This window comes from Myripristis murdjan, chromosome 8 (assembly GCF_902150065.1).
Source record: "Myripristis murdjan chromosome 8, fMyrMur1.1, whole genome shotgun sequence".
Classification (NCBI taxonomy): domain Eukaryota; kingdom Metazoa; phylum Chordata; class Actinopteri; order Holocentriformes; family Holocentridae; genus Myripristis; species Myripristis murdjan.
Genome location: NC_043987.1, coordinates 20,140,250 through 20,398,599, shown reverse-complemented (window position 1 = coordinate 20,398,599; position 258,350 = coordinate 20,140,250). Strand labels below are relative to the sequence as shown.

The following is a 258,350-nucleotide window of genomic DNA, read 5'->3' as shown; positions in this document are numbered from 1 at the left end:
TGGTGGTTTGCGTCAGTCAGCAAATACAATACATCACTGGTAGCTGATTCGTTTAAATGTTTTGATTAGTGATGATGCTTTTATACTACAAATAAAACAATTTATAAAATCAAAAAAATGAATGGATCTTTTTAAAAAATATATCTTCTCCTTGACATAAAGGACAATTGAAAGCTGAAATAGTTATACACTTACCAGAGGTGAATTAACTTCATGTAGTGTATCATGTAGTGTGTGTCAAACAAAAGTGTTGGGAGGGATCCATTTATAAGTTCTCTGAAATCTTTGGGGATTTGGTGGTGATCAGGAGGGGAGGATCTCCTGGAGTTTTTGATGTCCTGTGGGAATGGCGACTCTCCAATCAAGGCACATTCATTAGGATACCTTCAAAGAGTCGTCAGGGGCAGTGAAATAATAGAAAAGTAAGTCACTGCCTTCTTACTGCAATATAGAATAAAGTGTCTGCAGATATATTCAAAAATTTCCTGAGGTTAAAACCCTTCGTGTGTGTGTGAGGACTTTGTACTGAACACCTGACGTCGCCTTGTGGCAGAGGTTATGGATGTGCTTTCCCCTCTTTCGCTCTGGTGTCTCCTGGGTGGTCAGGCTGTGTTTAACATGTGGATGCGGGGAATGCAGGGGCATCAAGGGACTGGCCCTGGTGATGCAGAGGGTTTCCTGCAGCAAGATGTGTCATGCTCACTGAACCCTTCATCCTCTCCTCCTGTTATCTGGAGATGATGAACACAGGTGCACAATAACAGCACCGACTGGCTAAGAGCAAATGTCCATGTCAATGATCTTTATTTATCTTTTTATTTTTGATATGTGTTCATCACCATAATGCTGTAGGCATTTTGGAAATGAACTCTTTACATTTGCACATGTGTTACTAGATCCTTGAACTGTCTTGCTTATCTAGTGCATAAATTAAACAATGCAAATGAAAACCTGTGGAAACAAATCTTTCTGAAGTGCAGACCGTAGAGTGTTCATTACTTAACAACTGCAGGCAGAAAAAAAAAGACGATTTCTGAGCATGTGTGAGCATCTGTCAGAGTATATTGGGATTGATTAGTTTACAGGTTGGCTAATTGAATTTGACCCTCTGCTTAGATCCCAATGTTCTGTTTCCATGTGAACACAACACAGCACACACTGATCTATGGCCTTGTTGAAGGGCAAAGTACAGAAAAGAGGAGGATACAGAGACATACAGACATTGAGACAAACTTATTTCAGATTGACACTTGCACACACACACACACACACTCACACACACACACACACACACACACACACACACACACATACTCACACAGGCTATAGTTGGAGATCTGGAGAGGAGACTGCTGCTCGAAATGGGTTGTTTTACCTCTTCCTGGTCAGCGGGGGCAGTATTGGTTTGGAATTCAGACCAGCTGTTTGAGGAGGAGAGCAGCCTCTCAAAGAGCCTGAAGCTTTTTTAGACATGACATCTTTATTGACATGATAGCTTCAATTCACCATGGAGGGCACTCAGAGCTTTTTCTCAAACTCAATTAATAGTTTTGCCAAATTCTGAGAGGCACCAGTGGAGGAAAGGTCTTATGCTATTTGTGTTGCACACGTTTTTTTTCAGCAAGCAATATTTGGCAAATGTTTCATATCCAAACAGATATTGGGTTTTAGTACACTTATAATTCACACTACTAGCTTTATAACAGTAACTACCATAAAAAAAAATAAAAAAAAATCTGTGCATTGAGACTTTAGACTGTTGTGAGATGCACATCCCTTTGAATGCATTCATTATGTGGACCAGTTCACAGTTTCCAAGTCAGAAATTTGTAATTGCATTTGCACAAATTAGCTTTTTTTTCCTGTTACTCTCTAGTTACACCTACCTGAGTAATTTAAAGCATTTCTAACATCCCCTCTGCATTAGACTCTCTCTCTCTTCTTCCCTCTCTCAAACAGTTTGAAACTAGAATGGGGGTCACTATTGCAGTAAACTGAGGGGAGGACAGGTACTTTTAAATTTTGTTTTGTTTTGTTTTGTTTTGTTTTGCTTGGGGAGGCATTTCTTTTTCATTATACAGACACAGTAGAGAGAGTCAGGAAAGACAGGGCAGAGAGATGGGATGACATGCACTACAGGGTCTGAGCTTGAACCCAGGCTGCTGCGGATAATGGTGCAAACCACTGGAGCACGCAGACAGGTGCTTTTTTATGGCTCACAGGTATCACATTTTAAAAGAGAGAACTTATGAAAAGGGGTGTGACTCAGTTCCACTAATAACCACAGCAGGTTGGACTGGATCTTCATGTTGCCCCTGCATCCTGCTGTTGTGAGGTGGAGCGGAGGCAGAAATGAGCTTTGTGTGTGGTATCAGTGACGGTTAGACATTAGCATGCAGCTCACTGAGAAAGGAGAGTCATCAAGTCCAACCTGAATAATAATATGATGCCTTTTTGATCCTGCAGGGAAAATTCTCTTTTTGCATGCTCCTGTTCCACAGAGGGGTTGGAGGTCAGGGTCAGCAACAAAACTGTGGCTTTTCAGGGTGGTGGGGATTCAGGTTCTTGCTCAAGGACACCTCAGAAGGGATGCATACCAACACAGGGGCTTGAATGCAGGCTCTCCTTATTCACTACATCACATGCTGCAGTGAAGACCTGAGAGCAGAGGCCAGGTGGCAGACTGGTGGCACGTCTTGATTTAACGGTGCAGGGCGGCTGTCTTTTTCCTTCTTCTCTGCCCTGCCTGCTGAAGATGATCTTGGCTCAGTACATGGAGCAGGACAAGGCAGTAATTTCACTGGAGAGCTCCACAAAGCGGGGCCTACGTAGACAAGAGGATGGTTTGTTGTGACCCGGGTCGCAAGTCATAACACCAAAGGGGCAAAAGCTTTGAGGGAATAAAGTTATTTGAAAAAGACTAAGGCAAAGGAAGTGAAAACCAGTGCTTGCTTGATAAATGCTTATCAGCTGTGACTGTAATGTAATGTCAGTGTTTGTGTTTTTCTACAACAGTCATAGATTTTTGATTCTGTTTGAAATTTTTAGAAAATTACTTTGTTCCAAAACTACATGATTTTGAAAATGAGAAGTATTTTACTGTGTTGGTGCTTACTGAGTTATTGTATGTGTTATGAGTTTGGCTTTAAGACATGTTTCATAAACAGTGGGAATGAACTAAGACTGAACAAAAAAACTTTGAAGTTTACTGCTTAATATATCTCCTCGGTGCAGCTATTCTCTGAGGCCCACCGTTTATTGAAATCATATGAGGGAAGTGAAAAAGACTCAACAAGAGAATAACAGAACAAAAGAACATCAAACAACAAACATAATGCACGGCATGCATGCGTGCCGCTCAATTGGTCACACATGAGTTCAGAAAAATCTAGCCATCCAGTCTCAATACTATCACATTAATAGCAGTTAATCAAATTAATCACCAAAATACAGTTTTGCAATGAACAGCATGCACTTAGCTAATGCATATCATTAGGTAGTAGAGCGAATGAACACATTTAACATAGAGGGCAAGTTGTGTCAGATAGTCGAATATAAACATACTATTACACAGCTGTGCAAAGGTTGATTATTTTGTTCTGTCGAGTCCTTTTCTGTCCTTTTGTGTAATGGCTGTGAGGGAAGAAATTGGCTCTAACAATTCTATTTGCGTCATGACAGTTGCGTGACAGAGAGCTGGAATTAGAAACAGGGCTGAAACTTTTGTGAAAACACACACACACATACACAACCAGGAGGAAACATCATCAATCAAAAAACCCTGCTGCCTCAGACACATGAAAATAGAAAATAGAAAATACAGCATAGAAACGAGGAGAGAGAGACCGAAAGCAAGTGAGGGGAAAAGACAGCAGAATTTGCTTTTAATTTTAATTTATACTCAATTTAATAGCCTATTTATTTGATTATATTTAATATTAATCACTGAGCAGCAAGGCTTTTACTTTAACAGCTGTTTAGTTTTAGTTTGTTATTTGTAGAGTAATGAAACATCAGAAAAAAAATAAATTGCAACAAATTGCAAAGACGCAGTTCCCACTCATTTACAACATGCAGCTGCCCACTGTCATTTACAGCATGGAGTGGATGTGATGTTTGGTCGCTCACAGCAAACGACTGCCTATGGGTGCAGAAAATAAAGACAAAGGTCTCGCTTTGGCAATTGCTTTAATGGAACATGAGACACGTCTTAGACTACATACAAATCAATCAGGCATCATGCCAGGCTTGGTGCAATAATATCAGGCTGTGTTTGTTTTTTCCCCCATTTCATTTGTGTGATAATATGGATATGAGCACGAATGGCATGTGCGACCATCAGCACCCTTTGCCGTCCTAATAGAAAGGGCAGCAGTATAGGATAAACACTGTGCTGGCTCCACGCTAATGGGATTTTGACATGGGCATACACAGTGGAGTATGTGCTGTGGCCAAGATAGGCAGAATACACAGCTACTCATTATTGCAATTAGGCCACTTTAAATATGGAGCAATTACCATAATTATGTCCATTAGGGTGGCTAACAAACAAACAAACAAACAACACTGAGTTTTCTTTTCACTTCCTGGCAGAGTTGATTATGGAATAAAACAACATAAAACAACATGGGTGTGATTAAGGATTATTTAGCTTTTAAAGTACTCGACAAGATGTTTAAGGCGGGATTAGTCCTGGAGAGCTGAAATGAAAATTTTGTTATTATTACTAAAACTTAAATCCAGTGAGCAGATTCATGTGAAAGCAAAGAGAATGGACTCGTACTGACACTGTGACACTTGTTTGTTCTTCAGAGTCTACTATGCAGTCTGTTGTTGATCCTCTCAAGTGGCTACAAATTAAAAAAAAAAGAACAGAAAAGAAAAAAATCAGTCATTTCAAGACCTCAAACAACAGTTCACACCTTCAAAATATGGTGAGTGGCTCTATTGACACCACAGAGTTCAAGACAGACAACCATGCACATCCACTTCAGAAAGATTTACAGATTTGTGCTGTCAGAAACAATTGGTCACCTTGGAGAATTCAAACACAGTGACGAGGCTTTAAACTCAAAATGACACGGGAATGCAGCCCACTTCTTGCAAGTTCAATCAAAAGCAGGATCCTCAAAGTATTTTGAGGTTACACCAGCACAGCACATGAAAAGCTTTCTGTTGAGCAGTTACAAAGCACAGCAATGGATTCATGCCTGACGTTCTGTCATGTGTTATGTCAGAGTACTGTTACGGCAGTGTTCGTAGTTCAGGGTGCAGAGACTAACCTATAGTTAATGTCAAGACTGAAATATAAATACCTGGAATATAACCTCCAGAGCAGGGTATTAGTTAAGTTACTTGATGGTTATCAAAAATATGAATGTGTGATAATCACTAACATCTATGAAAAGCACAACTGCTGTTTCAATAATGTGTATTGTTTTTGCCCTCAACTCAGATGGAGCAAATTTACACCCACTCTGATGTTTGTTCTTCTTGGGTTTTGGTTCTCTGTTGGTTGTTAAAGTTTTCTAAGAGAAAACAAATGCAAATATCACACCAAAGAACAAGAGCCTGCTGCTTTTTATTTCTCCCGTGTCTTTTTTGATGCATTATACAGCATAAATCTACTGCGCTGGAAATTTCTGCCCCAAGGTATGTATGTTTTTTTTTTTTTTTTTTTTGTATCTTTTCTGGCCATTTCTTTTGAACTTCAAATGAGGAAGTTTTTTTTTTTTTTTTTAATGAGTAGTCTGTTAGTTGCTTCATTATTCAGTTAATTATCAGTAAGAACTATTGTTCACACTTAATTAAATGTTCACTAATCTGAGCCCATTAAATGCAGAAGTGGCCCAGTTATGCAAAGCTGTGTTAAGGCATGTAAGGACTTGCAGTTATCAGTCCCAACACAAGAGAAGTTTTTTAATGAGGTAAACATAATAAATGCCAGCTGAATAAAGTCTGAGCCAATATACGTAGCTCATCTAATAAAACGATCATAGGCCGTGTGGATGCTATCATGCAATACTGATGCTTGTCGGGAGTGAAGTTAGCATTACAAAATATCAGCGATGAAATGGAAGCAAATGAAGTTCAGCTGAAAGAATCATTTGTGTTGTGTGAGTGTGTTGGTGGAGCAAAATGAAACAGACATCACACTGACATAGATTCCCCACTGCTGATTGAGCTTTTTATTGTTTCGTTTTCATTTTTGGGTGTGATGACAGGATGTGCAATAGCTTTGTTGGAAACAGTGTTATTAGCACAACATAGTGGGAAATGTTGCGTCTCCTCACATAAAAACAAATTCATAAGGAACTGCTTATCCAACTGAGACTCCAACTGTTATGTAGACTTACAGATGCATTTTTGTTATCTATCCTAACACATTAAGCTAAAAGCCTAAAGCTTTATGTGTTGTTGCAACAGCTTTTACTCCATCTGCCTGGGAGAAACTTTGAACTGGAGTGTAATTGCTTAAGATCTCAACACCTCCGGAGGTTATCGAGAGACTTGTTTTCTCAGTGTAACAGTATACTGGGAAATAGCATCACCAAACAGAATTCAGATTATGCTCCAAAATGCTGAAGTGGTGTCAGTTTGACCACCGCTGCACTTCATGCACTTGATGTGTTTTTTTTGGATGCCCTTGTGAACTGCAGTACATTCAGCTCACTGAGAGCTGGGATCAAAGTAAATCCAGTGACAAAATATTGTGGAGTAAATGAGTAGAAATTGGATACAACCAGAGAGACAGAGACCATCTTATGTGAGGTAAAAAAAAAAAAAAATCAAATCAGGTCTTTTATCCTTTAATATAGAAATTACATTATTTGTTGTCATCAAACCCACTGCAACATGCGGATGCAGTAGAAACATCACTCAATATACACAAAATACATAAGAAGCTCTTCAGACCAATATTGGACCAGACATGTAATGCTTGCATAGATGTTTGCTTTTCAGTGACTTGCTGCGGCTTGAAATCACAGTGTCGTTGGGATCACAGTGTTGAAATGAACTCTTGCAGAGCTCCAGTTCTAATGTTGAATGGCAATGCAAAATTCATTAAATAAGTAAATCATAATCTGTTGAGGTTTATCACTGTTAACTGATAAATGCTGATGTTTGTAACGCTATTATGTAGAAGTGATATCACATGAAGAGTGCTATAACACTGAATATCAGCATGGCTGTAATTTGTTGCAGGCGTGAGGCCGCAGCTACTGCTGATATTCGGTATAACAGCATTCCTTGTCTTGATATTGCTTAAATGTCACATACATATACATATTCTGTATCTGCTGTTTGCAACGCCTCATTGAATTTACATCATGCTTACATACAGTGAAATATTGAAACCAGCATTACATTAAATAGATAATATCTAGATGTACTGTGCATCATTTCATACACATTTCCCTTTACGTCAGTGGGACATATTTGGTATCCTTGGAAACACTGGGGTCTCTAATAGAATTGAAATAAAGTGCTGAGCGTTTGACCAATATTCAGGCTGCACATCAACAACAAACCTATCAATAGGTCTGGCAGGGTTGAATAGGTTTATTTTTTACTTTACTTTTGAATCACAGTGCATTTAAAATTCATGTTTAATTGTCACATTCTGCCGGTTCCTATATTAAGAGTTCTGTCGATGAATTTGAGAGGGAAGTAAGCTCTCCGCTCCCTTGTGGTGGGCTGCCCTTTCATCTGTGTTTGGATTATGTGCTGGGGACCTATAAACCTCTTAACCACTGCACGGTCTTTGAAGAGAGATCAGACTGTGGCCCAGAGTTTCACATTGCCTCAGCATTTTTTAGGATTCATGAAATCTGTGAGGAGAGCTCTGATTGATGCAAAAGAGATATGACAAGATACAAAGAGTCCTTGCAGTGCTCACAACATAAAAGAGGGATAAAGGTGCCAGAGCGAGTGAAAGAGTGTGGCTTTGTCAGTCAGCAGTTGTGTGTGTGTGTGTGTGTGTGTGTGTGTGTGTGTGTGTATGTGGAGAGATAACCCTGTTCGCCAATGGACTATTTTTACACTGAGGGACATGGTCCAGGTCTGTGACATGAGTTGCCGGGCTCCATTGTATCTCAGTGCTGCACCAGAATAAACACCTGCCACTGTTCTCAGAATGATTATACACACGACAGTTTGTTTGAGCCTGCATGTCACTGAGCACGGCACTCGCTGTCAAGTAAAGAACCATGCAACCTGATTGAGTGTTACACAATCCCAATTCATCTTACAGTATCTGCCTGATTTTCTAGGTTTATGAGGAATACTGGCTAAAGGCCATGCGTGGCTCTGTTATTTTTGTTTCATCTTTATTTGACAAGGTCGTCCAATTGAGATTAAAAAGAGAGAGAGAGAGAGAGAGTGACGTGGAGAGAGATTTGGCCAAGCATAAAGACAGCCACAAAAGTTGGAGATAAAACAATACATTTGCCATTGCTGGGTGAACATTTTGTGACACAAGTTTTGGTCATTTTCAAATTTTGATCATACATCCTCTGGGTTTGTGAAACCCTTTCAAAAAAACCATTAGATAAACTGAAAAATGCATCATCATCAAGCTTAAAACAAAGCCATTTTTCTCTGGATGACATTTTTGAATTTGGAGTTTTCCAAATCAAGGGTATGGCAAGTAAGTGCAAAATCAAAATTCACTATTAAAATGTAACAGTTCATCAAGACCTCTCCATATTTTACTGTACAAATGCACTTTATATTTTTGGTGCCATGAAGCTAGCCTGCTTTTAAAGAGAGTCCTGTACAGTGGAGGGAGAGATAACGCCTGATAAGCTGTACTGCCTCCAGCAGTCGCTGTGACGGCCTCCCCGAGGGAATCGTGTTGTCCTCAGCTCTCTGACAGAGGCAGCACGGTGACTAAGAGCCCCTCCAACGGCTTTTCAGCACCACTGTACATCTGTCAAGTCCTCTGTGAACACCTGGCCATTACCGCTGATGGAGATCTGGCTGCTGAACACACAGGCCACCACATGAGCCCACATTTAGGACACACACACATACGCATGCACAGAAACACACATCCCATATACGCTTGAACTGTTTATTCCTCTGCTGCTTTGATGTGGGTGGAGTGGGAATGTGACATTATGTATTGCTCCACCACCCAGGTCACTTACCTCATACCATTACAGTAGCTCAAGTGCATTCACTTTCAGGCTCTATTTCTTTTCAATTTTAAACGGGTTAAAGGATTGACAGTTTATTTCCTCTCACACTGCCTCTGAACCACAGGGGCTATTACAAAGAGAATAAATCTAAGGCAGGTCAATATCTAAACTTCCCTGCAAGCCTCAAGTTTTAATTCATGGTTGATTTTTTTTCCCATTTGATGGGAAGCTTAGAAAAAAAAAAAAAAAAAAAAAAAAAAAATATATATATATATATATATATATATATATATACAGCACTTCTTTGTCTTATTCACAGAACTGGGTTGTATGCTCTGCTTTCGATTACAGTATTTTTGTGTGGACCAAAATTAAAAAAGGAAATGTCTGCACCCTCCACGAACTGAAGCTGCTCTGCTTAATCATAAATACTATTTCCTTGGGGCGTGGAAAAGTCACAGAGAGTCGCTTTGACAGCTGAGGTATTTCAGTAATACATTTCGTAACAGCCGTCAATTGACCACAGCTTGGTCTTTCAAGTGGTAATAGGAACACTTTAACAAAGCCCTCATTGAAGCTCACTCTACTCAAACCCTTGACGGCTGGTGTGGTGTATAATGTGTATAATGCATGAAGCCACCACTATATAAAATGTATTACCTATATGACGTTCGTATAATGCATGTAGGATTTGGAAATTAAACAAAAGTTTCCAGACAGTTACATTCAGTTTATATGTTACCCTCCATGCCATGCTAAGCTGCTACACCCCTACTACCATCTGTCCTTTGATTTAGTTAAATTCAGTCTCTTTTCAGTTCAATTCAGCTTTATTCTCATTATACAATTGACCCTTTATCTGGCTTCTGAATGGTCCCTGACTGCCCAATCAGTGATTTTTCTTCTGCATAGCTACTCCTCCCTATCTGAGGAGTTGGACAATAGAGCCTCCACCTCCATTCACTACAATGGAATAAGCATATTTTTTCAGTTACCTCGTATTGATATTTAATTCATTCCATGATTATTTTAAACTTTGTCTTAGTGAAAAGGAACATCACGTGACTGGGTCCAACGTGTTTTTTCGCTGGAAGAAAAATTATTTAATCTTCACGGAGCTGCGAGCTGCACCACAGAGAAACCACAACGACACAACTGTTCTATTTCATTCACATTAAAATGGTTTAAAGGTATGCTTGGGTGACTCAAGATATCCAGATTGTAATCTGGGAGTATTAGATAGACTCTGTAGGTAAGTCTGTGGGTGGGAGGGCTTAGGTAAAGGGTCAATTAAGTACAATGAAACACAGTGACCGGGATGACCTTTTTTGTGGATTTACCCCCTTTTTTCCTGAGTACCATTGATTTTTTGGTCAATTCCTTCAAATTCAACTTAATCAACTGAACTGTAGGGTCTTTGTGGGTAAAATGACCCTGTTGAGCACAATTCTACTCATGCTAAAATAAACAGAAGTGTCTGGAAAATGATACCTATTAAACGCAAATAAATCCCGATGTAGTGCTACTTTTAAAGTGTATATATACATATATTTTTAACAATAAACCAACTCTGCCTATGGTAAAACTGAGCAAACTGAGCATTCTTCTTAAATCAACAGTTCAGTGGTGTTTCTTTCTGATATAGATCAGAAAAGTTGTAACATAAGCTTATTTAACTTTTCTGTCTAACCTTCAGCTTTCCAGTTGACTGAACTCTTGCAACCTGTCTTCATTCCCATGCAACATGCATGCAGCATAACTCCTTGTCCAACCTGACTTATCTTAGAGATAAGATTGATTAGACAGAGATAGATAGAGATAGATAGATTAGTCGCACTATTTAATTCTAGTTAGCTCATTGTGTTTGTGAAGTCCTTTGAGACGATTGTTTGTAATGAAGGACTATAAAATAAATCAACGTGAATTGAGCTATATTACATTATTATCATTCAATTATATTCACAACTAACTGCACTGATGCCTAATCTTGTTGTCAAGCTCGTCCCCAGTGGCCCTGAGGTGAGCAGAGGCCAGCCGACACACTGCAACACAACATTTCCTCACCTTTCTATTTCCACAGTGTTGAGTCTGGGGGTGAGCAGACACACAGTGCTTTCAGCGAGGTAAGCAGTGTCTACCTGCGACCTTTGACCCTCTTCTGGGCAGTGGTTGGGTTTCTGTGCTATGCCCTTCTGTGGGAAAGTGCATAGATTTCATCCAAATGCAGGCCTTGAATGCATGGGAAAGTTTTTCTACTTTAGCAGAGGTGTACTGTAACATGTTGCAATTGAAAAAGTTATTTTTTTTTTTTTTATTAACCTCATGCAAAGGTTTAAATTTCCATGGGACAGGAGCTTTTATGCAAATTAAACAAGTCTCAGTATCTCAGCAAGATGCAAAAGTTCAACTATATTCTGTAATCCAGGCTACAAAGTTATTTTTTGTAGCCTGGGCCTGTTCTAAAATCTGAAAACATCACAGTTATCTTAGCTGTTTAATTCGTTGAAATATATAGATTCAATATTTAGACTGGATTTTGCAGAAAGACTAATCTCTGTTTAAATATTGAACTTGCATACATTTGGTGAGGGTCATGCAGGTCTGTGCTTTTAATGTTACCAGACAGCAGACAAAGAAATTCTGAGAACAACAGCTTACACACACACACACAGGAGGGAGAGAGAGGGAGAGAGAGAGAGAGAGAGAGTGAGAGACAGAGAGAGAGAGAATCAGAAGTTGACATTATCATGGCTTTAATTGGACTGCTGTGGATCAGAGCATTTGCCCACTGGCTCCCTCTGCTGGATGTTCTGAGGATTGTTCCCCATCACCCACACACATACGCACGCACGCACGCACACACACACACACACACACACACACACACACACTGCGCGCACGCGCGCACATACACACACACACACACACACACACACACACACACACACACACACTGCACGCGCACACACACATACACACACACACACACTGCGCGCGCGCACACACACACACACAAACACACACACACATGCATACACGCACGCTTTCATATATGAATGCATATGTGTATGTGTGTGTGGAGGGGTGATTACGTCTAATTGTTGGTATTTAATTATTAACCATGTCTATTTTTGTTAAAAAAAAAAGAGGATAAGCAAGGCATCACTTTCAAATAGCTGTTTTGCAAGAAAGCTTTATACTATTTTTTTAATTTAAACTTTTACCAAATGTATCTAAAAAAGGATAGTAACTGACATCAAAAGTCATGGCAAAACACAAGGAAAAGTAAATTATATCATAAATAAAAAGAAGTCACACTTACGAAAGTAAGAAATACAGTCTGCAATGAGAAGAAAATGGAGTGCATCACAGTTACTATTTTTTACTTATTTTAACAGAAAAAAATACACTTTTTGATATATTTTGTGTTTGAGATCTGTCCCCTAATAGACACAAAGCAGGAGTCACTCAGAGCCTCCACCACTTTGACCCAGAATGGTCTCACTAATGTACATCACCATATGCAGTGTGTTTTACATTTCCAACATATATTATCCTGCATCAGTTTCAAGTCTTGTTGCAGTATGGTAATCTCTATGTACAATCAAAGTATAAACTTCCCTTTCACTCCCTTCACACACTTTCCACAATTAGTCAAAACATTCGCCTTATACTGTTTGATGGGAAGACACAAACTGCAATATGCCAACAGGCTGTTTCAAATGTGTTTTACATACCTAATGCCACAGGAGGCAGGGAGTCCAAATACATACAGTATAAAAAGATTGGGATTGAATTTTTCATCTGTTTTGAAAGCACGTGGAAGCAATGTGGTTCCTGCCTAATCCTACACACCCGACACTGTCAGAGGGCTTTCAATAAAGTGATTCTGATTTATTCTGCCCCTCTGGGTGAGACTGCTCAAGAAAGCTCTGCACCCAGAGGGGCTCTATTTTACAGTCAATACACAGATTACTTTCTCTACTATTTCATTCAGGAGTGTCTTCTGCTTCAAGCTAGTTTCTGGTTAAAGTGGTAAAAGTGGCTTCTTTTATCTTCACTGGTCAGTCCAAAGCACATTACTGTCCCAATAAAGTGTGCAGGTGGAGGAATTTAATCTGCCAAAATAGTCCACTATTGGTGTGCAGTCATGATTTTTCATGTCGGTAAATACGTAATATATTTAAAACATGCAAAACACACAGGAAAAGGCATTGGGTCACAGATAATGCCTTGTGTACAATAATCATGATGTGATGATGGTATAATAGATCCAAAACAGGACATTAACTATACGAACCTGAGCTATATGAGTATTAAGTGTGGAGCTGTATCATAAGATGCATTATGCAAATGATAGTAAATGGTTCAATATTCCATTTGAGGGAGAGCGACAGACTTTATCATCGCTTGCTCCCTCAACAAAACATGGCTTATTGACATATTACACAAGGTCCTTGAACCCTGTTTGTGGGCAAAGTTCATGTTAAAGAGGGAAAGTGTTTTGCAAGAAAAACATTCTGTTTTGTTAGGGGAGATTTTCTGCTGCAGCATTAAGCACATGGCAGTCTAGCTGGTTGGTGTAATTAGGAGGGGTTTTCTTTTTTTCCCACAGCAGGCAGTTCAGTCATATTAACTCCAAGCCAAGAAGACTGATTAGTTGAAAGAGTCAAGGTAGGTTTCCAGACGCAGGGTGTTGGGATTAGACACTGGGAACTACGATTGCCTCATGCATAAACTCTGACATGAGCCCTTAGCAGAATTCATTCACAAATTAAGATGACACCCCAATGGGGCCACTGATTGCATTTCAGTAATTATGTAGAATTCAAACCTCATTTGCAACTTGCTGCAGTAAAGAGCTGCTCGTCCCACAGCTGAGCTCGCTCCGGAGGAGGAATCAGTCCAGCAAAGGGTAAAGGCAACAGCAATCTGTCCAAGAACAATGCATAAGGGATGTGACAGGTCGAGGGAGAGCAACACAAAGTTCACCAGGTCAATGTATTTATGAAGTTGGAGTGAAGCTTGGAAACCTTGGTCTCCATGGAAGACACACAAACACACTTACGCAGACACACACACACACACACACACACACACACACAGAGCGAGAGAGAGAGAGGGAGAGAGAGAGAGGGAGAGAGAGAGAGAGTCTCTGTTCCCTTCCCACTTCTCTTACCCCTCTCGGTGATCAGTTAAAGTGCATATTGTGCATCAGTTTCATTTATGACCAGTGAGGTAATGGTACATTAAAAAAAAAGTGTATAAACCATGAAGTCCAGTCAGAAAACAACATCTAGTAGAAACACAAATCAATCACTTTGTCGGAAAATACTTCATGTAAAAAAAAAAAAAATAATAATAATAAAAAAAAACAGACCGCCTAAAATTTAGCTCTGCTTCATGCATGTGATGATAACACTGAAATATGCCAGAGTGATTTAGGGATTACAGTCAGGGTTTACCCTCCACCACATCCATCCCACCTCCCTGCCTCCCCCCTGACGTCACACGGGTACAAGGAACGCAAGTAAGGCAGCGGTGCGCTCAGACAGCCACCGGTGCCAAGTACACACACACACACACACGCACACATACACACACACTCACACACAAACACACAGCGCAAAGCCTGTTCTTTTCTTTCTTTCTTTTTCTTTTTCTTTTTTTTTTTTAAACACCTTTCTGCTACAACAGAGGACTTCTCCACAGTTGCGAGGACTTCTTGGCCGCTGCAATAACCAGGCAGGCGTTATTTATTCTGAAAGTTGGATTACAGCGCCCTACTTCAGCTGAGAGGAAATACTGCCTGCCAGATGCCGCTCAGAGGATGAGCAGCGGTGAAGTGGAGACTGGGGAGACCAACGGAACCGTGTACTGTCAATGGTAAAAACAATATATATTTATATAATTTGTCAGTAACTATCTTGAACTCGAAGAAAACCAATCCTGCAATAAATGTCAGGGGGAAATTATACAAATATCACAGCTAAACTGCGAGTTCTGATAGAAAATATTATATGAATGTAACATAGGGGATAAAGGCAGCACCATCAAGTAATATTATGGGAGTGTAAAGGAGTATTATAGTCTCTCTCTCTCTCTCTCTCTCTCTCTCTCTCTCTCTCTCTCTCTCTCTCTGTGTGTGTGTTTAGTGTCACTTATCGCTCCTGTTCATCTTTGCCATCGTCTATCTGGGTTTTGCACTTGGTCGGCTGTGGGTGCTTTTGCTCCAAGTGGGTGAAGTTAGTTGTCAAGTTGAATTACTGCTCGTAGTCAAGCTGCAATAAGGTAACACAGCAGGAGATTAAAGTTGAAGTAGCATGTCCATAGACTCTAAACAGCAACAGTTATGTAAGGATTAGGGCTGTAAATGTTGTTTTGATTGTCGATTGACGTTTCAGTTTCGATTTATCAATAACGTTTCAATTTGAAAGTGTCACAAATAATGACCAGTGCTCTAAGTACGTTACCAGAGCCCTAAGACGCCTTAAAATTACCTCCTTAGTCTGACCAGAAGCCAAAAAAAAAAAAAAAACCTCCCTAAAGCATTAATTTTGATACTAACAGTCTTTGTAATCTTGGCAATGGTGTAATCTGCAAATATTTGGTACTTGATAAATGACTGAAACATTCAATCGATGATCACAGTCATTGATTAATTTTTTTTGGTCTGTCATTTCATCAGTGAATGGAATAATTGCAGTAGCACTTTGAAGGAGCAATATTTTATTTTTATCACAAAGGATCCATTTCAGTCTACCTGATGTCTGACTCGGAGGCCTCGGGCTTTATTGAATGGGGCAGAAACACACCTGCAAAATGGCACTCGAAGTGAACTGCGCTGTTCTGAGAAAGTATTTTTCTTTCTCTTTAAAAAAAATTACATGCACATGCTGCACAACATGAATAAATGCACATTTATACAATGCACAAGCACGGTACTTGTTCTAAAGGGTGAAGTCAGCTATGGAAAGGTGATGGATATATTGTCGTTTGAGACCGGATCATGTTAGCTGAGTCCAAACAAAGTCAAGACAGAGACAAAGACCAGAACAATGGGCTCCCACTTGAGACCAAAGCAAAAACAACGTGGACTTCCCTCTGATATTGATGCTCATCGGCTTGTTTTTTTTCTGTGGAGTATAAAGACCTGTGCTGAAGGAACACTTATTTGAATAATTCATTGAAATTGTTTGAGCAGAATTAAGAGATCTGCAAGACCCTAACCGCTGGTCCAGGTCCAACATCACCATTCCAAGATGCATGTAGGCCATGAAAGATTCATTCCATATAGAAACTCTGATTTATACTATCTTACATAACACTAAGATTTTACATTTTAAAACAAGACATTAGATTAGCTACATGCATCCAGTGTGTTCCCTAATGCCACAAGGCTGATGGCAAGATGCGTTTCATTCTGCATTAGTGCCTCCTTGTTTGTCTGCTTTTACACCAAACACATCAAGAATTAGTTGCTTGGGGAGTTAATTGCCCAAAAGTGATTTTGTCCTCATCAGGCCCACTTGGAGTGGATCACGAAATACCCTGAGAAGACACCACCATAAATGTCCCCAGCGCATGTGGTATTCAATTACATAAAGTGCTGCTAATTAGGCATCTATTTAAGGTAAACCCAATGCACAGTAAGTAAACAAATATATTCATTGCTGCCACGGCACATCTGTTGCTGTGATATAAGAGATGCCTTGTCCTTGCCCTTATGCATACAGGTGCGCTCTATGAATTAGTGATGCAATGCTGTATGTTGTCTTTAGAGGCAATTTACAAACATTAGCAGTCCAGCCTGTACAGATACTTCAGTGAATACAAAACACACATTAGCACAGTTTTGTGATGCATGGAGTAATCTTCTGTCCTCTAAGCACCATTACAGTCGGCAGGGTGACGTTTCATGGCTTCATGGAGTTATATTAATCCTGTGGATGCAAATATTGAATGGTAATTCAGAGTTATATATTGTATTCTTTAATAGCTTACATAGTTGACCCTCTTATGCATACAGCTCATTTACATTAAAAAAAAAAAAAAAATCGTACAGGCTAAATGACTCAGACTGTAATGTGGCCTCAAGAGGCAAGAGCTGAAAGCTGTGTCTTGTGGATGTCACCACCCTGAGAGTGTAACTGTATGCTAAATGAGACTTTTGAGCTTCCAGATATATTTTATTTATTTATTTATTTTGGTGTAAAGATTGTCAAAAGAAGGGTTTGGATATGTATGTGGGAAAGAAGCTACTGCCAAGTCAAAGCTGATCTCTCCGTCCTCAAGTGTAACGTCCTGGCTTTGGGAAAGCAGCATCAGTTTCATTTTCAGCAGCATCATTCCTGAAAATTCAGCTCTGCAATGTGAAAATATATCCGTGCCGGCCAATGGCGTCTCTGTGAAGGGGGCTATTTTCTAGCTGTAGCTCAAATTTGTCATTAGGGCCTGACTCATGTCACAGAGACAGTGTGTACTGCTGTGACAGGAAGCTGGGGGCTAAGTGATGCTTGAGGGAAATGTCTCTATACAAAAACACACCAGAAGCTTTATTTTCTCTTCACCTACATCATGTAAGTCACCACTGTGAGGGTTTTATTACCTGCAGCAGATTTGTCTTGTTAGGACGGGGCTTTGTGGTTCCAAAGTGAGCTGGGATTCAATTAGCTCAGCGCAAGAAGATGCAGATGAATAATTACAAGACAGCTAAAACTGACTCATGCACATATGGCATACCTGATGACGGGGCGAGGGAGGGTGTGTTCGCAGCAGTTTGTTATAACCCAACTCAGAGTCACTGTTGTCAGCATTGAGGCAAAATCATGCATTCAGTTCCAGATCAAACTGATGACATCGGTCCAGTAGGACTGGTGTCTGCAAGGCATTTCAGGCTTTCCTCATTCACAAACATTTGCCTGTCCTGTACCGTAATCGGCAACATGCTGATTTGAGTTGTGGATCCCAAAGCTGCCAAGACGAGAGTTATCCTGCCTGTAAACATTCAGCCCGCTGCGGGAACTGTGGCTGCTGGAGAAATGTTCAGTCACGGATAAATCAAGGTGGTGGTCAAAAAAACGACAGAGCGTGAACCTAATTGGACTCTCTGGGATTGGCCGTGCATCTTCATAGCTTACGGCCACTGTTAGATTGTATGTATCTGAGGCTTCCCTTGCAGTTTTAGACTCAGATTTTCAGTGTTTTACTGTAAGTTATCAAATACAGGGTTCCAACGCTGTCTGGAAAAATATGAAAAAGTACAGAATGTGATATTGATCATGATAAGTATGGATAAGTATGGATAGGTGTAAGAGCAGTAAGGCTGCAGGTATAGTTAATATTTGGAATGAATACATTAAGGGCACAGCTTGCACCTTCTTACCTGCTTATGTAAAACTGTTCAGCACAATCCTGATGTTGGGGATAATCCCTAAAAATTGGGTTGCCGGTCTTATTGTCCCAGTCTTTAAGAGGAATGGGGATATCGAAGAACTGTTACACTTTTGAGTTGTTTGGCAAGATTTTTTTTACTAATGTGCAAAATGTAAGGTTGCATAACTTCTGCAAAGACAGTAGCATTTTTATGGAAAACCATGCAGATTTTTGAAAAGTGTACTCTATGGTTTATCACATATTTGTACTTAAACATGGTTGTTTTGCTTTGAGAAGAGACTCTCATTTCTAGACTCTTCTCTTCTGTGGTTCCTCGGTGGTGGAGGGAGCGACCACACTCCATTTGATCTGCAGGGGCCTTCTCGGGCTTTAAGAAAAGGCTAAAAACCCACCTCTTTAAGGGAACACCTTCTCACCTAACAGATTGCGTATATCAAAAACACTCAGTGCACTCCCCCTTTGCACTACCTTGCAGCTCCTCTCTCCTTTGGACCAGAACCAGAGCTTTGTGGCACTTGATGTCGTTGTTCTCTCCTGAATAGGTCTTTGCTGGTGGTGTATAAAAATCTCATATGTACGTCGCTTTGGATTAAAACGTCAATGTTCAATGTTGTGGTGAACTTATAAAGTCCTGTGTTTTTGTTAAAAGAGCCAATTCTGAATTTTCTGTTAGCTTGACTGGGGTCAGGCAGGGTGAAAATGTCTCCCCACTATTATTTGCTTTTTTTTATAAATGATCTTGGGGAACATTTGATGCGAGCCGGTTAGATGTTGTGACACTATAATAGATAGTTAGATTACATTCATGGTATTAATGTATGTAAATGACACCATGATTATGGCTACAACAAAAGAAGGAGTTCAGAAAAGCGATGGATCAAATGTGTTATTTTTGTAGGAAATGGAAGTTGGCCATCGCAACACTGGTGTTAAGAAGTGCCAGTTCTTCTGTGATGGTGAGCAGCTAGACACTGCACATAATTTGAAATACCTGGGTACTGTATTTTATTACAGTGGTTCGTTTAAAATTGCCATAGATGAACTGGCCCCCAGAGCTGTGTCTGCTTTACTATGCAGATGTAGGAAGTTTGATTTACCAATAGATATTAGAGCTTTTTGACGGCTTGTCACACCAGTTATGTTGTATGCATGTGAAGTATTGGGATTTGAGAAGACCAACATTTAAGTGAGGTTACATCTGAAATTCCTAAAAAATACACAATGATAATTATATTACTGCATACATATACAATTAAAATGACAGCTTGTAATAAGACATATGGGGAGTTAGGAAGATAACCACTATGTTTTGGTATTAAAAAGAGATTTATTGGTTATTGGGGAAGTTTGTTGAAAGAGAAGGAAATAAAACCCAGCTGGTCACTGTATGATTGTTTACTCATTTTGTGTATCTCTGGAACATTATGTATCACCATCGATGACATTTGTTCAGCAAACACTAGATGGATGTGGTTTCTCCTACCTTTGGTTGCATCAGAGGTGTGCTCATATCAAATGGCTGGAGCTTGCAGTTGAGCAGTGGTTAAAAAATCCATTTTTTGCAGAAATGGTATGATGAGCTCCAGAATTTGTCACCATCTGATTTATATGGTGAATTTAAAGATAACTTTAGGTTTGAAAAGTGTGTACTGTTGTGAAAACAGGAGGTATGGCCAGGCTATTTGTAATTTTCAAGTTTCTGATAACAGAATTCCCAAAATAGCAGGAAGATACAAAGTTTTGGAAAGGAATAAAAGGTTTTGTAATTTATGTCATGGCAACTGTCTGGAGGATGAATATCATGTTTTCTTTGAATGTAAAAACACAAACATTGTAGAGAAAAGAACCTGCCAAAAACCATCCGTCTGTTGTATGTTTAAACTCAAATCTTTATTGCAAACAGCTGAACCTTGGATAGTATGTAAACTAGGTAATGTTTTGCACCTTTAAATGACATAGTTTGTGTTAAAGATAGATTCTGGTCATATACTATTGTACTGCCGTTTTGTTTTATGTTACTCCATACCATGATGTGTGGTCTAGAGAAGATAAATCTGAATCTGAATCTTAATCAGAAAATTGAAAATCTCTTGGAACCTTGCAAATATGTAATGCTGAAAAGAGAAAACAAACGTTAAACTTGCATGCATTATTTTCTGGTTGCACGGCTGTGAGTGTGTGAGCTGCCGGATTGGGGTTAAAGCGAGGTGAGAGGAAGTTGCTTGAGACAAGAAGAGAGAGGACAGTGTTACTCATTATATCTGCGTTTTTTGTGGTTTCCTGAGGATGAGATGTGCAACGAGATGAGAGGCAGAGAGAAGCTCAGACAGAAACAGGAACTTAAACACGGTCATAGAGGGACAGAAACACAGTTAATCAGATGAGCCTCAGCTGGGTGGCAGCCTGTGCTGGAGCTGAGGACAGGTGTGAGGAGGAGCGAGGGTGTCAGCACCCATCAAGAACGTGCCAGGCCAGGGCCCACGCGGCTCTGTGGGCTCCGGAGCCCCATGATGGACCCAGGGGGGCTAAGAATAGCCTCTACTACAATAGGCTGTCAGCTTGGATTTCCACAGTGGGCAGATAAGGGTCTGTCTGGATGCTGCTGCCGGGCTCCAGTCAGCCAAACGCTCACCTCACCCACAAACACACATGAACAAGAGCACACATGAAAAGACTCTACAATAAATGTCCATCAAATCAAGTCATTTAATCGTGTTGAGCCTTACAATATTGCTTGTACTGAAACAAGTGAAAAAAAAAATCTGACAACAGGGACTGAAGCAGAATCAGAATCATATTTATTTCCATGTAAAAATACAAGGAATTCGTCTTGGTATGTTGGTGCAAGAGGGAGAAAGTAAGAGTAAATAGTAAAGTATTAATAGGTAAACACTGGAAATATGGCAAGTATTCTATTTACAAAATGGTAAATGAGAATTTTAAATAAGAAGTTATTTACAGGGTAGTGCAGGCTGTATGCAAAGTGTCCATGTGTAGAGGGCACAGTTAGACAGGTACTGTGCTTATGCATATGAGTGTATGTGTATATGTTGTGCCATGGTGTGGAGAGAGGGTCAAAACAGGCTGGGGCAGTGTCAGTATGTATGAGTGTCTGGGGGCTTGTTGGAAAGGCTCAGTGCTGTAGGGAAGAAGCCGTTCTTGTGGTGTGAGGTTCTGGTTTTTATAGCGTTCTATAGTGTTTAGAAGAGACCCTGGCCCGGGAGGGAAGGGTCAGCCATGATCTTTCCAGCTTGCCTCAGTGTCCCGGAGGTGTGCAGGTCCTGGGGGGACGGCAGGTTGCAGCTAATCACCCTCCCAGCAGAGCGAACGATACGCTGCAGTCTGCCCTCATCCTTGGCGGTGGCTGCAGCATACCAAATGGTGATGGAGGACGTGAGGATGGACTCAGAGATGGTGCTGTAGAAGTTCACTATCACTGGCCTTGGCAATGTCTTCAGCAACATTCAAGAACAGTTGCAATAGCTAAACTATGCATATACACACAATTTAAAAACATAAGCAGTGTTACAGACAATTGCATGAAGTAAAAAATGAACTTTATGCGTATTCACACATCTGCATACACATACACGTACTACTACACAAACAAACAAACTCCCTAATTGGCTTTACTCAGTATTTTGCTTTAAGGTAGTGACAATGACTTAGTGACTTAAAACAAAGCGCCTCACTCCATTACTACTAACAATCTCACCCGGTGACATTCTTGCATTTGCCATTTGCAATTTGCATCAGAAACAGGTGCAACTGCCAGGCTTTTTTATGCTTGGTTTAAGAAAAATCGAATTTTAAGACATATTAGTAGGCTAAATGATTTCATAAGATGCACATCTCTTGCCTTCCCCACATAACTCTCTCTCTCTCACACACACACACACACACACAAACACACACGCAAACACACGTACACAGTGTTTATATACACAATTGAACAGGAAGGCTCAGAACCTATCCCTTCCTGTTGGTGGTAGGAAACATTTACCCGCGGCTTTATTGAATCGAGATCGACTCCCATGTTGCTGCTGGCCTCTGTGTGACGGGTGATTGTGCTGCCAACCCTTCAGGCACGTGCTGGGTTAAACGGATAAGTTGAGAGTTTATTAAATCTTCCCAAGTACACGCAACAGTGTGCAAGAAGCAGGGCGACTGTCAGTTGGCTTAATGAAACCTCTTCAAACTGAGCTCGTTACCTCCTGAGAAAAGTTAAAGTACTTATTTGTTTTTTTTGCCGGGCAATAAAAGGATACACTTGCTATAGCAACAGAATACCGTTGGCGGGGACACACACACACACACACACACACACATACATGCACACACAATACAACAAACAAAATTACATCGAGAGTATTTTTAGCTGAAACCAAATATACTTTCTCCATATTTAGAGCATTTGTGCCATTTTTATTGAGACATATTGTCAACAAGAGGCTCACAAGAGGCTCACAAGAGGCTCATTAATTTGTTGTTTGCATGTATTCAGCCGTGGCTATAGGTCCTTTTGTCTTAATTTTGCTGACAGGCTGCAGTACAGGGTGCAGTGTGTTCTTGTGTTTCTTCGTTTACAAGTGCGTGTGTACTTGCGATGTGTTTCCTGGGAACAATTCCCCTCCTCGCCCCATCTGAGCTTTGTCCTGATGTGGGCCTCTGCGTGCTGTGTACCCTCTGTTGCCTCCGTGTTCTCCACTCCAGTGCCACGAGCAGAATCAGATTTGAAGTGCAGCGGATTCCATCACTTACTGTGACTGGACGGCTGCCAACAATTTACCTTCCTGCCCCTGTGAACAAAATCCAGATTATGTTATGATGGTGCCTGCCCGGCAATGGGAAAAAGGCGTGATTAATGTGTCTGACATGCCAAGAGAGTCTTGTGTCACCTCGTTGTGGGGATGCTGAACCGTGTCTGCAGCAAGGAAAGTGGATCAACACTAAACTGCAAAAGATGTCCAACTTAACAAATCATTTGGTCTCATATTCAGTGTAAAACCTCATTTTTTTCTTAAAAACAAGTGGAAAAAATCTGCCAGTGGGATGACATCATCCCACATGTTTCCAATGCAGTTTCACTTGTTTCAGTACAGTCATGTGGAAACAAGGCAGGGTAAGGCAGATCAGCAAGAAAATGACCCTCGATTCAAGAAAAATCTGGGAACAAATTGATTAGCAAGGGGAACAAATGGGATTATCTCATCCCACTGGAAGATTTTTCACTTTTGTTAACAAAAAACAAGATATTTAACACTGAATATGCTAACTTTTTTTTGCCATTGTTGTAACCCATTTGAAATTCCACTACACATTTACATCATTTTTATATCAACATGCATAGTATATTTGAGTTAAAGTGTGTCTGTGTGTGTCTGTGTGTTAGTGTGTGTGTTTCGCGCAACAACCAGAGATCATCTGCATCATCCCTCTTCCTGCTGTCATACACACACAAACATAAGAAAGCTATTATCGCAAAGCAAAAGCAGAGCAGCAGCAGGCTAAAGAAACCCTGATGGGAAAGCAAAACCCAGTGCATCTTTTTTTTTTGATTCCTGGTTCTTTGGGGGGGTTTTCTGCCGTTTCTGCCTCTCAGCATGAAGATTCATCACATGGCCTTTTGGGTGTCATCCAGACAGTGAAGCACTTAAATCATATCCTTCCTGTCCTGAAGTCAATCAGTTCAACAAAGTCCCAGAAGGAATGATTGGAGGATGAGAGCATGGCTGGGATTCAGAGATAGTTGTTTGAGCGGGTTGGTGCTGAACGAACCTGGGATAAAGCACTTCATTCATTCATTATTTTAAATTAGTATCTGCCATCTTTCAGTGTTTTTAAACCACTCGAATCTTGGAGAATAGTATTACCGATGATAGAACAGTTGTAACAGAGATTTTAGTAGTTGTGACCATATCTTGGCAGATGTTACTATGTGCCATTTAATCAACATGAGCACCTGGCTCTGCAGCACACAGTACATCAATGATCTAACAGCAGTTTTACATACAATACAATTTGAATTTTTTTCTCTTTTGCAGATAAAAAACACCGGGCTCATGTTGAAATTTTGCGTGGATCATCTGACCCAAATGTTTAGGATTTTCTTTTTTTTTTTTTTTTGCATGATAGATTTTGTTCAAATCATATTTTTCAGTCCCATATATTCAGCTGCCTACACCCTTTGATTTTGCAACGCGAGCATGGTGTGTACAAAGCCAGCAATCTTTGATCTTTGACCTTAGCAGATGTGTTCTAATAGCCGGAGTTTAGTACTCCCTCTCATATGTTAAAGCTTACCTCAGTTATTTAACTTCTAAGAAACTCCGGTATGTGATAACTAGCACTCTCTCGAGGCATTCAGCCTGCCCATTACATTTTATTAGAGCTCAGGGTGCCGTGGATGCACTGAGATAGCTGTTTTCTCTAAAGGTCATGAGTGGGATTATCAATGTGGACACAGATAAATAATGTGGGCCTCAGTGAAGTCAGCGTGCTACGATGATGGAAGCACATCCTTTGTGCGACTTCGACCCCGCTGCACTGCTTCAAGATTAATTATACTATCAGTCTCAGCATGGCTTATGTGATTACTCGCTAATGAACCACCTACATACACCAGTGTCAACTGGATAGGGGCGATGTGGATGTTATTCTTCAGAGGTCATCGCTGGTCAAATGGTGGACCAGGCTTTAGAGTTTTGAAGGCAGCTGGAATCTCTGGCTTCACTGTCACTCAGAGGGGAAGTTAAGCCTTTTTCTGTAAGGAGAAAAGATTCCTCTTCAGTGCATGCAAAGACGTATCCATGTAGAGGTGTAGATGCAACTGGAAATGGCAGTGAAAAGATACATCACAGAGGAATCGATGGTAGCAGAGGTGTGGTAGAGGATCGACAAGATAAAAGAGCATAACAAGGTTTTGCTTTTCTCTGAACTGCTTTGTAAACCCTGGAGGAGATAAGAGTATCGAGCCATTTTGTGTTTGTTCATACCCACGTTGGCGAGGCACTAAAAATACGCCCCCCCCCCCTCGTCAAAATGTGTGGGTCGAGGGTCAAGTGTAGTTCCTCTTGCTCCCCAACACAGCCTATTATCACAGTACAGAGCACAAGCTACACACGCTTTATCGCAACAACTGCTCAACTGGAAAGTGTTACAGCCGTGCCTTTGCCATGGGCTTTGGGTAGCAAAGCGTCTACATGACAACCTTTATGTAGCCACAAACAAATGATCTGTACATTCTGGTTCTCTGCTCACGTTGAGAGTGGAGGCTTTTGTCTTTTTTTATCATGTGCACGTTACAGTCTCTTTATACTGTTTGTCACAGCTCAGATTAAAGATATGATAAATGAGTATGAAAACGGAGTCAAGAGAGTGCAGAGATGAGTTATGTGAATTTAAAAAAAAAATCCCGGAGTGTTGCTCCATGATTTTAAACCTCTTAACCCTCAGTCAGTAAACACAGCATATAGTGTAGTACAGCTGTTACAGGGGAAATCCATTGTAAAAATGAATATGTTATGCCTGCAGTCTCAATCCAAACACCCTTTATTCAGAATCATTGTCAATGAATCATAAATCGACTTGGGAATGTATAGTGTGGCTTTTGCATCCAAATGAGCTTCACTTCACTGATCCACTATCCGTCTTGAACCACAACATGTACCCCTATTCCGGGAAAATAATGATATAACTATTGCAAGTCCCTGCTCACTCTCCCGCTAGTCTTTGGAGAAATTTGTAATCTCAAGTACAGACTGAGCTGTGCATAACATATGTGAATTCTCAAACAAGAGATTTTTTTTTTTCCTGCCCAAAACTCATGAGCTGGCAGAGTAAATGCGCTAAGAGTCACCATGCACAGCAAAAGAAACTACACCCACAACTGAGAAATACGACTAAGTCTGTTTTCTGAGCCTCATGTTCTGTATATTAGCCTTAGAATAGTTCTCTCCATCCAAGATATAAAATACATGTCGCAAACTAAAAATACATCTTCATGCAACAAGAGAATGCAATCTTATTACCTGATATAATATGGCAGAAAGACACTTGAAACAATTAGTCAGTGAATATTACCTATGATATTGTAAAGAAAATATTTTATGTTGAGGCCACTCTTGCATGTGAAAATGCATTTGCTGTTGACTGACTTTTTATTTCTGGCAATCGAAGATCATTACCTGATCCGAAAGCCATCAGTAGTTTTTAAAGGTCTGTTCCACTGAAAGTTCATTATCATATTATATTATATTATATTTTATTATATTATATTATATTATTATTTAAATAGTGTTTCGACCTATCTTGGCTTTTGTCAGGTGACTTTTGTCTATTTTTCCAGCGCACTGCCAGTACAATATTTTGATATATGTGTCACAGCGTATTTGAGTGAGTTACACTTAACTGGATAACCTCCAGAAACTCAGTGGTACACAAATAAGTTCAGTAATTACACCGATGACAAATATTTGTGGACTTATTTGTCTTGAACATTGAGTGCAGCTGAGCCCAGACCTGCAACAGGACGGACAAAGTCAGACTTGTTCACAGCCTCAGATTAATATCTTCCAGTGGGCCATTTTGCCTGCGTTACCTGTCAGTGAATGGCAGCTTTCTTTTCAGTTGTCTGTGGTGTCAGTGGTGAGTCTCAGTGGGAGCTGAAAAACAACAAGTCCACCTGCGTCACCGAAGGGACTGCTGATGTCAGTGTGTTTTTGGCCCAGAGGGGCTGGACATGGGCCTCCAGATGCTGTGTACACAGCAGGAGACATTGACCTCCATCAACATGTCAACACACACACACACACACACACACACACACACACACACACACACACACACACACACACATCACCCACTGAAGGCTGTCTGCTGACAGCCTGTCACAAGAACAGCACCACCCAAAAGTTATAATTTTGGTGGCAGTGACTTATTCAACCCCCTGCACAAACACATCTTTTGACAAATACTGAAAAAATGTCTCCTGACAAGCGGCTGAAGTTAACCCTGTCAAGAGCTAGTAAAGTAGAAACACATTTTACACATTTTAAATATATTAATATGCCCATTCTCAGTGTTGGGTCAGTTCAGTCAGTCTTGAGTGTTGGGTAAGTTACTCCAAAAGTCATTAGATTACTGATGATCTGACTTTTGTGTTACTTTCTAAAACCCAGATCATCCCTTATGAGAAGAACAGGACACCAAATCGTATGAGAAATCAATTTTACATTATGCAAATATGAAAAATGTGGTTCAAGAGCAGCACTTCTGGTACATCTGATCTTTTAGTCTATCATGCTCAGTAACTTTCTCACAGTGTGCGCGAATGTGTGGTTTCTCTTCACCGAACTAGTTTCTATGATCTGATGTTTCATGTGAAATTTACTGTAAGGCCTAATCTGACCTGGTTTTCTCTGGAAATTTCCTTGATTGAATATCATCTGTGATAAATGTGCGTTACATGATACAGATTGGTGAGTAGCTTCTGCCTTCATCGGCCTAGTGTGAGGATTATAGGCTGTGTCAGGTAAACGTGACAAAAAATGACATTCCCCTCCCTGAGAAGCCATATCTCTCTAAAACAACATGATCTGGAGGCGCTGATGAGTTTCCCGAGGGACAAAGTTTGGCAACAAGCAAAAGCTAATGACTAAATGGACACGCAAATCATCTCAAAATGTTGCTGAGGTAACTGGGTGTAGTGGTGTTAAGGGTGAGGTAGGTTTTAATTTCAGACCTCCACCTCACCAAACACAGCAATGATGCTCTTCTCTCTCAGGGCAACAGTTCAGAGGAACCAAAACTCAGATATTCAATCTGAGAGTCTGAATATGGTTTTCTTTTAGCCATCCAGTTAAACCGTCATGTTAGATCAAATGTCTTCTAATTAGGAAAAAACAGCCGCATCAGCAGTTAGTTTCATTTGTTTTGTGGCAACCAAACAAATGGTTTCAGTACAACGTGACGCATCGAAAGGTTTGGTTTTCGTCACACCACAGCTGCCAAGATGTTCCACATCAATCTGAATGATCATATCAGTGATGTATTTGTCTTCAGTATCATGTATTGCATAAAAATTACTGGTAACACTTTACAATAAGAGTACAACAATTAATGTTAGTTAATGCTGTAATAAACATTAAGTAACAGGTAATAAACATTAAGTAACAGTTACTAACCGTTAACTAATGTGTCTAAGAATCATGTACTAATGCTGTTCATGCTAAGGTATTAATTTATATGTTATTTAAGGCTTATTGTAGATATTATTAACATTAGTAAATGCCATAATAATCATTAACTAACAGTTAATTAACCATTACGGCATTAACTAACGTTAGCTAACGTTAATTGTCGTACTCTTATTGTAAAGTGTTACTAAATTACTTTGAGGAAAGTCAGTGGCCTTAACATCAATAAAAATGATTATTACCTCTGTGCTCTTTGACTTAAAGTTATTGCTTTTTTTCGTTAAACTTTTTAAAATCCACCATTCCACCAATAGCATTATAGAAAAAAGTTGTGGAATGGGGGTCTAGTGGGGTTGAATAAACACATAAAAATAACCTGCTTTGGGGTTTTAGTGTTAACAAGGCCAGTTTGAAGCTTTTCAGCGCTATAATTCATACAAGAAAGAGAGATAACCATCCGCTAGGTTGTTCAGCCGACTGGCATTTCATCATGTGCTGTGGAAGAATTGAGCGATGTTGGGGCATTTATTTTATTTTCATGACCCTCCCAACCCTGTCAGTAACTTGCTGGATGTGCAGCTCCTACTGCTGAATGATGATTCATGCCCTCTCTCTGCTGTCAAAACACACCTATCTGCCTTTTTAAAGAGCTTCCATTAAGCATGCAGAAATCCCAGTTACCTCTGCCTCCCCCGTCCTCCCCATGCCAAGCTGTCGTAAACCAAACACATCAAACATTCATCACACACTAACACACCGGTGCTATGGATTATTATGCATGCACTCTGCAGAACGGTGCTGAAGCGCTGAGGGTCTATCAAGAGCTCCAGACGGTGTCACACCACATCCATCTGCAGCTCTGCAGACTCTGCACTGCATGCACGCTTTCTCTTTTTTTGTTTTGCCGATGCAGTTCCAATCAGATAATCCGGAAAAACTGACCACAGTGACCATGACAGTTGGAGGTGGAAGAGGTGAAAGATGTGAAACCGAAAGAGTCAAATTCAAATTGCTTTTGTCAACATAGTCTGTTAGGTCATCATCCTTAGAGGGTAAAGAATTTCTCCGGCAGAACAGTGTGTATTTTCTCCAAAGTTTATGACCCCACATGAGCTACACACTCTATTGTCATATACACTTAAATTGAAGTCAGTTTTTCTGCCTGGCTCTATACATATTTCTGTGTGTGTGTGTGTGTGTGTGTGTGTGTGTGTGTGGGTAGCTGAGAGTGTGTTTGCATGTGTAAGCATATGTATATTTGTGTGCACATCTGTTTTACTGCCTAATTAGTCTCTGTTTACTGATTAGATTACCTGCGCTGCATAGTGACCCTCAAATTCCTGGAAGTTTCTAACGGACTCTTTTTTTTTTTTTTTTTTTGTGGTGGCTGACATGACTGTAGATGAGGCTGACAAAATCTGATGCTGTGTTTGCATTCTGTGCAGTTTTAGATGTCATCGTGACATCCTTGACTGATATCACATCAAGCTATCACTCTCTCTCACCGACTCCGCTGCTCGCCGTGGCACGACATGTTAACATGTGCATTGATTTGCACTGCAATCGCTTGTAAATGAATTGAGATGTTGACACTGTATGTTATTTCCCAGTGTGTAATGTAGAGGCATGAGAGATGATAACATGCAGTAGCTCCGTCCTGCCTCATTAGAGCGTTAAAAACAAACCAGGCCTGGAGCCCTTGGACTCCACACAGTTTGCTTCATGGATCAGCTTTGTGTTTCGCCTCTTAATGCATGCTGAACACCGTGATGTGTGTTTCCAGATAGCGTCTGTTCCTGGGACCCTGACTGTATGATTAATTTATTCATAAGGGGGGTCAGTAGTTCTTCATGGGAGAATAAAAGAGGAGAATAAATGCTCGAGGCTTATATAGATGTCTCTGCAGCACAGTATTTTGTCGGAGTATGGCAGTGGCCTGGTGCAACAACATGCCATACCTCACTCACAGCCTCAGCGCAGTGCTGATGAATCGTCAAGATTAGCTGCACCGAGGCGCCATTTTTTTTCCCCTCTAACGAGCAGCTGGAATAAATGTCAACAACTGGACAAGCAGTACATCACCTTCGGCTACGCATGACAAAAAAAAAAACAAAAAAAAAAAAACACAGTCTGTGAGAGATGAGACACTCCTGGCAAAGCTGTTATTATTTTGGGAGCATCACAGAGCACTGCGGGCAAAGTTAACTTCATGATGGCCCAAAGCATCAAAGCATGTCATTCTGCTGCGAGTGTCTGTGTGTTTATTTGTCTGTGTGTGTGTGTGTGTGTGTGTGTGTGTGTGTCGTTCTAATGTGTGCATGTATTAGAGAGGGGGCTAGGAGAGAGTCAGAGTGTAATGTGTGCGTATCTGAGAAGATGGAGCTGCAGATAAGTGGTTCTGTTCTGTCTGCCAAGTGCTAGTAAGAAATTGAGCTCATTTAGATCGAGGATGATACAGATGCTAAGAGCGGGAAATGGAGCGAGATAAGATATGGATGAGAAATAAAAAAAAAGAAAGAAATGGAGCTGCAGCAGCCAAGTGAAACGGAGATGAATCTTTTCAGTCTATTTTGTGTTTTGATGTCGAATGCACAGAGGAATTACACTGACAGACATGTAATATTGGTCATTATGTCTGCAGCGGTGCATTTTTCTGGAGCCAAGATGCTGCCCTAATTAGCACGGGTCACCTCAGAGACATGTCAACTCCAGTGTAGGAGTCTGCTGGCATTTCTGCACACACACATTGGCACATACACACTGGTTACAAGAACGCTACACAGTGACTAATTCCTCAGAATGGTGCAGGATTGTCCCTCCTCTCCCCTCTGATCGGCTTTAGCAGCCGCCTGGATGGTAACGCGTTACCAGGTGGGAAAATCTGAGTGAAGCAAACTAATGAATAACACTTCCCCCTCACTCAGCAACCACCATTAAAAGTAATAATCGGCAACCTTTTCCAAGAATGAAATGTACGCTTTGCTGCTCTTTCTGTCGCTGATTGATTGATACTGTACAATCTACACCCACTTCATGAAAGATTTACCATTTGCTGAACTAAAAAGCCTATAAGGGGGTCCGTCTTTCCTGGGAAAATCCTCTGCTGCACAGGAAGTGATGTTTTGTACGTTTACAGAAGCAACAACAGAGGTTTATTTTGAATGATTTATAAGAAGGTAGAGACATGGAGACATAGGATTGCAGTGGTTGGCCAATGAACACACTGTAGAGCTTGAAGCGGGCCTGATGAACCCGACCCTGACTATGAACGAGAAATTTTTGTCCAAAGCCAACTCAACCTAAGGAGTCAACATGAAGCCACACAGAATTGCAAGAGAAGAAATGAAAAAGAAAGAAAAAAGAAAAGGGAAAAGAAAAAAAAAAGAAAAAATGCAAATTAAAGTGATGTATTGTTGAAGAAAAAAGGAAAAGAATCACATTTTTTTTACAATAATTTATTATCATTTGCATTTTTTATTTAATTGAATTGAATTTATTTTTTAAATTTTGTTTGCAATTCTATATAGCGTTATCTTGACTCCATAAAATCTACCAACCAGAACAAAATTTTCAACCCTCTCTGACCAAAGCCCAAGAAATGTCTATCCGATATCCAAGTCCCAGCCCATGTACTTCAAACACCATCTGAACTAACAAGAATAGGCCTTGATGAAGCTCACCTATTACTTTATTACCTTGCACTTCTGATTAACTGGATGAAACAAAATTTGGGGTTTCTAATTTGGCCTCCACCGGCCTTGTGGAATTTGTTTCCTTAGGGAAAGAACAAATGCTAAAAAAACAAGTGGTTAGTGAAATATGGAGCTCCCGGAGGCAATATTAAACCAGGCTATTGAAAATACTTGTACAAATCATTAACGAGTTGCTTTCTTGTTCAAATTCAGGACAGCGGCTGGGTCTTAATAGATCTACAATAATCAGGAACTTTCCTTTAAGCTTTCTACTCTAAATGGAAGAGAAAGCCTGTGGGATTAGGGTTCAGGCAGCCAGCCCAAGTGCAGCACCAAAGCGATGACCACTTATCACTTAACTGTGTCAATCAGCTGGTGATAATCAAGGGAGAACTTGCAGATTACCACCCAGGCCCAGAGATAACCGAGCCCCTGAAAAGGTGGATGGCTGGTGGTCTTTGGGGTGTCTGGTGTTGTGATCATGGCGATGGTCCTGGGCAGTGGCAGATTTAAGAAATTTGGGGTGCACATAATACGATAACCATTCTGCGGACATTTTAGCGAAAGGATTTAAATCAAAAACATAATTAATGTGCGCAAATAAGTAATAACTGTATTAACCATAAGTGTATGAGGAGTTTTATGGGGCCCTCATGAACTTGGGGCCCTAGGCAACCGCCTAGTTTTGCCTAATGGTAAGTCCGCCCCTGGTCCTGGGTGTACCAGGGGCACAACACTGAGCCAAAGCACCAGGGGAACATGTTGTTTCATGTGATTTCTACCCACTTCTCTGAATGTCAAAGCGAAGGAATTCAGTTTCCACCTCATGTTTTTCACCTGAGTCTGAACACCAGAGAAGGGGAGACACACAGACAGTGCCTCCATGTTTTCTCTTCTCTCGGTAGGCAGAAAAAAAGGTCAGCCTTAAGCAGTTAAAATAGTAATATTGTAGATTACCGCTCATGTATATCTTGTTATAAAGTGTTCAGTGCCAACCTTCCTGGCTTAGTAAGGGTTAACCAATCCAGGGCTATGTATGGAGTCCACTGTGCTCTCCTGTTGTTACTCGACATAACACTGCAGCCTGAACACAGCTCTCCTCTCCCCACAAGTGTTTGATAAACTCCAGGGTGATGACAGAGTGGCAGAGAAGCGTGGAGGAGCTGAGGGGATTAGTGGACATAAACATTTGATCGCCAGCATCCATAAGAGCAGAACACAGAGTTGTGGGCAATCATCACGCGAAGCAGAGGAGACACGCAGTCGGGATCACCAAGGAGCTTTCATAATTCAGCCGGACTGTTTGGGGCCTGTCCATCTCATAAATATTCAACGTCATGGAGGTTATTAAAGGAAGGGCATTTTGTTAGCTCCTCCTCACACAACATTATTTAATGATGTTGAATGCCATTCACCGGTTTCTGTGCGTGAACGGCAAAGTGCCTGGAGGCGTTATGGGCACATCCTTGCCTGTGGTTATTTGGAAGGAAGCCAAATAAGTCATATCCTTTCTGTATCACAGCGCTCTCTCTGTGTCTCTCCTTATATCTCTGTCCTTCTCGCTCTCTCTTTCTCAAGGATAATTTCTACCTCCTTTTTGTTGGTAATGGTATTCCCTGCGATCTCCTCTGCTGATCACAAGGTGCACACTGAACACAGCTTCAGTCAAAAGCTCTTATTAGTGTAAGAATAAGCTGATGATGCCACTTTTGTTATCTAATGGCTCTGTATCCTCTTAATGTAACATGAAAAAGGGCTGATTGGGATTCTTTGAAGTTTTTTTTGCTATACGTTGCGACTCTTCCAAGCGCTATTTTTCTCTTTTATGCTTTCTGGAAGGGGTCTTGTTTGTAGCCATAAAATCACAGCTGCTTTGGGAGGAACAGCGTCCAGGGACAATTTTGATCTGAGAGAGAGAGAGAGGGATTTTTTTGGTTTCCCTTGAGGCTTTGAGCTTAGTTATTTCCCTGCGCAGATCTCGTCATCCAAGGCCTTAATTAGATACGTTTATCATGTGATGTTGATAACACTGTTTGTTTGTCAAAGTGCAGCTCCTATCCCCAAATCCAGGCCCTTACTAAGACTAAATGAAGTTGCAGAGACCAAGGGCATAATAAGAAAGCTTGAATGATAGCTGAGCCCTCTGACCTTTACATCTTCTGTACACAAAAGAGCTGCAAAAGGGACACTCTTGTAAACATCTTAATCCTGACTTATAAGGAGACACAATTAGCATCACTAAGGCACTAAGCTTTTCGAAACATAGCGTCTATTTCTTTGATATCATTAAATACTTCACAGTGCCACCTCCTTTCACATTAAAGGCTTGGATGACACAACTTCAGCTCCACGGCTCCCACCACTCCATTTGGTAGCAGCTAATGCTTTTTTGCAAATGTCACAGTTTTCCATTCAGAGGTGCCCAGAGCTGAGGCTGTGTGTCTGACTTGTCATGCTAGCCTGGAAGTGTTGACAGGTACAATTGCCGTGCTTGCTTTGCCCTTTGTTATTTTGTTTATCGCAAATCTCTGGAAGGTGAATGGTGTGAATGTCACAGCCTCTGACAGAGCAAGGAGAGTTTTATTATTGTGACAAAGCAGCCAAGTTTTATTTCTGAGAGAAAACTCTGAGATACTTGAGCTGCCTTTTGTATATTCTCCCTGCTCTGCACCTCTGCAGTGATTATATGGAGTTGATGGAAGCTGGATTATTTAAGGTTATGCGGTTGCCCTCATTTTGTCGCTCAGTGGGTTTGGTATTATTCCGTCAAGACCCCTGTGCTGAGCAGCTCCACGGCTTTTCAGACTTAAATTGAATGAGGGGGCTGGGAGTGGGAGTGGGTGGGTTACCACAGAAACAGACTGAAACTCGGTGCTAGATGTACTTAAGATCATAATGTGCAGATATTTTGTCAAAGTCCTCATGCCTGTGTCTCTGTGCCATCAGCAATTCAGCTAAGTGCCGCCCTAATTTAAAACTCTAAGCTGCAGGCTACTTTTCACATTATTGTGAGTTTCACCTGAAAGCAAGTAAACTCTTAGTAACACAGTCAGTTGAAAGTACGTTGAATATTAACATATCCAAATAAAGTGTGACCCAACAGTGACAAGTTGAAGTTTCTGTAAAACTTTGTAAAAGTTTTTTCATACTTATGGTGTCCTTATTTTTATTTTGGCACTTGGGCATTGAAAAAAAATCACAAAGGAAATTGCCACCGGTGTTTTATTCAGTTTTTCATCAGCTGCAGACACTGCTACAGACTGTAGTGTTTTATTTTAAAAAGGAAAGGAAATGGTGGCCCGTCTTCTGTTTGATCTATTTGTTTGATTACTTGTGCCAACAAAATGTTCCTAGAAGAGAGAACTTTATTGTGTGTTTGCATTTCCACCGCATCCTGAGAATAGCAAGTTTAATGAAAATAAGGAAGACGTGTGCCGTCATTCTGAATGTGACAGACAACAGCAAAATAGTTAATATACAAGATGCTAGAGCCACCATGATAGATTTTAAGTTATAGGCCAAAAATGAGATTGAGGACCACAGAAAAACAAGAGAGCTCAGCTGCAGAGTAAAGTTCTAAAGGAGTTACGTTCTAAAAATAATCCGCAAAAGGCAAAATCCGTGAAGTAGTCAGCTTTATTTGTTACAATTATTATAGATGTTTTAAGGCTGTAAAACCCCTCACTACACACTTTATACACTTTTCTCAGACAGGCATTAACATTTTCTCTCTTTTCTCTCTTGTTTAAACACTCTCAAAGTTCAAACCTTCATAGAAAAATAAGTCCAATTTTTTGTGCAAAATTGCACAAAAAAAAATCCGCAAAACTGCGAGGCTGCGAAAGGTGAACGGCGTTATAGCGAAGGACAACTGTATCTCATCCCACTGGCAGACGTTTTCTTTCCTTTTAAGAAAAGCAACAATTTAACCTTGAACATGAGGCCAAATGACTTGTTAAGTTTGATATTTTTGCACTGTGACAAGGCGTCACTGATGTGATTCCCTCTTAAATGTCAGCCGAATGACCTCTTGATAGGGTGATCTTTTAATAATTAATATTTGTAGTTGCTTGCTGCTGTTGTAATTGTCAAATGTTTAACCGGTTAGAGATGTTCAGCACTCAAACTCCACCCTGATGGTTCTGAAGAGCATGAGGATTAGTACTTTGCCCTGAACATTTCAGGGTTCAGGAGCTCTACCTTCACGACAGAAAGAGGGACTGGTTCCCTCTGGTTACTCAAAAGAGCTCCTGTGCCTCAAAGACAGTCCCTGCTATGGAAAAAGGGCATTAGTTATCATGGAAATCTTTGAGCAGGACTAATATTTTGCTAAACAGTGAGCAGAGCCACAAATAGTGCAGAAACATCGTGGGATGATGAAGTGGTAATCGAAGCCTCCCCGAGGGGCTGCAGCTTCACAGCAGATCTAACCGCTGAAGGTGCAGGAACAGAAGAGCAAGGACTGAACTTTACCGCCGCGGCTTCTGCTTCATGCGACCCTGCAAAACACCTCATGAAAGAGAGTATCAAACCACATCTAGCCCGTACTAAACACATCCCACACATGGACTGACACACAATAAAGCAAAGCCTCCATACACTCACACGTACAATACAGGTACATCTCATATGTTACACAACCGTGGCGCACTTTGTCACTGTCTCCCACTCACAACCCAAAACTGTCGCCCCTGAATAGAAGATGTGAATGTTAAGTTTGATGCATGAATCGCCGGTGCATTACAAAATAATAGCGCGATCCAACGTGCACATGCTTTGATGCTGTGAAGAAGAGGCTTGGGGTTGATGCAGAGTGTCCACATCCTCAGATGAGTCACACTCTGGACTATCCTGCAGCATTGTTACAGGATTAAACATATTGGCCAATTCAGACGTTTGCTCGTCTGGCTCACAGCCTGCCATTTCAGTCACCAACTCCTCCTCTTCCGCTATCTGTGTGTTACCGTTTTCAAAATCCCCAACATGACTGTACATGAAACAATAACAGCTCTAAGCCAGTATGTATGTATAAATGTACCGACGTGTTCCACTTCACAACAAGCTTTTGTTTCATCGGTTTGATGATGTTCTGCAAGAGCTAAATGCAGCTATTTAAATCATTTGTGGGTTTTAATGAGACTATCTAATGACACTATTTTGCAAGGGTGCCGTTGCTGTATCCTGGGCTTAGCACCGTCCAAGATGATTGTGATAGGCTTATAGAAATACAAATAAAACCAACAGCCGAATGATAGTCGGTTAAGAAAGACTTTCTATAGCCCATTGTTGTTTTTGTTTGTTTGATTTTTTATTTCTTCTTATCCTGTCAAGACCCCAGGCGATGCCACCTTCATGTCTGGCTCTTGGTCTTGTCATGTTTCCATGTAAGATTGACTGAAACTGAGCATACTCTTGTACTCAGCTGTAAATCCATAAGAACAGTGTGAGGTGTCATAACAAGAGTGATGTGTGATGGGGCTAATGCAGAGCCATGTAACATATTGATTAGAGACTGTAAATATGTTATGCTCCCTGCTGTGAAAGCATCTCCTAAAGCTGGGTGTTGGAGACAAATGGGCGGCGATGAATAATCACCCATACATAACAGCACACCTCCACTGTGTGCTGCTGTTTCCCCTGGGAGATGCACTGCGTCTGTACAAATCATGTCATATTATAGAAAAGGCAGTCTTTGTTGGTCTCCTTACATAAAATCTGAAGGGATTTTACTCTGCTTGCGACACTGACACAGAGATGAAACCTAATGGACAGTGGAACCAGCAAAAATGTATGCCTGTTCATCTTTTATTTTGGTAACAAGTCCCTTCTGCCAGATGGTATAATCTCATGCTCCTTATTTAGAACAGGGTCTGGGTCAGAAGTGATTTGAAGAGCCTGTTTCACCAGTGTTTCCCTGAATATCTCCTGAAGAGGACATTCTAGTGGTGGTTGAGTTGCTCTGTTTTTGTGATTTTAGTTTTACCCACTGGTTATTGAGACATATCAAAATACCAAAACATAGTTGCTCGGAAGAATAGGCAACATAATTTTTGTATTTACTCTGAAAGTGCAAAAACTTTGTGTAAGAAGTGCCAAGGAGGGTGAGGGGTTGAAATTGAATTTGATTTTAGATGTTTTGAGATGTTTTCCCTTAGTGTTGCATTATCAGCGCCAGTCACACATTTTACTTGCATATTCATGAAGTGCAAGAACAAGTACAAATATTGTACCCCTTTGACTTGTGGAGCTCATCTCCAAAATGTCATGCATGTAAAAACAGCTTAAGCCCAGTTGTATAATTATTTGTTGTATTTTGTTGTAGTGTTTTACCAGAAGATGAAAAAAAAAAAAAAACATATTAGAGCTTTCTACCACAAACAACCCTTTCATCAAATTAGCATACTCGCTGAGGCCTGAAGAGTGTAAACTGTGCAAGTCTGAATAATCTGCGATGTTATTCTGATGTAATGCCTGTGACGGAGGACTAGTGAAATCCTTGACTCTACACATTTCCCAAACACTCAGCAGCAGCAGCTCCTGAAGATGTGCTACTGCAGAAACAGGATTAGTGGGTGGCAAGTGATTAGCCTGTAAGATCCGCAAAACAAACCCAACAGGCCTAACATTCAGAACCCACCGAAAGACGGACCAAATTAGGATACGGCCATGATGGGGGTCGCTGCTTGGATGTTACCTACTGTAGAGTGTGTATATACAACATTAATGAGGGTTGTCATCCTGTGCAGGAACGTCCTGGATTATGTGGACCTGGCAAGAGACAGAGCTGCCTATTTAGGAATACCACGAGCAAGCACCTCAGGGTGGTCAAAGTCATTACCGTGATGTTTCTGGAAAATAAGCTGTGTTCTGCTTTACTGTAGCCTTTAATCTCAAGACCTTCTTTAAAAAAAAAAAAAATAAAACAAAATAAATAAATATTGTTTACTCTTTTCTAGCTTTTTTAGGTCTAAAGTTCAAGATGCACAATGCCAAACCAGAGGTAGAATGAGGTAAAGACTGTTTACATCTAACTGACAAAAAAAAAATAAAAAAAATAATAATAATAATAAATTGATTTGTTTCATGTATTAGCCAACCAAGCCGACAGTAAGGACCACATAAGCTGTGTCCCAATTCAGGGGCTGCATCCTTCGAAGTCCGCATTTGAAGGCTAGTTACGTTACAACACTGCGCGAAGGCCTGTCCCAATTCATCCAAAGCCAAAGGATCCTTCAAATGCTCACTTCAAATGCGGCCTCCTTTTCAGCTGTTGGTAGCCGATTCAGAGGCTGCACCGCGACTATCCTTATCGGCCTCCCGTATCCCAAAATGCTTTGCGTGCTGCTGCTCAGTTGGAGAAAAGTTCACATTTCACATTACAAATATTCGTTTTTTACTCATTTGAACATCCAATGCCATATATGTTAAACCAAAACCCCTGTTCTGTCTTGTCTGACAGAAAGAAACGTTATATTTCGGTCTCCGGAGTTTGTTGTCATGGAAACGGCGGTAACGGCGGTTACGCAACCAGGAAATACTCTGAAGGCTAGACCGTCCCATTTCGTTGCCGTTAGTTGACGGGGGAGGATGCTTCGGTTGAAGTCCGGGTCCTCCGAAGGACCCGGACTTCGAAGGATGCAGACCATGAATTGGGACACAGCTATAGACTCAACCCACCGAGTGCTAGACGTAGCTCAGATGTAGCTCAGGTTCTATTTGGATGTGTGCAGCTCAGTTTTAGGCCCAGCAGTAAATAATTATTATATATTTAAGTGATGCAACAGCTATTAATATCAAGCATATGCAATATGTGTGAGATAATGCTTTATGCTTTTTGTCATGTACTCTAAGACTTTCATTTTAAACCCTATAAACCCTATACAGCCAAGTTTTAGCCAAGATGACTGTAGACCTTAAGACGTCTTTTAAATGTTTAATAATAATAATAATAAAAAAAGTTCAGTGGGAAGCTTTTTTTGTCAGTTGAGTCTAAACTGTCCCCATTACAGGTCTGACCATGAGACTCTACCGTCATGTTTTACAGCTGATGGAGTAAACTCTAACACTAGTCAAAAAAGAACAAGTCGTGATGGATCCTGCATTTCTGGGTGAGGATTTTTCTTTTCTTTTCTTTTTTTTTTTGGCAGCATTTTTTCCTGATACTTCCAGCACAGCCACAGCAGAGTTTAGCAAGGACTTGTCGTGCTGTTAGAGCCTCCCTTCACTTTTGCACCAGTTTTCAGGAATGGAGAAAACCATTGTAGCAGAGGCAGAGATGCCAGTTTCGCCACTGACAGAGGCCTCAGTAGACCAGAATGTTATGCAGCCACAAGATATGTTGTGTTTGGAGCAAAACGAGCCAGTCTCACTTTTCCTTGACTGCCAAACTTGCGCTATTATTGTCACTATTGCTATTTTTATTGCTCGATTCACCTCCACGTAAAGCAGCCTCTGGATGCCACAAGTTCAAGCGGTTCAGGCATGTGTGGTTGTAGAAAGCTGGCAATCACTTACTGATGTAGAGGCAGATGAAGTACTTACTATCAGACTGTATCAAATCTTTTCTTCATAAGTCTGTATGTGTGATAATGAGCTGAGCCCCTTGATCGTGCATCACTCTGAATACATTTTGACGACTCTGCATATGAAACAATGTGCCTGATCAGCATAAAATGAGCTGCGTTGTGAATCTAAGGAAAGTGAGACTGTGTGAAGGATGGGTTCCTAATTGAAACGTACCCCAGCAGGGGAAAACAATATCTCATTTAAAGCATGACGGTGCCCCCAGTTTTACTCCTACAACGCATACTTCACTAGTTTGAAAAATAAAATGTACTTGGGACGGAAAACTGCCAGAGATGGAGGGGTGGGGCGGAGGGTGGGGGATATCAAATCAATCTAATTACACAGAGTCGAACTGAAGTAAGTGAAAAACAAAACATCCAGCAACATTCACCTGATTTGGATTATTAATCCTGAGATTTCATTAGGCTTTAAATAGTTTTAATCTCAAAAAACATGTTTAAGTGCATCTGATCCCTTTACCTCAATGTGTTGATGATAATCAAATGACATTTGATGTCACACATGCTCACGTTGCAGATTCACTCAATGCTACTACAGCCTTACTATGCTGCTTAAGGGGGAGCATTAGGTGATTAAGTGCCTTGCACAAGGGTATTCAGTGGCTCATCCACACTGCATGTTCTCTGTATGAAAAACAGAAAATGTTTCTCCCCTAACCATCAGAGTATTGCTACCAGAGAGGATCTCTCCATGATCAACACCACTTCACACACACAATAAGACACTGTCATCACCTTTGCATGATGCTGAGGGCAGTCGCTAACACACATACTGACACACACAAGCATACACACACACACACACACACACCCCTCAAGGAAAAATTGAGCCACCATTATTCTAAGTTCAGTGAGAGCCCGAGGGAAAGTTTCACCTCTTATCAGTGTAATTTTAATCTGCACCACAGTCTACGTGCTTTCCTCTGCGAAGAGCTTCCCAGTGTAAGGTGTCGGTGCTGTGCTGTAACCTCAGCGGTCATATCAAATACGATCAATCATCATATATTTTTTTTCTTTTTGCTGGCGTGTCATTTGGTGAAGTAGGACATAAACAGGAAACTGTCCATGTCAGGATGTGTTATATCTGATCTGATCTACTCTGTAATATGAGGTACAGTTGATTTTGTGATGCCTGTACCTAAAGGAAAAATCTACTCTAAAACACTTTGACACTATGTTCCTCTTTTGGCGCTACTGCTATTGCTGTCCATGACGACTTAAAACAAAGAGAAAGGCATTTTGAGAAATTAATGGGATCAAGAACAGAAGTAGAAACAGACAAGGCAAGGTGACTAAATGTGAGTACGTCATAAATGTAAATTGCAACACTTGATCATATAATTACCCCTGAAATACACTGATGATATATATAATAATGAAGGAGAAGAGCAGGTGGAATTTTCTATTAATTACTTTGTCACTTTCTGTTTTTATTGAGAACTTTACTAAAGGTATTCAGCAACAGCAGCACTGATAATGACAATTAGATACTACTAAATCTTTTCATCATGAGCGTGTATGTTTGACATTGAGTTTTGAATCCCTGGATCTGTGAATATTTTGACCCCAGCAACTCTGCATATGAAACAATGCGCCTGATCAGCAGGGGCGGCGTGAGCTGTGATTGCAAAGATATCCTCAGTGAAATCGCCTGATGAATTCCTAATAGAGTTGCACGCCATCAGGGGGAAACCATCATACGATAATAGATGATACATAATGTGCAGCCCTTCTTTAATCAAGCAAACTGGTGAGGAGGACAAGAAGCAATGGGAACATGCACACACACTCTGCACACACTCGCCACAAACTGTGGAGTCACTCAGAAAAACCACAGACCTGCACCATGAGCTGCTGAATGATTCACAGGAGTGTCTCACGTTAAAGCGCCTTGCACTTTATATGTTGTTGTTTTGTTTTGTTTATGCTGATGTGACTTTTGGTAAAAGACGTTCATCAACAGGAAACTGTCAGGATTAGAATTTCCTGTTTGGTCACAGTGGCCTGAACTGTATTACTGCTTAGATTATGATTATAATATGGGTTACAGCTTGGGTTTTTCTGGTTCATATAGAGGTTTAGGTGCTGCCTCAAAGCTTTGTCATCTCAGCCAAACACCCAAACCCCTTCTGTTCCTATTTTATGCTTCAATAAACAGCCATTTTTGTCCTGGTCGAGACATTCTTTAGGTTTGTAAATTTGATTTTATTCATATTGCAATGGCTAAGAGGAACAGAGACACATACGTTTACTCCATAAATTTAATTTGTCACTTCATTTGTTCCCAGCAGGGATGTTTGTAAGTGGCAAGGACCTCTTGCTTTGATACTGTGAGAGATGGTGGTCATTGCCTTCACAATTTCAATCACAGCTTATGTCATGTATCCCAGTACTTACTGCTATAAATACGACATGATTAGATTGAATCAGATGTCATTGTGCTATATTAACCCGGACATGCACAGATTTATCTGCTGTGTAACTAGAACATCCAAATAATCTGTTTACTCATGCGTGGGGCAGGAGTACATGGAGTGGTGTCAAATGACATTTTGTTTCTGGACACAGAGAGTTCCTCACTGGTGTTACCAGTGCGTGGTCTCAGTTGTCACACTGCAATTACGAAAGTGTAAGCGGCAAAGTGTACAGCTGCAATCGGATAACTGGTTTCAGCAGACACTGCTTATTGCTCCCCAGTGAGGCTGAGTTATTTTTGTTGTTGAAATGGATGTCCAGTAAAGGAAAAATCTACCCTAAAGCACTATTAAAAACAAGTAATGATGGTGCACCTTGAATTCCTGGGCCAATTTTGTTGTCTTCTGGTGTATTTTTCCTATTATTGTGGGCAACGGATTGAGTGCATGTTGTGTTCTGAGTCAGGGGCACAACTGTGATATTTTCTTTACTAGAAAAATGTGCTCTCTTGCTTGTACCGTCAAAACCGCTGCTGCTTCGTCTACCCAACAACTGATTGAGCTTGACGAAAACAAATATGGGCATGTCCTTAGGGAGTTATCAAAAGGTCTAAAAAGGGAAGGAAGAATACAAAAATCCAAACAATTGTTGCGATAAAATCTGGTGAAGCCGGCTGAGGGAAAGTGATACCGCATTTTCAGAATGCCCAGAACATCTGAAACTGATGATAATAACATAACAGAGGGAGAATTATCCAAGGGTGCATAAGTCTTTTAACGCTTCATCTCATGAATAACAGCTGCTGTCTTTGTTCTTCAGACAATGTGAACACATTAAAGGTCCATATCAGTGATTCTGTATGTTTTATGTCCACAAAATGTCTAAATTTCACTCTTTTGCTAATCTTTCCCCAAAGCAAGCAGTTGTCGTTTAGAACTGCTTGCGTCAGAATTTTATCCAGCCATTGGTTTCCATTCATTCCACTCTGATATGAAAATGAAACTTCAGAGACTTCAAACTCTCTTCACACCAGTATCTCATCACAGTAATAGAGTCGTCCATATTAATTTTCCTAAAAGCAGCAGTGCAGTGCAGCACTGTTGTGTTTTGATGACTTGAAATTGGTTGGAGTGAAATGGTCTCTCTGCCAGAAAATCGTCCCTGGGGAAATGTTTGCTTTTCACAGCCAATTATCAGTTCTGTCATTTATGAATGGCAGTGACTTTGTTAGTTGCAGAAGCAGAACATTAGAAGGTGCGTGTTTCAACCAAAAATTCAACTTTGAAAACTGAGGGATATGTTGTGAAATCTTTAGCACCCCCACATGATTTGCAAAACAGCTTGTTGCAATGTAAAATGCAGCTTAACTGTGGAAAGTGGGGCAAATATCGAAAATCACTGGAATGGTACTTGAAAGTCTGAGAAAAGACCCGTGGTTAATGTTGCACACCATCGTGTATCAGCTTCTGTACAGCATGGGCACGACAGTGATTTTGTAATTTGGCAGAGGAAGCTCAAACAAACACAGTGAAGGAAGATTTACAGAGTGAAGAAAAGATACATTAGGCAATGTGGGCCTGTCTATGCTTGTGTTTTGTTGTGTTATCTGACCCAGGATCAGGTCAGTCAAGCGGCCTGCGATGCCTCTTTCTAAGTTGTGCCCCATCGTCTTCTTTGCAGCAGCCAACTTGCAGAGCATGTTGGAGCAAGGTGCTCTGTCTGCTCCGAACTCTGCTTCATTATCAGATAGGGGGGCCGCTCATCCAGCAGTGTCATGCTCAGTGTTACTGCAGCCCAGAGGTATGAGCCAGGCGCCCTTACAGAGTCACAGTATGAGAAGTATTCAAACACGGAGATAGCATTACATTGCATATAGGCTTTAATGATGAGCCTGTAGGTTTGTTGTTGCTAGATATGCTGCTTGTTACAGACAGCTTTAAGGCCAATGTCATTAAAAAGATGCTCACACATATTTGCAATGGATTTGAGGGTGTAGTATTATGGAGGCTGGAAGAGTAGGCAGTTAGTTATTAGTAGGGGTGTAACGATCTATCATTCTGGATTGTTATAGTGATCTAATGATCAACGACCTGATCTGCATCATCATCTTACAAATGCAATTCAATTCAATTCAATTAGCCTTTATTGTTTCCGAGGAGAAATTTGTCTTGGGCACCAGGAGACAGCGTTATACATAAATACAAAAACATACATACCACATACATACAGTTCATTTGACCACATTATCCTACACCACATTGTGCAGGTATATCAAGAGCATCAAGTATTACAGTATTACACTCTCCCTCCATAAGGTGTTCCCCGCTCCCCCCACTAGTTAGTTATCTGTTATTGAGTGCTTTGATTGACAGTATACGCTTTTATTTTGAAATACGACAAATACGCTTTTATTTTGAAATTCCCATGGCATGTCTGTGCCACTATTGCCGTCCAAGTACGCTGCTCTCTTCAACGTTCAAATAGTGCCAGCGCTGGGCAGATAGCGGCAGCCACAAATCAAAACTGAGGCTTTGTGATGCCAGCAAACATTGCATCATTGTCCAAAGAATCGATATAATTCCGCACTGTGATGAAACCTGTGATTTACATGCCCAGTTAGTAGTTCACATTTTATTTGATCAGACTAGATCAGAAAATGTCAGGTTGTTGTGTATTCAGTGTGCATTCCATCAGGATCTTGTCCTTTTTTAAAGCAACCGTAGCGCAATTCTGTTGTTTAATCACTCACTGTGCGATTTCTGCCATTTTTGTTTTTGCGTACGTAGCTTTCTACATCATTATTCTTTACAAATTCTGAGGTGTGTTTTGGATTCTATTAACCCTGTCACGACCCTGTCTGCCACACCTGTTGATGTGTTTGTCACTGCTACGTGGCCCGAGCTTTGTTCAAACCCACACAATTTAATTTGAAATTCTAGCAGAGATCCCAAGGTTTCCAAAGACACAAAATATATCCTGCTAAATTACGGAGAAATGTGCATAAAATGATACACAAGGCATTTTGATATTTTCTTTCTAATGTAATGATCCAGCCATAAAACAAAGGGTTTAATATTTCACTGTATGTGAGCATGATGTAGCTTTAATGAAGTGTTGCAACCAGCAGATACAGAATATATATGTGACATTGTACAATATGGGAAAATGTTTTTGAACAGCTTGAGGGGAAATTTAAGGAAACTCATTTTGCTGAAATCAGAGATGTGTTTTTAGATGCAATGAGGTTTTATCAATGGCAAGGACAACCGCCAACAGCCGAAGTGGTTTGTTTTTGTCTTCCCTCTGAAAATAGCACCTGTGCATTTTGAAAACTAAATGAGACGGTGCTGCTCGGGGGCATTTTCTGAGCCACAAACAGTTATTGTGTTTTCCAAGAGGTTTGTTTTTAATTCTCGCTGCCACCCTCCCCCCACATTCATGCACACACAATCCCCTTGTAATTCCATTTGTTGGACACTGTAATCAAATGAGAGGTAAGTACTCTCCAACAAACAACAGCAAGTGTTGGGAGGCATTGTGCTGTGCCAGCCAGAATCTACTTGAACATACAGAGATTTATCTGTGATGTTTGCGACGTTCTGGGAAATTGCATCATGCAGTTGTGATAGTCACTGTATTTGGTGTTTTTTTTTTTTTTTTTTTTTTTCTGAGGCGAACAAACAAAAACGGCCATCAAAACAGACATCATCCAGGGAAAGAGTGATGTGTCTTTATCAAAGGGATGCACACTTCTTCAGCTAAAATTATATCCATTTGGTCCAAAATTTGTCAGGGGACAATTAATGAAAAGGTGAAAATGTCAGCATCCTTGTATTTACATGAAGAAAGAAAGAAAGAAAGAAAGAAGCTTTCATTTCAAATTTAAGCAGCAATAATTGTCTGGGATGTTTCTGTTCTTGTCATTCATTTAATTGGCCAAAAGCCTCTTTCTCACTTTGTAATAACTTCCAAGCCGACTCTTTTGCATGTTTTTTGTTTAAATATAATATAATAAAGAAGGACAAGGCTCCTCATGGCTGAATATGGTCTTTTTTTTTTTTTTTTTTTTTTTTTTTTTGCGTCAAATGGGTTCAAATCCAGCCTGACACCATTGCTGTCTTCCTCCTGTTTCTCAATTTCTCTCCTCTCTCTCTCTACTTTGAGCCTCGTAATAAAGACCAAAAACAACAACAAAAAAAAAAACTTTACAAATATGGGCATTTGCTGTTTCTACTGCTGAAAGACTAAAGCCAGGACCAGTAGAAGCTTTTAAAAGACGTCCTGAGCGGCATGTGCTCCTAACTTGCGCATGCTGTATTTTCGTGGATGTGACACATACACACGCTTCTGCCTGGATGCCTCTGATGCAGCATGATGGGAATCACACTGGCCATTTGGTAGGAGCTGGAGTGGAACTAATGGCTGTCGAGGTGCAAGGATCCCTTGCACAGGTTAATTAGGCTTGTATATTCTGCTGTTGTGACATCCATTCCCCCTGCCTGCCAGCGGCTGCAGCTCTCGGCACCCACTTAACGGAAAATCCCCCTGATCATTAACCGTCCAGACCAATCAAGGTTTGGAACATGTGTTGTTTGGCCTTTCCCGCTTGCTGTCCAGAGGTATAACACCAGAGCTCCTCTTGAGCTGTTTGGTGCTGTTTTTTTTTTTTTTTTTTTTTTTAATCCTGAAACAAGCAACCTGGGCTGAAAGCTTCAACTCTGGCCCAGGGAAATATTCAAGGTGTTAAAGGGTGTTACATCAGCCCTGTTAGTTGTCATCCGTGTGCAATAAGAGCATGCTTCATTTTTACTCTCAGAGGATATTGCGTCTTCCAGAGAAACACTTTTTATGTGTTCAATCAGTTATTATTCTTCCAAATATTGACCGATAATAGAATCAGAGTCATATTGTCAACTCCTGTAGATGATGTGAGAATAGTTAGTACATTTTATTTTATATTACTTTTTTCTGAGTGTGTTGAGTTGTAACAAGGCTGTGGAGCATATAAAGATTTGACTTGCTGTGTTTGCTTGAAAATGCGTGTCCTTGACTGCTCGGCCCTGTTAGTCTGAGGCTACCGACGTTTACCTTGAGTTTAGATACACAGAGTCCAACTTAGAGGCTTCTCCTATCTGTTTTATACGCTCTCTCTCTCTACATAGCACTGGGTCTGGTTAATCATTGCACCTACTGTGTGCTATAGGTTGCAGAAAGTGGTGCAAGTATTGTAGTGTGATAGAAAATGAGCGTGTCTCTTTGTATACAGTATATGGGGAGTGAGAGAGAGAGAGAGAAAGAGAAAGAGGGACCCTGGCAGGTCACTAGTGTGACGCTAATGCTTTAGGTAAGAGTGTGTGCTCACCCATGTGCATGGCAGCCACTCCAGTGTGCCTGGACACGCGTGAAAAACCTAATGAACTCACAGAACGAGGCCTGCTCGTATTCTCTGGTAATAGGCTAACATATCTGGCACACATGCAGGTATTTGGTGTAGTAGACTTCCCTGCCACGTGCCTCATGACTACTATCATGACTACTATCGCTCTCAAGGACCGTTCCAGTGCTACTGATCTATAATTAAAAAAAAGAAAAATTTATATATATATATATATATATATATATATATATATATATAGGCTATATATATTACACATCAGTAGTAAAGTGCTAGATAATGATGAAGTTTTATGAGAGGATTATGTGAATGATATACACTAACCATCCATAAGTAATGCTCGAGTTTTTAACCCCTTGAACTTCAATTTCCCTTAAATTTCCCCTTAAGAACATCAAAATTAGAACGATATTTTTTTTCCCTGTATTTAACGACAGTGTCACAAACATATTCATATTATATCGAGAGAAATATTCAAGCCATTAGTCTTTAGCATAATTTTATTGACATTATTCTGTAATTCAGCAGGACGTATTTGGGATCTCTGCTAGAATGCAAAATAAAGCTCTGTGGGTTTGAATAAAGCTCAGCCACACAGCAATGATAAGCCTACCAATGGGAGAGGCAGAACTTAAGAGGTTAAATCATACCAGTAATCACATTTGGCAACATCTTATGTTTTATGGATATTTGCGTTTATATAAGGCCTGTTGTCGGTAAAGTCAGTGTATACAGAGTCACAGCTGGAGAATGGGGTTGACTGTTGACTCTGTTATGACCCATACATGCCGCAAGGTGTTAGGGGCGCGAGTCGGTGCTGTGATCTCAGCTGGACCGGTCTTGACCCCAATGCCAGGTCAGATTAGCGTATTCTCTGATCCCTCGGGGCACGCAGTCAGTCTGCATCCTGTGGTCATTATAACAAACGGACCATCTAGCGAGTATGGCTCAGAACCCCTTTGGCTTAGATATTATCTGAAGTCTGACTTCCAGAGGAGTTTAGTTAATGTTCGGCTGACATTTAGACTGAGTGGAACCTCCTCGTGGCTTTTTCAACCCAGTCTTGAGAAGCTTGTTGACATGCTCAATCACTGCTGACTAAAAAGCCTCTGTTTTCGTTTGTTTGAGGTTTTCCTAACGACATACAGTACATACAAGCATCCATCAGGAAACATTATACTCTTATCTCTTTGACAAAATACCAACCAGAAAACATTCCACACACATCAACATGAACCTGTCCTCCTCCCCGCCAAGAGACTGGAACAGAATGGAATTTGAAACGTTTTAGCCAAAAATGTTTCCATGGTCAAGGTGTTTTTTGCAGAAACGTTTCAGATTTCGTTCAGTTCTCCGGCTTCATCCAAAAGGAGTTTTTGGGGGCGCGGATCGATACACAGGTGAGTGAACTTTGGTTTAGACTTTAGAGGCATAACAACCACACTCCAACAAACAAACGCTACCAAACTTTAACATTAAAATGGACAGCAGCCAACTGTGAGCTAGTGCAGCGTCGCTGAGCCGCAGCTGCTTCATTGGTGGGACAAACAACATTTCCTGGAGGTTTTTGGCATGGGCTGGATATTCTGGGCAGTGTGGACATGTCCTGTGTGGCCCATTCCTCTGCTTCATTCAGCTGTGCCCCGTGCTAATTGGGTCTAGTGAAGCCTGACAGCAGGTTGTGAGGTGTGAGTGATTGGGCTCGGACGGATCAGCTGGGACTGGTCAAGTTCCAAGGCCTCACGACAGATATCCTTTCACCTCCGCTGTTTTTTTAACAGGGCCTGTGTGGAATAAGCGATGACCTGGGTGGGCCTGGGTGGACCTGGGAATAGCCTCAGATTAGGCTATTCTCTGTATTTGACTTGTGTTCCAATTCAGTCCAAGCCCTCGAATCTGGGTTTCGAGCCAGATACAAGTGCTGTTTAATTGTTTGTAGTGTGATAAATATGACCCTACCTTTTCCTGTTTTGATCTCTCTGCTATGCGTGGCCAAGTTGAGCTGAGGTAATTATTGCTGTGAGCTTTGATGGATTGTGTGTCTTTGTGTCATCCAGGCAGTGTGGCAAGCCTAGATAAGCCCCCATATGAGGTGAACCCTCTTCCTCGTCCCTCTGTAACCCCTCCCAGCAACAACAGCAGGAACAAGGGATGTCGCGGATGTGCCTCCTTCTGGCAATACTCACCGTCTCCTCCAGCATCCAGGTGGGTCACATACTCACACACACACACACCCATGCTGCTTTTCCACTGCATGGTATGGCTCATCTTGACTCAACTCTACTTGCTTTTGGTGTCAGGTACTTTTCTGGATGTTGTTTTCCACTGCAAATGTGTTCTTGATTCTTTGTGGCTGCAAGGAGACAAATTTCGTTTCAGAAGAGGCTAAAGGCAGCAACAAAAAAAAAAAAAAAAAAAAAAAAAACCTGCTGAAAACCCCCCCCAAAAAACAGGAGAGTTCAAATGTGAAAGGATGCAGTTTTACAGTGCTTTCATGTTACCTTTTAGTATCAGCTCAGGGTGCTTGGAACATCAGCAAGGTGATACCAAAAAAGTACCAGGCACTATCCACAACTTTTGCCCAATGGAAAAAGCCAGAAAAGGCGAGTAGAGTTGAGGTAACTTGAGCTGTACCATGTGGTGGATATACACATACACACACGATACATATACTGTACATATGGCAGACATGCTCAAACACACACACACACACACACACACTCACAAGCTTTTCCCAGTAGGAAAACAGCCTCCAATAGGTCTGCAATCTCCCACCAGTCAGTACCCTTTAGAGTGTGGGAGAGGCCCTGTTTTCTCAGAGAACAGCCGGAGAGTCGTGGTGTTAAAGTCTAAACAAACTGTGTCCCTGGTGTGTTAATGACACCAGTGTACAGTGTCCAGTGTCCAGTGAGACAGCCTGTCGTGCTGCGACCGCACCACAATTCTCCCAGACTGATAACACATTAGAGTGGGGAACAATGTCATCTTGATGGATTGCCTCCCCAACATGAAGATGGGTCATTTACCATTACTGTATATATGAAGTGAAGTTAAAAAAGAACAGCAAATGTACATATTGTGTTATCCTTTGTTTGCTTGGAGCTGTTATTCTCAACATTTTCCCTTTCTTCTTGATTAAACTATACAAATAGTTTTTGAATGAAACACCATCCCAGTGTTAGTGGACCTGTGTGAGTATGTATCTCTCTATGTGCTATTCCCTTACCTTAGGTGTCCTCTGCCGCTAACCTGGATAAGCTAGTGGAGAGCTGGAAATTGTACAAGGAGGAGTGCACCCGCAACAACAGCCGAGATCCGCCGAGCACCGGTGAGCACAAGTGCTATGTGCTTTTTACATTTACATTTTAGTCATTTAGCTTGTGCCGTTATCCAGAGCCACTTGCAAAAGGTGCAGCATGAGAATAAGCTTCAGCTTCTACATCATCATCATCAAAGCCCTAACAATTTTCCCTGTAACCAGAAACTGATCATGCTGCAAGCACTAGGCTGCTCCTACACAGAGCAGAAAATCAGTGTAGGAGCAGCCTAGTGCGATCATCCTAGACCAGGTAGGAGTCGTTTATTTTGCAATTTGGCTGGTCAGACCAAACAGGTGATCAGCCTGGACCTCAACTGGGGACGAACTTTGACTAACGGACCTGCAAAAAAATGTAACTGAATACTCCTGCTCTATGACTTTGATTTCTCTAGGCCACTGATGGCTGAAGATAATGAGTTAGGGCTGTAAAAGGAAAAATTCACTTGTTTTTCATGCTTTGTTCCCCAGGCTTGGTATGCAACAGGACCTTTGATAATTATGCCTGCTGGCCTGATGGACTGCCTAACACCACAGTCAGTGTGTCATGCCCATGGTATCTGCCGTGGCACCATAAAGGTAATTGCACTGTGTGGGTCAGAGGAGACTCACACTGTATGAAAGCCCTGCTGATGCCAAGTCACTTTTAATATACGGTGGACAGTAGACTGCAGTAAATTAGAGGTTGCTAATGTAAGTGTTTGTGTGTGTGTGTGTGTGTGTGTGTGTGTGTGCTGTAGTCCATCAGGGCATGGTGTATCAGGAATGTGACGCAAATGGCCAGTGGGTGACTATAAGGAATACCAGCGAGTGTGAAACTTTTGAGCCGGCACTGGTAAGAGTTGTTTTTCTTGTCATCGTAGTTGAAAAGTGTTTTTTAAAGTAGTCTCTATGAAATCAGATTGAGATCACATATTAGAATCACTGATACTACTAAAAATATTTGAAATTGCTGTATATGCATAGATACTGACATGTGTTTCTATTTGCAACAGTACTATGGGGCAATCCTCACTAAGTTTCGGATCATGTACACCGTGGGCTATTCCCTATCACTTGTGGCTCTGGTGTTGGCGCTTGGCATCCTCATATTCTTCAGGTAATAATGAATGTCATCTGAAATTAACTCCAAAGGCATGCAGGATTCTCTCATTAAAAGTGTGCATCGCTGTGAAATTAGTTGTATTACTTGCAGACCTGTAAGGGTAGTAATGATGTTAAACATTGTCTTTTCAAACTGCTATGTAACCCCAGTGAACTGTTTCTGCTTTCATTTGGCCAATTTGGTAGTGAAATCCCACCAAAATGTTCCATTACGTTTGGTTCTGCATTGAATTCAGCAGGGAAGGAAAATAATGACATATCCTGATACCAAGTAGTGCTATTGCAGTTCATTTGCGATAGATTTTAGTGGGACGATGGGGACGTTGGGAAGGGGTAACCCTCAGTTTACCATTATTTTCTGCCATTATCCAGGAAGTTGCACTGCATGAGGAACAACATCCACATGAACCTGTTTGCCTCCTTCATCCTGCGAGCGCTGTCCATCCTCATCAAAGACGCTCTGACTGAGGCGCCTCTAATGTCATCACATGACATCAGCAGCGACCAGGAGCAGGGTTTCCCCAGGGCGTCGATACCTCCAGTGGATATGCTGGTCAACAATGAGGTCATTAGTGAGAGCTTTGGCTAAGCAATAGGCTAGGAGGGGCCTCCTGGAACAATTCAAAGCAGAGTGAAATAATCGTGACGTATGGTCAAAAACAGTACCGCTGTACTGAAAAAGCTTAATAAATCTTGTACCTTTATGAATAGTAATAATAAGGATACTAATATTCAAAGGTGAAGAGTAACAAAATGAGTATGGTGCTGAAAGGACTACTCCAATGTTTTGGCCATATTGTACTTTCAACAGCACAATATTTATCTGATGGCTGCAGCTAGTAGTTACTTTGCAGAATAAGTTTTTGCATGCAAAACAAAAATGTCATGCATTGTTGGAGTTTAATCTGCATGCACTAGTATTTAGAGCACTTAAACCTACAATGTTAAAATGCCTCTTACATGTAAATACACCAGTAACACTCTAAAAGGAGCCAAGTAGCCAATGTCTACTTTTTATTTTTTGGTACATATTACTGCTACTGCTTCTTCAAAGCTTTTAATTCCCTTTTCATGTAAAGTAAAAAAGTAAAATTTTGAATGCAGGATTTTATCTTGTATTGCAATATTTTTCCATTGTGATAGTGATACTTTTACTGACTAAAATGGGATTTCAATTCGAGGAAGAGTACCTTCTCCACCACCACTAGTATTTTATCAGTTATTGTTAAAACAAATAATTGTAAATAATTTGAATGAAATGATAACCAATCACAGGTGTGTTTACTGGATATTCTACAACCCAGAACTGACTCAGCCAACCAGAAATGAGGACGAGAGCTATTACAATCTATAGTGAAAACATGATAGTCAAATCATTCACAATTACAGTAAAAAATGTTCAGCGTTACTTGTTTTTTTTTTTCTCTTTATGAATGAGATTGTCAGTGCTGTCTTTGTTGTAGGAAACAGTTGGCTGTCGCATTGCCATTGTGATGATGCAGTACAGTATTATGGCCAACAGCTATTGGCTGCTGGTGGAAGGCATCTACCTCCATAACCTCCTGGTCATTGCTGTCTTTACCGAGAAGAACTACTTCAACATCTACCTGTGCATTGGCTGGGGTGAGCAGTATGTGTGTGTGTGTGTGTGTGTGTGTGTGTGTGTGTGTGTGTGTGTGGGTGGGGGGGTATCATATGTGTCTACCTTTTATGAAATGCCGAACTTCAGCCCGACCAGATAATGTATAAGGCTATAATGATGGCAAAATAATTGCTTTGCACTTAGACTGCTCTCATTTCTTCACAGGCACACCGTTAATATTCCTTGTGCCCTGGATGATAGTTAAATACCTATATGAAAATCAAGGGTAAGTCCTATCTCTCTGTTTCTCTCTGTTTCCCTCATCTCTGTCTCTCTTTCCGTTCATTTGTAGTCCATCCTTAACAACCCTCTGAAGTAACCCTGAGTGGAAAGACATAATTCATATCAGTACACAGCACCAGTGCAGCTTTAATCAACCTAATCTCTATAAACAGATTCTACATACATTTATGTATGTATGTATCTGCCATTTGTAGTAGGAGTAGTTTCTATTTGTAATCCAAGTTTTTTTTTTTTTTTTTTTTTTAAGCAGGTACACAGTCCATGTTGGGTGTGAAAGAGAGAGCATTGGCCAAATGTTGTCTCAACATAAATACCCACTAGAAGTATCAATGTTTGTATATTGTGTGGAGCAATGTTCGAGTCATGTAATAAAAGACACAGAAATGGAGACTGAAACAGAAATGGAAGTGAGCAGTTACACAGGAAGCCTTGGCTGTGGCTGGGTTCCGAGAACTCGACTCTACTTGCTTTACTTTACTGGATTTTGTTTTCCACTGCAGACAGCGCCCCGTCATGGTGCTTTAAAGCCCCGCTGGTTGCTTGTGGGCGCGCTGACTAGTTTTTCTCCCCTTCTTTACCAGAAAGTCAAGAAGGCCAACTCAAAATGGCTGCTTCACATGAACAATATTAGTGTAACTAAGAGATGCACTGAAAAATATCTTTTTTTTTTTTCACATGGATAGATTATCAACTACAATCCACTTTGACAAGTGCCACTTTGGCATGTCCCGGTTGTACAGAGACAGCGTCCACCTTGCCAGGACGCAGCCTGGACAACAGTACCACATCTTTGCTACATGCACAGCACATGTGTCGCACTAAATGTCCTGTGAGTGAGTGAGTGAGTGAGTGAGTGAGTGAGTGAGTGGGTGAGTGAGCGAGCGAGTGACCACAACTTATCACATGGTGGCAGTACTGTGTGCACCATGGGAAAAAGAAGTTGGAAGAGGCTTTTTCTCTCAAGCATATAATTTACTGTGCTGTTTCTTTATACTTGATGGTCAATTAAACACATAATCATAGGATAGGAAGTTGGCTGTGACCAACCGTCTTTTGTCTTCTGCAGGATGCCAAATAAAAAACCGCATCACCACACATTGTGCTGACAGTTTGGCTTTCAAGCTCTCAATATTTCATTCAGTCACTCAGACCCCAAAGTTTCTATTATGCAGTCTGTTCAACGTCTTATGCACCCACTTCAGCAGCAGCAGAGTGGAGTGTAAGGGATTGTGAAGCTGCACTCCTACACCTTTGACAATTTGTGTTGTTATGTAAAGCTCTCACAAGACAAGGCCCCATGTGGTATTGTGTGTTTCCCACTCTGGCAGACTTAGAGAGGAAATGCCTGTCTGTCTTGTTTAGCTGCCAGGGGATTGGAGAATATGTTTTAGTTTGCAGCAGGAGGCAAAAAGAGCGTGACTGGACATGTTAGATGCAGCTAGCCATCCCTACAATCGTGAATTATGTTACGGGAAGCCTCAGTGATATTTCTCCAATTCTTCTCTCATAGGTGCTGGGAGCAAAATACTAACATGCATTACTGGTGGATAATCCGTTCCCCTATACTGCTGGCAGTTGTGGTAATATCCCCTTCTTCTTTGTCATTTCTTTCTAGTATAGGAGTGATTGTTTCTGTAACATTTAACCCTATAAAGCCATTTGTATCATATATGATGCACATTATCAAATAACACATTCCATTTCACAAATATGTTGAGACAAGGCGAAATAAGGGAGATCAACCCTTATTTTTGCAGTGTGGTATGCAAGGTGGTGGGATAGTTTAATACCATCACTGTCATCTTAAAAAAGATGTGTCTTTCATGTACCTTCCAACCATACATTCCCTTTTATCTGCTCAATATTCTTTACATTGCTATATAATACGAAAAGGACCTCCATCATACATGAAGTATGAAAGGTTATCAGTGTTGTAGGCCTTGCAGCTGGGGATATTCACGGGAGTAGGTGTGCTGATTAAAGGTCAGTTCTGAGTTTATATAAAAGTCAGATTTGTCATGGCTCTCTTGTCAGGTCAGTTCCACAGGCGTCCCAGCACTTTCCATGCATTAATCGTAGTCTCAAGTGGCCTGTATCTCACAGGAATTCCTGTGTTTGAGTTTTTGCATGAACAGGAGGGTTGGTTCCTGCTAGTCGTTCACATCGGGCCCAAGACACACTGGCCCCTTCTTTATCATGGTCCTGCCATGTCAAAGATGGCCACTGTAATGCACACTTTAAATGTGTGTGTAATTGCAGTTCCTCCAGGAATATGTGATTTTGCGATTGCAACAATCAGTGAAACTACAACCCATCCCAGCTATGGTTGCAATTTTACAGAATGACAGTGACTGGATTTTTATGCATGAAATGGCTGAATCGACAGAGTGCTTCTGATCTCGCCAATCACCAGCCGTTGCTTTGTACAAAATGGTCTAATCAACCACATGTCTGGCTTGGTCTTTTGTCCACCTTGGATGGAAGTTTTGTTCACATCTACAGGTTCAATGCACTTTGCTTTTCCATTTATTCTTAATTACACTTGTTTATCATGAGTCTTTGGTTTGAATTCAGAAGAATTAAGAAGAGCACACGGTCTACCTCAGCCTTTTCATTGAAGCTATATGGTTTAATAATACTGAAATTTTCAAATTGGTTCATTTAATTTGGCACTTAGTGGCTGACGCTGAACTCAAGGTATAGCTGTCCAAGCACATTACTTTCCTTTCTTCTAAAGGAAATTGTTGTTGCCGATGTTTTTTTCCCGTTCAGAAAATAAACAGGATGAAAAGTGATGTGTGGTGATAAGCTTATTACGACAGGAAATGATTATGTATGATGGTAGACATTTTTAGGTAACTCTGTAGTGCAACTTCAAAATGATTTTTCCTCCACTTGCAATTTTTGCCTGTCCCTGCAATTTTACTTCTGCAATTTTCTTTGACAAACGGCACTGCATAATCTGTATAATTATCATAAAAAAGGTGTCACAGAATCCTGGAGTGATTTAAATTGTATTTAAGACTTCGGTCAGCTCAGTATGTAAATGGAAAAAGGTCAGACTCCCAGGGGTGAATATCCAGCTTTAAAATGTCAGTGGTAGCAACAGCGTCTCCATGAAAATGAACTGGACTTTTGGATGGCCTGCTGTGTGTAATAATGTAACGACTGCTGTCTGTTTTAAGCTGGTAATGCAAAAATTGCTTTTTTTTTTGTGCGTGTCTGCCTTTCACAGATCAACTTCCTCATCTTTATCCACATTATAGAAATTCTGGTGTCAAAATTACGAGCACACCAAATGAGATACACAGATTACAAGTTCAGGTGAGCTCAAACTTAAATAAAGTTTTTCCAGTTTAAATGCATTTTCTGTACACTGTAACAACTCTCTCTCTCTCTCTCTCTCTCATTATTGCAGGCTGGCTAAGTCAACTCTTACTCTGATCCCCCTGCTGGGTATCCATCAGGTGGTGTGTGTTTTTCTGACAGATGAATACACCGAGACCACCGCCACTTTGCGTCTCATCAAGATCTTCATTGAACTCTTATTCTCCTCCTTCCAGGTTAGACTCTGCGGTCAATTGAATGGGGACGTCAGTTGGTCATAAGATAAAGTGGAAGATACAAAAACGCGGCTGAGAATTATAATTATCTCCTACTTGAATCAAATGCAGCGCCGTAGCTGTTGCATCAGGCATTACTCGCCATATAAATGCACTTTCCTGTGTCATACTTTCAACGCTGTCATTCCAGAGGTAGTAGCGGTGGTGGATGAGCCTGTCAAGACATACTGACGATATTGATTTTCCCTTACCCCGGACAATAGAGAAGTGCAGTATTTTTTTTACGTGATGTCAGGAGAGATTATATTAACATGATGTGCTGTCCAACTGGCCGACTCGCACGGTGACATAATGACAGTGACCTTTCAGCTTAAGGGACACAGCTGACATGTGTCACGTTCACAGCCAACCACCGGGGGAATTGCTGTCATGAAGAAAGAGCAGGACAGAGAGAGAGAGAGAGGGAGAGAGAGAGAGAGAGAGAGAGAGAGAGAGAGAGAGAGAGAGAGAGAGAGAGAGGTTATCAAATGTATCGCAGGCCATTTTTAATGTTTAATCTTTAAAATGCAGCATAAAAAAGCAGTAGGGTATATTTTTAGTGACATTATTTTCTTGTTCTTTTCTTTTTTTTTTTTTTTTTTTTAAATAAGTGCTAATCACTAATTTGGCTGTTCCTAGTCAGTTTTGTGTTCTAACAAGTAATTGTTTAATAAGTCCTACTAAAAATGTCACTTTCCTATGCACGAGTCACTTTTCTAACATGTGATATCGACTGGCATGTTTGAGATATCTGATTACATCTGGATGTCTAATGGAGTCCATTAGATATCTCCTTTTTTCATTAAGGTTTAAATTTTTGTTCAAGTACAAATTCTAAGAGTGACTAGTAACAATAAAATAAGTAGCAGTATGTATTAAACAGTTATAGTACTATTTAAAACAAAAAAAGTGACTAGTGACAGCCAAATTAGTAGCTTGTCCTTCTTTAAAGAGAACTGGTAACTATTTTTAGTTGCTCAAAAAAATTCATTTGTGGCTAAGTCACATCATGCTTAGTGACTAGTAACTGGAAGAACTAAAAAATATGCCAAAAAAAAAAGTTCCTAATTTTTAGGGACTAGGCATTTGAAAAATCAAATGTTAAAAAGGCCTGCAATACAAATGTTACGTTTTGAAATGTTGGAAATTGTAAGCCACCCTGTGAAGAAACATGACATTAGTGGATTGAAGGGAATTGACTTGGAGTTGTTGCCTCCACAGGGTCTGCTGGTGGCTATCTTGTACTGTTTTGTCAACAAAGAGGTAAGTCTCGCCTTTCACATGCTGACACACTTCTGTCAACTCCCGACTCCCGCCGCCCTCATCAGTAACTCTCGTCTCTCTGCTGCCTTCAGGTGCAGTCGGAGATCCTGAAAAAGTGGAAGCGCTGGAAGCTGGGGAGGAACATCGAGGAGGAGTACCGCCACACCTACAGCCACCCCTCCAATATGAAGAGTGGCAGCCTCCTAAACCACGTCCCTCAGCTGCCCCACCTCCCAGACATCGCGGCCACCTCCAGCCCGGCCTGCAACCCCGAGGAGAAGCACATGCTTGTAGCCGGCTGCCACAACGGCACAGTCCACGGTAGGGGAGGTAGCCAGTGCACCTCCATGCCGTACGAGGGAAACAGCAACTGCACCCTAGTGGAGGACATCAGTCTCTTGGACAAGGTGCAGAGTTACGAGGCTCCCAGAGAGAGCGTGGAGAGCCACATGTGAAGGGCAACAGGAAGGAGGAATCCTTGAAGAAAGTTGGAGGGCTTTCAGCTCTCATCTGGCTCTGGCACGCTGCCCAGGGTGACTGTGATGAGGAGCTGGCAGCGTGAGCCGAGCTGATAGAGTCATCTGTCAGATCGGTGTTGGACCGAGATCAGTGTCACTTGGAGACAGAGCAGCACTCAGCTCTCTGCACTGACAGAGAACGGAGAACAATGCAGCAGACGTCCACGTCGAAGTGTCTGACGTGCTGGGAGCCACATGAATGGATTTGTTTAGATGAATGATGTGAGACAGCACAGGAAAGTGCTGCGTGTTGAACACTGTGTCGACAACAGTAACTCAAGGGCACATGGACCTATGGCGTGTAAATATGAAATGATAAGACTATCAAAAAAAAAAAAAAAACAAGAAAGAAAGAAGAAACTGAAACACTGAAACCTCAAGTAACAAAAAATACACAGGCTGTTTGCTTGAGCCTCTGATTTGATTTGTGCTGTGTATCAGATGTATGTTTTGTGGTACTGGAGATAAAAGACAAACTGGACATTGAACTTGTGTTAAACACACACACACACACACACACACACACACTCAAAGACCAAATGTGGCAGGCCTTATGCCTTGATGGCATTTGTAAAAGATTTCCTTGTCTGTCACACTTTGATAAAAATGTACAGAAAAAGAAAATAACGTGGACTGTACCTTAAACTGTAAAGTGACCGCAGTGTTCTTCAAGCGGCCCCCCCCTCCAGAACCCATGAGAAACTGGCAGCTGCTCTCACGAGGTGATTCCCGGCTTACCTACAGACAAGTGGTCATGAGAAAACCACTCATAAGCTATTACTAAAATGACCATCACGTAGTTATTTCATAGTAATCAAAGATCTCATCAAAAGTCTAAATATTGAATATGGCAAGGAGTGTTATAATTGTAAATGTGTCAGTGTGTCAAGGTGTGATTTCAACAGATATAGTTTAAATCCTGTGCCATGAAATGTTGTTTTCCCCCATAGATTCACATGCATTGGTGTGCTTTCTGAACTTACACATGGCAGTAACACACTCATACCCTGAAGTGAGAGCTGATGTGGGAAACTGTGCACTCAAATTAAGGCTAAAAATACTTAGTAGATCGACATGAACTGTAATGGCATATATGCACAGGGTGTGAATCCAGCACTGTGACTCAAAGTTACATGTCACCTCCGGCACGACAGTAGCTATCTATTCAAGGAAATGTGATTTTGCTACGTCGGATATGAGCCTCCTGTCATGCATGCAGATTGTGCAAATGAAGTCACCTTAAGTGGTGTGAGTCACTGGGCCAGAGAGCCATATATCACATCTGTGTCTCTGCTGTGTGAACCCTAAAAGTGAGACAGACTCTGCTATAACTGCATGGGCCTTAGAGGTCAGCTCACTGTTGGTTTTCTATTTTTTTGATGTAAACTTAGATGTCATCTTGGAGTTTAGACAGGCTGCAGTGCCACTGTCCAGACTCAGTATTTATCACTCTTCCTTTTTCCTGTCTGCATGGACCTAGAACAAACCCCTGCTACCTAAAAGTAGAACAAAATACAGCTTCTCCAATAAGCGTTTCACACAAATATTCATCGCTCACAAAGCCTTGCCAGTGTTGGCAAGGAAACACAAAACAACTGGTACTTCTGCGACTGAACACATTTCTTTTCAAGAAGGGAACATAAATTGTCCTGTGAGTTGTCAAAACATTTTGTGAGCGCCAACTCAACTTGACTACAATATGTATGATTATTTTGCACAATGTTAATTTATAACTGGTAAATACTGTATGTATCTATGTTTGTACAACTGATTGATTTGATTGTTGTCAATACGATCTACGCATGCATGCCTCTGTGTGCGTGCGTGTACATGTGTGTGTGTGCAAATATATTTTCATGTGTGTACTGGCTGTGTTGTACGCATCCAAATGGGTAAAAAATGTGGCGACAGATGAATCACTTGGGCTGTTTAGGGGCAAATTGGAGGCATTACAGCTGCTGTGCCGGTGGTTTCAGTCATAGCAGCTGTGAAGTTAATATGAGGCAGTGGGAGTGGCTTCACACAGAGGTCAGAGGTCACCCCGAGTCGGTCCCTCTTGTCTCTGTCTATGTATATTACAAAACAGGACATTCCCAGAACTCATGCCCATTTAAGGCATCAGGAAGAGTCGCAGCTCTGCCTGTTGTTGTCAAATTCATTCTCGGTGTGATTCTCCCGTAATTTTGTTCAGTACCACAGAGCTAAATGAGGGCGCAGCGGCGGCGTGTTGTCATTCAGATAATGGCTCCTGTTTTTCTGCAGCTTGTATATTTACACCTCAGACAGGTGTGGTGCTGATTTGGGTTAATGCCAGGTGAGGCTTTTTCTCATGAACATCTGCTGAGGATTGTAACAGACGAGGAGATGGCGAGCGCTCAGACTTGAGTCGGCAGAATGTGATGCGCACACTGGCGCTGCTGTTGGTCAGAGGTGAATTTACAGTGTTTTGACTCGTTTTGCACAGCGGGAGAGGTGTTGCAGTTGTAACACACAATAAAAGAATGAGAAGCTAAAATAGTAAAATAGGAAGAAGTTTGTCCAGCTCATGGAATACAGTAGTATTATTTCAGAGTAATATATGTATTTCTACACCCTAACCAAGCCATGACCACAGCGGTGTATTTTTTTGAAGCCAGCAACCTGGGTCACTCCCCTTTCTGGACCAAAGCGGTTCTGTCTGAATGTATTCTTTACAAGGCCGGAGCAACTATGTACAATTTCATCCTCTCTTCAAGGTGGCGATGTATATTTGGTGTGATAAACCGAACACCGGACCATAAAACGGACACGTGTTCAGGTGTACACAGTTCATCACACTTTCTGTTCTCTCACCACACCTTATCCAAATGGTAAATCAATAAATTATGTATATGGGAAAAAAAAAAAAAAAAAGGTTCGAATTTGCTGTGCTTTTTGTATTGGTGAGTGAGTGTCAATAATGCTCAAATAAAAAAACGAGAAAGCAGGAAATACACTGTATTAATCTTGTCTTTCTTCACTCGTTGGTGATGTCAGCTCTAGCGGGAAGCTGGCTGGCTGGCTGAATGCCTGGTTGCCTTGTAGGAGAGGTGAGTATTGATTGTACCCCGCGGTCAGGTGCTGTCCACGGCACACAGTGTTCCTTATTGCCTGGCCACTGGCCACCAGATAGGTCAGCTCACACTGCCCCATTAACCCCTCGCTCTCAAGAAAACAATATGTTTGTAGTGGCTACTTGTGGCAGGGCTCCACATGCAGCAGTAGAGTGAGTAAAGACTGAGAGAACAGGCAGTGTTGACTTAAAGAAATGTGCCGACGAGGAGGGCAAACAGACACAATCAACGGCTTGGGCAGTGCACCAATTTTACTACATCAGGTGAGGAGAGAAACTGGAAGAAACAGACAAAAGATGACAAAAGAAAACTATACATCGGAGTCCAAACTGTGCTGGTGAGAGTGAATGATGAAGAAAAGGAGGGTTTATAGCAATACAACTGAAAATAAATCATGAAAAATAACATGAAATCAGAAAAAAAGCATTAAATTAACACACCCTTTAAACACTACATATATTAAAAATATATAAACAACTAATTTAAATCATAAATAAATAATAAGCAGTTTTATCCCATGCCAACCCATCTTCTTAGACCATAAGGTGGCGCTGATTCAGCAAACAGCAGGGGATCAGAGTGTAATATTGAAAGCAGAGGCAGGGCTAGGCTGCACTTCAACAAACATCTTCACTGGTGTTCTGAACAAAAAAAAAACAATTTGGCCTATTCAAAAAGCAATCACTTAAAAGAGACATGGAGCACATCCAAAAAATAAATTGAACTTGCACATGCAGGCCAAGGAAAATGAAATTACGTACCGCAGAACACAGACCAACAATTTAGATTATGCCATGGCAAAACATGATGTGGAGGCTGAGCATGACTCACCATTTACCCTTACACGCTTTCGGTGCAGAGACTCACTCCAGTGAAGCGGGGCGGTGATTTTCTGAGAAGACTGGCACAAGCAGAGATGCTCTGAATTTAGTAAAAGCAAAGATCCCAAATGGGATAAATTACATTTTAGCTTGAAGTGCTTTTTCTGTTTTTGTCAAGTTCCAGGAAAATCCTTCTACACTTGCTACAATTCAAATAATGCTGACCTTTATCTTACAACTTTTGAGCTCTATCAACTGTTTTATCAGTGTTATAATGATAACCGTTGACTGCAGACTCTTGAATATTGCATTGAAATCTGTATTCTGCTGCGTTCAGGACGTGATGCTCTGTTTTGTGTTTTCATGCTGATTAGAAGTTGTTGCCTTGCATACGCTGACACTAATTTTGTTTTGTTGTGTTTTTGGATAATGGTTTATACTTCTGTGAGTTTGAACCAGATGTGGATGTCTGCATTAACAAAGCCTATAGAGTGACAACAAGGCTATTTCTGGTTAACCGTATGAAGTGAAGTGAAGTGAAAGTGATCCTGGTGGTGGTGCCACTCAGAGAATGGAACTGGCCACAAAAAGCAATACTCAGATACTAACGGCATTTAAATCTGATTTTGTTGTTGCTATGATGAAATTGAATTTATGCCATGTAATTAACTTAATGTAAACTAAGAACTCTGCCTTATACTTCATTTTTGGATGTGCTCCACGTGCACTGACATTTATCAGAGGACAACATTGTTTGTGACAACATGCATGCATACTTGTGATTTTGAATGTTTGGCCTGTTTACTACATTGGAAATCATTTCACAAGATTTCACAACAAATAATCAAAATGACACCAGACTTCTAAAATAGGACAGCTTGCTTTGGGAAAAGATAAAGAGAAACGGGAAATTTTGACATTTTGTAGATATTATGCTTAACATGCTGTGTAGAATCACCGTCTTCATGCACCACCAATTATGGGCCATGTTTATATGCACAAAAAAGGTGATTAATAGGCAATTAAGGGAATTATTCCAGTAAGGCACAGTCCATGTAAACACCATACTCTGATTATAATAATGTGATTACACGCTCAATCAATGTAAGCATAATTGCAAAAACATATTCAACAGCATATCATATGCTTCTTGACTCGACAGACAGCAGTTAGGACAAGTGCACAGCTGGACACATGAACTGTGAGCTGTCCTCAAGTTGTACAATGTGTCGTGTTCATTTTGTCATGATATGCCACTGTTTTCAAGGAGCCAACAGAGACACATGTGTTTGTTTGTTTTTTTTTTAATTACCACATTAAGATTTTTGCAGAAAACATGACTTAGGAAAACAAAAATACTCTGAGAAATGTTATTTTTCATCAGAAGCACTGACAGTATCATCACCTAAGCAACGACATATAGATATATTGTTGTGTAATGTTTTCTTAAAGTAAAACTATGTGAACTCAAAGTCGATCATGCAAGTCAGTAGGGATTATACCAACATGAAAGAGCTTGACATCCTCCGGGAATACAGGCATGTTCGAGGGGGGAAACAGACTCATTACTGCGCTATATATATGTCACACGAGGGCTAAATGTATTGGGAAAACGTCAGCGGAAGTGGTGTTTATATTTTCTCCCTCTCAAGGCCTCCGAGCTGAGTTTGTGTCCTGTTGTGGACAAATAGATTGTGTGTGACTGGGGCCTGAGGTTAGTTACACCGCCTTTCATGTGATCATCAGCTCCCATGATCCACAGCATGGCACAGCTGGAGAGTCAAAGTGCACAGAAGGTGAGCGTTTATTCTGATACCCTGTGTGAATATTTAAAATCCAACTATCTCATAGCACTAATGTGCCTGAATGCCTCATGCAAAAATTACTTAAAGATTTAACACTGTGGGTGAATTTTGACGAGTGAGATCAAGAAACACACATATTAAATCAGTGGTGTGGTAAAGACTTCAACTTTATTACCACCGCCGATGGGTAACTCAAAAAGTACTGCAGAGATTTGAACTTTTTGGGGCCATGTGCACAAAACAGAGCCATAGTTCCTGAACACATCCATGTGGTAACATAGTGAAACCTGGTGGGGAAGTTGGTCAAGGATGAGAGCAGCGCTGACCAGATTTCCACACTGATTGGCTAAATGGGGCGTGGGTCCTATGACAAGGGCGCAAAGGTAGTGTGACTTTGTGGTCTGCTAATCTTCCCTGTTGTTTCCTTAAATACAATGAAACACATGGTTCATAATGTAATGGACTGCAATGTCGGCACTGCCATATGTTATTTCTTGTGGTCAGAGAGGATGAAAATGGCACTACGACCTCATTTTCACCTAAAGAAGAGATTGCATTACATGGCTTAGAGGCAGCGCAGTCAGTGAAAATAAAGAACTGTAATAAGCAACTGTTCCAAAATAAGTCTTGGCTCCGTAGTAGTGATGTTACCCAGAGCACAAAAGCACAATAAAATAAAAGATATTGCATATTTCAAATGGACATTACAGCCCTTCTCCTACAGTTTATGTTTATTATTAGCAATTTCCTTTTAGCTACTCTCTCTCCCTCTCCCTCTTCCACTTTTTCCTCTCCCTAGAACAGGGGTGTCAAACTCGTGCCATGGAGGGCCAAGAGGCTGCAGGTTTTCATTCCAACCAACAACTCCACCAGGTGATTTCACTGATCACCCTACCTTGAAACAGAGAGGCGGGACTAATCAGTGAAATCACCTGGTGGAGTTGTTGGTTGGAATGAAAACCTGCAGCCTCTTGGCCCTCCATGGCACGAGTTTGACACCCCTGCCCTAGAATAAGGTAGAAAGAAGTAAAGAAAACAACAGGGAAAAAAGAATGTCTCCTTTATCTTACTTAATGTTATTTTTGCACTGAAGCCTCAGACACCTCAGAGTGGTGGTTTTCTGAGTGATGTCTGGGGACTCCCAGGGGTGCTTGAAGGGCTTCAGGGTGTTCATCAGCAAAATGTGGAATACTTTAATGTGACGACAATTCATTCACTAGAAACTGTTACACTACTAAAAATGTATGAGTAACTTTTGCCCCCAGGGCAAAATCACTTGAAATGGGGGTCTGTAGTTTAATGAAATCAGCTTGAGGGTCCAGAACATGAAACATTTTTGAAAACGCCTGCCCTAGGGCTGTCTGAGCTGTCCTGTGCAGGCTTCATTCAGCTGTTGATCGACAGTCATCTATTACCAGCCCTTTTTATTGTCTTACAGCACATGTCCCCTCACCAGGCAGCACACATTCATCATGCAAGTCCACCCACGCCAAAGGGCCACTGCCGGTGGAGGCTGCTGCCAACAGAAATAAAACAAAAAGTTTAGAGGAATTTGATGTATTGACTACTTACTCAGCACACAACCAGCACTAAAGCTACTTCCAAGGCAAGACAATTTATTAAGATCTATAGTACTGTATATGTGTTTCCTTTTGACCTATTTTAAGTTCAGCTCAAAACAGTTGCAGCAGCAATTATTCTTGCTGCTGCAACTGGTCCTGGTATAAAATGCTGCATTGTGCATTATGGCTTGTATTCAGACTTGAGATAAAAGCACATTGTGCAGATTTATCCACAAAAGTGTGCACTGCGACAGCGGTCAATCTGCATTTAATCCCAACTATAACTGCTCTGTTTTATTTAGCCTGACACTGTGTTCAGTGCAGGCCACCTCTACCTCTCAGTTTTGGCCTTAAATAATTTCAAATCTACTGCACATGATATTAAAATCAAATTGAATGACAACTTTGTTTTGACAACCCAGTGATGCATGTCCAGCACAGCTGTACAGCACAGCTTTTGATTGACTCAATCTTTGTCACTGAGTCAATATAATTTTCTTGAAATTAAAAGCAAGTGCTTCTCTTAATGGAAGTGCAATTGGCCTGCTGAGATCACTAGTCTGCAAAACTTCACTACAGTCAGAGACCTAGTGAGCCAGTGAGCAGGTGAAAAGAGGTTTTAATATTCCCAGAAAATACTCATTTCAGAGCTTGTCTTGTCTTGTGTAGTTTTTTGTCTGGGCTGAAGGACACTGAAGCATAACTAATGTGCACAAACTTTGAATCAGAACCTATGGGGGATGTGCCAGATGGCTGATCTTAAAAACTGTCTGAGCATTACAGAAACACCTCCCTCAAGTTATAAGTGTGGGACGCTCTTCTGAGAGAAGAGGAGAGGAGAGGAGAGGAGAACAGATTGATTTGTCCTCCATTGGTTTGGTTAATGGACCAGCGTCATCAGTCAGGTTCTTAGTGCTCATTAGCTGTGATTGAGAGTCCATCTCATGATCTCTCCCAAACAGAGTCCCCTGGGTACACACCCTGCGTTGGGTCAAAGTAACCCAATCCACTTTGCTACATCCCCACTTTACCCCTCTCAGCTTACACACACACACACACACACACACACACACACACACACACACACACACACACACACACACACACACACACACACACACACACACACACACACACAGTCTCATCTCTGTCTGGGTCACAGCCTCCTCTGAGATTTCCCCCTCACCGCAGCCTAATAGTCTGTCAACACCCCTGCATGGACTGGTCACAAACATGGCAAATTAAATCAACCGAGTGTGTAATCAGATTAAAGCCATCAAACACAAAATAAGTCGAATAAATCCAATACCTCAGACAGCGTGGTGGTAACTGTAGTTACAGATAGCAGAGAAGTGCTGAGACATAGCCACTGACGTTGCACTGGGTAAATTCACTGGGCTGGATCATTGTCTGATAACCAAAAGCTTCTCTCAGAGGAAGATTGAGGAGCCAGGAGCTTTCTGTGCCATTCTGGTGTAATGGGCACCGTGCTCAGCGGTGTGGCTCACAATAGCTGGTGAAACAAAAGGCCAGTGCCATCTCTCGCTGGCATTGCAAGTTTTCAAAGTTTTTCTCTTCTCATTATACAAACTTGGAAAAAACAACTAGTTGCAAAACTTGTTCCTCCCTCGATACGTAAGTGAATCGGCCACATTCAAGGATGCTGATTTAACTCTCAGTCTAAATTAAAACCCTCTGCAAGCATTAACTGCTGTAGACAAAAGATATAACATTACATTTACTGAACTCGCTAATGTTGGAGGAAGCTTTTTCTAGCACTGTGCCTGCTTATAATTTCCTGAGGAGATTATGGTGAAAGAGACAGCTGAACACTTTACAATAATTTACAAGAATGGAGAAATGAATGCCAAAATAATCGCCCCAAAAACAGACAGAGTAATAATAATAATGACAATGGCAGAAAGGCAATTTAACGCATACTATAAATGGTTCCTGCAATCGCTTTTATTCCACTATTATTTGAAAGACACTAATTTACTTCAATTTAAAGACTCTTCAAGTCATTATCTGTTGAAAGCCAAAACAAAGTCTGACCAATACTTTTATATGTACTAAGTGACAAAGGACTGATAAATCTGCATAATGGCATGTAATTATTACACTCGTCAAAGTGCAATTAAGGGCTGTTGGCACATGAATGGTACATTTTTCTCTAAAATATCCCTACCACTGATGAACAAGAAAAATGAATAATGGCCGTGATATAGCTATACCATCATTACTCACAGGCCTTTCATGGCAGATTTTGAAACGGAAAATGATGTGGACTTCATCAAAAATGCGGAGTATATTTAATGCTCTTTCAGGCTGCTCCTTCTCACCGGGGGCCATTATTTGTCATTATGATATTATATCCCATCATACTCTTATCCAATTTGACTTTTAGTACCATGGATGCATGCATTTTTAGTATGTGCAGCTGTGGTGGGAAATAAAAGCCTAATCCTGGTAGATCCCATGAAACTGCAAGACAGGATGAGAAGTGGATGTTAGTCAACCAGAGCAGCCTCTTGTTGAAGCTTTGTTTAAAAAAAACAAAAACAAAAAAAAAAAACAGGGAAGAACCTGTCTCTGCAACAAAGACTCCAGGTGCTCTGTTAGTTGGTAAAGCTGGTGGCAGACCGAAGACAAGAGAAAATGTTTGCAGTAGGGAAACCCTGACTAGTCAAAGGCCAGGATGTGTTATTTGGCCTTGCTGCTAAACAACGTGTCCAAACTCAAAGTGACACTAAAGGTTCTTTCCCTGACTGAACCCTTCCCTCGGCTTAAATTGCTGTACCTGTTTCTTTGTCAGTGAACTCTCTCACCTCTGCTGTGTTTCATCTGAAGTTCATCTGAGTCGGAGCATCAAGTCATCCAGCAGCCAGAAGGGAAACAGCTCTGTCCATGCTGACGGTCAGCAGGGTCTGTACGGTTAGGTCAGGAAAACACGTTTCAGATTAATTGGAAACAGGAATCCCATTCTTTTCTTTCTCGCTGTTTTGCTGTTTTACTTTTTCAGTGAAGGGTTTTGCTTTGCCCACACACTGTGCTCCGGCACCACTTCTACACTTTTAGACCAACAGTTTTGGACCACAGGTTTATACTTTTAGACCAACGCTTTTAAACAGGTTGGAGATGGTTCCGTTTGAGCGTGGCTTCTTTCAGGTTACGGTCAGGTAAGGACGGGCCATTCTGTAAACAATTTGCCTGCTTCAGGGCTGTTTTCAGCTCTGTCTGAAACTACGGGTCTAAAAACTGTGGTGGACCTCATCAGCTCCAGATTAATGCATCTCCTGTGTTTCAGGAGTGCCAGATTGATACTGATATTGACATTGATTTTGATATTGATATTACTGCACATATTCACAGCAAGGAAACACCCAGTATAAACACAGTCGGCCAACTACTGTAGCCACAAAACAAATACAACACAGCAAGGGTTAAATACTTGATTTTTGATCTGCTTTCTTGCTTTTTAATTAGAAATGGCAATCTTCCATTCATTCGCCTGCTTCGCTAGCATTTAGATTTTTATCCTCGTGTCTTTCAATCTACAGAATTCATGCATTTCTTTCTTTTTTTTTGGCAACTCAGGAAATGAAAATTTCAAAACAAATTCTATAAGAATGGTTTCTTCATCTCCAAAACAGACACATTTGGGGGGTAACAAAAGATGCTCTAATGCGAACTGTATTCTCTATTTTGATTCGATTTTGCAAGTATAAGTGAGTCCCAACCTCTTCGTTTGAAAGGAGATGCCATGTAAATAGAAATTCAGATGAAATTGTTTTATTCAGAGGTTTTATGGTAAGTGTGTTATGGCAGAATACTGTTAAAAGTAAGAACTCCAGTACATTATTCTGATGGCTGAGGGTATTAACATGAATGTCTCTCCAAAGTTTGTGGGCACACAACCACTACCTGTAATGTCTTGCTGATGCACAGCGTCACACTGTTCCACTGACTGAGAAGGAAAATGTAACGCAAATAGTGTTTATCAGGATATCATCTTGACTACTGTCAGTGATAACTGTGTGCATTTGCAGTTCATTGCATTGCAGTTCATAAAATGAGAGCCATGCTCTTGGTGGATGTTTCCCTGTCAAAATATAGCTTTCAGTCTGTCTGAGAATCCTCCTTGATCTTTCCTTTGCTGCATCTTAAAGTTGGCCTATACACCCAGGCAATGTGACTCACGCCTATTGTCTCCTCCTTCACACGTCCATGAATCTGTCTCCAGCACCTTCTGCCACACAGACCCTGCACAAAGCAACAAGGCAATTATTAGTCAAGTTTGGTAGATAGAAAATTTTCTAGTTCAGCAACTGTTTGCTCCACAGCTGTAATGCATGTTAAAAGGGGACGTGCAAGTCTGCAAACTGTGTAGATCTTTATACCAATTCACATTCGCCAAGTGTGGAGGCATTCATGTCAATGGAGCATGTCTGTAATAGACTAATAATGCAGTGCCCCCCTATAGTGGCTCAGTTAACAGTACGACAGATATGTTGTAAATCAAACCCTGTGTTGGCAGCAGACTGTCAGTCATTTTGAACAGGAGGTGGTTGTTGACTTAAGTTACACAGCACATGCATTATGAACAATATACTTTACGTTTCAACCAATTACTAAAACACCCCATTAACACTACATTTTATATATGCTGCAGTTGCAGTATTGTGCAGGAGTACTGATAACTTGATATTTTGGTAGCTAATTTAGATTAGCCAAATGTTGTATTTTGCACATTGATATATTGCCTGATCACAATTATAGTGTTTTTACCCTGGTGGCTATTTGTCGCCATGCTGCATCATGCAAACCAATATTTCTGTAGCTGTCACAGGTATGTAGACAAAAGGATGAAGTCAACATAAGCTTTTTACTCAATTATCTGGCAACCTATTACATTGTCAGTTCAGAAGAATTGTGCAAAGGGCATTGAATGTAGTTGCAAGAAACTTGTTTTTCAGAGTGCATTCATTGCAATTCATATTATTTCTTTTTTTGAGGGACAGTAGCCTTAACTGACTAGGCACCTGAACCAGTTTCATGGAAAGAATTATACCACCTCACCTCAGGCAGAACAAATATAAAGACACTGCCCTCAAAACAGTTTAGCCTTTTTGAGAGCTATTTTTAACTCCAATCAAGCTCTTCATGGCAGCCTGCTGACCCCTCAAAAGCCTAACTTTGACTTATATATCGTACATCTCTCACATCACCTTAGATTACTAGCGGCAACCTGAATTACAATGACACTGACCAAAAAAATATGCTTTAAGAGTATTCTCTTCGAGACACCATCCTCAAGCTTCAGTTATGCTCATTTGCATTTCCCTCAGCCTACAGGTCTCCATGGTTGATTTAATCTCTAGCAAGCAAGGGAAAAAAAATTCTTTAGTGCATGTTTCTGACAAAACAAACTGTGGAAAATCAGCCCACAAGAACGCCAGCTTGTTCTCCCACATGCCAGAGGCAAGCAGGTCAGAAAAGCTCTTCTGTACATTGTCAAAAATAGTGAATCAGAGGCTGGCTCTTTATTCTTGTGTGCCTAAATTATACTCAAGAGGATGATCCAGCCAGATGATTGAGTCGGAGTAAGGACACTGTGGTGTTGGGGTGAATATGTTTACTGTGGCTTACAAGTTGAGAAATTTCCCTCTAGTGTTGGAAGATTAAAGTGAAGGTTGGTTTAAAGCACTTTGTGGAGGCTACTGGGGATCCAAATGAAGAATAAAGGCAGGAAGAGAATCGATGAACTGACAAAGTGAAAGAGTGACTGGAATATAAACAGATTATTGCTCCTCCTCTATTATCTGCTTATCTTCACATGTGCACATGCATAGTTTAACGTGTGTGATATTCATAATGCTTTCTGATCCACAGTGAGGAAAAATATACTGATGCTCATGAAACAGATCCACAATGACAGCCACTGGTGAAAGTTCCTGTTTCATTGGATTAAGCTATTTCAAGAAAGGCCGTCATCTGGGCTCTTGGAGAAACGCTTTGAGCATCTTTGGATTTATCCCCATCAAAAAAGTCGCGTAACTGCAGAAAGCATGAGAGGAGGTCGTAAGATAGGCCGTCATCTGGGTTCTTGGAGAAACGCTTTAAGCATTTGTAGATTTATCCTCATCCAGAAAAAGTCATGTAGCTGCAGAAAGCATGAGAGGACATTGTATTTGTGCAAAAGAAAGAAAGGCAAGAAATGCCAGCATGGGTGTTCCAAACCCTTAATTTAATCTATTGCATCTTCTCTAAAGCATCACAAATCAGAAATTTTAACTCCAAATTTCATGATATAAAACATACAATGTAAAGAACTAAATTCACCCAGCTGTTTCAACACTTTTGCCACTGACTGTACACGGCTGCTTTGAGTCAGCCTGTGAAGTGCTGGTCACACCTACTTTACCAGCTTAAATAAAGTTAAGAGAAATCTAAATTCATTGTGAGGGCAAGAATATTGAATTTTGGGAGCCTCTTAATTCATCAGAATGAAACAGCTCGGCTCCTTATCAACTGGATTACATCATGAGAAGCCCTGGATCGGATGTGAAAGTACAGATAATTGTGAAAACCCTAAGAACCGGCGACGTCACCTGGACTCAAATGGATTTTCTTACCTGCTCTAATCAATAAGCCTTCCGACCAGTGGTGAGCGGCTTGACATCTGTGTGACCTCCCAGTAGGACTCTCTGACCAGACTAAGACCTTCTTATTAAAATGTCATCTGTGGATCCAGCCCTCGCCTCAAGGACCAACTGTACCACTGTACCTTCCTGCTTTAGGTTTCACAGCCACATTGATGGCCTGACTAACTAGAAAGGAGAGAGAGAGAAAATAGAGAAAGCTTTGCCGTTTTTTGTCCGACCTTGCAGCATCTTGTGCATCCCTCAGCAAAACAGCTGAGGCTTGATGGAGAGGCGACATCAGCACCATACTGCTTTGCTTCCCGTAGCAAAGCCAGAGTTTCCTCATAGTGACAAAAACAGGTCCAGTGGGGCTGCCAAGGGATTAAGGATTTTTCCCAGGCTCAAAGCACATCCATTTACTCAGCACCAAGCAGAATATTGATGTAGCTGGATGCAGTAAAGACAAATGGCAAGAAGAAGAAGTTAAAATGATTAAAGGTTGGATTTGGACTGTCATTTACGACGCAGTTAGTTTGTGGTTTAAAAAAAAAAAAAAAAAAAAAAATGCAACCTGCCTGCCTTGAAATTATGCCTGTTCATTAATCCTCGCCATATGTGCCTTGGCTCATAAGTGTATTAAATCCCTGGTGCGCGTGGAGGAGCGTTCACAGCTGCAGACAGAGATTGCATGTCTGAGGCGCTCTAAGGACAGGTCATTCAGACAATTTCAGTTTCAATAAGAACGTTTCATTTCTGTCTGGCCAGACAGTTTTTATGATCTGCTGTCAGCAGTGACAAATGAGGTCATTCAGAAATGGGAAAGAGTATGTTTGAAACAGTATGTTTGACTCAAAACCCTGGTTATCTAGCCTATACAGCAAGTTTTGTACATACTTAGTCATACTCTACGATCCACTGAGCAAATGTGATATCCAAAAGGAGCAGGTGTTACAGAATAATCAAGAGTTTCTCTGAGGGCTTGCACATAAATGCCAAGTTTCATTTTCATGTTCTCATTAAAATATGAAAAAGAATCACCACTAAGCAGTCATTTCCTCTGTTACTGTAATCAGTCTAGTATAAGGCTATTCATTGGGCCTGAATTTAAAATGAAGACGGGCCAGACATTTTCAGCAGCCACAGTGCACTCACTGTAATTTAAATACGCTGGTTTGGCATTTGGAAATGGTGGTAAAATAAACAAATATTTGCCAGTCCAGGCCGGGTTAAACCAATGGTTTTCATTATCAGTTTTACATTTCAGGGTTGGAAGAGCCATATTTTCAGCAGAGTATTCGCCTACTTGTGACTGTCAATACCCAGATGTTGTGAAAAGCAACTAGCTGTGGTTGGAATTGCGTCAAATGAGATAACACTGATTTGTGAAAGATATACTGGTGTTTCTCACGGTGGTTTTGCTTCCTGCTTATTGATTTTAGATTACACTTGCAGTGCAGTAACCATTTAGGCTACACAAAAACACTGCTATTAATTTTTTTTTAATTAAATAAAATTACTTTTTAAATATTAAATGCACTGTTATCATTATTATTATTATAGCCTATTTGATTCACTCAGGGCCACTCGGAAGTTGCCTCTGGGCCGGATGTAGCCTACAGGCCGCCAATTGAACAAGCTGATCTAGAGTATTTACCCCTGATTACAGAAGCTGTTGCCTCCACACCACAAAGCCACATCCTCTGAAAGAGACGACTCTTATTTTGGAGTTTCTCTCTGTGGTTGGCAGCTGCAGCCCACCTCTAATCTGAGGTAGGATCACTCTTCATCTGACACATCTACAATTTTATTCCTGACCCCCCCCTCCATGATTGCTGCTGGATACAACAGTTTAACTGGAGTCTGACTGCTCTGCTGCCTTCGTGTGCAACATGGACTGTTATTCAGTAGCATTCAATGTCATCACTGTGATAAATAGCCTGTCTATATATCTGCCCAGGGAGAGGGGGGAAAAAACTGAGCACACATCTATAGTTTGGAATCAGCATTCTAAACCACAGGACATTTGACCCAGAAGCAGATGGGTGGACCAAAGATCAAGCCAGAGATGAATCAGTCTAATAGCTGCTGACGTGTCAGTATTGTCAGTATTCATGAGAACATTTGACAACTTCTGTAAGTACCTGGTGTAACCCTCTCTTCACTGAATCCCACTCTTACTTATTTCTCCCCCCAGAATTTCTCTCTAACAAGGTCATAGTATGGGACAGAGGAATGTGGACAAGGCATATTGGGTGATCTGGGACTTTTAGCTTATGTATGATACTAATTATAACTCACTGCAACTCATTCTAGACGGGAACATTGGCTAAATGCCTAAGCGGTAGATGGAACTGTAATGATCTGAATGATCAAAAGACATTAAAAGACCATACCAGGGTTATTTTGTGTTTTTCCTATCACCATTAATGCCTTGGAAAAGTTTAAAGCCGTCAATGTATTTACGATGGGCAGACACTGCGACTGCAGGGATAGACACTAATATTCTTAAGCACTGTAAAGGCCCTAAAGTAGTGGCCAGAGTACATTTTTGGTGTCCCAAATGTAAACTTATGTAAAAACAATACAATACGGTGTTGAAGATCATGTTCTCCTACTGTCTACTCCCCACTAGACATAGTTGTCTCTCCATGTGCATATTTTCAGGTGATGTAACTGCAAGGCGTGCAGCTATGCATCTTTAAGTGCTCTCCACGTTTCCCATGAATCGTGATGAGGTGTTTCCTGAAGGCATTGTTTCGGATGAAAAATGAGCTAGTCTTCTAGGCGAGTACACACATCACATTCTTAGATATGTCATATTAAGCCACTAAAACTCCTGCTTCCATTTACTCCTAAATTTTTGTAGCCATTTCGTTTTTCTCATAGTCCACCTGTTGTGTTTCTGGTTCTTCGGTAGCAGTTTGAGTAACTTTAAGCTTGGTAAACCCATACTTGAGAAGCCCTGACATGGCTACCCTGCTAAAAGTATAGTGCTCATATGAGACGTTTGTGGAACTGCATAGTTGTGTTGGTGAAGGTGGGTCGCCTACATTGAACAGACATAGGTCCCAACTGTTTTCAAACACACATCAGACATACTGCTGTCTTAATGATTGTAATTCATTATTGTATTATTGTATTATTGTATTATTGTATTGTATTGTATCCCACCCTTTCTCCAACACGGTCAAGAAATCACCAAAAATCTGTTGTTATCCCTTGCTCACCCAGACCGTGCACTATCGATTGCACTTTGAGTTATGTGCCACTGGTTGACAAAAATAGACCTCACTGTGTTACCTTAATCAATGGATTATCGACTGACTAAATGAGGCAAATGCCCAAATACACTGGTGGGTTTAAACTCTTCATTGGCATTAATGGCCACAGGAAACTAAAATTACACTATAACCTTTAAGGTCGTCCATCCAAGACCATCTAGATGCATTTCTCTCCTCTAGCTTTTTGTTATTTCATTTTTTTTTTTATCTTAAATCTGTCTAAAATTTTAATGTAATTTTTTAAAATGGATGTCATTTTTACTGACTGATGCTATTTTTATTCACGTTCACTACATAACAGTTGAATGAATGATGAGGTGGTGATCTTGACAGCATGTGAAAAACTGCCTCAGTATTGATGCATGTGGCTTGGGCTCAAAGGCAGTGTGTGTGTGTGTGTGTGTGTGTGTGTGTGTGTGTGTGTAGTCGCAGTTGAATGGCAACTGTTTAGGGCATCTCTTAACAGTGGTTGGTGTTGTTTGTTGCCTGAAACTATAATTTAAGTTAAGTGAGTTCCCCAACCGTATAAATTAGAGTGGCTGTTCCTTAAAAGCATCCTGGAAGGCAGGTTATTTGAAGGAGACCTGCCAGGTTTAAAGGACTATGCCTCTCATATTTTGACTTAGTGTCGAGAGTTGCAATCACATCCGTGCCCTGGTGGTTCACTGTGTAGACTACGTACCACGTGACGCTGGTGATGGGTCGCAGCAGCCTGGGTTTGGGACCGCCCCAGGCCCTTTGCTTTGTGTCATCCCCTCTCTCTGCCCTGTCTTTCCTGGCTGTCTAATGGAGCAGAAATGCTCAAAAATAATCTAAAAAACGAGATTTGTAATTGTATCTGTCTCTTGCAACTATCATTTGCACGAGTGTATACAGAATACGCTTTGTAGCTTAGTAGTTAAGGTTAAATTATCCCTATTCACTCAACATGTACTTTTCTTAAAATTACTGTAAATCCATTAAAATCTGCACACTAGAATAAAACTATTTTTTCCAGTTGCATTCAACTTATGTTCAGCTTTTCTCTTCAGCTTTGTTTTAAGTAGTTGGAGGGCAGAACACAACCCTAACCCTAACATGAAAATTCAAAGCCCTCTTGAGGCTTTGAATGCCAAACACATTTAATACAAATTCACAAACTTTGAGTGATCATGATTTTGAGAGTTAAACAGCAGGCCTAACTTTTGAGAATCAGCTGTGTGTAGCAACGCTCAAGTTTCAAGGAGAAGCTTTTCACATTTTTTGAACATCAATAGGATTCAGTGGCTGTAAGTTAGCCTTGACTTCTGCGCTACCAAAGCATGTTCTGTGCACACTTATGCAACTAATATTTTGTCAGGTATTATATGATTGAAAAAAGGACTTCTATGGCCCTGTAAATTCAGATCAGCCAGTCTAAACAGATGGACATAAAGCCTTTGTAGATACTGGCCAGAAAGAAATGTCCTCAGGAGGGCAGAAAAGAGGAATAGAGAGGCAGGATTAATTGTTATGTTGTTCTGGAAACACACAAATAAGAAAAAGGATCTTTTTTCTCAGTCAGTCATATAAGACAACAGAGAACACTGGAGATTAATGCTTCACAGCACCCAGTCATATACAAATGAGCTGTGATGACAGAGTGCACAAAGCTGTTTTCAAAATGACTGTTTTCATAGATCTACAATGTGTTTCTTCAGTTAGATCAACGCAGAGTGAAATATCTTGTGTGCAATGTGATTTTTTTTCTCATATTCAGACAAACAAGCAATGGTAAATTATTAGCCTCCACTGTTTTGGTCCTAGGTCTTCCGTATTTATCACTAGAGTCTATCTCCTGTGTACATCTCTTTTGTGCTCTGGATGACTTGGAAGGAACTCCTTAAACAAATAAACCGGTGTTGCAGCTGTACACTTGAAAGTCGGATAATGGATCCAGGAGTATTCCTAATGTTTTCAAGAGCACTAACAGTGAGCAAGAGAGCAGCCAGAAAGCTAACGAGTGCCCTGTGCTGCCAGCGGAAGCTTTAACTCCAAGGGCGGTGATCAGGCTGAGGACGTGAGCGCACAATGAGAGGAGTCAAAACAACTGAGAACCTTCTGTAACACAACGTCCCAAACACCAGCCCCATGCTAATGAACCGTGTCCACACAAAGTCGCGTCTGTCTCATCAGTTATCTTAATCCGAGCACTTTTCCAGGCTACACAAGTGGAGCGACCAGAACCCCCGGGGAAAGTTATGACTGGAACAAATCAAAGCTATTGACTGCATGCCTGCAGTCAGCCTAAACGTGGCAGACAGAGAATGTGCCTGATGCAAATAAAGTGAGCCGTGTCTGCTGGGAGATCCAGTGAGGGGCTGGCAGCAGTTTTGCCCCGAGAATATCAGGCATATCAAGTCTACATCTCTTACATAAGGCCCTTGTTGATTACAGCCTCATTTCTAACCACGTCCATTTATTTTTCACGTTGCCAATGGACCTTCAGAGGGGCTGTTGTGACTTTTCGGATGGATTCATCAGTCTAAGACAGGAATGAGCAAGCACCTTAGCAGCGAAAGAGCAGAACACACTGTATATCCACACTGACAGCTCCTAGTTTTTTAGTCCACAACATACCATTAAACCACCGTACATCAACAAACATACATTTTCTGAAACATCATACTGCACAGTAGCAGGCCTCGTCCCCTGCGATAAACATTTATCCACAGTGGCGACTGGGGTATACAGCAATGTTCGGTTTGATGGATTTTTCTGCCGTGAGCAGAAATCATGTCTCCTTATTCCAAGAATGCATTGTGTTTCTTTGTACTGTAAACCACTATGTCCTGGGGAAAATATAGCATGAAATATTGGTTGCACAACATTGAGCCCATTAAGAGGAGAGTCCATTTAACATCTACTGTGCGTGTACGGATGTCTGGTAAATGACTATAGGATTTTGATTAAGTCTTTGTTGAAGTGTGCATGTCAACTGTAGTGAGCTTTGGGGGCTGCTTGATGGCCTTCTACACTGTCATTTATCATTCATAGCATATTATTATCATATCATACAATTCGATGTACCCAGTTGTGTTTTAGTTCTGCCATCATTAAACTTTTACCGACAACACATGACAGCTAGCCCAAATAATGTGTAGATCTCGTGCCATTATGAGTTACGAAGAAATTAATCTAAACAGGCTACTTAATGGTCTCAGGAGTTTGATTAAAAGGCTATCAGCTGGAGTTTATGTCAGCAGTGAAGCAGTCCCTGTTGTGGCGAAGGCGGACATCAACAGGCAATCTAAAGACCATGGGAACCAGGGGCCTCTAATCTTCCCTGTAATGGAAAAGCTTGGATATGATGCAGCCAGAGCACTTGATTGTAGACAGAATTAGGCCACTGCAATTATGTCTCAATTGACTCTGTTATCTATGGGTACCTCCATCTCCATCCCTCTATGGATGTATGTACAAATGTTCTGCCCTGGGGTTAAGTGTTTCCAATCTTAACTGCTCAGAGGTGATGGAGTGTCTCAAGAGCCACACACACACACACACACACACACACACACACACACACACACACACACACGCACACACACACACACACACACACACACACACACACACACACACACACACACACACACACACACACACACACAAACAAACATACACATACACAGTCACTGTGAAATAGAGAAAGAAAACTTATTTTGCCTTGCAGATCATTTTAAATTCAATTTCAGAAGCTTAACATCCCAAATGCCCACTCCAGGAAAACTGAGATTGAAAAAATCGATCCTCCAGTAACAGAAGCCAAGTTTTCATGTGAGCATCATGCCTCCCAAATTACTCTGGTCACAAGCTGCGCCTAAATATCCGAATCATGAAAAAGTAAGTAAATAGATTATGACAATGATTACGGTTATATAAGGCTTTTATGGAGGCAAAGTAATGTGCCTGGAGGGGGGAACGACTCCACGATAATGCCTGCATCTCATTTCTGCTCATTTTCAGTAATCCTTGAAGATGTGGCCATTCGGAGATGGTGATGCACTGTAATGTGCGGTATTTGAAAAAAGTGTTATCTCATATTTAAGTCTGACAAACTGCTCTTTAAAATGACTGGTAATTCTCATTGTTGAATATGCTCAATGATCCCATGCTTACTGAAAAATGGAGACATGCTGACATTGGCTCTCTATTCTACACTTGGCTCATTGTATTACAGCCCACCAATGACAAATTGTGTGTGTTGTTTTTGTAAAGGTGAAACATAGGGCATAAAATTACTTAGTGCTAGTACGCATATTATTAGCACTAAGTAATTACAGTATATGCTTTGTATAAATAAATATAACACAGAATGGCAAAGACGAGGCATCTGCAGAAAAAAATAGCCTCTAGGTGGCATTCTAGACCACAAGCTAATTACCCAATATGAGTAATAATGCTAATATGATACCTACAATAACACAGTCTGTCAGTGGTGCTCTACACAACGTGGTCTTGCGCCCATGGCTATGGCGTGCATACGGCAAGCAGGCAACACAATTAGCTACTTGCCGCTGATGAAGTTCTACCTAAGCTCAGGTTACACGATGGTAATCACTGTAACATTTACATACATGTGTGCTGCTAAGCACTCACACTACAGTGGATGCACATTATTTCCATAAAACACAACTGAACCTCCACCATGAGGTTGGAGCTGCACACTGGAGCATGAAACAGCCAGAGGAATAATTAATGAGGCAAGTGGAACTTATCAAAAATTCAAGAGGCCTTTTTAACGTCAAGTGGTGAAAGTAACCAATTACGGTTACTTGTATTACTTTTATACTGTACACTGTTATATTACACTTTTTTGTGTAGCTATAATTTTACTTTTACTTAAATACATTTTGCTTAAATATTATACTTAGCTGCATTTTAAGGTCCCTCTCCACTCAAAAATGAGTTTTTCTTGTGTTTATGCCCCCTAAAATGTCTGACCTTTACTGCGCTGACTAGTATCTATGCAAAGTTTGTCATGAGAGGTGTTTTCACAATCTTCTACTGAAGGTGGAGGTGATTGTGCACGCCTCTAAAATCTGAGATTAAGACATACCCCGGGTGAGCGACGTTTGGTGCTTCACAAATTTAACAGCCAATTTTATGAGCTGACATGGTGCTGCTTTGCATGTCATTGGCTCTGGCCCTGCGGATTATCACTGTCAGTGTATTCAGTAAGGGTGGGTATCGATTGATCAGTGCATTGCAATATATTTTTTCACAATTCAATATCGATTCAGAAAAGCCTCTGAATCGATTCAACCCCTTAACGAGTAGGGGCCGCGGTGAGCAACACCTCCGTGTGATTCGCGTTGTACAGATGGAAGTTGCACTGTACACAACTACAACATGGAAGCAAGTAGCAGCAGCATTAAGTCGGCGCCTGTGACTTTAAAATCTGACGTTTGGGCTCACTTTGGATTTAAATGTAACCCCAGAACACAGATAACAGACAAGAGTCAAGTCGTGTGTAAACTGTCCCAGGCAGTATTAAAGTACTGCAATAATACCATGAACCTGAGCAATGTTATGAGTTATACCATGGCTGTTCATATGGACATGAAAATAAACAAATAATTATTTTTGAAATTATCAACAGGTACTCTAATGAAGTAATTATGCATTTCGACTTATTACTGAATCGATATCGAAGTGTTTAAATCAATATCGAATCGAAATCGAATCAAATTGTTATCCAAAGAATTGAAATCGAATCGAATCATGAGGTTCTTAACAATACCCAGCCCTAGTATTCAGAGCTTTCCCACAGTTATTTATTTCCCAAAAAACCAACAACAACAACTTGAAATGGCTGCTTCACTTGAGCAGCATTAGTGTAATTAACAGATTCGCTGGGGGGAAAAAAATGTTTTTCATGGTCAGATTTTCAAACAGCAGATGACACCTCTGTGTTCTGTGAACAGAGCTCCGGTCACGAGCCGGTGTGCCAGCAGGCAGGCAGGTGGGCAGGGACTATTTGCTTATTCATAGTTCCACACATTTTTATTGAGGCCATGATTTACAGTTATATTTAAGCAGTTTTAAGGCAGTAAGGGATGTTTTTTCATGAAAAAAATATAAATATGTAATATTGATGATCAGGGATTATTTTTAGGGGCTTTATAAATGTTGTGTGTGTCAACAGGATGTGCTCTCATCCTGTTGAGTTTGATTGGTAGAGATCTTACAAAGTTATTGTTTCTAAACAGAAAATCACTAACTTTTAGTACATTACAAAAATGAATTCCTTTTACTTGAGTAGATTTTTTACAGTACTACTTTTACTTCTACTTCTAGTAAAATATTGCAGTAACCATAGTTACACCTGAGTTGCAGCTTCTAGCTCTCTTTCCACCACCATTAATATCTACCATTAACATGCTCCAGAGTAAGTATAATTAGAATTATAGCTTATCAAATATCATCTGCAGAGCTTCCTTAATGGTTAACCAGTGCAATTTTCATCTTTTTTTTTTTTTAATTGTGATTGCATTTTAATGTCGTAGGAATGGCTAAAGCACTGTAAGGCAAAGCATTAGGACCCTTAATTGCAATAAAATAAAATGCTAGATTTAATCAGGAAAATTAGCACTTAGGAAAAAAATAGAAGCAGGGGAGTGCTGCATTTTAAAACTAAGTTCTGCCAGAACATGCTTATAGATGGAAAGGGTTTATGGAAGTGAATTTGTCAAATTCACACTCATATCGTAATCATAATATCCTTTTCCTTCCCAAAGGGTGAATATATGCTGCACTGCATGGCATATTATATTTATTATACTTATACTGTATGTCTTTGGTGATAGGGAATGCCTGTTCTTTTAAATAATTACATTTGAATTAGTCCTTTTCCATCTATTTTTGTTGCTCGAGGCTTCTGTTTGTGCTTTATTATGTTATCAAGAATTCCAAAATACATCCATAAACCACAAAAACCAGCTGGTAAATTATTCCTGTTGCCATTATGAGCTGTACCACTACATCTCTATTAAATTGATTCATCCATGTGATTGCTCCTGAGGATGTCAGATTAGCCCCGGGGGGTGTTATATTATCTGAAGAGAACAATACCTTCTGCAAAGGACAGATAGGCAAGATTCACAACATCACCCCAAAGTGCTGTTGTGATTAAATCTTATCTTTAAAATTAGAACATCTTTTGCTGTTTTGTCTGTATTTCTTGAAAGCCACAAGTGTGCTGTGCTGTGGCTGCCCTGTTTGATAAGTAAAAGTTTTGCATGACCAGATTTAAAAAAGAAAAAAAACAAGCAGGACACTCAAATGTTCTACAGATGGTTTGCTCTGCTGATTTCATCTTTCAAGAAGACGATGTTAGAGTAAAAATGTCTTGTCCTGATGAGAGACCAGTCTCTCCACCGGCGATAGCCTGATGCTTGGTGTCATTTGGGAAGTAATAAAAGCTATGCATACATTATTCAGATCAAAGAAACAAGACAGCTTTCTATGCAAAACAAAAATAATTCTGATACTGACTACATGAATGGACAACTTGTGTCCACTCTCATTGTTCACTCAGTTTCTGCTGTCTGTATTTTATCTTCACCATTCTTCCCAATCTACTTGACAGTGTGCGCTCCCAGGAATCGTAATCTTGATTACATAGCGGTTTTCTCGGCCAATGTGGTTTCCATCCTCCGCACAAAGCTGGCTGGACGTGAAATTGGCGTCAAAACAGTTCACAGCACTGACAGCTTCTCCAACTTGGCATGTGTATAGGACATGGGATTATTGTGGTGATGGGAAATAGGGGTCGGAGGGATGGGAGCAGAAAAAAGGGGCAGAGTTATCTTTGTGAGGCAGGTGGAAATAATTCAGGACTTATGGAAACCGTGCGGTTCACACCTTACTGTGGATAGAGGGGAATTAATTGAGCAGTCCAAGGAGTGTGGAGTGGAAACAGAGAGTGGGATAATGTTCGCCAGCTGATCAAACAGCTCCAGTCACGCTTTCCTGCCTCTGCCTATTCGCTGCATCAACATCTGTCATCTACTTGCCATGTGCCCTCCTGACCACAAATAACAAGTGTGTGTGTGTGTGTGTGAGTGTGCATGCGCATGCACCTGTGTTTCCGTGCGTGCACTACTTTGATTCCTTTGTTCTTCACAGGTGACAGGAGATTGAAGGATAATTATTTGAATTGCGTCTCGAATCAAGATGACGCACCATAAATATTCAGTGCATGTACCTGAGCATCCGTAATGCGGTTTATTAATACAATATTCAAATCAAACGATGTGATATAACCACTGACGCTTGATTGCTTAACTTTTTAATTTGCGTCCAGATCATTTGCTGTTCCTATCTAAAGTTGTGTAGAAAGACATTTGCTCACCTCACCAAGCTTTGCTAAGATTTTGGAACTACAATACAGCTCCATGGATTTCACGTTTCTCTTTGTTCTTATAGGGATGGCAAATCCAGTTAAAAATATTGATTTTCTTATTTGGTATTATTCTTGAGTACTATCATCATCACCCACCAAAATTTGAGATTTTCTAAAAGTCAGTAACTGCAATACAATGAAGTTTTAGGGGCTGTATTTTTTACAGTGATAATGTACGTTACTGCAGGGCTGGGCACTGGGGACTGAAATGGCTACACATCTTACTAGCTCGGCAACAATATGTTAATAAATATTTTTCATAGGTGACATTGCTGCAGTGCTCACCTGCTAAAAATGTACACTTTGGAGGCTTGTAGTAGTAGAGTTGATTTGGGAGTTAATGACTGACAGTGTTGCTAGCTAAGGTTTCAATAAGACTGAAATATTTTGCAAGCCTTTGCCTCTTCAGATGTTATGTTAGGTTTGTAAAGTAATCCTCAGCAAAATGGTGGATTTATATGCAGGGACAGCACAAAATTGTTGTGCCGTGCAAATGAGATAATAGCTACTGAGTCAAAGATGACAGAATCATTTCAAAAGAAAAAAAAGTCAATTCCCGCACACACGTTCTCTCAAGATATGTCTGGAGAAAGGCTCTTGTAACCAAAATGTCAAGTGACTCTTTTTAATAAATCAACACAGAGCTGAAAAAGTGTGTGTGTTATAGTCTGAAAAGGGGGGGATTTGAATGAGACACTCCGACACGATGCTCTCCTTCCAGTTGCTTCATTAGGAATATGTGAAAATTTACAGAGGTACAACATTTATATAAGTGTAACATAAGAACAATAAATTTTCTTTACATTGCAAGCAATATTTTCAAATATAATTTTCTTTTTTTTCCTTTAACAGTAGAAATCAGTAGAAATCACATCAGGTAAATATTCAGAATACCCTGTGTAAATTAATGAATAAACATGCATTGTCAAACCTGAGTGTACTAAATGGATTTGCTGTAAAACACACTTAAAGGGTGAGTTCACATCATATATAACATGTACATAAACACCAACAGCAGCGACAACGCTTCAAAATGTGCGTCACACCGAGCTAGTCAAGCTGCGCAGTGTATGCTGTGGCTATGCTAGTCACTTCAGCTAGCCGTTTACAAAACATTAATTAACATGCTTTTCATGCCTTTAAAACACTCAAATTCGCGCCACTAAGCTAGCAGAGCATCAATCAACATGTGAACAAACATACACCAAAATACACAACAATAAAAGTTTACTTAATACCTGAAAAGGGGGGGATTTGAATGAGACACTCTGACATGATGCTCTCCTTTCAGTTGCTTCATTAGGAATGAGGCATCGTGCGCAGAGCTCCCCCTTCCGGACTTTGCAGGCATCGCCAATCGAACATGGATTTTATCTTTCTCAGGGTCAACCAGCCGATAACAGATCAAATCATTACAGGTATTTATACACCTTTCTAAACATTTTCTTCCATATCAAATGTATTAAACATTTTTAAAATTCTTGTACACGTCTTGCATTTTAACATTTTTTTGTGACTTTTCTTCCACAGGACATTTTTATACAACCTCTTGTATTTTTAATAATAAAGTATTATGAATGAATTTCTCCTTGTCTGTGTCTGATTTTTAATCAGATTTTTTTTTTTTTTTTTTAAATGTTTTTGAATACCTTATGAACTTGTTTTTGTAGTATCAACCAGCTTTCTGATGAAATCAATCTATCACATGTGCAGAAGGTAGCATCCCTTTAAAGTTGTAAAAGATACTAGGTTGACCATCACAAATCAGAGTGGTAAATGATAGATTCCTGGTCAATATGATTTGCAATAATATACAATAATATGCAATATTCTCATCACTTTCAGGTACAACCCAAACATACGGCGCAGTCACGCCACACGTATTATTAGGACCCAGAAAGTCCAACAGTTCAACAGTTGGCCTTTCCTGTGGACGTCCCAAGTTCGATTTGGTCGTGGTAAAATCTAGATATATCTATATTTTAGATATAGATATATCTATATTTTAGCAAAACCACACAAAGAGGATATCTTTCATGCTAAGGTCAGTATGTTAAATATAGGACATGTTTCCCCATGACCATCCCTGAGGAGGTACAAATTACTGCCAGTTGCATTAGACATCTTCTTAATTTAGAGCTGTGTTATGTCACCAGCGGAGACAAAGACGCCCCTGGCCACAGGTCAGCCATTCTTCACAGAGCCGTCAGCAGCAGGCAGGAAGAAAGCCCTCCGGAGTAGCAACCAATTATTCATCGATTACAAAAGAGGGTTGGCATTTTTGGAGTGGGTTATATAAAGGCTTGGAAGTGGCTTTGACTGCGGTTTTATTGTCACTGGCATGGGTTTGTTTATTTTGAAGAGTTTTTAGAGAGGTTATATTAAACTCATGGCTGTTTGATGTCCAGTGTCCATGCAAATAATCTGAAAAAAAAAAAAAGTTGCCAAATTTGGATTTAAAGTTGATATACTGATTTACTGAAAGATGAAGGACTTCTGTTGAATCAATTCAATGATTTGGAGATGAATTCCACCCTTGGATATACACTATTTATCATGTTTAAAGTATTCAAGTAATTATTGCGTGATGAAATGTTGGCTACTATTTGGTGTACTCACTTTCCCTCACGTTAGCTCATCTGCATCTATTTAAGTTAGTGATTTACTATGATTTTCAGAAAGCCCTTCTACAGCTCCAGGAGACTGGACGTGAACTTGTTGCTTTCAGTCGAAGTGGGTGTTAGGGCATATAAATATAGGGTCCACTCCATTTGGCTGTGCAGTGCTTATTACGTAGTGGCAATGGTGTATAAAACCCGTTAAGTGGAGTGCAATCTTTCAGCAACAAACACATCATATTTGACACACTTGACAGCTGAGTAATAAATGACAATGAGTGGAGTAACTGCTTCCCACTTTTGGTTGAAGCGGTCTTAGTTGACAAGGAGAAGCAACACCACACAGCGTGCAGAGGAGTTATGATTTCGTGAAAGCTCAAATGGCACTTATCATTTTGTGTTTTTTACCTGTCTCCATCGCTCACCGTGTTTGGTCAGCGTGTGTGTTTTTGTTTGGTTATGTGTCCTCGCCAATCTTGCTGAATATGCGCCACTGGCATGCACCGCTCGTTTTTAAATGGACTGGAAACCACGACCACACCGGCCAAAAAGTGTTGCCAAATGGAGCAGACCCGTTGCCAGGTAGCCAACTTGTTCATGAACATCGAACTTGTTAGTGGTCATGGTTCCACCCCTCACTCAGAGCACAGTGTGTTTTGTGGCTGCGTTGCATTACAGATGACTGACGCTGTGTACTGCTGCTGGAGAAATGGGCCTGGTGCCGTATGATGAGTCCACAAAGAAGCCCATTTTCTTTTATTTGAACGACTGAACCCAAAACCTGCTGTCAGTGTTTTCGATATATGAGCATTTTTCTGCAGAGAAGTATCTCAGCATGATGTGTCATCTATGTTTGAACAGCTATCCACAGGGGTAAGAAAAATACAGCGTAACTTCAGTGTTGAGGTGTTTCTGTTTCTTTCTTTCTTTTTTTCCTTTAGTGTGTCGTACATTAATACTCAGCTTACACTGGCTCCCAAGTTACTGTATATGGAAAAGCATTTGTCATATTCAGTAGTGGACAATTTTATTCCACAGATAGTAACAGTAACAGATACAAACAGAATACATTTGCATGGTTACACTGCACCATACATTGTGAGATACCATATAGTATATTTTTTAAAGTCAAACAAACTCCTATACCAAACCTTAGAAAGTTACCAGAATAAAATAGCACTGTTAAGTGACTTTTCAAGTTTTTCACCATCCTCTCTAGAGAAACTCACTCTCCTGCATTTCACTGTGTAAAGGTCAACTATTTTCTGCAGTCCTCATCCTCACGCCACTTCAAACCCTCACCTGTTTTTTAAGAAGGTGTGTGTGTGTTTGTGTGTGTGTGTGTGCGTGTGTGGTTCGCATTCTTCTCAGGGCTGATTCCTCTTTCGTGCTCCAGTATTAACGGTGTTTGACATGCCGTGACACGGCCGCACTAGCCCAGACGAGATGATTGCCCTGTTAGTCAATGCAATGTTTGATCATGCATGTTTCACTTTGTTTTTGTTCAACACTGAGCATACTAACTGGTTCTGTGGGAAATTTGAGGAGACAAAGCAGTGTGGAGATGTAATTAATCTTTTTTTCTTTGGTGTGGTCCACCACGTCAGGTGCTCTGACATGAAAATCAACACACAGATCAGGAATGAAATCACCAGCAGAGCAGCGAGGGCAGTGCCATGATAAGTAGAGAGTTGATGGGCTCTTCCCCTTTTCTCCCACAAAAGCACTGTGATTGAAAAGTGGCGTTAGCCAGACTGTTAAATGTTTTATTGCATCAGTATTCTCACACGGATGTGGAGCTTATAATGAAAAAAACACGAAGTCGATTTATCAGACTGTGTAACTGCCAATATTTGAATAAAATGTACATTAACCAAAGATTAGATGAAGCATATAAAAAGATTCTTTGTTGCTGAAGTCTAAGGCCCAATCCAACTGATGTACATTCACATGTGAATGTAAAATGTGAATTCATCTGAAATGCATTTAATTGGGATGGAACAAAAAGACCTTGATGAGGATGACTCAGTTACCTGGAAATTGTAAGGAGATGAAACTATACCTCTCCTCCTCTAGGCTGCCTGGGTAATTGTGAACAGCGCACCCCACTCACACACATATAGTCAGAGAGTGAGTCTGTCTCATTTGCAGAAGGTTTCCCAGTTAGGGACAATTTTTAGAAAATATGGCTGCTGAGGATTGTCTCATTACAGCAGGAAACACAAGACACATTCTTGTTTGGTTTCTGGATTTGGTGAAATTTTAAGGCAACATGGTGGTTCCAAAATCCCACAATGAGCTTAAACCCTTCACATCCCATTATTTAAATAATGAACGGAAACATCATATTAACTTGCAGTGTGGGACTTTTCAGTTACGTATGTCTTGTCTCCCTTTTTTCTCTCAATCTTTATGTGCAAAGAAAAATGCCCAAGCAGCAAATGATCCAATTCCAATAGAAACAGGGAGTTTTAACAGTGGATAATAGGGCAAAGTCATAATTAGTTTGACATTATACTGAATGAAATGAATGTTTATTTTAGCGTAAAAGTTCCGCACTAAATGTAAATACGCACTAGTAAATGTAAATAGCGACCAATTATTCATCGATTACAGAAGAGGGCTGGCATTTTTGGAGTGGGTTATATAAAGGCTTGGAAGTGGCTTTGACTGCGATAATAGGGCAAAGTCATAATTAGTTTGGCATTAGACAGAACGAAATGAATGTTTATTTTAGTGTAAAAGTTCCGCACTAAATGTAAATACACACTAGTAAATGTAAATAGCGACCAAGAGACCTGTTCTTGAACATTTTAATTTAAAAGTGTCAATAGGGGATTGGATGATGTTAGTTAAGCCCATTTAAACGCAATATCACTGCCTGAAAGTGCCATGTGATGTTTCATCATTAGGTTGGCCAAATTCATGTAACTCCTTGGACAAAATCGTCTCCTCATAGCGAACATAAACTAGGCACTGAGATGATAAGATATAGCGCCTGTGCAGCACATTCTCATTCCCACTGAGACGCATCACATGTTTAGGTTAAGGCAACAAAACCACTGGGTTGACGTTAGGGAAAGGTTAGGTTTAGCCATGAAAAAAAAAAAAAAAAAAAAAAAAAAACACTTTGTTGAGAGTTTTGGCAAGAAATCAGAAACTGGACACGGTTTTGGTCTTGCTGGAGACAGGAATCGAACTCCGGTCTCATGCCTGCCATCCTCCCCAAACACCTCTCTTTCTCACTCTTTATATAACATCAACCTCGCCCTGCATCTTATCCTGATGCCAAACGGTGGCTTTGGCTTCTGATGGGCACCCTTTCCGCCGGTATTAGACACCGACGAGTGCCTTTGGTGTCAGTAACAGGTGCAGAAGGGCCACGCTGCAGTATTTGACGTCCTGGGAGTGAGAATGGCCGAGTGACAAGATGGGAGTTCCTGCTGTTTGTCTATAGGCCCGTTTCCACCGCCGGAACTTCGGGGTAATTTTACGGGGTCGGGGCCGTTGTACGCGTCTCCACCGCCGGAACTACCCCGAAGGAGAGAGTTCCTGAACCTTTACAGGGGATAAAAAACGGCCCTGCCTCGGGGTAGGGACTCTTAGTGGCCCCGAAAAAACTCCTGGGTTTACTCATGGCGCGATGTGACGTCAACAGAAAGCAGGCGTCCCTAGCAACACGGCCAACACTACCAAGCTAACGCTAACGTGCTAGCTAACGTTAACAACACACTTTTTAGCCGGCATTTTTAGGGGCACTAACGTTAGCTTTAGTGGACGTTAGCTAACGCTAACAACAGGCTTTTTTAACAACACGCATTTTGATGCCCCGGTCATGGTTGCGCAACCGCCCGGTGACTTACAGGAACCTTCCTCTTACTCGGCCCTCTCAGTGGAGTCATGGCAGGTGAGAGGGCCGAGCGAGAGGACATTCCTGTAGTAGCTCCTGCCCCCCAAATACTACCAGGCAGACAATTGGACTCGAGTCATAGTGACTCGAGTCCACAAATTTGACGACTTGCGACTCGACTTGGACTTGAAGGTAAAAAGACTTGACTTGACTCTGACTTGCAGACAATGACTCCTGACTCGACTCGACTTGAGACAGGCTGGCTCGGACAACTTGTAGCATAAGTTTGTCTTTTTTTTCCACGTGAATATCATATTAGTATAGAGCAGTGCAGGTTCAGACCATTGACTGATTGATTGGAGACAGCCTACTCCCTTTAGTTTTTTCCGCATATAGCAGAGAGGCACTGCATGCATGTACGCACAGCGCACGCACTCTGATGATCAGTAGGGGAGCCAGAGACACAGCCGCACTGCTGTTATTTGGAATCATGGAAACTGCAGGCAGTTCTTTAGTTTCCAAAGTAATCCAGTTTGCTTATAAAAACTTCCAATCTGATGGAAAACGGCAATGCAGAAACGCTCAGTGTGCATGTGTGTGCGTGTGCATGTGTGTGGGGATTCTATACTCTATAAGAAAATTTCCAGGCTACAGCAGCGCACTGACATAGATTGTGTAACAAAGCGAAGAGTTGCCACTCCACTCTATTTTCACCGACTAACAGCAGCACACTGGCTTAGCTTGTCTATTCAGAGAAGAGGTATCACTTTGGATAGTTTTTTTTTTTTTTTTTCTTATCTATGTTATCACAGGCATACTACTGTTCATTCATTGGTAGTTGAATTGTTAGGTCTGTTTGATAGGCAATTTACATTTTTAAAACAAATAATAATTTAACATATTGTTAAATTATTTGACTCACGCTTACTGGTAAACATCTACTCCTGCAAGATAATTTATTATGTTCTACAACTCATAAACATACACTAACACTACATACTGAGTGTTTGAGCAACATATCTCCTCTGGGCTACAAAAGGTGGTCCTAGCCATTTTTACCAGTCTTACAGCCATTTTAATTATCAATACCTATATTAATTTGTTGTCAAATGACACAATATAATACAAGTACTAATGTGTTGCATAACTAGACAGGCATGTAATTCAGTAACAGCTCAAAATGCTTTTTAATAAAACTAACCAAATCAATAAGATCTAATATAAATCTAAATGATCTAAATGATCAGACCTGTAATGTTGTAATGGACAAATGAAATCAAATAACCTGTGACTCGACTTGACCCGACAGCCTGTGGCTGACTCGACTTGACATAACTTATGACTTGACTTGACTTGACAAACTTGTTACTCGACTCGACTTGACTCGACATAACCTTGTGACTCGACTCGACTTGACTCGACATAACCTTGTGACTTGACTCGACTTGCTTGCCCACAACAGGAAAGACTTGGGACTTGCTTGAGACTTGGACCAAATGACTTGAGACTCGCTTGGGACTCGGATCGGGGTGACTCATGCAATTGTCTGCTACCAGGAACGTTTTGGTGGAAATGGGCCTTATAACAGCCATACAGGCAAACAGCGGCAGACTGTACCTCTACTTAACTGTACAAAGAGGAATTGTGCTACCGGCTGGAATTCATCAGTCAGTGTCAGACCGATGTGAGTGTGCCAGGCTCCCTCACCCTGCCAAGAGCTGACCTCTTTGCTGCCCGCTGACACATACAGTACAATTTGCTCTTGGCATGCCAGGCTTTTTGGAGAGTAAAACAGTGTTTACCACCCTAAAAAGACTCAAACATTGAGTAATAATAACCACACACACACACACACACACGCACTGATGAACTTACACACATAAGCATTGTTTATAGTTTTGACATTCCCACCCACCAGCATTTGAATGTCCTCTGTGAGGAGAGTGAGTCTCAATTGGGATAATTGATCAATTAGAGAATCAAGAGGCTTGTTGTCCTCTGCTGAGTGGGATTAATGGGCCTATTAACGTGGGACGAGGTAGCATGCTCACCAGGCGCTCCGAGGCTGCATCACACACTGCTGGCAGATGATTTGTGGTGAGAGCACATCCGGGTTGCCGTGGTTGAAACTCCATCTTGTTACCCTGTGAATCAGTAGTAATCATGTTCCACTGGCTGTATTTGATAAGCGCTGGATGTGTTTTCGCTCAAGTTCTGTCATATCTCCCCGGTGTCATTTCTCGGACTCATTTACCTGTGCCTCTCTCTCCCCTGCAATTGTTTATTCATCCGAGAACCGCTGGACCTAAAATGCAGATAACCATAGTAGTGAGAATGGCCGATGTTCAGCAGCAAAGGCAATCATATCCTCCATTCCCGCCACTCCTGTATCTAAATTACTGCCATCAAGAAGCCCACGCAGGGAAACAAGCACACACAGAATATGACTCGTTCCATCACCTTTTTTGGGCATATATGGGTACAGCGCAGCTAAAGTTAACCTCATTACTTATCACAGTTTAACTCAGCACTGCTGAATTAAACCAAACAGGGTCATTAATCAATTCAATGGCCACATAAAAACGCCCAAGCCCACAAATACTTTCGAAACACATCTGTCATCTACTACTTCTATCAAAAATTTATACACAAAAGTGGTGGTTCCTCAACTTAAAACAGAAAAAAAAATGCATCTTGGATGAAGTACAACAGAGGAAATAAGAGGATGAAATTGATTGTATTTTATCCCCTTGATTGTAAGTCAAAGCCTGGAGAGGATGCCAGATAAAACCGTGGCAAAATCAGCAGCTTGCACGTGGCCTATTGTAGTGTGCCATTACTTCCACCAGTGGAGTCTGATGAGGGTGATGTTTTTTTGCCCCATTCCATCTGTCTGCTGGCAGCATGTCTCAAATCTCAAAATGTTATGAATATGGATGTGCACTAAACTTTGTGGAGAGGTTGCTCATGATGCAAGGTAGAACTGATTAACTTTTCATACTCGGCCCAAGGGAGGTGAATGGATTAACAACGCCGCATCAAATATTGTGAGCCTATCAGCAGATATGAGGAGAGGCAAACCCTCCATTAGCGTTTCACAAATAGAGCATGCGTGTCCAATTTGGCAAACAGATGCAGGACAGACAAAAAGTCAGGGGGAAAAAACATGCGCATTGTCAAAAATGCTCTCAAAAGAAATGCTGCTGCAGTGTGGAATGCCTTTTTTAAAGCCACCATCACTGGCTCATTCAAACAACACAGGATCACCAGAGAGCTCATATATGTGATAACTACTCTGCCGTTTTGTTTTGTTTTTTCTCCACAACTTGATATAGTCAAGGGCAGCCCGTGAAAAAATGAAATGCTAATTGACTAAGTGGTATTGCAATAATTTTCTGAAAAGCTTAGATTTGAACAAGCATGTCATAAAAATGAGTTCACCTCCTAATGTGAAGCAAATTGGTAACAGAGTAGGAAAGCGGTGCGTCATCGCTGGGGAGACAGAGGATTCAGAACTAAGGTTCCAGTGAGGAAAGTATGCCAGGGTTACAGACACGATTGTAACTCCAGATCAGTTAGATCAGTCATATTTTAAAAGCGGAATCGCTCCCAGGTTAACCTCTGTAATGTGACAGTAAATCTGGACATATTAAATGTTTCAGTGGTTTTTAAAATTTTATGTTTCACGAGAGGTAGTCTTGCTTGTAGTCCAATTTCAGATGATTCAGCTGGTGTGTAGCTACTCAGCCGGACATTTGACCAAACTGCTGTGACAGCCCTTTGGCCCTGTTTAGACCAAGGACCTGTCTGTCTGAGTGCTCAGGCTTTCCTTGGGTGCTGAATAATAAGTCTAATTAGGGGGAATGGTTAGCACCTGGGATGGGGGTTGGCCTCACCTATAAACTGGGGCCTCTAACAGTTAATCTCTCTCTTCTCCTTCAGGTTTGGTTCAGGTGGTGGCTTTCTTCATACATCCACACACTACACACACTAACATTTATTTACCCTTTGGAAACTTAAGTTCTGCATAATTATCTTTTTTATTTTATTAAATAAACTTCATGCTTGTTTTGAAGCCATGTGTGGTCTCCACTTTGTCAAGTCCTAAGTGCAAGGTCATGACACTGCTGACCTGACACTCAAAACAACGACGTTTCTCTACATCTTGGCTTGTAATCATTTTCACCGTCTAAAAAATTCTTAAAAACAGAGGATGTCACTCAGCCTCATGGTGGTTGCAAGATCCATTGGCTTCCTACTTAGCAGGTAGTTCGGCCATGCTATTGGATTTATTGTATGTTTGCATTAAAATACAAAGACCAAGAGTCGATGGCAAACCACAAAACTGTAGAAATAGTTTCAAATGAATAACAAAGCATGTAAATGGTGATATGACTCAAGGAAGGTATGAAGGCGTCTATACTTTCTTGGATATGACTGGGAATGTTCTCTTTCGGTACCCATATATCTCCGATAACACTGCAGTGCGGTGGCAGAGGTATGTGCTGTGCTGAGTGCAGTCTAGTTCACAATGCATTGAGCTTGGACTTACTGACCTGTCACATTTTTGGTACAAAATGTTCAGCTCCCTGTGGATCCACTGACCTCTGCTAATGTTTGACATCTGCCTCCCTCAGGATTGCCTCCATATCAAAGGCCAAGGTGTGAGCAAAACAATACCCTACTAACAATGCTCTTCCGCTCTCTAATAGAAGACGCATATTGGTTTGTAATGACAAGGTTAAAGACATCAGCAACCAGCAGCTCCTGTGTTTGTACAAAAGAACGTTTTCCCTATAACTCCCAGTGTCATTTCCATTATCTGAAATATGCATTCACCATTGAATGTACTGTTTATTTTAAATCACATCAATTTGGCCACAGGGGCAAAACATGCCAAGAAAGGAAATGAGAGCAATTGCTTTTTAATGTGTGTACGCAACAACGTTTGACTGTGCTTACGTGTTAATAGATTAAGAGCTGTCCCCAGGCAGGCGCATACAAGAAATCACACTGAGGTGGAGTGAGGGAGATGCCGGGAACAGTGGTGACTTTATTTTCAATAAGATAAGAGCATTTTTACTGAAAGTCAGCCTAGTTTACAACAATCAGGGCTTAAGTGAAGGAGAACACTGTGCTGTGTTTATTTTATTTTAAATCATTCTCAGAACATATCGTTCATAAAGATAAATGAACCACAGACATGCTTCAGCATAAGGGACAGATCTCCACAAGGTTAATGCTGGTGCGGTCAGATGAAATGCATCTTGCCTCAAGACTGTTTGAAACGTTAGCTGATTTTTTAAAAAAAAAATAAAAAATAAAATTTATTCCTTGGTGTCAAGCTACATTATATCAGTTTTAATGGGGCTGTGCATAAGATCATATAAGAAAAAAAAAAAAAAAAAACCCTGGAAGTATCTAATTTATCTGGGATTCCTGAACAGCTGGTGTGTTTTGACACACATGGCTAATAACATCCAAGAGAAAAATAAACATTTATCTTATTATGTGTGCTGAAACCTCCGGGGTAAGATAAGTTTCAGTGCTGCTTATTAGAGTAACAAATCTAATCCTAGCAAAGCTGGCTGATAATATAAACAATGTAAATAATGTAACAATGCAGCAGTAAAAACATAAATATTTCCACATTTTATCCATGCACAACATCTGCTGTGACTCTGATATTTGTAATATGTTTGATTGGACAGTGTGCTGATACTCCACAATAAAACAGGTCGTACTCAACTCTGTGTGTGTCTCATCAAGTTTGCCTCCTGTAAGGAAATGTTTATAGTGGGTGTCCTCAGTCAATGGTCCTGGCTAAGTGTGGCTTTCAGGTCTGCATACAGAATCATTAAATCACTAAATTTAAACTGGGGTCATCCAGCAGTCAAGCCACTCATCCTTCACACACTCACCAAAAACATGGCTCAAAAAGTAGAAGCATACCAGTGGCTTACTAAAGACCAAAATGTGTGCAGATACAAGTGAATCTGTACAGTGTGCACTGCTTGCTCTCTGTAAAAAGAACACAGTTGATATTTAAGAGTGATTTATAGCTACTTGACTTGCTTGCTGCTTCCATAAATTATATTCTGTGCATCGTTGTTGTTAACTTATCACATGTCCTAACCCAATGCTCACCCCCTCCCCCATTATCCTAATCTCAAAGTAAACATGCACACACACCCCACACAGACACACATCCATCTGCACAAACAGTTCTTGCTGGGATGCTGTTTTGCTTCTTTTTTTTTCCTAGTCTACCACAAACCCATCTTGTATTCCTTAGTTTATTTTTGCCCCTTCTGTCATTATCTTTAGTCTTACTTTGTATAACCACCATTCTCTGTTTATGTGTCTGTGTACTCATCTTCACTTGATTTTGTGATCATATTAATGCATTAAAAAAAAAGTTTCCACTTAATGGAATATTGTTGTTCCAAATGATATGTGATGATATGTGCCATCAGCAAGTTTACATAAATCTATTAAACTGTGTTAGCAGAGTCTTCATTCGCAGCGTTTAACGTGACATAATCACAGGACACATACTTTTCCTTTGTGTGGGTAGCCGCGCCACGGGCACACACTTTTATTAAGTACACCTGCAGTTGATCATGCTCATCAGGTAGGTCACATGATTTCATTACGGCAAGCACTGATCTATTCAATGACGTAATGTAAACAAAACTTATTTTCAGGGGCATAACAAAAACAAATGAAATGAGAGCACATCTCTCAACAAACTGCATCACTCTGATGCATGATCTGGCTTGCTTTTCTAGGTAGCCTCACTGTCACTGATCTCAATGCTCCTTACAGTCCTTTCTCTACAGATCAATAGCAGTGAAGAAGCCATTTGCACTTTAGGCCTCCTCGCCAGCATTCAGAGAAATTCAAAGCAGATGACCCAAGTTTTGCCTGTCCTGGTCAAACCTTGCATGCCCTTTGAGGTCTGATTTTGCAAGAACGTATATGAGAGGGAGAGTGCTTCGGCGTTTGGGTGGGTGGTGAATGCAATGTATCCTCTTGGAACGGAAAGCCACTCTCGCCACATATTCACCGCAAGAGGAGTGGGCTGTGTAAAGCAGCCAGAGGACACAGCGCTCAGAGCTGAGGCCGCTGCACTCTCCAAACGAACTGGCCACTGGACTGGTCTTTGACCTCAACGCTCAAAGTAATGAGATTATGCCTCCATCAATTATCAAGATAGGTCCCACTTCAACACCAAATTAGCTTTTAACACAGGGTGATTAAAAAGACCAAAATTAATATATCATCAGTCAAGAGTTAGGCAATGTCCAGCATTCTCTAAATTATTATTATGGTAATAAATTCATCTGGTAATTGCAGAAGAAGCTGATGCCAGTGTCAAACATCTGTAAGTAGTTGATGTGTAAGAGTTCCCTTCAAGTACTTTCTCAGAGCCATGAATCAATTCACAAATAAGAGACAGTTTTGTGACTTTGTGATGCAGTGGTTTGAGCGGAGATTTATGTTAATGGTCACAGAGTAGACATATAAAATGTGTACAATCTGTGTTTAATGTGTTAGTATGAAAATCAGAAATTTATCTGATTTGTTGCAGCTTCCATATGAATCTCATTAACATGTCATCCTCTTGCGAACAAAGACAATAATGAAAGAATACCAAATTCTTGAAAAACATGAGATAAACGTTCAGCAGAGCGACTCCTCTCAGAGGAGCTGCAGGTATGCATGAGTGAACTTTGCCGCTTTTTTCCCTCAGACTTCTGCTCAATCTCAAGTGAAATTTAGAACAAAACAACTGTAATACAAGTGGATTAAGGCATTGGAATTAATGGAAGCTAGGCATAGTCTATATCTCTACAGTCATATCTCTAAAAAAAGAACGCCAAAAGGGAATAGTATGTCTAGGCTATATCAGGCTGATGAGCAATACGATTACCTTGGTTTGTCCACTAATACATTCTGTACTGTACATCCGCTGATGTTATCAAGCATAATAATAAATTCAAACCCCCAGATTTCAGTCGTCATTACGCTTTTTCTAAATTCTCTTCCTGCTGTGTGTTTCAAAATCCACACATACTGCTAAATTGCTCTGACAGGAAAAACAGTCTTGAATATTTGGATATGGCACATGACTCCATTACCTCTGCTGTTATTTTAGATCTGGGAGTCATGTCTGACCTTTCTGAAGAGGGTGGACAACATAAGCAGAGTGGCCTGATAATCTTTTGAAAATAACCCTGGAATCATGAATCTTTTGGAAATAACAAACAACAAAAGAAACCAATGAAACATTTCCAGGCTCCCCAGACTCAGGGCCCGAGACCCCCTGACCTATGATCTGTTAATATTGAAGTTTGCAGAAAACACAACGGGCTGCGGCCCTGACTTTTTGAATCATCATCATTAGCAGCAGCGGTGGTGGCCCTTTGTTTTTCTGTCTCCCTATGATCCCATGTTGCTGTATCTGAGCCGTGGCATTCCAGCTTTGGCATCGACATGGAAAGACTTTGTTGCTTTGGAATGTAATCCAGAAAAATTGCAAAGAACTGTGCAGAGCAATTTCAGATGTTTTGTTTGCAGTTCATATAGATTCCAATATTATAATCACTATATACATGCAGTACATAATGCGAACAGTTGCACGATACACTGATCAAGAGCACATTGGAGTGAAAATGTTTACTATGTGACGACTTATGAAACGGAAACCAAAATCAGATAAACGGCTGGATGTTGAGGTCAAAGGTCTCAATATTATTCTTACATAATGGCTTTGTCATATACTCCCCCATGGCTTGTGTTCCTGTTTGCGTGAAGCTCGCTGCCCCGTCTGGCTTGAGGCTGGAGTCGGCGTGGAACAGCGAGGGGAAGCATGTAGGCTTGGAAAGATGCACAGTCAGGCCTCCTGAGAGCAGCCTGGCTCCCACTCTCCATCCCACAAAGTTTTCCATGATGCGAGACCATTGCGTCTTCTCTTGACTCTGTTGCTGTGCCAAACCAAAGGGACTTGGTGTTGGTACCACCCAGTGAGAAAAAGGGAATGTGATCGTTTAAAGAAAGGGAAAAGACAAATTATTTTACATGTGTAATTTCATGAGTCACTATATTTGGTCCACTTTCCTGTTCTTGGAGCAGAGGAATAACAATATCAGAGAGAGGAACTGGTTGCACCTGATGAAACTGAGTGAAACAGCTGCATTTTAGCTGGCTGCATTGCACTGCCTGTCAAGGTGTAGTTTTGCTTAACTAGAAAGTGCTGCCAAATACATTTCTTTCAGGAAAATGTCCATTATAATAAACTGAATTAAGGCAGCACATGATTCAGTGGGATGTTTGTCATTCCACTGGCTCTTGCTGTGCACATGAGAATTTGGAAATGCAGTACAGTAAAAATGACCAACAGGATTAAATTACTAGCAGCTGTACACTGATATGGATGGGGTATTAAACTAGAGGCAAAGTTTAGAGCATAAAATAATCCCACTGTGCTTTGCCACTCTCATCGATCTTTATTTTTCCGCTAATTCTGTGACCCAGTACATTTTTTCACTGGGATATAAATTGCACTGAATATGACCGTTAACAGGCAAACATTTTTTAGAGGGATGACTAGTATCGAGGAGAGGATTTCTGTAAGTAAACACCGCCTTGTTCGGAAATGGTTTTCTTCAAGAGTTTAAAGGGAGTTTAAAAAGAATCATTTGCTCAGCAGCCCCTCATCAATCATTTTGTTCACTTACAAGTATGTACTCTTTGGGTGGTCCTCCACTAGTTTTCACCACGGGGTTGGGAGAGGAGCGGAGCCTCTTGTCAGCAGGAACCGCACCAACAAGCTGTTCATGCCAACACACTGAGAGCTGTGCGTGACGGAGAGCTGCCACTCACGCTACACTGGTGACAACACCAATAAAACCGTTCAGCAGTGAGTGACCCCCTGCTATCAGCGTGGGAGAAGGCCGATTTCAACAGTATGTACGCAACAAAAAGATGGGGAGACATGCCGCTGTACCCATCAAACCTGCAATTCAGCCTCCGCTTTGAGCATCAGGGAAGAATGAAAATATAGAAACAATCAGCACGTTTCATACATTGTGAAAGGAAAAGCCGGCATGTCTAGAAATCATGTAGGAAGGACTTCACACAGCAGAAGTTTTGGGAGGAATTTTTTGAACAGCTCATGCAGTTTTCAGGAACGAGAGGGGAGAGACAGGAAGGACAGGACAGGCAGAGGGGTTGGAGCTGGACTGGGACCCAGGCCGCTGCAGTTTAGCCTTAGTATTGTGTGATATGCGGGTCGTCCTCCTGATTTTTGAGAGACATTTGATTCCACGGTGTTTTTCAGTGGGGAATTTGTGAAATGTTTCAATTATGTGGATCTTACTGCACAGAGTAACAGCAGGGACTGAGCCTGCTTGCTCCTCCAGCTATTTTCCCATCCAAAGTGTTCAAAAGGCAGCCGCTCCTTAACTGTTTTGAACCCTTGAACAGTCAGATTTTACAATAAGGTAATGAAGTATCGATTCAGTATTTGGTGATAACTCAGTATGATGCACTGGTCAAGTAAACACAAACTGAGGTGTGCACCACATGGTCTTGTTATTAATATGATGGACAACTTGAGGAGACACAAAAATAGACACTAATGGGTGGATAAAAGTGAAGTAATGATTTGTTATTGGTTTAGTGCCATTTATCGCGTTATTCAGAAGTAAGGAACTATGCATTAAGTAAACGATCATTATAATGAACAATTAATTAACAGTTAATGAATGAATGAATTAGCTCCTTCACAAAATATCTAACTGACGTTTTACAATTAACTAATCAGCTACCTTATAACATTTAATTAGGAGTTACTCCAGATCTGCCTGTCAATTAAGGATTTATTGGCAGTTACTTCCTCATCCATTCATCATTTGTTCCCCAATTAGAACTCAAACAAAATGTGTTATACCTTATTGTGAAGTGTCACTTGAATGGTAACACACAATGATACTTATCATCTTCATAGTCTGGTTTCAGATGTGTAGAGTTTTAAAGAAACATCTGTCTAAACAGTAGACAGTGTTTTGGATTTTTGAACTGGATTATGAATTTTATTGGCAAAATTGACCCTAAAATCTAAATTTCATTGTCATTTGGTGGTGATGTTAAAAAGTAAAAGGATGCATGTTTACTGCAGCATAAAGTAAATTTTACCCTATTGTATGCATCTAGTCCAGAACCACAACATTATGCGTCCTCAATATGTTAGCCATTTTCCTAGTCTAAACACGAAGATTAGGTAGTTACAAATGTGACAATGCAGCTGTAAACGACTCCATTAATAGGCAAATATCTTATTTGTATGTATAAGTACGAGAGTGGAACAGATGAAAACCTTGTTTTTATTAAAATATTTACAATCCATGAATGTTCTTGTCTCAACGGCATGAAATTGAATGCCTGGCCTTTGCATGTTTTTCATCAAACAGCTGTCGTCGCTCTATTTAGTCTTTCATTTGGGCCGGCTGCGTTTCTCTGTGCGAGAAATGTGTTCCATGTGATAAGGTCTTTACAGAGATTGTAATGTTTTCAGTCCAGTTCAAGGGAGTGGCCGGTATGAAACATAACTGCTGCAAAGCATTTCATTCATGTGCTCTGTGATCCAACCCAACAGGGAAATATCAAAGCTATTTTCCCGGTTTTGAGATATGTTAACGGCAACATCTGGTATGGTAGTTACCCTAAAATAAAATTCTCAACTTCTGCTGCCCACCAAATTTCCCAGTGAGCAACGCACAGCATGAGCTCCAGGACATATTGTTCAGGTTTTAGTTTCAAACCAAACTTGTGATGTCCTGAAATGATTTTCTTCTCATTTTGTCAGGGGAAAGGAAGGAGAGAGATAGAGACAGAGAGGCAGAAAGGAGAGGAGAGAGGAGAAAGAGTCAAAGAAAGAGAGCACGAGAAGAGAAAGTGAGCGCATTTATTTATGTCTACATATTTGTCTGTCTGTGTGTGTGTGTCTACAAGCACAAACAATTGTCTCCTGGTCTGCAGTATTTCACATTTACCGCATCCCTAATGGACGTGTCCACCACAGTAGACGTTCTGTAGTGTATCAGTGATAGAGTGCCCGATAAGACAGAGACCACAAACATAAACCTTCATTGTGGCCTTACCACAAACTCAGGCAGGACATTAAGTGACAGAGAGGGAGACCGGCTCAGTAGAAGAGCCCAGACACACAGTTTTTATATGGTGCATTACTTGTAACTACCCAGCTCTTTCAGTGATCTCCATGACAACCACTGATGATAAAATTGTCTCCATTAGAAAACTTTATGCGCCAGTCAAAATTCAGCTCTTTTAGCAATATTGAGTTACATAACCTGTCCGATCCCTTTTCTATTAATAAGTCCAATATCACTGTCTGTGTCCCAACCTGTAGCCAACAAACACAACAAATGGAGAGCTGCCCCAAGCACTTAACATTCATCTCTTGTTGGTTCACCGATATCAATTATCCAATAGGCTAGACAGCACTGACAAAGTTTATCTGCCTCTAGCTCTATCTCAGCAGTGCGCCAGGTGCATGAAGAGCGGGGCGGACAAGAGATTAAGGCGGAAGACGTCACCGTCATAAAACAAATGCACAATCAAAACACATATAGACCTCAATATGGATAAGGGCAGTGCTGTAGGTTAACTCTGGGGCATGGGAACTCATCAAGCTGCTTTGAAGGCCCACAGTGATGGATTGCACGTCAGAGTAAAAGGAACGTGCAGCTTGCATAGGAAACCACATATCCACACTTTGCTGCTGGGCAAGGAGTCAAACCTCATCTCAGAAATGCAGTGAAAAGAAAAATATATTACCCAAGCATGCTTTCAATAGCTGCTGAATGTCTTTATGAAAGCACCGGCTGTGTCTGAAGTGCAACAAATCCGACAGTGGGATGAGATAATCCCTTTTGTTTCCAATGCTAATCAACTTGTTTCCAAGTTTCATTCAATCAAAAGTCATTTTGTTGATACTACTGGACTGATCTGCCTTATTCGGCCTTGTTTCAACATATTTATACTTGTTCTGAGTAAAAATCCTGAAACAAGTGAAATTGTAATGGAAACAAGCAGGATCATCTCATCTCACTTGCAGATTTTTTTTCACTTGTTTTAAGAAAAAATAAGACTGAATATGTGGCTAAATAAGATGGATTAAGATGGACATTTTGCAGTGTAATTGGGATCTGTTCAGTATGCTGAATATTGCAGACACTCCTTAATATTCCCACCAGGTCTCTAATTGCAGAGAACAGAGGACCTGACAGGTACCTGAACGCGCACGTGTGTGTGTGCGCACGCGCGCGCATTTGTGTGTGTGTGTGTGAGGCAGATAGAGGAATGCCAAACAGCTCAGTCTGAGAGAAGCACATCTCATTAGATAGACAAACTATCAACAAGACAGCTGACCTACAAGCAAATACACGAGCACAAAATGTTGCATTATTGTTAAAATTTCCAGTTTGAAAGCAGTACTGTTTTATAAATCAGGCTTACTTCCATTGTCAGCTTGTAAACCAATGCTCTTTTTCAAACTCATAAGTGCTCCACTGAAGTCTTGCCATTATGAATGTAAAAAGTATGCATTCTTCCTCACACTCACAACGAAAACTTGCAATATAAAAAATATAGAATCTGTATGAATCTATGAAATCTCCCTGTTCTATTTCTGCATCATTGCACAGAGTAGCAGCATAGACATAATTGTACATGAATGGAGACACATTTGTAATCGTCCAGTGTAACACTGCCCCCCACAGGGCAAAGCAAGAAAATTAAAGGAAAGGTTGAAGTATAACTGCGTGATGCAAGACTCAAGATATACTCAAATTATAGTAGGTGATTTTAATTTCAGAGGTGCTTTCTTCTTTACAGATCTTTTGTTACCATTTTTCAAACCTTCTTTTCACCTACACTGAAAACAGTGTCATATCTATAGTTGTACAATTCATTACATGCGGTGGACATTTAAATACAATGACACTCACATTTCACAGATATTCCACATCCAAAAGCAAATGAACACACTCTGGTCATTGAGCCCGGGGCACATGGAGGGAAAAAAAAATCAAAATCAAATCACTCCAGTTCACTCAGTATGTGAACATCTGGAGTTTACTCTGATGACTTTCAAGTCACTCTTGTTTCAAGTGTTAGGTTGAAATGAGTTTCTGAGAGCTATTTAAGCATGTCTAAGCACATGGCGTCCTCTTGGTCCTCATTCTTTGTGCAGGCAGTGGCGTCTGCACAGTGAATTCTAGCTTGGTTGGGTTTGTTTGTAGTAGCATTGGCGCTAGCTTGGTCTACTCTTGACAGTCACCGCTCCAAGCTGCAGAAGACCACTGAAGTCATGGAGCCAGGCCAGGGCTGCCTAAACAAACCACTCTCAGGTAACAACCACGACACCAAAATGTTGCCTCAGCTGTTCCAGGAAAATGAAGGTGAAGACTGTGTGTGGGACGAGGCGGATACCGGCAGGAACAAGACCCTGGAAAACATATGCAACATTTAAAACAACCAAAATAAAGACAGAGGTTCTGTTTTTGACTGCAGGGAATTGTAGGAAACATTATGCCTGAGGATGAAGCCTACCTTGTAGAACGCCTTAGGGCCCAGCTTTGCTGTTTCTGTCAGGCAGTGAAACACACCCTGCACCAAGGACGCAAGAGCTTAGAGGAACAAACTGGATGATTCTCTCCATAGCACACAAATAAAACATTTATGTGATTAAATTTAAGAGTGTTGACAGACCAACAGGGTGGCTGGCAAAGAGACAACTGAGATCCCCCAAAGAACCACAACCCAGAAATTCAAGCGAGTGGGGTATTTCATGTGCAACTCACCCCATATTCGCCTTTGGAGTTCATTAGTCTAGTTTTAACAACATCAAGTGGTTGGCACAGGATTGTAGCACAGCCCCCCTATGCAAAAGAAGAGGAGGTAACACTTTGCTCACTTCGGTTCGGGCATATTGTTGCAATATGACGTATACAATGACAGAAGTGATGCTCACTGCAAAAACACTGGCCAGGAAGTGGGTAAAGATGTTGTCAGTCAGGTAACCAGTGGCTACAACCAGCTGCTTGGACTGGTCGTAACAAGACAGCTGCATGGGCAAAAAAATAAAAAAATTTTAAAAAAAATCAGCAAATCCCAGAAGCATATAATACTGTAGTAGAATTTTGAAAAACAAGTCATATAATAAAATATTCTTCACCTGTCCAACTGTGACCAGTGCACCTCTAGTAGACGCCATTGTAGCACCAGAAAACAGCTTCTTCACTCCCTCTGACACAAAACGATATCAAGGACAGACATTAAAGAAAGCAACTCCTGCTTTACCCTGAAGTAGCCCAAAGAAAGAACAAGAAACTTTACCTTCCTTCCAGACGCGAAACAGTCCGTCCAGAGCATGAGCGTAACTGGCAAGAAAACAAATCTCACAATGTGTTGATGTGTATTAAATGCTGGAAGACTACAGACCATCTTTTTTTATTGACTGCATGAAAGAAGGCCAAAAACACAAATTTTCAAAAATACTTACTTTCTTCTGAGTTCTGCTGGCAATTTGACATCATTCTGCATTCTGGAAACACGTGAAATTTAAAGTTTTTGACGCCAAATCATTTGTTGATATGATCATTGGTAGCAGAGGGAATAAGTTAACAAATTCATTAGCTTCTCAGTGATTGCCTTCCTGTTGAGTTCAGTGAGAAAACTGGCTGACTAAAGCAACAGGTTTTTTAAGATATTAATCATCTAAGTGCTGGAAAAAGTACTCTCAAGCGCAGCATTTATATTACAAGGAGACTGTGTTCCTAGTATCTATCCCCCCTCATGATATTGATCAATCCATCCACACAACTCACCGTACATTAACCAGGTCAGCTGGGGTCCCGATGAAGCCACCTGCAAACCCTGTGGGAGGAAATGCATCACTTGTCTAGCAGACATAAAAAATGAAGACCACACTGCCAACCACCATCACTCTGTGGGACAACACATACCACCGAAGGCACCCAGCAGGACCTTCTGGTAGAAAGGCATGAGCCCTTTGCTCCTGCTGTTTATCTTGTCCCTGACAGTCTCATAGATGGCAAAGCGTGACAGAGAGTATGTCATCTACAGGGGGAAAAGCAGTCATTACATCAAAACTATGATGACAGAAAGGCAATGACTTATTGATTCACTGAGTGCTTGAGTGAGTTAAACACCTTGCATGTTGTAGTAAGTGTGTATGTGTGTGTATGTGTATCTACCTGCCGACAGAGGGAGGCACTGAGGCCACTGTAGAGTGCCAGATAACCGTCTCTCCTCACCACATTGACAGTCATCCCCAACATCCGAATCCTTACCTCCTGCTGTGTCTGCAGGTGCACCTAGAAATGCCCAAATACGAGCAACACAGAGCCTTATCCAGTTTTCAAGTCACTCTCAGCAATGGCACTTACCATGCACCATGTGTAGTGCTATCAGTAAATTGTCATGGATGTGTTAAAAAGCTTGAGTGTATAAAACATCTGCCGTTGTCTAAAGAGTATACAGCACTCGTAGAACAGATGCCAGTGTGCAGTGAATTAAAATGGTCAAAATATGTCTAAAATGAAGAATTGCAGCTGGAGGTAATATCGTATTTAAAAATCTATACACAACACAACTACAATCATTCAGTGACAGAACCGAGATGAAGTACATCGGTAAAGCTGCATCATCTTTAAAAGCGAAACAGAATTAAGCCAGTGGACCTGTCATTTGTGGTATTGCAGTGTCAGTGTTTTGTGCCAAGATCGAGGCAAAGTTTTTTCAAAATCAAGGTCATAAGCCTCAAACAAGAAAATAATAATTGCAGCATTTCCTCAGTGTGCAAAGTACAAGTGCATATAATGCTAAGACTGACTTTTTAAGCATAATTGGGTCACGTGTAAAATGGGAAATAAATCATAAATCTAGTCAGTTTTATATATTACCTTTATCAAATCCAATGGGTGTGTTAAACAGGCTGATGCGCTGGAGGCAAGTCCACCGAAATACCAACGAGAAATGCGTTTCTCTTGCATATTAAGTCCATTAACCAAACAAACTCCAAGAGGAAAGGCTCGGTGTCTGTGTCTCAAAGGTGACTGGGACTCCTGATGCAACCTTGACCATGGCTGCTGTCTTCATCCATTGTCCACAACACTGGGTGACCAGAATGTATATTAAACTTTCAAAAGAAAACCATAATGCAAATGCCCTTAACATAAAACTACATTTAGCTTTCTCAAACAGGAGCTAGACATTTCGAGTAGGAACATGGCAAGACTTCTCCACTGGTGTGAGTAAGGAGCCTCCTCAATTACTCCATCTCCCCGTGCCAAGAGACGGGTGCAGCTGGTTTCGGGGTGGAAGTGTACGTGACTAATACAAAAATAGCAAGACAGCTTGAGTGCTGCTATAGTTTTGTAAATGTGGCACACCAGTTGTCAGAAAGAAAGGCACCAAGCAAATAGAGGCACAGCCCTGCCGGCATCCCAGGACTCGACTAACATTCGGGTCATAGGTCATGAGGTTCAGAAACACACGGATCAAGAATAGATGCGCACCTTCCCGCCATACCACTCATGTTAGGGGTCACACAAGGAGCCAAGTGGTAAATTAAACTGAAGATAAGTAATGCGTCAGCAGGCTCAGGATTGTCAGTGTGCACCAAAGCTTTGAACAGGCTTTTATCTTTGTGTTTGGATTCCTAAAGCCTGAGCGACTGTTTGGGTGTTTTAAAAGTGATATGATTTTAAATAGATAGTGCAGCACTGGTATGAATGGGGAGTTTGGCACGGCTCTGTGTGTGCTGACTCAGAGGGGACTCACAACAGATCATAGAAACAGTAACTGGACACCCACTCCAAGTCTGAGCAATGACATGAAGTGACCCAACATGCAGTGAAGATCTGTGGCACCGGGGCCAGCAGTTAAGGATCTGACACAGGGCCTGGCACATATCATAATACCAAATGGAAGGATTCTACTTTAGGCCTCTGCACTGTATTGGCCATCAATTTAGGCAATATAATAATGCTACACTTAGTAATCTGTTTCATAAATCTTTTACTTTTCAACATTTGCCCACATTTTCCCATTTAGTCCAGTCACCAGTCACCCTCCTGTTTCTTTTTGTTTCCATTTTCTGTTTGATTTTTTTTTTTTTTCTAATTCTGTGCCGTGTTCACATTTTTGTATTTCACTCTTGTGGTTAATGGGCCCCAAAGGTGTTTTTTCTTATCTTGCCATCACTGCCTGCATGCAATTTCACATGCTGTTTTACTTGTGTCTGAATAAAACAAGCCAGATTAAAGCTGATTACCCTCTGGTGTCGCCCAGTCCTCCAGTGGTCCAAGTCACAGTGGCAAAAACTACAAAGCAGCTCAGGCAGCTAAAGGGACCACGGAGACTGTCATTTGGCAGGGAACTATTGCCTCAATACCATTCTCCAGGATAACTTCATATGACTTGCATATACTGGATTCCACAGTTTGCTTACTTACAGGGACATATGAGCTTTTCATGACATGTGGCTTAAGAGAATTTGCCCTCAGTTGCTTGCGGCTATACCCATCCCACTCTCAAACATGCACACACACACACACACACACACACACACACACAGAGAGAGAGAGAGAGAAGGTAGTCAGCTTTAATCTGGCTTGTTTTAATCAAATACTCCTTTTCTGTTTTAATGCGTAAGCACTATAAATCAGCAGGACACTGCAGGAGCCGGGTGGGGTAAGAAGTACAACAGCAACTTCTTCACAGCAGTCTTTTCTCCAAAGTGCCGACTTCCAATACAATAAAAAGCAGTCTGCTGAGCCTCGTAAAAATGTCATGCTGCTGTTAAATATTAGCTCTAAGAGATTTCACACCATTTACTGGAAAAAGCCTGTAAATATATTTAGTGTCATCAAATATTGTGTTGCAAAACTCAATATTAACCCTGTAACCCTCTACAGTCTCAATCACAGTCTCAGACTGTGCCCTGACACACACACACACACACATACACACACACAGAGAGACACATCTTTATGTGCTCATGGTAGTCCATGTCTGATGATGACCATCCTGACCTTCATTTACGGTTATTTGTGTGCGCCTAGTGTGCCTCTTTTTACACACTTCATTCCACAGTGCTGAGTGCATTGAGCCTCCAGTTTTTCAAGGCTTTTCACACAGAAAGACCTCTAGATGCAGCTGTAACATACAGCAGGTCTTCTACTTGTCAGGGAGTGATGTGACATCAGTTCGGTGTGGTCTGGATGGTCTTTCAACGGTTTCTTCTAACCACCAGCAGTCCAGTCCAACCACTGGAGCTGGTAGTGGATCAGGATGGACTGCACACTGTAAAAATCCTGTTGGTTTCAGGATTTCAGAGTGTGGCATTCAAATCTCACAACCAAAGGGTGGAGTGTAAATATGCTATGCATTGTAGAAAATTACTTTAGTGTAGGACCAAAGTATGATGAATGACGTAGGATGTTTTGAGTGACATAATTCAAGGGTTTTCTGAGATGATGCTGCAGTGTACTTGAAGGTACAAGGAACAATGAACTGTTGCTGTCTCTCTGTTGTATAATATGTTGAGTGGGGTGTGTTTCCAGAACTACACTGGCAGATTACCTCAGTCTTCTGCATGTTGATGGTCAAATCCATTCTTCTGTATGCTGTTAGAGCTGCTAAGAGCATGTTGTGGAGGACATCAGGAGTGTCTGCTATTAGGTTAAAGTCATCGGCATACGGGTATGTCTTTGTGTCCCATTTCACCACTCAAAACATTAAAGTTTTACACTCCCCAAAATTTATTTACGTATAAGAGTTCCTATCAAGCTCAATGCTTGTGTGGCACAGACAGAGGTTCCCTGCCAAGAAGTGGAGGAACTTCAAAGGTGGTTTGAGCAAAATGACAAGCTCAAGTCCTGCAGGGAGGAGAAGGAGGCCCTCTGCAAAAAAAAAAAAAAAAAAATGGAGGAGCTGAAATAACTGATTGCAGGAAAAAACATGATCATTTATGAGCAGGCCAGCAAGCCCAAGATCTGTAAGAAAGAATCTCTGTGCAAAAACACTGGAGCAGATGGAGAGACTCCACAGAGATAAGGACTTGGCCATACACAGGCTGGTTATCAAGCTCTGTGTTTGTGAGGCAGAGAGAGATGCTTCACATCAAGAAACGTTGTAGTTTACCTTTTCCGCTTTATTTCTATCCTTGAATTACACCGGTTTTATGCACTCCATGTGTTCTATTTTCTTGGAGGAAAAAGGCTGGTGGTTTTTCTTTGAAACCCCACAGTGCCACAACATGGTGTTTTATCCGGGCAGCATTATATGGCTGTGCCCGACACAGATATGACCCACAGTGAGGTTAAACCCATGGGAAGACGTTCTGGGATAAGCTGAGGCTTATTTTGTCTAATCAGTACTGGTGGTGAATCTGTGTCTATTGGGAAAGGAGGGTTTTATTATACTTATGGCTTAAGAGACCTAGACACTGAGCTATAAATTGTGTATGAATGGTGAGTTTTTAATATGGAGAATATTCTCCATATTAAAAAGGGGGGCAGGATACAGATAAGCTATGCTTCCTCCTGTCCCTCCTTGAGCCTTTTTTTTGTGGTCTCTCTTTTTTGTATCTTTTTTTTTCTTTTAATCACTTTTTTTTTTTTTTTGCTGTGTATAGACCTTGTGTCTTGTGATTGTTGTTTTTTCCGGCATCAAGGTAAATAAAGAAACTGAAACTGAATTCTGAAAATATGGAGACTGATGCTGCCATAGCATTTACTGAATGTGCATGTTTTTGTATGTTTATTGTTGTTTTGTTAACTTTATTTTTAAAATGTGACTACACTGTAAGAATTTTTTGTCTTGTTCTTCTTTGTTGATGAATGAGGATACATACTTCCTCATTTATTCCATGTCTATTTACATGTGAAGCCCTCGATGCATGTGATTTCTTCATTGCAAAGCACTTTGAGCTGCATTTCTCGCATGAAAGGTGCTACAAAAATCAAGTTTATTATTATTGTTGGTTTTTATTGTAATTTAATGGGGAAACTTCAAATGCTGTTCAATTAAACAATTCAGGTCAATGCTTTCAAGGAAGAGAAGGCAGTCTTCCACCAGTAGGAGGCTTTTCGTCTATAAATGGAAAACCTGGAAAGGTTGATCAGAGGCATAGACTTGACCTTCCAAGAGCAGGCCAAATGGCGAGCTCCCCACAGATGGAGCGACGTGAGGATCGCCAGGTCACATCCTTCATGAGCAGACACTCTGGCAGCAGACTCCCTGCTGGGCAGAATGTACACAGGCCTGACCCTCATGTGGAGCAAGAAACAGGAGGACTCCGACTCCAACACGTTACTTCAAGCTACCAGTCTAAAAACATTTACTCTTGTGCTCTCTCTCTCTCTCTCTCTCTCTCTCTCTCTCTCACACACACACACACACACACACACACACACACACACACACACCCTAACCCTAACCCCTTTCCTTTCTGATTCATCTAAAAAAAAAAAAAAAAAGATATCAACAATATCTCCAAAATAATGTTCCTCTAGTTTTATTTTTGTAGACAATTGTTGACAATTGGCTGAATTACAAACACCTATCTGTGTAATTACTCTAGGAAGTTGAGATGACAGAGAGACGCACAGTGCATGATATTGGTCTCTCTCTCGTGGTAAATACTGGCTATCTTATATTGCCTACTTTGGTACATACCTACTGCAGAAAATTGAGATGATAGGCAAAAGAGACATAAAGTTAATTTATTTTAAAGATGAAGTTTTCTAGTAGTTAGTTCAACAGTTCATGCGAGCAAAACAGCTTCTAATCTGTAGTACAACACTGTGATGTGAATAAAAAGTTGCTCCCCTGAAAATTTTTGCAGGCAAAGATATGCTAATGTACAAATTGACTGTATTCATAGTTTAACACAACTGAGGTAAACCAACTACCTTGCTGAAACAATGCAAGCCAAACATTTGTCCTTGTTCTCTAGTGTTTAGCACTGGCAGATTGAGAGTGAACACCTAGTTCATAATACAGTATTTGCAAATTCGAAAAACCCTGCAGTTTCTGTAAAGGCCCATTGTCTATATAATTGCTATAAGCATGATGAGCCCCAATACAACACATTAGTCCACACAGATTCTCTGAACTGTGACACATAGGGCTGAGTAATGCAAATACGCTCATTTTGAGTCTATTGTCACTGTCATTGAAGAGCATTTTAATATGCTTATTTTAAATCTACACTCATTGTGTATGAAGAGCATTTTGAACATGTTGTTGTTGCTGCTCGTTTTGAATCCATTGTCACTGAAGAGCCTATTATAGGTCCACATTGCTATTCCACGTGGATCTGACCACAGATGATTATCACACAAAGACACTGTGCAAATTGTTTTCTAAATCCGTGTACCTCAAATGCATAATCCATGAGGCTCATAGATGGGATGCCCATTTTGAGCCCACTCATCATCTGATAAGACCCACTGTTAATCTGCCTGGGGTTTGCAGAGGTGAGCCACATGATTATCCTAAGTGGGCCTGAGTCCCCAGTCAGTGTCCATGACACATACATGAACATCCATACAAACATATAATAGTTGACCCATGCAGCTTCCCCAAAGTGTGATTGTTCGCCCTTGTGGGTCCCACACAAACTGCCCTCCCTGAGTGCATGCTCACTTAGTACCAATGGAGTCCACATTTAACCCATACAGCACCTACAGTAGTGCTGTTCAATTAAGCAATTCAGGTGAACGCTTTCAAGGAAGAGAAGGCAGTCTTCCACCAGGAGGAGGCTTTTCATCTATAAATGGAAAACCTGGAATGGTTGATCAAAGGCATAGACTCGACCTTCCAAGAGCAGGCCAAAGGGTGAGCTCTCCACAGATGGGACGACCTGAGAATCGACAGGTCACATCCTTCATGAGCAGACACTCTGGCAGCAGACTCCCTGCTGGGCAGAATGTACACAGGCCTGACCCTCATGTGGAGCAAGATACAGGAGGACTCCGACTCCTACAAATCTATCAATTACTTCAAGCTACCAGTCTAAAAACATTTACACTTGCTCACACACACCGTCCCACTTGCTTTCCTTTCTATTTCCTTTCTGTTCACATTTAACCCATGCAGCACCTGCAGCTTCCTAGTTTAAAAAGTGAGAAATACAGCCCCCTAGAGTTACAGCAGCAGTGCTGCATAGCAATAATTTGAACCAGCAATTCTGAGAAATTTTCATGTCCCTCCAATAAAAAAGATTAGAACGCGACATTCAGACAATGACCTCTACTTGAGTTTGGGAGATATTGAATCTACGTTGTTTGGCTCAAGACAGACTGTCATTTCTCAACGTAGAAGTGACAGCAAAAATGTTGAGTAACAGTCTAGGAGGAGATACAATGACAATGTAGTTTCTTTAGATTTTTTGGTTGTCAATGGCTGCAGTGAACATGTCCCGGGTCAATGTCCAAAATTCTTCTTTGTAGTTTAGTTATTTTGTCAAATACCTGTTGTATTATGCAGTTATTTTAGCAAAGTACTTTACCTTTGAAAGGAAATGAACCAAAATATAAGAACTGGCAATTCAAAACATTTCATTTGTATAATCATGGTATTAGATGATGTCTTTTTTTTTTACATTACAGGATCACACTAAAAACAGGTCTGACTTTCAAGTGTCATTTATGTTTTAGACACACTTTTTCTACACACTGTATGCTTTACCTTTGTCCAAATGAAACAAACTATAATCAATAAAATAAATTTGACACACCAACACAGAAATAGAGTCCGGCTCATACCACCACCTGTATCATGTCTGTGGTAACCAAAGGATATCTCATGACCTCTAGTGGTCAGCAGCAGTGAAGCTGGATACTGTCCAGGCTAAATTTACTGTTTTCTTGAGCAGCTTGGCCAGTCTACATTAAATTAACAGATACTTAAGGCAATGCAAAACACTTTCCTCATTGTAAACTGATGTCTCAACTTCATTTCTTATTAAATTCCTTGCATATACAGTAATTAGCACAACTTCAACCAAACGTGAATAATATAAGAAAATATGAGAACAGAAAAAAACATGGATATCTTAAGTTTAATCACATAATCAACAATCCTATGAGCAGTATAAACACTCTGCCCTGCCATCTCCTGTGGTAAATATCTGGTTTATTTGAACACAGACAATGGCAGCCATGTCAAGATGTCCTGTGGAAGGTTTCAGATGCACACAGACAGACTCACCGACTGACTCACTTGGCACCCAGGGCCAGCATTTTGTAGCTCACTGGCTACACAAAGTATCATACAGACACATGAGCAGACAAACAGACAAGCAGACAGTGGGGCGGCTGCTTGTTCAGGCAATACGCCTGTAAAGTTCAGTCTGTGAGTTGTACCGCCCCACCTGACACTGTTGGATCAAGTAGTAACGTCAGAAGGCATTTCTTTTGTCTCCCCTGGGTTTCCTCTCCTTTTTCATGTTAAAAAAAAAGGAAATAACACAGAATGAAGGAATAAGTGCATGAGCAGCCAAAATGGTGGAGGATGGGGCGGTCCGGCAGGCACACAGGGGCTACTCGAGCACCACGGTGCCACCTGCAGCCTCCAGAGCTGCTTTCAGTTTCTCTGCCTCTTCTTTGGCCACATTTGCCCGGATCTCCTGTGGAAGGGACTCCACCAGTTTCTTCGCCTGGATGAGAAAGAACAAAGAACAAGAGTCAGCGTGGTGACCCGAGTCCCTCTCCTTTGAACAAAACAGATTCCTTTGGATAGGTCTCGCTGGTGAGGAAACGTTTCATGATGCAAGACAAAGCAGAGTCGATGATTTAGAACTGATTACATGATTTCAGTATTATGCACAGCATCAGCGATGACACATACCTGCACAAGATTCAAGCCCTGCATGCAGTTCTTCACTTCTTTTATAAGTTTGACTTTCTCGGCTGCCTTCAGTTCTGTTAGTTTTACTGTGAAATGAGTCTTCTCTTTCTTGACTGGTGCCTCCTCCTCTTCTGTGGCCTGGGTACACGTGGGAAAACAATCAGCAAGTTCATATCTTCCATTTGTGGATTTATATTTGGTACTATTTATAACTACAACAGACATTAGCTGCTTCTCACAAAGCACATATAAGCTGCATGACCTGACACAAGTTTGTCATTAATGGGTACAGTTGAATAGTGAAAAGGTACTTTATTACTGTATGCATTTTACAATCAAAGCCAGCCAGTAAGATGATTCTCACCTGAGGTGTGGGTGCAGCTGCTGCAGCCATCGCCCCCATAGGCATCATTCCAACATCTTGAATATTAAGAGTTTTCTGTGACCAACACATGGTATCAAAGATAAGTTATCATTTGCTTTGAATAATACTTGGATTCAGTTCTATGCACTTGCAATTAGCTGTTTATTCCATACCTTAAGGAGCTCATTGAGATCGGACACCTCTATTAAGGTGAGGCTGGCTATGTCATTGACGAGCTGCTGAATTTTGGGGGAGTACTGTTTGGGCGCTCCGTCTAGTGGAGGGGTGGCGATGGCATCCGAGTGGCTGGCTGGACTGGTCTGTAGAAGCCTGAGGGCGCACAGGGCTGGCGTCTGCCGCCGAAGTTCTTGCCTGGGAAACGAAGACGCAGCACCAAATGATCAGTTATGGTGGGGCGACCTCTTGACTGGAACAAACCAGTCTGTGAGGCCCCAAAATGCTGTCAGTTTTCCTTTTTTTTTTTTTTGCAATTAAATTAATCTGTCATTCGAGGTCTAAATAGTCACAGATTAAAAAAGTTAAAACTACCTGGAAACTATAGGAAACCAGCCCTACTCTGAGCAAGATCACTGCACTTTACACATGGCATCAATTACTGTTTGTATTGATTTGTATCTCAAAATGCATCAGGCTTCATCCTGACAGCATCTGAGCTGTGGCCTCAGCTTTATCATTCATGAATTGTTCAGTTTGTGCATGAGAGAAGCGACTACAGGTGATAAGTACATTTCCATAGCACACAATGATATACACCCAGTTAAAACGAGCATGACCTTGGCTGGTAAAAGCGCATCTTATTTCTGGACATGAGAGGAAAAGGTGCAGCGTCTAACTCTCTACGCCTTCAGGCAAGATAAAGCCACGGGAAAACTGTGCCTCTAGAAACAAGGAGTGATTTTAAGTCACAACATCAACCATCAGACTGTGCCTGTTCCTGTCTGTAAAAGGTACATTTGCTGCTGGGTAGCTAGCTAGCATTTTATTAGCTAACTAGGTTATCAAACCGGCTGGCGAACAAAAAGTCACAATGAGCGCAAAGAAAAGAAAAGTGTCTCCGTTTGCACAACAAGAAATGCGGCCTTTAATACATGAAAACAGCCGCGGTTGTGGGTTCTCTGCCCTTGAAGGAGGAGTTAGCCTAGCATACACTTCCATACAACCGGGACGCTGTTGTACAACCGGCCCCCGTCGTTCCCTCCGGTGTTACGTGACTTTTAGCCGCTCGGCTTGGCGTTACGTACCGGTGTGTGCTGGCTGCGACCCGCAGGGCGGTCCGGATGCAGAGCCTGGTGCAATACATGCTCCCTTCACTGGTGCCGTGTGTCTGAGTGTCTGTCTGCTGTCCCTCTAAAAAAAAACACGCCAGGCGACCCTTCAGTCTCTCCACCGCTGCCTCAAAAGCACATGGCGTCCACCTCTCTGCTCCTGACCTACCCACAATGCCTTACGTGAGCTGGAAATGTACCATGGCAACTTCTTCTTTGCTGTTAATGCTACAGCATCCTCAGCCTCGCGATGCTGCCATCTATCGGAGGTCATCGATTATTGTCTGTATCGATTTATTAAAAGGCGATTCTTCCAGAGACGTAGAACAGATTTTCATCTGTTTTTCTACATAGTTCGCAAATCCAGTGTAGCTCTCTCTGCCCTATCCCTTAAACCCTTATTTTGAAATTTCTCAAAGTTCCTATTAAATCAAGAATACACACACAACACATTTATAGGCCTACAAAAGCTGCACAAGAGCAAGGGATTAGACCTGTTGCTCTTGGCTCTATTCTATTCTATCCTATTCTATTCTGTTATGCTGTGTTATATTTTGCCATTCTTCCTCTGCTTCTTCATCTTCATTTCTTAATTATGATAATACTATTAGATAATTATTGCTACTGTTATTTTTGTCATCTGATGAGGCGCTATGTGATATTTCATGGGGATTCACAAGATATTCACACACAAATGCCTCTTTCTCAGTCTCTTTTTCTGTGTGTGTGTGTGTGTGTGTGTGTGTGTGTGTGTGTGTGTGTGTGTGTGTGTGTGCGCGTGTCTGTTCTGGTGCAGTCCAGAACTTTGGGGAGGAGTCCACAGGGAATCCTCTTAGCCAGGTAATCTCTGCACCCATCTGCTGTTACGATCATCTGCCACCATCCAGCCTCCATCAGTATGCAGTTTCCTTTGCTTCTGTCAACGAGCACAAGAGAAGGTACGAGAGGTTCGCTGGGAGAGACATACAGTCCCACTGATCTCTGTTTCTTATGAGCAGTGTGGCAACACAGGGTGACACAGGGTGAGTCTCTGTCCTCCTTCAGACCATGCAGGTGTCTCCTCTTGCAGAGAGGAACTGGGCGGGCCTGTGCTCGGTGCTGGAGGATGTGCTGGAGGACCAGTCCCACAGGGAGCTGTTTGCTGTAGAGCTGGGCTCGGGCACAGGGCAGCATGTCATACACTTTTCCCAGAAGATCCCTTTCATCACCTGGCAGCCATCAGACATCAAAGAGGAGGCTCGAGACAGGTGGGTGAACTCTGTAAGCTCTTCTCTGACCTTATCAGAGAGCTGGTGGATAACTAGGTCCCGTGAAGTTTGTCAGAGCCATTTTGTAGTATTAACCCTCCTAGTACCTTCAAAATTTACATTTTTTATCAGTTTGAGCCCAGTAATTTAAGTACTTTCTGTGTCTTGTTGATGACCTAAATAGCTTTAAATAAAACATAACTGCACCCACTCAGCCCCTCTTACACATCAAAGCTCATGTGGGAATTATTTTTTAGTTTTCCCCTCCCAAATGTTACATTAACCATCAGTGGATCTCACACTACAACAGGTATGGTTAGGTTGTCAGTGTCATCCAAAACAAATAAGGAAATAAATAAAAATAGGGGGGGAAAAGATATATTAATCATGTTTTTAGAGATATTTAACACTGAATGGGGTCAAAGACAATAGAAGGGTTAATGAGCCAAAACAATGGCCACATAATACTGATTGATGTGTCATACCAGCAAGTAGTTCACAAATCATATACTGTATAAAATAATCATTGAGTATAAACATGAGTGATTTCCTTGCAGTATAAAGGCCTACATTATGGCCACTAAGGCAAAGACGGTGCTGCAGCCGGTTCACCTGGATGCCAGCGAGCCCTGGGAGAAATGGGCAGGCCTTCCTCGCAACTCCTGTGATGTTGTTATCGCCATTAACCTCCTGCAGTACAGCTCCTTCAAGACAGCAGAGGTAAACACCTGGGCAGCATCAAAGTGCAAATATGGACGCAGAGATGGACTTTTAAGTAACTCACAAACTGAGGCACATAAATGCTGTAGTGCTGCATGGGTTAGAAATCATCAAATACACAAGGGTTATAAAATAATGAATGCCATGAGTGTCAAAATGTATTTCATATTATGTTTTCTGATTTTATTCCAAGGGTGTTTTTAATGGATCAGGTCAGATCCTCAAACAAAGTGGCCTTTTACTAATATATGGGGTATGTACATGTTTTCAAATTTATCAATGTACACGCAAATAAAAGTCATTATATAACCAGGAAAACACAATATTATTGGAGCCAGTAGGCTATATAAACTGATACTCTTTGTAATAATATCCCGTGTCCCCATGTCATTTCCAGGTGTTTGCCATCAACGGCACCATTACACCAAGTTGTAATGAAGACCTGGATGCAGAGCTGAGAAACATGTGAGTGTGGCAGTCAAAGCCACTAATACTGTACATGACAGAAGAGTAATTGTCTCATCTGTGTCATTTCTATGTTTTGGATCACATAGGAATCCAGAGTGGGGCCTTCCGGACATAGATGTACTTAGACAGCTGGCTTATGGGAACGGCCTGCGGATGGAGAGGATGGTGAGTCACGCTGCAGGTGCTTGGTAGCAGCATTGTACCAATGTATCTTTATTTAATTCAATATTCTCTTTGCAGATCGAGATGGAAGAATATAACAAATTGCTAATCTTCAGGAAACTTTAAAGGAGTGAAAACGTCGCTGGGAGCCAATAAAGCATCGGTGTATATTCTACTGCGCAAAGTACAAGTACAAATCGAATTGTAGTGTCTCAGGACAGTCATTTAAATACATTTTGTGTTTGTGATTGTTGTGTCTAACGCTCAGTTGCAAGTTCAATGTGAATTTAAGGTGGTGGCCTTTACACTTCTAATAGCAGGGAAGTGGAATCACACCACCTAATATTCATATAAATGTAAAATATGAATTGCTGTAAACACACTGGGTCAACATGAATAAAAGTTGTCACTGCATCGTTTAACTCTTTATTTACATTTCTTATGGTTGGATATGGAAAATAAAAACACAGGGTGGCGCAAGTGGACAATAAGAACCAGATATTTATTAAATATAATCTTAAAATTACTTTAAAGTCAGACAGATCAGTATGATGGAATAAAGAAGTACACAAATGGCAATTTCAGGGTTACAGAAGTCACTGATTGGGTTTTATGTTACATACATGCGGCACATCGTGTTCATTCTGCCAAGCGTTTTCTAAAGAAAGTCCAGCACACTTTCGAAAAAAAGCAACCACCTGCACTTAGTCTGTAGATAACCTTAAGAACCAAATGCACAGAGGATTGGGCACCTGCAGGGGTTTTTTTGCAGTTAATTAAAGGTAAAGGCTCTTCATTTGCCATCAGCAGACTTAAGTCTTGTCATGACAGTTCATCATGTTAGGCGATGCAAGTCATTTCAATAATGGGGGAGGGGATGCCATTAAAGTTGCTGGATGTAGTGAATTGTAGATTTAGTATCTATATACTGTCACTACTTGCTTTACTTTATCTATAACCTATTTAAGTATATTCAGTGAGGATTATATGACTGTCCAGCTATCTTTATAACACCCCTGCCAAAATGTAATATCCCTGCAATCTGTTTTGTCAGTTCAGAACTTATTCACCCAATGTTTCAAGCAGTGTACATCAAAAAATGTCAACAAGAGATTACCCTACTCTGCCTGTGTGTGTATGTGTGTGTGTGTGTGTGTGTGTGTGTATGTGTGTGAGGGATCAGAATAGAGAACTACAATTGGAATGTCGAATTGTGAACCAGATAGAGATTAAGGTTAGTGCGTCCCATGTGAGGCATCTGACTGTGTGCTTTCTCTCTTCCCAGAGGTCACACTTTATCCACACACCCACAATCTTTTAAACAGCACATACAGATGACGCTCAGTCACCACCAAAACTCACAGGATGAGTCGCAATGCTCACTTCCATTCAAGAAAATAATTACAATTTAACACATGCAAATTTTGCTTTAGAAAAATATGAGACAAAGGATGGTTACGTCTTGTCTTTTTCTTCTTTTTTTTTAACCTCAATTTGTATATTTTCTTACTCATTTTTAACTCTAATACCACGCACTATTTTTGAGCTTCAGTAATTTGTTTAATAAGGAAATACTACATACATATCAGAGGACCAAGATGGAAAGAGGATGAAGGAAGTTGAGATGTTCTGGGATATGGCCTTGCCGCCTCACTCCCCGATTCCCATGTTCTGTTTCAGAGGGAAGGGGCTGGCTGGGAGGGCAACAGTTCTGTAACATTATCACAATATTCTCACATTGCCACATCACAGCGAGGAGGAGGAGGAGGAGGAGGAGGGACCTTGTGTGTTTTCAGAGGGAAGCCTAAGAGTCCAGGGAAAGAGGGGAGAGACCAGAGCAGGAGGAGGGAGAGGGAGGTTGTAGTAGTGTGTTAGATCTGGCGCTGTGTGAGCGTTCAGTCAAAGGAGATGAGCTGTGCCTCCACGCTGCCTGGGGCGGCCTGAGGGGGCTGCTGCTGTGCCTGCTGCTGTGGGCCACCAGGGGGAGCCATCTACAACAGAGGAACGTAAAGGTTAAAACAGGAGGATTGACTACTGAGGTTGAAAATAAACTGCATTATTTTAAAAAAAAAGGTTTCCTAGAGCATACCAGTGGCAAAGAGGAGACTATGAATGACGCAACTGACCTGCTGGTACATGGGCTGCTGGCCCGGCATGTAGGGCTGTTGGGGGGGCATGTTGGGGTCCTGTCCGGGCAATGCTGACATCATGTTCTGCATGTTGTAGGGCTGGTAGCCCATGTAGCCCATACCGTTAGTGGGGGCTGCCTGGGACATGGGGGGCATACTCTGGGCCTGGGTGACCACATTCTGTTCAGCATAAAGACAAGGAATTAGCAAACTGCTCTCCTTTACCATTCAACACTGTCAATTCTACCTACAGACAGAAGAAGTGAACAGAGGCCATGTTTCCATCAACCATTTTTCTTGAGCGTTTTGCCAGAACAAATTAAAAATAATTGATGGAAATGGCAAATGTTGAGTAACATCTCCAGAATGCACAAACTACTTAAAGTTAATACGCTCTCTTGAGATAGATAAACCTTTTATTTAATTAAAAAAAAAAAATTAAAAAAGGTAATAATTTGAGATGGAATCACTTTTGCTGAAAAACAAAAAAAACAAAACAAAACAAAAAAAAAAAAACACTGGATGTGGCGGGTGGTGTTAACATCAACAGGTGCAGGCTGGCAATTGAAGAAATCAAGAAATTGCTATGTCTCATACATGCAAAGAATGTAACAGCCATATAAGACAGGAGCCAAGAGTGATAACAGCATTTCACAGATTTTGTCCATGTTTGAAAAACTAGGTAGCCATGTAGCTGGCCAGAAAAAAAAAAAAAAAAAAAAAAAAGTTTGCCTGCAACAATGGTCAGATGACAATGACACAGTCATTTGATTCGCTTAACAATATGTCATGGAAACATCTTAATTTGCTTTTGCTTTTTTGTAGCATTTAATGATTGGTTTGCAGTCAATTCAAATGTTTTTTGGAAACTCGGCTAAAGGTAAGGTGGGCTGCTGACTGCACCTGGTAGCCCTGTGTGGGTGTGGGCTGGTAGTTGGAGTAGGCTGGACTAGTGGTGGGAGGGGCCTGGCCGGGAGGTGGAGGCTGCTGCCCATTGGTGCCTGCAGTCTGGTACATGTATGCATTAACCATATTGGGATCTAGAGGAAAAAAGGGCAAACACATGGCAAGACACAAGAATGAAAACATCCCATATTTGAGATTTTCCAATTCTGAGATATTTTAAATTTTCCCTCCAGCTAATCTTTCCACCCACTCTCTTGCTGAGCTGCTTACCTGTGGCAGAGACGGGCATTGCCTGGTACTGCCCAGGTGCAGTCTGCCCCGGCTGGTTCATATAGACGTTGTGCATAGGCGAGCCCTCCACAGAGCCGGCGGGGCTAAAGGTGCCTGGGTAGCTGGGCGGAGCACCGGGCTGGTACACCACCCCTCCTGCCACGTTGGGGGGCAAAGACTGCATCTGCACCACAGCACATAAATAAATCAAGCCCTGATGCAGCTCATGCAGTTACTAGGTGTGTGAATCTTTGGCTCAACAGAGATTCAGTTTGATTCATAATTCTCTAGTTGGTGATTGATAATTTATTCGTAATTTAAGAAATTTTATTTTTTGGAAACAATTTATTTTGATTTGAGTTTGTTTGAAATGGTTGAATTTTATATCCATTAAATAAGCACCTACAATAAAAAAAAAAAAAAAAAAAAAAAAAAAAAAAAAAAAAAAGACAAAAAAGTGATAACAATGATTTGATTCAAAACATCTGATACTGATTTACACCTAAATTAGAATGAGTCATTTCTTTTAGCCAATCGATGTAGCTGAAATGGCAGAATTTATAATTAATGCAACAATGCTATGAATGAATTGTTACACTCCTATCAATGACTGGTTGTTAATAAAGCCTGCATATTGATGGCAAATAGGATGCCAACTTGTGGTACGAAGGAGCTGATTATCTTCTGGTTTCACTAGTTAAGTTTATATTTATAGCACCCCCCTCAATCGTTATATTTTCCAACAGCCTGTGTCACATTTGATTTCTATTATATCAGCAAAGCGCACAGACACACTCCATCTTAACAGGTACGACATGCAGTAGCACTGCAGGTGTGAGATCAGCAGCATTTGAGTGTACAGTGTGTACCTGAGCATAGGGCAGAGAGAAAGCAGGCATTTGGGCCCTCATCTGAATTGTGTGTTTCTGCTGCTCCAGGCGCATCTGTCTCTCCTTCTCTTGCTCCTGCAGGCGCTGGATGGCCAGCTGTCTCTGCATCTCCAAGTACTCCTGAATTACAAAACACAAGACAAACACTCCTGTCAGTCACTCTGGCCACACAGATATGAGTATCTGTATTCTCACTGCCCATGACACTGGGGCAGGGGCAGAGGGGGTGGGACTCACCTGTTTCTTCTGCCTCATGATCTCCAGTTTTTGTGCCAACTGGATCTGCCTCTGTCTCTCTGCTTCTTCCGCAGCACGGCGAAGTTTCTCCCTGTGTTCGTCGCGAAGGGCGTTTAGGGCTGCCCGAGCATCACGCACCTGAGCCAACTTGTCCTGCAGCCCCTCATAGTACACTGCCAACAACAAACAGGGCAGAACAGTTCAGAAACTGGACGCATGGAGAGGAAAGTCATGCCAAAGTACACAAAGACACAGCCCAGTACTCACATCTCCTCTCATCCAGCTGGTTGAGGATGTCCAGCAGCTGTGGATGCATGTTGTTAATGGACTGGAAGAGGGAGAGCACGGCACTGTCATTGGTGATGCTGCGCCCACGCATGTGGTTGCTCTTCATGCGATTGAGGAAGGTGGTGACTGCGTTCTGGAGAGCCTTCAGGAACTGCTCATGGTTCTCCTCTGACTCCCCGTTCTGGTATGGTTGCTGTAGGACAAGGGGGACACAACCCGTCATATGTTTTTTGCTCAATCAAATTCAGCTAGTCACAGAAAATATGTTAGGACTGAATGAGATATCAATATTACAGTGTCACTGCAATACAAGACTAGATATCATGATATCTGTCATTTCCTGGTTTTAAAGGCTGCATTAGAGTAAAGGGATGCAAGCCTATGAACTTACTAGCTGTACTATTATTTGCCTCGACATCTGTGGTCATTATATCCACATTAGCTAATGATTGATTATCAAAAATCTCATCTGTAGCCTAATATCTTACAAAAGCACGAGTCATCACTGCAATTTTATCACAATATTAATGTCAATGTAATTGGTCAAAGATATCATTACATCTGGTGTGTGTTTTTTTTTTTTTTTGTCCATATTGCCTGGCCTACGTCTACAATGTCGACATGAAGATAGCCCTTAGCATAAAGACTAATATACCTCCACGATGTTAACTGGCTGGACAGGAACGTGGCTCTCCACAGGCTGAGTGATCGATGGCAGGGGCTCAGCCAATGACACTGGGGCAGGGGCAGAGGGGGTGGGACTCTTGCGAGCCTCTTCCTGTTTTTTCTCCCAGTATGTTCTGTTCAGGTAACGGGCCAGCTGGAATGAGACAAAACATTCATATTAATATTATAAGCATAGGTATAGCATTTCTACTGAACCATATTTTAGAAGCGCACAGGATCAAATGTACCTCTGGGTCCACATCTTCAGCTGATGGAGCAGAAGAGTTCTGAAGAGAGTGTAAAGTAGAAATTAATCAATTATTAAAAAACAACATACGTGAATTACCTGCTAAATAATAACACAATCTTTGAAATGTGGAAAACATGGGTCTACTAGTGTAAATAATTTAATTTCCCAAACAGACGAGTGCCATGAGTCCTACCACAGGGGAAGAGTATAGGGTGCTGACTGGTGGTGCTGAAGAAGTCACTGGAGTGGGCTCCGCTTTGGGATACACTGAATATGAGTTCTTCTGCCTCTGTAAAGACAGGCCCGCACATGCATCAGTCAAACATATATACATGTAAGCTGTGAAAACAAGGCCAATTTTGAGCTGTGCTACCCACCATCCTCTCCTTCTCCTCAGCCTCACTTTGGGACAGGGCGATGGCCAGCTGTAGCTCCTCCTCCTCCTGCAGTGCAGCCTCATCTCTCTTGGGAGGCATCTGGTGGCACAGGGGAGCGACAGTGAGAATCAGGGAGGGAAGGGGAAAAGGAGCCAAGGATCATCATAGTGGACAAACACCATGGAGCAGCATCAGTGAAAAGGATACAATCTTCCAGTGCATAGCAAGGTCAATGATCAAGAAAAAAAAAAAAAAAACACCAGCCCATGTGTGTTTTCCTAATGGAGAATGCCAAGAGCGAACCACTTTTTTGTATACACTTCTCTCAACCAAAAACTATAACAAGTCACCATCAACCAACGACAAAATATACCAATAGCAGGACTCTCACACATTTGCAGTTTCTATAGTCCAGTTTTTTGAGATCTTAATTTCTTGACTGGATTTCAAGATTTTGCCTGCTGTTCAATATGGTCATTTCATTTTGAACTTAAAGATCATTTACACCAACCAAGATCACATTTTGTGATAGGGCAGTGGGTCTGAGTACTTAAAATGAGAATTATCCAGACTTTCCTATAACTCTGCACAGTTTCCAAACATTTCAGGTTAAATTTTACTTTCCATACTTTAACAGTCTTTTCAGACTTGCATAGGAATGCTATTACAAAAACTAGTATCAGCCATTGTGTATAAGACTCCACAGCAATGTTATTTAGTTTATTTGCTGTGTTGTACTGAAACAGACCCCATATTGTGTAGTATAGAAAATTCATATCTAAACTACCAGGAGGCAGCAATTTACAATGTGCAGTGAAAGCAGTTAAAGCTCGATAGATGCAGCTTGCAAAACATGAATGTACCTGAGACTGTATACAGCTTGTACTATTTCTGATAAAACAGTGCACATGTGATGCCTCCTGCCTGTGGACAGCGAGTGGCCAAACCTCTACCTGTGGTTGCTAAGAGCACTACCTGAGACTGCTGGGAGAGCGGGCTGGTCAGGTACTCCGGAGGCAGCTCGGCAGGGCCTGCAGATGAGGACTTCCCCTCGGCTTTCCTAGGTGGGGGAGAGAGGGAGGGGTGGCTGGTGAGGAAAAGGGATCAGGGAGGACAAACAACCTTGTGAATCAGCAGAGGAGCAAAAGCTGTTTGAAATATCAAGAACCCTGTGGGGAAAAAAGTCATGCATTCAAACAAAGTCAGCCACAAAGCGTGATTAAGGGTGAACAGTGCAAACAGTATCAGGCAGAGGGTGACATAATCATATAACTTCTCAACAAGTCAACTGCCATTTAGCAATCAGGCACCAGGGCAGGAGGTGGAAGGCAACATATTAAAGAAAAGAAGGTGACTCAAGCAGCGTGATCTATTTCAGCCTAATTCATTTGTGCACCTGTGAAAAATGATTGTGCTGCTCCAGTGATCTTTTCTTCTATAGAGAGTGACATAGTTCTGACAAGGCAGTACATGATATCATTAGCTGTGCACCAAGCAGCAATGAATGCTTAAGAGTCATCACGCACAGAAGATAATAGCGCAAAACCAATACTTGTTGAGCTCTGCAGAAGAGAAATTCGAGCAAAGTGAAGTAGTTTTGTGAGAAGCAAGACTATAATTACATTCCCAGAAATGTAATACTGAGGCATTTGAGAGTAGGCATTTAGTTCACACTGCAGGGGAAAGATGAACTGCAGGGGACCTACTTTACACATACAGACTGGAATTCAAACTAGTTCTGGCCTTTCCATTCTCAGGACTCACTGTGCACTCACTTGTTTAGTAGCTCAAAGCAGGGCTCACAGACACGCACTTCCTTCTCAATGCCAAACTTTGGAATGGTGGAGTACTTAGACGAGCACTTGCCACAGAAAATCTGGCCGCAGGCTCGGCAATGGTGCTGGAAAAGCATAGAACAGAAAACTAGGTCAAGTAAACATGCACTAAAAACAGACCGACACCCCATACATGGCTGTGTTATTCAATCAATGAAAACCATAAAATGTCTCCTTGTGGCCCAGTTCCAGGAAATGGCCAGCCTACCTTTCTTGTCATAACACCAAACTGAACTCTGCACCGGTGGCACTCCTCAGCATCAACCCAGTCTGGAGCCTGGACAAGGCACAGAGACATGACAACATTATAGACACTACCGAGTTAACAAAACTAACTCAAACTTAATGACAGAAGGCAAAATATCTCACTCTCTCAGCTGCAAACATCGCATCACTCTCCTTAAACTCAGGGAACACATGACCTTTGAGAAAAGACAAAAAGCAGACACTGACAATATATACTACAATAAACAATAAATGAACAGTAGATTATATGTAATGGTGTGCAATTGGTATGTTAACACTGCACAGGTTTACTACATGATTTTTGAAAATTACATGACTTTTCCACATAACATAATAACATTTCTTCTTTCTGTCATTGTATCCACATTGCAATTGGAATATTTTCTTTAAAGCACTGATTCAAACAGCCAAAGCCTTGAATTTGTTAACAACAATTAACAATTAGAACAAACAAAGGTAGGAAATGTGTAACTGGGTCACTATCAATAGAGACTCCTTAATTTTCCAGTGTAGATTAGCTTGACAGTAAACAACAGATTGTCATCTTATACATAAAACGAAAGAACACACAAAAAGTCCACTTACCCTCCACCTTCATTATTTGGTAAGTGTCTTGAACCACCTTGTACTTGGGCTCGTTGCGGAAAGCGTGGGCCCAGGCCTGAATCAGGTACAAAATCTTATTTCTGACGTTAGGCTCCGTCTGCTTCTGGGGACAATTGAGCACAGCTGAATGAATACACTACATATCTTCACACCTAAACAGGCAAGATCTTCTTTTATGTCTACATTTATGACTTTGTGTATCATCAGTAAGGCTGAACTGTTAGAACTGAAAAGGATTTTTTGTGTGTGTGTTAAGTTGTGAGCTGAGCTGGAAGGTCCCTTGCTTTTCGGTCTGACTAAACACAGCATATCACAAGGCAATGACATCACCAGGAAGTAAAAACTAGCATGAGTTGCGGGAGCCTGTGTCACATGACAAAGTGAGCAACCAATCAAATGTTACTAGCTCACAGTTGTAATGCAGCCGGCCACCTGACAGCAGCAGTAAGTGATTATCGAGTCAAGAGAGGCGGCAGAGGGGCGATGAGGGCTGCAGCCAAAATAAAGTCAGATAAATCACCCTGGCATGTACAACACAGATAATTATAGCACACACTACTGTTAATAAACCTGGTATCTGTGTGTTGGAAGTTGCATATATTGTATCCAGATATTCTTGCCCTTGTTATTTGTAACTTTGATTACAATTAGCTAAATGACTGTTAGTCTTGTACAAATACCTCTATCACTCTGATTCACACCCCAAAGCAGCTATAGCGTAACAATAAAAAGATGTCAGTTCAGCAAAGGTCAACACATGTATGCAAATTTGGACAATACAGAGACGACAGAATCAGTCACCTTGAGCAGATCCTTCAGTTCCTCCATTGTTTGTTTACTGGCCACCTCATCGTGGACCGTTTGGCCACAGTTTTTCACTACCGACTCCAGGACCTGAAGGGTGACAGCACAGACGTATTGTTATGAAACAAAATAACACAGTAACACATCGGTAAATGTCTAATGAGGGATCGTTTATATGCTTGTTTTCCCTTGTAAACCCATCCTACCTCAAGACCATAAAGGGCCACATGTGGATTTTTGTCATTCAACTTTTTCTTAATGGCCCCAATAGCATATTTGGCTCTGTGAGGAAAAGAAAAACATTAATATGAGTGATTACGTCGATGAAATGTAGGTTTCTTTCCTGAACCAATTTTTGTTCCTAGCAAATAAATATGTAAATGAATCAACAAGTTGCTACTATTTTCAGCCTCAGTGGCGAGGGACATGGATGCAGACAGAAGCTTGCAGGGTAACTCACTGTGTGTCTCCTTGTCGAATGAGATCACAGATCTGTAAGATGGATTCCCAGTCTGTTTCCAGGAGCAGCTGACTGGTAGCTTTATCTGTGGTAGTTGCATGAGAACAGGGTCTTAAAACTTTAGACTAGAAACAATCTACCATTATCTACTGAAAACTATAAAAATACTACTACTATACAATCTACTACCATATTATACCGTAAATTGCTTAGGTCAGTGTCTATCTATTACATGGTGTTGACTGGTATAAGAGATTTTCTGACTGTTTAATTTACTGCTTTTTCAGACATATTTAACAAAAATTGAGGCAGATTTTTGCACAGTTTATCTTTTCATCTTGTCCAAATAACCATTTTAAGTAAGTATAAAGGTAAGTGCAGAGGTCAGTTTTAGGCAGGTGGTCAGTTATTGATTGGATGATTGATCCTATGAGCCTTTATTATAACAGTTCCCTTTAGGTTAAATAGCAAAGTGGCACTGGGATAAATCTAATCATTAGGCTACTTGAGACAAGTCAGTACAAGGATTTTCTTGAATTTCTCTAAAGGTGAAGGGGACAGTTTAAGTAACAAAAAGCTGGGTTAATGCAGAATAGGCATTAACACTCCTGGGATAATGTTTATTATTAGGAAGTGGTATCAGAGAGATTAATTTACAGTTGTGTTTACTGATTTTTCAGACAAATCTAACAAAAAGTAAGAGTTATTTTGGGCAGTTTATCTTTTTCAAATAATCATAACCAGTCAGTATAATAAACTTACCAGTTGGGTAAGTGTGGCAGGTAAATATAAGAGCACTATTAAGTTCAGCGATAAGTGTAGAGATCAGCAAACACTGACTCTGATGCAGAAGAACTTACTTGTTTTAACAAAAAGAAATAGATGGATGAATCAAATGGGGTAGAACATTTGTAGAATTTCAGACCTCATGGATTCAAATTTAAGACTATTAAATGACTATTAAATGACTAAAGTTGAATTTAGGACGTTTCAAGACTTTAAAAGCACCTACAGTCACCCAGTATTGGTGCAGACCCACTTTATTTTGATTTTTATTTTCACCACAAATAAAGACAAGTTCTCTGTAAATAAAAAAAAAAAAGCAGTCACCTGACCTGTTACCTGCAGACATCTATGCTCACCTATAACATTAGTTTCTGACATCAACTAACTTTATTTCTAAGCTGTCAGCTGTCAAAACGACATGTAAATAATGTATGACACCAGGCCCAGTGGAGGATCCAGTTGCTGATCCATTGTTTTGTGTTTATTATTGGAAAGTGTTAGCTGGCCACATGGCTAAGAAAACTACAGTCAGCTAATGTTACTTGCAAAAGATTAATTCCTCAGTGATGGAGGCTGATCTCACACGAATGTGACTAAGGTTAGGCAGAAAACATGAGTCATTATAATATCCACTGAGCAGTCATTATTTAACCTGTTGTTAATGATTGACTAATCAGTTTTAGAGAGCCAGCTAACAGCCGAGAGACAGCGATAAAACTCATCAGTGTCTTACTAAATACAAAAAGTTATCACCAGCTGCTTGGTTTTCTTCATCCTAATGTCACTTTATGTCATTCTAGCAACCAAGTCTGCTGTTGCTGTGCTCAAACGCCACCGCAAACTCCCTGTCTAGCAACCAACATGAGTTTTAAAGCAAGTTTAAACAGAATATAGCTGCATCATACAAACAGCGGTGGCATTAGGCTATAAAACGGTGTAACAACAGCTAGCTAGACTTGGAATAAAAATAAAGGGGCAAACGAAACTGCATTTGATATCGAGTCAGTTTGTTAGCTAAATTTAGTTAGCTAACTTGGGCCTCCGAACAATGGTAGCAAATGAGCTAAAATTAGCCGGCCCGAGAGCCACAGCCCCAGCGTCTGTCAAAACAATACGCCGAAAAATCATCGCACACTGACTGATAATCAATAAACTATTTAGACGTGTGTTGTGCTTGTATCTTACCCAAAAGCCTCTCGAATGTACCGCCACCTTTTCCCATATTAGATCTAAAGTCTCCGGGTAGCTGACGAGGCGAGATATTTGGTCAACCGATGTTGTTTTTCGCCGTTAGGGTTTAGCTGGATAGCAACTGTTAGCCACTTAGCCACAGCTGTACGGCTCTTCCTGCTTCCCACTTCCGGTGTGCAAACTGTCACATGCAGACGTTTAATGCGCCCTCTAGCGGCATGACGCATGAACTGAACTGTATTGTCAATTTGGAGAGATGTAATTACAGGCCTAATCAGGAGAAATCCAGGGATAAAACCCACGAACTTCTATCTGGGACCGATTTTTCAAGATGTATTCTCGGGAATAAACCTGATCCGATTGGATTAAATCTGCAAACTGGATTTTTTCAAGACAGATTACAAAATTTCTCATCCTGAAGATTGGGGCGTGTATTTTGTTATCCAATCCACCCTCTAATCAGGATTGTATTTGGGTTAATTTTGATACCAAATAATTTTGATTCCACCTAAAGGACTGACAAAATGGTTGCACACACCTTGACAGAAACAGACTTGAGACCTCAAAGAATACAGGGGTAATAGGCCTATACCTGTGATCACTGAAACTGAATTGAAACACCCACAATTTTCGTAATATAATTGAACTAAAAATAATAAGCGGAATCTTAAAAAAATTCTTAATTGCTGCATGTCGCTTTAAACTAATAAATACTTTACCATATCATCTAAGAGTAAGGTCCTGCCACACTGCAGCCTGAGTGTTTAGTAAACCTTTATTTCTGAAATCATTGAAAAAGAAAAAGAGAGGAAAGAAAGAAAGAAAAAAAGAAAGAAAAATATACCTGTTGTTATTATGGCCAAACATTAAGTGTACTTCATAAGTTTGCAGATCGAGAAAAGGTAGGCCTAGATTGTGAATGATTTCTCTGTTGTTACCAAATCAGCTCTTCTCTTAATTCATCACATAGGGGCAAAACTTGGTGAGCTGAGCCCTTATCAGCTGAGTCTCCCACTTTTAAAAGATCTTGTGATCCTGTGAGGCTCCGGGTTGACACTAAAGAGACCCTGATGAAATGTCACTAAATCCCGACCAGATGCAGGGGTGTTGTTGTGTAGCTGACCATGATCTCTGACCCCCACTGTGAAGGGTGCAAGTAACGTCTTATTCATCATTGCTGAGGAAAATTCTACCATGAAGTATTTTGTATGATTATACATCAGAAAATATTTTCATTGCCATACCTATGAATAGCTATTACTTTCACAGGTTGTTAGTTCATAAACCCCACTTAAAGCTACCTCTATTGCTATCTCTGTCACTAAGATGCTCATTTATTACCCCACAGTGCACTTGTCTAGCTCTATATATTCCTCATTACAGCTGTGCAGTGAGACAGCACAAGCTGCCTTACTGTATTCATGGCATCACTCTTCTACCAACATTGGTATAGGCCTACTTAGGTCATATATGAGTCACTACCTGGCACTTGGAACAGTGGTGTCCATTGTTGTGGTGCTGCTGTAATGCTCTGCAAAGTGGCATTGTGTTGCTCTGCCCTCAGCTGTTACCAACAGACAGTGAAAAAAATGGAGGGAGGAGAGTTTGCTCTCACCATTATGGTCCAGTTTACTGTTTACAACAAATGGAAAGCAAGCACTAGAGTGCAGTTTCTATGTAATGCATCTCTGTCAATGCAAGACTAGGCTCATATATACTTGAAACCCAAGGCTCTTAATGATAAACATTAATTCAGTGGAACAGTTTCTAAAAGGCTTGGGCTCTGTGAACGGTCATATAAGTCCAAGCAATGGAAAATCAAATCTGAGGGAAATGAGAAATATCTCATGAATAAAGACATGCTTTCATACTGGGGCTCGTAACGTCCCACATTCCACGCTGATAGACAGAGACAGAGATAAGTGCAGACACACACACACATGCACACACACATGCAATCAAACACATCCTAAATGTCAGTCTGTTTTTCTCATTTAATATCATATGAAGTCAACAGTTAGGATATTTGAGCAAGGTGGTGTTTACATTTCCTTCCATTATTGTTGTGAAGTCAAGTGGGAGCTGGCGTGAGCTCGACTTTGTCAAAAGCTTGGTGTGTTTTACCGTCTGTGTTAATCAAAGGAACAATACTTTTGACATCTTCAGGCATTAATTCTGTATTTTCTCAGCTGCCAGGATTGGGTTGCAGAGATAGGAGATGACAAATAAGAGATAGGGGAGTGAGCTGTTTCTTTCTCTCTCTCTCTCTGTCTCTCTCTCTCTCTCTCTCTCTCACACACACACACACACACACACACACTTTTCAACAGTATGACACCACACAAACGCACCACACTTCTCCATTGTTCTATTGTTCTCTTCCAATCAGCAGAACCCCTAGCAGTGTTTACACAAATGAACAAATCAGACAAAGGCCTCTGCTCTTAGACCACACTATTCAATAAACACATACGGTTGATCTTTTTGAAAGACTGTGTATTGATATTTATAAAAGCTTGAACACACATCTTTTTCTTCTGCGGAGGAACTGGAAGAACCAGAAATTTTTATTGTATTTTACATTGAAAAACAGAGGAAAAAAAGGTTATCGGAGGACATGCTGTAGGGTATGAAATAACAAAATGAGTTCAAATTTTCCAAAATAGCCTCCTGCGGCTTGGCAAAGAAAAAAGCAAAAAGGAATAACATTAAATATCAAATCATTAAAATAAGGAATATCAAGAAAAGAAAAGGAAAAAGGTGTGTCAGCGGTCAGGGTGGATTTGTGGGACTTGTATGTATTCAGACATTTTTGGAGAGCTTAGACGTAGCCTTTCACTTGTGTGGCTGGTGCCCTGCGGGGACTGCTTTCTCCACTGCTGAAGGTGGGAGATCCTGGGATGCCAGGGGGACTTGACCCGGCGTACAGGAGCGATCCCCCAATAAGGAGCAAGGCTGATGCCCCCCAGCCAATGTACAGGGCAGGCCCGAGCTCACGCTTGTGTGGGGCTGCCACATGTGGGTCATAGAAATCCCTGATGATGGAGTGGGCAGTCCAGCAGATGGGCACAAGGTAGAGGAACCCTGCGATGGCAAAGAGGGCACCAGAGATTCGAGCAATGCGGGCTTTGAGACTGTTTACGCCAATGCATTTGGTGCACTTGACCCCTACGACGCCGAGAGCCAGAGCCAAGCCACAGATCAGGATGGAGAGCACTGTGAGGCCTCGGGCAGCCTGCATGTCGCTGGGCAGGGCTAACAGGCTGTCGTACACCTTGCATTGGATCTGGCCTGTGCTCTGCACAATACAATTCATCCAAAGGCCCTCCCAAATGATCTGAGCCGTCACTATGTTGTTACCGATGAAGGCGGTTACACGCCACAGGGGGATGGCACACACTAATGCCCCACCTACCCAGCCCACGATGGACAGGATTAGGCCTAGCAACTGCATGCCTGTGGTTGCCATGGTGAAAAGTGTTGTTTGGATCAACTGGGTTCGTCTTAGATTTATATCAGTCTGTCTTTGTGGCACCAGGCCTAGTTATAGTCCCAAAAAAGAAGGTCAAGACAGTCCTACACCACTGGAAATGTCTTGTTCCAGTATTGGACGCTGTTGAGCTCAGCTTGGGTCAGACAAAGGCAGGTATCCTGAAGCAGAAATAAAGACAAAAAAGAAGAATCAATTTAAATACAATCTCATATCACGCAAATAGTACTGAAAATCACAATAGAAGCAAAAAACACCAAAAATGTATGACTGGATTACTACTTACATCAATGCATTAATAAAGTATCAAAAGACTCATGGAGCATATATTTATCATAAATATTTGGAAACAAGCTGGGAAGCTCATGGTGAGTGGATTCCAGTGAAAACCGGAGAGAATGGCTTTCTTTGACACAGCTGTGGGTGTTGAGCTACGCCTTGCCCGGTGAAGTGGATTATCTCAGAAAAACATGAGGAGACTCTGAACACAAGCAGCTTTCATGGTGACTTTTAGAGTGGGCCAGGAGGACCTGTATCATCAATTTATTTATCATCTATTTGTCCATTTTTACTAATAGTGTAAAACAAACCCTTTCTCCAACAAATCTATCATATAAGCTTTCAGTAACACAAACCCTTAAGTGGCTATGCTTTACCTAATGGATCCCTGTTTCATATGATTTTATCTTGTAGACTCACATCTCAGCAGATTATTGTTATTAGATTGTTATTAGATAATTATTAGATTATAAGATTTGATTGAGTGCTGAATTGTAAATCTGTACTGTACGTGTGTAGGAAATAGTGGAGCATCTCTGGCCAGGATTGCCATTCATTTATAATCTCCCATTGTGCTAACCTCTGAATGAAACTATTCCTCATTTTGCTGTTGTTACCCTGGAATTCCCACAAGGACCCCTTGGGGTCCTCCAACCTCATTTTGGGGACCTCTGACTTATCCCTACTGTATAAGATAAAATCCTCTCATCATGATGAGATTACTTTTTGTTGGTAGTTTTTGTAAACATTGCACTGTGGCTAGAATACAAACTCCTAACACTGGAATTAGTGGGACATTAAAGTTAAAACAGTTAAAACCTGCAAAAACATATTTGATCCAACTATTTAGCAGCCCTCAGTCAGTTGTATATTGTTGACATTTTGGGTCAGCACACAGATAAAATAACAGGATAGTTACCTCAAATGATGTGTTTTGGAGACACACAGCTTCTCAGGTTAGTGTCAGTCTACTAGTCCTTTGCTTCTGAGAATGCCTGGAGATGATGGATGATGGTCCTGAGAATTCAGTTTGGTCCACAAGAAGGCTGGAGAGCAATGGAGGATCTCTCTGAGAGGTCAGGTGAGCTGGAGATCAGCTTCAACACCCAGCACTGGACTGGAGAGAGGGCTGCCCTCTGAGATGCCAGCGCAAGTCTGTGTGGCAGTGGGCAGAAGCACGCGCTTGTGTGCGCGACCGAGCCAGTGTGTGAATGCATGAATGTGTCCGAGTGTGTCTCCCAGTGCCTGGTGTACAAGCACAATGCCCCGCTGTTCTGCTGTGCGCTCCCTCCCCGCTCCTCATCAACCTCTGTCCCACCCTGCAACCCCTACCCTCCATCCAGCCCAGCAACCCATTCTCCTCTCTCTCTCAACTTTTACTCTCTTGTTCCTCGAACTGAGCTTTCTCTTTTCATCAGCCCTCGTCGTTCCCATTCAAGCTGTTTACGGTTTCCACTGAAGTTGTCTAATGAAAGGAGTTTTGCTTTACGTGTGCTTTACATTGTCCCTTCCCTTACGTAACGTCTTTTTTCACTATTCTGACAGGGAATATGAAAACAAGAACAATCCAACACATCTGCGGTCTGCTGTAGAGGGTGCTTATTGTCACATAAATTATTAGGTTAATAAATATTTTAATTACCATTGGGTTGGTGGGGTAAAGATCACAAAAAGAGCATGAAATGTTTACAGTAGAGGTAATAGCACTTAATAGTTAGTACTTGGGGTGAAGCTCAGATGCTACAGCAGCTCGAGGAGATGATTAAGGGAGCAGCATTTTTGCCACCATGCAGTCGACCAGGACTGAAGAATGGATGGAGCCTGTCAGTAAAAGTATCTGTGAAGGTGTAAATGTGGACCCCAGTTTCCACACAGTAGAAAGACATGCGGCCTTCTGTGTGATCCAGAAAAATGCCCACCTTCCTAGGTTTCAGTTCTAGGGCCACCAAGGTGATCGGAGAAGTATTTGCGATGTACTGGCCTCCAGACTTCAGGCTTAAAATCCAGAAGCCATTGGCTGGGCAGACGGTGAACTTGCCCTTCCTGTTTATGGACTGCCTGACGACACCCAAGTTCCACTCGATCTTCTCCCCAACCTCCACCTCCCAGTAATATCTTCCACTGCTGAAGCCTTCTTTGGCCAGGACGTTTGCCACACGGTCAAACCTTTTGGGATTGTCTGGCACCTCCTGGAGCTTGTCTGTGTGTCTCACCTGTTTTCGGTCTTCCGAGACAGACAGGAAAGGGTGGGCAGTCTTAGGACTAAGGTGGATCTCCACTAAGACAGAGAAAGACACACAAAGCTGGTGATAAATCAAACAGGAACAATGTAGATAATACTTAACGGCTACAGAAACCAAGGTCATGTTTGTGTACCTAAATCTTACCTGTGTATTTTTCTATTCTCTTAAGTTCTGCCAAGGAAAGATGATGGAGAAAAAAAAACAGTCAAATTGCTGTCATTGATTTGCACAGTAGAGCTATCATTCAAAACATAAGATGTTGAAGCTGTGTTATGTAAAATAAAGTGTTTACTGACCAGATTTGGAGAGCCTGTTGACCTCCACCTTCATCTTGTCCATCATGTCTGACAGTGCTCTCCTGGTTACCCCAATACAAGGGTCAGGCTCTAGGGTAACCTTGGACCAGTCTTTCATTTCAGATGGGCACATCGTGGAAGTGGTGACCTTCATGACATAAACAAGGAGTTAAAATCCCATTTCAGCAGTGCTAGACTTCTCCACAATGTCATGTGTCTGTGTATTTGCTCACCGGGATAATGTGCTCTGTGTCATCACTTTGTTCATCCTTTAGAGGGATCTGAGGAACAGATTCAGCGTCTTCCTTCTTCAGTTCCTGGATCTCTTGCTTAAGCTCTTTCACCAGTGTTTCTACTCTCTTCTCTGCTTCTCGCTGTCGCTCCTCAATCGCTGCAACAACCGCTTTATGCCTCTTCTCCATGGAGTTCACCAAGGCAGAGAAAATCTTTTGGCTCTCTCGCACCTCTCTGAGACAAGAATTCTGATCGGACATCGTCACCAGCGACATTAGCCTCATTCATCCATCAATCCACACCAATTTTAAAAATAAACAAGCAAAAGAAATTGTGTTTCGTAAAAGTCTTCACCTCACCTTTAGGAGTTCGAGGGAATGTTTGAGCCTCTCTATCTTCTGCAGCCTTTCCTGAATCATTTGCTCGACATCTATGACCTGTACATAAATCAAGAAATGTATGAACAAGGACAAATACATCAGTTTTAATCCCATGTATTTTAAATGATGACATAATGTTATATATGGTGGAGCATGAGGGATACAGCACCACCTCCTCAACAGGTGGTTTCTCTGGTCGACATTTTCTATAGTTGTCTGAGACATCTGCCAGGATGCGGTTGACGCTGATGTCAAATTTTGCAGTGAACACCCTCCTGCACTGGGGGCAGTAGTTGGACTGGTGATGGGCCCAGTAGTGACAGAGACAGGCCTTGCAGAAGCTGTGTCCACATGGTATGGTCACCGGGCTGGAAAAGATGTTCCTACACAGAAAGCACAAGAAGTGCCTCTCGGAGAGGAGGCTGAACGTAGAGGCCATACCCTGGAAAGACAGTGGCTTTGAGAAAACGGTGAAAGATATAGAAATGACATCCTATTTGCTTTTTTTTATGTTTTATGTTTTTAAATGTCCAAGGCCTCTGCCACTAAGCTAACACAGAGTAAACAAACACTGAACTCTGTCTCAAGAAGACATCCAGGGGGCAGAGAAATCTTTTGACAAAAGCATTATTTAAGGCTCAGTTGTGATTTTTAAAGACTAAAAAGCAGTGTGACGCAATCATATTATTTAAGGTTATAATTTTTAACTGTCATCTCTCCTTCACCGTAGAAAAGTGCACAAAAAGGAAAGTTTATTTGTATTTTATGCAAATAAATATCAACAAAAGATGGACACCTGTTTTGGGGGAAATAATTGAATTGAACTGAATTGTTCAAGGAAAAAGCATGAATATGAAATGTGTCAGTATTATGGAGCTGATATTAATGAATATATCTTTGATGAAAGATTTTTTTAATTAATGTTGGAAGATAGGCCTATGTTTTCTGAAAGTATCTGTAAGATATCTGTAAGCTGTTAAACCGTTGCTTAAGAAATTAAAACCTTTAGTTTATATATCCAAGGTTCTCTTCTCCATACTATGGGAGTGGATGTTCAAAACAGACGTTTACAACATTATAGTCCAGCTATTCAGTATTCACACACTCTAGATACAAAATGGGGACAGTGTGTCCTTGGCTTTCAGCAGTCAGGACAGCATTCTACCTTTCATTATGTAATGGGACATCAAAGGCAGATATATACTTTTTCTTAACATATTTTAAGAATTAATAATTACACCAGTAAGGGTGCTATGCAGCCAGATCTAACACTTTAATTATTTATTACCGCAGAGTACTGACATTAAAATTCTTTTGGCATTTGAGTTCAGGAGAATTCTTTTTGTTTGAGATCTAAAGGGCAGATAGATTTAAAAGAGAACTGAGGCTGAGGTAAAGAGATGTGATGGAAAGTATGCAGTCGAACAGGTTGTCACAAATTCACAGTTACATCACCAGAGAGCCAAACTCACACAACACACACAGCTGCAACCACTAAAGTCTATAGGTTATTTTTCATTTGACACACTTATTTTTTCCTAAACTGAGTTTTGTTTTGATCTAATTGAACTATAATGTTTAAGTATAATGTGGTGTAAACATAACATTCTATATTATAATTTCGAATGAAAGGATAATTCACAGTCTGATTTCAGAGCAAGAAAGTGAGGAAACTTTTCCAAAAGACAATCAAACTAAACTATGGAAGAAAGGCTTCATCTTACCTATCCCAGCTGGTTTTGGCCAGATATCTCTGCAGTCAACCTGTTCACTGTTTCAGGATAATTTGTAGAGAGCACAATGTTCTTAAACGTAGGTGTACTTAGGTGTGTGCTGTCTGTGAGGGAGGCAGTGTTTTAAACAAAGGCTCTCTCAGTAAAGTCTCCACCCCAAGCGTTATCAGAGCTACAGGAAACAAACCAAAAGAGAGAAACCAGGAAATGTTACAGGTGAAGTAATTGTTGTAAGGAGGTTAAAACAGTGTAAACCAAAGATAAGTTCTCAGACTTAGAGTCAAAATTCACAGTTACATTTATTTACAATGAATTCACACTTTCACTTAGCATGCCATGAGGTTTTTTGGAGTAACAGTGACACTTTTGGGTGATATTTGCCTTGAAGTGTGTGTACAGGACTGGTATTATCAACAGTGGTGTGCAGCAGTGTGTAAGATTTGTCCATGCTATTGTCCATGTTAATGGTTAAGTACAGAAGAGTAAAAGTACATGTGTCAACTTTTAAGGGTAAGTACAGCAGAACAGTTACAAACCAACAGTTGATGATATCATACTTTTTGTGATTTTTTACATGCAAAAAACAAACAAACAAACAAACAAACAAACAAAAAGCGAAGTGAAGCTGAATGTGACTCATGTCATGGACGATGTGTGGTGAAGAAGCGGTTAATGAAAATTGAGTTGAAGTTGAGTCTGGCAGGAGGAGCGACTCTGTCCTCCATATGCTCAATGGCTACCTGGGCTGCTCCCCCTGCGGCTCCTCCTACAGCACCACCTAATATCCCATAGAGAACCATTCCCCCTGGCCCCTCTACAGACCCCACCAGTGCGCCCATGATGGCTCCCGCAGCAAAGCCTGTCCCCAGCCCTCTGGCCAGGGACGTTCTGAGCCAGCTATTGTCCATCTCAGCCTTGGCTCTGAGCTCCTCCCCAACACTGGAGCTGTAGGCGTCTCTCTGGCGACGCAGCTCCTCCCCTCTGTATTGTTTCTCCAGGTCCTTGCACGCCTTCTCCATCTCTGCCTCCCTCTGCTTCTTGAGCCTCTTCTCCTCCTTCCTCACACTGTCCTCCGCCTTTTGGAAAGTTCTGCTGGAGAAGTAGCTCCCCCCGGTGGAGGCGACCAACCACTCGATCTTCTGCAGCAGCTCTCTGTCCCGGCTGCGGTCCCTCCAGTTCTTGCTGAAAACATGGAACTGTCCTCCAAACTTTTCAATCAGATCTCTCAGGTGCCAGTCAGACCTCAGCACCTTGTCATCCAAAGCAGCTCCTTCCAGGTTTCCATCGTAGGCCAGGAGGACGATGCAATGGCCCAGACAGTTACGCCCAAAGCGCTCCATCACTAGTTTAGGGGTCCTGATGTCATTTGGGGAGATTTTCTCCATGTCAAATGCAACAAGAAACACATGGGGACCAGGGATGCTTAAGCACTTGGACCTTTTCAGCTCCGTCTTCCTCTTAGCTTGAGAAATGTCCTTATCATAGATGTTTGGTCCATTGATCACAGCCACTCGTCTACCAGCCAGCTCTCCAATGTTCTTCCTGCTGCCAGAAATACCAGTGACATCCTTAGAAAATTCTTCCCTCCCAAGTATGGCATTAGTCAATAGGAGCTGAGATGGTCCACTGCTGCCGACTACCATAAGCCTCAGTTCCATAACAGGTGCTGTGAAAAAGCAAAGCTCAGTTTCAGTTTGTTTTGTTTCAGTTTCAGTTTGATTGCAGTTTTTGTATAGCATATTTGCATATTGCCTTCACCTATCATCTGTGGTTTGTAGACTTATTGCATCAAAGCAACTAACCTTTACTGTGCTAAAGCGTGTGCATCTCTGTTCATGTAGCAGTATAACGTATAGTAAGAAGATGCACTCACCTTTCTTCCTTTTGTCCATTTTGTAGATTTATAGTACAAAGATTTACTCACTTTACTTCACACTCAAAACAAAGCTGCTGCACGAATAAATTCAGTAGGCACAAATCCCTTTGCATACCTAGTGCATCTCTCTCTCTCTCTCTCTCTCTCTCTCTCTCTCTCTCTCTCTCTCCCCCCTCTCTCTCTCTCTCTCTCTCTCTCTCTCTCTCTCTCTCTCTAATGATTAGGGAATTGCGTATCAGATTTGATATTAAGTGGAAAATGTCCTGGGGGTTGGAAGCAAGCAAGGGAGCACATACTGTACATATTTATTGACTTCATTATCAAAATATGCACAATCATTATAGTGTAAATAAAAGTGCATTGTGACAAATGTCACAATGTCACATTGTGATATTTCTTACAAATGTCATGGATCTGTTCATAAAGGTCCCATTTCACAGTTTCCATGTTTGGAAATATCTTTGCTCATGTCTTACTTGCTTAGTCTGAGTAACAATCTGTTAGGATGGCCACTCAGAAAAGACCACAAGAATATACAGGATCCCACTTCAGCCTACATTTTTATTTATATGCAGCCATCTGATTAGTGGTGATCATATCCTGAATGATTTACATAACCAACATGATTGCAGCATCACAGCAACTTACCCAATGAGAGAAAGTGGAAATGTGAGGAAGTTTTACCAGAGATTTATATGTTCAGTCATAGAACTGATATATGGCTACAACAATGTAAAAGCGCCAAATTGACTGTCACGGTGTGGACCCACGTAAACACTGGCATGGTGTTGTATTTCACACTGTCAGAGTTAAATTAGCATTAACGATTTTGCTGCAGTCCGATTATTTGAAAGGTGACCCTTTAAGGTTATTTGAGTTTAACTCTAATCAGTCTACCAGCCAGTGTTTTGCCTGGGTTCAGGCAAATCAATAGCTCATTAAATCAGTGTGATCCTGCGTGATGGGTCTGCACAAATTTCCACTCTAAAAATATCTACTGGCAACCTCATGAATCATGCGCTGTCACTGCAACGTCAGACGTCAACAAATACAAAGACTAAAGCTTCATTCAGCCTCTGATGCCGTCAGTGTACAAAACAAGCCAGCACGAATTTCCACTCAGATAATTAAGAGTGGCAGAATGAGAAAGAGCTCACTGAGGTTAGCTTCAACTGGCTGGCAATGGTGTATCTCAGAGTGTGAAGCATAATCAACATCTGCTATATGTTCCAGGTAGGCAGCGATTTGTGCGTCACACAAACTGGCTGACTCTGCAGCTTCTCCTCTGGTGGATCACGATCAAAGTTATAAAATAAAATGAAAAAGAAGAGAAGAAAAGTAAACTGTCTATCATAGCCTAAAGGCTTTTGCCATGTTGCTTCTCTACTTTCTTCTCTACTCTCTACTGTTTTATTTTCTTCTTTTTCATGTATCTGCTGAATGCACTTTAAACTTTCATGTAAAACACATTGTGCTGTCGCTGTGTATGAAATATGCTCTACAGATAAAGCTGCCCTGTCTTGCTTTGATGGGGAATCTGAAATAAAATACACACTGCTTATTTACTCATGGTGGTATCTGTAAGGCAGGAGAAAACATTATACTTGATGTCAGTAAAACAGCACCACGCTGTGGCCACGGTCGGTACTTCACAAAGAGGAAATCAATGTTGTTTTCTTCCTGTTTGTCGCTGGAGCTGTATTAGCGACGTCCAACCAGCAAGAGAGAGCCAAAACATAAAAATCACTACATTTATTATAATATTATGATGTAAAACATGACATGTTCGTGTCAGATATCGGCTTTCTACTGAGAAACGCCTGCTGCTGCTCAACGGGAGTGAAAGAAAACCTCGGTGTGAGTCACAGAGTTGAATCCAGAAAAAATGTGCTTATTGATCTCTTTCAGCACACTGTGACCAAAATGATGAAACGCACGTTGCTTGAGGGAAGTCGTGCCGTCCGTCGCAGCGTCAGTGTGCGCTGCTCCTCTGGGGATTTGAGTGACGTGACGGCAACCATGACGGAGCCAGGTCCGGCAGGCTCGTCACACCTGTCCGGAGAGGCGTCACTTTATGTGCACGTGAGTTGGCACCTGTCATATGTTCTGATGAAACATTAATATACAGGGATACATACACATGAGTAAGTCAGTGAGAATTAAGACTGCGTGGACTAAAATGAACAGTTTATTGCAGTGTACTAAATGGCAAGCTGGCCAACTGTGCAATATCCCAATCACATGAGCTGCAGATTTTAGAAATTAATTATGGTGATGCTATAGAGAAGCCCTGGCTTACAAATCACACTCCACGAGACGTAAGAAAACATGTTTGGTAGGCTACAGTCTTCAGTTTGCTGGGCAAACAGCAAAAATGAAATGAAAGTGTGATGCAAAAATGACTGATGAAATGGTGACTCATACTGCAAGCACAATATCTGTCAAAATAACTTTTTTTTTTTTTTTTTAACCATATTGTTCAGTCCAACCATGGACTGAGTTAAATCAGTTTAAATCCAAACTTTTCATGGAAGTACCACTGCATCCAGACACCAAGGATGTCTAATAGCACCTCACTTCTTTCTCTCTTCTTTCCTCCTGCAGTGGCCCTACTGCCTGAGACGGTGCTCCTACTGTAACTTCAACAAGTACATACCAAGATCCGACAATAACCACATCATGACTGAGTGCCTTCAGCAGGAGACTGAGACGTTGCTGCAGCTGAGCCAGGTCTCCTGGTATGGTGATTTGTTAGACTTTCCCCTTGAAATCATCCAGTATCCCCAACATCAGTATTCTCACATCCTCAGCTGCTTTACAAACAGTGTCTATTCTTGTTATTGATATGTAATTGATATTCTTGCGATGTCTCTTTGCAGTATCACCTCTGTATTTTTTGGTGGTGGGACTCCCAGCCTGGCTCACCCCTCAACCATTGCTGCAGTTCTTGAAACTGTTTCCAGGCGGGCTCATCTGTCAGATAAGGCCGAGGTCACGCTTGAGGTCAACCCCACTCCTGCAGGCATGTCCAAGTTAGAAGATTACTGCCGTGCTGGGGTGAACCGTTTCTCCATCGGTGTTCAGGTGAACATAGTCTACTGCTGACTAGCATTGCTGACCTCAAAGAACAATCTAACGCTTGAGGCTGCTACGTCTCACAAGCACACACACCTCACACCTGAACTGATGCGTATAAATCCTACAGTCTTTGCAGGACGAGGACTTGAAAATTCTGGAAAGAGACCACAATACCCAGAATGCATTGCAGACTGTTGTAGAGGCTCGGAGGCAGTGCCCCGGGAGGGTGTCGGTGGACGTCATGTTTGGACGGCCCAAGCAGAGCGTCGAGTCCTGGGAGAGGGAGTTGTCTGAGCTGCTGAAGGTGTGTGACGACCACGTGTCCCTGTACCAGCTGACACTGGAGAGAGGCACCCAGCTGTTTAAGCAGGTTCAGCGAGGGGAACTCTCCGTGCCGGCTGATGACGTGACCGCAGCGATGTACCAGTCCGCCAGGAGGATTCTGCATGAGCATGGTTTTCTGCAGTATGAGGTGTCGAACTTTGCAAGACACGTAAGTGCTCAAATAAAGTGACATTTCACCGATAGTTTACCTCAAAACTATGTTGGCCATGCTGTAGGAGCCATTGCTGCCCTGTTAAAGCTTTTAATTATGATCTTATGCTTATTACAAATGTGCTTACAATGTTTTGAATTCTTTAAAATTCCTACTGTATACTAAATATGTAAAAAGTCAAGGCATTAATTAAGTCACATGCCATAAAGTCACATTTTTACAATACAAAGAAGGAAGTAAGCCAATTAGACTCAAGGTCCAACATTATAAAGAGGTAATATATTTTGTAATATTAGTATGGCTTTAGTGTTTGCTTTCTTGGCTTTGAGAATGAGGCTTTTTAGTCTTCTGGAAGAATCTTGGAAAGCTGGTCACTCTCCTGTAGCACTGTCCTTCATCACTGAACAGTTGAAATTTAAGTATAATTGCAAGGGATGTTATAGAACATGTGGGACAGAAAGTTAAAGTAATTGCATCCGTAACATTCATCAGTAGCACCATCAAATTTGCACATATAGGCCTATTATAGTTTTGTGTCATGAGGCAATAAAAGTTTTTACTGATTGCCTGTTTAATGACTTGCTAAATATCCTTTTTTTTCCAACACCATCTGTTGATGATATTTTTTTAAGAATGCTTGTATTTCATCTGCATTCATTTATTTAACCATTAATACAACAGGGGTCAAGTGTCCTTCAGGAAACAAAAGTCACACGGATTACAGTTAGGGGTATTTGTGAGATAATGTAGAATCCAGCTTTGCTCTTTCATTTAGATGAAGTGCCTTCTCAGTAGTATTCCACCAGCGAGGAAGATGTCTGTGGTGCAACGTGACTGTCTCAAGTGCATGTCTGAGAGGAATAAAGTGACGCCACACAGTAATGTTTTGCTCTCTGTGTTGTGTGTAGAATGCAGTCAGTCATCACAATATGAGCTACTGGAAGGGGAGACAATACATTGGTGTTGGCCCAGGTGATGTATTGTCTAAATTTAAAGCAATTATGAATGGAATGGTATATTTATGAAAATGTTAGTTATGTTAATGAACAATATTGTCTGTGACAGGAGCGCATGGGCGCTTTGTTCCACGGGGGGAGGGAGGTGTGATGCGGGAAGCCCGGACCCAGACCCTGGAGCCTGACGTCTGGATCCACGAGGTCCAGCAGAGGGGGCACGGGACACGGAGGAGGATTCAGCTCGGCCCTCTCGAACTGTGAGCTGTTTTTCTGCTCTCACTTTCTTTCTTTTTTTTTGTTTTTTCATCAGAACACAAGCTTCTCAACCCGAGAAATGCAACAATCATCAGTCACCAAAATGTTACTCAACCCCACTGAGCAGCACGGTGTTAAAGCTGCTGTACTTGTGCTTGTACTTGTCCTTTCTATTCATTCACTTGTCCATTCTGTTTGTTCTGTCTTTGAGAAATGCCATTTTGGTGCATTTTAGTCATTCCGCTTTGATCATATTCAAAGTCCAGTCACTTATGACGTTCTCTTATGAAAGATGTTTATTTGGCAGGCTGGAAGAAGTATTGCTGATGGGAATGAGGATGACTGAGGGCATTACCCACCAGGTGAGACTCAACATAGTCGATCCTCTAGATGTACTTTCCATACAGCACAGATGTGGCAATGACTTGATGCACCACAATGTTAAGCCAAGTGATATTCAGTTATCATGAATTTTGACAAAAATAATAATATGGTGTGGCCTTTGTCTTAGGTGTTAATGATATAAATACAACTAATATTAAATTAACACACCTATTTATCCTTGGTGTTTTTCAAATAGCATTGGCAGTTGTTCAGCTCTCAAATGGGACTTGATGAAGTCTTTGGTACCTCCATGGAAGTCCAGGAGTTGTTGAAGAGTGGACACCTTATACTTGATGACAGGTAACCTTATGATTATCATTTTGTAATGGTTGGTTACAAAATAGTAGGTTTTCACCAGAGAAGGAGAAGATTTCTGTTTGACTCTGTGATCTAAGTTGTCCTTTCGTTATTAGAGGTCTACGCTGCTCCTGGGACGGACTGGCCTTACTGGACAGCATACTGCCAGCGCTGCTATTGGAACTGGGAAATCGAATCCCAGAAAATCCACAAAGCCACCGTGTGGCTAATGCACAAAAAGAGAAAACCTCCACACTAGTTTGACAGAACTGTCATGGACCAGCCACTTTTAAAAATGCCAGGTTTAGGCTGACAGGACATGGGGGAAAAAAGGATATTTACATTTCAGCAGGATGTTGTTTGGGAGGGTTGGCTCTCCACCCTCCATCCTAAAAACATCACTCTTTGTTAGCACACAATGTTTGTTTAACCTTGCATTGCAGGCTGGTGTTGACAGGGTAAATGAGGCTGGTGAACTTGGCTTTGTATAAGTTACATGCTTCAAAATCCAAACTCATATTCCCTTTTTGTGGCTCAGTCTTTCTGCTCATTTCATTCATCACTGCACAACAAATGGAGTCTTTGCATCCCACTTTTACTTTGTTGTTTAGCAGGCATAGTAACCCAAATCAAACCAGACCAGTGACATAAGCTGCACATCTTCTCAAGGTTTTGAGCAAAAGAAGACACTCCACAGATTGTTATTTTGGTTTTGCAATAAAAAGAGTACAATAAAATGTGTGTTCACATTGGCTTTCAGGATAGCTGTAACAAAAGGTTTTGATGAATTGGAGTCTTTTGTGGATGCTGTCATACACTTAAGGCTGTCATTCGGTTCAAAGGAAATTGTGTGGGCTAGTGTGAGTATCTTTCACTCCTCCAAACACATTTCTGTGTTTAATGTAAGTCACGATGTTGTTGCTTTTGTAAGTACATATACTTGCTGAGAGGTGAACTGCTAGCAATTTTAAATGGATGAATGCCTTTACCATGGACTTCTCATAACAAGAGTCCAGAGTTTACAGCATCCTTTTGGTAAGACATTCCTTACAGAGAAGTCTCAAACATGGCCTTGAAAAACATGGCTGCATGAGTTCGCTGCATTTAAAGCAGTCTTACAGGCCATATGGCAAAGAAATTGACTAATTTTCCTTTCCAGCTCAAACTGAAGGTACATTACACTGACTTCAGCTCTCAGTGTTTGCCTTTAGTTCCTTTGTTGGAACTAAAAAAAAAATGTACACCCACACATCCAGCCCTAAAACATACATTGATTTATAAATGTATATGAATAAGAATAACAATTTACGCTGTGTTCCAGGGTAGATGTAAGAAATCATGAACAACTTACACATTTATTTGGGTTTTATTAGTCATTCATGCTGACAACAGCGTCCTCTGGAGCTGAGGCTGGTGTCAGCAGGAGTCCATCAGTGCTGGGCTTACCATTATGACCGACACCACACTACTATTAGAGAGCTAAATAAAAACTGTGGCTCTGAATTTGACAAAGAATAGCACAAGTATGCTATGAGTGACTAAACCTTTAGATGAGATTAAACTTTTATGATTCAGCCCTGTGGAGAAGTTAGATTATTGCAGCAGGAAGGAACAGGATATAAATAAGAGCAGAGCAAACTGAGGGTATAAAATGTAGCACAACTAAGACTGACTCAATTGTGTCACTGACTCAGAGTAATATTACCCACACCCTTAAACTCTCTCTTCATATTAAAACAGTAAATCTAGCAGGAGAGAAACAATATAATTATTCTTGAGGCACCAATCTAATAAGGACTGTTGCCTTTGGGATGGCAGTTCATAAGTCAAATGATTATGTTTCTACCAGTGGAAGAAGTTTTAATTAACCTTCGGTCCTAGGAGTATATTGGGAAAAAATGGCTTCAGTGAGGAGACTCTCTCCATGGTGCTGATTTCATACAGAGTTGTTCCTCTCGCCTACTTCCCCTTTTCATTGGTTTTATGGTGACCTAAGGAGTCCTACGCTGCCTGGAAAAGTATGAAAAAGAATGGAAAATGATTTTGATCATTTCTAGATCTGGATAAGCGTGGAAAGGGAGGGCAGAGAATGGAAAAGTACTCACGTCTCCAGATTATTGCTTGTTTTTACAGTTTTACAAAGGTGACACATCCCGCCCAAGGCAACGGGATGGGAAATATAAGTTTTCTGTGAAATGGCTTACACAGCTCAAAAATATCAAAAATGGTTGGCGAAGGACCCTAAAACAGAGAAAAGAGCCTGGTGCACACTATGAAATCCATATCTCTAACATGGGCAAGGCAGACATCACTGCTCATATGGAGGGGACAAGACACAGACATCTTGTGAAAGCATCATCAGCACCCGGTCTCACATCATTTTTCAGTCTCAGCATTTCTGATGAAGCTGCCAGCACATTTAACAGTTGGAGTATTTACATGTTAAATATCAGTCGCCTGAGAAGTTAAACATAGTCTGAAAAAAATCCACCGAGATGTGAGTAAATATAGGTCTGGATAGGTGTGGAATTTTGGAAAGGAAAATATGTAGGAACCCTAATAAAAAATAGGCCTACTAATAATGCTCAATGACAGCTCGGCCCATTGCCGCTGACAGCAGCGTGGGCGTCTAGGAAGTGTGACCAATTTGATGTGTCTGATGACAGTCTATTAGTACACATTTGTTAAGGTCGGTGTTTGAGTCAGCTCCACACAATGCCCAGCTCCCTCCCACGCCCTTCCAGTCCATCCATAAATGGTTAGACACAACTTGTAAAGGGAATCGCTTACGATTCATTAAGATCACCACGAGTACAGTGTAACAATAAAAGACAAGAATGCACAGATAATAAGGAAAGAAATTCATGTTTGATTTTAATATATAATACAGAACAGTGATTTATACAAAAGCAAAATATGAAAGCACTGGTCCAGCCAGATGCTACAGAGTATAACTCCTTACATATTTAGATATTGCAGCATACTACTGCAATGTGTTTACTGAGAAGCCCCACAATTCATTGAATCTGACACTTCTCGGATTTGTGTTTGGTGCTTGATCCAAGCACCATCTGCAGGTCGCTGGTGAAGCTCGGGCGGCGCGCCAGAGGGTCCACGGCGGCACAGGGCGCACCGAGCCCCGGCGTGCGGCTCCCTCTCCTGCCTCGCTGGCCGGTGCAGAGCGCTTGGTAGGCGAGGAGGGATATTGTCTGATGTTGTAACGGGCTGGTCTGGTCAGGTAGCCCGCTTAGTGCGGCGAGGGCTCTGAACATACCCTCCAGTCCAGTGCACTCTTTGGCTGAGGTTTCGAAGAATGCTGCATCCTCACCGAGGATTTCCCTCGCTTCTAATCGGCTGACGACTCTCTGCGCGCCCAAGTCTACTTTGTTGCCACATATTACTATCGGAACTCTGGAAGTGTCTTTTAATTTCATCAGCTTTGTCTTGGCAGCTCTGATATCGTCGCGTAGCTCGCAGACCTCTTTGAACGACTCTTTGTTATCCACACTGAACACAAGCAGGAAGATGTCACCTGGAGAAAAAATAACACAGCCACTTAGATCATTCAAACTTGTGCGTAAACGTCTGATCAAATGCCATAGTCCTGTTCTCTATGAAAAAATACAAATTAAGTTTCTTTTAGGGAGTGCTGTGTGCTTTGTCTGTCAATGGTGAGTTATAGTGGCCTTATTAATGATATTTTAAAATTTAGTATAGGACTATTTTAAAGAATAAATGCTATTATTTAAAAATGGTCTCACCTGTTAGTATGGATAACCTCCGCTTAGCAGGGAAGTTCCTCTCCCTTGCTGCGTCTAGCAGGTCCACCTGGTATGCCTCCCCTCCTATGTGGTAAAGCTTTCTGTGGAAGTCTTCAGCTGTGGGCTCATAGCGCTCTTCAAAGTCTCTTCCCAAGAACCTCTGCAGGATGTTCGTTTTTCCTACTTTTGGAGCGCCAAGTACAACTATTCTCTGACAGTTCTTTGGTTTGGTCAGACCCAGCTCCAGCAGATCCACGGACCTCGTCAGGTGTCGATCAGATGATGAGTGCCGACTGCCGGTGCTTGAGGATCTACAGGCAACCCCTCTCTTTTCCTGTCTCCACCGCCCTCTGACCGTTTTGATGATGCCCATCCCTGCCTTGGATATATTTGAGACTTTACTGCTAGAGCTGGACCGATGCTGGTGCATTGGGGAGTGGGTTATGTTCTGCATAACTGGGCGCGTAATGCGTAATTGGTGATGCCCGTTGCAAGACTTGAACGTTTCGGGGATGCCATCAACGGAAAGGTAAAACTTGTCAGTTGCGTTCATCTCCATATTCGCTAAAACGTCTCCGGGCAGCAAGAGGCTGTGAGGTTCTTACCAGCCCAGATTCGTTCCCATCTATGCGCCGAAACAGAGCCGAGTGCCAGCTCTTATACTCTTACATCAGGTGCAGCTGATGCGTCATCGCGTCTAGTGAAGAATACTGTCCTTTTATAGAAATATGAGAACCCCTCATCCCACCAACACATACATAATCTCTCCTCTCTGTTAGATTTCTATTATAACCTATTGTGGTCTACCTTAGAGTAACAACTTGATTTGGAAGCTGGGAATATAAACAGCCTATGTTTCACTTTCGGTAACATGCAGAATGCTGTAATATTTTACAGAATCATAAGCAAATCAGACATAAATTGTGCTATTTTTTTTTTTTTTTTTTTAAATGCAAAAAAAAAAAAAAAAAAAGCCTTTATATGACCGAATCAAAATTTTCCATCACTTAGCTCAATCACTCTGATGTTGCACATTTTGAACTGATGGACAGATGGATTTTGCATCCAGATAATTGCCTTCATCCCTGTAGTCATGGACACTGCATTTATCAAATGGGTCAGCATTCATCTAAGTGAGTTCATTGTCTGGTACTGTCAAAGAGACAACAGTCATTTCGTATTGCTTCATTTGATTCATAAATTGATTCTATTATGTGGACACTTCTGTTTTAAAATACATAGCATTTTCATATTTGCATCAGACTGCAAAAGGCTCTTCAACTGTCACTGGAAACACTTGAAATGCATGCCTGCATGGCCAGGCACAGCTGTGCATTTGGATTTTATTATTCATATGAGTAGTTCTTGCTGTATGACAAGTCCCATTGTGTTCCACATCACGACCTGTGTACCGAGTGGCAGTGCAAAGCTTGTAGAAACAGCTCAGTTTGCTCTATGAATCACGAGGCATGTTGAAGATGAGTCCTCCTCAGCACCACAAGCTCCAACACTATCTGATTTCTGTCTCCTTTAACCCACATGTGCCTTCATAAGATGTGTCGAGGGAGTGTGTAACTCATAATCTTCATCATAAGGGTGAAGAGGAACAACACCACACAATGCACTTGCATACCTATAAATGCAAGTATTTCATGTAATAAAGTAAAGTTACAAGTAGACAACTTAGTGGAAGATGAGGGACAATCTCACTTTTGTGGAATATGGCCCTTTAACATGTGCTATCAATGTACAAAGGAGGAGATTATGTAATGCATCTCCATTGTAGTAAAATGCCTAACTGAATATTCACTCTTTCTTAGACACCAAACTGTAGCACCAAGTACTTTGAGGAAGAACATGCTACATTACCGTAGCTCACTCTGTACTGGACCATCTCCATTCCTTTTCACAATCCAAGGGCACTTTGAATGAACAGCCCACATAATAGCTTCTTTCCTCAAAAAGCCCAAACCTGAAGCAGGGCTGAATATGCCCTCATATAGAAAGGGAAAACAGATTGCCATGGAGACAGTATTCTTACATCAACATCCACAACTCAGTGCTGCCCAGTAACACTTCAGCATGCAGAGGGGCTGTCACAGCTGAATCCTCTCCTCACATTTTGAGATGGAAAGGGTGTTAGAGACTCAAGTCACATGCAGAATATTTGGGAAATTATTCAATGCTGTAATTTGTGAAAGGCTTATAATACAAGACTAACACTTTGTTAGCCTAGAAATAATCTTTTATATGTAGCTGCATTTTACAGTTGGTGCATACTGTATATACTAAGTACAAGTTTTATTATTTCTGCTCTATAATTTTTGGAGCAAATCACACCTGCATATTGATGCTTTCTAATAATGTTATTTTCAGAAAAAGAGTGTGAAACCATAAAGAAATGCTCCACAAATCCTTTTTAAAGGTACCTGTAGCCAACTTAAGATGACACAGTGACAGAAACAGAAACCTTTGGGGAATTCTCATGGGCCAAATCCCTTAGGAAATTGTTAGTATAGGCAAATGGGAACATTTTGTCCTAGAAAACATTACTGTTTAGCTTTGACCTTGTGGATCACTTTCTCTCTGTGCTAGAAATAATCTACTGCACCAGTGTAGTCTATCACACTAGAATAATTTTATTCTATACAGAACATTTGTGGTCATTTAAAAAACCAACCTCACTCTCGATATTATATTCTAACCACATTACTACTAACGCTATACTATTAATAACAACTAGAGCATAGAACCCTGTGGGTGTGTGAACCTGTATTCACTGGTACTCTGCATTTTCACACCAGGCCATCCCTGATTCTTCTACCTGCTATCTCTATGCATTCTCTTAAAAGTAGCCTATTTTAAGGTGCACAAGTTAGTTTTACTTTTTTTTTGGTGGGTATAATATTTTGACATAGGCTCAAAAGTCGAAAATATTCACATAGGCCAAACATTTAACCCCACAGAAATTGCTTGGTAATGGTAAAAAAAAAAAAAAAAAAAAAAAAAAAAAGGTAAAAAAAAAAAAAAAAAGTGATATGCTATCACTAGAAGTGTTGCACAGAATAACAATAAAAATAAGATAATTAAATAAATTAAATAAAATTGATTGCAACAATACATAAAATATAAAAATAATCGTTGAATAGTGAAAGCAATAAAGCAATAGAACTGGACGTATGGTACTGGGATCCCATTGCTTTATTACTTTTGTTTACTGTTCTGTCTTGGCATTCTGTACCTACTCGGCTTGACTTTACTTGGTTTGTAAGGTTTTCCATTACATGGTAGCACCTGGTAGCAGGTACTATTTCAGTACCTACTCGGCCGGGGTTCCAAGTGAGCTGAGTCGAACCGAAATGTGACGTAAACGCCGTGCAGGCCACTGATTGGACAAGGAGTGACGACACATGAGAGCGACTCCTTCACGAAAACCAACCCTGGCATTTAAAAAAAAAAAAAAAAAAAAAAAAAAAAAAAACGGCAACAGCGACCGTGCGCATTGATCATGGTTGAAGTTGGCAAAGTCGGAAAATGGCAAGCAAACCAGTACCATGGTCAAATGAAGAGGTGGAAACTTTTCTGTGCTTGGCTGTGACCCAAAGAATCCAGAGGGACCTGGACGGTGTGCCGCTTTGCTATGACAACTCCACCCATGGCGAGGTGGTACTCAGTTGTAATGGCAAATGGCCGAAATGGCCGAGTGAGCACAGGCTGAGGAAGGTAGATACCAACCCCTTCATTCTCTTGATCCCAACCTTCTTAACTGTGACTGAGAAAGTCAGCCTGATGCGGAACTGTCACCTGAAAGAAGTGAAAGGAAAGTCATCATTCCCATCATGGTGTGGTATCCTTGAGGGGAGGACCCTGTGACCCTTTGCCCCAACAGAAGTCTCACATATGCCCTTTCTACCAAAAAGTACCTCGTGCTAGTTTGGTGCTGGTGCTAGGGCCCTTTCAAAGTCCGTTCAACTCGTCAGCCTTCTAAGATCCACTTTGTTTTTCCACGGGCTATAGCTGGCAAGAGAGCCGTGTCATGACCTTTCTGTATATATCTTCACTTTTGCAACAGCCTGTAACAGACACAGATATTTGTTACTACTGTCCCGGTGCAGCAAGTAGGATGTGTCGAAAAAACAGTCTCCTCACAGTGGCTACATTGCAGCAGCAATGGCCGCCAGCCTGGAGAAGACTACTTTTCTCCTGCAGGCAGAATAGGGGAGAGCCACCCACTGTGCTCATGTGAGTAAAACACTGTAAAAAGTGTCAGAGGTTGATATAATCTTCCAACAAGTAGGGTTTAAAATAGGTTAGTTAAATAGCCTAATGCTTCACAACTGTTTTGATGTGATTGCCTTGGCTTTTTATTGATATTTTACAGTATTAAGTGGGATTTTAATGAGTTGAGGAACAGGTGATGTATCATTATGGCTGTTTTCCATAACTGAGTCATTTGAAAATTAGACTTAGACTTTCTTCTCCTAGGAACACAGCCAAGCAGACGTAATTGATTACTGTCCTTGTTCAGAGGCATGTATAAAGTAGTATTTAGAAGGTTGTTTGTGATCACATCCATTCTGGAGGTCAGGTTTAACTCTGCATCTCCCAAGTCAAGGAGATATTTGGAGAATTTGTTTTTAGTCTCGTGTTCACCTTTAGCTTGTGCTCCTGAATGAGAGGGTTGAGGGGTGACATCTGGATGCAAGCTTTGACTTTTTGAGCCCTGCCTGTTTCATTGAAAACTTTGAGTGTTTGGCTATGGTCTCAACCAAGCAGGACTGTTTTGCCACCCCAAGGTCCATCTGACTCCATCAGGTCTTTCGAAGTTCTCTCCAGACATTCAGTATTATAGTGGGGGACACCAACATTCAATATTAAAGTGGTGGACACTAAAGATTTCATTCAAGATTATCAACCTGCTCTCTTTTATCACCTAAGCAAGGCAGGAATCTGCTTTGATGTCACAGACAGAGTTTTCAAAGATTGGGATAGGGATCTTTAACCTTGAATCAATAGTCCCTCGTATCCTCCACGTGAGTTCATAGTGATCTTTTCCCCTTTTGGTTTAAGCGCTGACTGATAAGCAACCTCACAGAGTTCCATCTGTTCATTGTTTAGCTTTGGACAAAGCAACTACACAATGTGCCTTAGTTCCTCTTTATTGAATATTTCATCCCCGAAGACAGTTGTAAACTTTTCTTGGTTGTGGCAAATCATTGTAGTTGTACAGACTACAATGACTTCCGTTTGTGAGTTCTCCAGTGAGCATCATGAGCATTGAAAGTTCTAGCACTGATGAATCTAGATATGATCACTGCTGGGTCTTGTGTACTCAGGGTAGTCATGTCCATTATGGGCAGTTGAGTCTCCTGACAAGGGCTTTAGGAAAGTTTTTTGAATGAATGCCAGCGACCAAGCACGGACAGTTAAGGCCCTGATATACTTTCTGTGTCTCAGATAGTGGATGTGGATGTGGTGCGCAGACATCTAAGGACTTGGTCATGTGGGCCCTTGCGGACATAGAAAGTAGTGGCTGTCCCACAGGGTTGCTGCATCAAGTGTAACAGCAGCTTATATAGCTCTGGCTCCTTCTTGGGATCAGGTATGTCTGTCACAATCATCTGATCAAAGTCATCCACAGTCAAAGTCAGAAAGCAGCAGGATATGAGCATGCTTCAGTGCCCTCATCTGTGTCCCTCAGTACTATGTACTCTAGCTTTCATCTTCCAAAATAAACCCAGCTTTGTGTCCCTAAGGAGTTCATCCAGACTCCTTTTGAAGACTATTGACGTTAGTGGTTTGTCACTGGGCTGCTGTCCTGGGAATATGTTTTGTAGCACACCTACAATCTCAGAGTTTGAAGTAATGATGATGAATAGATCCAAACTTCCTGTGTCTGGTTGCTTTCACAAGGGCATATAGATGGTGTTTGTAGAGGTATCTAGGTCTGCCAGCATGTGAAGGTGGATGAATGTTGATTTTGCCCATTCACTTTGAATCCACCCCTCTAGGTTGGATCAAACGTATCTTGATTTTTGGTTTTAAAAATAACAATTCATGCCTTGAAATTTGGATCAGAAGGAGGATCAGAAAATTTTTACTTTGTTTTGAAAACCCCAATTTTCAGATTTAATCTGAACAAATCACTTTTATCCTGAGAGACACACTTTGAAAAAACAGCCCCTGGTTATCCAGATCAGTCTGATCGAGATTAAAAGCGTTGAAAAACGTCCAGTGGGGTATTCCACAAGGGAAACTATGTAAAAAAGCCAGGCTCATTCCTACTCATAATCTGAAGATAAATACCAGCAAGAACTGCAGTCTACTTTCATGACTATAGTGTTGACTATCATTTTACAGCATGCAAATTGTGAATCCCCCACCAATGTCGCCACAAGACACACACACACACACACACACACACACAAACGCACACATCCTCCCCCTCTCTCTCCCAAACAATGGTTCACAAATAATTGTGAAGTAAGGCTAGTGTCTGTTTTTGAAATCTTCCAGGAGATATTCTAATAATAAGCTCATTATCTCATTACAGTCATTGCTGACCATTAACAGCGAGAAAACCAAAAGTTGTTTGACAGTCACATACATGTTCAGTGGGACTTCCCTTTGCTTCTTGCAAGCAATCATTTAATGAGGACTGGCAAAGTGTTAGGTGAATAAGCTTCTTTAACTTTTAGCAGCACCATTGCATTAGTGGATTGAATGCTGACAGTAGTTCAAGTGGGTCATCAGCTTCTTGATATTTTCAGCTTGCTTTCTGAGCAAGATTTGATAATTTTTGATGATTTGATGATTTTGCCATGTGAGTTTTATATGACAGGAATGACTTGTTTTAAGGCAAATTTAAGTAAAAGTAAACAAATTTCATATATGTAAAAAAACTGCAAAGCAGAAATGGAAGTGGCCCGATGGGATTTCTGGGAAATTTATTAATTCAATTACCCAGTGTCTCAAACTCAAGAAAATTTGCAAAAATAGAGAAAAATATGCCAAGTCACCAAAAATAGCGTAGCATAGATTGATTGCAAAGTCACTATGAATCATTTGATACCTGTATGAGGCAGATAAGAGGAATGGCAGGCCTCATTAATGCCTTCAGATACACAAACAGATGAACAGACCGCTCTACAATAACAATGACAAATCATGCAGCTTGGTTCAGGAATGAAGATCTATTGCTGCTTGTACTGAGCAGCCAATAATCACAGTGAAGTGTGGACTCAAGAGTATGGCTTTTACATAATCCTGGTTTCTATTTGAAAAGTTTTTTTTTTCTTTCTTGAAAGCAGACAATGCACATAAAGGGAATGTGGATGAAAATCACCTCCTCGGCTAAAGCCAATACAACAGTGTAATGCGTAGGCCCTGACAAACACCCGGACTTGGCCAAGCTAAACCAAACTATACCACATAAGGAGAAAAAAACAGGTGAATGCAAGAGCAGTCACCCACTCACCCACTCACTCACTCACTCACTTACTCCTTGTTTAACAGATAAGAATAACAACCAATGTAATTTTTTATGAGATAAAAACTAGGATTTTGAACAGGGGAATACTAGTGAAGGTAGACATAGGATAGCAAGGTCGCACACAAAAACCCTAATTTCAAAACACACAGATAGATGTCAATGACAAAACATAGATGTTTTGTCATAGAGGATGATGGTAGTGAAGAGGGGGGCCCATGGTTACCTTCTGTGCCATAAGTCTTAGCTAAGCCCCTGTGGTGAGTGGAGGGATAGCCAATTTTAAGCCATTGTAGCACTCAGCATCACGATAGCAGCAAACTGAACACACTGTCACTACCAAATATCTACCAAACAAAACCACTAGGGGGCAGCAAAGAAAATGGCTTACAGATTGAACACAGTGAGGTTAGAACTCTAGGCAGGTTAGGTCCTTATGTGACTTTTCAGCTCTTTTCATTTATGGGGCACAGAATTATGCAACAGGAATGTGGAGCTTGACTTGTTGTGTTTTATTTTGCTTTCTCTTCTCCATAGCATCACAAATTCAAATTAACCAAATAAACAGAGGCAAAATTGGGGTTTGTTCATTCAAGGAAGAGGATGTGAAGAAAAAAAAAAAACCCTTACTGACACTGATGATATCTGTGATAGGAAGAGAGGAAAAGAGATGAAGTCTCTGATTTTGGAGTGTAACCACATGTACTCATGTACGCATGGACTCATGTACTCTAACCGATAAATCAGCCATTCTTAACTGCTTTATTGAAGATTTTGTGTCCTCAGATTCTTTATTTGAGTCTTAAGATCCTGATCAGCGTAATGAGTAGATGGTTCACTCTTCGTCACCCCAATTAATTCCATTAAACTTGACTCCCCTGGATGTGATAGAGGTCCATTGAGCTCTAAAGCTACTGGATCCAAACAAAGTAGTAGCTCCTGACAAGCCTGATCCTCACTGTTTCAAGTTAGCTGTAGACTTTGTAGCAGAACCTTTGACCAATATTTTTTAATTTTTCCCTTCCCAGCAATAAAATTCCCGAAATAGAGAAATCTGCCTGCATGTTCTCCCTTTGCTGAAAGGTGATACCTTGATTGTTAGTGACTATAGGCTCTCTAAATGTTCTAGCTAAAGTCCTTGAAAAGTTAGTCAGTGTAGAATGTAAAGAATTTTTTGATAAAAATGGTATTCTGTCACCACACCAGTCAGACAAACAACACAGCACAACAACCGCAGCTAGTTAAAGTGGTGAATGACATTATTTAGGCGCTGGACAGCAAAAAATGTTGTGCATCTTTGTGATATAATTTTAAAAAATTTTCTGTGTATAATTTTTTACGCAGTTATCTATTGCTTATGCCCTTCAATAGAATAAACCATTGAATTCCTGCAATGTGCCTCTGATGTTGTTCAGTTACATTTAACTTGATTTGGTCTTAAATGCAGATAAATCCAAATTCATGCTATTTTCTAATGGTTAAGAGTTAACATTGAGTCTTACTAAGAGCTCAACTGCTGAAGGGGTTGAAATTGAAATGGCCACAACATATAAATATCTCGGTGTTGTTACTGATCAGAACTTGTTATTCCAATCAGACATTGAAAACCTGGTCACGAAGCTCAAACTCATATTAGGTTTCTTTTTTGAGGAATAAGTCCTGTTTCTCCTTCCAGGCAAGGAAACTTTTGATTTCGGGAACCTTTGTAACGTTATTGAATTACGGCAACCAGCACTTTATGAATGCACCTGACCAGTGCCTAAAGAAGTATAATTCCTGTGTCTGGAAACAGTATACCATTGTGCTTTACATTTTGCTTTACATTACATTTTAACATTTATTACTAACTGAAGTAATCATGTACATCATTGTACTCTGAATGCTGCTGTTAGTGGCCATCTCTGTATGCCTGCAGACATTCACATTGTGTGGCTTTGACAAATAAAATCTCTCCTGGTGCTTGTTCCTTCTTATCTGTCTATATACATGTGTAAAAACCAAAATCAATATGTCCCACTCTCTCACGATATTCTATAGATGTTGGTGCCCAGAGTTATATCAGAGCTAGTTTGTTGATTCATGCATCATAATTGGATTTTTGTCCTTGACCTTGTATTGCATATTAAGTTGATACTGTGTTCATTTGTTTTTAATTGTTTGATGGTTGTATTTATCTCTGTGTGTTTACTTTTTACTGCTGTAACAATGTTTATGCTGCGTCTTCATGAAAAAGAGCTTTTAATCACAGTGAATCTGCCTGGTTACATATATATGCACACACACCCACACACCCACACACCCACACACCCACACCCACCCATCCACACAAACACACACGCACACACACACACGATTTCCTCTCCTGTGTGATGTCACCGTGCAGTTGTATGCTGGTGTTAGTTATCAGCCCCCTCCTCCTCCTCCTCCTCTGTTTTCCCAGACTTTGCCAGCATGTCCCCCTGCAATGACCTCAGCAGGCTTTTGTTGGGAAACAAAGAGTGTTCAGGAGTCTGTTTTCAGGAGAAATAAAGACATGGGTTTGCAAGACAGTGAGGAGGAGGCTCAGAGCAAATCTATACGAGGTTGGACTGAAGCAGCCTTATCTGTGAGAGCGATAGCACCAAAGTGTGGCAGTTGCAACAAGCAGATTACGCTCCTACACTCCCGCAGACTATTAAAAACTTATTTGAATGATGCATGATGCTTGATGTAATCCCTCTTGAGTCCTTTTGAAACGCGCTGCACTTGCCTCATGCTGCTTGATGACGCTTCATGGTTTCTTTACACTTTTCTTCATTGTTGAACCCAAGAGTCATGCCTTTGTTGCTTCAAGGTGGAGCTGGTATTTCCTGAATATCCTGCTCGCCCAACCAGTCACAAGATCAACTGTCCTCTCAGGCTGAGTCTCCTTGAGTTAGGGAATGCTGTTTCAGTTTAGATCAAGATACAATCTATCTGTAATTTCAAATAGATAGTAGTTGTCATTCACATGCCTTTTCCCAACTTTGTGGTAGGCTTGAGGAAAACACACTTGACTGGGTCAGGTAGAGAAAGAGACGGATTTAGGTCTTACATAATTCAAAAGGAAATGACATCAGACAACACCCATTAGTGGCAATGAATAAGTAAAGAGCAAGGCATAGCAGAGACCCAATGATGAATCTGCTGAGGAGGATATGTGGTGCTTTGTGGAATTCCCCCCGGATGACATGTCTCTTTGCATTATCTTTCACTATCTCACCCTTTTAGCAACAGTTATGATCAAACATGGCCCATTCAAAATGATTGTAAAATTCCTAGATTATATTCTACAGTATATAATTGTGGCACTTGAGCATGCTTTATGGCATTTTTTAAATCTCGCAGTATAATTACACCATTCCTATATTATGGATCGGTTATAGTAGGGGTTATTATTTAATTATTTATCATTTTATTTAATAGTGATATCTGCATAGTCCTTCTCTAAAAATAATGTAGCATTAGGCCAAATCTTGGACTTTCTTTGCCTCTCTAATTATGTTCTTTTGTGAATATAATGAGGTCAGTAGTTCACAAGTTGGAAATAATATATTTTCCCCATATGATCTCGCTGAAATTCGTGCTGTAGCCCTCACAGTGTGTCTTCACCAACACAAAACGCCATCATTTTATTTTGTGGGTGAGTGTTGGAGGTGTGAGATTGCTCAGTGTCCTCTGATCACCTGCTCTAAGTCGGTACGCATTGGGTTTTTTTCCAGCAGTGAAGAGGTTAAGTCTGACTCTGCATGCACCGAGCAGCACTCCCTCCCTCTGTCTCTCCCTCCCCGTCTCTCCCTTTCCACCCATTTTTACTGGGTGTTTTTAGGGGGGCTGAGCCATCTGCAAGCCCAGCGCTTGGCTTATGTTTTGTGATATGCACACACAACTAAGTTTGATAAGGAAAAGACGCCGCCCCGCATTCATTTCGGATACACATTAAACACATTTTGGCTCCAGCGGATGCTTTTCCTTGTGGTTTCACTATTTTTTTTGACTAGTTTTCCATCCGAAAGCCACGGGATATGTCGAGGGGGGGAGGCGTTTCTTCTTCTGCCCCAAGACTCCCCAAGTTGGGACGGTATTGACGCGCGATGACATAAAGGTAAGGGGGGAGCGAAATCGGTGAATTCGGGTATGAATTACAATGGTTTTTGCTCGCACTGCTGGATCGCGGCGAGGTTTCAACTTTAAAACTTGGAAACATAGCTGAGTCACGGTCACATAGTTCACCTACCCGATCATCCCATTTGACGCAATGTGCAAGATAATGGCTCTCGTCCTAGTTTGGGACAAAAAGGACATGTCGAATAATTAGATCGGCGTGCTTTCATTCAGTGGTTCAGCATTTTGCTCACGCCCTTAATATCTGGGGGGCATTAATGAAGAATATACCTAGGAAAGCCTGTGGGCCTACTCTGTGGGACCAGTTTTGTACACACAGGAGTGAGGAAATTGCCCACAGACAGTTCCTCAACACTACACACATCTAGATTTCTGGGCAAGAGGATGAGATTGTCAAATAACTTAAATCCTCTAAAGTGGATGGCAGGCTGCTTTTAGTCTAATGTGTCATGTCAAGGTCATGACTCGCACTCAAACTTTATGAGAACACTGTTTTTGTTTGAGGAAAAAGAGAAAGTGACAGAATGAGTGTGTGTGTGTGAGAGAGAGAGACAGAAACCTACAGCCTAGTTGGTGTGTGTTGGCCTCCTGTCCATAATTTCTCACCTCACCACTGTCAGTCTGTGACTTATTGTGGCCCTGACTTCATACTCTAAATCGAGGTGCCAGATATGCCAAAAAAACTGTGTAGCTCTATATCCTCGCACTTAATTATGTATGAGTGAGTGCAACAGTAATGGAGGCATTCAAATTGGATTAGAGATCTGGCCAGATGCAGAATTCAGTTGCATCTCTCTCCTTCATTAGTAACGTTAAACTCTCTTCTCCATTTATCCCAGCTCCCATGCACATAGTGTCTTCCAAGAGCACATTTTAACAGAGTTTCTAGGTATTTCCTGCACACAAAGAATCAATGGAACCCGCCAGTATTGTTGGAATGCCAGTAGGAGATAGTGGGACCAGGTGTTGGACTGGGCCTGTATGGGTCACCAGTTGAGATTTAGCCTGCATGAGCTGAACAACAAAACATGTTGTCTATTTACATCCCTCTTACAGCATATGCTCTCATAGTATGTCACCAGAGATATAGCAGGCCAACTCAGTGCAGTCACTTTTTTATTTATAGCGTGTCCCTGGTATGTTGGGTTTGTAAAAATGAAAAACTTGTGTGGCGTTTATTGCTTTACTTAAATAATTATATTGTTAGTGTTGCTGTATTACAAGATAACATATGCTTTTCATATATTAATATTTCTTACTATGAGGTTTACACTCAGTGTTCAAGGCTGTATTTTCTAGGCTATATAAGAATTCCAAAGCCACCTTAGTCACATCTCAGGTACTTTTTGAACATTTTGGAAATGCTAACTCACGATATAGCACTTACTGCTGAGTGAGGGGGTTGATCCTGCATGTTCCTGCATCTAAACTATTTGTTAAATAGGGAAGACAGAGTTGGGAGTGGAAAGTTACCCATGGCAATGACTCACTGTGCTGCCCAGGGCACAAAATAATTCAATGTCCCGGGCAAAGTAAGAAATATTTTCTTTTTATATGAATGGGGGGATCAGCATATGCGTAAATTAACTTGACCTATTGAAATTAAAATAGAATACAGGATGCTGTTAATTGCCAGAATTATAATGCACAGGTGTACATCTGTGTAAGAGTTGAACTGCTTTGTCTGCTGGAGTTTGCCAAATGCTTTTAGGCCTTACCACTGCTGTGGTGATGCAATCAGGTCAGAAAAACAGGAGAGGTGGAGCCCCTCCCTTTTGTGATAACACTCAAAGGAAAAATGGACAGATCTTTCTGCACTGGCAAGCTGTGCTGTAACCCCTGCAGTAACGACCATTCTGAAACTAATATAGTGTTTTGCTGGGAACGGAAACTGCTTTTGCGAAAATGGATGTTGGAAATGACTGTCGATTGCTTGCTTAGGGAAGATGCACCCTCCACAGCTCCCACAGATCTCCTAGTGTCACTGTCAAGTTGTCTCAGGGAAAACTGATCCCAAGTGTTGTGTTTCACATCACTGGAAGGGGCTGAGTTGATCCTCACTTCCTTCCACACAGAACCCCTGAATGTAAAGGGAGTGACATTTAAGTTGTAACTACCATGTTTCAGCAACAGCACAGAACAAGAGTGATGGGTAACTAGGTAGCAGCCCTGGAGGGATTTTTCCTCAGAGTAGAAGTTCACTCAGTTACTGATCTATAACAAACTCCAAATGATCTTTCTGTACATCTAATTGCTTTGTTCTTCTCCAGCAGCAACATACTTGTGGACATCACTGAAGTTGTCAAGAGGAGGAATACTTCTTTGCATTCCTCCACTGAACTGAACCCTATCAAGCCGTTTGCTTCCCCTATCCAACACAATACAGTGGGCTGGCCTGCTGTTCAAATTTCTTTTACCCTGTGTGACAACAGCCACCGTCACCATGCAGACCTCATCACTGCGCCGCCAGATGAAAAACATGGTCAATAACTACACGGAGGCCGAGATCAAAGTCCGAGAGGCCACCTCTAATGACCCCTGGGGTCCGCCCAGCTCGCTCATGTCCGAGATCGCTGATCTGACCTTCAACGTCGTGGCCTTCACCGAGGTTATGGGTATGATTTGGAAGCGGCTTAATGACCACGGTAAGAACTGGCGCCATGTTTATAAAGCACTCACCCTGCTGGACTACCTGATCAAAACGGGCTCTGAACGTGTGGCCCAGCAGTGCCGGGAGAACATCTACACCATCCAGACCCTGAGGGACTTCCAGTACACAGATCGGGATGGTCGTGACCAAGGTGTCAATGTGCGGGAGAAAGCCAAGCAGTTGGTGGCTCTGATTAGGGACGAGGAGAGGTTGAAGCAGGAGAGGACCCAAGCACTGAAGACCAAGGAGCGCATGGCAGGTGGCGCCGCTGGCTTAGGTTCTGGATCCCTACCACCTCCATATCCGGGACGCCGCACCAGTCAGCCCAGCATGGCAGTCCTCTATGGGGATGAGTTCAGCAGGTCCAGAGGGTCACCATCCTCCTTCCACTGTGAGTAGGTGCACCTAACTGGGAACTGTGGTTGTATACATGCATGTTCACAGACACACAGACACACTCACACTCCAGTGGGCATACTGCACCAAGTGTAACATTATTTCAGCAGCTCAGTTACTATCTCATTTAGCATGTGACCTGTCATATGTCAAGATTGAAGTGATGACTGACTTTATCAGATCAAATGTGGTTTTATGTAACAGAGGATTTCTTCTAGAAGAGATTTCTTCTGGACAGGGCGCCACATCCTTGACAGCTGTGTCCATCGATCTACACCTGTATAATGCTGTACATCATTTATTTGACTTAGTTTCCTCATAGGGCCTCGGTTGGGGATTTCTGAGAAATTATTCATGTATTCATTTATAAATTTCCTCTTAATCTTGCAATTGTGTCATAAGAGATGGTATCCTTATCAGCTGTTTATTTAAAGGGAAAAAAATTTAAGATTTAAGCAGGGCTTGTCAAAGAAATTTTTGTGCTCTAAGCCAAGTATTTTGGGTTGTGAGACACAACCAGTAACAAAAAGTAGCATTTGTCAGCCTCGGGCTCTCATTGGTGCAGGTGCTATTATCATACCAACAGCTGGAGGTTACGCCCACGATAAATCCCCGTGAATCGTTCCTTCTTATTGTCTTCCTGGGTTTTCATAGAAAGTGCTTTTTTGGTTTCAGTTGTGCTCTCCCCTGACGGTGCGACATCTGCATTCCTTTCATTCCCCCTCTCACAGTCATGTCAGCTAAACTGGAATGACAAAGGAGGGGAGGCCCTATTTCAGCTTGTCAAAGCTCACATGAAACAACAACTTTTTTACTGTGTTTACTGGTGGATGGCACTATTATGCTACTGCAGAACCAGCATTTGTTAGGAGGTCAGATAATATGAGACCTATGTGATCCCCCTGTGAGCGTCTGGCTGTCTGGATATCAGATGTCATCGGGCTATGAACTTGTTCGTTCCGATAGAAAACTGTGGAAAACTGCAAGATGCATTTGTAAATGTGGTGTAACTGGTGTACACCATATACTTTGGCATTTGTGTGGTCTGTGTGGGGCACATGGTGTGTGATGTGTTTATTAAAGGGTGGTTGCCAGTAGTAAAGCTGTGGTTTCAGGAAAGCAGCAGTCACTATGTTTCTCATGTATTTTCTCTGTGTTTGTGGCCTGTTGGAGTTTCCCACGATTTTCATGGTGTCCCTCAAGCCAGAGAAATGCCCACAGATGTTATCTGACTGTTTTTCACCACTAATCCTTTCAAACTCCCGTACCTGGTTGCAGTTTTTCTCTAGAGCATTTTCCACTTGATATAAGTTCCTTGCATACTTTTTTTAGGGCCAGAAAAGTGTGCCAGTGCCAACATGTGGCCAGTTTCCTGCCCCAGGCTCAGGCTCTGTGGTTCAGTGTTAGCAGTTGCTACAAGAGAAGCATGGTCTCCAACACACAAGAAAAATAAATAGACTTCTAACACTACAAAATGATGACTTTAAAGGCTAATTTTTTCAGATAGATGTCATTTTTAATGGTGGATAAGTATTATGTTTTTACAGTCTGGATTTTATATTTTGTAATTATAATCACTTGGTCTTGATACATAGGCGTGCTTCAGAAAATGATTGTCTCATTATTTGGCAATGACTTCTTCAGATGTAGTACTGGTATAGTTGTAACTCAACTTACTGTGTGTGTGTGAAAGTTTGTACATTGCTGTGTGCAGGCCAGTGTGTGCAGTGGTGTCTGCATGTGTGCTGGCCTGTGTAAATGCAGTTCTTTCATTTTTTTGCAGCACTGCACAATACCAGTTTCTTAACGTGTTCTGCCCTGTGAGGTTTTAAAGACAGACAGGTGGGATTTTGCAAGCGCATGTGTGGAGGTTTCTTGGAGATTCCTGGATGCCAGCACATGGCTGAAGTTTGGATGTAAAACTGACGGATTGTGTGGGTGGAGTCAGGAGTTTAGCAGCAGCTAATTGCCAGCCAGCATTCCAGGCCAGGTGGGGGGCGGTAAGGGCAGTGCACTGGAAGTGATTGGGCTCTGAGACCTGACGGAGCTAACATGCGGCCTCCTACCCCTTTTTTTAGTGCCATTAGTCTTGACCCACAGCCTGGCACCCAGACTGGTATAATGCCCACCAGCCTCCCCATTCCCCCCTACCCCAAACTTGGACCTGAGTCCTGGAACCCACCCAAGGATTTGGGGCAATAAGGTGGGCCCCACTCTGCCTCTCCCCCTACACCACTCCAGCTCAGCACACAGGCACACCATTGTTCCCAGTGCAGGCAGAGTTAGACAGACCGAGCAAGCAGTGCCAGCAAAAGCCCCAGAACAACAGCCAATGGAACAAAGAATTAACATGCAAAACTGGTGCCAGCTCTTTCCTGATCTTAGAAAACAGACGTAAGAGTTTTTTTTTCTTTGTTTTCCACCTTCTCCCCCTTCTTTTTCCATCTGTCAATGTTTGTTTCAACACCCATCTACCTCCCTGAACGCCCACTCTACTTTCCTCTTCCTCTGTCCATCAGCCTCCTCTTCCTCCCCTCGCCTTGCTCCAGACCTGGAGCAGGCTCGACCCCAGACCAGTGGAGAAGAGGAGCTGCAGCTGCAGCTGGCCCTGGCCATGAGCCGAGAAGAAAGTGAAAAGGTACCTCTTACTTGGACGCACAGATACACACACATGCATACACTCTGACCATGCGCGGAGCACAGACTTTGCATCCTTATGGCGCATAAGCCTTAGAGAAAGAGTCTGCTCACTCCTGCTGCTAACAGTACAATGTGCCATAATACTGTGATCATGACTGCCTCCCAGTCAGGCAGTATTCCCTATGGAGGTGAAGCATCGCTCTTACCTCACTGCTCTAAGAGGCCTCTATCATTTCCCAGCACCATGCAGCAGAAAAGTGATATCATCAACTCTCTGTCTCCAATTCGGTCGATAATGGGATTTTGACCAATCACTGAGAGCGATGTTCCAAGAGTTAGCTGCCTGCTGAATGAGTGAGAAGCCAGACAGGATGTGTGCATTGATCCACTTCTTAGCAGCCCCACCACCACCAGCCCTGAACTCCACTCCCTCTGCGATTTCTGCTTGGGTATAATGGGAATATTGTGCATAGCATTTTCCAATTGTGTGATAAAAGCAAATCAGTTGTGATTTTTATTGTGAAATTGAGAACGATAGCTTTGATCTGTGTGATACTCCTCTCTGATGAATCACTTCAAATCAGTGTATTTCCTATTAAATCACTTCAGCTAATCAGACATTAAACATTAGGATTATGTTACCTTTTGGAGTTTCACTTGCTATTGGTTAGTCCTCTTCATAATTCCCACTTCACCCTAGCCGCCTCCCACGGTGGATATTGATGAACAGACCCAGCTCCAGATCGCTATGAGTCTCAGCAAGGAGGAGGCCCAGAAGGTACAAATGCGCCAGGGCCAGGGATGACCCTTACTTTGCATCCTCTACTATAGTACACCTCCTGTTTCTCTACACTAAAACCAACCTCATGGCTCAGTCTTTGTGTCCTTCAGAGAAACCACTGCATGTGCTACTCACTTTCTTTCCTCACCAGAATTAATCTATGGCTTCCTTCACCCCTGACAGCAAGGTGGCATCTAACTTTCTCAAAGATTAGAGACTAATTGGGATGAGACTGCATCCTTCCGTTCCACTAACCAGTAGCTCTCTATCTCTCTCTTAGACCAGTAGTACGAGATACCAACCTCAGACACTCTGACCTCTTCTGATGTGTTGGCCAAACTCTCTGTCAGGGAAGGGCAAAGGGATTGTCCCTTTTACTTTAATTGGAAAGTGTGTAGAGTGGCTTGCATGCAATGTCTGTATTGTGAGGTTATCACATTAGGTTCTTGTGGTTGTATGCGTTTTTTTGTCTGTCACTAACTAATTCCAATTCCCCTTCACCGATTGATGCCCTCACAGCCAGTCCAACGTCCGCCTCCTGCAATGGATATGGATGAAGAAACCCAGTTGCAGTTAGCCTTGAGCCTCAGCAAGGAGGAGCACCAGCAGGTAGCACCCACTGTGGGTCACTGAGAGGGCAAAGGGAGAGTGATTGCTCTCCTTTTTGGGGCTTGCTGCTGTCTAACCTCTTTGGTCCTTTATTCTAGTAGGCTATCCTCCTCAACACTGTCCCATTTCATTTTAATCACCCTTTTTAATTTTTCAACTCTTTTCAAAACCTTCAGCTTCTCTTGCTGCACTTATTTTTCAGACCTATCACTATCATTCATTTCCATTACTATCCCTTGCAGCCAAGTCACTCTACCTCTCCCTTCCTGTCTCACTCTTTCTAATCTCTCTTCCCTTTTCTGTCTGTCTTTCACCCTGCCAGTAGAGCACAATAGAACTGCTCTGTAAGTGACCTGTGAGCTCTGTGCCCTCTGTGGCCAGAGAAATCTCTGGTCCCTGCCCTTCACACACATTCATCTCTTGATCATATGTTGTTTGTAACCATGCAAGCCGGCTTTTGTGACTATGTGCTGTCCCTGACTCATAAATATAGTATGTGTGTGACAAAATGTAAGATTTGCCCAAAGCTATGTCATGCCCAAAGGCTTCCATGTGTCTGTATCTGTTGACAGGAGCAACGCAGTCGCCAGGGAGACGAGTCCTTGCTCCAGAAAGCTCTTGAGGAGAGCAAGCGAGAAATGGAGACTAAAGGCGGGGTATGAAATGCTGACACTGTTCCCTTTCAATTAGTCACAATTTGACATTCTTTTGATTTGTTATGTCCTCATTTATCACAATCCCATTCATTCAATCAATCCCTGTGAAAATTTCAATTCTGTTTCTTGTTAATCTATGCTTAACCATAGTCACAGCTCATCTGTAGACATAACTGAGTAAAAAAAAACAGCAATAACACAAAACAGAAGCCATAATGTATGTGTTCAACCACTGTCAGCTGAAAATTTCTCTTGTTTTTGTGGTCAGACTGCCTTCATGGACCTGGTAGATGTTTTTGCAGTCCCCATAGAGGAGCCACCTAGTGACAGCCGCTGGGGTGACGTCCCGCCCCAGGCTGCTGCTCGCCTGGCCAGCACAGACCCCTGGGACTCACTGGGTGAGCCATGAGTTAGCTAACGGTATCCACAGCACACTGACTTCTCTGTCAAAACACTTACTCATAAATGACTGTAAAATACAGTCCTATCTACAGATGGGCCTGTGAACATCACTCATTTGTCGGTACACCATATGAATTGACTGCAGTGTATTCCTGGGTTGGTGAGTCATTCACAGACATACACACCCAGGTACACTGTGGAACTGCACAAAAAGAGCTGTAAATGTGCACAAAGTTACCGATCTATCTATGTATAATGCACATAACACTCTTTACATGATGCTAATCGCACAGCAGAATAGAATAGAAGCCTCTCAGTCTAATTCACCTCCATTATTGAAGAAGGCAGCTCCACAACACCGAGAGTAGACTCTCCCTGGATGGCACCGCCAACCTCCAGTCGCCCTGCCCCTTCCTGGGAGCGAAGACAGTCCCCAGCCGACCCTTGGGACGCCCCGCAAAACAATGTCCCCAACCTCAGCTCCACAGGACAAGCATGGTCCTCCTCCTCCGCTACCACAGGTGTGCTGGCACTACCCCAGCTCAACTGTCAAGACCAAATGCAGCCACCCAGATACAACACATTAGAAATGAAATGTCTCACAATAATGAACTGGATTGTATCTTGGTTTACCATTACAGCTGCCACAGGGATAGATCCCTTCTCTGCCCCGGCCGAAAGAAAAGCACCCTTGGGGGCTGTCAAGGCATCGTCTCCCCGATCTGGGAGCCCTTCAGGTGAGAAATACTCTTTTAGTCTTCTCAGTGCGGTTCCATGTTTCACAGACTGGTTGAACTTTTGTTCTCTCTCTTTCCCCTGGTAGATGGGGATTTGTTTGATGAGGCCATGGATGGAGGTCAGATGAACGTGAATGGGCGAGGCGAGGGCAGTCCTGAGCTCTTTGACCTGTCCCGTCTGGGGGAAAGCCTGGCTGCCCCCAGCCCTCGTACCTGTCGGACCCCTGAGGCCTTCCTGGGGCCCTCAGCGGCCTCTTTGGTTAACTTGGACAGCTTGATTCCCGCAAACCCCCCAGCTAAGAACAAGAACCCCTTTTTATCAGGTAGCCCTAATTGTATATTATCTATATATCTTTTATATAAAACTAAGGCTATGGAGTGCCTCACAGTAATGACACAGACAAGTATATACATATATGGATACAAGAAGAGACCAACAGTAAAAAGTAAAAAATAGCAGATGGAGAAATAGCATTACATAAAAGGATGTCTGTAGAAATTAGTCTTATTGAGTGATTTAAAAAGCAACACTCCTTCAGCCATCTGCTCTGACAGCAAACGCCATAACTATAGGCTTAGAAATGACCAGATGACCCCTGTCCGGAGATTTAAGGTTGCCCTCAGACACATAGGATGTACAGGGTGTTTCAGAGGTGATATGAAAAAATCTTTGTTGGTCCGTGAACTTATTCAAATGCCTGAGATGTGATCATTATGGGAGAATTGTTTGAAGCAGATCTTTTTGTCTATCTCTCTGTCCAGGTCTCAGTACTCCTTCACCCAACAATCCATTCCAAACTGAGCAGCCCAAACTAACTCTGAATCAGATGTCCTCCAGCTCCAGCTCTCCGGCTCCCCCTGCCACCTCTCTTCCATACAGTGCCTCCTTACCCTTGCCTATGAGCCACCAGCCTGCCAGCCTTCCCTCCTCCTTTACTCATCCCACCCAGACTAGCGTGGAGATGCCAGGAAACCTCCCTCAGCCCTTGCTGCCTCTCTCTTCTGTCAGTACTCTGGGATCACAGGCAGAACAGCACAGTCAGAACCCTTTCTTATGAGAACCAGCTGACCTGTAGAGAAACAACACAACAGTAGAAAAAGTGGGATGCTATTAGGTTATGCTTTTGAGATGTCACTCTAACCTCAGACTGAACTTGAGTCCCACAACTCAAATGAAATCCCTATTCTTAGATGTTTTTATATTGTGGTTATAATAACTGTAACCCTTAGATTGATGCAAGCTGGCTCTGCTCCTCACTGTAACACTGTTCCTCCTCTGTGATAAAGACAGTAACAGAGGATAAAAGTGATAATGCGTTTATATCAAACAAAATTAGTGTCATGTAAAACATCCTCCAGGCTATATCCTAATGCTAATTGACTTCACATACAAACCTACGCAAAAGCACAGTTGGATGATATTTTGATGCTGCTGCACCTAGCCAATTACTGGGCAAGTATATGTTAGGGCTTCTCAACTTGAAGTCACATGCTCACTCAGTTGTTTGTATGATTGGCTTAGCATTCTTGCTCTTGATCTAGCGCTGATTGTCCATCAGATATGCCTGCTGCCTTTCTGATAGTTCACAATGCTCTGGGGCAGACTGGCCCCTACTGCTTGCTCTGGTCCTGTCACACACTCTGGCTCTGGAAGACACATCTTCTAATGAGAGATGAAAGAGTTACCAACTGGTCCAGTTAAGGAAAGGCATGTTACTGCACCATTACGGTTCACTTGAACCAAGCTGCTGTTGGACCAGAACTCATGAGAAAAAGGTTATATATTAATTTTATCATACTGGAATAAATTACCGGGGGAAACTGAATGAAATAAGGATTTAAATGGACCAAGAATGTTTCAGAATTCACTATGAACAATGCAACATTTGAAAATGTATGAAACATGATTTTTGTTGTTCATTGCTTGTAAGCCACCAAGTCTCATCAAATACAAGGGTAAAATACGAACAGTTGGTAATTGTTAATTTGATTTTATTGGTTGGCCATTTCTCAATTACCTTTATTTCACAACTTGTCACATCAAATAACCATGAACCATGCATATTCATAACCATTGGACAGACAACACCGTTCATTTGTTATGCACCTTATGCCCCCTGCTGGTCATACCTCAAGCTGCACCACTACATCATAGTGAAAAGCTTGGCTTTTTTAAAATGTATTTATTAATTTATTTATTTTAAAATTTTTAACATTTACTTCTCATGCTTTACCAGAAGATGAGGTATACATATTTGTTATTTAATTACTATTGATAAATGAGATTGTTAATACTGTAAAAGTTAGTAAATGTTAGGAAGATATGGTCTAAGCAATAACCCAATGATCAGTGATTATTCTTTCCTCTGCTATGCTGTTTTATTCTTTTACTAGTAATTCACTGAATTGTTATCACCATGATATAGTCAAATTATTCATGAATATTGATGATATCAATATCAATATCTCATGAACATAAATTTAGCCTAATATAATCTAAATTTCAAACAGGATGACCAAGTGCTCAAAAGTGAACCCCTGGATTTGCAAGTCAAAAATATGAAGATGAAGACGAAGACTAAAAAGCTTTACTTCAGGCACAACTGCACGGAGCAAGACTGTATACTATAAATGAAAGCTTTTATTAAGAATCGGGGCATGTCACCTTAGTCACCAACCTATTTCAATTATATTTTTAAAAATTATATTTTTTTTGTACCACACCTACACAAGGAAATGAAGTTAAGGCCTCTTCTGTGAAATTGTGATTTTGTGGCTTTTGTTATATTGTCACCACACACTGTTTTGGTCTGGGAATTTGTGCTGTATATAATTGAACCACTGATTGATATTTGACCCTATATATACTATCACAACAGTACACCCAGTTTGGCATCCCTTTGGAGCCACACTCTGATGAGGATCTTGTGTTTGATAGAAACCAGTTTGTGTTTTGACAGTGACATGCCTTGATTAATCATTAATAAAGACTTTTTATTTATAATACACAATACTGTTCTCTGCGAGTGTAATAGAAGTGACCCTCTTTTCACTTCATCTTCATATTTAGCTGGTAACTACTCCAGTCAGCTATGAAATGTGACTAGAAATGTTGATGAGTTACAAGTTACTGTTACCTATAACCCAGAAGTAGTTCAAGAAATAGCCTACTAGTCTCTGTTTGAAATGATCCCCCTTGACTTAAGATATATTAAATTTAACAATTCACATCAGTTTGTTTGGACATAATACAGCGTGTAAAACCCTCATGCCAAAAAGAGACTAATGCTTATGGAAACACTTATTAGTACAACAGTAAATCTCCACTTTCCAAAGATATGTCCTGTGGAGAGGAGGTGCTAAATGGCCCATAGGTCTGAATTTGAGTGTGAGTCTATCTGTGTTGGTCCCATTGACTCGTCAAAGGTCAATTAATTAAACATGGAGAAAATAACTGAATAAAACCTGCAAGCTTCACCAAGACCAAATCATTGCTTGGTAAGGTAAAAACAAACAGCTGCTGGTTGTATGCAGCCCACTAGGGTCTATTTTACAATTAAATATTGAAATGTCAAACCAAGCAATCGTTCCATACTCCTTTGAATAGTGCAATACATAAACTTCTTAGTTAAGCCTAAGGCCTTAAACTTTATGAAACCTTATAAAAACTGTCCTTAAGAACACTTTTCATATTCACATGGTGAGACACATTATTATATCTCTTGTCATCTGTCATTGCTGTTTTTTAATTGACGACTGCAGTCAATTAAAGTGCAGATGACCCATCCTAACATCATTTACAGGTAACAGTGTGCAAAACAGTCTTTGGGAGTTTAAGATGATGATATTTCTTGTCAACAGGCTTGATGATATCATTCACAGGCCTATGGGAGCCCTGCCACCTTATGAGGAACAAAAGGATGATAGCAGTCACTTGGTTGTGGTTGAGTCCAACCAGCTCAGCACCTCCTGTAGTCCCTGACCAGAGCGTGCGCTGAGTTCCAGTGTTGTGATTGGCTGAGTAGCTGATGCAATGATGTCGTCCATTCTGAAAAGTGACTTCATCTCGATCAGACTCATGGTGCAAGGCACATCCCTGGAAAGGGGCGGAAGGGGAAACTATCAGAAGATGGAGGGTGGTGGTGGACCAAGGCTTTCTCCAAGAGACAGAAATATGACACTGACCGTCCCTGTGCCTTGTGTTAAACCTCCTTACACAGAGATCTTGTAAAGAAAGTAAAGTGAGGAACAAGGTGCTTGAGCATTACCTCTTGTTGAAAAGAATAAGCACAGAAGCAGCGCGCAGAGGCTCAGCGGAGAGAACCGACAGCAGCTGGATACATGAGGATGAAATCTGGGTGATGTTGGAGGAGTCCACCATAAACTATGGAAAACCACAAAGCAGTGACCGGTCTATCAATCTGACATTTCAGCAATGACAATCAAATATGTTACTTGTTTAACTTGGTGTCTCACAATGACAGAGGAGCAGTCAGTGAAGTAACTCGGCCAGATGGGGCCCATGCAGCCTCCCAGCTCTCTCACTGTCAGTCTTTTCCTTTTCAGCTTCAGGTCTGTCAGGTTGGTTCCTACCTGTGGCACAGTAAAGATATTAGGTGACTAATGCACTGTCAATTAAACAGACAAAACACATTACAGCAGTATGCTATATCTGGATCTTTTATAATTACTCACTGTTGGCAGAGTCGGTGGGGTTTCTTCCAGGTTACTAGATCCATGTGAAGTGATCTGTAAAAGCAATCTGTTAAGAAAAATAGCTGCACAGAAAAAGTTGAATTTACTGGCTAACAAGCAGCTAACGGATCTAGATGCTGTATACAAATCTATTAGTTCTCAACAACAGACCGCACACAGGATATTTTGTAGACGTTTTAACAACAGCGTTTTCCCAACACCGGTTGCTCCGAGCAGCAAACACATTTCATTGCTGCCCATTACCGAATTACTCGAGCAGCAAGCTAATTTCATTAATGCTCATTTAAATAAAAAATAGTATGTTAAATATTTTGTTTTTCAGGTAAGCTATGGAGTCAGGCTAGTCAGCTAGCTAGCAGCTTCACTATCACACAACGAGAGCTGCATTGGCTACCATGGCGACGCTCACGTGACGGTGATACGACGCCGTGATAGGACAAAATAGAAATCAATCATGGAAAGGTTTTTTTTCTTATTGGTCCGTGCTGGGTGAAACGGAAGAAAAACAGGAAATTCCCTGGGAGGCCAACCTTCGTTTACATTAGTTTGCTTTAGCACACCAGTCGGAGGTGTGTCACATTACAGCAGAAAACACCCGTCAGCTCCATCAGACTTGGATTTGGAGACCATGGAGGCCAAGTTAAAGAAGGAGTTGGGGACCTCGGTGCTTAAGCCAACTGGACACTCCGGAGGCGGATGCATTAGCGAGGGCCAAAGTTATCATACCGACACTGGGACAGTGTTTGTGAAGATAAATCACAAGAGTCAGGTTATTCATTGCCTCGTTGTTCATCGTTTTAATGTACCATACTGTCTTTCCTTTAGTCCATCTAACTGCCGTGTAGCCCCCATGCTAACTGTACGTACCATTTATGGCTAATTTGAATGTCACCGAGTGAGAGCTGAAGCGAATCTGCTGATGCTGCAGTTCACTTGTTTGATTTGCTCGCTGGCTCTTCCAGTGGTGTTTGTCTGCAAACTTTGAAATAAAGAAAAAGTCTGATTTTATTCTAATTTCTGTGGAATTAAGTCCTGTATTCACACGTGTTAGCCTGGGATTAACAATTCACATTTGCAACGTTACCCCCAAACTCTGGGCTATTGTCTGTTTCACAAACTGGACATCAGACTAGTTATAACGGTGCCAGGGTCAACAACACTTCATCTATCCACCCAATGGACTGATTGTTGTTTACTCTGGCCTCAATTTACACGGGCTGTAGTTTGTACTGTGTTTTGGGAAAGCCTGACGTCCTTGCCCAGCCAGAGCAGTACCAACTGGCCCTAGGTCAAAGATCCTCTGGGCTAAGTAAGCTCCTAGCCCCAGGGTCAGTGTGAACAGCCCCGTTGCTAATCACTGTGTTTGTTTTATGTAGGCCAAACTGATGTTTGATGGGGAAATGGCCAGCTTGAGTGCCATTTTACAGACAGAAACTGTGAAAGTCCCGAAGCCTGTGAAGGTGATTGAGCTTGACACAGGAGGATCTGTGTTCGTGATGGAACATGTGGACATGAGAGGTCTTAGCAAGTAAGAGCCCTCTCAAAGGTGTGGTAAGATCAGTCTGTTGCTGGCTCTTGTTTGGGTTGGAGTGTTTCATACAGGGTTATATTTTCTTTTTTCTGAAATTATATGTATTCTGAAATTCTTGCCTGTGTTTAGGTACTCAAAACAACTTGGAGAGCAACTGGCAGATCTGCATCTTCACAACAAGAGGCAACTGGACAAACAAAATAAGGAGCAGAAGACAGTGGGTAATTCACCTGAATAATAAAAGCACAGACGTCCCAACACATTGACCAAGTACAAAACAGGAATCTTTTTTTCCCCTGTCATTTCCACACCAACTCACTTCACTAAACAGCAAGCAACGGTTTGTGTTAACCTAATAAGACTAATTAAGATGCATGACTTCTGTGCATGTACACAGGAAAAGGAGCTGGGCAGTCTGAGATGCCTGTTGCTGAAAAATATGGTTTTCATGTAACTACATGCTGTGGATACATACCACAGGTAAAATGGCATTGTAGAAAACGGCATACAAGATTACATCAGGCTTTTTTTATTGCCTCTAAAGTATGCCTGTAGGTGTTGTAGTACTACTGTAGCCTTAAATTGTTTTCTTTCCAATCTAGAACAATGAGTGGCAGGATGACTGGGTGGCATTTTACTCCCAGCAGAGGCTGCAACACCAGCTTAACCTAGTGGAGAAGTCCTATGGAGACAGGGAGGTCAGGGAACTGTGGTCACAGCTGCAGGTACATCCTCCCTCAGTCCTCAGCATAAGCAACAAGCCATATTCATGCACCTCTTCATGAATAGTTCAGAAACATGATAGTCTCACATGATCTTCTCCATGACTTTGTTCTAATCTGCCATTTTCAGTTGAAGATCCCCCAGATGTTCTCAGATGTGGAGGTTGTACCTGCTCTTCTCCATGGAGACTTATGGGGAGGCAATGTGGCAGAGTGTGAAGATGGGCCAATCATCTTTGACCCGGCTTCCTTCTATGGCCATGCAGAGTTTGAGCTGGCCATTGCTGGGATGTTTGGCGGCTTCAGCGGCTCTTTTTACTCTGCTTACCATGACAAGATGCCAAAGGCACCAGGCTTCGCAAAGAGAAACCAACTGTACCAACTGTTTCACTATCTGAATCACTGGAACCACTTTGGCGGAGGCTACAGAGGCTCGTCTCTAAAGATTATGAAGGACTTAGTGAAATAATTGCACACTCATCCGCTTGTAGGAATCTTGAAACTTTTATGAAGTTTTATGAAATTGTTGACAGACACTAATTTACTGACCTGGCATTGCTTTTAATCACTGAAGAGAGTAATTTAAGATATTCCAGAATCAAGTGGACACAGAGTTGAAAGCATTCCCATATCAACCTCCCAAAAAGACATGAAACCTAACTTTTATTTGTCTTAAATTATATGACTGAAAAACAGCTTGTAAGCTTTATTTTCCAACCTATATATTTTTTGCAGTGGTTTCCTTGGTCACCCATGCACTTGGCATGAAACTCAACATGCATACTGACTGAATGATTATTTATGCCTTTGGTGGCATGATGATATGCATATTGCAACCAGCAAAATGTCTTTGTTTACTAATAGATGTTGCATCATTAGCTGATTTGTCAATGCCTATCAAAAAATAAATCATACTCCCACTTTCTGAGAGATTGTTTGAAGCATGGGACTTGTGTGTGCACCATAAGGTAACTGAGATATTATGTGTGAAAGTCATTTACAGTAGAATAACTGGCCTCAGGCTACCATAATTCACACTGTTTAACCCCCTGATTTATAGTGCTTGTGTGTGTGTGTGTGTGTGTGTGTGTGTGTGTGTGTGTGTGTGTGTGTGTGTGTATGTGGTCATGCCTGTCAACCAAAGACACTGTCAGTAAGAAATTATAAAATGGTCATTCTGACTGGCTTAGTACAACAGCCCACATGTAATCTGTTACCTCGTAAAAGGTAATTAAAATTAAGTCCATTATTACAGACCAGCAGAGGTGGTAATTAAGTACTGTAATTTATTAATTTTAGGCAATGAACTCATATAATCTCCACCACAGTTGGAGTTTCCAGTTACTATGCAGAATAACAAAATTTTTATTAACATATTATGCATTTATAGATGTTAGCCTGGAAATAAAAAAAAACAAAGATACATAGAGATAGACACACATCTATGCATCCCTCTGCATATAGATAGATATATGTGAGTGTCTGTCTATCTATATTCTATCTATTGTATTCTATCCTTATCTATTTCTATTAATTCTATTCGATCTAATTTTTCTTTAGGAACTCAGTGGAACCCAATCGTACTGTACACTGGTTCTCTATGTCCAGCCATAATGCAATACAATTGACTTTGTGCTGCAACGCGCAGTCATTCTGACCCTTCTCGCTTGCCGTACCGGGGCGGGGTGCAAACACACTAGTGAGGGATGCCAGCGGCTTTGCTCCGGTTTGGAAAGTAAAAACAATGTCGTAGAGTAGTCATCTTCACGTGAACATGTCATTCGCCTTGTTTAACCAAAGCCGCATATTCTATGTTTTATGAAATCTGTCGTTTTGTCTAGTTGTGGCTGAATCCACACCACACCCACACTCATTTTATTCGCCACTTACCATCATCTACTACAGCTAGCTTCTGGATGCTACACTCCCTGGCTGCATAAACCTCAGAGGCAACCAAGACAACTTGAATAGGTTTGAAATTCAGCAGCATGGCCCTGGCGGACACAGAGAATGGGAGTAACGGTGGAGGAGGTGACTCCGAGGCCATAGCCATAGCCAGCGTGTTGGGGGGCTTCAGTGAGAGCGCCGAGATAAGAGCTCTGATCGCCAGCCTGCCGGAGGTCCACGGGGACCTGGTGACCCGGGAGTCTGCCACACAGAGGTTCCTGGGTGAGACAGCCACCTCGGATGCATACTGTTCACATCAGAAATCACATACAGCCTCACACTAAATACTCACATTTTGGTTAGTGTGTTGGATCATTGACTGTAGCTAGTTGCACATAATGATTTTTTTTTCTAAACATTTTATCTTCACAGTTATAATGAACAGATATCAGGAGCAGCCTCATCTGCTGGATCCACATCTAGGTAAAAGTTTAATTGCATGCAATCTGTGGTACTGGTGTCATAAATCCTCTCAGGAGAATGAACATAAGATAAGCACGACCCTTACCACTCCTCCTCCTCCTCCTCCTCCTCCTCCTCCTTCTTCTTCTCCTTCTTCTTCTTCTTCTTCTTCTTCTTCTTCTTCTTCTTCTTCTTCTAATAGAATGGATGCTGAACATGATCCTCGACTTAGTAAGGAATGAGAAGTCTCCACCTTTGCTGGTTCATCTGGGCTTCAAGTTTCTCTACATCATCTCAAAGGTCAGTCAGGAGCAGATATCCTGGGAAGTGACACCAGTTCTTGCCCTGCTAAATCACCGTGGTATTGAAGTCCACCAGAGCAGAGTTTTTATTTGTATGTTTGTTTGTTGTTCTTTTGGCCAGGTGAGAGGCTATAAAGCCTTCATGCAGCTTTTTCCTCATGAGGTGGCTGATGTCCAGCCAGTGTTGGACCTGCTGTCCAGGCAGGATCCCAAAGACACTGAGGTGAGTCTGGCATTGCTTATTGCTGCTTAAGAGCAAAATAAATCAAGCCAACAAGTGGGATGGCATCACTGGCTTGACTCATTGTTTTCTTGGAAAGTAGTGCTTTCTGTTTTTACATCAATTTGACCAAACATTTGCTTGTGTCTATAATATACTCCTCCCAGATTTGGGAAACCCGTTACATGCTGCTGCTGTGGCTCTCTATGACCTGCCTCATACCCTTCGACCTTTCACGTCTGGACGGGCATCTGGAGTCAGATGGGGGCCAGGCCAGAGAGCCCATCATGGACCGCATCCTCAGTATTGCTAAGGTAATGTCAGGAGACTGTCTGTTGTTGTGGACATTGGTCTGTCACTTTAGGCCGTGTTGCCCATAATCGGAGAGCTGAGTTATCAAGACATGATGTTCACTAAAATGTCTACGGAAGGCTGGTTATAGGTAAAACGCAAGTAATTTGATTTCCATTAAAGTGATTCTTAGTGGGCAATACTCACGCTCTTACTTTCTGTAATTAGAAAGTCAGTGGCATGCCCAAGATTCAAGCAAGAATTCAGATTGAAGACACCAAGGAGAGAATCCACAAGTTGGTTTTAATGGTGATTTTGTTAAGCCTTTGTAATGTTTGTATCTAGACAGATAAATAGACAGATTGTTAGATAGATAGAGCCTTAATGGATCCTAAATTGGCAAATTCTTGTGTTACAGTGGCAGGTTATCCAGACAATGCACAAGAACAATGGTAGTTTAAACAAAACAAACCTAACACAACAAATAACAAAATAAATAAAGTAGCTCAATACAAACAATACAGGGAAAAAGAGAAAAAAGCCTTCAAATACCCTTTAAGAGTCATAAAAAAATATACTAAAATATATCTATAGAATATCTATAGACCTTTGACTTTTGAACCTTTACACCATCTGTGTTGGTAGTTCAGGGTCCATCTATTCAAACCATATTTTTCCAACATTATTCCAACATTTTTGTTACTTCTAATCGATGCATAATGCTGATCAAGATTTTATGCTGTGACCACAGGCTTTGCCAAAAATAAAATCACAATCTATGCAGCCCTGATGGCCCACTTCTGGTCATTGATATTTAATAAAAATATGAGAGGCACTCCCATGGGTATATTTTAAACAACTCTATCCCCACTTGACCTCCTTTTTCTTTTGTTAAGCTTTTTTTTTTTCAGCAACTCTTTTCATAGTTGCATTAGAGGGAGCTTTGATTGATCTAGATTTGGATTTGCAGGGAGCACAACAAAATTAGTCAAATCCATTTAATCCTTCTTGCAAATGAATAGGAGTTTCTGAATGAAAATGAATGAAAATTACTTGAAAAATATTGTGACAGTCCTGTAATTTTGCAGTCATGTTATTAATATATACTGTATAATAATACTGTATGTTTTTTTGCAGTCTTATTTAACTGTCAGTGACAGCTCCAGGGATGCTGCATCTGTATTGGTGTCCAAGTAAGTACAAAATCACTTGATTGTCATTGTACAGTTGTATCTACAAAAGCCGTTAAAGGATTCATCACAATCTGAGCCTTTTCCCCCTGAATTCTGTTAACTAAGATGCTTCATGAAAAAGATGTTTAAAGAAATCTATCTTCATTTATTAGAATTTGCATTGCAAACTCATTTTGTAAAATAAGACACATTTTAATCAAATGTCCTCAGGAGTTCTTCATGAGTATGGAACATGAAAACACGCTCATTACCACAAAATACCTCTGGTCACCTCAGAGCTTTGGGCAACAAGGTTTTGATAGACAGTTGTCAGTGTCTCTCCGTCTTTTCAAACATATTTAACAATGTTTCCCCTCACTGATCACATTAGTGCCATCAAATCTCAGTAGAAGCTAATTCACACATACTGTATGACTAGACCTGTGTTGAAAAGATCGATCCTCCGATTTTGAATCGATCTTCATTTAAATTCCCATGGATCGATCTGTATGCCGAAAGATCGAACTTTTAATATATATATATATAAAAATGCTGTTTTTGTGTGGAATATGAACGTATGTCTAGGGAAAATTACATGGAGGGAAGCAAATCTGGGTGGCACAACCCCTCCAGTCGTTTCACCTGCACCTGCACCACCAAGAAAAAATATTACAACAACTGCACTGGCACCGTACGAGTCCAAAAGGAGAGTTGCCACTCCGCTCTATTTTCGCTGGCTATCAGCGGCACACTGGCTTAGCTTGTCTATTCAGAGAAGCGGTATCACTTTGGCTTATTTTTTTTTACTTATCTGTGTTATCACATGCATACTACTGCTCATTCATTGGTAGTTGAATTGTTAGGTCTGTTTGATACGTAATTTACATTTTTAAAACAAATAATTTAACATATTGTTAAATTATTTGAGTCACGCTTACTGGTAAACATCTACTGCTGCAAGATAATTTATTATGTTCTACAACTCATAAACATACACTAACACAACATACCAAATGTTTGAGCAACTCATAAACATACACTAACACAACATACCAAATGTTTGAGCAACATATCTCCTCTGGGCTACAAAATGTGGTCCTAGCCATTTTTACCAGTCTTACAGCCATTTTAATTATCAATACCTATATTAATTTGTTGTCAAATGACACAATATAATACAAGTATTAATGTGTTGCATAACTAGACAGGCATGTAATTCAGTAACAGCTCAAAATGCTTTTAAATAAAACTAACCAAATCAATATCGGATCGAATCGAATCGGATCGAATTGTGATAATTGATTCTGAATCTTGTGAATCGGAATCGAATCGATTCTTGAAATTTGAATCGATACCCAGCACTATGTATGACTACTTATCCACCCTTAGACAGGTGAGACATGTCTGTAGATAAAGTGAAATATATGATGGCATTGAAAGCTGCTGGTCTGAAAAAGTTTAAATAGACTTTTTAGACCAACCATGCCAAGGTACTGCTTTAAAGAAACCCTGCGAGAGCCTCTGTGCACTCTGGCTTTTTCCTATTATTTGATACTATATAATACCATAAGCTATAAGACAAAAATGAGATGAGTGTACACTTGAAAGAGCATTCCAAGAATTCAATGCAGTAAAGTCACAGTGGATGAAGAAATCTGCCAGACACCCCACCCCATGAAACAATTTAGTTATGTACGTCAAACAGCCTGTATATTGTTCCTGCTGTGCTGTGAGGTAATTTGTTTCCTAGTGGTTGTATGTGTAATAAGCGGTTTATTAATGTCCTAAATGGCCACTTTAATTCCCCACTTTTGTGCTTTGTTGTACTGAAAGTTTCTAATATTCATCAGACAGAGTGTACATAATATAAATATGGCATTTTGCAGTCCTTGATGATAAGCCACCCAATTAACATCAGTAGCCATTGTGCCTTGAATACTAACAAAGTTACAGCTTTTTGCAGAGCTCTGACTTAAAATCAAATGGGAAATTGTCTGTTGTTTGTTACTCAGGTAAACTAGTTTTAATTACAGACTCAAAAATCAAGGGCTCTATTTATTGAAGGATTTTACCACAGTTAATACCAGTTTTATGGCACTTTTCCATTGCATGGTATCGGCTCTACACGCCTTGACTCTACTGGCTTTTTAAAATTTTTCCATCGGGCGAAAGTTGAGGATAGTATCTGGTGCCGGATACCACCTCCGCTGAAGTTCCAAGTGATCGGAGCAGATACTAAAAGGTGACATGAAAACACTGCAGACCACTGATTTGTCGGCGCGAAATGAACAGTGGTCGCTGCTTACAACCGGGAAATACTCATGAAAGACTCACGGAACTTGTGTCATAGTTGATAATCTGTCCATTTAAAAAAAAAAAAAAATCATCTTTCATCATTCAAGTCTCAGTAACACTATTAATGTGAAGCAGCCATTCGGAGTTGGTCTTGTTGGCTTATTATTATTATTTTTTAATAAATAAAACACTTGTGGGGCTCTGATAGAGAAGGGCAGGGGAAGGGAAAAGAAGGGAAAAACTGGTCAACATGCCCACAAGCGACCGGTGAGGCTTCACTTCGATATCCTCCATGATATTTAAGTCTTTCATTAGCTGAAGGCGGACTGCAGTCTCCTGGCTCTTGCTGCTGTTCACCATGTCGTTTTCCCCGCTTGCAGGTAACAACAAAGACGCCACAGAATTCCTTGCAGGTCGAGCATGCGCAGTCGTGACTGAATATTCCGGTTCGGGGCATTTTCCGACTAAGGTGTTTACATGCCCCAATATTCCGGTTGGAACAGGTACATGCCAGGGGTCTTATTCGGAATTCTCTCCAACCGGAATATGACCTTAATCGGGTTCGGTGCGCGTTTACATGACACGTGCGCAACCGGAATATTGCGAATATTCCGGTTAATACAGGAATAAGGTGTGCATGTAAACGTGCTCACTGTGAGGGGATACTGTCAGCACTCAGCAATGGAAAACGAAATCCAGAGAAGTAACCAGCACCAAAGCAAATAGTGCCAACACCATGTAACAGAAAAACGCCATATTTCTCCTTGCATTTTGATTGGCTGAGAGGCAGTCTGACGAGTGCCAGTATCTTGAGGCATTGGCGCTCCATCGAGTTTATATGGCTTTGTGCCTGCAACCACATCACGCCAGTGCCAGTGTAGCATATAATGGCACTCCCTCCTGTGTTTTATGGCTTAATAAATGCCTGACAGCTCATTGTTCAAACCCCCAAAAAAACGAAAACACACAGGAGCCACAAAACAAAATTCATTGGCTGTAATTGCTTTTCCAGCCAGTGGAGGGCAGGCTTGTATTCAGGATGGTGTTGTTGATATCAGCACACGTAAAGCCACATGTGTCCTTTTTATTGCTCTCTTGTCAAATTCTACTTGACTGTGCAGATTTATGACACGCCCTGATGTGAAACAGAAGCGCCTGGGAGACTTCTTGGACTGGAGCCTCACCACCATATCCCATAGCAATGACCAGTCCGTGGCAGACATAGTAGTGCTGGATGGTGCTCTGCAGTCTCTGGTAAACACACAAGCTCACTCAGCACACTTAACGCCCATGGTGTGTGTGTGTGTGTGTGTGTGTGTGTGTGTGTGTGTGTGTGTGTATGTATGTGTGTTTTTTTTTTTTTTTTTTTTTTTTTTTTTTTGTAACCTTTGTAGCTGGCACATGCGCGCTTCTGCGAGTATTCTAACTTGAAGAGGCAAGTTTACAAGAGCCGACATGTTTCACAGAGTAGGTAATGCGGTTTTGGCAGGTGTATCATGCACCTGTTGTGCTGCGGCAAGTGGCTTGTGTGCTCCAAGCTAAACAGCAAATGCGAAAGGGGCCTTAGTTGACTGTAGTTGTTATCAAATCCCATTTTCACCCCATTTCCCCTGATGCCTCTCAACATTAAGCCTACCGTCATTGCAAGTCACTACTAATGATGCAGCGTCATTTCAAATCACTTCCTATCAGCTATGCTAATTAAATGCATGCCTCAAGCAAAGAGTGTGACATTCATATTTTTGGCCCAGAAACTTGCAGTGCATGTTAAGAAACCGTCTCTTTGTGATACAGGCTGCAGCCTATGTGCTGCTTGAGGCATTTAAAACTGGCTCTGTGTGTTCAGATAGGAGGCCTGCGGGTCCTATACTTACTCTTCTTTTTTTTCCTTTTTTTCTTTTTTTTTCTTTGTTGGGGAGATTGAGGTTTCTTCCTACTCAGTAACGAGTCCTTGTTGGAAGAAAAGTGGTTAATGTGAAATGTGGTGGTGAGATTTATGGGGTATTATAATTTCTGAATAATTTGTCAGAAAAATACATTGTTTCAACACATGCAACAACAAATGCAACTGTTTCTAGTGTATCTTGTATTGTGGATTGATCTGGCTGTTTTATTTGTGTATCTCAGGCACAGCTTTTCAAACATGGAAAACGAGAAGACTTATTACAGTATGGTAAGTGTCCTTTCAGTGGCCATGCATACTTGAAGTAAGATTATCGATTAATATGAATGTGAATTGGTTTCACAGGCCTCTCAAGAGGACCAGAGGCATTCAATTGGATTGTCTGATTGGAATTAGAACTCAGTTAGAAAAAAAAGCAATCCCTGAAATATCAATTCAGTAAAAAAATGGTTAATATAACTTATAGAAATGCTTAATTGTGTAAGTTCAATCCAAGGACAGGAATGTTTTAGGTAGTAGGCTATTTTTTACGATAAAATGTTTTTGTATGGTTTAAAACTGGCCGTGTAACATATAAGTGTAAATGTGAATACCGTGTGCATTATATGCCACTATGGTAAATTTGCCCACCTGGTGGCACCTATTGCACACCTGACTGGCCAAGAAGGGGCCCCTGTCACTGTGATCCTTCACATTTCTTCCCTTTTTCGCTATCTTCTGTGGGTTGTTTTGGATGTTCTTTCTTGCCCACTATGAGGGTTCTGTCCTGTTTTTGTATGTTGTAAACTTGTGGGCCTGTAAAGCCCTTTGAGACTGTAAACAGTGATTTGGGGTTCTAAATAAACTCAGGATTCAATATGTTTTATGGGTCACTCCAGTTGCACAAGCACAGATGTGTAAAATCCTTTTGCTGGGAGGCTACATGAGAAAGCAGTAAATACTAAATATAAAAAAGACAAATACAATATAATAGTAAAATATAAGACCTATACAGGAAAACATAAGAATTGAACTATAAGTCTGTCATTTTGATAATGTTTTTCTTTCTATTGAAAACTTTCTCCTTCAGGAATCAGTCAAGCATCATATTATTGTTGCTGACATGCACATTGTCACATATTGTTACTGTTATTATTGTCACATATTGCTAGTCTTTGTTCTGTTGTGATACAGACTTATTTGTGTTCACAGTTTTTTTATGGAAATGTCTCAAGCATATTTGAATGCATGATTCCAGTGATATCTCCCTTTTAAAGATTGTAAAGGAATACTGAGTAACCCCGTTGGTTAACTTTACTGTTATGTGATGAGAACATGAACACCAATCACTTTGTACCTGATAGACCATTTGCTGATAACACTGCATATGTTATTATAATATTATAATGTTAAATATTATATTTTTTGTTAAGTGACTAAGGCAACTAGCATTATCTCAAAATTAAGAAAATGTTGATTACTATTAATCACTTAGCAGGAAGTTCACCAATGGGCCAGTCTCAAAGAAAAACATGCTGTATTCCTTTAAACATAACAGTTAATGTATTTTTGTTATTCAGTTACGGGCTTACAGTGGATAACACTGTTGTTTGTATTCCACAGCTCCTACAGTTCTGCAGTGTCTGGAACAGAAGCGTATATCAGAGAGCAGCCAGGCCATGCTGAGGAAGCTGGGTGTCAAACTGATCCAGAGGCTCGGCCTCACCTTCTTGAAGCCACGTTTGGCCAAGTGGAGGTCAGACCTGAGACTAGCCCCTTGTATCTAAACGTGTGAAACTGCTAAAATGTATAACTCATTTCAAATGTAAAGAAACTTGGTGGCAAGTACCATTTATCGGGGTTGTGTCCTAACCACAGTGGCCTGGGTTTGAATCCAGTCTGGGCCCTTTGCTGCATGCCATGCCTCTCTCTCCACTGCCTTTCCTGTCTCTGTCTGCTGTCAATATCAAATAAGGCAGAAATGAAAAAAAAAAAAAAGAAAGAAAAAAAAACTTTAGAAAATTTAGTTTGCTTCTCCATTAAACTGAAGTTTGCCTTGCCATTAAACTTACACTACTTCAGTAAGTTAATTGTTTCATTGTTGTTAAATTCTGTAATTGTTTGTAATTTATCTCCTTTACTAATTTATTTTTTGTAGTATTGTTTATTTCATGTGATTTTTATCTCTTTCATATACAAATAAAATGTAATATTATCATTACCAAATTATTATCAGCCCCAGTGCATCAAATTTGGCAATGCTTAATGTCAGATCTCTTTAGTGGCAGACTTTCACGGACTGTCTCTTTGTGGAGATTGGGTTACACTAAACAGGTCACAGCAAGCTGTTTTGTTGTTGATGTTTTTTTCCTCCGTAGGTACCAAAGAGGAAGCCGCTCTCTAGCAGCCAACCTTGCTGCGTCCCAGCCTGCTGTAACCGTTGCAGCTGTGACTCCTGAAGTGGAGATGCAGGAGCAGGAGGAAGACTATGACATTCCTGAGGAAGTGGAGAACATTATTGGTCTGTGTCTGCTTCTGCACGGTTGTTTATAAACCTTGTCACTGTACTACATTGTCTTTTGCAACATATATTTTTTTTTGTATGTTTTATTTCACAGAGCATCTGCTGGTGGGACTGAAAGACAAGGAAACAATTGTGCGCTGGTCTGCAGCCAAGGGGTAAAACCTGCATGTGTCACTGTTATCAAGCTAATATCAATTCTGAGAAGTTCATAACAGGACATGTTTGTTTTGTTGCCTGTGTTAGTCTTCACTTCAAAGGTGACTCTTTATGTGTTACTGCAGTAATCTTTTATTTCCCTCAGCATTGGGAGAGTGACTGGGAGGCTTCCCAAGGAGCTGGCAGATGAGGTGGTTGGATCAGTGCTGGATTGCTTCAGGTGAATTCATGCTGGAGGCAAACTGACTTTCTCCATCTGTCACGCTATGCAACTTTAATCTCAGTCACCCAGTAATCACCAGTTTGTTTTTTTTATATCAATTGACCCAGTCACATAAGGACAACTTTTCTAGTCATATGTGTGTTAACTTGTGTTGTGTGGGTGTTTAAGCTTCCAGGAAACAGACAACACTTGGCATGGTGGCTGCCTGGCGCTGGCAGAACTGGGCAGGAGAGGCTTGCTGCTGCCTTCCAGACTGCCAGATGGTAGGTGTCAACACATTTCACATTGAACTAGTCACCGTAAGACACGTACATTATTGTTTCAAGACAGTTTTTATCTTATTTATTTGTCTTCTACAAATTAACAATATTTACAACACCACAACCCTCATAGTCAGTTATATACAATACAAAAAATTTGTTCCAATTTAAATATTAAGACCCCATATAAACAATGTCTTTTACTATTTTCAATCAAGTGGGAGACATAATATGCACATACAGCTATCTTTGACAGCAAGTCTCTAGATTTAAGGAGATTTGTTTAGCAGTGGATGTTGTGGCTGAATCACACAGGTCACCTGCTGTTCCTGTCATTATTGACTAATCTTTCAGCGCTGCATAAACATTTAAATGCTGACATTGTAGAAGTTAATCCTTTCAAGTGGAGGCTTTACAGTGCAGTGATGAATGTTAAAGATAGCCTGTCCATATGACAAAATATTACAGCATTCAGAGTTTATGTAGTCTCTTAGTCTGTTTATGTTAGCAGCAACGAGGTCTCCTCCTCAGCATCCGCCCGGACTGTTTACCCTTTGCTTTCTTGTTTGGTTTCTGGCAGTGTTGCATAGCTTGGTCACTGCTTGTTCTTTTTAGCCTCCTTGCCATAGCGCTCTGCGCAGCCTCAGTTGGCTGCTTCTCTGTGTGGATCAGAGTTGGAGTAGAGGAAGAGTCTGGGCTTGCAGCCTCCGTGGAGTCATCTAAGGCGCTGTCTGCAGTGCTGACACTGCAGGAGGAGGCTGCAGAGCTCGCACTGGCTAACTGACAGAGAGCCAGTGCTGCAGTTTGCCTCTGGTCACAAGGCTCCTCATCTAGCTCAGTATCTGGCCCCTGCTGATGACCCTCTGAAGGGCTGAGAGTGGAGCGGTGGTCTGGGCTGCAATGTGGCGCTCTGAGACTGAGGTTCAGAGGCAGTTCCTCCCCATCTGATTTCTCAGTGTCAGGGCAGCTTGCTCTGTGGTCAGATGAACTGACATCTTTGCCCTGGTCCCTTGTTGAGAGGTTTAGGGGAGCCAGATCATCCTCTGTATTGTCATTATCATGATCTTGCTCTGATGAAGAGTCTGGACTTGCCTCAGACACTGACGAGGATGGATACCTGCTGTTCTCAGCTGACCTGAGAGAGACAGAGAAGGAGGAAGAAAAATGATTTATTGGCATGGTCATTCAGTGATATCACCTTACATAGCATGCCCACTTTATTGCCAAACATTTGTGCCAATAAATAAGTTTTAAGACCCTATTAAGAGTTCTGTTTTCCTCTTTGGACTGCCAGCTTTAAGTTATAATATAGTTCAGTTAAGCTAAGCCTAATCATCAGTGAATTGCCATATGTCAAGGCAAGCCATCTTTTATTTCCCTACAAGGAAAATTTATTATGCATTTAAATTTAAAATGTATTTGGGCATTTTAAAACAAAGAATAAAATATAGCATCAATAACCATCAACAAAAAAAATCAGCATTTTTATGCTGTGATTTAAACCAGATCCCACAGTTGGGATCAATTAATTTCTGAACCTCTCAGTGACACAGTTGGCACCTTGACACACCATGCAGGGGGCATTGACTGTTTGCTGCTAGATAAATACAGGAGTATAGTGATTTTACTTACCCTCCACCAACATGAGTTCTCAGCTGGAGCAGGCTTTGTGCAGATTGCTCCTCTTTTAGGTCTGTTCTGATGGGTTGTGAGTTGGCTGCAGTGTGTCCTAGTTGGGAGGTGGACAGAGGCTCACCCAGGATGGTGTACTGTGGGGCCTCTGTGTCCCTCTGGATGACGTGTGAGTGGCTGGGTCTGTCCGGGGACCCCGAGGCTGAGAGACCTGCCTTAGGGCTCATCCTGGTTGCCTTGTCTCCACTTTGTCTCTCATTGTTCTCCTCCTCTGGTGGTTTGCTGTGGGGGTCATGACTAGGACAAGGGAGAATATATCCATAATCCTTAGGCCCAAGGGCTGGCCCATACAAATCCAAAGGATGATATCTGGATCCTGGAAAGGGCATGGGCAGCTCATGGGTTCTGTGCAGGCTGTAGTGCAGAGGTCCTGGTTGAAGGGAATGGCAATATCTATACTGATACTGGGGGAAGAGGGAAGGGTGAACTGGGGCGAGGGGCTGTGGTATCACTGGCCTCTGGGGGTCTAGAAACTCTGGGCGGAAGGACGGATGGTTTTGCTCGTTCATGTGGTGATTTCCTGAGAGGTAGTAGGGAGGGTACAGGGGGCGGTCAGGCAGGAGATAAGGAGGGTATTCAGGAACCATGGGAGCGGGGAAAGGTTTTAAAGGAATGGATGTTGAAATTGTGCCCCATGGAAAGGCGGGGTGGTTGAAAGGTGGGACAGGAGCTTGTGGCTCCTCTGACTGCTGCACGGGTGACCTGAAGGTTTCTGCACCATCACGGTTGGGTGTGACAGGAGAGAAGGCGGATGGGCGTGGCAGCGACTTTGCCTCTTTGTTGTCCTTGTGTTCTCTCTCTGAAGCTGGATTTGGTTTCATCACCTTCTGACTGTCCCTCCTGACTGGACTGTCACAGCCAACGTCCACTTCTTCAATGTCTTCCTCACTGTTCCCCTCTTCAGCTTTGTTGTCTTCAACATCTCCCTTTTTCTCAGGGCTAATGGTCTGAACTGCAGGGAGGGGACCTGAGCTATCCTTGACTTTGACAGGAGAAGGCACACCCTTTGCCAAGGGCTTGACTTGTCTGGCTGTTTGCCCACCTTTCTGTGACACCAGGGAGATGGAGTTCTTACACAGGTTGTATTTCATGTGGTTGAAGAGATGGGACTTCTCATTGCAGGTGAAAGGACACTGGAAACACTGGTACTTGAAAGGCTTGCCTGGTGGTCGGGGAATGTAGTGAGGCCTCTTTGGCTTGCGTTCCTGAACAATTTCCATCTTGACTCTTGCACACTTTCACTGAAAAAAAAAACAAGAATGGACATCACAGTTGAGTAATAAGCTAAGTTTTACATTTCGTTCAGCTCCTATTCTCTTTGAGAGTATCATTCTTAAGCATGTAAGAATAACTCATTGTGGAGCATTGCTAGTTTGGGACCACATTCTCACTTAATTCACTCAGGAGCATTACTCTTGCAGAGTTGCTTGACTGGTTCAGGTGGTGAGTGTCTCACATTGGAAGTTTTTCTTTCCATGTTTCCTTAGCTGCTCAGGCAGAAAAATCCCTAGGTGTACTAAACAGTGCACCCTCAGGCTAATCTATTCCTGCAACTGTTACTTCACCCGAGGTTGGACACCAAACATAGGGAAATAGTCAACTATGAAAACCCACATGCTGTATGCAAAGTACCTGCATGTTTGCATAGGTACACTTGTGCCCCGCTGTGGTTTGGTTCATTGGTAGAAGCATAGAAACGCCTCTACGTGGCCTGCCTCAGTCTGTCTGTCCTTCTATCTGCTCTATTATCATTACAGTCATCTATTTCATAAGGCGCTAGGTAGGCAGACGAGGTACTCGGTAAGTCAGACCTGGAGGGCATGTAGAGACTTGCTCTCTCTCACTCTACGCTACTAAACTCGATGCTGTCGGCGTGGGAACCATCAGCCACCTGCTTCCCATGACTACACCTGCGGGATGCACTCAGCTCCCATTCATCACCTGATGAGCTCACCAATTCAGAGACAGTGTGGCTTGGAGTTCTTCAAGAAATGCCTGTGTGATGCAACGAGCGGCATGAGTAGCAGCAGTTGAAACCAGCCGTTCCATCTGAACCACAGACACTTGTCATTTGAAACACTTCACATTCCCCTTTGTAATGAAACGCCACCTCGAGCTGTGAGTTAGGCGTTGCTGGGCGCCGCTTCAAGGAACCTGCTTGTCATGTGCTGTCGCAAGAAGTTGTCCCTCAAGTTTCTGTCCAGGTGTAGTAGCACGCAAAGCCACTCCCTTCTTAAGAACATAATTTGATTTGGAAATCCTATCGTTACTTTGTCATCTTGGTATGATTGTAATTTAGTCAGAACTTTTTCTTCCTAAGAAATATATTTATTTTACATTGTATTATATGTGCTCAGATGATGTCCTCTATGATTAATATTAAACCCTAGTGTGCTTGTGTTTATTATTAAAATGTTCAGAAGGTTATATTTTTCTGGCTATGTTTTATAAAGGTCTTTCACAGGTGTGTGTTGCACTGTGTGTTGGTAAAAGTAGTGCAGACACCAGATAATTACAATCCAAAGGTAACAGGTGCATGGGTTATTGCTGAACTAAATACACCTGTATCCTCACAAAGCAGTAAGTAAGAGTCATTGCCACCAGCATGCAGTGGCTTTGATGGCGCACCATAAATAGTAACTGGTCTCTCTACTGAAAGGTCAAATAATATCAGCTTAATTCTGCTCCTTTGTTGATAATTGGGTTGAGGGAAAAAAAGATTGTCTTACCTGCTCTGGTTGTGGCAACAGTGTCTCTTGAGTACTTCGTCTGCAACAGAGTGGCTCTCCACGATCCGAAGCCAGTGTTAATCTCTGAACGGGCTGTTTTCTATAGCATGTGTTAAGGTCCGGAGTGTGTTTGTGAGTGTGTGTGAGCGCTACTTAGTGATGTTTAGTTGTGTGGTGAGTTCCTCTCTCTTAGGTGTTGTCTCACCAGGAGGTGGGGCCTCAGCCCAAACAGCAGGGCCCTCAGGCAACACTGATGTACGTGATATTAGTCAAGCCTCAAGCGATGATTTACATGATGGGTGTGGGGGAGTGTGTATGTGTGTGGGGGGGGCACCCTCCCTCCCCCTTCCTCTTTCCTGTTCTGTGTCTTTCTGCTCTTTTGTGGAAATGGCCTCAAAGCCATCATCCGGGTAGCTAGACCAAGCTTAATTTTGCTGTTACTCTAAATAACCTGCTGATTGAAATCGAAGTATCAAGTTTCAAGTTGAGCTGCGGAACAGCAACCTGAAAAGATGACTAAGATTTGCATACCGCCATGTAAAGTTGGAGCTGACTCTATTTAATTGTAACTGACTCTTTATGTGACCAAACGGACCATTCAAATGTAATGCTGCAGATCTAAAACCTAGTACATTGTTAACCACTTAACTTCCAAAATGTCTAATATATGTGCCAATATGACATAAGGCAAAAAATCTGGTAGTAGCAATTGTTAAGTGTGTGATGTCCATTTGTTTCATGGTTTGTTTAAGAATAATTCCAGTTATTTTTAGATGGGGTCTTATTTTCTTAGTTTTTCCCACCATGAAATTGGATTGTGATGAAAATTTCATCATTTGCACTGTTAAGCTGTTGTATTTCCAGATGGATTGCGTTTCTGTCCAATATATATGTACAGTCTCCAGCAGTTGAATTCAAAAAGTAATTAAAATATATTTAACACTGTAATACCCACACTGTAGTTACCTATCTTTGATTTGCTGCATTCAAAATTTATCACAGTATTTCAGCGATAATAATCCAATTGATACTTTTTTTTTTTTTTTTTTTAACCAGTGTTCATACACTTCCTTGTTTGCTTTGCGTCTTGCCAGTCCTCTGCTATTCACATCATGTCAAAAGAAGCAGAAGAACGGGTTTTTGTCGCCTCAATTTGAAAGCCTTTGTGTGTTTTCTCATTGAAACCTCCATAAATTCCGTTATTGATGAATATAATCAGTCATTCACAAGCATCATGGGATGTTTCTTGCCTTGTGTGAGCGTTGTTAATTGTAAAATAATTGCATTAGGTTGAGCATAATTGATAATTGCGATTTTTTTTCATGCCTTTTCTGTTATTTTACTGCTTGTGATGACACGCTTGAACCACAATTTGTGATGCCAGATGGGAGACATCACAGCCTAACAAATATTTACACATATCTAACATATAATTACCACTACGAGGTTAGAGGGGATGATTTTTCATAGTCAGCCTTTTGTACTGACAGAGGATTCAGTGCATGCAACATCAACTCTCTATTTGCCTATGAGCTTCTAGTTAAAATAACATATCTAGTATTGCAGTATTCAGAAGTTTCAGGCAATGGATAATTGGTCTCAGTGCAGTGTGTTGAAAGGTTTTTGTCACTTTTCGGATTCAACTTTCGAGGATTACTTTTCTACACAATCAGTTATCAAATTGACAAAAACTAGGAAAATAAGACCCATCTTTAAAATATAATCCTTGAGGTTGGATTATGTTCGCTGCTATAGGACTGTGTTGTATATCTGGAGCCAACAACAGAGAGACAACTAATCCCTTTTGGTCGTCTGTGCTTGCAGTTGTGCCACTCATTCTGAAGTCCCTGATCTATGAGGAGAAAAGAGGTGCATGCAGTGTGGGCTCGAACGTGCGTGATGCTGCCTGCTACATTTGCTGGTCCTTTGCCAGGGCCTATGAACCTGCAGAGCTCAAGCCGTTTGTCACTCAGATTGCCAGGTAATCCTCCTCTGCTTTGCTCCACCATAAAACTGTCACACACACACATACATGCCTGCACAGCTTCACTCCGAGCACGTTTGTATCATCAGTCCAGCAGCCCGTTTCAGTGACATGTGAGTGAATAAATACACTTGATCCTTTGCTGATAAATGGGCTGAACGATTTTCTGTAGGAGAAAATAAAACATAGCACAGTGAAGTGCTTATTTTCTAACGGCTCACATTGGGCTTCTCAACATTGAACAGGAAAATCAGGTTGATCACTAACATTTAGAGGGAATCTGCCTCTGATAATTAAGCTCCTTTGTTTGAAGATCAGTTCCTTGAACCCAAAGCCCAATGCACAAGATATGTTTTGTTAGTTTTTTAGCAGTGAGCAGAAGAATCCCAGAAAAACACAAAAATGTGCTGATTTTCATCATGTATACCTCACTCTGTTCTGACTGACTGTTTTTCGACTGACTATATCCATTGATTATGAAGTTGCAATAATATAAGTGATACCTCAATGAGCTCAGCAGTTTCTGATCTATTACTGATGTCATCTAATGCCTTCCCTCTTTCCCAGTTGGTTGGTTTTATTATTGTCCACCAGTATGTCGCAGCAATTTTAACAAAATATATACTGTCTTTTTATCAGCTTTATCTGTTGGTCCCAAAGTCACATTTGCATAGCTGACGGTTCATCAGACTCAGGACACTTTCCTGTCGATGGGGAAGTCATTTAAGCCATTAACTCCATATCAGCCACTCCATCCGCCACTGTGAATCTGTTGATCCCAAAGTCACATGTGCGTGAGTGATGGCTTGTTGGATTTATAACTGAGTTTTGTGTTGATTGGATGAAATTAGTGTCTACTCCCTCTTCCCTTTTCCTACCTTTTGTAGAAAATATTGTGTTTTTATGCTGATAAAAGTGAAAGTTACCTGCTCAAAAGTTAAAAAGTTCCACTGACAAGAATGATGGCTTGGCAGACTATGGAGAAAGTTTCCTATTCATTTTTTATTTTTATTGATCCTAAACTCTCATTGGCAGCAGTGATGTCACTGGCAGGTTACTGTTGTCAGACTCAGTAGTGTGTGTCGTCTTTTGGATTCCTAATTTTTTTTTTTTTTTTTTTGGTTATTCTTATTTATTCCAATCTCACATTGGCATGTGTGAAGGCTTATTGCACCCCTGTTTATGACTGGCTGATTCTTGATCATCTATATCTTTTCATCCCAAAGTTTCACTCAGAACAGTGATGGCTTGTCAGGAGAGTTTTGTATCGATTGGTGATGATAAATGATGCTATAAATCTATTGTGTAGTCTCAAAACTGTGTTAATGATAATTATGGTCAACCCTGTATGAAGGATGTCATTGGGAAAAGTCTTTTGTAACTAATATAATACGCAATAAGTATTAGGATTTTGTGTTTCATTTCATAGTGGGGCTGGCTGCACAATATTAATAAATACAGTTATTCTCAATATTGCAGTTGCAGCATAGCTTGCAATACATTAAACTGACACCATTTTTTTTTTTAAAAATTTGTTTTGTTTTGTTTTTGTTAATGTTAAGTTAATTTATAGGCCAAAAATTGGGCTCAGCACCAGACTCTCTTACTCGCTTGCACTTTGGAAACTGAAGTAGGTCATATTGCAATCTTTGATTTCCGTTTTCCCCCTGACTAATTGCGCTGTCGAATTTCCAAGTGAGTGCTATTGCATGTTTTTCTGATTTGCATAGAAGCCGCATTGCTCGCCTCAAACCAGTTTTTCTGTGACACATCAGTCTTGCTTGTCCTTGTGTTCCTCATGCTGCCAGCAGTGATGCCTCTGTGCCTGCCTTTTGAAACAGGCAGCAGTGTCGTCTACAGCGGCATTTTCAGTGAAAGCTATCAGAAGTTGATAATCACATGTTGTCTGACCAGAGCACTAATAAGCAGGAGTGACACCTCCATATAAATGACAGTCCCCCCTTGCTTACAGGAGTCTGCCAGCCCTGTTTTGTCTTATTTGAAACTTTCTCAGCCACCAAGCAATACACATCAAATACACATCAAACTTGATCCTGCCATTTTCAGTCTTTTTGTGTTTCACTGCCTCTTGGTCTTTTGTTGAATGTTTGTCCCTGCCTGTCCTCTCGAATATTTTAAAGTGACAGCAGGTAAATGAGTTGAAATGGTGAATGCTGCTTTTGTTTCTTACCTATGTCAAACGTGGAATACAATGCAGCTGCCTGTACAGTGTACAGATACTAAGTTTACTAATACTAATAGATACTAATACTAATAGATACAGATACTAATATTTTTGGTTCACCGGTGAAAAGGAGATCCTCTGGTTCATTTAATCTTTGTAATATTGCTGTACTTTTGAAGTCTTGTATCATGAATTTTGCTATCTCACCCATCTTCAGGGATATTTTAGACATGCTATGTGTAAAAATCCAAAACAACACTTTTGAAAACATTAAAGAGTGCCTTGCTGACGAGTAAATAATAGACAATAAGGTGAGCCATAAAAAGCCAGTTGTAAAAAACGTTGATATTGATAAAATGAGTAAGTGAAATAGAAATTAAATAGGCAAAACATATTATTGTAAAGCCTAGCGGTATATATATGTGTCTCTAGAAGAGATTTAAAGGGATGTGAAGTAATCTGTGATTTCAGACATCAAACTCAATCATTCAGTCATCAGCATCAAACAACAACCCTGTAAAATCTCCATAGATACAATATATTGTGATCATTTTATGCAAAAGGTCAGTGAAGGTTTTACCTATTGCACATTTAACAAATGACACTGATTTTCGACAGCTTCAGGGTGTTGCAGAGCCTGAGGGCGCAGACAACACCCAGTCCCTTTGGGTCTGCAGACGAGACTAAAGCAACTGCCAAGAAAGCCTTGCTCAATAATCCCTTGAGAAGGGCATAGTGCCAAAAGCCAGACCCAGCTGTAGAATGAATCTGTAAAACCTTAAAATTACTTGGAAATCTTGTCAGCAACCAGTGCAGAGAATCTGAAAAAGGTGTAACGTGATTCTGTGATGTGCCCTCAGTCTTTGTCAATAGTAACGGTTTACCTCCTCTGCGCTGCCTTTTCTCTCGGCCTGCATGTATGGGCCTGTGGCCTCTGACTGTGCAGACCAGATCTGCAGTGTCAGTTGGAAAGCCTGCGACTACCAGTATCATCAGCAGTCGCAGCAACACCCTCCCTTTCCCTAGCCTACAGCACTGCCAGGTTTCGCCTGTTGCTGTAGGTTTCGGTCCCCGTTTGGCAGCAAGGCTAGGACAAGCTGGGTCCTGCTGCTTATTCATCACAACCTGATGACATTTTGTCTCACTTTTGTAAATGTTGCATTTCACACATGATGGACACTTGTGCATGTGTGCACACACACAGACACACACACACACACACACACACACACAGTCCTACCTTTGCAGTTACATACGATGATGAGTTATATATGATGGCCCAGCAGGTACAAAGATGCACTGTTCAATTGTTGTCGACTGTTGCCGCCCCAAACAGAAATCAGGATATCGTCTAGTTATCTGCAATACAAACAGGATTGTCTTTGTTTGCAAGCCTCCAGGGCGAGGGCAGTTATGTCAAAGTGTCCAACTCCCATATGTGGGTCTTATTGTTAGGAGGCAGGGAACGTACAAGGATGGGAAACAAAGCCAGACTGTCGCTTTGATGCATGGGTGGGTTGCAGGTGATGTTTAACAATTAACGTTCACACATACAATGCCCATGAGACATTAAGAGGCCAGACATGATGGAGAGAGAGAGGTTAAGGCCGATGCATAATCACAGACAACTTTCAGTACCTGAGTTGAGTCGTACTTAATCATACAGTGGCGGCCTCTAGTAATTATTGGCACCAGAACTTAATCTGCTCTGCTGGGAACCTGCACATCACAAAGGAGATCAGTTTCCAGGTGATGATTTAACCTGGTGTTAGATGTAAATTTTAAATCTGAGGTAATTTAGTCACAGTAAATTGAGTCACAATTGGTGCACTGTTGCAGCATGGAAACATAGGTTGACAATGTTTGCACCACAGTAAAGGAAATATTGATGAAAATTACATACAGTATATACCATGTATGCCAGTATGTCCAAACTTAAACCATAAAACTGCACATCAGACAATCATTGCTATTCAAATTCATTAGGGTATAGTGTACTAATTGACAAATTATGGTGCATTTATTTATTTAGGACTACCGTAAGGCTTCCATTTTTCTGCATTGTATGACTGTCAGCAAACAAGCTATCCCTTTTAACGGAAGTGCCCTAAATGAGTTCAAATTGTTTTTCCTCAGGGGCAATTTTGGCACCTGACAGCAAAATCATTTTCATTCTTACAAGCTGTCCTTATCTGTGTTGCTCTCTGCAGTGCCTTGCTGATCACAGCTGTGTTCGATCGAAACGTCAACTGCCGAAGAGCTGCGTCAGTGAGTGCTCTGGCCCTCGTCCCAAGTTTTCTTAACACAAGATATACATTTACATGGCAGAAGTTCATTTTTATCTCTCGTTTCTTTCCAGGCTGCTTTCCAGGAGAATGTTGGCAGACAGGTTTGTGGCTTCAGTATTGACCTCTTTTACTTTATGACTAACAGAGTTTCTGTGATTTGAAGTTTATTTTCTGCCAAACATCCAAGTCTTGCTCAAACTTGTCTTGTTAGTGAAAGCTTTTGAAGTAAAGTAATAGCCTCCAAAGAGGGCCAATCAACCGATACCAGCATTTGGCTACAGGGCGGTGCAAACCCACTTAATATGCCAACGGTCTTTGGAGCCATAAATCTCACACTCTTAAAATCTGAAGACCATTACTTACATTAGTTAAACTTGACATGAAGCTAGTCATAACCAATCTGATCATCATCTTCCGTAAACTCGGCCATGTAAGCCATTCTTGCTTTCGGCACACTGAAAACTCCTCAGTTATTTGCTGTCTGTTTTGTCTTGTTTCTCACAGGGCACTTTTCCTCATGGTATTGACATCCTGACCGCAGCAGACTACTTTGCGGTTGGGAATCTGAACAACTGTTATCTGACAATTAGGTAAGACACAATTATATACACTGGTAGTTTTAAACGGCCTCAGCTTTATTACTGTGCTCTTTTTTTTTTAGTCACACAATAATTAAAACTGTGCTTTGTTAAGTTTTAAACAAAAATACATCCATCAGTACATCTACCAGAGAGGAGTATCCCACCCTACCTAATTGAGACTCTGCAGATTTGTTCTGTTAGATTTCTCTCCTAAATTTCATGTTTGTGTTGGGTGCAGTCTCTAGTGGGTAATCATCTGCACGCGCTGCAAATACCAAATCGGACTTGAAAGGGACTCACAGAACTTGCTTCTAAACATCTACGAGCAAGTGCTTTGACCCGAGAAAGCTGGGCTTACCCAGAATATCTGAAGCTACCGCTAAAAGATTTTCTTCACCTCCACTCCTGATAGTTATTAAGAAAGAGAAGAACAGAGGATTGGGCGCCCCGGCAGCTCACCTGGTACAGTGCGTACCATGTGCTAAGGCTCAGTCCTGATCACAGCGTCCTGGGTTCAAATCTGACCTCAGGCCATTTGCTGCATGCCATCCCCTCTCTCTCCTCTGCCTTTCCTATCTCTCTGTGACTGTCAAATAAAGCAGGAATGCCAAAATGATCTTAAAAAAAAAAAAAAAGAAAAGAATTTCAGATGACTGCTGATGTTGCTTTACACCACTTCTGTGTATTGAATTTGTCATAATTCAAAGAGTTGCCTCTCCTCGTCTTGGGTGAAAAGTTCCCTTGTACAGATTTAAGGTATTTGCAACAAAATGATGCAAAATGTGGGATTGGAGAAATTAAATGGCACCAAAATAATATTTTTACCCACATTTCATCCTGGTTCAGAAAGTTCAGAGTCTGAACTCCATATATGCACCTTAAAGTACTTCAGTGCCCCTCAGGACAGATATGTACATGTATCATTGTAGGTCAACAATCAGACACAACATGCCAGACAAAATATTCAGGGTTAAATAAACACAATTTTCAACAAAAGTTGTTGGTATGTGTGCTTTATTTAAAAATCAGCATAATAATGCTCCACCCATTGAGGAACTGTCACCGGTGGCAGAAATGTGTCACTGCTAGCACAGCAAACCTTTCTGCAGTCCAAACAGAGAAAGATGCTAGCCTCAGGGTGTGACTGACTACAGAAAAATACGTATCTTAACAAGCAATATTAAATCAAGATGTAGAATTTTAACTAAAACTTTTTTTAACTTTGAAAGTTCACACATTTTTCCATTTCATGTAATGAACCCTTCAGAGAAAAATGTCTCCAAACTTGCTGCTCCCTGTTCTCCTTGGATCATAGCACCCATGTATATTTCTTTGTTCTTTCCTCACAGTGTCTACATTGCTAGTTTCCCAGAGTACACCAATGCCATGATAGACCATTTGGTATCCATGAAGATCAACCACTGGGATGGGTGAGAGCTCACACTGTCCTGTCTTCATAAACGCCACCAAATGTGAGGGATAAGGCCTCAGCCGCACCGCTTCATTTAGCTCTGAAAAAAAGATGAACAGTCTTCTTTTTAATGTGTTTTTTGCAGGGTAATCCGAGAACTTGCCACCAAAGCACTTCACAACCTGACGCCTCAAGCGCCTGATTATATGGCAGCCACGGGTAAACAATGTCACCTTACCTGTTCCCCAGGCAATGGAGAACATCTAAGAGTATTTTGCATGTAACGAATACATTTTGGCAGTTAACTAAAACCTGTTATTGTTGCACATGAGTGCATTTTTTAGATTCTGTTTTTTGCGTATTTGCTTCAGTTTTGCCCCAGCTGTTGCCCATGGCGGTGGGTATCGACCTCCACGGTCGCCATGGAGCCATCCTGGCATGTGCAGAGATCACACATGCCCTGTCCAAGCTGGGCACTCAGAGCAACAGGTAAACTTTCACTATCCAGTCAAACAGCCATAGAGCCAGCTGAGGACACCCTGATGTTTACGCATTTTCCAACCGTTTCTTTACCTGAGGAGTGGTAACACTCTTCAAGTAAAGTTACATTCTACTTTATTTATGAGCGTGAGAGAATCTCATGTTTTGCCTCCCTGTTTTTGCTGTCCTGCAGGCCCCTGGTGGACCTGATCTCCTCAGAATGTGTGGATGGCTTAAAAAACCTTCACCAGCTGGTCAGTGTACTTCGGTGTGCAAACAAAAGTTGTTGCTTGAAGTAATGCAAACTGTTGTAAATCTGTTGCCTGTCTCTGACTTTGTTTGTTGACATACTTCCAGCTACTTGACAGAAAGCAGTACAGGTAGGCGGCAGGAACTGATTTACCTCTTTACCTAATACCCAATCATATGCTGCTGTATCTGTGATAGTAAAGAAGCCCTAATGCACACTTTTCTTTGTGTAATAGTTGTGTGTTAATGTTTTTTTGCACAGGGGTTTTGGTGGAGAGCTGATGAGGCCAGCAAGTAAGTCAAAAATCAATCAGTGATTTGTTGCAAAAAACCATAATCCATCCATACTAAAGCATTTTTTTTTCCTTCAGTGTGCTCTCTGATTGAAAAGATGTCTCTATCTAAAATGCCTTTCAAGGACGACCCTGTGATTAGTAAGTTTTAAACAAAGACTGTGTTTTAAGTAGAGTGTAAGATGTTGTATCTGCTGGTTTGGCATAGCTGAATCTAACATTGTGACTGTGGCTTCCAGCTGGCTGGCAGTGGCTAATAGATGACACTCTGAAAAGTCTGCATCTTATGTCTACTGGAGTGAGGGATGACATCAAGGTAATGTTACCATCATGAATTTATTATTATTATTATTTTTTTTTTAGTAAAATGGCAGGAACACTGGATAAAGAAAAGAGATTGTTTTTAGCTGATGTCGTTCTTTTGCAAAGAAGATACAGTTTTTGCAGAGTAACTAAAAAAAATGGTTGCACTTAAATATTTAATAAGGAGTTATGCGGTCTCTGTGTTTATCAGGTTTTGCATAAAGACTTCAAACATCACTCGATCATCAGAACTGAACACCCCACCAATTTTTTTCATTCGGAATAATTAGTAATGTAATAATTTTACTTAAGCAGTACGTTTAAACACATTTACAAAGTGCTTCACATAACAGAAGATTGACAAATAAGAATAACCATCTAATATATGGAGAGAAGTTAAAATGGATAACGGAAATAAACCGATTAAGACGAAAACAAAGAGTAGGCTGAAAATTTTATGTGAAGCCAAACCTGGCTTTAAGTTTTCAGCAGCTGCTTAAACTCGTTAATAGATTGGGAAAGATCGCTGCTGCTTTTGTCTTTTCCTTCTTGGTGTTTCAGATCTTGTGTGTGTGTGTGTGTGTGTGTTTTTCTTTTTTCTTCTTACATTGGTCCTGCTGCCCATGTAGGATGCAGCGGTGTCAGCCTTGGCTGCCTTGTGTGAGGAATACTACCAGACCCAACCAGGCCACGCCAACTCTCAAATGCAGGGTGAGCTGGAATGAAGTTTCCTCATTTCTGAAGAGACTGTGTTTAGTTACTTCTCTGGAAACCCGGTGATTAAGTGTTGATTTATGGTTCGTGGCCCTGTGGAATGAACATGGAATGGATTTAGAACTACAATAGTAATTTATGTTTTGAATCTGAGAACAGCTTGGTATGGTGTGTGTATTTGTGTGTGTGTGCGTGTGCAGACATCTTAATATCCCAGTACGTTGCGGGGTTGAAGAGTCCAGAGATGCTGACTCGTTGTGGATCTGCTCTCGCTCTGGGCTGTCTGCCAAGATTTCTGATCCACGAGAAGCTGCAGCAGGTGTGTTTACAGTGTGTGCACATTTTGTAGCCTTGGAGCATATACATGTCACCGTCTCACTATATAGATAAAAGGTGGTGCGTCTGTCTGTTTGTCTGTGTTAGATCCTGGAGGGCCTTCAGCAGGCACGCAGTGTCACCCAAAAAGAGGAGAGTTTTGCGGAGGCCAGGAGAGATGCAGTCAAAGCCCTGGCTCAGTTAGTGATTACTTTTTTTACAAACGTCTCATTTTCTTACCTTCCATCTCCTGGTGTTACACATTGTTTTGTTATTGTTCTCTCCTGGCATGTGCTCCCTCTTCAGTTCCCATGCCTCCTGTCCAGTTGTCTTATCTCACCTGTCTGCTCAGTGAACGGCTTTGTTAACGCATAAGCTGTAAAGCCAAAATAAACAGCCGGCTGCCTCTACCTGCAGGACCTGAATGACATGCCCATCCTTCGCTTACCTCCGCTGCTTATTTCTCTATCTTTTTTTTTTTTGGAAACCCTCATTTCACCTCTGAATCTGTCCTCTCACCACACTTCCAATCTGTTTCCAGTGTGTGAACATACTCATCTCTCCCTGTGTTACCAGAGTGTGTGTGAAGGCGGGTGCTTGCTCCAGCGGGTCACCAGACTCGGTCCTGTGCTCGGAGAATGTAACCGAGGTGTTCGGCGCCCTGCTCGACAGCATGAACGACTATACCACAGACAGCAGAGGGGATGTTGGGGCCTGGTGAGTTAAATACACACACAATCCGCATGTATGTGCACCCGCTCCACGCACTTTTCTTCGATTTGCCTCGGGGAGCAGGAATGTTCGCCTGCTTGAGGCCTCTACTGTCTCTCTGTCCTCCACCTCGGGACATGAAGACATGTCACGCCTGTCTCACTGGTAGCCCCGGGCCATGCTTACCTACTCCCAGGAATGTCACCAGGCTTGTCACCTGTCCTCACAGTGTGGGATGGGTGATTGCTTCACCCTCCATAGTAAGCTCTCTCATGCCATCGTTCTTTTTTTCTTCAACCTGTTACGCTCTTTGTTTGCCCCTCCCTATCTCTTAGCTTTTTCATATACCGCTCTTGAACACATGCCCACTTAGGGGCATGTTTCTTTTTTTTCCTCTAGGTACCTTCTATTTGAACCTGCCCGAAATATTTGCTCATAAGCCGACAATCCTATGTTCCACCGGTCCTCCGCACACCTGTTTCCACCTGTTCGATTTGAGCGTGTTGCTCAACTGTTGCACCTTTTCCAGGGTGGAACGAACGCCCTGACTAACATTTCACACAAACAAATCAAGCCCTGCAGCCATGACGCTCATTTGAATATTAAACTCTCAGATCCAGTGACAGCAAAAGGCAATTTATAATACGGCACTGTGCCCACATGCTTGCGTGTGTGCGTGCATTCTTGTGCGCTTGTGTTTTATTTTATGGAATGTGTGCTTCATTACATTTTCTAGCAGAAAGGGAGAAAGGGTGGGGGAGCTGGATCAGCGGGTGTGACGCAGGTTCAGAGCCACATCACATGTAGCTCGGTGAACGGTGTTTCTCTCGCTTTGTGTGTTTGCAGGGTTAGAGAAGCAGCAATGAGCAGTCTGATGGATGTGACTCTGCTGGTGGTCAGCAGCGCTCCAGAGCTCCTTTCCCCAGACCTGTGAGTAGGAATCTGAATCACTGAATGCAAACTGGTGGCCCCCTGTCGACCGTGTCATACAGTCAGAGAAACTCGGCTCTGAGTGTCCCTGATGAAGCACTTGCCATAAAATTACTAATGTCAAACAGTGGCATTGCCCATAAACTTTAGGAGATTCGGCGTCAGTTGAAAACATCAGGGTGTGGCCACTTGGCATGTCTCAGGCTAACTCATCCAGATTTGATCTTGTAGTTTGTCCCATTTTTGTGCTCCATAATGGAGGACAAGGATCAAGTAGAAATGATCAGAGATCTGTTTGGAAGCCATATCCAAAATAAAAAAAAACAAAACAAAACAAAACAAAAAAAAACATTCATTGATTGATAATCTTTGTTGATAATATTCATTGACAAAGTTACTCTGAATTGATAGTGATGTCCTCAGTGTAATAATCGACCAGATAATGATGTCTTTTTCTTTGTTAGTTATTTCTCCAGAAATGTAGTCAGTTGAAGTATGTGTAGCAGATAAGAGTTTAGATATTCTTATCACCAAACAGACTTTCACCTCTTTCTGTCTCTTCTGAATGCCAGGGACTGTGGTTATACATCTATCTATCTATCTATCTGTCTGTCTATCTATCTATCTATATCTATATAGATATAGATATAGATATAGATATAGATAGATAGATAGACAGATAGATAGATAGATAGATAGATATAGATAGATATCTATCTATCTATCTATCTATCTATCTATATCTATATAGATATAGATATAGATATAGATAGATAGATAGATATCTATATATAGATAGATATATAAAGTTAATACATAGTCAACAAAGAATTTATGTGCAAAGTATATTTACTATACATGAAGGATATTAACAAATATGGATCTTCATGCTCTAAGATGTTTTGTCTGATTTCTGGAATAGAGCTGTTTAAATGCAAAATAGTTAATTGAATACAATGTACACACTTGCCCCTGGGTAAGTTTTCAGCCTCAAAGAAATTTCTTGCTTTAAGCCTTACAAATATTTGACTGGTTTGGACCGTGCACGCACATCTTATAACTGGTAAAAGCCAGAATACATTAGAACAGCGCTCAGCAGTGTCAAAACAGGCAGAGCTGAGCCCGTATGGATATGACTTAAAGATGAACTGTGAATTGGCTGAAGAGCGCCTAATATACAGTGTGATCCTGACAGAGGAATCATAAAAAGCCTCTTCATGATTCCTCCTCACATGTTCTGTGTTTTCTCTGCGTGCAGGGTGAAGCGTATGATGTGCTGCCTGGCCCAGCAGGCGGCCGAGAAGATCGACCGCTACAGAGCCCACGCCGGCAGCGTCTTGCTGTGTCTCCTCCACAGCACCGAGCCTGCAGTGCCTCATATCCCCCACCGACAGGAGCTGCTCAGCATTTTTCCTGTGTGAGTTATTCCTGCTCTACTATTGCCAGTACAGTCAAAGCCAGACCTGTCTCCACACCAAGGATATTATAGCTTTGCATTATTTATTTATTTATTTTTTTTATTTCATCTTAACTCTTTATAGTTTAGTTTTTATTAGTTTCAGTGTTAGTTTTAGTCTTTTTTTGTAATATGGGGTATTTGCCAGGGGTGAAATTCAAAAGGTCAGAAAAAGTATTGCATAATAAAAATTCAACACAATGTAATACCATTTAAAAAAAAAGCTTTGGACAGATGAGTAACACATGAATAAATAAACTGACAAAAATGAAAGCTGAAGACATTATTTCAGTAATTATAGTTTATTTTTGTTAGTTTTGTAAACACAGTACACTTTCAGTTAGTTAGCGTTTCTTTGTAAAGCCTTGTTTTCATTTTTATTTCAGTGAACAAAAATATTTTTTCACATCTAGCTTTCTTTATTTTTTTTCGGTAAAGATAATAACCTTACTCCACACTTTGTTTTGGCAGTGCACCGGCACTGGAGGAAGATCTGGTTGAAACCATTATCTTTCTGCTAAAAGGGAGAAAACGCTCTGGCTTGTCTTTCTTTCCTTAAACCAATCCTAGTCATCTTTGGCAGCACCAAGCCTAGGATGCAGCGATGGTTCCCTTGCAAAATGGTGTCAGGGGTTAGCAGAAGGGGAGGAGAGTGCTGCCTGAAGCTGTCACCCAGTGGCAGACTGCTCTGAACCTGCAGCTCCCTTGGCACCATGAAAAGCTGCAACAATTGCCACAAATTTCAGCATCACGTGGCACCAGAAGTCAAGTATACGTAAAAATGCGAGGTGGAGCCATTCCTAGTTGTGTGCTGCTTTGTAATAATTGTTGACCTCTGACTTTCTCGCTCGACTTGCTGTGTCTTTCAGCGAGGCGACAGCAAGTCTGAACTGGAATGCTCCGTCCCAAGCCTTCCCCTATATAACTCAGCTGTTGAGACTTCCTCAGTACCAGTACCACACCCTGCTGGGCCTCACTGTGTCTGTGGGAGGGATCACCGAGTCCACAGTAGGTCAACACCACACAGTCTGGGGTGCTACTAGTGGGACAGTGTCCAAGCAAAGCAGGGTGACGCATTATGTAATGTTTTGTTTTTCTCGGAATAATGGATTAATGTGTGTGTTGATGCCAAGTGACTGTTGTTTTATCCGCATTTCAAGGCCATAAACAAAAGTTCACATAACGATAGAAATTAAAAAAAAAAAAAAAAAAGGCACATGATTGAGCTCTTCAAAGGGCAATAAGCCTCGAATTTCCTATACTGGCAGCAATTGATGTGTGGTTTTTAGTCTGGAATATAATTGATTTTTGAATTTTATTGCCCTCAAGTACAGTCATCCAGTTTGTTTCCAGCAGTTATGAAAAACAGCACGCTAAATGACAATGTGTTATTGTGTAGGATCGACTATACTAAAGGAAAAGCTACATCAAAATGGATAACTATGAAGGTAACTGCTCTGTATACATAAAAAAAAAATAATATTAAAAGCTATTTAACAAAATGTAATATCTGTGTTCCCACTACAACTGTAACTGTGAAAACATACAAAACAGTCTTTGTCACATGACATATTAGGTATTAATTGTCTGTGAACAATAAATATTATAGCAGAACTCGGGCAAATGTCCAGATCACATGGCCTGATTCAGATTGACTATTAAAAGAGAAGAGTGAGGTAACACATCCAAAATTGAGATAAAAATGGCTAGTACTCACATTTCACATATTTATTGGGGCAACAGAAATTCACATTTTGAAGCATGTTTCTCATGAGTTGCTGTCTTATGTCTGTCCCATACACAAATCCTGCTGTCAATACTGAGTCAGAAAAAAAAAAAAAAAAAAATTCTTTGCATTTGTTATTATTTAACAGGCCTTTTGGCCAACAGGGGGAGCCATAGCCCCTAATGTCGTCTACCCAAACCTCTGCACATTACCTGGACTCTCTCTAAGACTCCTGACTTTCACAGAATTCTTCAAATCCCACAAATGTCAGCTTGTGTGACTTTGGCCCGTTTCCACTTTGTCCTTGCTGGCGGTGTGCCGTGCAAGTGGCAACAATCTGAGCTCCCAACAATGATCCAGCCATGTCCAGAACAAATCCATCTGATAGTTCCCTCGTGCTGTCAGTGGGTGAGAATTTCCCATCAGAAGCATCTCCTCTGAATGAGAGCTTCAAAGCGTGTCTGCTGCCTCCCGCTCCAATCTCAGCTGGGGGCCCCGAACCGAGACGGAGCCACTCCCCCCTCCTCACTCATGAAAGCCTGTTCTTCGGAGGGGGGGTCCTGCCCATTCGCAATGATTTGTGATGGTCAGGTTATTTTTAACCTTCACTGTTTGTGGATATAATGAGGAGAAATACGGTTAAAGCCTTAACAGGAGCAGGGAGGCCAGTAAAGCTGAACTCATCTGCCAACAGAGGCTGTAAACATATTCCCTAAGAGGCGATCTGGCTTTCTTACCTCCTCAACTCGTTTTCTCCCAGCATTTCTCTGCCACAAATAGACCCTCAGAGAGTGAAGGGACTGATATGTTTGTGCAGGAAAACTGAGCCAAGACGGCATAAATCCATGGGCCAAATGACCATTCTTATACCACATGCACAGATTCACACAGGACAGAGGGATAAAACATATGTTGATTTCTCTGACTTACACTCGACTGCAGTTCCCATAGACGCCAAATTAACTTTGTACAGCCCTACAGAGCTGCCCAAAAAGTTTAAACAATTGTTCATCCCCAACACTGAAAAGTATTTTTTAGTATCTGAGTGTTTAGTATGCTGTTTACGAGTATTTGTGCAACATTTTTGTTCATAAAATTCAAACCTTTTCTCATAACATTTGAAAGCACAGATGTAATTACCTCTGTTTGCCTTTGTGGGGCAGTGTAGATGGAGAAATCAGTCAGACACAAAAGCAGCCGACAGGATTTTTCTGAAGCAGACTGTGCTGCCGTGTACCCGAATGTGAGAAATAAATATATCACTTTCATCATGCGAGGTTACAGTCTGATCTCATAAATTTCACTATTTTTCTTTCCAGGGCTCCTTAATGTTCAGACCCATTCAGTGCTGCATAATAAGCATATCTCCTGTTTTTATTACCGTCAAGCACGCGGTTAAACATGTTGTAAAGTATTTATATGGCCTGGGATATTTTTAGTAAGTCATCAATATGTGTGCAAGACTACAAATGCAAGTTTTTTAGTGCAAAAATGTGACATCTAAGTTCTTGCTCACTGATTGCTATGCGTATGAGACCATTTCTTTTAGCTTTATTGTAAGCTGTGGAAAATAAAGCAATTCTGTGTAACATATGGTGCAAATAAAACCTCTTATCAAGAAACCCAAGTAATACTTGTATTAGAAAATAAGATATGTGCAGCCTGCCGTTGATACAGACAGAAACTCAACACTGCTGCATCGTCTGTGCCTCTGTGCCCAGAAACACACAACATTTCACCTCCTGCTGCTCCACACTGACTGTCGCACCTCCGCTTTTCCCACTCCAGGTGCATTTTTCTTCCCAGTCACTGTTTGGCTACCTGAAAGGCATCCAGCAGAACAGCGCCGCTCTTGGACAGTTTGGAGATACACTGCTGAGCATCCTCAAAGATAATCTCCATAATGACAGGTATATACACACACACACACACACACTGTTAGGGCTGTGCCATGTCATATCATTCACAATAATACAGTATAAATTTGTATGCCAGAAAAGAGTCATATCATGATATCAGTGATATAGCAGCGTGATGACACATTTGCATACCCTGCCATACACCAAACAGCGTTTTCTCACCACAACAACAAAGCAAGGTGAGCAGGGTAAAATAGAGTAAAAACACAAAAAAAAAAGGTGGAGAATGAACTAGAATTAAAACAGTAAAATAAGAAGTAGTAGGCTAGATATAGGATAATACATTTTTCATATATTTTCATGAGACAACCCCCACCCCTCTCACAGTGTCACTCTCTAGGAAACACTGTGGTTATTGTTTTTGTTTTGTTTTGTTTTTTTCATATTGCATTGAATATCATTATCACAAATGACCCTGAAATATAATGATATTATCTTAAGGTTACATCACCCACCCCTGCACACTATACAAATGAAACTTGTAGGATTACGTTATTAATTATTTCTCTTTTAGTGTCAGTATTTGGTGGGGAGAGTCAAATGTGCTTGTTTGCACGTGCCAAACACACCAAAAAGCCATCAGAAACATCCTGTATATGCTGTACTCATAACAGAGGATATCCTCTCTGTGATTTAAGTGGCGTTACAGTGATTTCTTTCCTTCCCTTTAGGGTGTCTGTTCCTTTCCTGAAGATGCTGGATCAGTTGCTCGCTAACAGCTGCTTTGAAATCTTCACCACACAAGAGAAGTGAGTGAAATGTGAATAGCGGAATACAGTTATGCTGTGTGAGCTTGTTTATTATCAGTGAAAAAAAAAAAGAACATAAAGGAGGAAACAACATCTCATAGAACTTTATTTGTTTATTTATTTGTTCCAAGTCACCAGTTCTGTGTGGACCTGTTGGCTCTGTGCAAAGAGGTGAAGAAGTCGAAGGACATAACCAAGCTACGCTCCTGTTCAGCTGTGTAAGTCGCCCTCGTCGACAAACGTACACATTATGCACTGAAACCGAAATGACAGCGTGTTTTGACCCGGCTGCTCTCTGTTCCTCAGGTTTTGTGGGCTGATGCAGTTTCAAGGCGATGTGAGGAAGAAGGTTCTGTCCCAGCTCATGATGCTGCTCTGCCATTCCTTCCCTGTGGTAAGTTGCGTGCCGTCTTTAAGCAAAAATAAGTGAAATCACAAGCAAGGGCCTTCAGAAGCAGCTGATAAATATGTAGAACACATAATTTATCAGCGACTATTCCTCCTCGAGTCCTGTGGATTGGGAGTTACACACATGTCACCCCGCCCAATAATTGATTCTATTAGTCAGTGAGTCACTGCTGTTCTCCTTGTGTGCAGAACAGACCATTTTCACCGCAGCCATTTTGACCTGAAGGTCAACACGGGCGTTACTCATGATATTAATTAAGGTTTAATTAAGGTTCAGAGCCAGGGTCCTGGTATTGTCCAAACAACTCCGATATACTGTAATGTGCCAACCCTAACTACTTTTAAATCCAGGCCTTTATGTTCTCTTAAACAGAGGCAGAGTGGTTAACGCTTTAACCAGGCAGAGGTTTTATTTGCACTTTAACTTTATCTTTCCCATGCACATTTTACTTTCTTATTTTCCTTCTTATTTGTAGCATTTTTCTTCTATGATTTCAAATGTGCTTTCATTCCCAATGTAAAGCACCTTGAATTGTGGTATGGTGTATGAAATGTGCTATATAAATAAACTCACCTTGCCATTGCCTGAAATGGAGGAGAACCTTAATTAACCTAATTAGTAAAATCTGTGTGGGCCCTGCTAATTTACATCAAAACACCTGCAGTGGAAAACCGCCTTTAACTTTTGTTTTTGAGAGATTAATCAGTTGGGTTACTTTCCATATAATGAGATGATAACATCTGAACAGTCTTCAGCCATCCCCTGTTCTTAAATTGACTCACCACTGCACACACTCTGTCTGCGAGCTAATCATATCCCAACAAAACAGCACTTCTGTAGTAGCGCTGAACAAGCGATTGAAATATTATCAAAGTCACAATATGGCCAAGTGCAATATCCAACTCATGGGTGCTGCATTCTTTTTATAAAGGTAAAATATGTGACAAAATATGATTACAAATGAAGTACTGTGTCACTAGAGAGATGCCCTGGCTGACAAATCGTATTCTCCAGAAGTGAGAAAACATGTTGGTTTGGCACAAATGCCAGAAATCAAAAATCACATCATCATCATAAGTACTTTTTCAGTCAAAGTGTAAATTCCCACTAAAATGTTCAATCATATAGCAGTCGCTGTTTGTCATAACTGCAATATACATATTTTACCATTGTTCAGCTCTGCTCTGACAAAACAGGCCCCTGATTTGCTGCCTGTTCCTGTCGAGAACATTTCAGGGTGTTGATTTTGGGGGGAAGCCTGTGTGGGCCCTTCCTGTCTCTGGATTTCTCATTATAATCGTGTTCTGAATAAGACAACTCCCAGTTTCTCTCGGCTGGTCCTGCAGATCAGGAAGACCACAGCCGGCCAGATGTACGAGATGCTGCTGACCTACGATGATGTCATTGACCCAGAGGTGGTGGATGATGTCATGACCCTGCTGAGTGATACGAACTGGTCAGTGGTCATGTTGGTTTTTGGTGCAATTACTCTTTTATTTTTTTGTGCATGTGTAAGATGTCTCGGGCCGCATTGTCATGCTGGGTGTCCGTTACAGGGAAAGCGATATCGCCACGGTACGAACCCACAGGAATCAGCTTTGTGATTGGCTGGGAGTCCCCAGGCCGCAGGTGGTTACCAAGGTAATTGAAATGTGTCCATCTTGAGTCATAAATGAGCAGAGCATATTAAGGTTGTACAAGGCCTTACACAAGCTGTGGTGTATTCACAACCACAGTCTGTGATGTCTCATATTTCAATGCTGGACGCCGGCGCCCGCTTCCCTATGCCAAACCCTGAGCCTTGATTCATTTTTCCAGAGAATTAGTGCTTAATGAGGGCTTTGCAGAAAATTAGTTTGAGGGATTACGCTCCCTAAGCTATTTCAAAAGTAAGAGCTTGATTGGATTTATGTATACAAATATAAATTGCAAACGTTTAATGTTATTTTCATCCTCTTGTCGCATTCAGTTAACCCCAGTCATTCTCTGTGATCAATAGAAGCCTGTCGAGTAGGTGTGCGGCTCCTGATCGTCGGGGACTGTAAAACTCAACCGCGACTGATCCAGCTGCAACAACATCCTGAGAGCTACAGGAGTGGACTGTGATCACAGCCTCTCTGAAGCTGCCCCATATCCCTTCGTCTGGCCTGACTGCAGTACGTGGAACACTGAAATGTGGATTAATCAAATCTTGCTCTGCCAATTAAAATCACACATGTTCTGACAATAAATGGACAAAAACAAAAGTATTATTTTTCTGTTTTGTTATTGCAACCTCTGAAGACTGAGCAATCTGTGAGGCAACCTGGAAAAAAATATATTTCTTTGTTTTCTCCTGTGTAAAACATCCATTCAGGTCACAGTCATATGAAACACTGGATGTAGTATCGACAGAGTTTTTCCCCCCGTATCTGGATGTAACCAGTACCTGGAATAACACAGATAGGTGAAACTGAAACTGTAGTCTGCAGACACTCCAGGGAAACAGTTGCCATTTAGCTGTTTTGGCACATTTATGGAATGTCACTGGGGCCCTGCTTCCCCTTGGGTCCCATGCAGACCTACTTTCTCTGCATCAGTGGAGGTGCCAGAGGCTGGAGGCGTCCCAGGGCTGATAGCGGAGCCTCCCTGCAGAACAGGAACTGTTGTGTCACCGTCAAGGCTTTCTCATTAGAGCCTGATAGGGGCTGCATTGTCTCAGCCAGCTCCCTGTCTGACACTAACAAAGATGCAATTGTATGATTTTTCGATCTAGGTAGGGTTTGGTTGTTAACCATACATCGCAGAAACCCCTTAGGCTAGTAATAATTGTTAGATTGCATTACATTTTTCTATAATGTGATTAATCCAACTATATTTTCCTTTTCCTGCTGACACTGAAGTGGATTTGGGGGACTTCCCAGTGTAGACTTCCCACTCTTGGCTTTTAACTGAGTACGATATAAACGATATATGTGGATTCGACTTTTGTAGATTTTATCAGCTCTTTATTTCTGCAAAACATTGATAGCATCTGCCCATTCTCATTACACAGTTTTTTTTCCCCCCAGTTAGATTCCACACTCTTTATTTCATGAAACCATTTGCTCTTCCTTTATAGTGACAGAGTGTCTTTGCAACACCTTGGGTTTTTATTGAAAACTGAGTTCTTATTCCAAATTTCTAATCAGCCATTTAAAAATTGATCACTTCAAGCATCAGTGTGGCGCCTCTGTATCACATTGTCACCAAATCCTGCAGAGATCCTAATCTGTAATGCCTAATTTCTCCACAGGGATCAATATAGTTCAATCTTAGGTTGGCATGAGAATGTAATTGGGATAACAGGATTAGGGAGGGTGACACCACCCTTGCAACACAGGCCCCATCAGGGATGGGAATCGGCAGGGACCCCCGATACGATACAGTTCACAAAGTTTGGGTGCCAATTTGGCATGTATTACAGTTCTGTAAGTATGGCGATTCAATTTTACAATATTGTGTGATTTTTGATCATGTTTTAGAAAATCTGGATGCTAGAAAATGGTTTAATCATACTTCCAAAGACAGCTATCATAAGCTGGTCAGTCAAATTTACTTTGAGCTTTTAATGGTTATTGCAGGCCCAAACATAGAAACCAGCCAGCAAAAAAACAACAACTTGAAACTAAAATACGCACAAAGTATCCATTCAAGGTCAAGATGGCAATCATCAAAAAAAGCAATCATGATTTGTAACTGTAATTTTCCCATCTGTCGGCCCTGCAATATGAAAGCCACCACAGCAGCCATGCAAGTTTCTGGACCAGCTTTTCACTGTGCCTTTGTTTCTTCAGTTGCACATGGTCGTGAATCAGCACGTACAGATGTGCTATTATGATGCATTATAATATTACTGAGATAACAAAGTTAGGTGCACCTCTTGAATTCAAGGATTCATTGCAGCCAAGATGAATGAAATGTCAACGATCACATTGTTCATTGTCAGATTGCGGGTCATGGCCCTATCCTGCCTGGTAACTGCTGAGTCCAGGGAAGTGGAGTGGGCTCCCTCGCCTCATACTACACTCATTCACTCGACCACATTCGCTTCAGCCTCCATGGGCCTTGTTGAGTTTGTCTGGGTGTAGTTCAATACTGCTGCAACCTATAATTCGACTTTAATTAATTCCCAGCTAGATGGAAATTCCTGTTGTTTTTAATGAAAGAAAAGATGTGTTTCTCTCAAGGCGGATTGATGGTAAAGCGAGCAGCTTTGCTACAGTGCTCAGGGTAGAGAGGAATGCTAATAATTCTAAAAGGCTTACAGTTCGACGGCAGTAGCCATGGCGATGCCTCACATACAATGGTGGCCTTTTAGAGGAGGGGGAGAGGGGAGGGGGCTGCTCCCTCATTGACTGAGTTTGGTGTGATATTAGGAAAGACCTCCTTGCACTTTCCACTGTTCTGGTTATTATGGGATTAAATGGTACCCATAGCAATTTGCCCGACTTAACCATTATAGAATGGACAGAGTAATAGTGTTTAGATGAAGTCAAGTCTGTCCATTGCAGAACATGAATGGAAAACAAAATAGTTGAGGTCGTTTGGATAGTTCCCTCAAAGACACTCCATATGTCTGGTTCAGGTCAGGTAGTCCGAACACTGGTAGACTGTTGTTGAATGAATAGCATTTTATGCCTCCATATCACGTGTTTGCTCTTAAATTGGATTAAGAATGTGTGATTCAGAATCTATTTAATCCCCAAGTACAATAAATGAATACACATACTGAGAAGTTTCTGTCACAAAACATGTTTCATTGAGGAGACTCCTAGTGTGTGGGTAATTGTATTTATAAATAGTGCACATGCATTGCAACATATGGTAAGGAACATCTTGAGCTCATGATTTTGATTATAGTTCATTCCTTTTTTTCCCCCTCATGCATCATCTCATTGGGCCTTTCAGAGGACAATATAAGTGCTTTATGTAAACAGGATAAGGCCCCGTCGGAGGACTTCAGAGAAGAAGTGTGTTTCTAATTTTCCTCATGATCCAATGATTGTTATCAGCATCACAGCAGCATAAATATTCAGTAGTCGTTTCCCCCTCACAACAAGTGACGCAGTTGGAGCAGAAACAGAGGCAAATATTATTCTTGTTCACCATCGAGATAACCTCTTTTTTTATTCTTTTATTTTCCCTTTTTCTGGTTCATGGAGGGCTGGAGCTTACCCCAGCATACACTGGGCAAAAAGCACTATAGATTGGGCTTCAGGCAAGCCATGTAAAGGTTCCAGTCCAAGTGATTTGTCTTTGGAAGAAAAGTCTTTGAAAGCAGAGCACCTAAAGGAAACCCAGTCCAACACAAGGAGAATGTGCCAACGTGGAACCACTGAGAGACCATGCCACGCTAACTTTTTGTTCATAGGTCCTTATCCTAGCAATAATACTCTTAAGGGATTTTGTTACTGTTATTATAGGCATAAGCTGATGCTGTAAGTAAGTACCCGCAATCACAGTAAACAACACATGTATTATGGCTTACACTGTACATACTTAAACACATTCTACCAGTTGAAAATGGGAGGAAACAAAGGGTGGTCACTACTTCCCAATAACTCTTGGAATTACTGGCAACAATTATGGTAATTAACAGTGGAGTTAGAACTTGAATTTGACCAAACCCATTTCTCAGCTGGAACTGCCTGTTGTGTAATTCAAGTTAAAGCCGTTAAGGAACATAGGCTTATCGTGCCCAGCGGTGACAGTTAAGGGCCATAGAAAAACTGCTTCTGATTCTGCTTAAAATAATGGCACGTCGCTTAATTATATGCATGTGCTGATGCTTTCACCCCATTTTCAGTGTGGCCTAGCCCTAAGCTGGAGCTGTTGTCCGCCAAGAGAGTTTATTATTCCCAGGTGCTATTCCTGCTGGGACTTCCTGTGTATGCCCTCCAACACCTGGTGCAGGAGAAACAGCCTCCTTCAGCTTGTTAGTGGAGCTTAGGCTCTAATTGCCTTAAATTTATGGAGTGGGGGTGCTGTGGGGTAGCAATTATGGGCACACTGGCATTGCGTTGAAGATTTCTTGGTGCCTTCCAAATGGGACGTAAACTTTCAACTATAGCATTGCTTTTCAAGGTTGACTAACATTGCATCATTTTGTGTGATATATGTTTCACAAAAGGGGGTTATTCGGAGAACATGACACACCTTCTGACAGATCTCCATTCAGAAAAGCCACCACATGAAATATTGCTCTGTTTATGCCTTGTTTTGACTAATTTGACTTCACCCGACGTCTTTGAATGCTGGCGTGTGCGTGGAGTCGAGGCGTTGACATTCCTGTATGTGATGTTTATGTAAAGACGGGAGCGCTCAGTGTATGTGCTCAGACACGCCATGTTCCCCAATCAAAGGATCATCAGTCTGTAGTGACTTAGTCATACAAACATCAAGTCACACGGTCCCAGTATGCATTGTGCTGAAAATAAAATGAAAAGAGAGGGAGGGAAAAAAAAGAATATCCTGTATGGCTTGAACATTATGGATCGTATAAAGAGTAGGAAATTGCAAAAGCAAGGTTTAGGTAGAAATTACTGAATATGATAATTATATGACTGATAGAAATAGCAGAGATACGAAAATTACATGATTGATAGAAATAGCCGAAATGCTATAATTATGAATATGACAGCTGATGCGGTCTCCCTCCAGGAAACCACAGTCTTTATAAGTTTCCAACAAGCCATAATCAGCCGTATACCAGGCATGCGCTCTCTGCCTAGGAAATTACCACGTTGTTGTTTGGAATTATAGTCATTTGGAAATGGAGGCAGCTGGATCACTTTGGGAATGTGGGTTAATTGCTAAGCTGTGTGCTCTTACAGACCACTGGTTAATGGGCAGTGTGTTTTTATATCAGGAGCGCACACTGATGTTTATAGATTATTCGGTTAATTAAATGAAAAGGTAATATTCTGACGGCGTTCTTTGTTAGAAATGTAGTAAAGTAGGGTTGTGTGGGCCTGAACTGGCTTTTTTAAATGTAATTTTGACTTGAAAAAAAACAAACAAAAAAAAACAAAACAATGTATGTTATCTGAATGGGTCAGGGTCTGTTAAACAGTTCCCTTGGCTTGTGTCTAAGTTCGGACCGGCCTTGTTAGAGAGAGGACAGCCTCCAATTAGCTTTCTGTCCTTATCGCTGCTGTCCTGGAGGAGTCTGACCAGCAGCTCCAGCACCTCCCAGATTCCACTCACATGGAGGGTTTCACTTTCAGTCTGTCCTTGTATAGCTTGTGTCTGGTAGTATTTGTGTGTATACACTCACAGTGCACTGATATTTACTGTGTGTGTGTGTGTGTGTGTGTGTGTGTGTGTGTAACCTGTGAAGAATGAAGGACAGATGTTCATTCGTTATCTTGTGTTAGGGAGCAGGAGCCGGAGAGGGAGTTGTCAGCCAGCTGGTCCGTTTAGGATAAAATGATATGAGGCCTGCTGAGAGCCCCTCAAGGCTTTCTGGGAAATGTCTTCCTTTTTATTCTTATCTGTGTGATGAAAGTAGTAGAGGGCTTCTTTGAATGAGTCTCTACTTAGCATCACTTGGGGCTGTCATGGTCTTGCTATTAGATAATCTTTTTTCACAGTTTAGGTTAGGTTTATGACTTAAATTAGCTTTGAAGAAATGCTTATTTTTCTTGCATGCCTCCATCCATCCTCACCCCTTCTGTTTCTTTTAACAAAATGTGTTTTTCCTCAGTTTCAGTTTTCTGTAACAGGAATTTTTGGTGATTTTTTGATGCAGACAGCCCGCCTTACTTGATGCCAGTTCTGTTAAGGGCATAATGACTTCACCCAATGCAGAAATGTCTGAGCCCTCTTTGTCTGGGCTATAATCTAAAGACAGCCTTTGTGAGTCTGTCTGCAGAGTCAGTGTGCTGCTGCTGCTGCTGTTTGCTGCTGCCGGCCTGCTCTGTGGTGATCTCTGCTTGGAGAGTGACTTCATGGCGACAGCTCAGACTACAGGGTCCTGGCTCGCTTCTTGTTTGGACGGTGGCCAAAATGAGCTCATCCATGACAGTGCAGCCAGCTGCTCGCTCGGAGGAGTGCTGCTCAACTCGACCTCTGGCCCCGGCTCTGAGCCCCAGGAGCTGGCTGGTGTGAGGATGGGGTCAGTGTGACACCCTTCCCAGAAGCCCGCCAGGGGCTGACCACTGGCAGCCTGCCGTCCCCGTGGCGCCTGTGAAGCAGCGCGGCCTCAGGCCTCTGCTGCTCCCAATGGAGAGGCCCAGTTTGTTCTGGACGCACGCCAACGCTGAGCGGTAGGGGGCAGGGCCAGGTCAGCTCTCAGGGGTGGTCCTGTAGTCCTTGTGAGTGTGTGAGTGTGTGAGTGATCTGTTTGGAGCCATGATGATTAGCTGGTGTTTTGTTTTCGTGTGATTCTATTATTTTTGCTTTAGTTCTAAGCCTCCCGCTCTAAGATCCCTCCGTCTCTGTCTTGTCCTCTGTGTGTCTTGGGAATGAAAAGAGGGACAGCGAATAAAAGATTACAGTTCTAGCTCACACCAAGTATTTCTATGAAGATAAATGTGGAGGGGCTTCTGGTGCTGAAGGACGGTCCAGGGAGGCTTGTGTTTGTGTTAGCCAGAGGACGGAGAGACTCAGGCCTGAGCACACCCCCATCCATAGATCCATGCTACATTACCTCTCTGAGTGGAGAGGTGCCTTGTTATCTATAACATCAGCATGACTTAAAGATCTCTGGAGCATATACGATATCAGCAGCCCAGGGAGACAGCGCCTAGAGAGAGGACAGCTCCCCTGGACTTTGTGTGATTCAGATTATTCTGTCATTCAGTCATCTCCTGGGCTAACATGGTCAATGTGGTCTCAATCTGCGGCAGACACACGTGCGTGGGGGCAGGCAGGGGTCAGAACCTGAGCCGGAGCCATATCTCTTGACTCCCTCCTCCTCCTTATCCTGTGCTCTGTTTGTGGCCACCTCCTCCACCCCTGTGCCCGCTCCCACCCCGGCTCACCATTTGGAACCCATTACACAACCCGTCAGTCAGCGTTCTCTGATAATTAAAAGGAGACGTTCTCCAACGCTCTCTCCCAGATTAACGGCTGTTGCCTGGGATCAGGCAGCGGGAAGCCAAACACGCCAGGGACTGGGAGGTGGGTGTTGGGGAGGTTTCCAGAGCTGGGAGCAGAGAGGCAGGGGATAGGTGGATGGTGCTGAGCCAAGTCCATGAGCTGGACAAGGTGTCTCAAGGTAAATGTTCTCTAGCTGCTGGGAGATGGGATTTGGGCCGGGTCTTTAAGGGGCTGGAGGGGTGTACTCTTCTGGGGAATGGCCTGGGAGTGGGCCAGGCCTGTGGTTTGGGAAAACTATCGAAAGCAGCTGCCACATTCTGTAGGGCCTATTCTGAGCCTGTGGGTCAGCACTGGACCCAATTGGATCTGCTTAAAGTGTTTGGCAGGGGGGGACTTGGCTCCTCAAAGTGGAGGTCAGATGCGCGTGGTGATTGGAGATTATTGCTACAGCATCATCAAACCATTCCATCCGAAGTGCACTTGGTCAGATCAAGTTCACTCCTCATCTCTGAAATTACTTTTGACAATGTTGACTTTTTTATTATTAGTTCTTGGCTAAAACGGGTATTTGCGTTCCATTTCTCTATTCCCAGTTGTTGGGTTAACGTTTTTATTACTCGGCATTCCAATAGCATCACGGTTACATGAGAATAAAAATCAACAGTTTTAATGGCAGCCAGAATTAACATGAAATGCCTGTCCAAATACATTTATTCAGTAAAATATATTAATAAATAATGATGAATGAAATCTAAATGGAATTGCTCTGCTGGAGGGGAATCAGGATAGGGGTAACCAAAGAAATATAAACTGCTAGTCATCACTAAAATAAAGATGCTGATCTTTCATTAGCTGGAAAAAGAGTTCATCAGAGCCGCACAGTGTTACCTAATCATTTATAAGTTGCAGGTAATGTGTCTTTTTCTCCCACCGACACATTTTCTGTATCTATGTGCACATCTGCTGGAGCTATCTTGTTTTTTTATTGCATGAGGTGATGCAGACTTTGCAATAATTGATGGCACACAAACTTAAAGCATGCCAATTTGCCGTTTGAAGTGGGTCAACAACAATCACTAGTGTGTGGCTTGAGCATGTGAGCATGAGACCGCAGCACTGAACGCATCTATTTTGACAGTGGAGTCAAAGCTGGTCTCTTTGGGGCAGTGTGCGTGTTGCCACGGCTGCTCCTGAATTTCTGGCATGCAACAAGAGGGACACTGCACAACCTCAGGGCCCACAGATATCACAGGACTCTCAAATCAGATGATATGCTGGCTTTTGAAATCTTCTTGTCCTGTGTTGACAACTTCTCCACAGTTATATTTTCCTGTCATGTGATGCGAGAAACTGCCTTTATTTATCTTTTACTTGATACATGACCTGTAAAATGTACTTTTTTTTTTTTAGAATCCTCAGTTGCTCGCTACTATCTTCACATTACAAAAGAAGTCACAGTATGACGTGTGCGTTTGTTTTTAGCACTTAGTAGCTGCACAAAGTCTTTCAGAGCCAGTGATATATTGATGGTCGGGACAAGGTTGCGGGGGGTTGATGTTACTCATCTTTATGGACCTCAACAACATCTAAGGATCCAAGCCACTTCAAAAAAGAAGCTTTTATGGTTAGGATGCATCTGCTGTACCATAGTATTTGAGGTGGCATCAAAGTCAGTCACAGTTGACTATCCAGCTGACCTCTGTGAAGTGCTGCAGCCTGTTCCCGTTTGCTCCTACTTGAGATTTTTGGGACGTTTTCAACACTTTCTCTCAAGTTCAATAATCAGCATTTGGCTGTCTGCGTAACAAGACTTTTAACATCTGAATTGTGGTTGTAGCCAGTGTTTAGTCTTGTCTGGTTAACCTCAGTGAGACAGATCCGTGTCTTGTGTTCGAAAACTCTTTCTCTGTTTCCCCAAAAGCCTCAGCTTTCAAAAATTCCAGTGCACGGATTCCTTTTTTTTCCTTCTTCTTCTTCTTTTTGACTATTTTTCTGCTGTAATTGTAGCGATTGCCTTGTCTTTTAACAGAGGTCCAAATTACTGGGCTTTCAGGTGGTTGAATTATATATACTGAGTTTAACCTCGGCTTCCTTTGAAATCTTACAGCTGTTCATGCCTCATTTCCGACCGCCTTCTAGTGAACACAATGACCAGAACATTTGTACCCTGCCAGACGTGTGTGGGTTATTAACATGATAAATATCACTGTAGTTACAGTGCTGCCAGCCACTCACTGTTGTGGATCGAGTGCTGCACATGTTTCACATAAACCAGTGCTGTAAAACATGTTTAGGTGAAAAGAATATGCAACTATATAATATAAATCTCTCAAAGCAAACTTCTCTACTGTCGGAATCAATTCACGATCAAGGAGGACAGTGTGTAAATGTGTGTTTGTGTGTGCAAGTTCATGTGTGCGTGTTTGTGTTTACATTCGAAAGTAAAAAATGCCTTTGAAATCAATTTTACGCTAATTCCACAGTGCTCAGGAGGGAGGGTAAGAGAGACACAGAAAGGGAGAGGGGCCTCTGTGCAAGTGATGCCCTGCTCCTCTCCCCCACATCGCCTGCTGGTGTGGTCACAGGCCAACATCAGCCTAATAACAAGTTGCCGCTCTGTTCCAATCAGAGGAATTCAGACATCCGCCCGGGCCAGCCGGCCTCCCCTCCATTTCTCTATTTTAAGAGCCAGACCAAGGGGGGTGGAATTACACTCCAATATGCTTAATCATTTCCATCGGTGATGTGGGATATGGAGAAGAGACTGAGCCCTTTTTTTTGCTGCTCAAAGGCTGTTTCCATGAAGCACATTCAGTATCCACATAATGTTCTGAAACGGTTTAGCAGAGATCACCGCACAACTACCATTTGAAGAAAATCCTTTGAAATTGAAAATGATTTGCGTCACTCAAGCTTTGACCCAGCAACATCAGGGCAGATGTGTGCAGGGCTAATTCTAGTGCAGAGCGAGAGAGAGAGAGAGAGAGAGAGAGAGAGAGAGAGAGAAGGGAGCAGGGATGAGTTGACTGAGGAAGAGAGGACAGTGGATGCGGTCGCAGCGGTCTACCAGCAGCTGTTATCCCACATGAGCGACTCAACTTGGGGAAGTGGCTTTTGACATACAGCCTGAACAAAGGAAGCCTCCCTTCTCTGTGCACGCCGCACACAAGGCTGGTTAACTGTTTACCAGCTTGCTCTTTGTGTATTAAACAGGCAGAATGAGGATTTTCCTTAAAAAAACAATGTTTAGACTCATATAAAAATAATCCCTCAATCATCACTTATGAGCCACAAGACGTGTGTGTTGGTGTGTGTATCTGCAGAGAAACTGCTCTCTGCCTGGATTTTCTTGTTTTGTGCTCGGGATGCCTCTGGGCATCAGCCTTTGGGCAGTAGGTGTGTAGCTCCCAGCCAATAACAGCAAGCAGCGCCAGGTCAGTTGCGCAACCTCCAGTAGGAAGCTATCAAAATCACAAAAAAAAAAAAAAAAGAAAAAGAAAAGAAATACAGCGAGACAATGGAAAATGCTTTTTCAACAATGAGAGTGAATCTGGATTTGGCTTTCACCTACTGGTGAGAAGTAACAGAAAGGATGAGGATGAAGAGCGATGCAGTTTCTGTTGGACAGGTAGGTGCCGGCAGGCTAAAATGATTTTCTAGGACTGCTATGCTACTCTCTGGGCAGGCATTTCATTCTTTCACCATCCTAGGAAATGAAAACTTGCTGCTGGTGGTAAGCTTAGCCAGGGAAGAGGGGCCAACTTTGAATGTTGTGTTTGCCTTTAAAGACTGTACCTGGTGTTAAGATATCCATAATTACCATTGCTGTCCTCTGCACCACCCCTTAGTAATATCATATTTTACTGAAGTATTCCAGACAAGTAGATAAAATTGCAGGATGTGGGATTCCTTTTGTCAAATGATCTTCTCTCTTCTCCCCCCTTCCTCCCATCTATGTGGTGTTGGGGGGTTTAGGAAGGAAAAAGGGGTATGCAGGGGTGCCGTTGAGCTTGAAGGCCGTTGAGCGCAAATCACAAAAGGAACTGGCGGAAGCTTGTGGTTGGCTGTGATGTGGCGGCCCACTGACACACATGACCACCATCTTCTGTCCCTGGGTGGCAACAGCGGAGTGCTGCTCGCCGGAAACCCCCGGCCTTCTGCCACATGCCACAAAGAGCACTTTGAAGCCTGCGGTGGATCTGCCTTCTCTCCCTGTCAGAGCTGACACTGCCCTGCTGGGCCCTGACCTGAAACCGGTATGAGCCAGCGCCGCTCCGACAGCCGGAGATGACACAGCACAGCCTCAGTCAGTCAGGGCAGTAACTGGCAACTACCAACACTTAGGGAACAAAAGATTACACTGATGGTTGTAATAATATAGTCCTCACCAAGACCAGGAAATGCATGAGCATATTCCAGTTTTGAGGCATGAATCATAAATAGAGAAGGTCATGCCATAAACGCAGATTACACATCCTGTTCCACTGTTCATTTACTGAAAGTCCGTTTAGTCATCACCGCCATGCAATCAGTCAATCATAAGCTCCTGGTACTTATTCAAGCAAATCAGTCTGTCTTGTTGTGTGAAACCCGTCAACCCATCAGCAAAATCTTCCTATTTTTACATGAATTGCTCTCTGTTCTGCTGTTTGAGATCATAACCTTTGATCTTGTGTTTCCACTCAATGAATTTTGTCTTCAGGTTGCAACATTTCAATCCTTTTCCATATGTCTCTGTAAACGGTTCAAATTGTAATCCTGGGAGGGAAACAAAGACAAAAAGGAGACAAAAATAAGCCCCCATTTTTTAATTTTATTTAAGACCACATTAGGCTTTACTGGCATTCAAGCTAATAAAATAATAATAAAATCAGCATTCCATACTAGTTCCTATTGGGAGATGACATTTGTATAATGATCAACATGTAAATGTCAGCTGCTGAAAGATATTTTCGCATATTTTTATATTATTTTATCAGAGAATTTTGATTTCTCTTAAAAATGGATCTTTTTATTAAAATAAATAGATGGGGGGAAAAAAAATCTAATAATAGTTGTCTCTAAACACAAATATATTGTGCACTCTGAGCCTGATTTTAGCCACACCCCTATAATTTTGACCAGGAAGTGAGACCGCATTCTTGTCCATTATGGTCGTGTGGTTAACAGTCTCAACGTTTTGAAATAATCTGTTCCAAAATCAGAGCATGACTTTACAGCTGTCATTACCAAACTCATAAATTATTGAGTGAAGTAAAAGCTTTTTGTTTGTTGGGAATTATATTTTTATGAGTCCATAACTGTTTTTGTAAACCATAAACATAGCTGGTTTTGATTTATGCTTCAAATTAGTTCAGATTCACCAAAACAAATGGCGGTGTTTTGGTAGTGACATGAGGGATTTGGGACATGTTTTCATTTCTTTAAAGAAAATGAACTAAATTGAGTTTTCTTCTCCAATATATATGATGAATCTGTAGCCTGCTGGAAACATGCAGATGAGATGATGCTGATTTCACACAAACAAGGAGCATAGCAACATAATAAAAAAAAATATTGTCATCATCAGGAGTGTTATCTGTTAGTGTTAGGCCAACAGAGAATATATAACCATGGCAAACCAAACAACTGCATTTGCTACCAAAACAAATGTTTTGTTAAAATTAAAATGTTTTGAGTCACTGTGTCAGTCATAATTCTGTGAAAACCAATTAAGTGACTATAAAAGCCATATACAGAGAGAGTTTTTATCAAGAAAGGCCTCGTAGATTTCGATCAGTGTTCTATTTGCAATAAAATTTTGAATATTCACAAAAGGCTGGCTTTAAAAAAAAAATGGAGGAAAACAAACAAACAAAATATTAATAGGTCAGTGCATTCCATCCTTATTTCACATTTTCCCCAGATAGTAATAGTGGTCTTTCTGGATTTATTTTCTGGATAAGGAATTCCAGGAAAGTTGTAATGTGATTTTTAATAGATACGGGATGTGTTTTAGATATGGTTTTGCTTTAGTCACATACAAAATTCCACTTTTCTCCATCCCCCATTTTGAGAGATGTGTTTACCCTTTTAAACTTTGTATCTCAGAGGCTTTAAGCACCACTTCATCTGGTGAGCCATCTGTAGTGAGTCATTCAACCAAGGTTCAACAGTGTTTGAGATGTTCGGCAGCGGCCCAGTTGAACGGGTGAGTCATTAACGAGGAGTTATGAGTGGACTCAAGGATTTTGTGTCCCCTTGAAGAGCAGTAGCCATGTCACGGCTGCTCACCTCTCTGCTGTTTACAGTCTCTGATGGCCTTTTGACTCTCACCACCCTTCCCTCTCTGACTCCCCCCCATCAAATCCTGTATTTATTAAACAGCCCCACCACCTGTCTGTCCGGTTGAAGCATAGGAATGTGTGTGCTGCCGCTCGGGCAGAGAGCTGCTGCTCCTGTTGACTCCATGGTGGAGGAGACAAGCGAGGGAGAGGCAGTTAAAGGTTAACCGCTGGACTGCTGTGGTTTTGGGCCTGCTGCCCCGGACGGTGCAGCCTGCTGGTTCTTTCATTAGCTGGCCTCCCTTCCCTTCCAAAATCTCTCTTTCTCCCCTCATTCCGTTGCGATGTGCCAGTGGATTTTTTTTTTTGCCTGGAATACTGAAATAGCCTGTGTCTTGTTTTATTTGTCAGGCATTCAGCAAGAATTCCCCCTCCAACCCACAGCTGGCTCAGGAATGTCCTGCTACTCCCCTCTCAAGTCTCCGCTCACTTCATCACCTCCCTGTCCTGCTGTCTTTCTTTATGCTCCCCTTCTCCCTTACACCGCACTTTCTCCTCATCCATTCTTCCCTCTCTCCAGCAGCTTTGCTCCGGTATTATCTCTCCTTCTGCCCTCTGAGCCCCTCGCTATCTGTCTGCTCGTCTTTTCAGGGATGGCAGTTCAGAAGGGGCTAGCATAGGGAAAAAGACTCAGCCAGTGCCAAAGCTCACAAACTGCTCACTGCAAACACAAGGAGTTGCTGTGGAGATAGGATCACATATGGCTAAATTGGATTTGCTCTCTTTGCTTCCCCCCCAGCTCCCCTTTTATTATTTCTCTCTGTTCCTGCCTGCCTTTGGCTCTCCTCAGTGTTGCTTTTTCCACTCTGCCCTATCATGAATCTGTCATTTTTCCCTCGCTCTATAGGTTCACCTCCCAGCTTTCTAACCCTTTCAAACGGTTGAGTTGAGCTATAAACACCTGCCATGTTTTAGAAATGTTTAAAACACATAAAGTAATGAGGTATTTATTCGGTAGACGAAACAGAGGCACTTAAGTGTGCATGTGAGGCCAATGAACAAACTAGGTGATGGTGTAAACATGAAAGAATCTGCCCCAAGCAGAAGTTGTCATCAACCACTCGTCCTCCGGTATGCATCCAAAGATGTATGGCGAGATAGTTTGCTGTATATCCTCAGTAGAGAACTATTTTGTGTATTTGTGTAAATACCTTTGACAAGTTACAGGAGTGGCGGCCTGCTCCCTGCTAAGCTACCTACACTCGGCTCTGTGGAGAGCAGCAGCAGGCCTTGAAGGTGGCGCTCAGGGGGCCGATACTCGGTAAGCTCAGCCGTTATAAACTACAACCAAAACTGTGACCCGTCTGTTTCGAATGATTTACAGCACAGGATCGCGGTCTCCTTCTTTTTCCACTCTGTACCCGAGGAACAAAGAGAGCTCTGTTCAAGACAAGGAGACGGCAGTAGCACCAGGTTTATAAGGTGGGGTTAGGTCACTGTAAAGGTGGTTCAGTGATTTTTTTTTTTTCTTTTTTTTTTTTTTCGACAGCACATACAAAATCTGGCTTAGGTTAGTCGGTAGTGAGTTCCAGACCCATTTTTGATGTTGAATTACGCTCATCCAGCTCTGACACATCATGGCCTCTGGAAGAAGTATGAATTTTTTCCACCTCATGGTGCGCTGCCACAAAAAGTTTATCATACTATAGTATCTTCCAGAGTCCACAAGTACACCCACTCAGTTTCCACTCCTCCCTCTTCCTCCTTCCCTCCAAAAACACATGAGTACATTTTTTTTTTTATGTGCAGACATTTCTCAGAATGATGAACATGAATTCTTCCACAGAGTATCACCTAATACAATTATAGAGGGACCCCTTCGGTGAATAAAGCCTGCTTGTGAGCTTTGCGGGCGCGAGAGGTTTTAATCCTCCATCACCGTGCTGCGCGTGTACTGTGGGTGTGAGCTCTCCATCTGCCAGACAAAAACAGCAGAGTGGAGATGCATGAATAATACAGAGACTAATGCCTCATGAAATATACATTGGCCACTGTGTTTTTGGAATAATCTGCACAGATTTGCAACACATCATCCGCCATGATTCATATCTGGGGTTTCTGTGTGTGTGTGTGTGTGTGTGTGTGTGTGTGAGAGAGAGAGAGAGGAGAGAGAGAATGCAGCAGTGCTCTGGAGGTGGAAGCACTCAGTGATGCTGAAGCTAAAGTGAACCAGATGTAGTGAATGGGACACGCCGCGTTACTCTGCGCTGAGGTAATTCTTGGGGTCTGTGTTGTGATGGTATATAATTTGCACACTGGTGTAACGACAAACAGGGAAGTATATTGTGCAGGCATGAAAGAAGCCCCCCCTTTTCTTGGCAGTGCAGCAAAGGGTCCCACGGGAGAAGGTACAGGTGAGGCGAGATGAAATTTTATGAGGCTGTGTTGGGTGAGGTAGAAGCACATGCACATACACACAACAGCATACACGGATACAAATTTGACATGGGAAGAGTTCCTGTATACAGTCTCTTGGCAGTGTCAGTGGCACATACGAGGAGGAAATATAAAAAGCAGGTTAGTGTTCCATATCCTGAAGAATAACTCATACGGTAAGAGCGAGTAGAGTACTGCCAGCCGGGGCTCCAACTGGAGCCTTACATGCTCTAAACCTGCCAATCACATGCACAGCGGCTGCTAGGCCTGATGGGGATAGTTTATTTGCAAATTATATGTTTTGATTCTAAGTATGCATCGTCACTCGTGCGAGAAATGGTAATTGAGAAATGAAGATTGATTGCTTGCTGATATCATGCTTTGGCATTTAGAATGAGATTTCGATATCCCTTGGTGTAATCGGATGATTGATGCTATTGTTGAGAACTTGAGCCGGAATTCGCTCTCTTTCTTTCATTCTTTAGATCCTTCACCCTCTCTCTCTCCTCTTTTTTCCTTTCTCTCTCTCCTCTGGCTTTCCCACTCTATCTCGCTCACTCGCTTGCTGTCTGGCTGTATCGCTCTCAGTCTTTTCCTGCCATGGCCTTATAGAATTTCCCTCTCCTATCCAGTGGCCTTTTCACCATTTGGCAAAAAGCAGCAATATCAAACTTCTAATAGTCTGTTCTGCGGGAATTTTCCAAATTGGGGTTTTTCTTGGACAATGGATCGAGCTACAGGCTGTGAGGGTCAAATCAGCAGCAATCCCTGTCTCTCCTCTGGTCAGGTCTTGTTCTCTCTGTACCTTGAAGCCCAAGCCTCCCATCTGAGAGCAGAAACAGTTTGAGGGCCTTGTAATATACACAGTGTACGCCTGAGAGATCCAACAGGGTGTGAGCTGTTGGAACTTGCCTCTTGCATAGATATCAGCATGTGAAAACACACAATACACACACACACTGGCATGCCAAGGACACAGGAGTACATCTGCCTTCCATCTCCCCCCTCTTCTCTCCACATGCAAATACAAGAGGGACTAAGCTTTGCATATTGTAACGTTTCCAAGTGAGTGCAGAGATTTTGGGATGCAGGTCACATGTGGTGTAACTGAGTGTTATACCCAAAAACAGTAAACAGTAAACTGTAATTGACTACTACAACTATTTATAGCAATATAGCATAATGAATTTCCTTCGGGATGAATAAAGTATCTATCTATCTATCTATCTATCTATCTATCTATCTATAACCTTTTTTATGATCAAAATAATCACTAATGGACAGTTTTAATTCTTAAAGTTATTCTGCTAAAACAATATATCATCATTAATTGTCATTCCAGCAGAGGGCGAAGGTTCAAGCCTCTGTGACAGCAAGCATCGTCTGCGAGTACTCAAGCACCTTGGAAATATTGAAGATTTTGAAAAGTGTGTATGCATGTGTGTTTTATTGCAGGGATTTTCAAACTTATGTTCTGGACCATAAAGTTGACTTTTATGAAGCCATGGTCCCCCACTTCCAGTGTGCTACACACTGTGCGAAGATTAAAACATAATGTTAAAATAATCACTCCCACATTTTTTGTCACATACATTTTGAATTTGATTAAATTATAGTGAAATTAAACTATTTCTCATTCTGCTGAGGCACCTTGAGGACCATTTGTTGTGCCCGAACTTTACTTTATAATCCACTTTTTTCAAAGCAGTGATTTCCTCAGCACCTTTCTAAGTGCAAGGATATACTTGAGAATTCGGTTTACACTTAATAAAACCTCACAGAATACAGTGATAACCCCAGAATGAAGCAGACGTTGATGCCCTGTTTGCTTTCGTCACCACTGATGCATTTGCCATGGCTCATCCCCACCACCCCGCTTCTCTGACTCAGATGTCAAAAGTCAACTTTACTCATCATCTCCTTCCCCTTCCTCGAACGCAGTGTACCAACCACACCCCTTTTCTACTGATCAGAACCAGAGCTGCTCCAGTGTTAGAAAGCCAATTGAGAAGCCACAGATTGCAAGCGGCTTGTGGCTAAACCAGCCACTCTGTGAGGTGAGAGATGGGGAAAGAGGCCCAGAAGAGGTCCCTGGACGTACCACAATTCCATAGCAAATTTTAAATGTATGGGTTCATTTTTGAGTGAGCAGTGGACACATCTGGGCATAGATATAGCAGAAGCACATGGAACATGCTGAACCTCAGGCTGTGGGACTGAAAAGAGTCATTCTTTTGTCAGCAAACAGCCTCCTCTCTCATTAGGTCTTTCACATGTCCAGTTCCCCACAAACAGTGTGCAAGTCCTTTCTTAGGTACACACTGAGGTAGCAAAGGGGGCCCCTGCTGTCCCAGTCCATTGTCGCAGGCGGTGAGCTTGCTTGCATGCGTCAGCCGAGGATCAGATTGCTTTTGTTGGGCCCGTCCCAGGTCCGCGCTGCTCCTCATGGCTTCAAAGGGCCATGTCAGCGTGCGTTAGGGGAGATGAGAGGCGGCACGAGTGCAACTCAGCGGAGTGTGATCAGCAGGGGCCACGGTGCGCCCTCAGGACGGCACCGTGTTGTCTTAGCAGGCAAGGCAGTCACGCAGCACTGACACACAGGAGGTGAGAAGCTTTGGGGAGCCAGTCAGAAGAGGTGTGCAGGATGAGATAAAGTAGGAAGGACACAGGTGACAATGTGAAAAGAGAAAGGGATAAACAGGGAGTGGAATGGAGCAGGGATGAGGTAGCAGTGGGGGAAATACAGGGGGAAGCTGTGTAAATATAGACTATAATGGGATAGGTAACAGTGATGGGTCAAATGAGACAAAAAAACAATGAGAACTGAGGCTCTGACATGAGCTGGAGCCAATATTATCTCCTGTACGGCCCAGTAGTCTGAATGTATATGTACAGTATGTGGCTATTTGATAAGCGCTACAATAGGACAGAGGTAATGCAGGTTGGGAGAGGATGGTGGGGGTCAGGAGTCACCACACAGGAGGCAAAACATCCTCCCCTATACACCCAAAAATCACAACCCTAGTGCTGTTGCAGCCAGACCTGAACATCCTCTCTGCGGTCCAAACACAGCAATTCTCTTCCCCACATGTTACGACGCCATAATAACTAACAACATGGCAGGCAAAATTCAGGCATAAACGGTTTAAATCACGAGAAGATAATGGGGCAAATGTTTATAATGAAACTGAGAAAATTATTGCCATTGAAAGAAAATGTATTTGCTTTGTGTGTGTGCAACATGTCTATTGGGATAGGTGCTTCTGTTTACGTATGTGTGTGCATGTGACTAGAAAAAAAAGGACCAAGAGTTATTCTGCATAGTATTTTATATCAGATGCGTATTATTATATATCAGATTAGACTTAATTAAAAATCTTGCTTTTATTTAAAAGAAGTGAAAAAAGGCCAGTAGGACGAGATAATCCCACTTGTTCACAGTGCACTGTCTTTGTCTGTTCACTTTATAATACATTGTTTTTTTTTTTTTTTGTTTTTGTTTTTTTTGGGGGGGGGGGGGGGGGGGGGGGGGGGGGGGGGGGTGTTAAAGTATCTCATTGTTTTTTTTTCAGTTGTTTTAAGAAAACAAGATTTGAAAAAGAAATGTAAATGACATCTTGAGATGGGTATTTTTGCAGGGTTAAATAGAGGTAAATACAGAGATTTTGTGTTATCTTTTACTGTAAGTTTTGACAGAAGATTATGAAGTACTTCAGGGCAGATTTCAGGTAATGCCTGTCAGGTAGAGGCAGCTGTGTGTGTTTGTGTGTGTGTGTTTGTGTGTGTGTGTGTTTGAGGTGACAGCGCCTCGCGTGCAGAGACAGACGCGTTTTGTTGACAGGTGTGACCTCTGACCCTGCTTTTGTCTGCCGCTGTCAACACATCCAGACCTGAAGTTTCAGCTCGGGCATGGAGAGACACGCCACACCACCATGGGCTTTGTCTGCTCACCTGCATACAATATCCACTCTGTTGAACAGAAAGAGCACACACACTCCTCAGTAGACACTTAACCACTCTGGACTATACAAGTTTTAGTGTGTGTTGTGTGTTGAAGTCTTTTTCATGTCAAGTTAAATGCCTTGCAAATAAAGTGAGTGTAAATAGAGTGTCATAGCCTCTGAAGGCGGTATTCTGGTTTTCTGATTCTTCTTCTTACTGGACACAGCAGATCGGCCACAGTTATGTAGCGGACCACCCATCCGTGAGTAATGAGGAGGAGGCTGATCGTAAACCTCTTGTTGATGTTCAGCAGAAATTTGCTCACTGCAGATGATGTCAAAGACAAAACATTTACTGGCAATCGACCAGTGAGTTTCCTTAATTTATTCTCTGGACAGCGAGGTTTATCTACACACAATGATAACATTCCTGGCAGGCCTCTTGAACCTGAAACACACACACAGACAAACACACGCACACTTTCATTCAACCGGCAGATGATTCCAGATGTTTCCTAAACGGATGAAAGACAGGGAAGCTCCTCGCAGACCTGCATTAGACTCAACTAAGAGCTTGGAAGCCAACCAGGAACCATCCAGGCCTCCATAGCGTTTCCTCCTCACCGGTCGCTCCCAGTCAGAGGCTCATATTTGTGATTTATCTCCCCAGGATGCGTCAGGGGAATGGGGAGGACGAGGGGGCTGACATCCCTTATTGCTAAATACAGAGCCCCACGATAAGAGACAGATTGGGGAGTGGAGGGGGGCAAGTGAAAAAAGAAGAGAAACAATTTTTCTGACTGAACAAAATGAATGTCCTCTTTTCAGGGGGAATTTATGTACTGGTATATCAGCTTGTTATCCAAGGAGAGAAAAAAATGTTTTCATTTGGGCTTTTGGATTGGCAGTGAGGAATTGTCAGACCTCTGCCATGGGACACTCATTCGTCACAGATCACTGACTCATCTAGAGGAAATACCAGGATGTTATTAAATCTGCCACTCCAGTTCTATGGAACTTGTGGTCTGGACCTACTGCAGGCGCACACAGACGCATACAAACACACACAGCTGCTTGCTTAGGCAGCAGCCGCGGCCTCAGGTGTGCTAGTCGCTCATGTTTTCCTTCATTATCTCAGGCTAATCCAACATCACTCAGAGCCACAAGACTCACAAAGTGTCACTGAGAGCCAAAAGTGGGAGTGTTTTTCACCTGAAAGAGAAGATTGTAACAATTACGGCATTACCCCTGTGTGTACAATGGCCTCATTGTGCGGCATGCATCTCCCCCGGCTCGTGGTGGATCTGAGGCTTGGCGAGGAGAGAGTGCGACAGGGTTGAGGTGCAGAGCAAGCCCACCGCTGAATTGCCGGCTTTGTTTGCAGACATATCCTGGGATTTTGATCATACGGTTGAAATGGCTGGGGCTCAAAGCTGCTTAGCTTTGCTTTGCACACGATCTTAGACGCAAGAAAGCCTAGAAACCTTCCTATGAATACTGCGGATGTCTTTGCAGTTTTCCAAAACCTTTTTCAAATTCACACCAGTGCACTAGCAAAAAAAAAAATCAACTATAACAAGTCATTTTGAATATTCAAAATCTAAAATAGGTGAAAACATGTACCAGTCGGATGAAATGATCCCACTTGTTTCCAGTGGTGATCAACATGTTTCCATTCAATTTTCTTGAATCAAGTGTCACTTTCTTGATCCTCATTGGCTGATCTGCCTAATTTTGCATTGATTTACACTTGTTCCCAGAAAAATTCTTGAAACAAGTGAAACACCATTGAAAGAAGTTTGATTATTACATCTTGCAGGCAGAGTTGTTTACATTTGCTTTAAAACAATAAAGATTATAAAACTGAATGCAGTGTATATGCACTTGTTAGAATGAACACTAAGAAACTCTACACCAGCACCTCTGCTCGTGTCTCCACTGTGAGGGTGTGTTGTGCTTGTGGCTCTGCCACCTGCTGCAGCTCTTTCTGCCGGTCATGATTCACCTGCACAGACACATGTCTCATCTTGACAGAGTCTTTCCTGATTAATGTGTTTCAACAGGTGTCAGCCAGCATAAAACCATAATAACATGAACTCCTTCACATGCGGGCTTATTCAGCTCAGGTATACACATATGGTATGGTAGTATGTGTCTAGTGGCTGTGTCGACGTGTGTTCAGTGCACCTTGAATATGATGATCCTGCAGCTCTCCTTACAGCGTCAGCATTATGAATAAATTGGATGCAACTTCAGTGTACAATATATGGTATTGTCCGTAACCAGGTCTCCATGACTATGTTATTAATAGCAAAGCTCAAAGGATATTCAATATGTGAAGTTCTGCCTGCAATATTTTTTCCATTAGTGCATCTTCTACTATGCATCTGTGCATATAACATGAGCTTTCAGTGCTCTGCATTTAGGATATCTGCTAATCAAAGTTTATTTATATAGCACATTTCATACGGGAACAATTCAGTGTGCACTGTTGTGTCATATTTCCACACGGCTCCATATGACTCTAAGTGGCCACATGTGTCTGCGTGTGTGTATTTCTATTACAGAATACAGCCTTGGGAGTGTGTATGGAGTGTGCCAGACTTGTGCTTATGGGGTGGCGCAAGTTTCTGTGTTCTCAGGACCTGTATGGGCGTTTGTGTGTGTGTGTGTGTGTGTGTGTGTGTGTGTGTGTGAGAGAGAGAGAGAGAGAGAGACATACACAAACCAGCCAGACAACTCGCTGATTGAAGCCTGCAGTGCTGCAGGTGTGTTTGCGTGTGTCACAGACTGAGCTGATTAGCCCGGCTGAGCTGGGCGGGCAAGTGGAGTGCAGAGCACAATATTAAATTAAAAAGACTGATGCAATATTTGCATGTGTAATCCTCAAAGACCAGGTGCGACGTCTGTGTGCTTCTTTGGAGCCAGATGTGACAGGAGTGCATTTTAAAGGACATCATCATTTGTTTATTGATATTTTTTTTATGTTTAATGAACATTAGAGAAAAGGCAATGTTTCCAATTCAAGCTTAACAAGGTTTAAGCTCTCAAGTAGTTTTTATTTCATGTTTCTATCTGCTACAGAGGCTAAAGACTAAAGGTTTTAGAGAGCATTTCCAATTCTATCAAAGTTCTCAGAAAATCGCCAGGTTTCAGGAGGTTGATTTCAAACAACGCCTTACGTTTTAGAATGTTTTTTTAGAGGGCGCCCTTGGTCATAATGGGTTAAGATCACAGAGCACAGCCTCCACACTCAGCTCCCATGATCCCTCAGCTGATCCCACAGCTGATCTGCCAGCAACATCCTCTATGTTCCACACAGTCAGCACATCAGTGACTTTCAACTTCATCCAGGTTCCTAAGTAGTGATACCCTGTCTGTGAATTCAGTGCCAGACACTGGAATGTGAAAATAATCTATCAATGTGGATATGGATTTCCAGTGTAAGCTCAGGCCTATTGACTGTGGTATTGCTCAGTACCCCAGCAGGTGATTTCATCCGAGGAGTATCTGAATATCTTAGGGCCCACTCACATTGGCAAGTTTGAGCCCGTATCGTGCTAAAGCCAAAATCCCCCCCTCCCCAGTCCCCGGCTGGCCTGCACTCACATTACCTTTTTCCCAAACGCGCCCAAGCACGATTGCCCCCGGTGTGCACGTCATCACGTTGAAATACGACAACAACAGGCATGGCCCGACGTCATTATAAATCAATGTAGTTCAAATACATAATGTCTTCCTTTTAACTAAAAAACGTTTTTGGTCCTTTTAATCAGACATGGGATGTTTATTTACCTTGACAGTTTCGGAGGTAACTTCCTCCTTCTTCAGAAAGGTCCAACTGACAGCCGGAGCGGCACCTGTCAGATCCGGCAGCCCGGGTGACCGCACACCGCGCGGTGCCGCGGCCAGTGCCGGCCGGTGCCGACGCGGTGCCGGCCAGCACCAGGTCTGCCGGATCTCCGCACACAGACTGCTGTACTTTCATTATAAACCGACTTTTGTTTATACGCGGTTGCAGCAGCACAACAGACAGTGATCATGGTTGATTATTGATTGCGCAACGCGGCCATTCGCCGGTAATCGCGCTGCGCACATTAAACAGTTTTGCAGAGGCAGGAGGAAAGTTGCATGATTTACGTCCGCGCACTGCGTGCGTGACCGTGCATGTGCTCATGTACGCGCCCGTACCGTGCAGAAGCACACCCCTTCCAACCGTGCCAGAGCGGGGGAAGTGTACTGTATTCAAGCACGATACGGAGCGATCACACTGGTCAAAGAATCCGGATTTTAAGGGCAATCGTGCTTGGGCGCGGATCAAACTTGCCAGTGTGAGTGGCCTCTTAACCTCATGACCTTCCTTATTTCCTCCAAAGGCTCATTTTCAGTCTTCACTCACTCAGTGGAAGTACAATAAATGGCTTTTAGTGAGAGACCATTCCTGCACTAGGTGTGTCTGTTTAAACAAATGTTATCTGAGCTAAACATTGATTAGATGTCAGTCTTTCTGCATGTAATGTATCAGAAATGAGTGGTCTACAGGGAGGCCATTTTCCTCTCTGCTCCCCAGATACCTGTTGAACTCAAAATGGCTTGTCGTTTCACCACAGGCCCTGTTGGCAGCCCGCCCGTCATGACCTCAGGATGAATCCGGTAAGATACAGACCCAACAGGTTATTTGTTTGTCACTCTGTGCTCCTTACAAACGTCGTGCTTCAGGTCTTGGCACGTCCCTGTTGTTTTTCTTCAGATGGGGAAACAAAAGAAAAGAGAGGATTGAGTGTTTAGTAGGGCCTTGGCACTGAGCTCAGCTAAGCTCTGCAGTGCTTTTTTTTTTTTTTCTACGTGCCTCATCAGAAAGATGATCCCTTTCCAGCGCGCCAAGGAGCAAAATGATGATGAAATGTTGCCATTTCATACCCCAGGACAACCAGCTTGCTCCCAGCTAGAACAGCCTCTAATGCTGGGAGGAATATTCATCACAATGTAACCATGGCTTACAAAATTCACTCTGTTTATTTTAGTAAGTGGCATTTCCTTAAAAACGTGCCTTATGGTTTCAGTTTCGCAGCGGTGGCGAGGTAGTGTTGAAACATCTGGAGCAGGAATCCGGCATCCAGGGACATCATATTAAATAAAGCACTGAATCATAATTTGATATTCTGCACAGTATGAACCTTGTGCTCTTAAAAAGCAAATGCAATAATGATAATTTTAAGGTAACAGAGGAAACACTGTATTGACATTATGAAAGAGGAAACAGGTCTCGTCCTCTGGTATGTTATAGGGGATATCAAACTACAATTCATCTTTGAAGTTGTGAAGCAAATCCAATAATAATTATAATAATAATGAAACCATAATTTTGCAGCTGAGTCTGTTCTCAATTTGTAAGCACAACATAGGGAAAATTCCAGTTCCACTTAATTATGTTAAAATTTATTTCTTAGTCACATGACATGGAGCTTGTGAGAAACCATGCAATGGAAAAAAATAATAATAATTAATTAAAAATATATATTATCCCTAGTTCTATAAGCACTTCAAAACCAGAATTGTTCACAACATTAAAATAAAATAAAATAAAATAAAATAAAGGCTGGGAAAGGCAGATATAAAATTGTGATGCGTTCCAGGTTTGGCGCATTTCCTCAGGCAGCATTAGATGCATACATTTTGCTGTCATCATGGCTGCACTGAGAGTTGAGTCATTGAAACAGGCAGCCAGCCACCTGCGGCACCTTGATAGGCCCATAAAAGCGCTGGCAGCCGCACCACGGTGTAAAAACAGGAGATGAGAGGTTCCAGTTTGTCCCTCAAGCTGAGGCGTGGAGCTCAACGAACCGTGATAACCTCTCTCACTTGGACGTTGTGCTACCGTGGCTGCAGTCAGAGAGTATGGAAATCAGTTGTTGTATATGTCTATTTGTGTGTGTAACCACCGAATTGCCATTTTGCAACACAAACCCTGCCTCTTCTCCACCAAGCCCCTTACCTTTTCCATGATCCCTTACTTTCCCATGAACCTGCCAGCCGCCCGTCACCTGCCACCAGGCTTGTGAATCAGCGGGACGAGGAGGAGAGTATCGCCCTCAGAGCGGGCCGCGCCACCAACGGAACTCAGGGTTTCCGAAATCCATCTTGTGTTACTGACAGAATGAGATCCATTCAGACGGGTGCCAGAGGATCTTAAAGCCCCCTCTGTATCTTTGAGAATCAGACTACTCATGGCATAGTTTCTATACAGAGCCGTCATGCTAAGGTTTACACATAAGACCTGCCTGTTTGTTGTGTTCGAAATAGTTTGTAGGTTGTTTCTCCAGGCAAACCATGTGCTTATATAAAACTTTGCAAAATGTGGATGGACACAATAGAGCGACTGTTCTCCTCTCCTGCCTTTCCCCTTCCCTTTCTCTCTCTCCCTTCATCCCCTCACTCTCTCCCTGTGTAAACACATGAGCTTGTTAATGTCGGTTGCGCTGAAAGAGCTCTGGCCGTTGGCTCGGTGTTTGACTTACGTGTGTCCAGTGAAAATGTGTTTATCACCCTTTCTTTTGTTTATGAATGGCTTCAAAAAGCAGGGCAATTTGTGTGTGTAAAGGTAAGTGTTTAGCGCTCTATTCACTTTGATCACTCTAAGCCACATAGACAAAATGAGTAGGTATCTCCTTAAAAGATCTCCTGAAAGCCAAAATCAAAAACATTCCCTTGATGACTGATGGAAAGACTCTCTATTTAACATGCCCAGGGAGTCTGACTAAGGCTCCTCTGGACTGGCAGATAACTGCATCTCTGATTGAATGCAGACGACATCCCCTGCGACGCTAAAACTCCATAATAAAAAATCTGCTTTGCTTTTTTTCCGGGAATTCCGAACTCATGAAAAATTGAACACAGGGGCTGGCATTGCCTGTGTGAAATCAAGATTGTTTTTGGACAGTGCTATGTTTAACTGTCCTCCTGGCTATTTAAATGCAATGTAAGAGGGTTCAAGAGAGTTACAGCCTTAGTATTGTGCAGGAAGGATGCCAGAGCCTGTGGGCAGATAGATGGAGCTGATCTCCCTATGTGAGCCAGAGAACTTGAGGTCTAACAAAGGAAGGCGCTCTTGCCTCTTCCCTCCCACCCTCTCAGCCTCTGAGTCTAACATGGCTGTCACCCAGCATCAACAGGCCTAATAGCTGATGCTTTTTGTGTCCTGCATCCTGGACTGATGGAGCGCATCGAAGAATGAGTGTACCCATCAAGGACACTCTCATCCCACAGGGCCATGAAGAAGGAGGGACGTGGGCCAGAGCTGTGCCTCCACAGGAAGCCGTGAGGATCAGATCACTGGAGCTAATCTGCAGAGCGGAAGTTGTCCTGCCTACAGTGCTAGAGCGGAGAGATGCTTTAAACATAGTTCTGCCTCCCTCAGGAAGTTACAAAGACGCCGTTTTCTCTGTCGGCTATTTTGACCGATTTTACATTCAGCATCACTTTAAATCTTGTATCCCTTTTTCTCTCACAGCCATAACTGAGTTACATTCCTCATGCAGGGCAGCTGATCATCTAATCTGCCAGCCTCAGCACCACCTGGATCTGCAGGCCTAAGCCACTTCTGATCCCTGTGAAATCTGAAGGCAGGGCACCGATGAATTCACTTTTATTGTGTTGCTGTCATAAGAGTCTACCACCTGCTAGGGTGAGCTCCCAGTCCGAATGAGCCCTGACCCAAATTCTTCTATGAGCCTTCAGAGCTGTAGATCCTCAGATTTCTATGGGCTGCTGAGAGTGGGATATGAGGACCTGATAGCGCTGTGTTGAGGCCAGCCTTAAGGCATCAAGGCCTAAAGCAGTATGGACGTCAGCAAGTCACTGCACCGAGACCTTGGCAACCTCTAATCTCTCCAGCCTCCCTCACAGGGCCAAGACTACTTTCAGCATGAGGCACACACACAGCTATGTCATTTTCAGACTTTCCATCTTGCATGTGCCTTCTCTATCTCTTACCCTCTCTGTTTGCTTTCTTTCTTTAGCTCACGTTTTCTCAAATGCTTTCTCGCTCTCTCTCTCTTGCTCTGTCCCTCAAGGGCATACACATTGCCATCGTCATGGCTGAAACAAAAGACAAGCTTTGTCTTCCCAGGCTCGCAAAAACTTCAGAAAATTTTGAGGGAGACGCAACAGTTGCTGCATTCTTCAAATATGTCACTTTCCTCCCACATATTTTCACACTGGCTGGATGTATGGACTCTTCACTACTAGTGATAACACCCAGCTACTAGGGCTGATAATTGAGACACGAGGTCAGCAGTGCAGAATGCACACCATGTTTTTTATCATCCCGTTTAAGCAACAGAAAATTATTTGAAAGCCAAGGCTGCTTTATCAACAACGGCTAAGCCAAACAAGGTGCTGGAATGGATACAAACACCATGCTTGTCTTCAGACATGGCTGGCACTTAAAATGACAGGGTTCCTGTTTATTGAGAGGAATGTGAAAAATGATGGACATGGTTTCAAGCGCAGCTGCATCTCTGACTCTGGCCAGGAGCCAGACAGGGATGTTGACAGGCAGACGGCCTCTCGATGCTATCAGCGCCTTGCAATCTGCCAGCACATACCACCAGATATCGGACATGCTTGTGTGCATTGCAGTTTACAGTTTATCTGTCTGAGATAGGCGGCTTAATGAAACAGGTTGAGACTAGTTCTGAGGAGAGAGTAGCAGTCTCGATGTTCATGAAACTGGTTTTCGGAGAAGCAGGTTTAACATTAAGGGAAGGGGGAGTATAAAATTAACATGGGACAAGCCCTCATGTGCAAACAACAAAGCTCTAAGTGTGATGGATCAATAGCACCCAGAAGAGAAAATGCCACAGTGAACAATGGGTTGCATTCTGTTCTGTGAAACATCTCCAAACAAAGCTTTGCACAATACTGGACATGCGATACTTCCGCTTATTGAGCCATAGAATAGTCACAGGATAAATGTTATAATCTGAATCATAGGGGGTTTAAATTTAAGTTGTAAAATTATTTATATTTGACAGCAATCAACTTTTTCTTTTTCTTTTTTTAAAGCTTGGCAAGGCCATAACACACTAATGTGCTTATCTTGGCTTCTGGGTACACTTTCATGTATTATTCATGTCATTTATTTTGACATGTTATTCCATCTCTTTATGTGAATGCAAATGTATGTACATTTATAATGCATATGACATTACCATGGTGAATACATGAAGTTGTGCTCCACAATGTCAACACATTTCAGTCACTTGATTTTGATCTACTCCATAATGAAAGCAAATCCAAAAAAAGGAAAGAAAAACAAAAGAAGTAAAAAATAAAATAAAATACATATATCTAAAATATGGCATGAAATTAGAGTAAAGTGTCCGCACAACATTTTGATATACCCCATTTCATTTTAAGCATCTTTTTCCTGGGGCATTTAGAGATGGCATTACTAGACACTGGTATAACAGAGGTATATGCACATTTGGACATCTATATGAGCAAAACAATTTGAAATAATTTTAATAACTTTTGGGCTTCCTTTGACACACTTTTTTTTTTTTTAAATAACTGAAAATTAGAGATCACATTAGTAGAGCAGTGTGGGAAATGTATCATTTTAAAGGATTTTCAAATAGATATGATGAAATAAAACCATAACTCTAAAGGTTTTCCATCCTTTGCCCATAGCAGACTCATGAGCCTTACAGAAGGTAAAGTAATGCAAAGGTTGAATGGGAAATGGATATTCACTGTGCTTTCGAAGACTCTGAATGGAATTTGTGATGGCTCTCAATCATTTTCCTATAACAGTCGACACAAACTCTCACGGTTTAACCTTACCCAGCGGGTTTACTTGACACCTCAAAGCCTCCATAAGGTACGCAGTAGCTACTTTGAATATAGTCTCAAATGTAAGGCTGAAACATGTTTTGGACATGTCTGGGACAATACTGGAGATCTATCTTGGATATCATAAAAAAGAATTGTGGAGGTGGTGATCCTTACCAACCCAAGACTGTTTTACCAGTCAATATTCGCTACATCAGACTAACAGGCAAATAAATGTATAACCATCCGCTTGGAAAGTGAAGAGCCCCTGTACCTTTGTAGTTTAAGTAGTTTACAACAAGATTACCTTCAGATGAGATGTTCAGATGTTTAAATCTATAAATAATAAAAAATATATTACTTTTTGATAAATGCTGGAGAGGCTTTGTAACCCCTTCACAAAATAAAACTTCACTTAATTGTGATGTCAGTGCTCAGACTTGAAGCTACACTGCAGTGCTTGAGGTAGGTTCAGGTTTTTGGGGGTGGGGGACACGGCTGTCCTCTGGGGCCCGGTTTTGTGGGCGTCTGTGGTGAAGGGACTGGGATCGTCCCTGTGGGTGTCTCTGTCAGTCCAGGTGGTCCTGGGTGTTTGCTGGCCCTGGTGGGCGCCTGGGGCTTTTGCATGGTTCTGTAAACCACTCAAAGTTTGGGTAAACCACAAAAAAGGGTTGAGAGCACTGCAACATTATGCAAGAGAATAATATGCTGCAACAATTATCCTTTAAGTGTTTCTGTCTCTTGTACTTTCAAATTTTGGTTACTCCTTTTCTCATTTTTTTCTTTCTTTCTTTCTTTCTTTCTTTCTTTCTTTCTTTCTTTCTTTCTTTCTTTCTTTCTTTCTTTTTCTTTCTTTCTGTCTTCCTCCCATTAACACATGTTGTACCTGTCACAATTGTGAATACTATTATTATTATTAGTAGGAGTAGGAGTAGTAAGACTAGTAATAGTATTATTTCTATTACTGCTATTTTTATTACTATTATTTTAATTGAATTTATTTTACCCTTCTTTTTTTTTCTTGTCCATTATGGACATTTTGGAGGAGGGAGGAAGGAACTGATGCTTGATGCTGTATGTATTGATTGTATTGTATCTTTTTTGTAGGGAAAAAGGAAAAATCTTAATAAATATATTGTTAAAAAATACTGAGCATGCTTTTTTTCATTACCACAGTGGCGCTATTAGGGTGAAAAACAGATGATGAAGCTATGGTGTAAGGACAGGCAATGACAAGACACACACACACACACACACACACACACACACACACACGTAAAAGTCACATCCTGCCAGCAGAGTAATCAGGTTTATGACTGCTTTTTCACCTGGGGGCTGATTGTGGGCAAAGTGAGTCACACTCAGCAAAAGATCAGAGGACAACAGCATGACAAAAACACAACCTCCTGTTCTTTCCCCTCTCCCGAAAACTAAACTCTTCACCCTTCCCCCCACAACTACTCCTACTAAGCTCCTCTCTTCTTCGTCTCCACCTCACTGTCCCGAGTTACACGGTGCATGTTTACCAAACACACCTAATCCCCTAATTTAGACCGCACGTCATTACTACCCCACTTTGCTCTGCCAAGTATCATTCTAAATCGAACAACAAGTATACACTTTGTAATTATGTTTGATTCACTGTGGGATTTTTCAGTTCCCTGCTACTTATCATTGATTTGCTTTTTTTTTTTTTTTTTACCCCATGTCCCACTCTCTCTCCTTGTGTCCCTGGTGAAATTTAGAACAGGTGGAGGGTGAGAGGGAAAACCTGCTTTCCTTTACGCTGCAGCGAGAGGGAAAATAACAAACACTGGCAGCTAGTGATCAAGCAACTGGAATAACAAGAAGAGGACAAATGCTGGAGGAGAGAAGGGACTCATTTCTCTCGGAAGTGGTACGAGGGTGGGTTTTTTAGGGAGTAGTGGAAGGCGAGATTGATTTTTTTTTTTTTTTTTTTTTGTCTTTTACGCAATGTTTCATTCTCAGTTGAGAAACTCTCACAGGTGTAGGTATAACTGCAGGTGTCACCGCGGCGGATCCTCAGACACCGTGCCCGGACATGCCTTGTGGCTCTGTTACGACATCAAGGTGTAACGTTCAGACAGCACGCCTGCAGTGCAGCAGGGACACAACAGAAACCAAGGTTTACCCACCAATCAACTTTTTAATCCCCTATAAAGATTGAGCAAACGATACTGAAAAATTGCTCAATGTACAGGTAACAGAAAACGCTGCGAGTAGATTAGCATGAGGGAAAACTTACAGTCAAAGCTGAAAATCTGTCTGGACATGAACTCGAGGCATTTGGGGCCCTGTGGTGGCATGAGGCCTCAGGACGTACCCTGTGTGCTGGGTCAGTAGTCCAGACATGTCTAATCAATCAAGCACAACCAATTCCATATCACAAGAAACCAGAGAGGGAAAGTAGCAGTTACAAAAAGCTCTGGTTTTCCTCTTTGAATGGGTTTCCTTCCCACGCCAAACACAATCCACACGCAAAACGTCTTGTTTCGGAAGGAAACGTTGCCCAGGAGCCATTATTTAACTGATGACTAGTTTATGTTTACAGATGCACGCAGCAGCAATGGATCCATCCCCTTCTGTTCTGCGTGTCCCTCCAGCTCTCATTGCACTTGGAAAGAGAACTGAATTGTAAATTATAAGGGTCAGAAGGGTATCGTCAAACCATGGTATGGGCTTGCATGTCATAAAATTACAGTATAGCTCAATTGTCAAAGTAACCGCTGACATAAAGAATACTTCTTTTTATGAGACGTTTGAATGGCTCCTTGACCGGAGAGCTGCCTTGAAAACCTGCTGAAACTGGAATCTATGCTTTGGCTCTCTGCTAGAAATTAGAATGAGCTGCGACATGTTTCAAATTTTAATCATAATCAGAATTATTTCGGATTAAACAGCATGTTGTTGACTCAAGGTTGCTCGACTCAGACTTAAAGGAACAGTTCAGCCAAAAATGATTTATTTCTTTGTTTTTCCATTGTACTGACTTACTCACCACTGTGCCAATTGAATCACAGGGGAAGTGTTTTTTGTTCTTTGTCCATGCACAGCTAACACACCTTCATAACTGCTTTGCTCAAAGAGCTGAATGCAATGAACACCACTTTTTAGTGTTTCAAAAGGGGGAAAAAATTACTCCATAAAGCTCATGCCTTATGATTCATGTTTCTTGTGAAGCAGAACGTGGACACACCAGACTGCGGTCCATGCAGTCCAGGCTAGAGTGAAGATTTTCACTACATAACAGTGTAAAAAATAGGCCTTTTCCACTCAGGTTATGATCGTTTTGCATTGAGAGACTTGTATCATCCATCATAATCTCTATGGAATCATTTTTTTTGGTCATTTTTGCTATGTTTAGACCTCTGAAAAATGGCACCAATGACTAGTTGTTTTGGAGAAGGCCGACACAGACTGGCTGCGCTAGCTACCTCCCTCTGTGTTGTATGGACAGTTTTGGACAGTTTTCAGTTTTGGATGAACTGTCCCTTTAATAAATCAGACGTCTAATTAACAAGATTCCTCCTATGGTGTGATTCTTTATAATGGTTAAATATGGTGGATGTATCTGGGGCTACAACTAGAGAACCAAATGATGCATTCAAGTTTCACTTCAATTCTTAACAGGATACATCTTTCAAGGTTATGATTTCAAGCCACCTTCAAAACACTAAGACGTCACTAATTTTACTGTTTTGTCCAAATTAGTTTCAGTGTCAGGTCACCAACAAACCTGCTGCAAAAATATTTTAACCTCCACAATGCAGTTAAGAAATCTTGCAAAAAAAATTTATTTATTTTGTAAAATGCAGCTGCTAGGATATTAACTATAACTAGCCATGGGTCCCACATTACTCTGTTCATGTCTCCAGTAAAATTAAGAATAAACTATACTATTCTGTTGATTACATATAATTCTCTGCATGATCTTGCCCCACGCTAGATTTATGATGTCCTTATTGTGTTCCTTATTCCTGCCTTATTCCTTCCTCCCTTACTTACTACACTCTGCCCTTACCAGTCACCAAGAAAAAGGAAATTTATGTCTGAACATTGTGCAGTTTACTGACACCACTTTGTGTGATTACTGGGTGATGAAGTCCTTCAAACTTGTACAAATTACACTTCATCTCCTGTTCCCACTTGGACTGCCAAACAGCAAAGTCACTTAATGCAACCATAACATGCACAATGCAGGACTCGTGGAGCCGGAGCTTGAGGCTAAATGAAAAATAATGAGCAATTTCTAGCATCAGAAACGTGAGCATGAATAGAGATGTCAGGGCTGCTATTCTCCTTTCAAAACCAATTTCTTGAGTCTGGTGCTGCCTTCAGGTGCTGTTGGAAGTCTGTCAACTGTTAGTTGTGCACGCAAGACCAACCTCATAAAATGATCACTTACACAGGAAAAGTGGGAGTTTGCTGTCAGAGTTGAGTTGACGAGATGTGCAGTAACATTTAGACAAAGTAAAGAGCACGGGAGGCTTGCCAGCAACTCAGAGCGACGCTCAAATGATGCATTTTATCACTGTTGTTTTTGAATTCTGCAGGTTGTACGACCGGTGTGCGTTTGCACGTTTTGACTAGTAGTCGTCCTGCATGTTTATTAAGTAATAAATTAATTAAAGCATCAGTTTCACCCTCTTCATTCTGCACTTATACCACAAAGTTGCTCTCTTGGGCTTGATTTCTCGATTAAAATTATTATTCTTATTATTTTTACATGTTTCAACTTGTGCACGTGCCCAAGGTTGTAGCCCATTGACGAACAGTGGAGGCAGGATCGTAGACGAGCACGTGAAGGCAGCATGCTGATAAAGCGCCGTGGACGGGGTGTGACGTGGAGAGCAATCAGAGCCGCAGAGTCACTCTCGGAGCTGCAAGTGAAGGAACTCACAACACATTTTACGGAGGGCTGTCAGCAGGACACCGCGACCGGGTTTCTGCAGGCGCCTCGACTTGTCTTCACCGCTGAGAATTAAAAAAAAAAAAAAAAAAAGAAAAGAAAAGAAAAACCCAGGAGATAAGCAGCGGGCAAACCGGGGGCACATGGAGACGCTATGTAGCTGGAATTACGGCCGTGGACTTTATCGTTGTTTTACTTGAGAAAGAAGGAAAAGTGAGCAGCGAGATAAACATGCTCACCCCGATACTGGCGTCCCTGCTGTCTCTTCTGCTTCTCAGTCGGATTTCATTTTGCCAATATTCAAGCGACCAGTGCAGCTGGAAGGGAAGGTGAGATATCCCCTTTCCACTTTATGTCATTTCACATGAAAATATTGACTCCTAAACTAGAACAAAGTAAGAAGTTAAGCGGCCTACAGCCTGAAGTGAGTGTGAATCAAGCTCCGAGACGGGGGATGTGAAGCCATGCACCAGCTTTACCGAGCGAAAAGAACAGCATCCTATAATAATCCTATGATTTACAGCAATTCTAGTTTCCAGTCTGAATATTATTTTTGTGATAGTACAGGACATAAAAATAGTATACTAAGGCCACTGTGTAGTTATTTCTGAGTACCACACAGACTACACATTCACTACAGGAATGTCATGGTTATTATTCCTCGGGGTGGTGGATTTATGAATGAATTACGAAGTCTTGGCGACACTTTATAGATAAAATAGATTGTTCTAGAGATTTTCAAAATGTATGGGAATGGTTTTTGTTAGGTCCACTTATTCTCCCCTAGCTATTTCTTTTTTCTCTCGTATTTTTTTTTTCTTTTAATAAAAACTTTTATTAAAAACTTGACTGTTTAGGAAATAAGGGATTTTTTCCATGAAGTTCATATCTCAATCAAAATAGACGCACAAATTTGAATTATATGTTGAAATGGGTACATCACATTGTCACTGGCAAACAGCCTTAAGATCTAAGAGTGAAATTCATTGTTCATTTCATTGTTGTTTTATAATAACACTGGAATAATTCAAACATTCGTTTCATGAAGTCACTCATAGGGTGAAATCTAAATGGAAAGCAAATTTTAGTTTCTGTTTCTGTGTTTATATCACTGTTAAAAACTATGCTGATCGAGCTAGTCTTTAGATACTCAGGCAGAATGCACTGGAAAGTTTCACCTCCCATCCAACATCTGCTGAAATCTGTTTTGCACTTGAGTGGATGTGCCTCAGAAAGTGTGGTTTTGTTTTTCATCCTCTAGTCTGGAGGAGTAGGCCGTATGCAATACATTGAGCTCATAACCAGTAATCTGTTGTTCATTAGTTAGCCTCTTGACTAATCTCCTTTAATTGCATGCAGTGATGATGAAGTTAAAAAAGACTTAATTAGAGGCATGCTGAGGAGAGACTGGTTATGGGGCTTTAGCTGCATATGCTCAGCATGTGCCATGAGCGGCTTCAGATCTATGGCACATTAGAATTTCAGCATCTCATTTTCAAGAAACTGGGCGTTTCTCCCCTCGAGTCAAACCACTGGCTTGGCATCTGCATGCTGGTAGAATGCTGATGGTTTCCTGACTCTGGCTTTGCCACAGAATGACTGACAGACTGGAGTTTTCGAACCCTGACCAGGCATTAAGATCTGGAGGGAGTCATTTGGTCATGCTGGCGCCAGAGTCCAGAGTGCTGCCCGGACAAGCCTCTTCCAGTCTCTTTGGTGGCTTGAAAGCAAGGGGAGGTTCGGTGCGTGACCTGCATTTGCACTTGCATGCAGCAGGCCCAGCTACTGTTGCTGCCGTTGTCTGCCCAGAAGCCCCTGTGTCCCTCCATTCATCCATTTCTGCTTCCAAACTCTTCCCAAAGGCAGACTGCCAGTGGCGCATTTTGCCAAAGTGCTGAGAGCAACAATGTGGTATAGGGAGTGTGTGTTGGAGCTGAGGTCATTTTGGCTGCGTCGGCTCGTGACTGGTCATGCAGCCAGTCTTGTGCACAGCCGGGCCTTAACGCTTTTGGTGGAATGTGGTCTAATGTCCTTACAGTCAGCCAGAGGTCTTCACCTTGGTCAGTTAACTGAGGATAAAGCTTACCAGAGCAACCCTTTTTAGATCATTTAACGCTCCCTTCATGCTGTATTAAGTAAAATTAGGTCCAACAGGAGTTTGACTTTCCTCATTGCCTCAAAAACCAACTTAAAAAAAAAAAAAAAAATCTCCACAAAGAATGCTTTCACATTGTTGTGTTTCTATAGTTGTAAACAGGGTAACCTCAGAATTACTTTTCAAAAGATTATGATCATGGCTTACCCATGTCACCTTAAATTATATAATTGATCCCAACCAATCTTTCCCCCTGTCTTCCTCCAGTGGTCTGACCCATGAGGGTCATGCAAGGGACGTGGAGCAGGTGTACCTACGCTGCTCCCAGGGCTCCTTGGAGTGGCTCTACCCCACAGGGGCTATCATCGTCAACCTGCGACCCAACACAGCCTCTCCTGCTGCCGCCCGGCTCTCCGTCTGCATCAAACCCTCCAGAGACTCCAGTGGCACCAACATCTACCTGGACCGGACCGGGAAGCTGCGGCTCCTGCTGCGCGAAGAGGACCAGGCTCAGGGCAAGGTGCACTGCTTCAGCATCCAGGAGGGAGCGCTCTTCATCGAGGCAGTCCCGCATATGGATATCAGCCGCAGGATCACAGCCTTCCAGTATGAGCTGGTCAGTGACAGGCTAGGAGTGGATGCACAGTCACCATCGGGTAAGAAACAGCACATCTCTTGTGATGCTTGTAGGTCTGTGGGTTATTTCCTGTATTTTATTTAATCAGCCATTAAGAGGTCTGCAGGCTTCGTTTTGGCTGATTCCCTGTAGAGCTCCTTTGTCCTTTGTCTCTGTGTGCTCTTCCATGCACTAAATGCAGCCATCTACTGGTGGAAACTTTTATTAAGTTGGACTTTAATAGTTGGAAATTCAAGGTTTGCTCCAACTCACTGCTAATACCAGAGCCAAAGTTTATTTCTCTCCCAGTATTGTTTCACTGTGCATATTGGTTTTGGAAGAATATTACTCCCTTGACAATATTAAAGTCTCTCTGTGGGTATCAGAACATTATCTCCCAGCAGATTGTAGCTGTTATGAAACTTTTTTTTTAGGATCAAATATTGATATTTCAGTTAATTTCACACATTTTTTAGAGGTAGTTATACAACCAGTGTGATCTGATTGGTGAATCTTCTGGCTGTGAGCTGTGAAGTTTCTACGATGGCTTGTGTGTGGAGGGGCACAGCCAAACACAGGGCCTCCCTTTAAAAACAACCTTCTATTTTCACGCTGCGTACCTGCCAAACCTGCACAGTTTCAAGCTGAGCAAATGTGCAGCAACTGTGTGTATTTTTTCCACCCAAAAGCAAAATATGAGAGCTATCAGGGTCCATCTGTTTTTACGGCTCTCTGGGTTCACGTGTCCACATCCTGCATCATTATCTGGCACAACAGAAGGAGAGAGAGAAAGGGCTCAATGCAGGGGAGTTAGGAGTTGTTTTGACCACATTAATTCGCTCTGCTCAGTGTCTGTACTGTGAGCTGGTGTTGTGATGTGGCTGCTCAGGCCAGAGATAGTGCAGCGATGACTCACAAAAACAGCGATCTTGTGTTGTCTGGAGTCTGGAGCAGGGTGCCTGGACTGGTGGAGCCATTGCTCTCTCTCCTCCCTCCCTTCTCCTTATTTTCTCTTTCTGTTTCTTCTGTCTTTGCTTTGCCTTCTTCTTCTCTCTGACCCGCTGTGCTGGGATTGAGTTGCTCGCCATCAAGTTGGAATGTATCTCTGACCAGATGTTGTGAGGACCTTCTGAGCATATAGGCCAATTTTCCCCCATTCCCCTTCTCACTATCACTCATTCAGCCTGTCTCTTTGCTCGCTTTAATCAGCCTCTTTTTCATCCCCTTGGTCTCACTCCTTCCTACTTTTCCATTTCTCTCTCTTCTATTTGTCATTCTCGTATTTTCCTTTTCATTCCTCTACTGTTCATCTATCTTCCCTCTCTTGTCCCGGGCTTTTGAAGTGGTTTTTGTCTGTGCCGAGTGGTATTAGTGAGTTGTGCTCCATTAGAGTGGAATGCATCTGGGTCCAGATGTTGCAGGGACACTGTATTGCCCCTCCGCCCCTCCTCCTACCACCCCTCCCATCCCTCATCCCACTCTGCTCTTGTGAAGTGGTTCTGATCAGAGTGGTGCAGCATGCACATGGGCCAAGGAGAGATGCTGACTCGGCTCTCAGCCCATTCCTGTGGTTCTGTTTCATGTCTCACATGTGAGCCCTGCTCTACTCTGCTTTGCTTTGGAGAAGCAACAGAAAAGAAACACCCTGGATTTTGGGTTTGGGCCTCTGCTTGCTGCTCTTTCTGATGCCTAAATCAAAGGGCCTTTGCACTCTGCTCTAGGGTTTAGGCGAGGTTGGCCACTCTGAAGTCTCCCTACTCTCCAGCTGTTCTGAAGCCCCCCTGTGGTTTTGACTGTGTGACCTCTGACCTTTCTGATGATGCAGCAGCGCCTTGTGTTACAACACAAGTTGACCTAAGACATGCTTGCCCCTCACCCCTACACCCCCTAACAGCAGACAAGCCAACCAAAAATAAGCCCCTGCTCTGCCCCCAAGCACCACTAGGGTCACTCTTTTCTCTTGCAAGAAATGTTTTTCAGATTTTTGTGTAAGGGCTGCCGTCTGCATATTTTTTTCTCCAGACAATAAATTTATCTTCATGCACAGACTTGTGGTCAGACTGTGTTATAACCAAGATGTTTCCAAGTGCGCTAAATCCACCTGGACTAACAATCTTAATCATTCCTCCTCACATGCAGTGGATTAGCATCCACCACCACCCCGCTCTGAGCCCACTGCTGACTGGGCACCCTTCCCCTGGTCCCCACTCCCCCTCTCCCCACCTGCCCCTGTGGGCTGCTCTGCTGCTAAAAAAACCACAGCAGGCCCAGGACTAATAAAGGCGTTATCGTTGGGCCAGGCCGCAGGACCACCTGAGTCAACTAATCATCGACTTGACTGCTCTCATTTAGGGCCCTTTCTCCTGCTGTAAAACACTCCAGGCCAAGCTGAGCTGCTGCTCTGCTGCAGCCAATCAAAGGTGAAATCTGGCCTGGGGCAAGCTTTCAAAGGTCTGGGCAGGGTAGAGGCCATCTCAGTTAATTCACTTTTTTTTCTTTTAAATTTGCATTCCAGTTATGACAGTATGCCCTTTTATAATTCAGAATGCGCCGTTTGTTGGAGAAAAGAGTTGTTATGTGGGTAATGTAAAGTAACTCTTTTTTCCTGCCTCCCCTCTGATGTTATTCTTGCTTGTGAGTAGGGGTGTGAATGTTTTGCTTAACATCGACTCAATCTGATTGACAATTCGCAGTTTTGATTTAAGAACAATTTGGTTTTCTTGGAATGATTTAATTCAAGCTTTCAAAGCACATTTCAAGTAAACAATTGAATTCAGTACTTTTAACCAGAATTTTATATCCATTAATAAGAATGTGCTGTGAAGTTAGATTACCCTTTTTTGAGAATAGTCTTTGATTGTTTGATTTTATTTATCCCTTCTAAAAAAAAAAAAACCTTGACAAAATGTTGCTTTTTATAGTAAGCTGTTTGCCTCCACAATGTTAGTTTTTTTTTTTTTTTTGGCAAGCGGAAAATTCAATGAAAGAACCATTACACACTTTCTCCTGAGGCAGTCAAAAAACTGTACTTGATGTGTGAGTTGTAACATATGCGCTGGCAGTTTCAGTCAGTGTTATTTGTGCCACTGGTCCCAGTAGGCCTGCTGGAGTGCTAACACTGCTCAGGTCAGAGATTTAGCAACCCAGCCTTTGTCTGCCTCTTTGCTTTCTTTATTCTGTTCATCTGGTTCTTGTTTGTCACAGAGTGTCAGGGGGTTCCTGTTCTGGTGAGGATGGCTGACCGAACAACCCCGAGGGCATTGTGCACACACGTGTACACACACTCGCTCATCAGCATTTTTAATGAGCAGTGATGAACTATTTTACCACCACAGCTCTGTTTGGTGTAAAACCCAGAGTTCATGACAGCCAG

The 258,350-nt window shown here is 41.7% G+C and overlaps 16 protein-coding genes and 1 long non-coding RNA gene across 24 annotated transcripts in view; 7 read left to right on the top strand and 10 right to left on the bottom strand.

Moving 5' to 3' along the window:
• Positions 1-14,806: 14,806 nt before the first annotated feature.
• On the top strand, positions 14,807-63,471 carry gcgra (glucagon receptor a). Its single transcript, XM_030059006.1, has 14 exons — positions 14,807-15,029; positions 50,880-51,027; positions 52,054-52,150; positions 52,610-52,717; positions 52,879-52,973; positions 53,134-53,237; positions 53,615-53,807; positions 54,706-54,865; positions 55,050-55,110; positions 56,638-56,707; positions 58,363-58,451; positions 58,546-58,690; positions 59,951-59,992; positions 60,085-63,471. Exons 2-14 carry the CDS (start codon positions 50,974-50,976, stop codon positions 60,445-60,447), a joined length of 1,581 nt encoding a protein of 526 aa, XP_029914866.1. The 5' UTR covers positions 14,807-15,029; positions 50,880-50,973; the 3' UTR covers positions 60,448-63,471.
• A 7,147-nt stretch (positions 63,472-70,618) lies between these two features.
• Positions 70,619-87,459, bottom strand: LOC115364435 (uncharacterized). Its single transcript, XR_003928670.1, has 3 exons — positions 87,382-87,459; positions 71,991-72,053; positions 70,619-70,717 (listed from the first exon to the last, which is right to left on the bottom strand). It is a non-coding gene; the product is annotated as an uncharacterized LOC115364435 (long non-coding RNA).
• A 19,586-nt stretch (positions 87,460-107,045) lies between these two features.
• slc25a10a (solute carrier family 25 member 10a) lies at positions 107,046-109,716 on the bottom strand. The gene is made up of 11 exons (XM_030058717.1): positions 109,627-109,716; positions 108,919-109,038; positions 108,667-108,781; positions 108,529-108,577; positions 108,204-108,245; positions 108,038-108,081; positions 107,877-107,947; positions 107,673-107,765; positions 107,503-107,580; positions 107,252-107,308; positions 107,046-107,147 (listed from the first exon to the last, which is right to left on the bottom strand). The coding sequence occupies exons 1-11, from the start codon at positions 109,714-109,716 to the stop codon at positions 107,046-107,048; spliced, it is 861 nt and encodes a 286-aa protein (XP_029914577.1).
• Positions 109,717-116,775: 7,059 nt separating this feature from the next.
• On the bottom strand, positions 116,776-119,409 carry mrpl12 (mitochondrial ribosomal protein L12). The gene is made up of 5 exons (XM_030058718.1): positions 119,210-119,409; positions 118,121-118,319; positions 117,948-118,022; positions 117,584-117,721; positions 116,776-117,392 (listed from the first exon to the last, which is right to left on the bottom strand). Exons 1-5 carry the CDS (start codon positions 119,266-119,268, stop codon positions 117,276-117,278), a joined length of 588 nt encoding a protein of 195 aa, XP_029914578.1. The 5' UTR covers positions 119,269-119,409; the 3' UTR covers positions 116,776-117,275.
• Positions 119,410-120,079: 670 nt separating this feature from the next.
• Positions 120,080-122,248, top strand: LOC115363631 (methyltransferase-like 26 B). The gene is made up of 7 exons (XM_030057891.1): positions 120,080-120,171; positions 120,278-120,480; positions 121,038-121,200; positions 121,394-121,453; positions 121,598-121,665; positions 121,755-121,833; positions 121,909-122,248. Exons 2-7 carry the CDS (start codon positions 120,281-120,283, stop codon positions 121,954-121,956), a joined length of 618 nt encoding a protein of 205 aa, XP_029913751.1. The 5' UTR covers positions 120,080-120,171; positions 120,278-120,280; the 3' UTR covers positions 121,957-122,248.
• A 63-nt stretch (positions 122,249-122,311) lies between these two features.
• On the bottom strand, positions 122,312-133,934 carry hgs (hepatocyte growth factor-regulated tyrosine kinase substrate). 4 transcript variants are annotated; one of them, XM_030057890.1, is made up of 20 exons: positions 133,766-133,934; positions 131,795-131,879; positions 131,541-131,616; positions 131,332-131,424; positions 130,510-130,633; positions 130,048-130,100; positions 129,887-129,955; positions 129,619-129,743; positions 128,819-128,903; positions 127,844-127,942; positions 127,660-127,755; positions 127,465-127,503; positions 127,206-127,370; positions 126,530-126,743; positions 126,263-126,435; positions 126,005-126,145; positions 125,136-125,319; positions 124,863-124,999; positions 123,957-124,139; positions 122,312-123,821 (listed from the first exon to the last, which is right to left on the bottom strand). In XM_030057890.1, the coding sequence occupies exons 1-20, from the start codon at positions 133,800-133,802 to the stop codon at positions 123,726-123,728; spliced, it is 2,274 nt and encodes a 757-aa protein (XP_029913750.1). In that variant the 5' UTR covers positions 133,803-133,934; the 3' UTR covers positions 122,312-123,725. The 4 variants fall into 4 exon arrangements, with proteins under 4 accessions (XP_029913750.1, XP_029913748.1, XP_029913749.1 ...); XM_030057888.1 differs by having other exon boundaries at positions 128,819-128,930; positions 130,510-130,630; XM_030057889.1 differs by having other exon boundaries at positions 128,819-128,930; positions 130,510-130,627.
• Positions 133,935-136,252: 2,318 nt separating this feature from the next.
• Positions 136,253-137,258, bottom strand: cldnk (claudin k). Its single transcript, XM_030058570.1, has one exon. The coding sequence runs from the start codon at positions 137,238-137,240 to the stop codon at positions 136,593-136,595; it is 648 nt and encodes a 215-aa protein (XP_029914430.1). The 5' UTR covers positions 137,241-137,258; the 3' UTR covers positions 136,253-136,592.
• Positions 137,259-139,243: 1,985 nt separating this feature from the next.
• On the bottom strand, positions 139,244-142,565 carry btr02 (bloodthirsty-related gene family, member 2). Its single transcript, XM_030058569.1, has 7 exons — positions 142,418-142,565; positions 140,866-141,135; positions 140,673-140,750; positions 140,313-140,561; positions 140,080-140,227; positions 139,928-139,954; positions 139,244-139,818 (listed from the first exon to the last, which is right to left on the bottom strand). Exons 2-7 carry the CDS (start codon positions 141,130-141,132, stop codon positions 139,274-139,276), a joined length of 1,314 nt encoding a protein of 437 aa, XP_029914429.1. The 5' UTR covers positions 141,133-141,135; positions 142,418-142,565; the 3' UTR covers positions 139,244-139,273.
• Positions 142,566-143,067: 502 nt separating this feature from the next.
• On the bottom strand, positions 143,068-144,373 carry LOC115363151 (GTPase IMAP family member 7). Its single transcript, XM_030057245.1, has 2 exons — positions 144,300-144,373; positions 143,068-144,092 (listed from the first exon to the last, which is right to left on the bottom strand). Exons 1-2 carry the CDS (start codon positions 144,316-144,318, stop codon positions 143,068-143,070), a joined length of 1,044 nt encoding a protein of 347 aa, XP_029913105.1. The 5' UTR covers positions 144,319-144,373.
• A 1,599-nt stretch (positions 144,374-145,972) lies between these two features.
• Positions 145,973-150,524, top strand: rsad1 (radical S-adenosyl methionine domain containing 1). Its single transcript, XM_030059087.1, has 9 exons — positions 145,973-146,384; positions 146,907-147,040; positions 147,182-147,386; positions 147,508-147,873; positions 148,785-148,848; positions 148,942-149,089; positions 149,395-149,449; positions 149,668-149,771; positions 149,885-150,524. Exons 1-9 carry the CDS (start codon positions 146,085-146,087, stop codon positions 150,030-150,032), a joined length of 1,524 nt encoding a protein of 507 aa, XP_029914947.1. The 5' UTR covers positions 145,973-146,084; the 3' UTR covers positions 150,033-150,524.
• A 2,261-nt stretch (positions 150,525-152,785) lies between these two features.
• On the bottom strand, positions 152,786-154,082 carry rasd2a (RASD family member 2a). The gene is made up of 2 exons (XM_030059088.1): positions 153,530-154,082; positions 152,786-153,300 (listed from the first exon to the last, which is right to left on the bottom strand). The coding sequence occupies exons 1-2, from the start codon at positions 154,080-154,082 to the stop codon at positions 152,786-152,788; spliced, it is 1,068 nt and encodes a 355-aa protein (XP_029914948.1).
• Positions 154,083-164,871: 10,789 nt separating this feature from the next.
• Positions 164,872-176,005, top strand: epn3a (epsin 3a). Of its 5 annotated transcripts, none has more exons than XM_030057719.1 (11): positions 164,872-165,141; positions 167,435-168,202; positions 170,727-170,845; positions 171,548-171,625; positions 172,148-172,237; positions 172,810-172,893; positions 173,162-173,291; positions 173,637-173,816; positions 173,937-174,032; positions 174,119-174,355; positions 174,795-176,005. In XM_030057719.1, exons 2-11 carry the CDS (start codon positions 167,605-167,607, stop codon positions 175,088-175,090), a joined length of 1,908 nt encoding a protein of 635 aa, XP_029913579.1. In that variant the 5' UTR covers positions 164,872-165,141; positions 167,435-167,604; the 3' UTR covers positions 175,091-176,005. The 5 variants fall into 5 exon arrangements, with proteins under 5 accessions (XP_029913579.1, XP_029913580.1, XP_029913578.1 ...); XM_030057720.1 differs by having other exon boundaries at positions 167,432-168,202; positions 173,640-173,816; XM_030057718.1 differs by having other exon boundaries at positions 167,432-168,202.
• A 5-nt stretch (positions 176,006-176,010) lies between these two features.
• On the bottom strand, positions 176,011-179,137 carry arl16 (ADP-ribosylation factor-like 16). Its single transcript, XM_030057725.1, has 5 exons — positions 178,913-179,137; positions 178,728-178,783; positions 178,509-178,625; positions 178,301-178,416; positions 176,011-178,128 (listed from the first exon to the last, which is right to left on the bottom strand). The coding sequence occupies exons 1-5, from the start codon at positions 179,019-179,021 to the stop codon at positions 177,963-177,965; spliced, it is 564 nt and encodes a 187-aa protein (XP_029913585.1). The 5' UTR covers positions 179,022-179,137; the 3' UTR covers positions 176,011-177,962.
• A 117-nt stretch (positions 179,138-179,254) lies between these two features.
• fn3krp (fructosamine 3 kinase related protein) lies at positions 179,255-181,931 on the top strand. Its single transcript, XM_030057724.1, has 6 exons — positions 179,255-179,517; positions 180,125-180,276; positions 180,409-180,500; positions 180,677-180,759; positions 180,882-181,004; positions 181,132-181,931. Exons 1-6 carry the CDS (start codon positions 179,377-179,379, stop codon positions 181,468-181,470), a joined length of 930 nt encoding a protein of 309 aa, XP_029913584.1. The 5' UTR covers positions 179,255-179,376; the 3' UTR covers positions 181,471-181,931.
• A 753-nt stretch (positions 181,932-182,684) lies between these two features.
• Positions 182,685-218,047, top strand: tbcd (tubulin folding cofactor D). The gene is made up of 39 exons (XM_030058121.1): positions 182,685-183,170; positions 183,321-183,371; positions 183,553-183,650; positions 183,774-183,875; positions 184,040-184,186; positions 185,301-185,356; positions 188,752-188,884; positions 189,758-189,803; positions 191,136-191,268; positions 191,891-192,033; positions 192,131-192,191; positions 192,338-192,412; positions 192,584-192,678; positions 198,921-199,077; positions 203,476-203,533; positions 203,625-203,654; positions 204,058-204,143; positions 205,484-205,564; positions 205,691-205,764; positions 205,917-206,034; positions 206,219-206,279; positions 206,383-206,405; positions 206,537-206,568; positions 206,646-206,708; positions 206,807-206,883; positions 207,500-207,581; positions 207,785-207,903; positions 208,008-208,099; positions 208,476-208,616; positions 209,457-209,540; positions 210,799-210,957; positions 211,866-212,004; positions 214,511-214,632; positions 215,313-215,390; positions 215,522-215,608; positions 215,697-215,784; positions 217,146-217,255; positions 217,356-217,440; positions 217,799-218,047. Exons 1-39 carry the CDS (start codon positions 182,990-182,992, stop codon positions 217,811-217,813), a joined length of 3,582 nt encoding a protein of 1,193 aa, XP_029913981.1. The 5' UTR covers positions 182,685-182,989; the 3' UTR covers positions 217,814-218,047.
• On the bottom strand, positions 193,144-197,240 carry znf750 (zinc finger protein 750). The gene is made up of 3 exons (XM_030058122.1): positions 197,097-197,240; positions 194,308-195,608; positions 193,144-193,810 (listed from the first exon to the last, which is right to left on the bottom strand). The coding sequence occupies exons 2-3, from the start codon at positions 195,585-195,587 to the stop codon at positions 193,180-193,182; spliced, it is 1,911 nt and encodes a 636-aa protein (XP_029913982.1). The 5' UTR covers positions 195,588-195,608; positions 197,097-197,240; the 3' UTR covers positions 193,144-193,179.
• Positions 218,048-252,208: 34,161 nt separating the features above from the next.
• Positions 252,209-258,350, top strand: part of metrnla (meteorin like, glial cell differentiation regulator a) — a 7,514-nt gene continuing 1,372 nt past the window's right edge. Inside the window, exons 1-2 of the mRNA XM_030058738.1 lie at positions 252,209-252,595; positions 254,629-255,017. Of these exons, the coding sequence (XP_029914598.1) occupies positions 252,498-252,595; positions 254,629-255,017 (487 nt within the window). The 5' untranslated portion in view covers positions 252,209-252,497. The remainder of the gene's footprint in view (positions 252,596-254,628; positions 255,018-258,350) is intronic.

What these genes read in the sequence shown, in the direction of transcription:
- fn3krp (XM_030057724.1), top strand. Translation starts at nt 179,377, where the DNA reads ATGGAGGCCAAGTTAAAGAAGGAGTTGGGGACCTCGGTGCTTAAGCCA. An exon ending in GACATGAGAGGTCTTAGCAA is followed by an intron (nt 180,277 to 180,408) that starts GTAAGAGCCCTC and finishes GCCTGTGTTTAG; the next exon opens with GTACTCAAAACAACTTGGAG. An exon ending in TAAGGAGCAGAAGACAGTGG is followed by an intron (nt 180,501 to 180,676) that starts GTAATTCACCTG and finishes GCATGTACACAG; the next exon opens with GAAAAGGAGCTGGGCAGTCT.
- arl16 (XM_030057725.1), bottom strand. Translation starts at nt 179,021, where the DNA reads ATGAAATTAGCTTGCTGCTCGAGTAATTCGGTAATGGGCAGCAATGAA. An exon ending in GTTGTTAAAACGTCTACAAA is followed by an intron (nt 178,784 to 178,912) that starts ATATCCTGTGTG and finishes GATTGCTTTTAC; the next exon opens with AGATCACTTCACATGGATCT. An exon ending in CTTATTCTTTTCAACAAGAG is followed by an intron (nt 178,129 to 178,300) that starts GTAATGCTCAAG and finishes GCCCCTTTCCAG; the next exon opens with GGATGTGCCTTGCACCATGA.
- slc25a10a (XM_030058717.1), bottom strand. Translation starts at nt 109,716, where the DNA reads ATGCAAGAGAAACGCATTTCTCGTTGGTATTTCGGTGGACTTGCCTCC. An exon ending in CCTGCTGGGTGCCTTCGGTG is followed by an intron (nt 108,578 to 108,666) that starts GTATGTGTTGTC and finishes TTCCTCCCACAG; the next exon opens with GGTTTGCAGGTGGCTTCATC. An exon ending in GCCCTAAGGCGTTCTACAAG is followed by an intron (nt 107,148 to 107,251) that starts GTAGGCTTCATC and finishes TATGTTTTCCAG; the next exon opens with GGTCTTGTTCCTGCCGGTAT.
- rasd2a (XM_030059088.1), bottom strand. Translation starts at nt 154,082, where the DNA reads ATGAACGCAACTGACAAGTTTTACCTTTCCGTTGATGGCATCCCCGAA. An exon ending in GAGGTTATCCATACTAACAG is followed by an intron (nt 153,301 to 153,529) that starts GTGAGACCATTT and finishes TTTTTTCTCCAG; the next exon opens with GTGACATCTTCCTGCTTGTG.
- cldnk (XM_030058570.1), bottom strand. Translation starts at nt 137,240, where the DNA reads ATGGCAACCACAGGCATGCAGTTGCTAGGCCTAATCCTGTCCATCGTG.
- znf750 (XM_030058122.1), bottom strand. Translation starts at nt 195,587, where the DNA reads ATGGAAATTGTTCAGGAACGCAAGCCAAAGAGGCCTCACTACATTCCC. An exon ending in AGAACTCATGTTGGTGGAGG is followed by an intron (nt 193,811 to 194,307) that starts GTAAGTAAAATC and finishes TGTCTCTCTCAG; the next exon opens with GTCAGCTGAGAACAGCAGGT.
- hgs (XM_030057886.1), bottom strand. Translation starts at nt 133,802, where the DNA reads ATGGGAAAAGGTGGCGGTACATTCGAGAGGCTTTTGG. An exon ending in CGATGTTTGCAGCTGAGAGA is followed by an intron (nt 129,956 to 130,047) that starts GTGAGATATTTT and finishes TGCCTTGTCCAG; the next exon opens with GCTCCAGACTGGGTTGATGC. An exon ending in AATGCCCGTCTCTGCCACAG is followed by an intron (nt 125,000 to 125,135) that starts GTAAGCAGCTCA and finishes TTTTTCCTCTAG; the next exon opens with ATCCCAATATGGTTAATGCA.
- tbcd (XM_030058121.1), top strand. Translation starts at nt 182,990, where the DNA reads ATGGCCCTGGCGGACACAGAGAATGGGAGTAACGGTGGAGGAGGTGAC. An exon ending in AGAGCTGATGAGGCCAGCAA is followed by an intron (nt 206,569 to 206,645) that starts GTAAGTCAAAAA and finishes TTTTTCCTTCAG; the next exon opens with TGTGCTCTCTGATTGAAAAG. An exon ending in CTACGCTCCTGTTCAGCTGT is followed by an intron (nt 215,609 to 215,696) that starts GTAAGTCGCCCT and finishes TCTGTTCCTCAG; the next exon opens with GTTTTGTGGGCTGATGCAGT.
- gcgra (XM_030059006.1), top strand. Translation starts at nt 50,974, where the DNA reads ATGTCGCGGATGTGCCTCCTTCTGGCAATACTCACCGTCTCCTCCAGC. An exon ending in GGCATCCTCATATTCTTCAG is followed by an intron (nt 53,238 to 53,614) that starts GTAATAATGAAT and finishes GCCATTATCCAG; the next exon opens with GAAGTTGCACTGCATGAGGA. An exon ending in ACTGTTTTGTCAACAAAGAG is followed by an intron (nt 59,993 to 60,084) that starts GTAAGTCTCGCC and finishes TGCTGCCTTCAG; the next exon opens with GTGCAGTCGGAGATCCTGAA.
- epn3a (XM_030057719.1), top strand. Translation starts at nt 167,605, where the DNA reads ATGCAGACCTCATCACTGCGCCGCCAGATGAAAAACATGGTCAATAAC. An exon ending in AGACCCCTGGGACTCACTGG is followed by an intron (nt 173,292 to 173,636) that starts GTGAGCCATGAG and finishes CCATTATTGAAG; the next exon opens with AAGGCAGCTCCACAACACCG. An exon ending in CTCCTCCTCCGCTACCACAG is followed by an intron (nt 173,817 to 173,936) that starts GTGTGCTGGCAC and finishes TTACCATTACAG; the next exon opens with CTGCCACAGGGATAGATCCC.
- LOC115363631 (XM_030057891.1), top strand. Translation starts at nt 120,281, where the DNA reads ATGCAGGTGTCTCCTCTTGCAGAGAGGAACTGGGCGGGCCTGTGCTCG. An exon ending in GCCTTTTACTAATATATGGG is followed by an intron (nt 121,454 to 121,597) that starts GTATGTACATGT and finishes TGTCATTTCCAG; the next exon opens with GTGTTTGCCATCAACGGCAC. An exon ending in GCCTGCGGATGGAGAGGATG is followed by an intron (nt 121,834 to 121,908) that starts GTGAGTCACGCT and finishes TTCTCTTTGCAG; the next exon opens with ATCGAGATGGAAGAATATAA.
- rsad1 (XM_030059087.1), top strand. Translation starts at nt 146,085, where the DNA reads ATGTTCGTGTCAGATATCGGCTTTCTACTGAGAAACGCCTGCTGCTGC. An exon ending in AGGCGTCACTTTATGTGCAC is followed by an intron (nt 146,385 to 146,906) that starts GTGAGTTGGCAC and finishes TTCCTCCTGCAG; the next exon opens with TGGCCCTACTGCCTGAGACG. An exon ending in TGTCGAACTTTGCAAGACAC is followed by an intron (nt 147,874 to 148,784) that starts GTAAGTGCTCAA and finishes TGTTGTGTGTAG; the next exon opens with AATGCAGTCAGTCATCACAA.
- btr02 (XM_030058569.1), bottom strand. Translation starts at nt 141,132, where the DNA reads ATGGCCTCTACGTTCAGCCTCCTCTCCGAGAGGCACTTCTTGTGCTTT. An exon ending in AGAAACCACCTGTTGAGGAG is followed by an intron (nt 140,751 to 140,865) that starts GTGGTGCTGTAT and finishes ATTTATGTACAG; the next exon opens with GTCATAGATGTCGAGCAAAT. An exon ending in CAACAGGCTCTCCAAATCTG is followed by an intron (nt 139,955 to 140,079) that starts GTCAGTAAACAC and finishes TTTCCTTGGCAG; the next exon opens with AACTTAAGAGAATAGAAAAA.
- mrpl12 (XM_030058718.1), bottom strand. Translation starts at nt 119,268, where the DNA reads ATGTATTGCACCAGGCTCTGCATCCGGACCGCCCTGCGGGTCGCAGCC. An exon ending in ATCTCAATGAGCTCCTTAAG is followed by an intron (nt 118,023 to 118,120) that starts GTATGGAATAAA and finishes TGTTGGTCACAG; the next exon opens with AAAACTCTTAATATTCAAGA. An exon ending in AGGGCTTGAATCTTGTGCAG is followed by an intron (nt 117,393 to 117,583) that starts GTATGTGTCATC and finishes TTTCTCATCCAG; the next exon opens with GCGAAGAAACTGGTGGAGTC.